The sequence below is a fragment of the Gavia stellata genome, chromosome 18 (genome assembly GCF_030936135.1).
Source record: "Gavia stellata isolate bGavSte3 chromosome 18, bGavSte3.hap2, whole genome shotgun sequence".
NCBI classification, from domain to species: Eukaryota; Metazoa; Chordata; class Aves; order Gaviiformes; family Gaviidae; genus Gavia; species Gavia stellata.
This window is the reverse complement of record NC_082611.1, coordinates 9,573,373-9,861,087: the sequence shown is the minus strand read 5'-3', so window position 1 is coordinate 9,861,087 and position 287,715 is coordinate 9,573,373. Positions and strand designations below refer to the sequence as shown.

Sequence of the window (287,715 nt, the reverse complement as noted above, 5' to 3'; positions counted from 1 at the left end):
ATTGCTTGGGCCAAGACACATTGACTTCTACTCCATCACAGCTTTTAACAAGAAAATAAGACACAACAAATTCTGCTCCCTGATCTGTCAAGCTGAGCTGTTCTCATTAAGAAAACAAACAAACCAAAAACCACAAACCTGTAGAAACTGGAAAACCCATAAAATTGGGAAACAAAAGTTAGCTTATGGCAGTTAAACAAGCTGCGTCTCCCCAAAGTTTTAGAAGCGTGGATATAAGGGGAAAAGCATGGATATGCGCTTTCTATGTGACCCGCAATTTTATTCACAGGGTTTCCCTGCCTTGCCACATACCATCAAAAGACCACGCTTCTCAGCTATAAAAATGGAAGCCTCTCGCAGGGACTTAAGATGTTTGTATCAAGATATCAGCATCTTCTATATAATCCATAAGCATTTGGAAAACTATCCTATTTCCATAAGATGCAATAGGAAAACAATGGAATAGTCAGGAAGTTAAGACATAAAAAGCAAAAGATGCAACCTTGCAAGAAGTCCCCTTCATCCCTACCAGTTTAAGACACACTAATTCCATTACTGTACTTTTTTTGTCTTTGCTTATTGTTTAACAGAACAGACATGCACAACTCTGTCTTTTTTACTTTCATTGCTCCATGCCAGGCTATCAACAGAAAGCATAGGGAAATTGCTGGAACATTGAGAAAGCAAGAGTGTCTCTATTCAAGAGCCACTGAAGACTAGAACCAAAGCAAGATAAACTTGAAAGCTCTAACAGAATATTAAGTGCAATTCCACAGGTGCTCCAAGTTGCTCTTTCCACCTGCTTTACACGAGGGATCCATTCCTTACACATACATTCAGACACAAAAAACCCCAAACCCCAGAACACCCCACCAACACCAAAAAAACCCAAAGGAAGAAAAATTTTCCTTAAATAAAGAATTCAGAATTAAGCCTGAAAAAAACCACAGAAAAAACACAAACACGTCTTCAAATGAAAGTCTTGTAATACCAATCTTTATTCAAGACAGACTGAAAAGAAATACTTGCTAGTACTTCATTTATTTACCCTGAAAATAGAACTCAAAAATATCTTACTTAGTCAGTTTTAACCATTTTAAAATGAGCTGATGAGCTCCAGCTTATTTCAAGTACATATAAGTTTGAAGGCAACATTTTTGTGTGTGTATACACACACGCACATATTATATATATAAATCATGTATATACATAAATATTTTGCTGCCACCTTGTGAACAGTCTCTGAATAAGGAGGTTTAGTTCATACGGACCCAATTCTGCCATCTTTGTTCACAGTTAGCTCAACTGACTTTAACAGAGATATTTTTTGAACGCGTACTCAATGTGACAAAGGATGGCTGAATCAGATGCTTAGTGAAGAAAATTTTAAAAGGCTGAATAAAATAACTATTAGTCTTCTGCAGTTTCCATACCCTTTTATGTCACAGTTTATTGCCACAAACATTATGGAAAATATCATTAAATTCTTTCTGATAAAAATATTGCAGCTTTGCATCCAAGTTGTATAGCTGTCTTCAAAACTGAGTAAGCTGGTGCCTTAAAACAAAGAATAAAAGATTAAATACCTCTAATGAAGTGTTTTGTTTGAACCAGATTGTGGTAAGGAATAGTAAGCATTATCTAAAAAAACAAAAACAAAACAAAGCAAAAACACAAACAAAAAAACCCCCACAAAAAACCACCTGTATTTGTAGTCTAATCTATCCTAGAGAAAACTGAATTAAAAGTTATCAACTTTGCAGAATGTCTCCATTTCTCCACAAATGTAAGTCAAGAGAAAAAAAGGAGATAAGTCACACATTCCTCATAGGGTATTCAAGAGAACATAGAATTTGTACTTCAAACTTCCTAACATGGTTGTGTTCATCTACCAAGATGATGCCTCAAGTGCCCAGCTGTATGGATAGCACTTATTAGCCTTATCTTCAAAAATATTTACTCTAAACTTAAAATAAAAACTGTGCCAAGGACACCTCTCAGGAAACACAATCACTTTAACACTTGACATGAGTTCCAAGAGATTCAATTCTGTTCTAGAAAAATGAAAGCTATAATATGCAAAGTTTTCTTGTATTTATCTTGGGAAAGAATATCAAGCGCCTTATTTTCTATCTCTCAAACAAAGAACTACACCACAGTCACTGGATAAGGAAGATAAGAATATCACATCTACACCCTCGCTAACAGTGCCCATTTGTTAACATTGTACTTACCGCTTCTGCATCATGCTCAAGCCCAATGTCATGGTGCTCCCGCTCATCATCCCGAAATTGCTTTATTATCTTTAAAAATAGCAGGTAATTAGTAAGTCTACCTTTCAGAGACCATATGCTGTTGACCACTGCATGCACCAGGACAGGCATTGAGAAGCTTTTCAGAGACCTGGGCCTCCAAAGACCCGAATCTCCAATTCAGCAAGAAGGGAATTATTTACAGCATTCCCCAAAACCTAAAGTTCTTTTAATATTCTCAAAAAAAGTCTTTAAAAACTAAACTGCTGTTTAATACATCATTCTTTTTCACTGTTTCAAGAAATCCTATAGTCATAGTAACTCATAACACTAATTAGTTTCACACATACAAATTATTCCGACAATTTAAGAAATGAAATTAAGGTCCCTGCCTTCCCAGACAATCAGTAAGGGTGTTTCCCTGTAAGCCAACAGGGGTTTTGTCCATTCTAGCATACTCTAAAGGTCACTATTTTTCTCTTCTAATTTTTCAGCTGGGACCAAAAGGTTTAAAAAATTTCATCTTGAGATACCTGCAGATAACTAGGATTGCTTAATAAAGTGTTCAGCATTTACAGACACCCAAGCACTGTCCCTACCCAACAGGTTCACATCACTTTTTGTTTCATTGCTAGTGCTCCTCATATCAACACTGTGAATAACCTTGCTGCTTAGCTTTTTCTCTTTATTTTGTGCCCTCTCAGTTTATAGTCTTTATTTTCAGGGGTAGTATTTCCCTTGTGCACATCAGCACAACCTGGCTAACTTCAGATACTATTTCTATAACAAGAAGATACGTTTAGAGTAACCAGATTTGGCTACATGTTAAACTGAGCACAACTGGAACATACTGATAGTCAGCAAAGTTGGAAATGAACATGCGGATGCTAAAGCAAGCTCCCACCAAACAGAGCACAAACGAGCTCGATGTGCTGCATATGGAGACAGGTCAGTCTCCCACAAACACCCTACAGGAATGTGTCCCAATTTGATGCCTAAAATACTTGGGAAATAGTTTTCTGGCAGAGCTAACAAACATTAGTACCTTACATCCTCTGAACGGTACTCAAGACTAGAAGGTGAATGGGGTGCTGGCTGACAGCAGGCTCAGGAGTCCACAGTGTGTCCTGGCAGCCCAGAGGGCAAACCCCATCCTGGGGTGCATCAAGCACAGCATAACCAGCCGGTCAAAAGAGGCGATTATCCCACTCTATTCAGCGTTGGTGCGGCCTCACCCTGAATACTGTGTGCAGTTCTGGGCCCCACAATTAAAGAAGTATGGGAAGGTCCTTGACTGCATGCAGAGGAGGGCAACAAAGCTGGTGACAGGGCTGGAAGGAATGTCCTACGAGGAGTGGCTAAGGACTTTGGGCTTGTCTAGTTTGGAGAAAAGGAGGCTGAGGGGCAACCTCATTGCTCTCTGCAGCTTCCTGAGGAGGGGAAGTGGAGGTGTGGAGCTCTTCTCCCTGGTATCCAGTGAAAGGATGCGTGGGAACGGTTCAAAGCTGCACCAGGGGAGGTTTAGACTGGACATTAGGAAACATTTCTTTACCAAGAGGGTGGTCAAACACTGGAACAGGCTTCCTAGAGAGGTGGTCAATGCCCCATGCCTGTCAGCTTTTAAGAGACGTTTGGACAATGCCCTTAATAACATACTTTAACTTTTGGTCAGCCCTGAATTGGTCAGGCAGTTGGACTAGATGATCGTTGTAGGTCCCTTCCAACTGAAATATTCTATTCTAACTATATAAACATATCCAGTATAAGCAAGATGTTACTACACAATCATATTTTCTCCTTTTGCCTCCCCTCTCAAGCCTTCCTTTCAATTAAATGTAATCAAAATTAAAGCACAGTTTTCCCAAGCAAAAGGGAAATGATGCATTACTAAAAGCATGTGGAAGTTAATCTAACATACATTTTAATTTTGGTGCTTGATCAATCCAGCGCTGCTAAAGGAACCTTTTACTTAAGAGAAACTGAAAAATTCTGTTGACTTCAGCATTCTAAGTGATAGAACAAAAAGATCTACTGTAAATTCTATGAGCGTGTTATTTTAAAAGACTAAAGTCACATTAGATAATTCAATTAATATGTTAAACTACTTTTTAAGTTATAGTTAAATACCTGCAATAGTTCTTTGTACTTTTCTGGATCTTCTTCCATAAGAGTTCTGATCTGGCTATTGTAGTGATCCGATATACTCTCTTCCACTGCCACTGTGCAAGCCATTGCACCTTTCTTTCCAAGTAAAGCACTGCCAGCCCCTGTGATTTTGATACCAAACATAGACAAACAATGAACTCTTAAGCAATACAACTAATTTACACATTTGAAGACGTCACAAAACAACAATAATAGCAATAACACAGACTCACCTAAAACAAAACCTGCCACATTCCAAAAAGGCAATAAAACAGTGGGTCGAACTCTGTATGCAACCATGAGTTCATTGAACTTTTTCAGGTGGTCTTTTTCTTGATTCCACATTTGCTGCAAAAGAACCAGATGACAGTAAAGTATAAAACCAGAAAAATTAAAAATTTCCAACAAAACTCATAAAGACAAAGAAAAACAAACCAGCTCTGGCCACTCACACTTTGACTGCAGAGGTAACAGTATTCACATCACAAAGAGGAAACGTCAGAGAAAGGCAGATGAGAATAGTTATAAACAGGCAACATAAAAATGTTTGCTAAATAACAGCAACTGTAGCGTTGGTAACTCCCTTACCACGTCACCCCACCACTCTTTATAAACCCGTATGTTTAAACATGCCGAGAAAAAGACGGGCAGCTGTCCGACCATGAAAACTATGACCTTACAACTTCGTTCGACCATTGTTAATCCAATGCAAATTAACCAGAAAGACAGCGATCGCTTGTAGGTCCACTAACCTGGATAATCGGTCCCACACTCGATCTACCCAAGACGGCCATTTGCCCCGCATAAATGCGATTCGCCCCGTACTCCCCCGCATGGTCCACCCGGATGATGCGGTCTATGACGGCCTTGTTGATGCCCTCCGGAGTCACCCGCGTGCTGCAGAGCCTGAGGGAAGCCCCTCCGGCGGGCACAGGCCACCTCCCCCGGAGACCTGCCGGAGAGACAAAGGTGACGCGAGCTCTGCCGCCGCCCAGCCCCCGTCCGAGGCGGGCGGGCGCAGCCACCCGCGGGGCCGGGCGGCCTGGGGCGGCCTGAGGCGGCCGCGGGCGGCGTGATGCGGGCCCGGGCGGCGGTGCGAGGCCCGCGGCCGTCGTTCAGGGCGGCGCCCCGGCAGGTTGAGGGGTGGGCAGGCGCGGGAGCCGACCCGAGGCCCTACCGGCCCCGCAGCGGAAGGGCCGGCACTGCCCCAGCGAGCGCCGCACAGCCGGAGCCGCGGCGGCGGCCACCTCCATCCCGCTGACCCCGACACCTCCTCCAGCGCGTCGCACCGCCGCAACGTCATCACCGCGGGCCGCCTCCGCGCCGGCCTCCCGCCACCGTCCCGCCCTATCGCTATTCCGATTGGCTCCCCAGCGCGGTCGCACTGGAGAGCGGAGCTGTCAGTCAGGGCCGGCGTCCCCTGGCTGCTATGGGAACAGGGGCGGGGCTGCCCCCTGAGGCGTGAGAGGGCGCTGCGGGGGCAGTCGCTGCGCCGAGCGGCAGCGCGAACCGCCGACAGCCGCCCCTGGCGGCGCGGAGGTGCCGGCGGAGGCGGTGATCGCGCCCGGCGGTGCCCCGAAAGGCGTTTGCACACCCGGCCGAGGCTGCGAACTCATTTTGAAAACATCAGACATTATATTTTAAAAAAATCATTTATTGAACGTTAATTTCTTTAAAATGAAGGCAGAAAACATTCCAAAACTTCATATAAAAAGAATAGTCTCTCACATATTAACTAACAGTGTGCTGCTGGCAAATTTCAAGTAATAAACACAATTCTGTACAGAAAACCCTTAAGCACAATCTTTAAATAAACCGTTAGTAGTCTGCTTCGAAATACTGCTCCCTCCGAGTCACACAGCTCCATCATTCCATTCAAGCGAGAAGAAACATGGATTTAAAGGGTACTAACACATAGGTTTCTGAATGCTGTACTTCCAAACTGTAACTTAACTCTCAAATATTCACATTTTAGAACAAAAGAACAATAGTCAAGATGTTTGTACAAGAATAAAACACAAGTAATAATGCCTTAATGTATTTTTTTTTTTAAAACAAAAAGGCTACTCCACAGCAGGGAGGCTGGTACTGGAGGGATGGCTTTCCCCGCGACAGACGTGCGCTGCTCAGTGACCTGACTGTCGGTCTTTTCCTACTCCCAGTGTTTATTCAGAGCTCTTTTATCAGCTTGTTTTCTCTGAACCATTTTGTGAAGTTATCCAGTGTTCAACTGCATTTGTTATTTCAGAGCAAAATACATATCAAAGTCTCTTTTCTAAAAATATTTAGAAAACTGACTTCAAACCCACTCCGTATTTTCTTCTCCTAGGCACTATTTCAAAATAGTGCCGTATGTCTCTCGTTTGCTTTGGTTTTAAAAGAAAAGTGAGTTGGAAACATGTAAAACCACCGCGTTCCCCTCCCTCCCAATTCTTAAAGCATAATTTGTAAAAACGGTACAAAGTTCTTAAACAGAGTTTCAGTTCTGATCCCATTTTACCCAAAACCCCTAAAAAATATGGGGACTTAAACCCCAACAACCCTGAAATTGTAGCAGCAATAAAGTGTCCTACCATACAATTTTTTGGACAGGTCTAACACAGTATAAATTAGCTTAAATTTCCAGTCTTGGAAACTTTAATGCCCACTAGCATAATTAAGACTAAGGCCATAAGTGTCCGTTACACAGACTGCAGCGCCAGGGTGCCAGTCAGCTGCTCAGTTTTTAGGTGCTGCAGATGTTTCTATTCTTACCTAGTGGTTCTGGGAGTTTCAGGAAGCCAAGTTCTTGTGGCTTTTTGTGGTTTTCAAGGATGCCTCTGAGCTTCTGTTATCTTTCTGATTAGGAACAGTTTGTCACGACTCTCCTGGAAAGACAGAACAAAAAGTACACACTAGATGAACAAAAGTAGTACCAGTTATGTATGAACAGCTCATTTCTTTATTAGAAATAAATAGGTGCACTCACCACGTTGTGCCCTAATTAGTGGCTCTCAGCACACTGTCAACTGCCTGAACAATTTTAAGTTTACAACAGTCTTGACTTCATTTATCTCATCTTAGGTCACATATTAACAGTTCTACGTTGAGCCTAGTAAAAACATCTCACGCACCTAAAAATTTAAAACCATACTTCCAAGAAACTTAACAACAGTGAACAAACAAAAATAAAAAGCATGCAAGGATTTTCAGAATTCCTAACTGATTGGGGAACCCTTGAAAAAGCAGTGAGGCTTTTGCTCCCAAATTCCTTACTCTTCAAAAATCTCTCCCCAGCACAGTTTTTTTCTAAGGACGGGTTGTTAAATGCCATATCTAAAAGAAGCACATACCAAGAAATGGGCTATTTCCTAAGAAAGTGAGAAGTGTTAGTAGTGAGGCTAGGTTCTGAGTAGAGCAGAGTTTGACAGACCACGGCATATGAATGCTGTCAAACATGGCAGCAGCTTTTGATAGCCACAAACAAGCATGTCTGCACTGGCACTGTTCTCCAAAGGACTAGTTCTTTGCTCCACTTTGAGTACCTGCTGCAAGCGGGGCTCGGACCTGCACTCAGGAATAAGACCAGACATGATGCAGTAGAAACATAGGCCTGGAGGGAAGGGTAGGGAGTTGGGTGCCTGTTTGTGAGAGCGGAGAAGGAAATAGAAGTGAGGGTTGCGTAAGATGGTGGAGGGGACAGCACAAGATTCAGGTTCTTGGTTGGCAGAAAAACACCATGCAAATGGGTGGATTCAAGCAAGACAACAGATTAAGAACAGGGACACCACTTCTCAGAGGAATATCTCATGCATATGTGTTGCCTGATATAACCGGACCTTGCTACAGTTGCAGCTGATACCCATACTATAGTGCTTCAGTTATTTTTCCTGTGTAATTTGTAAAACATTCTTCACTGCCTGTGCAAACACCAAGCATCCAGAAGACTATGAAAACTGTTGTTCCTCTGCATGCCTGATTACTGACACAACAAAGACGACTTTAGGGGTACAGAAAAGTGGGTCAAATCTTACCATAACCAGTTGTTCCCTCAGCTGCTCAACCACTCGTTTGTGTGCTCCAGCCAAGGCAATAAAATAGAACATAATGAGGCTGCAAACAACAAACCAACATTTTATGTTAGCATAATGCAAAACAGAATTAGTCAGAAAAAGGCTGTTATGAGTCAAAGGAATTGTTGGTTTGTGCATTTGCTTCAGATGAGAAGCTGCTGGGGGGAATAAAAAATTAAAATATCAATATACATCTGGAGTAGGTTGGGCATAGCTCTGCTCAAAAGCATCTACTGAGACATTTGTGCTGCCAGCAGGCAAGGACAGAGTGCTAGGGGACGTAGAGGCATGGCCACTTTCGGATGTTACAGGTTGTGTTCTGACAGCTCTCTCTTGAGACTGTCCGTTCCTGCCCTGCTCTAAGTGTATGTATGGGGAGGTTGCTCCTCAGAAATTAAGTTTAATGAGGTTTCACTGGATGAACCCTTTGCTCCCATTAGGATTTCTAACTATGGTACGCAGCCACAGACCAGTATTGCAGCCATTCCTTATACCACATATTCCAGATGTAATCTGTGACCCAGATTATCCACAGTGCATTAAATGTTGAAGAGCAGCAGCAAGAACTAGAATGGTACAAATGCCTATATAAATAATGTATTTTCTTTTCCAAATAATAATTAGTAGGGTAGCACTGCCAGTCATCCTCTACCTCTTACACAGTCTTTATGATAAAGTAAGAAAAGAAAAAAAAAACCAAACCAAAAAAGAGGACTTGATATTTCCTGTGTAGGCAGTAACAGGTTCAGCTCAGGAGAACACATAAACATGTGTTAGGGAAGAAAGGGGTGGGTGGAGTCTGAAATAAACTGCATTGTTTCTCAAGCGTAGAAGTTGTAGAAAGTATCAGGTAACAAGGCTCCAAGATCTGAAAAGTTGGGTTAAACTGAAATGCGAAAAGTTCCATTTGAATGTAAGAAAAAAAACCCTTTTTACTGCAAAAGTGACCAAACACTGGAACAGATTGCCCAGAGGGGTTGTGGAGTCTCCATCTTCAGAGGTATTCAAAACCTAACTGGACACAGTTCCTGAGCACCTGCTCTACTTGACCCTGTTTTGAATAGGAAGGTTGGATTAGATGATCTCTACAGGTGATCTCCAACCTTAAAAATTCTATGATTCTATATTGAATTTTCTCTTACAGAATGACTGTTCTGGGGGTTTTGTTTGTTGTTGGGTTTTTGTTTTTTAAACCAAGGTTTGTGGATAGGATTTGTGATCACAGGGCTTACAATACTAATTTGCAGAATGATTCACAATTAACACTTTGAAGACAGACAAGTGTGGGATATGGGACATGCAAGAGAAGATGGAATAAAGCTAATGGGTGTGAACACATGGGCAAAGACATAGGAGCCGAGTATTCATATGGGCTTCGATGCTTTTGACTGCAGATGGAAAATCTGGTCTAATAGTTGTTTGGTATCACTTCAGTAGGGAAGGAAATGAACCATGCAGCTGCGTGACTGAATCAGGTCTCCACAGTACTCACCAAATGACCATAAAAAAAGGCACTGCAAAGGCTTCTGATGCTATGCCATGAAGGACCTGCTGCAGACCTGTTGGAAGCCCAAGTATTTTATCTGGAACAACTGCCCATGAAGTGTTAAAACTCCTGAACGGCCCACATGCCTTGGAGGAGGGGATACTGTCAAAGAAGCAGAACAGAATGGAGATGCTACACCAAAATGTAAAGATAAAATAATCCAACACAAGCCCAGCATCATTTTGCGGATGGGGTAAAAGTGTCCTTTGTCTTTAAAACTGTAATTTTTGTTTATATGAACTAAGGTATAATGTGATTTATTATACACTATGTGTTTTATTCCAATTTATCATTCCGAAGTTGCATGTCTGTTTTTAGGGAACTGACAACCTTAGAACAAATGTCAACTTCATAGAAGTTAAATTGTCACTTACTGTGCTATGCTGATTCCCAAAGGAATAAAAGCCAAGATGAGCCCAATCAACAGCACCAGAAAGAAGAAAAAATTGGAACTTGATGCTCTGATAGGCCTAGCTGCAGGTTTACATGTGTGCATCAAACTGATCTGAAGAGCGAAAGTGAGCAAGGCTGTTAGCAGTACATCTATATACATACGTCCAAGTATACTTTCCCCATTAACTGAATTTTCCGTTCTCAAATATGCTACCAGCTACCACATAACCATCTTTCCTGTGACGTACATGGACTGAAAATGGCTAAGACAAGAACGCTTTACATTCTGGTATAAGTCAACATCTCCTGTTTTCAGTAAGAATTTGATCCAGAGGGCCTCATACACTTGCACAGAGTCAACCGACATTGTCATTTGGTGTATGAACCATGGCACAGCCTTTAGCTTTGTTCTGCCACATCTTCACTGGATACATCCACTCTTGTAAGAACTAAAATATCAATACGAATTTGATGCACAAAAGGAGCTGTGTGGTCATAGAGCAAAGCTTCTGATATGCCGAAATCACATCCTGAACATCCAACTCAGCTTGGATTTTGCATTTTGCTTCCAAATTTTCCGCAGCTTGGCAAAATTTTGTCCAAGTTCTAAGCTGTGTTGCTAGTAAATAGATTATTACAGAAAAATGTTATAAACTAGATTTATTACAGAAAAAATTTTATTTAAAAAAAAAACCAAATAGTTGAAGAGGTAGTTATTAAAATGTTGGTTTGCTTAATTTCAAAGCAAAATTCTACCTTCTCTTAAAAGCAAAAAACCTACAGAAAATGGAATACCATTACCTCATTTCCAGTACACCGCATCCTTAGGTGTTTTTAGGGTTTTTTGTTTGTTTTAAATCAACTGCATACCAATATTACAAAAACCACAGAGATGTGCTCAGTTTTGTTTGTTTACCACACATCTTCATTACCTTTTTAATGTAAAAGATGATGAAGTATTTTATAGTTGCTATTGCAGGGAGAAGTGGTGAAAAGAAGGTTCCAATCCAGCAGATAGTCTGCCCATAAATGATTTCCAGGACATTGTCAGAAATTCCAAATTCCTGCAATCCACACCACTGAACTGGCTTGCAAGAGCAATGAGTAACTAACAACCTAAACCCAAAGAATATCATTAGTTCTAAATTGAAGTTATAGAGCTTAGCTGAATTCTAACACATTTGGAATACACAGGTATTTAGCATTCAAGCATTAGATAACATAACAGAAAAATGTCTGGAGAAAAAAAAGACTCAAATATCAAAAACTACACAGCTATCTGAATGGCAAACAAGTGTTCAAACCACCAGAAATGTGTTTTTGTTTTATTTTAAAACTGATAATCTGCTTAGAAATATGGGGAATTAATAACAGAAAAAAGAAAATGTGTTTCATACGACATTTGCAAAAGTATGCTCAAAAGGCAGAGATACTTACTTTCTAGGGAAGTCCACGAACAGGGTCACAGCAAGAATTATAATGAAATCAAATATCATCAGTTTATACATTTCTTGCCCAACTTCAGATTCCCAGCACTATAAAAACAAGTCAGAAAAAGAAGATTAGGAGTCTAAATAACAAGTGAAAAATAAATCTGTCAGTCACCAAAGCAACAAACGTCTCAGTCAGTTAACACCATAAATTCAAATTGTATTAACTCCCATTTCTAAAATATTTAAGTGTTTCAGAGCTTCCATGCCAAGCTTTTTGTTTGTTTGTTTTGTTGGGTTTTGTTTGCAATGTTTGGTTTTTTGTCCCCCACCCCACCCGAGGAAACACCATTTGTCTTATTGGAGCAAAAGGCAGTAACGCAATTGTCTCCAAAACAGAGCTACCTCAGACAATCCTCATGGTAGTCAGAAAGTCTACGCTAAACGTTAATCAGCCACTGGACTAATTCTAATCAGAGTTTTAGGCAAAAAAAGAAAGATATACGTAAGAACTGTACTAGTTTGCACTGAGCAGTAAGAATCAGCACCAGATATAACATAAATGGCAAGCCCAGGTCTGATTCTGAATACCTCTAGACAAGCAAGTCTCATAGAAAACATATCTCTATTCACAAGTTCAGATGATTAAAGACTAAGATAAATCTGCTTACAGGATAGAGCTCGTAATTGTATCCACAGGCCTTACACTTGTCAGTGGCACAGTGAGAGATCTGACTCCACAGCGAGAACAAGAGAACACCGATATTGGCCAACCTCACGAAGACACACCTGGAAGAAAGGCAAAACCCAATTCCAAACCTGCCAAAAAAGAGCCATTCTAACACCTGGCTCAACTTGCACAGGAGTCCAAGGAAGGCTTGAAACATAAAAGGGTTGTACAGAGCTTTAATGGAATGGCCAGCTAGATAATGTATTTCTTTCCTTAGTAGTAAGTTGAACTGCTTTTCACCTTCCCTGCTTTAGGTTACAGGCCCTTGTTTCTTTTCTCAGTATTGTTCCTAGACCAGTCATTTCCATTGCAGATACTGACACCACAATGGGCTGCAATTCTCTCAAGTACTGTTTGAGAGGCCAAGTGACAACTCTGTGTGCAGTGTTTCCCTTTCAGATGGCTTCAGGCCTTCAGATGCACTTAGCCAAATCAGAAACACAAAGCACAAGGGCTTGACAGAGTTCAGATGCTTCAACCTAGATCTTACTGCCTCAAGCTGCCAAATGCTAGTTCTTCGTGCTCTCACATTGAAGTATCTTTTATCCCAAAACTTTTAACTTCTGCCTTGATCAAAACCGTGCTTCAGTCACTGCTGTACACACACATTTGCTCATTCAAGGAACTGCTGCATGCAAACCGGTGTGAATCCACAGCTCTGCAGCCACAACCTCTCTACTGACTATTTACTCAGGTTGTTGAAGATGTCCAGATCACACAGCTAAATGGGACTGTGAGAAAAACTTGAACTGAAATGACTGTACTGTCATTAAAACAGGAGATTGTTTCCAGATTTAAAATTCAAGTTTCCAACTAAACATAAGTCAAACAATGCCTGCTTGGCTTCTAGTGCCCAGGCCCAGCGGCGCAGAGAGTCCAAACTCTCTGCTTCTTGATATTTCAATGTTTACAGTACTTATAACCTACCAAGAACAAGCTGTTGAAACATCCAAGGCTACAATAAAAACGTCTTTACCTCATGAGTGTCAGCCTGATTTCAAAGGCTGGTGAATAATCTTCAAATCTGATCAGAAATGAGAAGATCTGAGGAGCAATGAAGTTGGCCAATGTGATCACCATGGAAGGCAAATACTGCACTAAGAGATTAGCCTGGAAGTTCGTATTGCTGACATCCTGTACAAGAAGAGATGAGAGAAAGGTTATACTCAGAAACACACCTTCCTGACACCGTGCTCTCTCCAGCTACCCACCAGCCTCTCTTGTCCAGGATTCAGATAGCATCTTTTACTCTGTCTTCATCCTCCACCTATACTTGGAACTACAAGCCTGACCACTGCTATCTATCTGTGCAGTGTGGGGCTACACACCCTTGCTTTCTCCTGCTCCCTTCACCAGTAACTCCCTCCACGTCCAGGCATGAGTATTTTTGCGCTTCCCCAAAGCTTCTGTTTGAAGAGGCTCATGTCACCAAGGCTTGTGTCTATGTTGTCTAACCCAGCACTAAGGCTACCAGCTTTTACAGGTATGTCAAAGTGCAGACACTTTTCAAGTTATTCTCACTGGTGCCAAGCAGCTCCCCTGACTTTCCTACCATCTTAACAAGCTCCTCTACCTACTCATTTAGGCAAGGTGAAGATATCAACCCTTATACATAAAGCCTACAGTAAGTGAAGCCATTTTTCAAGTTGTTCAGTGTTGTGCTATCCTATCCTCTTTCTCTGCCCTCAAACAATACCTCTGACACAAATACTTCTTTAGTCCCCGTTTCCTGCTTCTCTCTCTGCAATCCTGGCAGTTTACAGAAGTTAAGAGTTAGGTCCAGCATGAGCACAACTTTCCCAATACACAGCCAGTGCCCATGACATCACCAATGAACAGAGAGGAGAAAAAAAGTGCGGTCCCCATTCATATCAGGCTAATTCAACCCTGGGGTCATACAGAGAAGTCAATTACTGTTGCAAAAATGTTGAAACTGTTGTCTGGCTCTTGTTCTGCTTCTGAACCGCTCTTCCCATCTGCTCGTCCTGCCAGGGGTGAACAACCCCACCCAACCGGATTCTTTCTACTACTGATGTAAGAACCTTTTCTTATGCAAAGCACTCCCTGTTCAAAGTCTTCCTGTTTCCTCACACAGCTATAACTAAAGCCACAATACAGATCAAAATCTTTACTCTTCCCTTGCTGTTCATTTTTGCAGTTGAGCAGTAAACCAGATCAAGAAACTCATCACGATGAAGTTCATTTTAACCAGGTCAGTTCCCTGAGCCAGTTCACTGCCCAGACACACAAGCGCTTGTGCTAGCAGATCACAGCGAGGTGAGAACAGTTACATGGGAAGGGAGGCAAGGGCTGCTTTTCTTGTCAGCTGCATTAGCTCCAAGGCAGATGACACTGGAGCCTCTGTATCAAAGGGAGACATCACTGGGGGTTTTTTGCACACGTTCCTTGATCCTTCTCACTCTCCTCTACTAAAAAAATTCTAAGTCTGTAGAAAGCATTTTCAGATCCCTTGCATGAAAGGTGCTATATTAAGATACTTGACTCTTTCACAATAGTTCCTTTTGCTGTAATCACCAGCCCCCACTGAATCTGTCCTAATGTCACGTCTGATACTTACATTGGAGTTTTCTTGAGAGAAGACAGTTGCTCTATAAATAGAGTAGAAACATCCTGATAAAATTGCAATGACAATTATATTTATAAATATTCTCAGAGAGTAGATGCGAAGCTTTTCTTTCGTTGTCCTGTCAGCTATTTTTTGCTTCAGTCTTTCTTCCTCCAAGTCTGTCTACAAACAAAAGAAAAAGGATGTGTAGTTTTCTTGTGCAGCATACAACACCTCTGGGACACGCAAATCCATAGCCTGTTCCAGAAGAGTCACTCCAGAGCCTGCCCAAGCACACTGAACTGAGAGTGCCTTTTCATTGACACAAACAGGTCCATGCAGGAGTGGAAGGCCCTGTGTGCTCAGCCTCCTCAAGCTGAGGGCCCTATAGCCAAAGACAAGAGTCTTGTAATCCTCTTATCTCTACTGTGTCAGTAACATATCACCTTTAGGACAGAAAGGCAACTTGTCTGTTTATCCTGAGAGACTGATCTCAGATGGCTTGCTACTAAACTCTGAAACAGGTAAATCAGCCCACTCATCTCCTTACTTCTGCAGGTAAGTAACCAGTCCTCACCGCTATGGCTCAAACTTCCTTCTCCTACTCTTTGTGAAGGAAAATTCGGGGATAGCAGAGAGAAAGAAGTACAGTCTTGAGCAGTTAGTCACGTAAACTTGATATATTTCACCCTAGCTGATGTGAAAATACAGTATCGCCTGTGACAGCAATTTACCCTGGGCAAACCCACAAATTACCCAGGTATTTTCTGAGGACTTCCTTCCATCAAACAGTAATATTAAGGGGCAAATTTTTTCTAAGGTGTGAGTTCTAGAGGCAAAAGTGTGGTAAATGAAGGTGCCTCTGGTTATATGATGAAAAAAGATGACTGTGAACTTTACTAGAGCAGAAAGCACTCACTGTAATTTATGAAATCTGTAATTACTGCTTTGTGGTTTGAAGTGGAAGTATCTTTTCAAAGGTAATTCTTTCACTACACAAATCTCTGCTTCCAGTGTACAGAGAGCAAAAAGAAGGTACTGGTTTCACAAGAAAAGCCTTTCAGACTCTCTTTTCAGAGCGCTTTCTGATTTGGGAAATCTATTAGCTGCATTTTGTATGGGCATGTGTGTCAAAGACACCTAGTGAAAAACTTTCAGTACCTTCTTACTGCAACAATGCTCTCAAGTTGTATGAAGAGTACCATCTGAATTTTATTCCTCCCCTAACCACTGCCTACCACATTGCAGACTTATAACCCAGTATACTCAAACTGATTCTTGACAGGGGTTTGCCTGCAGCTAGGATAGCTTTTCCTGTTGGATTATGTAGAAAGTAACACAGGAAGCAGGACTGGAGTGTGAGGAAGAGGCAGATAAGACAAGCAGCGAACAGGTTTGCTTCAGTCCCCAGTGGATGGGGGAAGGGCTGCAACCTCAGAGCCAATCCTTCTCATGTTGCACCACAATTCTAGCTACCTAGAAAGCATGCAAGAGGATGTGGGTTGCCCTGCCCCCAATATAAGCTACTTCAATCCTTCTTATCCTTACTCCGTTATCTGCAAAATTATACAACTCTTTCTTAGGTATCTAAGCTATATGAAACCATAGAAAAACAAAAGTTACTCACTTGGAGCTCATATTGCAAGCTGCGATGTTTTAGCCGAGCTGCGTTTGGATCTGTAATGCAGAAGTCCCAGCCTGCAAAGACTTTGTTACAGTAACTCTGAAATTGATCTTCACCATGCACCAAGTTCTGCTTAAATCCTTCCACAGACCTACAGAGAAATGCAACTTCACTTCATTCATGAAAAGACATATTTTATCCACACAAAAAGAAAGAAGAAAAACAAACCGCAAGCAAGCAAGACACACACCCCCCATGCACACACACAGAGACACACAAACACAAAAAATCCAACAGTCACATTTGCTTTATATCAGCAAGTCTCTGGGAAGTTTTCAGCGTGAGGTTCTGCAGCAAAGTCAGCTGAAGCCATGACTGACACAGGTTACTTCCCTCTGCACTCAGCCACGGTCATACCTTCTCCCCTCATCCAGTGCTTCGCTGACACTGCGAAGAGCTGGCTCAGGAAGCTGAGATGGCCAAAAAAAACCCCAAAAAACCCAAAATAAAATCCTCCAACAACAACTACCGTATAGTTGAGGGTCTTTTATTTATATGTATGCGTACATATGAAAAACTAATACTTAAAAATTATTTATTTTTATTTCTTTTGCTGGCTCAGTTTCCCAAAGACGCACAAAGGCTACTGTGGCACTGCATCCTCAAGCAAAAGGTTCTCCATTCCCATATAAAACAGTTCTAGAATGCAGCATGTTCCCTACAAGCAAGAATGCAATATGAACTATGCAATAGGTAGCAGTAAATAAACTATATCAACACCTTTACCTTTTTATTATCCAGAAGAAACTTAATGCAAGGTAGGCAAATGTAGCCAGCAGATATGCTAGTGGCAAGTCGTACCTCAGGATACTGAGCCACGCAGCATCCACTGTGTAATAGCCATAAAACAAACTTGTCACTTCAAGGAACCCCTGTGAAAGCATGAAGTTTAAGTAGAATTTGTAACAGTAGCAGCAACTGCCCAGTTAAATCCAGCCTGGTATTAAGCAATCATTTTGTAAATTTAAAATTATTATTGGGGCCCTCAGCAAGCTACAACAGCCTGTAGCTTCTAAATTCTGCCATTGCCTCTACCAAACTGTAATGCAGACATTACGTGCTTAAAATCCTTCCCCTCTCCAATCAAAGAGCTCTATGGCAACGACACTGAGACCCTACACAGAGAGCACAATAGGCAGCGTGCTCCAGAATACGTAACGTTTAGCAGCTGGGGAGGAGAGGCACAGGCTGCAGCGCGTGGCCAACCAGGCCTTGTGGACACTCAGTAGAAGCCAGTTTGAAAACTCCCCTTCTCACAGATAAAGGCCAATTTTACCCCAGTGATGCATATGCTTTATTATCAAAGCTTCATTCCTCAAGTAAAATGTTTTCACAATTTACATGTTAGGCGAGACACAGAGACCTAATAAAAAAAAAATCTAATTACTTACAGTGCCACTGAGCAAATCTTTGAGGTAAGTATAGAAGTAAACAAGTCCCTTATTAGCACTAGGTTTATAAACTGTGCAGTGAGGCTCTGTCAAAAGAAAGGCAGGAAAAGTCACTCAAATGGTAATGCCCATTAAACTGCAAGATCGAGTTAATTCAAACATGGCAAGTTCTTATAAAAGAAAAAAGCATCTTTGTCCTGGGAGGTAGAGGAGAAGCTGATGGAAAGGGGGAATCTTACAAACAACAACACTACTTAGAGAAGATGTTTACCTACGTTCTTTGGAGGAATTTTAGCAAAGCTACTGTTGAATATTCCATATTCAGAAATAATGCTGGGAAGAGTAACAAAACTGAACATCAGGATAAAAATTATAAAATTCAGCAGAACCAGAAAACGCAGGAAGGAGAAGTAGGACTGGATGCCAGTACCAAATTTCCCTGGGAATAAAAGAAACATATGCCAATAATTAAGATGAGAAAATCATCAAAAATACAGAGTGAGCAGATTATAATTTCAGTTACATTGAGTTAACTGACAAAACATTACCAAAGCTACTTTTAACTACTGCAGGCTTTTAGCAGTATAACTGAAATGGAAATGTGACTTTTTAATAATTTTCTCCAATATATTTCCTTCTATCCTATTGTGAATTTTACATCAGCAATAGTAAAGGAAGCAGGTAACTTCTTAAACACATACAGTTATATCTGAAACTACGCTCACACACCTAAAACTACCAATAACAGAGGCAACTTGAAAGAGGAGAAATTGGCATAAGACAGTAAATACCTTCTATGCTGTGAATATCATTTCGCCAAAGCTCCAGGTAAGATGACAACTCCTTGACTTCATTGAGAACTTTTTTCAATGACTTACTGCTAGTTCTTTTCCACTGCTTCCATCCAGATAAGTATTTTATATCATCCTGCTGACAGTCCCTAAGAATCAAGAAATACTTTTTCACTACATGTAACAGGGGCTATCACAATGGAGCCTCCTTGCAGCCTTCAGAAGGATCGCACCGTGCTAAAAGTTGGAGTAACAACACGCTAGCTGTCCCCTTCTGTTCCTCCTGGTAACTGCGACAAGTTAATACAAATATAGCAAGTCCTCTCACAGAAAACACTTGCCTCTCTTGGAGAAAAAAGAAAATAATCCAATTGACAATAGCACAGCACAGAAAAAACTTGTAGCTGAACTTCCCGGTGGGATCTCAGGGAAGTTGGCATGATTTCATATTTACAAATGGCTGGAAAAGGAAGAGAAGATTCTTTCCTCAAAACTTCTGACCAGAGCATCTTCACCAAAAGGCTCTTATAAAATTTCTCGAAAATATTTAGCTTTCCTCTTCTAGAGTTATAAACGCAGCTGTTCTAAGTAGAAAATTATTCTTTTTTTGTAGAAAATTCACAGATCTCAAAATCAGAATGAAACATCAAAATATGTTGTGGGAAAAAAAGCAAAAAACTAGAGAGAGCTATAAAGAGGCTTAAATATTTCATTTGGATTCTATAATTTTAACTTTTATATCACATTCCAGTACATAATAGAAAGCAAATGTTATTAAAATTATTCATTTTTAATTATTCAGTTTTTATAGCGGTTTGAAAAATTCACTGGAAAGTGCCAATTCAATGAATTTGAGAAAGTATTACTTCGCCAACATGTGTGGGGGTGTACTGTTCTAATAATAAGCTTCAAACAAACACCAAGGATATGCCACAAACTGTCTGTAATTTTTAATAACTTCTCACTTACAGATTTTCATATTATATGCATACATTTGCATTTTAAAAATTGTTGCATGGTCAGCGACAGCATCAAGGAGAATTCTGGGCGGCTCAGAGTTTGCATTTTGTTTATTCTTTTAAGAAACCTTAAAAACAGACAAAACTTCCCAGAAACATAGCTTGAAGATTGACTTGTAAGCAGCAAATGCTGTTCCAGCCTCTGATGCCACTGAAGAAGCGCAGCAGTTAAGTACCCATGTGGATGCTGTGCTAGAGTAGAAGTCAAAGGTTTCAATTTTAAAAGACTTTTGTACACAACCCTACTAAAGTGCATAAGTGACTCACTGCTATGCCACACCACTGCCATGGGTGCAGTATGTTGACAAAGTTTCCATATCCTTCTCAGCTGAAAGTAAAATCAGTATTTTGGCAGGAAGCCAAATTAAATCCTATATGCAATAATCAAACAGGCAGCAGATGACCTCATCTTTAAGTGCAAATACAGCTACTCTCACAAGTCTCATTCTATGGAAACTACAGGCTGCAGCATGCAGTGTTTTAAACAGACACTGCGGAGAACTATCTGGCCTGTGTTTGGTCTGCATTTTAAATAGAGGCGTGGGCTGCATATTCATCTGTGTTACAGAAGTTGAGTGTTCAGCTTTCAGGACATTTATATCAAGCATTTTGTGTTGGCAGCTACTGCACAATACACACAGACTACTGATCCGTAGAAGTGCCAAGAAGCCCCACCAGAATCTCTCAGTGCTAAAACATGTAAACAAGCTTGGGACATCCCAACGCTGTTCCTAACACACACCACAACCACAGGACTGCAGTTCCTTTTCCTTGAAGGACTGAGCTTTAGACACCCAACTTAAAATAAAAATTCAATGTATTGAGCTCTCTCCTTTACCATGACCTAGATCTGCTGTTCCTTGCGCATAGGCTGTAGGGTTAAACCTAACTCCAGGGTCAGGCTGTAACCCACTTCCCACTGCTCTTCCAAGTGAGTAACTTTTGTTCTCTGTGGAGCACCAGACATTAATTGTACTTTCACCTCTCTCCTGGTTCGTAACCACAACTACAAAGTACTTCATTTAAAGGTGCAGCTGTTCCCTGACAATGTAAAAACACATATTGTATCCTCTCTCCTCAAAGGAGCTTTCAGCCTAGCAGTACATGAGACAACAAGCAGAAATACAAGCAGGGCAACGCATGCTCTTTGCAATCCCCTCCCTGCTGGGGGTTACCACCAGAGAGGCAGGAACTGGTTACACCTCACAGCAAAGAGCAATTCAAAAAGGGATATGGAAAAAATGGAAGAAATGGTCCTGGAATGCTTCTTTCCACCTGTATTGAGCCACACCAGAGAGACCGCAATGTATTTTGGAAGAACTGCTGAGAAGACTCAAGAACGGCAGCAGCCGAAAAGCAGAAGGGGGTTGCTGATGACAGGTAACGCACAAAGCATAAAGAAAGCCCTGAGGCAAAAAAAAAAAAAAAAAAAGGCAGCCAGTGAGAAACAGCATTTGGCTGCTGCAGGTAATTCCCAGTTTTGACTCATTTCTTCCCATTCAACCTACCCCCCCATCAGCCGCTCCCTCACGCCCGCCGAGAGCACCTGCCCGCGCTCGGGCAGCTGGAGGTGCCGCGGGGGGCCTGCCGCATTTTGGCAACTTCTTGTCAAAACCGCATCCCACAGGGTGAAACAGCTGGAGATGAACCCAATTCTGCTTCAGCCTTCCATCGCACCTGTGTTCTTTAGGAAAAGGTCATTTGGTTTTTTTAAAAAGAAAAAAGGGTGTAAAGATTCACCTTAATCTCCTCTTCTCCGCGATACTCAAGGGGTATTCTCTCGCAGGGCGAGCAGGCAGCTGGCCTCCCTCTTGCTCCAGCCCCCAGGCCTCTGCAGCGCGGAGCCCGGCGGAGCCCTGCGGGGCCGCCCGCCGCTGCTGGCTGCCCGCGGCGCGGCGCCTCAGCGCCGACTGGTAGCTGGGCAGCTCCTGCAGGAAAGCCACAGGTGCGGCGGCGCGCGTCTCCTCACGAAGAGAGACCTCTGTGAGAGGGAGGAAGCACAGGGGCTGCGGAGCGGGGCTCGCCACAACATGGCACCCGGCCGCAGCCCCGCGGGCGCCCCGCCACGGCCGCCCCCCGGGACCCCGCAGCGCTGAGGGAGGCGAGGCGGGGGCAGCGCCGCTCCCCCCCGTCGCTCCCTCCCCTCGCCACCTGCCGGAGCCGCAGGCGCCCGCCGGTGGGTGCTCCCTCCCCGTCTGCGCCCCGCGGCGCTCGCTATCTGCCTCCCCCGCGCCCTTACCGCTGCTGCCCCTGCCCAGCTGCCAGCCCGGCGGCTCCGCGGCGGACCCGAGCCCGCTCATGTCTGCGTGGAGGAAGCCCCAGCCCCGCGCCGCTGCTGCCGTTTCCGGGCGCTGCGGAGCCGGCGGAGTTGTGGGGCGGCGGCTGCCGCGGAGCCGGGGCCGCTGGCGGGGCGGGGGCGAGGCTCCCCGCTGGGGCCGCCTTCCCCGGGGCGCCTCGCCCGCAGGGGGCGCCCGCAGCCGCCCTCCCCGCGGGCGGCGCGGCGGCCGCGGCCGCGCTCGTGCTCGCCCCTCAGGGGGGTCCCGCGGGGCGGCGGAGCTGTGAGGGGGTCGGCCCCTTCCCCGGCTCAGCACGGGGAGGGCGCGGGGCTTCTCGGGGGCGCGGCCTGTGTCGCCCCGCTGAGAGGGCAGCGGCTGAGGCGCGCAGGGCCCGCTCCCTCCTGCACCAACGGCCCTTAGTCCTGGCCCCCTCCCTGCATGGTATGGCTTTGTATCTTTAAACTTCTGGGTTTAAAGTAAGGGTTTCAGATTTGGGGACGTCAGAGTCTTTTTATCCTTCTTGCCTAGGTTTTTCTCCAAAAATACCCTCTCCATTAGAAAGAGGCAAGGCCCAAGCACCCCGTGTGCAGGGCAGTGGGGTGTTCCGACTGCTGGGTGTCTCACAGGCTTTTGGCTTAGAAATAGGCCTGGTTTCAATGTCTTCTGTTACTATTAGATGTCCATGCTGGTGTTGGGTGCTGTAACAACTTCTTGCAAACTCTGTATTTGGTCAACTCCCATTAGGTCGCAGGCCCAAACTCTCTAGCTTGTTCCAAGTGATCGGATCCAGTGACACGGGCTGCAGTGGTAACAACACAACTTCAAGCCTGGATGTGAAAACTGAGTATGAACTGGAGCAAACAAATTCAGTAGATGCTTGTTCTCTTTTTCCATCTGACAGTGAGGGTGTTTTCTGTGTTAAGTTGTAGTGAACATCCCTGAGAGACTTATTTCTTGCAATAATTCTTGCCTTTAGTGTGAAAATAACAGCATGTGTGACAAAAAAGAAAATGAAACCTCCAGTAGTTTCAACAGTATTACATGTGGGGAAAAAAAAGTGCATTTCTAGTGTTTCTTACTGTATTCTACCGGTAGTTAAATTGATAACCAGATATATCTGAACATTCCTCATCCACTTTCTGCAGTACTTTTTAAAATAAGTCATCACGAGTTTTCAGGATGCTGAATCAGACATAAATGAGCACATTTCTTAACTTATCTCACCTGTGTGTCATCAGCTTAGGTATGTGGTTTTTGAATTGCTTTATTAGCAATAAGAATCTATGTGGATAATAAAATCGTAAAATGTTAGTTATAAAAAAGTAAGTTCTCAAAGTAATTTAGATGTACATGTTTATGATCAGTAAGTTGAGGTATTACTGGCAGAGGAGAAAGATACGTCTTAAGGGGAACTGTTGTGAAATACAGACATGGAATTAAAGCACAGGAACTACCTTATTGCATTGAACTACTTTAAAGAAAAAAAACCCAACAACCAAACCACATTGTAGGTGTTCTTGCCTTCATGCTGGTAGATTGGTCTAGAATATAACTAGTACGTTTTTAAGCTATCTTTCCATGAGAATAAGCTATAACTTGCCCTTATCCTTCAATAGGTCACTGTGGAGGCTAGTACAAGAGGGGAGGAATTCAAGCCTATTGCTTTTTCCCCTTTTCCTTTTCACAGATCTCCAGGATGATTTTTCCCAGGTGGGATTTTTTGTATAGCAAAGGCTGATGCTGTGTGACTGTCAGCTGCCCTCCCGAGAGGCTGGGCTGTGCTTCAGCTTGAGAGCATGCACGATCAGCTTCTTTGTGACAGAGCTGGATACCTCAGTGAAGACCCTTACACAGTGGTTTTGGTTCCTTGGTTGAGCGTCACATTTCATGGGCTTTATTTGAACAACTTGCAGTTGATCATTCCTGAAAATTCAGGAGATTGGTAGCATTCCTGAAAAATCATTTAGTATTGTTCAGCATTCATGATAAGTGTGCAATTCATATGCCAGATGCGAATGTGTATTGCACCACCAGAGCCTAAGTACCTGCTTTTATTGGTCCCTTGAAGCCAACCAAGCGTGGGCCGTCTTTGTGTTTGGCTGTGAACACAGAGCAGGGGCAGTTCTGCCTTAAATAGGAATACTTATGGTGTAAGACTTTCCTAGGGGTGTTATCTGGGGTGTCAGTTTTGCTTTTTATTTATGTTCCTTTTCTTACCACTAAGAATACAAAGAAGAACGGTGAGTAATACACTTGCTGATTAATTAGACTCTTTCCAAAACTCCGTGTGCTAGAAAAGTATTGGGTTAATGACCCTGTGAGAACAAATTTAAATAAAGATTGGAGGAATTGAAACAAGATTGACTTCCCCAGGAATTTTGTGAGAACATTCTCTATTCTCTCTCTTTTTCAGTTGAGAAAGCTTTTTAGACACTTCAAAATGCTTCAATGAATTTTACGAATCACAGCAATCCCAGGTGGGAGAACAGGAAGACAGGCATGCTGAGGAGGAGAGAACGGATGAACCTACCAGAGCCCGACAGTCATATGCAGGGAGTGTGGTAGGCTCCTCTCGTGCATTGTTTGTCCAATGTACCTTATTCACAAAAGCCGCCGTTTTCAGTCTGTGCTGAGCATGGAAGCCATTGCCAGATACTGTTTCCCATGATGCTGGAGATCCATCTGTCACATTTAGTAGTAACACCATGTGTTTCCAGAACGCTTTTTCTTTCATATGGTTCCTCTTCATAATGCCACAGCTCAAAAACTCTTCTAAGCATTCAGGGAAGTTCTGAGTGATTGTTTTAATTTTGGGGGGATCTTGTGTTTGACTACCCCCGTGCTTTGCCCTGTGGCCTGTGCAGCATGCAGGCAGTTCCTGGATCAGTACAAGAGATCTGCAGACAAGTCCTCTGCAGTCATGCCAGGAATGTTGCTTTGGGCAAAATGTAATCTTAAAGTAGCATTAGAAAACTTCACTTAAATCTGTGTTGAATGCGTCTGGTACAGGACACTGTTTTACCCAGTTTGGGAGCTGGAAAAGCACTAGCTATTTGGTAAAAGTGATCCTCAGCCATTACAACAGCTTCTGAACACGCAGCAAATTGGTTTTTTACCAATTCGCCACTGACTAGCGAGGGTACCTTTAATCCAAAGGTTGACAGGTATTTTTCATTTGTTTATCTGTTTGTTTTTTAATCTTGCTGACCAGAGAAGTTACTTAGGAATAGTTGCTGGAAGTTTTAAGATATGGGTTTTTTGGGAAATAAAATATGCCAAAATGGTGTAACAAGCTGTATTAACACAAAAGTGGCTGGGGTTCTATAATTCTGTACAGTATTAGCAAAAAGGAAAAAAGTAATGGGCGGAGCACAGGTCTGGGGCAGCAGAGCCAGTCTTGTCCTTACCCCATTTCCCTTTTCAGCTGTGTCTGTCCCGGTAGTGGCTGTTGGGCCCCACATTCAGTTTGAGGATGCTCCTCTGTTCAGAGGACAGCATTAGCCCTCGGGAAGGGCACTGGGCACCAGCCTGGCAGTGACTGATGTCTGGTGGGTGTGCTGGGGTACCCTGAGGCCAGCTGGAAGCATCCAGCTGCCACAGAATAGTTTAAAGTAATGGAGGCATCCCTGCTGAGCTGCTTTGGGACAGGAATTCTTGCAAGAGGCACTACCCCAGCACTTCATTGGCTTCTCTGTATTGTACCCTGCCTGGTGCTCAGCTGTAGCTTTGTTGAGTCCATAGTTTTGCCCATGTCTGCTTGAAAGGAAGACACATAGGAAGAGGAGGAAGACAAGAAAAATCAGTATTTCTGTATCACTCTAAAGGAGAAGTTCCTTTGGTCCCTACAGAGTAGAGGAAGGTGGGGCTGGTGTTAAATTTCCCCATCCAGGAGCTGCTAATTACTGCCTGTATTAGCGTGAACTATTTTTCTCACCCCTAGATGAGCCTTCCTGTAATACAAATAAAAATATGTGAGGTCAAGATTGTTCTTTATCTCTGCTCTACAAATGATTAATCCAGGGATAAAGGTAAACACATCGTGTGCCTGAAAACCATTTCTTCCTGTCCTTTTATTGTGGTGTTACTGTGATCCAGGCCAAAAGCAAAGCATGTTTTAATCCATGAAGGGAAGGGGACTGAATATCTTGGCGATCAAAGAGAAATAAAGCAGCGTGTTCTATAGCAGGTAACACGAAAATGATTTTTTTTGTTGTTCTCCTTTCTCTCTTTGACCTGTAAGAGCAGGACTTCAGCTCCCCCTTTCCGCGGGGGTGCAGTTCCGTGCATAGCCCGTTCGGGGGCAAGGGAAGCGAAGCGGGCGGCCACGGGGGCACCCCCCGACATCAGGGCCGGAGGCGGGACCGGGGCACCGGGAGGAGCCGCCACTGGGGCGGGGTGCCGGTTCCCGGGGCAGCCGGCGCGGGCGAGCCGGGGCGAGGCAGCCCTGTCCCGGCAGGCAGGTAAGGGGCCGGGGCCGGGCGTCTCCGGGGCTTGGGGCTGCGCCAGCGCCCCTCGCTGCTGCGGCTCTGCCATTTCAGCAGCCGTCGGTAGGGCCGGGGTCGCCGGCAGCGAGGAGCGGTGCAGTCGCCGGCGGCTGGAGCTTGCTGGGGTCCGAGCGCGGTCTGCACCAGCTCTCCGACGGCGGGGCTGGAAGGTGGTTTCTCTGTGCGCCTGGCCTGGAGCACTCACCCGGACTGCCTGATAGGCGACTGCAGTTTAATAGTGCTCGCTGCTAATTTAGAGTGATAGGACTGTTAGGGCTGGACTGCATGCGTGCTCAGGGATGTAGTAGGCTTCTGCTATCTGGGAGGTAAGTAGCCACACAGAGTGGTGCCTTGACCTTGGTGTCAGCCCTGCTGCATGGCACCTCACAGCTTTATCGCCCCGTTAGTCACATGCGTGCGTCCGCTGTCTTCAGCTGGAAGGGTTGGTCCCACGGGGGATTAACAGCCACATCCTTCCCCGATACATCTAACCAGTGTGCCACACTAAAGTCTGTGAGGTGTTGCACCAGCCTTGCTGGGATCACCGGTTTGCAGTGTGCTTTTGCTTTGGTGTAGGTTGCATGTTGGAGTCTGCTAGCTAGTGTATGAATGTGGCACTGCATTTTGCAAATGGCAGGTTGTGAGTGTTTTATGTTACGACAGGTAATGGGAAGCCAGAAGTACTTTTGTACTAAATAGGTGGGGAAAATCTCAGGTTGAAGTATTCATGTTCTTTGTGGTCCGTCATTTTGTCACTTCCTTAAAACACACAGGCATGCTATTCAAATACTACTCTCTTTTTTTTCTTCAGTCTCTTCCTTTATCCCCTAACCTACAAAGGTTGAAATGTTTCTATGCAGAAGATTAAATATACGCCTAAAAGCCAAATCTTTATATCCAAGATTTTTTTGCTAAGTCTCTGTTCCTTAGTAATGCTCTGTTAGTTAAGCAAACCTGCAAGCAGTCTGTGGTACTACATGGGAGCTGTGCTACTTCTGCTTCCACTGACCTAGTGTCACTATGGTCTCCTCTGCCGGTCCTGGGACCAACAGCAGCCTGATCCTGCTCCATGTAGCAGAAGCAGCTGGTCGGTAGCTCAAGAGCCATGTTCAAGGTGTGATAGTTCAAGTCTGGGTGCCGTGTCAGTCCCTGCATGAGCAACACAGCCCTGGCACGGGATAAGGAGAGCAGTGGGCTGCCTATGCTAAGCAATGTAGTTGAAATGGCACCTGTTCCAGGCTTCAATTTCTTTTTCTTTTATTTCTGTTTATTTTTTTCTTTTATTTCCATTTATTTTTATCCGCCCCCCCTGCCCCGAGTAAGCTTGTTGGGAGGACTTTTATTGTTGCCATAAAAGTGATAAAGTGGTGAGGTGGTGTGGTATGGCTGTATGGGCTGACGTACCAGGAACTAGCACTCTATGGTGATGTCCCATTTCACATTTTTGTGAAAAAGCCTCTAATTGTGACTTGTATAGTCCATAGCTTCTGTACGTTCATTGTAGAATAGAACCCTGACATGCTAACATGTTACACTGCATTTTATTGTAGCTGCGTTTTGTCAGAAGAAGTATTTAGTTCATGTGAAATTATTTGTCCAACAACTTGAAAACTGCATATAAGGATTTTGAAGAGTTAGGAGAAACCTGTGACAAAACTGGTTCTCTTTTCTTCTGACTGTTTCTCCCCAGCCGTTTTCTAGCTTCTTAGCTGATTTGCTAGAATATTGTGAATAGCTTTTGTTTTCCCTCGGGGTCATCTTAAATGGTGATTGTGCAAATAGTAATGAGATGACAATATCCTAACAGGAACTTAAGCTAGAAATTACAAACAGAACAATGCCCTTTTTTTAGTTCAACAACATCGTGTATCTTTAAAACCCTGTTTATTATCTAAAATGACCATATGTGTAGCTTTCATAAGCTTTTCCAGTTGAACTCGTGAATGAGACTCCTGTAACTGATACTGTTCATTAAAGTATGATTTGAAGGTTGCATTTAAACTGGATAGGTATCCATTGCAAGTACAGAATAAACAAAGCTTTCTTTTAAGGCAGAACATTAGAACTGTTCTAGTAAACAGTATCTCATGCCTCTAATAGACCTGGTGTGGTAGGCTGCCTTTCCACTGAAAGCAGAAAACTAATTCCAAACAGGTACTCAAAAACAGCTTCCTTTTTTTTGTAACCAGACATTTCCTTCAAAGGCAAGTAGCTGGTAACGTTGGTTAATAGACAGACTTAAAAAACTGGTTTTGCAAAGCAAGATGTAGTCCTGCTCTCTGCAAAGAACGTGGTAGTCTGCAGTTTGGAAATTTAGTCGCAAGACTGACTTGCACTGGTATGAAGTGATTCTTGCCTTAGCCTTCTTTTACCCATAATAGTCAGACTATGAGTTAGGTAATGTCTTTCAAGTGTTAAAGAAATAATGCAGAGTTTTGTTCACTGTTTCTTATTCTTGTTAATCTTTCCTCTCTCTGCCAGGTATACTGTTACTACTCTTCAGTTCCCTATTTCTCATTTTAGTGGTTATATATCCCTGATTGTTCCTCTTTACCTAGTGCTCGTAGTTTTCCCAATGCATTAAGTTTGCAACTTGTGGTCAGAGTTAAGAAAATGAAAGCAAAAAAGCAGCAAACGAAAAGAGACTTGTTCTCAAAGGGGTCTCTGGGGAAAGGATTAGATAATGCAAAATCACTGTAGTATGTACTTTGGTCCATAAGAATTGTGGGACTTTTTGGATGGAGAAGCAGGTATTTTTGTGATAGATTAGGGAGAGTACCATGAATTTCACAGAATTCATGAAGTATCTGAACTTTCACCCACTGCCATTAAGCAAAAACTCTGAAGTGTGTGCCACGTCTTTACAACACTTTAGTGGACACTCAAATATAACTATATGTTGTAACAATTTTTTTAATGTTTCAGGAGCATGGTTATGATAAAGGTGTCTAAACTCAGGTGAAGAAGTAGAATCCTGCTTGAGACACTGCGAACACAAAGTAGTCGGCAGTCCTCCAAAAGCCTTATCTAAGCAGCCACAGGTGATAGAAGGGATTTAACTTGCAAACAAAGAGAACAGGATCAAAATATTGTAGTTTTACTATATTTGGGGGGGGGGGGAGAAGTAATTACAAGAGGAATGTTAAATGGAAAGGACAACGCAAACAAGTGAGCAGGTGCAAAAAATGGATAAAGAGCAAACAAGGAGCAGAGCTCATGATGCTGAAGCAGTAGCTGGGGGCAATGGTAGCAGCCAGCTGAGGGCAGAAATAGTCTGACAGTAGGATCTTCTCCCCTGTCAGACAGACACTATTCTGCCTGCTTCTGCCAGCCTGCCTGGCTACTCTCTGAACCCCACTCTCACCAAGAAGGGCTGGGGGACAGGGAGAATGGGATCTGAATTCTGGCAGGTAGCATGCACTATAGGACTAGGAAATACCTTCCTTTGTGAGCTTGAGATCCAACAAGCTGTTAGGAGAGACAGCAGCATTGCGATCATAAAGGGGATGCTGTTGCTCTCTCCTTTCTCTTCCCAATTTGATTGTCTGTCCTTTGCCTATACAGTAGTAAGCAGATGAGTCTTTAGTGCTACCGCTTGTCATCTTTCACTGGGAAGATCTTCTGTAGCAGAGGCACAATTTACATTGCTGAAATTGATTGAAGGTTTAAAATAACAAAGTTGATGTTGGCTCCTGTAACTGACCCTGCTGACATCGATAAAAACACAATGGAAGGCTGGTAAGAGGTGGCGTTTGTTAGTGCAGACTGGGTACTTTGGCAATATGTGTAAAAGGTAAGTGACTTTCACTTCCGTGTATGATTCCGCTTGTTTCTTTGCTAATATGTCAATTAAAGATCAGGTTTTCTTGAGTGTAGTGTTTGATTAGCGTAAGTTCACAGGCTCTTTGGATTTTCTGAGAGTCTTTCCTGGTTTGGTGCACCAGTGTTGCAACTGTTGGGATTGAGATAGTGGAAGAGTAGTGGTCAGTACTGGAACCTAGTTGCTGATGTAGCATGTAATATAGTTTTAACTGTGGTCTGTCTCTCAAACTCACTTTTGTCTCCAGAAATCAATCTGATTTTTTCAGTATGAAGATGTGTGGAACATGTTATACAGAACAGGGATTCATGAATAAAAATAACTTGGGTAACAGTGAAGCCCTGTCCAGTTGTACCCTACAAAACTAACAGATCTTTATGGAAATAGAGCACATTCAACCTTCTGAATCAGTTCTTCCATGAGTTCTATTCCCTTCATTCAACACTGTTAAGTCAACTATGATGTAGTCCTGAAATTTACTGTTTCCATTCCTCTTCAAGATTTGTGTAGGTAGAATTTACTTTATGTAATCCTTTTTACTGAGGGATTACAGGTAAAGGACTTGAAGGTCTAAGTGGCTTTCCTGAAACTTGATACCAGGACAAAGTGCTGTTTTAGCAAGACGTTCATGTTTGTTTGATTTATATTCTAAATGAGGATTAGTGTCTATAGCAGGGAATTACCTGTACAGGAATCATTGAAACTAACCTGAAATATTTTGTCAAGGCTGTTGGTTTGTGACGAGAAGGCAGTTATTTTTCTGGGAAATGATCCAGAAGCATGAGTCTGCACTGTTTGGAGTTTCGTGTTCTATATCATTACTGTGTGTGTTGAATGACTTAAGCGGAAAGCACCCACTCTCCACCTATCTTGTAACTTGTTTACATATCGATGATTACTAAATCCACTGATCTTAAATCCTTCCGTTCTCCAGAGGAGATTTGTCTAGTTGCTTGCCGAAATCCAAAATGTAATCCAACAAATGGACACCACTCTGCAAGGGGACGATTTGTCAAGCTCCTGCTTTTTATCTTTCTTTCACAAATGACCTCTGTTCTCCAGCTATTTTATTTTATTTTTTTTTTTCCCTTCTGGAAAACAACTTTTTAAAGGGAAAGCTAAGTTTAAATGTCATAACTTTTCCTGGAGCTATGGTTTACTGCATCCCATCATAGGTCAAAAAGAAGAAAGACATGGTTTAGCTTGAGCATTACTTGCTTTGGGTTCTTTCCAAGGAACTGTGACTGGTCAGAAATTTATAAACTGCCAGTCCATCAAACCCCAGACCAAACCTGTAATGTAGGCATCTAACTTCGTAAGACGAGCTTCTCACAATCTTTGAGCTTGAGATGGAGGAAGCAGGTGTCTTGGCATGCTGCCTGCACACCCTGACCACGTATGCTCATACACACCTCCATCCCACCCTACAGCATTTATGTACCAGGTAGCATAATAATCTTTGAGTGACTACAGCCTCAGCCAAGAAACATATGGGTTATCCGTGTTCATGTTCTCGCTCACTCAGAATGCCTCAAGGTTTGAGATCTAATGCTCTCAGGTAGCAAGAGGAAAATCTCTAGTTCTTTCAGGAACGAAATGCAAAGATTCAAGTTTGCCTCAGTGTACATGGGGAATTTATTTAAAATCCTTAAAACTTTGGGGATGGAGAAAAAACAGAGTGGCTTCAGATGCTGGGTTCAGTGTTAGACTGTAAATGTCCCTGTGGATTTTCATAGAAATCCTGGCATAAAGGATATCTTAAGGCTCAAAGGAAATAAAGTGGATAACGATGGAACCAGTAGACAGTCTGTCTTGGGCTTATTTGAGTGTCTTAGCAAGCCTTTACGGATATGTCTAGAGGTCTTTAAAGTGAGTAAGAGAAAGAAGTGATGGGTGTATTTTTTTTTAGTCAGGCTGATCTGTTTCTTCTGGTTGGTTGCACTTCCAAGTTGGTTGATAGAACTGGTTGATGCTTCCTACCAGCATGCTTCTGGGTAATGTTGATTCTACATAACCCATACATTTCCATCAAAATATCCTTTCTCTCTACACTTTGAATGAAGACTAGGCAAGTTGACGAGCTGTTTAGATCAGTGGTTAGCTTTCTGGGTGCGTTGCTAGCAGGCTTCCCAGCTTTCCAGATAGCTGAGTCTGAGTGAGTTGGATTCCTGGGAAACCAGTTAAAAAAATAGAAGAATGTAATTTTGCACACTCTTCAAAGGGAATTGTCTGAGAATTTTCTTCCCCTGAGAAACAATCTTTTCCTCTTTAGTTTTTCATTACAGTTTGAAATGTAAACCACTTTTATAGGGGGCGTTTTAGGTTTCCAAGCACGTCTTTGCAGAAGACAATGATTATCTTTTTCAAGAATTGTTTCCATGCTTTTTAATGGAGTATAAGGACAGAATGTAGTAATTCCTGAAGAGTTTGTATAAAACTTCAGATATATTCTAAGCTAGGTCTCAAATGATCATCAGGAGCTAAGTGGTTCCTGTCAAAGAAAACCTGTCTCTCAGGAGATTTAAACTTCCCATGACTTTTATGTAAGAGCCTTCAATTCCTGGGGTGTTTATTGGTTTTCTTTGGAGATAAGGGAAGGAGGCTCTGCGAATTACTTTTCTGGATACATGAGAATCTCACTCTGTCTCTGTAGCTGTGAAATTGTTGCCTGAAAAAACACAAGTTTCACCTAGGGGAGACTATGTTTATAGTTTCTTGTTGGCAGTGATCACATTCCACTATTTATAGAAGGGATGAGTGGTGCATCGTATATTCAAATTGCCTGGTAAGCGTTTTTACTGTATGTTTGCTGAAGACATGAGCCTCATAGCATGCTTCCTCGTGCTATAATGGAAGTGTAGACAATGTTATTATTAAAATGTAGGACTTTGAATTCAATCAACCACCTGTGTTTATATGCAAATCTCTTTGCAAGTCAGTGTGCAAAACCTGGGCAGTGTTTTCCAACTGTATATTACACTGCAAGATTTTAGACTGTCTTGCAAGATCTTTAGGTGTGTAAATGACACAATAGTAATTTAAGAGTTTCTTCTGGCAAAACGAGAAGATTTTGACAAGCATTCAGAAACTAGACACAGTACAATTATCCATTTTGAAGATACTTTTCTTCGTCTGATACTTCCTTTACTGCAGTAGAAATCACAAATAAAAGCCACTGCAGACAGAAAAGTTGGTTGAGACTGTACTGTTAAATGAGATTCAGCTCTGCCTTTCTAGGAGTGGAGCTGAGATAAAAGCAGGGTCTGATGGGTTTTGCCAGATGTGTCCTTTATCGTTTATTTTTTCCTTCCCTGTTGTTGAATAGCTTGCCAGCTGATCAAACTTGGTGTGGTGCCTTTAAGAACAAATGCTAAAAGTTTCTTCCTTTTTAATTTTGAGTAGGACTTTTGACTAATTGCAAGAACTGCCTGTTTAATTTGGATTCCTCTTTTCTAATGTAAGGTTCCCTTTTCACCGACTTACCTGGACTTCTGTTCATTAAACTCTGACCCAGTCTGGTTTGCTTAAGACTAAAATGGAGCACTCTGTGAGGAAAAAAAGCTAAAACCAAACCTATTTACAGGTTTGAGACATTAAGTCATTATAAGAGCCCTCGTTAAGAATGGGTCTCTAAATAATGTCAGCGCTGTACATAGCAGTGGTCTAGTGAGTCCCTTGTTCACAACTAAAGCTTAGAGACGCCACTGCTAGTAAGGAAGTGGGCAGACTTCACCTCCTCTTTGGTTTTGGAAACGTAGTACTCAGAAAATTTGTGTATTTGGCTTTTCCTATATGAGGAAGAAAGAGGGAACTTATTTTCTTCTTAATGTTTCAACACGCTTCTAAAACCTGGTTTCATTGTCAGCGCTGGAGAAGACTTCATGTGGCACTCCAGTTTGTTAGTTTTGTAGAGAGCTTACTATAGAGAAATATTAGTTCCCATTTTACCTGCAACTTCTGGTGAAGCCTGATTTCCCAATGGTAAATAGCAGTAAGTTAGAACCATTTCCTATTTATATTGTTTCATGTTACTTGTTAGCAGGGTGGCAGAATCTTCTAAGATGCTAAAATGAATTTCCTTTCTTTATATTTTTTATGTACATGCATCTATTTTGTAATTAGGTCTGTAATCAGTCTTCCCATGAACATATTAATGAAGCATCAGAGACGAAAATAAGGAAGATTTCATACCTCAAACCAAGGACTTGTCATGTCTTGTCATTACAATGAAGCCTTTGAAAATCCAGGCTACTACTTCTCAGAGACACTGGAAATTGATAGAAGGTGAGGTATTAAATTTTGCTGTTGTGACTGTGCCATAAGAAATTAAATTCTCTATTTATATGCAGGAGAAACTTTATTTATCAGAATTTATTGGTTAAATGTATTTTAGTATTTATGGCATAATGTCATAGATATTTTTTTGTTCCAATAATTTTCACCTTGGATGTCGTAATTTTCCAAGCAGTTATTCCTATTTAGGTAGAGTCCAAGCTAACTTCAGGTGCAGAAAAGTTTTAGTCTTTTTAATTCAGTTGATGACCAAATCAGAATTATGATATTGGAGTTCTGAATACAAAATACTTCTCAGTATCAGAGTTTGTTTTATAATGTATTCAAATTTGATGATAATAGGTAACAATTTATTAAGGATATCTATTGAGAGTTTTTGTGGCACTCAAGGTTTTCTTCTTTGTTGCTCACACAGGAGGAATTCCCAAAAAAATTTGTTCTCTCACCAAAACCCTTATGATTCTTCACTGCATGGTTCCTATGGAGAACACAGTGGAAGAGGACAGAATTACCCTTTGGCCATACCAATGGCCTCCATGAGACAGAGCTCTGAATACTGTGAAGGTTTACAGAGAGTTAATGTCCTAAGCAGAAGTCCACGTGGAAACTCCATGGGTATGTAATTTCTCGTATGAACAGCTTACAGAAACACTGGAACAAGTAATGGCTTACTCTGTCCTCAGGGAGTCCTGCAGCTCTGGAAGACTGAACTCTGTATGTATTTGTACTTGGTGGCAGTGGGTTTTTTGGCTTTTTTCCTAGAAGTAGTTTGGATGTTACATTAACAGATCCATGGACTGTCTGTTATATTAACAGATCAGTAAATGCTGATTTGTATGGACTGCATAAGTCATTGAATAATAGGATGTACATTGGAGTGAGATATAGGAATTTTCTTAATAGGATATACTGCTGTGTTTGCAGTAGAGCTGTCTTTGGTCAATAGGGCTGATATTCTCTGTGTGTAAATAATCCATAGCAGTATACAACTTCCTGTATAATTCTGATTCCCTTCAATAGATAATATTTCCTTTGAGCCTGAGCTAGAGCTGGCATACAGCCCACCTTCTACCTTCCATCTGCTGGATCGCCCCTATACCCACCCAATTTCCAATGTATCAGAAGGTAAGACATAAGGATTGTGGTGCATCAGGATATTGAATGTCAGTCTCACCCCCCATAAAATAATATATATTTAAAAGCCTTCTGTTTCAGGTGTGAAAATCTTCACGTAATAAAAGAAATCATAAACCATAAATTCTCTTTTACTATCCTACGTTGTTGTAGCTGAATTTTTCAATATCTTTCTGAAGGTGATCTTTCTTGAGCAATGAAAGATATAATGCCTACCCATTTTAACCCAAACTCCCTAAAGTGGGTCAACATAAACCAAACTTACACAGTTATCTGAGGAGACTCATTGTAGGAGGAAATAAGGGGAGGATAGGATGTATCTTTGAGACTCTTCAGTGAATTTTTCACTGTGTTGTCTCCCTGTAAATTCTAGACTGTAATAGTAATTAGAGATTTATATTCATTAAAATACAGGGGGTCTGGAATAGTATAATCTGGGTTCTGTTTTAGGCTAGCATAGTAGTTTATTGTTCATGTTCTGGGTAGCAACTGTTCTTCCCATGTTGTGTAATTTTTCTGTTACAATCAGTTTGGTTCCTGTCTGCTGCTTCTGGAGTGTAATTAAGAGTTCTTTTCTGGAATTGCCACCTAGATGCATTGAAAGAACCATCTCTCTGTGCCCTAAAAGTGAGAGGTTCTTGGGGTTTTTTTTCCCCTTTTTCATCTTTAAGAACATGGTCTTTAAGTTAAGATCTGATGTGGCAAAATCCTGTATTCATATTAAAAAGCAACAATTTTATTGGTACCTGGAAATGTCTCACTCCATGAGTGACCATAGAAAGGGGACATTTCCAAACATTAGCTATCATGCATAGCTTTTAATACCTGATAGGAAGGAGAGAGTGCATTTCCAACACAATCAACTAGAAGATAAATGCCTGGGTGTGGAAAGCTCAAGGAGTACCTCCACAAGGAGGCACAGATGCTTTTCTTTTTCTGATTTTTTTTTTTTAATTACTACAAAGGAAGTTGGCTCAAAGTGGAAATGACACTAACATCAGGGGACCGTTAGGTCTAAATAGTAAATATGATGAAGGAGCTTGCAACATGTGTATTAACTAACAGGTGCATCAGTCAGTTGGGGCCTTCCACACTAGAGGGTCAAGCTCAAAAGGCGGATGTAACATTGCGCAGACTGGCCATTAGCTTACTGGGAAGGCGAGGCAAGGAAAGCTGTGGCTAATCTCATCTACTTCATAGCTGGAAGGCGGATGCATTTAAGGAATATAGTTGCTCGTGTTTGAATAATTGGATGAAAGAGGGTTGAGAGAAGAGCTGCATTTTGGCCCCAAGGAAATGGGAGTCTGATACATATAACTTATTCAGCATGATTGAGTGTGATTGTAAAACAATCCTTCTGCAGTCAGTGGAAGGATTTTTAAAGAAAGGACCTCTCTTCTAGGAAGAAAGTCTTGAATAATCAATGTGTGCATTTCTGAATGGGTTAGATGACAAAGTTTTCCATGACAGCTGAAGACTGGGCTCGGTACCTCTCTTCCAGCATGTATCTGAAAAATTGCATATGGTCGTCAAGAATGACCATGAAAGAAATGAGTGGGGGGATTGTATGTTTGCATGTAGGTATTGAGATTGAAGGGTGTACTTTGAAGTTGTTTCTGTGAAAGTGAAATTTGAATTTAAGTCGATTTGTCAGGAGTATCTGGGCTTACTAAACAGTGCATGTTGTTTAGATAGCTTTATTCAGAGATGCAACAGAAGACCACCTGAGGAGATCTTCATGACTTCTTCCAGCCTGTTTGAAACAGATCCAGTGTGCAAAGAAGGTAGGATTTTAGATAGTGGTTCAATATTAAATAGTATCTTGCACAAGGATGGTGTGGTTGATACTATTCTTGGTTTATCACCAGAATTGCATGTACAGTCTTTCTGTGGTTATGGGAGCAACTTGATTTTGTGTTAATGTTAGTGATTAATCTTTTATACTCTACTAGCACACTAAAATCCCATGATAAATGAAGCACAGTGCAGTGTGACAATGTGTTAAATTGTAGAAAGAAAATCTAAACTCTTTATTAGAATTTGTTTGGCCAAATGGATTGTTTTCAGCCACTGTGTCTGGAATAAGCATCAAATTCCAACTATGTGAAAACAGCCTGATTTTTCAAGTAATACAGTTCTGTCTATTTCATAGGTAGTGCCAAGTTTGGGCACTAACATAAAGTAAAGTTATAGAATAAATAAAACAAAAGTTTAGCTTTCAAGTCAATATGTAGCATCATAGAAATGTAACTATCAAACAGTGATCAAGCTATAGACGAGAATCTTGGAGTTTGTCAATATTTTGTTTTCCTTTATATTGCAGCTCTTTGTACTAACATTAAACAAGCATCAGACAAGTGATACTTGTTTTTTAACATTAAGTGTTGTACTGTTTACTTACATCTGTATTAGAGCACTGATGGAGCTGAGGATATTCTGGGGAGTATTATTAAGTCTCAGAATTGCCACATCTTGGTAGCAGTGAAAATGGGGAATGTTGTTATATCTGTTTTGGATTTTGTATAAGAACTACTGTATTATTATCCAAAAAATTGGATTTTTCATGGGTTTTATGCAGAGGAAAAGTTAGTTGGAAATCTTGCAAGTATGTCCACCAGTGAAAGGATTAAAGCAATCCAGAAGATGCCAGAGACCATGAAAAAAAAAAGAGAGATCAGGTAAAAATAAAAGTTTATCTGTTTAGTATTACAAACACTATACTTTCAACATCTAGCTATCAAGTATGAGTGTTTGCCATCTGCTCAGCTTTGGTTTATCACTTTGAAAGAACTGAAAGTACTTTTTAATGCACTTCTTAAAATTTAACATCTTCCAAGGGAAAATAGTTTAAGATGGTTCATTGTCCTTTCTCTGGGTGAGGAGAATCTCTCATGGTAATATAAAAAAGAATATCAAGGCCTTGAGGTTTGATTATGAATGATGACTTGCAGTTTCTTTTCAAAGGAAACTTGGATGTTGGCCATTGAAAATGGAGAAGAGACCACATGGTCTCAACCATCTTTTTGTCTCCTCACAGAATATATTTAAATTTTGTTCCCAGAGTGAGTCAGTGGAGGGGTTAGAACATGCTGTCATAGCATGGACAAGAGCCATGGTATCAGCTAATAGAAAAAGAACCAGAAGAACATCTCCATGTTTCATTAACTCTGTTCATGTGCACATGTGTGAAACTGTATTTGCAGCAGCTTCTTGTTTTAATTACAACCCATACTATAGCGCTTGTCACTCCCTGCCCTGCTCTTCCACAGGAATAAAGTTCTTAACGAAATAACAAAAAAATCAAGGCACCGCAGTGCTCAGCTTTCCTGCTGCACACAGTGTCTGCAGGGAACAGTAGTGGTAAGTGTCAGAAACTTCTGTCAGTCACAATAGAGTAAACAACTTCAGCTGCAATGTTATCACTGTCTCCAGCGGTATCTGGTATCTTGCTTTATGTTACTTAGCAAAGAACCAATTAATTGCTGCAGTGTTCATTAAAAATGACTTGCGTTATGGTAGCACTTAGGAACACCAGTTAAGCATCCCCCCATGTAGTGGGGGAAATCAGTTCTTATCATCAAAATGGAACTGTAAAAAAAGTGAGGCTTTATTATGTGAATTTGAGTCCTGTTTAAGACTGCTGCTGAGATTAATCTCTCTCTCCTCTTTTGCACTTCAGTCATTTCGGCGATTTGGAAATAGCCTGTCAGAATATTTTCACCTACTGCAGTTATGGCACAAGACTCTGAAGATCATTGGTGCTGAGTTTGGAACAAGTGTTCTTTCTTATTTTACTTTCTTGAAGTGGCTGCTAACTTTCAATATCTTCTCATTCCTCATAAACTTCAGTTTCATCACAATCCCTCAGTTTGTTGCAGCAGAACCAAATAACCTTTCATTCACGGGTCTGGAGCTGTTCACTGGAGCTGTAAGTATGTAACAACAGATTTGTATTAGTACTGCGTGCAGCAGATCTACTTTAAAAACTCACGTTAGAGTAAAAAAGTTAGTATTTCTTATTAAGAGATGGAGTTAGAATTTTACATGACTAGAAATAATATTTAGTGCATATTTGAAAAAGAAGCTGCAACATTGACTCAGACTGAGATGAATGGAATTCATTCTGATGCATTTGTCTCACTGCAGATGATTGCTGTGTTCAGCAATATTTCAAAACTTTCATCACTCTTTCAGAAAGAGACACAAAGGAAGCCAGGCCTTCCAGAGATAGCCACAATAGTCTTCAGCAAAACGTTTTTCCCATGCTAATTTTCCTCTGAAAATACAGTGCAGATTTCCATATATGATCCTGTGAATTTTCTTCTTTCCAAAGCTTTAGTCTTCCAAGGACCACACAGATCTTTCTGTGGCGACCCACTGAACTCAGTGGGGGCCTGGAAACAGGAGAATCTTTTCATTGTGTGGAGATGTTTACATTCGAGTTATAAAGTCCCAGGCTGTTTTTAAGGGAAGATTTTGCACTGCTTTAACTCCACTTAGTTGATGAATACTACTAATCTGAGAAGATGACTTACTCTTTTTTTTTTCTTTACTGTAAAAAATGTGTCAATTTTATTGCTGTTAAAGGATTTCTCTAGTAAATAAACAACACTGTTTACTAAAAAGCTGCTTTTACTAATGCTTAGTTGAGAAGAGATCTTCTTTAAAGAGGAAAGGTGTCAGCCTTTTCCTTCTAAAATAGCTTTTAAAGTGCTGTGTAAAGCTGTTTAACTTTGCACAGTACAGTCACCATTGCAGGAGTTCAGCTATGATGTAGTAACTCTGGTGTTGAATGCCACGTGCTTCCTTCCTGGTTCCTTCATAGCTGATACAATTTGTCGGTACAGAACCTTGCTCCTAAGAAAGAAGCAATTAAGCCTTTCCCTCTTCAGGAATTTTCAGAAAAGACTAAATCCTGCAAAGGTGTTGAATGCTCACGACCATCCCACATGAATCTTAAGGATACAAGTCATTTATATATCTCTAGAAACTCTCAAAACTATGGAAGGTTTTAGCTGATAGAAGGAAAACAAAGGGTCTGATATTTAGAAGTTTAATCACACCTGTGATTTCACAGTAGGGAATGAAACAGCTCCCACTTCGATTTATTAGGCTTCAGATGATGATACTTCCCACCATATGCAGGTGATATGGACATCATTCAGAATGTTTTCTATCTTTTCAGGGTTATTTTCAACAAACAGTACTCTACTATGGTTTTTACACCAACGCTACAATCAGTAAAATAGAGAATGGTCCATCTTACAACATGCAGCTGGCCTATATTTTCACCGTTGGAATATATTTTGTCATCTGTTTTCTTATCTTGTTGTTCAGGTAAACTATATATTCTTATTTCACTTCTATTAAGGGAAAAAACCTAACACCAAAACAACAACAACAAAAAACCCCACCCCGTCAATGGTTGGTATGTTTCTGTAAATCCTTATTTCCAAGTCTCAAGTTTAAGTAGAAGTTTCTGCTCAAAAGACAGTCTCCAGAAATCAAACCTTTATTAGACAAATGAAGAATAACTGCAAAATATTAAGGGACATGCAGAGAATCCCAGTTCAAACCAATGAATATCATGATCCCCCTTTTGCAAGCTGTTGCTCCTAATATCTTCTGGTATTGATGTGGCCTTCCAGAGGTAAAGATTGGCAGCAACAACTAGGAGAAGGAAATGTGAGAGTAGTTTCTTACATAAAACTTTTTATTTTCCATGTCATCTTATGTGACATGCTCTGACAGAGGTCCAGTAGCCTTGGGACCGGACAGGAAAACTGACAAATCTCCCTTCTTGCCCTGCTGTACAGACTTGATGTATTTCCCCATTACACATCTCACAAACTGAATTTTCATTGCAGCATGGCAAAATCCTTCTGCAGGAACTTCATTAACGCTCAGACATACTCTGGAAATGCTAGCAAACTTTTCTGCACTTGGGACTTCAATATAACTAAGGAAAAAGCCGTGAAGCTGAAACAAAAGAATCTCAGCACACAAATAAAGGTACAAAACACAGGAGGTACACAAAGGTAGAAAGGTACAAAACTAGCATGCATGAGTCACTGCTAGAGACTTATTTGTGCATACAAATTTGTGTATGCACATACAACTCTCTGGCAGAATGACTCAAGCGTGCTAGTCCTGTTCCTTATAGTCTTAAGTCTTCCTGACTGTTAAGTTTCATTTGATTTGAACTCCTGGAGTTGGCTTAGCTACTTGTTTTTCTTTTCTCTTTAAGCTACATATAAATATTTGTATGCTTCTGTTCTATTGCATGGATCTCTGTGACTATTAAATATTTGCCATACAGAATATTTCTTCTGTTTTTTTCCTTCCTGGTATTTAATCATATTGTAAACAAAAGGCCGGCTTATAATATTATCTGTGAAATACAATGTAACTGTCAAGAGATAAGACTTAGGATAGGAACACAGTGTTGTCCAGTAAATGTTCCCAGGATATTACTCTGCCCATCTTCTAGAGAAATAATCTTTCAGTCTTTCAAGTAACTACTTGAAACAAGTTTTGCTTTATGCTGTTGACTAAGGAATTCTTCATTAGTAATTGTTCCCTTGCAGGAAGACCTCACTGAAGTAAACAGAGAAGTTCTAAATTTTTCTGTAACAGAGAGAGCACTTCGTATTGTTATTCATCTTGCTTCTTGGGTTGCTTCCCTGGGAACAGCAATAGCTGCTTGTGCTGGTGTTTACTTCCTTTCCATTAATAACCTAAAGGTAAGGACAGATTTTGCAGTCTGTTTTTGGAGATGCGTTTTTCCTCATGGGTATCTTATACTGAGTGCAAGCAGGAGTCTGTTCACTACTAGGACCATAGGGAAGCATAGGTGTTGTTTCTGCCAATGCAAACACAAATTCTGCTGTACCTAAAAAGCTGGTTTGCAAAGGCTTGCACCAGTGGGCACTATGGCAAGAGCGCAGGACCTGAGGGGTCTGAGCAAATCTCCCCCCTCACCCCAGGAGCTGCTTGCCTGAGCTCATGGCTAGCTTAGGGATAGTGCAGCTGGTGACCTTGAAAGAAACAGCAAGAAGAAGCCTCAGCAAGGCCTGCCTCTCCTTTGCCTAGGAGCTGCTCTTAAGCTGAGCTCCTACCCTTGGTCCCATGTAATGTGGGGGAAGGGGAGAGGGTCGCTGTGCTGCTGGACATGGGTCCATAAAACATGATAGCCGGGCCCATAAAACATGATAGCCTCTAACCTGAAAACATACAGGACGGTGTGCCAAGTGTCTTCTCCGTGGACACAGCTTGAGGCAGCATTTTGGTTAAGGCTCTAAATTGGTTGGTTTTTTGTTTTTCCTCTCTAAGCTCTTTGTGAAAGGTCATAAAAATGACCTGGAGAGCCAAGCTGCCATGTTGGTGCTACCTATTGCTGCGTCTCTCCTCAATGCATTCATCCCGTTCTTCTACTCATGGCTTGGACACCTGGAGAGATTTCAGACTCCTGGACATCAGATATATGTCACTATTACAAGGTATTTGTTGCTACCATCTCTTAGTGCTTTTCGCCTGAAGTTGTCTGAATCTTCTTTTTGACAGCAAGCTGTGTCTAGGTGGTGTGGTGGGCAGTAGGGAGCTATGGAGAATTCATCTTCTCAAAAGGCTTCTGTACACTCTTCCCTCCATGTTTTATTTGTCTTCTGTGAGCCTTCTGGAGTGTTACATCTTTGCATGAGAGTGGGATATGGTTTCCCTCTCAATTAGGCACACTGTGACACTGGGCTTGGTTTTGTTTGCAGCTTCCCTAGATGGCCCTGGGCTGTTGGCCCTCCAGGGAAAGGAAGGGGAAAGAGGAGTGCAGAGGTCTTACTTCACTACAGATGCATGGAATTAACAGCACGTAACCCCTGCTGCCCCTCAGACTTCACTCCCCTGTGGAGCCCACACACCCAGCCATCAGCCTGTTTAGCAGAGGCTTGTGCCAAGGTTGTCATGCCCAGCTCCCCTTCTGCCAGGACAATAGAGTAATACTGCTCCCGAGCTCGAAAGAGAGCTCCTGTTAGTTCTGGCACTCTGCAGTGCTATTGTTGTTATAAAAGGAGGTAATGTTACACATTAACCAATGGTCATCCTGCCATCATTCCCTCCAGTGGGCTTATGGACCAGCTGTCAATGCAGTTACTGTTACTTTTTCTTTTTAGAAATATCATCCTGAAGATATCAATTGTTGGAATATTGTGCTACTACTGGCTTAACATTGTGGCTGCATCAGAGTCACAGGTAAAGCTTCAAAAATACAAATTTTTGACTTACAATGCCAGGTTAGGAACCACCTTGATCAGCAGCTTGCTCCAGCTAAGAGAAGTACATGTGGTGTCTTGGAAAGCTGAATTTGCCACCCCAGCATTTTTTTATTAGCATCTCTAGAGAAATGAACTGTAGGAAAAAGTTAATCGTGTTAGCAAAACTTTGATCTGTAGCCCGAGTTTCAGATGCCCAGGCATTTGGGAGCAGTGTTAGAATTGCATGACTTTTGACTTCTAGGTATGCTTTTTTTTTTTTTTTTCCTACTTCTTAAAGTGCTGGGAAACTCTGGTTGGCCAAGATATCTATCGTCTTGTTCTGGTTGACTTCATATTTTGTTCGCTTGGCTCTTTCTTCGGAGAGTTTTTACGAAGGTTAGTACTACTTTTCTAATCTTGTTTTTGTATTAACCAAAGACACGGTCTTTTTTCTAGTGTGAGAAAAGGAGAAGTCCAACAGAAGCATGGCTGTGGCACCACTGAAGCTTCCTTGGTTTTCTCTACCAGGCACGGTCTCTGGGTACATGCCTGGTGTATATTGCAGCTCCTTCTTAGGAGGAGGTCAGAGTGTGTACCATTCTACTCTCCCAATGTGTCCTTTGTTCCTTTGGAGATGGAAATACAGGCAGGGAGGAAGCCACATTGTACTCCCTTAGATGTCCTGAACGGGGTGACAAAGGACCAAGTGTTTCAAGCAGAAAACCTTGTTTTTCTGCATATGCACAGGCATACTGCTGGCTTTCCTTGGTATGTCCCCCTGTAATTGTTTTCCTCTTAGTTATGTCACTTTACAGAGTGCACACAAGTTTAAAGTCTTATTTTAATCAGTCATATTAAGGATGTAATATGACTCTCAAGTGTAGAGTTCTGTAGCATGGTAAGTGAGAAAGTATTTTTAACTGAATGTGGATACAGCTAAGCATGTAAGCAAAAAGTCATTTACTTCTGACATCTGCTGTGTCTACCTTCCTATTGCTAAACATTATTTATGACTTAAGGTAGTAGAGTATTTAAGTGCTTGCCAGCTCTACGGAGCGTTTAGGGTTCCTGGCCATACTTGGGTAGGAGATCCATTGTTTGCCCTTTTGTATATGATGTGAACAAGACTGGTTTACAAGGTAGAACTTTGTTAACTTTATGTTAAAGCAACACAAAACAACATTGAGAAGCCCTTGAAGACTTTCCCTCCACAGCTCTTGCCAGCGTACTTTAATCCTCCTTCTGTTCAGATAGGAAACCGCCTCCCAGCAAAAGGTCACAGTACCAAAACTGCAGTGTCAGCTGTGATGAATGTCTTCCAGTAAGCTGTGCAAAAGCACCAGGTTTACAGCTGTGAAAGATTAGAAGTACAATTACTCGTATTTATTTGCATGTATTCAGAGTAACCCCCTACAAGCCCAGCCCTGAAACATTATTGATGATGCAGCTGATCAGGTGGTACCAAGACCTGTATTCAAGGAGAGATGGGATAGTTACTAAACTAGTTACTGTTCTTGCTACAATAAGCAGAAACTGAATCTTCCCAGCTCAGGAAAAATGAGGTGATAAAAAGGGATTATTGGCCCTCAGTAGGAATCCTCTGGGTACTTGCTTACCTGTGTGTGTCTCAGGGACTTACAACCTCAGTTAGTTTAAAGTAGAATATACTTTAGGATATATTAAAAGTATCAGTCTACAAGATTCGTTTCTTTGATTGAGCCTGAAATTTTTCAAGACTCAGAAACTGAAAAGCTGTTACAGTTTTGTACTGAGGCCATTTCAACTGTTTAATCATAAGCATACTTTTCTGATATAGTTACAAAACATTTTTTTTCCCTCTCTTTTCTTTGAGTTGCGTGAAAAATATCCTAGGTCTTATTTTGCCCCTACTGTGTGTTATGGGAATTTGCTTTTGCCAACTTCTGTTTCATTTTGGATGTGCTGTCTAATCAATGAGCTGTGGCTGCTTTGCATGACATGTGGTTAATGCAGCCCCTGAGTAATTTGTCATTGCTTGTATTCAGGAGGTCATTTGTAGAGATTTCTACAAAGGGTTTTATCATTTGGCAAATGCTGTTGTGCTGTATTTGCTGTTTTCCCTCAGAATTATTGGAACTACCGTCTGTGTGAGCCTGGGGCTGCCAGAATTTGATATTGGACGAAATGTTTTAGATTTGATCTATGCACAGACTTTGACATGGTAAGTTGTGCATTTATGGCCAAAACTTCATCTGCACTTAGAAATACCATGGAACGTTCTTATTCAGACATTTCTGGGTGCTTCACATCATAGGGGAAAGAACAGGATAAATGCCTGAGAGATATGATATATTGAGTACCTTTGTAAGGATTGTGACTTGCCAGTTCTCTTTAACTGTGCAGGTAATAAAAATAATTTTAGTCAGTAGTTCACCCTTGGCCACCTGGTCTGGGAGAAACCCATAAAAGGAACATCCTAGAGTTTTGTTTTCTTCCCCACTGGAATGGTGTTCCTGTTGAAATAGTCTCAGTATTAAACCCTGGAAGAGATGCCTTATTTCTAAGAATGAGTACGCTACTCCAGTTACAGGAGAGTTTTGCAGATGTGTGCATGGATATGTATGTTTGAAGTTGCATATTTTTAAAGGTTGACTTGCTGTTACAGGATCAATGTTAATATAATTACATTTCCAAATAACCAAACACTGACTGTATATGAAGTTAGTGTGATTATTTTCTGCTTTCAGTGCACTGAGAGCTGTATAGTAAATAGTGAAGATTTAACTTTTCTCTTATAAATCCTTTCTTGTAGGATCGGTATCCTCTTCTCACCTCTGCTGCCTGGTATTCAGATGATATCATTGTCTATAGTATTTTATGTGAAAAAGGTAACAAGCTTTACATGTATTCATCATAAAATACACCGTTTGAAATCTGGGCAGGATTTATTGCATTGAAGTACTGGTTTTGTCTGGAGGCTGTGGGGTTTTGCATTTAGGGAAGCAGTTTGGTTGATTAGGTTTTGCAGGAGGAGGGGGGTGTGCTTTAAAGGAACATAATTTAGATGCACGCCCTTGAATTACAAACCTGTGAAACTTGAGAGAGCGGAAAAGTGTGAAAGGGTTATAGGAGGAGTAAAGAGCACAGTTAGAGAGGGGGGAGGATAAAGTAGTAAAATTAAAGGCTGGGGAATTAGCAGTGTACAAGTGCATGTGTCAATATAGACATTCAGCCTGTGGCTGTGACTTTGGCTTCCCGCTTACTCCACAGCAACGCGCCCCCCCCCACCCCTGCCCCAAGTTATCTAAGTGTAAGCAGGGTGATTCACTAAAGATCATGGTGGAAATTTCTTCTTTTCAAAATTCTTTGTCTCAGTAGTATGACTCAATGATAGATTGTTTGTTGGGTGATTGAACAGTTTGTAGTGTTGAATGTAGAAGAACAAAGCTATAGCTAGAAAGATTGATTCAAACTTCCCTGAATGGTGGATTTGCATATGCTACAAAAGCAAACTCTACCCAACAGAGTCCTGAGGAACCCATCAGAACCTTATTTTGCCTCTTAATATTTAAAGACTATATTCTTGAAGTTCTCTAAAACTACAGTATATCTATCAAATTCATACAAAAGAAGTTCTTGGAAACTTTTGATAGATGCTATTCCAGCAATTGCTGACAGCAATTTCAGTGGGATTGACTTAAACCAAGTTGAAGTGGCAGGTAACACCATACCAAGAGTCAGTGTACCTTCATCTCTTGAAAGGTCAGTCTGATGATGAATTGCCAACCCCCTCGCAAAGTCTGGAGAACTGCTCAGATGACAACATCCTTCATGTTCCTGCTGTTTTTCCCTTCCTTCCTTGGAGTCCTGTCTGTCATTGGAGTCACTGTCTGGAGGTATGGAAGATCACTGTCATTCAAGCCTACTAGGTTATGCTGTGTAACCTGATACCAGCCAGAGGAATCTTCATTTTTCTGTAGAAGAAGCTATATTAAGTGCTAATGGAAGGTTTCAGATGTTCATGAGATGTTCTGTATTCTGAAAACAAGACATGCTCAGTGAGTTTGCAAGCATGTGGTTAACGCAGTAATTTGTCCCTTAAGAAAGTGGGGGGAGAAACAAAGTTGCACTGAAGTTTTGGGTTCCAATTTAAATGCCACAGCAAATTTGGCTTTTCCACCTCCTTAAAAATTTCTGCAACCTACTCCTAGTTCCTAGACTTATTTATGTTATAGGCCATACTGGGTCTGCAGTGGAGAAACACCTGGAAAAACTCAGTTGAGGTCAACTTCTGGATTATTTACAAACTTCAAAGGCTTTTTTTGCAGGGAGTGCTGACCTGTGCAATAATGCATCTTGGTGTTGCCAATATTTTAAAGCTGCTTTGTTTATGTGCATGTTACTCTGGTCAGAGTAACGAGGGCAGCATGGATACCCCTTTTCTTTTTCTTGGCAATTCTCAGTCATGTGATTTCAATATTTTGTCAGACAGGTGGCTACACATGAAACTAGGTGGGATGAAATACCTCAGAGCAAACATTTCCAGATGGCAAGTGGGAATTTCAGACTGTCTGGAGTGGTTTAATTTCAAAGCAAGCAACATTTTCCTTTTTCAGTCTACCTGAAAATGTTAATTCTTGCTATGGGCTGCCTTAGTTCACCACATCCTGTTGTTACCAAAAACCTATAGTGACTCATGTTGTTGAAGGCAAGATGAAATGATGGTTCCCTTAAGCACCTGTGGTGAAACTTTGAAAATCCGTATTTTCAATTTGCTGTAGCTTGCGCTACAGTGTTTGACTTGTTCCATTTAGGTCAAGATTCTGTTTACAGGGCTTGGTACCAATCCATCGCAGTGAGGTCTCTTATCTCTCACTGCATAGTGAGAGAGAAAATGCCCACTGGGGTGGGCATTTTAATGGCTGGAGAGTGACCCAAGTTAAAAATCAAACATAGATGGTGGAAGTTCCCTGAGGGTCCAAAGAGAGCAGAGGGCTCTAGCAAACTAACGAGCATCTTGATGTACAAAATCACAATATTAACTAAATTACTGGTTAATATATGAAGCTTTAGGTAGCTGTTTTCTCACACTTTCAGGTTAAAACCTTCAGAAGAATGTGGTCCTTTCAGAGGTTTGTCTTCTATGTATGCTGCAGTCTCTGAGTGGATAAAAATACTGGAAGATTACACTGCCTCAAAATGGGTAGTGTGGATCTACCATAACTTAATTACAAGTGAACTTTTCTTCTTCGGCCTTTCCGTACTTGTCCTGTAAGTACCTGCTAATGAACAGCACTGGAAAAAGACTTGAAGTTTGGGAGGTGGTTGCTTTGCCTTTTCTGACCATTTCTCATCAGTGGAGTCGTTAGAGGAGATGACACCATGTAAAGAATAGCTGAACTACTACGGGGACACTGGTGGGAGGGCGTGGTAGTGCACAAACAGCGTGTTAAAGTCAGCACACCATATGGGGAGATACTAATAAGTAGGTTGCAGCCTGCTGCCAGCTAATCTCAGGTAAATTCCCATACTGTCCACTTGGCTGAAGTAAATAATTTTGGCAAGACCGGTATGTGCGCATTAAACTATGTGCCCACTGGTAGCATCTCATGTCATAGCTGTGCTGCTTGATGTTTCTAGCATGGGCCCTGCACACGTAAGAGCACAAACCTGTTCTCATGAAACAAAATCCCACTCATTCTAGTGGGATCAGGGTTGGCCTGGAAGCAATAAGTGTTCAGTGTTGTGATTTAAGGTCCAGGCACATGTCTAAGCAAATGACACAAGATTGGATAAGAGCATTAGGTTCCTATTTGTTATCTGAAATGCACCTTGTATTGTTGACTTACTTTAATTGTACCTCTCATCTTGAGTGCAAGTCCCTAAATCTTTGGGTCTTTTCCAAGAGAATGTCTTAAGCAATTTCATGCATTTGCCAGTCCTTGTGTAATTGTATATGTACATTTTTTGTGTGTGTATAGATGTGTATATATATGCGTGTATAGATATGTGTATATATGTCTTTTAATGGATAAAATAAGATAACTTTCTGTTTAGGCAATGACTAGGAGGAAATATTCATGGGTATGAATGCTCATATGCTGGACTTTTTGTTTGTTTGTTTAGAGTTATTACTTATCTCTACTGGAAAATAATAGAAGGAAGAAAGACCATGACCAAACTCTTACATAAGCAAATTATTAATGTAAGTTTTATTTTCAGCTTTATCTTTTTTATAGAAATTTGGCTTCCTTGTTGATTGTCTCACCCTGCTATTGTGGAGTGTAATCTGCTTTTCCTATGATAATGCAAGGGAGGGTGGGAGCCCTCCCCCATGGGAATTGCAGGGAAACCTAACTCACAAATAGAGTTGTTGCAAAATAATTTTATCTTAAAGCTGTGCTGCTGTAGCTCCCTCTGTAGAGAGATTATTTTAGAATAAAAGGAATTTTAATGATTATTGTGGTCAATGGTTACTCATAGGCCTTGAGCCTCTCAAGAATGATTAGTCCATTCCAGCTAATGATCAAATATGTCTTGACCATAGGAAGGAAAAGATAAAATGTTTTTACTTGAAAAACTGCGGGTACTGCAAAGGGCGAAACAAAACCCATCTGCGCCAAGAGGACAAGGCCAGCAGGTCAGTCTGATAGGTCAGATACTACTGTTTCAATTACGTGCTTGGTACGATTTCATGGGGTTCCTCTAGCCTTGCAAATAGGCTGCCATTTTGGGATATGTCTGTATTAAAACTTCGCCCAAGCTGATTGATTGCTAGTTACCTCCAGACAGCAAAAGGATACTGTGGAAGTTCCCTGACTGTTCCAGACTGGAATTTAAGCTGGGAAGGATATGGAAAAGTCCTTACTCTCACTAGGTGTTGTTTATGACTATGAAACTGAAAGAAAACATTCCTAATCTAGGTGTGCAGTGATGGTCACTAAAGGGTTTGGCTATGCTTGAACCTTGCCTAGACTAAGGAGGAGGCTGTCTTCCTTCCCTGACTCCAGATTTCCTTAGGGATTTATGGTTTGTGCCTCACTCCTGCCCAGTCTTTTCAGCTGAGGTAAAACTGAGTGCTTTGACCTAACCCCGTTTTAAATCCCATACAACATCAAGCTAGACATCTATCATCTTAAACTTGAATTCATTTTGCAAGTCAGTCCTGCCTGCTGAGCCATCGAATTAGTGTTAAAATTGCACATGTAGGTGCTGGGCAGTCTCTTTATTTGGGTTGAGTGAAAACTCTTTGACCTACACGCTTGTGAGGAAAAAGGGTTTGTTAGGTTCCTGTTACTCCCCCCCCCAAACCAAATCCCCCTTATGACTGGCCATTATTAATGTGATAATATAAATAAATATTTATAATAATTGATATATTGATAAATATAAATATCTATGTGGTAGTATATTGATTGTAAAGAGGGGAGCTTAAAGTGAATGCGCATTTTCTGTGCGCTGGGGATTTTAAAACACTAGACAACCCTGTGGCCCTGTCCAGGGTCACAAGTGGGACTCCTGAGGGAGGGTTTGATAGCATACAAAATGTGGATATTCTTGTAGTTGTTAAGGTCGAATTTCAAAAGGAGATGCCAGAATAATCTCATTGTGGACCTAGTAGAAGAGCCACCTCCCTAAAACAAGGGTAATATCCTTGAATGTGAGTAGTGCTGACCATAAAGTCAAGATTGGAATCCAGAATATAATACTGCTGATGCCAAATATTGTCTTTCAGAGAAGCTCTTCTTCATACCAGCCGTCCAGGCAACCTGCCCAGCAAGTGCCAGGCTATGCAGGAAGGGCATTTGACAGAAATAAAAATGCATCCTACAACGAGGTGAGATGGTCAAAAGAAGGAAGTCTCCACTAGATTTCCCTGTATAGAACGTGGGGCATGATACAGGCAATGGGTGTGTGTTGAACAAGAGGTCATCCTGTATGTATAGAAATAATTCTAAAGATTAATTTGAGCAGGTACAAAAATGTGATCAGACTAGATGTTAGAATACTCATACTCACAAACCTGCTTAAGATCTGGGGAGTATGGTTTTGTTACAGTAACTGGTATCTCTTTAAATACAAGGTAACAGGCTTGTGAGGGAAACATCAACCTAAATCTTCTTGTGAATTTTGTTTTCAGTATCCCTATTCTGGTGGGGTCTTGAGGGGGACCGGTTTCCCACTAGGTAAGCAACAAGTGCTAAACACAGAAAGCAGTTCTTAGAAGCTCAGCTCAGTAAAAATGTTTGATGTAGTACAGACACAGCATGTGACAGCTTGATGTAAGAGACACAGAATTTTAGTATCTTGTATAAAGAGAAAACAAAAAGACTGGCTTTTCTGTATGATGTGCTTATTGGTAGCTTGTTGTGACATTGGTGGTGACTTCTGAAGACTGATAACAAGCTTCTGTATACCAGAGAGTTAAATTTCTATGGGTAAATGAGCCATTTTGTCTTATGGGAGCAGCCACAGGCAAGAATATTACATCAGAGAATCACAGAATCACTAAGGTTGGAAAAGACCTGTAAGATTATCAAGTCCAACCATCAATCCAACACCACCATGCCCACTAAACCATGTCCCGCAACACCTCCAGGGATGGTGACTCCACCACTTCCCTGGGCAGCCTGTTCCAATGCTTCACCACTCTCTCAGTAAACAAACTTTTCCTGATATCCAGCCTAAACCTCCCCTGGTGCAACTTGAGGCCATTTCCTCTCGTCCTGTCACTTGTCACTTGGGAGAAGAGACCAACACCCACCTCACCACAACCCCCTTTCAGGTAGTTGTAGAGAACGATGAGGTCTCCCCTCAGCCTCCTCTTCTCCAGACTGAACAACCCCAGTTCCCTCAGCCGCTCCTCATCAGACTTGTGCTCCAGACCCCTCACCAGCTTCGTCGCCCTTCTCTGGACACGCTCCAGCACCTCAATGTCCTTCTTGTAGTGAGGGGTCCAAAACTGAACACAGCATTAGAGATATACTTCACATCTTGGTGTGAATCTCAGAAGAGGTTATTATTGTTGTAGAGTCCCTAGGACATCGTATGTTCAGAATAAAAAAAGTTATGGACACTTGCGTGGTAGCGTGAACTGTTCCTCGTTTACACGAACATCTAACTTCGTTCCAAATACTTGACAGATGAGATGCTTAAATAGCATGGGGCTTTTTAATGGGGGTGGTTATTATAATACCAGCACAGTCACCCTTACTTCCTTTGTGAAAAACAGGTTCAGAGACACCCCAGCCCAGCAGCAGGCCAGGCATGTCTGAGGCAGTGGCGCTCGCTCTGCGTGCTAGAGAAGCAGCTCAGTGGGAAGACTAAGATGATGATGAAGATTTTCAACTGTGAGCAGGCAGAATCAATAAATGTTAAGTCATTGACTGATGTTCTGCAGAAAGCAATACTCATTTGCACTAATGACTGGAAGAACCATTCAAACATTTTCTTTTACCCCTAAATGAAGAAAAAAATAGGAGATTGCAAAATGCATCCTGACCACAGTTTATTATTATGATAGGGAATATCCCGTGTGTTTGGTTCATTTTTGGTGGAGTGATATTCTGGTGCTCATCAGCCTTCCCCCAGGACTGGCCATTACATCAGTACTGCGGGTCCTTCCACAGCTGGTCACTTGCTGGTGACTAAATATAAGGAAACTTGTGCCTAATTGTAAACAAAAGCTTGGGTCAAAAGTATTTTTGTATCAGTTATATTGTTCAAACTGCTTTTATCTGATCTAAACCAAAAGTGAAGTATTGGTCAAATAAAAACAGAAGGAAATTGAAGTGCAGTTGTTTTTAATGACTGAGAAATTGTAATGGCTGCAGAGTAACTTGTGTGAACCAGGTTAAGCTTCTATTCCATTTTCACTTTCCTGAGCCATCTTCACAGTTTATTACAGTCACTCAAAAGCAGCTTTGTTAGTAGTTAGCAGAACTCTTTTTTAATAGTGACTACTTATCAACATTCTCTTCTGTGTAAAACCACTGCTTGTAAACAAGAAGTTTACACATACCTTTTCCAGTAAAGGATAGATTGGAAATAACACAGTTGAGATTTTTTTTATCATACGTGACTGTGAGACACTTGATGCAGCTTCTTTTTATTCAGAGCCACAACTTTGCCATGACAATACTTTTTTTTTTTCTTTAGCCCATTTTCTACCACTGCCTGGTTTATTCCTCCCGTGTTGCTTTCAACATAAAAATGCCTTAGGAAAAGAGGCACATCTTTTCCTTATGCTCATGATTTAGGTTAAAGACAACCCAAAAACAGCCACCAAAGGTACAGAAAAAAGGACAAAATTTACACACAATGTGAGACCAGAGATTCAATTTTATTACGTTTTCCTGCATGTACAGCTGTGGACTCTGGCTGTGAATATTAAATATGGGCCTAGTGTTTGCACTGAGGACAGTGACTTGGTGCCAGCAACACAAAATGGACCCTTGGAGGGTCATTTTACCTTCTGATGGCTGCTCGGGAAGCACCTGTAGAACACAGCAGTAGAGGTAGAGGCTACAGCACTAACAAAATGGCTGGACAGAAACTGGTTGAGGGTGTAACGTACATGTTATAAGATGTGCCCAGAAGACAGATTGTTGGTTCTGCAGAGCAGGGCGGATGAGTGACATGAACTGAAGAGGCTCTCTTCATCCTGACAGGAACAACTCCCTCCTTACTCCTATGTTTCATTATGCTTATATATAGCTCAAAATACAAGTGAAAAATCCATCAGCCCTTGCAGAAGGCAGCATTAATCTGCTGCTAATTCAGAAGTTTGGACTTAACCTTAAATAGGACAATGGTTTAGTTCTTTCCACTGCTGATGGTTTTTTTTATTTTTTATTACCTTTTGCCTCTTTTATAGAAGTTTTTTTAAAATCGCAGTTGGCTCTGTGAATGAGAACTAATTCTAACCATGAGGCATGCTCTCAAGAATGTTTATATCCAAAGTAGTGTACCAAACTGCACCACCAATCCACGCCATCTGCTGTTCCCTTTCTGGTAGGTGCAGCTTTCCCCTAGCACATCCTAAAGTGATCACCTGGTGTACAGTGCAGCACGTCAGCTGAAACAGCAGCGCCTGAACAAGGAAACAACGAATTCAAAAACACTGAAGTAGCACAAGGAACGACCTTACTAAAACAGGGTACACGTTCCAGTCAAGCATGCACATTGCTACACGTGCAGGCTAAGGTATCTTGTGAGATTACCTCTGAATAAGCTGCAATAGGTAACCAATCAGTTAAATGTTCAAATTCCTCATTTCTGTTGAAATTAGTATCACATTCTTCTGAAATGATATTAAACTTAATAATTCCATGCACTGGCCCTTAAGAAAAGGTGTTCTAATTTATGTTAGGGCTGGCTCCACAGGAGTTTTCTGCTCTTGCTCATCACTGACAGTCTTCTCTAACTACCAGCTCCTCCCAGAGCAGAGCCAAAATTGTTCACAACACATTGATGGCAGCTGTGATGAGAACACCTGGGGGTTTTACTTCTTAGTGCAGGTTGCTTGCTATTTTTTCTAATTTTGACATTTTACATCATTTTAGTGGTGCACAGCTGACAAAGAGTACTGTACCCATGAGCTATCAGATACTTGTTTATTGTAATGGCAGACTCTTTTGATTTCAAGTTAAGTCTGGATTACAATTTCCCACATACCCTTGTGAGTGCCCTTCAATCATGCAAACAACAAGCAAAGTAAAAAGACATTTCAGCTCTGTTTATTCTACCACTACCACCATTTGATATATAGCTTGCTTCTAAAAATAAATACATTCATGTGCTGTATCATTAGAAGACATAATCTTCTATCCTCCCTTGGTTCTTTTAAAAAGTCTGGAAGATAAGAAGATACTCAAGTTTTATTCATTAATTCTCATAGTCTTCACACTGAACATGGAAAGTCGGCTTTCTTTTCCTTGTCAAGATGCAGCACAGCCAGCTTTCCATGCAGTAGGAGAGAAATATACTCACCCTTTATTTTAGCACCATTATTTTCAGGTTCCATTTTGAGAACAATTATGTAGGTGTCTTTAAGATGCCATAAATCAACCTCAAATTATTATACAGTCATAGAACAGACTGTTTAAAGTACTAAAAATCAAAGTATGATTTTAAATTTTGCCACCAAAAATTTCTGCTATGACTTTATAACCAAGATTTAAACAAAGCAAAGGTATAGTCTGAGAAGTATAAAGCAACCTGCACATACACCGTATTGCCCAGTTAGCTTGTCAAATCTGATCCTTCTACATTACAGCGCGATCTCCTCAGACTGCGAACAGCTGTGCCTCAGCTCTGCCCAGTGTTGCGGCAGAGGGTTTTTCTGCATTAGAGATCTGACCATACAGCAGAAGTAAATTACTACTCTTCCTCTTTCCAGAACTATCATTAGTGGTCCTGTCTGCGCCAGTGGATAACCTCTCGATGGTGAACTCGGAGTTGCCCGAGTAAGACAGCTTATTTAGGTTGGTGAGTGTCTGCAAAGCACAGGTCTAGTAGTGAGGATCACAGTCTTCCACCAAGCTGTCGGTGATGTAGCTGGACTCAAGGACACTTTCGTAGTAGCTTTTTTCTGCAAATGTGTTCACTGTCCAGGCAACCACCTGAATTCCTCTTGAAGACCAGTGCCTCACATACTCTCTGCAAGGAGCAAAGACACCGTAAGAGGAAGGCTGATACTACCATATTTAAGGCAGACAGTACTGAGGCTATAACTGAGTTTTAGTCTTACATCAGTATCACATCAAGAACGATAGCGCGTCATCTTTTGCAACGGCACCTTTTTGTGTTTTATTACTCTAAACAGGCAAAAGCAACAGTTTTCTTCCCCTTTGAGATTAAACTTAGGATCTAACGTAAGATAAAAATACAGATTGAAAAGATAGAGGCTTAAAATAATAAAATAGCATGCAGTAAAGAAACTATCTAAACAACCTTACACAACACTAAATGGAACATATTGATTAACATATATTGTGTTAACTCCACCCTTATATACTAATAGAATAACCTTGCCTCCTGATATATTAGCAAGCTTTAACACTTACTGAGAAACAAAATTCTTCTGTATGAGGAAAGCTGAAACCCCACACAATCGCCACAAGAAGCTGTGTACGCTCCAATCTAGAATGACATCCATCATCATATAAAAATAATGTTTCCAGGAGGAATTGAAACGGGGTGTCCCATCTCCAAAATGGCTCAGATGCCAAGGCCTGTGTGTTAGTGCTGTTACAACATTTCTGTCAGCTTGTCTCATCTGGAAGATCAAGTACAAAAGACTGTAATTCAAAAGCAATATAAATTGGGCGAGGTTAGGTACAAAGTGCTAGCTTGCATTTGCAGCTTGACGAGAATCCTTCTCCCCCTCCCCCCAGATCCTCTGTAACTCTTTTAGAAAGCTGTTTAGGATATTTTACTGTTTTTTTCCTTAAAACATACTGAATAAGCAACTGCTCTTATGCTAAAAAAAAATTGCATAACAGTCAGGCAATAGAATAAAATACATAGTAAATGGACTTGGCAATGAGAATTAGGAAACAGTTTTAGGAATAGTCTACATTTACATCAAAATATGAGGTTTATTTAACAGGGACCTCGCACACGGATACCTGGCCATATGCCAACTGTATAAGCGACGCACTTTTTCTACGTAGCTTTCAGAATGGAGGGAATTGCTGGAGGTTCATATGTGCATCTAATGAGCATAGAGTGATCTAATAAGATTATGCAGGAGACTTATAATTTATGCTTTTTTTTTTAAAAAAGTCTTGGCAATTTTAGCAACCCAAAAGTAATCTAGAACTGGGAGTTGTATATCTTACTGAAGTTCCCAGACAGAACTGAAAAAAACAAAATAAACTTTTAGGAAACATCACCTTATAAACAACATCTGGCATGAAAGAACAGACTATGCTCTTGTTATACAAACGCGGAAATTCCAGGTAGAGTTGTTTTAGTGCGTCAACTGCCTGTCAATTAGAGATACACACAGATGTTATCTTTATACACATGTTCATCTTCACTTTACACTGCAAAATAATTTTAGAATAATCCCCTTTAAAAATACTTTCCTGTTTTGTGTAACAAGATTGAATAGAAAGGGGGGAGAAGAAAAACAGCATCTTGTTTATACCATCAAAACAGAAACGACATTTTGGTTTTTGCAACAGAAGTCCTTTTCATGATTCTGTTTACAGCAGTAAGTAGCATTCTCAGTGTCTGAAATATCCTTAAATATATTGTGGGTAACATTCTCAAGTACTACCTCAGGTTTAGTTCAAGGGGAAAAATTAATTTATTTCCACATTTTGCTATGCTAAAGAAAAAATTATTCTAATTTGCATAAAATGATTGATCACCTGTATCTCCCTTCAGTAATGCAAATTATAGACAAACAAGATCCCTAGTTGGAGGCTGAAGATGAGATACCGGCTGCCCTCAGCACAGGCAGGGAATTCGCTTTGCTTTGTTTCTTGGTGGTACGTGAGCTGAACTCAACAGTCACACAAGCCTTATGCTAATTTTAAGTTGCTGCTTCCCAGGACAATTAAATGGGACAAGGCGACACGTTGTCTTTGCTTTGACAGCCCAACTTCGGATGACACAAATAGCAGACCCAGTCTCACTCATATTAGAGAATGGACTGTACCACACATACCAGTTTGAGACCACAAAAAAGCAGGTTAGAAACCCAAAGAAAGGGTGAAGTAAGGTGTCTTAGTGCGGTAAGCGGTACCTGATTTGCATGGCCTTTGACATCGAAGTAGATTATAAGATCGTGATGCATAGACTCCACAACAGCTTCTCTCAGAGTTGGTACCTTTTCACCTTGGAATTTGCTCCTGGAGAAACAGAGAACTCCTCACTGGAATGCAGTCAAGATACACATGTGCACACATGTGGGCACACACACCCACAACTACACAGAGCTGTTTCCTAGGAATTCCTAAACATAGTTTGCTGATACAGTAGTATTAGAGGTGGGATCAAGCACCGCTAGCAATGGCAGCGGTGGCTCTCTCACCCAGTAAAAGGCTGCACATGCAGAGGGATATGGTGCACATCTCCTTTTCCCCCCAGAATCCTATTAGACAATTATATCCTTCCAAATTCAAGGTCTAATCCGATGCTCACTGACCCCATGTCCCACACGGAAACACGAACCTCAGTTCTCCACCTCCTTCCTCAGCTACCACAGATAAGCACGCAGTCCCAACTGCTGACCACCTACCCACCCGCTCCACCCCGCTCCGACTGCGCTCCCTTGCCCTGAGCCAGAAATGCAGATCCTGGCAGAAAAAGCAAGACAAGCTGAGGATGTAGGAGAAGCAGTTTCACACATCAATAAATTATTCCTGATAAGGTGACAGTGAACAACAGCTGATCAGCGGTAACTGCCTATGTGGAAGTTGTCGCTGCGTGGTTCAGGTGATGACCCTTTCAGTAACAGACAGGGAAGATGCCACAGAGTCACAGGTGGTAGGTACATTTACAAGAGTCTGGAAATCCCTAATGCAGTGCCTCAGGAGCACACACTAAAAGTTCTTCCTCTAAAATGGATTTACTTACGATACTGTAGAAGTTGCATTGTTATCAAAATTTTAGTAATGTATAAGAATATTTTCCCCTGCATACCACTGGTAAGGACCTAATCGACCACTGGGGTCAGAGCTCCTACCTGAGACTATTCAGGAAATCTGTCTAGCTCCTTTTCAACAGTAAAATCGTGATGTTTAGAATCCCCAAGAGACAATCAGTCAAGAAATATATGTGAATAAAATTAGCTTTAGAAGTAATTACTCAAGCCAATTTTGACATATAGTGAAACTCCCAGTATCAATTTAGGGGAAACTTATGTAGAGATTAACCTGTTTCACATCAGATGCCTGTGGATTTTGTCCTTGAAAGCCAATTATCTTGACTCTGCTTCACTGTTCCTATTGCAAGGATGGGTAAGCAGATACAGTCTCATATGCTTCTAAAATCAAAGGAGAAGTAACACATCGGACTAAGTTTTATATTTGCAAAAATTTTCATCAGTGATAGATCAAATCAATAATTCTGTTTATCATGAATTTTTTTTCACTGTTTCACAGTAGTTTCAGAATAGCAATAGTTCATTTACCATAGCCTATGTTTTGCAGATGGATTAAGCCTCCTAATTTCATCAAAAGTCAAGTCACACAATCTTCCAGACCCATCAGTTGTCCTTTCTACTGTTTCATCATGCATTAGAATGGGAACACCATCTGCAGTAAATTCAAGATCCAGCTCAACACCTGTTGCTCCATTCTCAGCTGCCTTAAAAAAAAAAAAAAAAAATCACATACACAACAGAAGAGACAGCTTTTAAGATTTAATATAGGTACAGCTATTAGTTTGCATTCTAGTAAAAAATCATAAACTATTAATGTTCTTTTCAGTAAGCTTGATCTGCAGAACAAAGTAGGTTTTATCCAAGTTATTGTGAGAAGCATTCGTAGATCAACTGAAAGCATATAATCTATTTTACAGATAAAACCATAGTGATAATGTCTCAGTCTTGGGATTGGGACTGTTTCAGGATAAAAATGCAGAATCGAATCCTGCTTTCTCCTTCTGGTCCAATAACTCCCGTGTCCTTAAGTTATATTACTTTCTAAAAGAGAAGGGAAGCAAATGCCCACAGTTTAGATAACTTCTAGATTATCACTTAGAAGCCAGAATCACAGCAGGCCATCAGAGCACAAGAAAAAGCTATCATCCCTTTTTTTTTAATGGAACACCGGTGCAATATTTCCTTTAAGAGTCAGAGTTGCCATTCATGCGCAGTATGGTTGATCCATTGTATGCAGTAGATACAAAACTTCACAGAAGCACCACTTCCCATGTTTGTACTAAATAGTAGATGTATGTAGGCAAATCCCTGTTCCTGTCTGAGGAATCCCCATATCAGAGCAATAAGCAGCTGGGCTGCCTTAGAACATGTCATACATCCTGTTCCTGCCCTGGCTCTTTCCCAGGAACTCCTCAGAAAAGCACCTGAGTGAACTACAAGCAAGATGAATTGTTCTGAAGGCCAAATGCCCTCCTGGGATAAGGGCCAATGCACCAGAAAGACAAATGCCAGGTATGCACTAGAGGTTACCCTAGAGGTACCTGCCAAGTACGGATCTCTATTGTGCAGCTTCAGAATTTATCAGAACAAAGAGCCCTACCTCACCCAAAGGTAAGAAACCAGCAGAGTGGCAACATCTCATCATCACAATACACCACACTTGAGAGACTGCTAATCACGATTTCAAACTATTCTCAGAAACGCGTTTTGAACCCTGGCTGCACCATGATGTCCTGCAGATGAGGCAACAGTAAGTTCCACGGCAGGGCTGTACACAGTGAAGTTCTCACAATATCCGATTTTCCCGTAACTGTGGATTCTCATTACAGATCTTCAAGGCTTAAAAAGCAAACAACCTGTTACTAAGTTGCTGTCTGCTCTCTCGATCCTGTTGCAACGTCAGCAAAATACAGTATTTCCTTATTGCTACACTTCTAAAATATCCATCAGCACCAAGGATATAACACAGTTCCCACAGAAAGACTCAGATCTGATCGAACTGTTCTGAATCTGCTTGGGGATGAAGGACTGACAAGCCATACTGCTTCCTGCGGCAAGCTGGAAGAATCTGGAGTTACTCGGGGTGACGAGGGCTTGGTGCCTGCTGACAAGGCAGATTATCAAACATAACCCACAGCCTTGCATCACTGCCCACCGACTTGTCTCTCACCCACCAGACCCATGGGGAGACAGCCTCCCCGGGGCTCGCTCTCTCTACAGAGCTTTGGGCAGCTTCGCCTCACGCTTCTAACCTCGTCCCAGGCCCCGCACGTCCCTTAGCGGCTGGGCGCGTTAACCACGCTTCCAGCGCGCCCCGGGGTACGGCCCGCTCTCCGAGCCGGGCCAGGCTGGGCCGGGCCGCAGGAGGAGGGGCTTGGGGAGGGACGGCGGGCACGGCCACGGTGAGGCCCTGCCGTGCTGACCTGTCGAATGGCCGCCAGCGTGTTCTCGGGCGCGTCGTGCGCGCCGCCGCGGTGGGCGATGCGGGCGGCGGCGCCGCGGGGCCGCAGGACGCGCTGGGCGCTCTGAGGCGCTGCGGGCTCCAGGCTGAAGAGGTGCAGCGCCAGGTAGAGGCCGGCCGTCAGCAGGCAGGCCAGCGCCGGGCTGCGGCTCAGCGCCAGCACTGCGCCCAGCAGCGCCGTGAGGAAGCTCAGCAGACCGTCCCCGTGGCACAACATGGCGGCAGCGGCGCCCGCCGGGCCGGGCCGGGCCGGGCCAGGCCAGACAGGACAGGACGGGACGGGACGGGACGGGACCGGACCCGCGGACACGGCCGCTGCCCCCGCCTCTCCTCAGGACAAGGGCGACGGCAACACCGCCACGCTCAGCGCCAGCCAACCAGCACTCAGCCACCGGCCGCCAGCAACCAATCGGCGCCTGCCGCTAGCCCGCCTTCGGCTAACCACCGCGTGGCAGCTGTCACCGCCAGCCAATCCCCGCTCGGCACCGCCCGCCGGCAGGCGCTGAGGGGCGGCCGGTCGGTGCCGCGGGGAGGGCGAGGCCGAGGCCGAGGCCGAGGCGGGCAGCTGCCAGGGCGGGGAAACGCCCTCAGGGAAAGGTCGGAGGAGCACCGCAGGACAATATGGATTATTCCAGATAAAAAATGGCGCACGTAAAAAATAAATGGTGGTAACTGAAGGAAAGGTACCGCTGCCCGGAGTCACTGAAGAGAGCGCGTCGGGGCATTTTCCCAGCTATGCCAGCTAGCTAATTCGAAATACAATATTAATATTAGTTATTGCCCAGTTAATTATTGTATTTGTGAATAGAATTTTCTATGTTGTGCATATTAAATAGCTGACTATCCATTCACGCCTGCTCACAGACTAAACCCGCGGCCTGGTGCTGAGGGGGACCGAGATCCCGGGGCCTCCCGAGGGAGAGCAGTGCCCGGCGCGGAGGGAGGCTCGGCCGGGGCGAGGTTCGCTCCTGTCAGCGCACCGGGCGGAGTGTCAACGGCGGGAAAGGATCCCGAGGAAGGAGCAGCAAGACAGGGGAGTCGGTGAAGGTTGAACAAACTGGGCTTGTTTAGCCTAGAAAAGGAGTAGCAAAGCAGAGGAAGTAGTTTGTCTTGACATAAAGGAGGATTTTGACTTTGTGTTCTCTGTGGGAAGGATGGGAAGAAACTGACTTTGCAGTGAGGAACTCTTGCCCACCAGAGGTGGAACAGGCACCAGGCAATCTTCTAAACTGGATTTAATTTAATTTTTCTTTAAGAGTTGAGGTAAATATTTGACACGTATTGTCCTAGCTGGTTCTGAGCATCTCGGACATTCTTTTCTGTATGGTTTTACGTTGCTGCCAGGTCTACCTGAAGAAAAATCAGATGTACGTATTTAGACACATAACAAATAATGGAATGTCTAATTAAATGTCTTATATATTTAAAAATCTTTTGGTAAACATTTGTTAAGATTAAAGATGATTTTAAAAAGCCCTCAATAATATTTAACATGTTGAAGAGGTAACAGGTGAAGGAGTTGTTTTTTTGAAACAAGAACGGCAGCTTTACCATCTCTGAATGCTCACTGGGAACTAGCAATTAATCTTCCCTGGGCCGAGTGCTGGCAAACAAGCGGGCATTTTCCGGCTGACCTGCCTCATGGGTGGGTATTACCTGCTGCTCCGGCTGGCTGGACCAGCAGCTGGCTGCCGTCCGGGCGGGAGGGATGGGATGTCTGCGGTGACACCGCAGTGGTGTCCTCAAAGAGCATTATTAACAAGTTCTCGTGTTTATCCTTCTCGTCACAGCGTGTTCAGTGAAACTGATACCTGCTGGCGGGGCGTTTGTGGTCCTGGCTGTACAAGGACTGCACAGCCGTACGATATTTAGTGTGAGAAAGCTGTGCTAATAGGGGAACTTGTCTTGGAGACCTATGGGTGGAAATCGCTGGAGGTCGGAGTACCAGGACAACCCTCAATCCCATCTCATACCTCCGAAAATTAGAGCTCCCTTTGCCTGGGAGCTCGCCCAAAAATGACAGATTTGTCCCGCGGGGCTCAGATACGTGAAGAGGTTTACCGATCGAGCTCACCTCCTTTCCTAGACCAAATCAAGAGGGTTTTTCCTAAATTTTCGGCCCCAGAGAAGGCAGCGCCGCGCCCCTGTCCCCCGCGGCGCGCCCCGAGGAGGGAGGAGCGGGAGCGCGGCCGCAGTGCGCGCCGGGGCTTGTAGTGCTGCGGCCCCCCCGGCGCGGAAGCGCGGCCGGGGCGGGGCCGTTGCCGGGAAGCGGCGGGGCGGTGCCGCGCAGAGCGCCCGGGGTGCGCGGCTGCGGGGAGCGGGCGGGCCGCGCCGCGCCGCGCCGGGGCCCGGAGCCCCGTGCAGGTACCGAGTGGTTCGCGGGGTGCGCGAGGGCCTCGGGGGGGCTGTGCGCCGGGCTGTGCCCCGCCCCGCGGGGGGACAGCGGCTGCGGTGGGCGCGCTGGCGCCGGGCGGGGAGGGCCGCGGGGCCCAGGCCCGGCCCCGCCGGTGCCACCTGCCTCCCGCAGGCCGAGGGGAGCGGCGAGGCGAGGCTGCCGCCCGGGCCCGAGAGCAGGGGGCCTACCCGGCGGCCTGGGCAGGGCTCGGTGCGCCCGGAGCGGGCGGGAGGAGGGCAGAAATCAGCCGGAGGGGTGTGCGAGGGGAACAAAAGCGTTGGCAGGCCTTGGCAGGTGGTGCTGGGCTCAATTTTTACGCCGGTAGGGATGGGCAGTGTTAGATATGTAGGCTCTTTTAAGGAAACAAGCCTGTAATTTATTTTTTTGGTGGCAGTATCGGTGTCTGTTCATACAGGGATGTATCGAGGAAGAGGCTTATGGGGATGAGACACAGGTTCCTCTCAGCCCCCTAAATATAAAGGCTGGTCTTGCTTTAATACCAGCTTATTTTTTTTATTATTTTTTGAAATTTGGCTGCAATTTTATTTATTGTCTTTTTACAGTTGATAGGATCTATCTGATAGTCGTGGGAGACCCTAAAGGTTTAGTCTCTGATGGAAATTGTTAACATTATCTGTAGCATGTGTAGTTTTGTAAATCTTGATTATCTCAATGCTTGCTTTCTTCTCAGTGTACCTGTGATCATCTTTTTTTGCTCATGTATGCAGATTTCATTTCTATAGAGGAAAAAAAGTAGCTCTGCAGCTTTTGTTAATGATAGGAAAAAGAGAAACTCAGTTGAGTTTTCTAATGTATAATTTGTTTCCCAGAATATAGTAACACAGAATTAGTTGTGGTGTTGTATTCCCTTCATGGTCTTGGAAGTACATGGAAGAGTAATGTTACTATTCTTTGCAGCTTAGTTAACATGAAGATGGAGGACTATGAAATATTCTGTAAGAAGCATCTTTCCAGAATCCAAGAAGAGGCAATAAAACCAGAAACTTCTTTCACTGTTCAGCACAAAAATATCTCCCTCATTCAATTCCATGGAGTTCCTGTGCTTTCCCCTCTGGTAAGGCTTCCCCCCCCTTTTTTCCCTGATGTGCTAACTGTGCTATTGGCACTAGCTTTTATGTCCACATGTAATGATTCTACTGAAGGTACAGCTCTGAGGTATCATCTGGCCTGCTGCTTAGCATATTCTAAGTATTTCTAGCCCTAATTTTACAACATAAAGGGGTAAAATGTACTTTTTTTCGCATTGACTACATATGCTTGCATTTCTTGAAATTTGTTATCTTCACAAGGGGAGTAAAAATGTTTGTGGTATTAAATATATGGATGTTACTGCTGGGCTTAACTTTATGTAAAATCATATTGACATTCCAAATATGGGACATGTGAGTTTGTTTAAAAGTGTCAAAAATAAAAAAGTGTGAATACGAAATACTGAGATAGTTAAAAAGCTTTTTAACTAATTTATTTTTCGCATGTGTTTGCAGCTTCCTCTAATGTATGTCACAGGCTCATCAATTATGTTAAGTCATTCTATGCTTAATGCAAACAGAGCAGAAGACTATTGGTAGTTTGTGCAATAATGCAGCTGACTTCCTTGTTTCAGTGATGGGAGGTGTGAATGGAGAGACTCTCTAACAAGGATCTCCAACAGTCGTGATGCAGATATACACTGGAGACTAAATGATATATTGACATATTTTTCATTTACAAATTGGTGGATATTTTAAGGTTTCATAGAAGAAATACATAATTTGATTTGAGACTACTTAATTTTGTAGAACTTCGTGAAACTGATTCTTGTAGATGCAGTTTTGCAGATCTAGTTTTGACTTTTATCCAAACTACATATTGTAAAGCAGTAACTGGGAAGATTTTCAAATTCTGATTGTTGAAAGGATCCAGAAGACTGCTTGCATGCATTTCTGTCTTCTTGTGAAATTCACCCCTGGTTCAAGAGGGCAAGTGCGAGCTAGTCCCTCTTAGAGCTTAATAGTTTGAGTACGGGTAGCAACACAGGTCACAGAGGGCTCTACAGCATGCCCAAACCTCCCGTCTCTGTAGAGGACTGGGGAAGACCTGTCCTGCAGTCTGAGTCCTGTGTCATTTGAAGTTGGTACTGTAGCATGTAATGTTCATGCAAATCTTTTATAAATGACCTTTTACATTCATGTTCATTTGCATGTGTGCCAAGAAGGCATTTTGTGTATCTTCCATTAAAAAAAAGTATAATGGTTTAAAAAGAAGCTGGCATTTAACATATGCGCAAAGTCTCAACTTAGGTGATTATTGTTCTATGTTTTGTTTTGTTGTTTTTCTTTCTAATTTATTTCTGTAATTCTGTATTGAAATTTGCATTTAGTGATACAAACAGTGCTTCTTACATCCTTTTTTTGCAGCTTAGCCTTGAAAAGAAAAAGGAAATACAGCAATATAAACAGAAAGCACTGGACCTAGAGACCTGGAGACAGAACTCCCGGAAAAGAGCTTTGTTGAATCGTGTTCAGGAGATTCTAGAAAATGTTCAGGTAGTGTTAGTCCAAAGCTTTCATACACCTTTACAGAAGAAAAACCCCTGTGCTTATAGACATTTTGAGAAAGTGCTGGGGGCTTAAGTACTCATCAATATAAACATTAAATTAATAGGAGTTAACTCTCCAGAACCAGCATTTTCTAGTGTTTCATGCTATGTGACCTGATACTTGATTATTTAGTCATAATATCTGTAGTCATCATAATGCATGGGACATGCTTTTCACTGCTTATTTTGATATGTGCAAAAGACAGATCACACCAGATGACTGACTGTTGCTTTTGTAACTGTGTTTGAAACAATTAGATTGTAAAAACAAATGAACAAAACCCCTGGTGTTAGAGCAATGGGCTTGCTTTATTTGCAAGCTTATAGTTTAATCAGAAAATAATCTATATTAAACCTTACGATTAAAGAATTAAAATTACCTTCGCAACAACTTGTAATTCTGTTGTGTGCTTTATAATTTTACTGCAACTATTTTGTTTTCTTTGCTGCTTCAATGCTGAGTTTAGTAGAGGTTTAATTTGAAAAGAATATTAACTACATCTAATCAAGCAGTATCATCAATATATATCAAGTGTCTTTGAAACAGTTGTAATACAGTCTTTAAATTAACCTGTTGCTTAAATAAGTACAGTTAACACTGAATTTGTTGAGTTACTAAGGTGGCAAACAAAACTTGTTAGGTTTCATTGTTTTCTGGAGTGTACATGGCAACAGTCATCTGGCTTGGGATTTGAAGAGCAGACTGGGAACGTATGTTCGATACAAAAATAAATTCACTTATTTTTTCAAAGGTGTCCCCTTGATAATTGAGTTGCAACACATAGAATAACCTATAGGATAGTTTTAGTGTGAAAATCCTTTTAAACAAATGTGACTAGAAGTAGCATGTAATTCTCACTTAAATAAAGTTGTCTTTCCAAGTACTTGACAAATGAAAACTCGTATTTAATTGTCTCTGGATTAGTAAAGAAATTAACAAATTATTTTATACTTCCACTATTTTTATTAGGAATTTTGTTGATTTGCTCTTAGTTGCCTATAGGTTAGTCTATATTTCATGCTGAAATTTTTCAATTGCGTTCCTTATTTAATAGAAACATGTTTTCATATTTTAAGAGGAATCTTGCAAGATGATTTGAAGCCATAAAGTTATTTGAATATATCCAAATTACCTTATGAAAAAAGAGCATCTTTGCATTCAGATACTTGGTATCAGTAAAAATGCTGAGGGGACCACTATTCAAATTTATATTTTAATTCCAGTAACCTCTTTCTCATTGCAAAGAGCTCTGTATTGTAAGTAATTTGTAGGAAAGCGGTAACAGTCAAACCGAAAATTTTTATTGGCTTTAAGGTGGTAGCATTCTTTTTTTAAATTCAGGTGAAGCTTGCAGGAATCTGGGGAGATTCCACTGAAAATACGTGATTTTTTTCGACTTTTATTTGCAGATCAGGAAGGGACCTAGCGGGAGTGACATGAACGCACAGAAGGCTGAGAATACTTGCCCTGATTCAGATTCAAAAGCTTCGACTGACTTCACAGTTCTACCAGATGTCAATTTGGCATGTTCTGAAAGGCACGGTCCCACGGAGCTTGAAAAGACACCAGAACTTATGCCATTAGATACTACTGGGCAGGTGTCATCAAATGTGACAGAAGTGGTTAACGCAGTAGAAGAAGATGTTTTTTCAAAGCAACGTGAGAGTCACTTCTCAAAAGACGTACCTTGTCCAAGGGCTGCGTCTCCTGACAACGTGCATAATAAGCTTGCGTCACATGCTTTGCAAAAGCAAGAGGGACTAGGAGTGCCACCAACGGATGAAGAAGTCCAAGATCCATACGTAATGAGTCTTCAGAACCTGATGAAGAAATCTAGGGAGTACATAGAGAAAGAGCAAGCCAAGCGTAGCTCAAAAAGTAATTCAAAGAGGAGTATGAGTGAAAGTCATTCAGATAAAGAAAATGATGGTGTTAAAACAACTGACTCTGTGAAAGAAAGAGTAAAGCTTACAGGCAGAAGCTGCACCACTTTGACACTTGATAAACCCAGTCTTAATAAATCAAATACCCTTCTCCAAGGTGCCTCTACTCATACAAATAACACAAGTATGTCAACTTTATCCAGTTTTTCTAAAGTGGACATACCTGTGAGAGTTGGAACACCCCCATTGGTGGATTCAGATTCGGATGAAGAATTTAAAAAGACTTCTATGTTTGATCGTGACAGTAGCGTTGTCAGGAGCCTCACGGGCTCTTACGCCAAATTGCCGAGCCCAGAGCCAAGCATGAGCCCTAAAATGCACCGAAGGCGCCCAAGACCTTTATCAATGGGACACATTGTTATAAATAACCCTGTGAATGCTTACGAGTTAAGTCCTAAAGGCAAGGGTAGAGCGATGGATTTAATCATGCAAGACATTGCTGATAAAAATAACGTGTCTGAATCAGTGCCAAAGTTCATGGTGGACTTCACTATGGTTTGCCCTAGCAGAGTTCCTGGTGTCAACAGGAATTCTTCAGGTCCTTGTGATGGGTTGGGGGTTGGCAAACAAAATCGCCATTCCTTTGGGCACTTGGAAGGCAAAGGAACATTGTCAGCTACGGTGGAAGGACAGGTAGTGATGGACAGCAGAGGGCCATGTAAAGTAGAGACTAGTACTAATATTGTAGCTCCAAAATTGAATGAGCCATTTGCCATCAGACAGTCTACAGTAACACAGAAGCTCCTAGCTGTGAGTGAAACCAAACCGTCTAGTTTGCTAGAAAATACTAAATGTAATTCTCAAGTAGAACTCAATAAATCATACGATGTAGAAAACCCATCCCCACTACTAATGCAGAGCAAGAATATGCGACAGGAGATGGACACTCCAAGTGTTTCCCTAGCAAACGAGCGGTTTCTAGAAAATAGTTTTGAAAAGGTAAAACGTAGACTTGATTTGGACACTGGCAACTGCCAAAAAGAAAACAATACCTGTGTTCTAACAGCTGGAATGGAAGAACAAGAGAAGCAGTGGTTGCAAGAACAGAAATATCCTGTGGGACCAGTTTACGTTACCAAGAATGCAGTCCCTGATAGTACGGCAAAAGGTAAAAGATTTCCTGTAGTTGAGGGTTTTTCTTAAGCTTACTTCTCGGTTTATAAATCTTTTAGAAAAAAAGCCCAATAATCATTAGTCATTGGTGGTTCTATGTCTGTATATGTATTAAAAGGCTAAAATTTTATTGAGTGTAAATGATATTTTTTTTTCCAGTAACCTTATTATTTCTCTAATTGTTAATTAATGACAAATTCTGAAATTCAACTTGCTACTTCAGCCATTTTTAACTGCTACAGAATGGAGTAATTGCTGTCTTAGGAGTCGCTTGGAGTCAAAAATCTTACAACAGTTATTTGTAACAAATACTTGATGAAACAATTTATGAGGAAACATCAGCTACAACATTATGTATCAGTTTTGTGAATTCTGTGTTTATTCTTAAGGGTATCATTTGACAGCACAAATATTAAGTTCCCATTTGAATGTAGAAATTGGAATTTAATTTTGCTAAGAAAATTATGTCTTATTCCATGAGGTCTGAATAAGACTACTAAAATAAAAGATAGCCTGTATAAATTAAAAGAAAATACCTTTTAATGGGCCGAAAATCACTATATAGGTATTTTCTTTGAATTCAAGACTGTTACATCTGTATGTGTCTCTACCAAATTAAGCTGAAGTGGCATAAATAATCTTAATTCTCTCAAGCAAGTGTAGGTATGCTATTCTTAGAGCTAGATTTTTTGTACCCTTATTTTAATATAGGCTGAGTTGGTGTTTTGCTGTTCCATTCACATGCTTATCCCACAAACATGAATACGCAAGTATTTTGAAGGACTGTAGTAACTGATGAGGTTCTTTGTAATACATTATGGAAACTTGATAGCAAGGTTCTTTGCAATACATAATTGAAACCTGATACCAAAGATATGTTGTACTTTTTTACTGATGATGCAAAGTACTCCTGTTAAAAGCACGTATGTCTGTGGCAAAGATCACATAGAAATTATTTAATGCTCAATTCCTTGTGATGTATCTTCTCAGAAGATATTTTAAAAACAAAAATGTTGGCCTTTGAAGAAATGAGGAAGAGACTTGAAGAACAGCATGCACAACAACTGTCGATTCTGATAGCTGAACAAGAGAGAGAACAGGAGAAATTGCAGAAGGTAAGGTAAAAAGAGGAAAAATTTTAAGCAAAGGGCATGTGTGTTGTATTGCAGTTTGTCAGGAACCAGTTGGGTTTAAAATGTATATTCTGTTGCTTTGCAGAGTTAGAAAAATAGTCTTACAGTTGATTCTTTCTTTTGTAGGAACTGGAAGAGCAGGAGAGAAGGTTGAAAGGAAAGAAGGTTGCTACAACGGAAATAGAAATTTCCAAAGTGAATATTAACAGTAGGATGGAGTTGGAGTGGAGGAAAAAAAGCGAGAGTGGCTTGCTGGGAAGCGTGCAGTCTCAGCTGGAGACAGTCCACAATGCAAACGCTGCCAGCATTGGTAAAACTGAAACGGTAGAATATAGATGAAATGTGATATATTTTGCTCTGCAGTGCTCAAGTGGACAGGCTGTCCCAGTGTATTGATAAAGGCAGTGTTCTGTCCTAGGGCACTTGTTGGTCAGGATATGTGGACAGCTGCTGCCTTCAGCTATTGACAGCATATGTAAAACAAATTCTGTGTTGCGTCTTTGTCTAGCTGGCATTTAGCATGATTTCAGCCATCCTTTTATTGTTTCATGTATTGCATTTGTATATAATTGGTTAAGGGCCTATTTGAGGAAAACAAGCTAAAAGTAAACTGATTTGATCAAGGATGAGGAGGTGGACTTGGCATAATGCCAGAGAATGTTCATCCTCATTCCATGTAGCTGCACAGCAGTGGGACAGGTGTCCTCGTTTGTGTAGGAGGATTAGAAGGGCTCTGCCAAGGGGTCTTCATTGCAAGGAAGTACAGCTGTAGCTGATGGAACACCTCTCACCTGTTCCAGAAGATTATGAAATGTTTTGTTTTGTCTTCTGTTTAGCCAATTCTGCTAGGAAATTAATGAGAAATACTCAGATTGCTTCTTGCCTGTAATTGACCTCGTAAACAAAGCTGCTAATTCTGAGCTGAGGTTTCTTGAATGTATTAACATGCCCTTCTTACCAAACACAGATGGAAATTGGGTATTCTAACAGGCAAACAGCAAAGGAACTTCCATTTGAAAGTAAAATTACTCAACTATATGTTTATTCCTTATTCATCTTTAGGATCCATGATAGCAACATTAAACACTTTAAAACCATTTTCTTTGAGCTGCTTTGTGAGTAAGATGTTCTGTAGCAAGTTTACCGTTAGGTGAATGATTTTTCATCCTGTAGCGTATGGACATTCTTCCTCCCAATATACAAGTATTATAATCCGCACTGTGAATAAGAATAGCTAACGGCGCTGGGAGCCTCTTTTTTTTTCAGCCCAAAAAGGTTTCTTGACTGCAACGAGAGCTAAAGTTTATGTATGTGCTTGACTTTTATCTGTGTTTGTTGTTTTTTATGGAGTGCTGCATTTGTGTATTTGTGTATATATCTATGTATATATGTGTATACATACACATAGTCATTACTTTTGTGGACAAAGTCTGTGTATTGAACTGTACATTCTGCTTTGCATGCAGGTTTTGCTCATACTACGACACCTAACACCTTTGCTTCAACAAGTGAAACTTCATTCTTTCTCTGGGGACCATCAGGTAGTGGAGTTATAAAAACCTCCGTATCTAGGCCAAGTAACAGGATCAAAACTAGGTGGACTCAGGTAAGGAAAAGAAAGGTTTATTTATAGCTTAAAAAGCCCTCTAGTTTTTTAAGACACTGGTAACTTTGTAGTAGCTGTGCAGTAATAAATCTCACAGGAAAGTTTAGTATCCCTTCCTATATCGACTTTGATTACACAAGAGAACTGTATAGGATATTTTTCTCGTTGTTCATATATGCAAAATAATCATATAACAATATATTGCTTCTGCTGAGTTAATATTATGGTGGGTACTTCTGGCCTAGCCAAAACTTTATCAACTGCTTACGTCACCTGATTGATATTATTTGAGAAATAATTCATAATTCTTGCATTTTCATTGCATGCTTAGACGATGCTTCTTTTCTTTTCAGGTTTTCAGTCCAGAGATACAAATGAAGTTCGATAAGATCACTGCTGTGGCAAAGGGGTTTCTCACTCGTAGACTCCTGCAGACAGAAAAACTGAAACATCTTAAGCAAACTGTAAAAGTAAGATCAGCATTTTTATTATGCAGCTTCTCCTCCTGTTTGTTTTTGCTCATATCTTCAATTGACAGGTGAAAGAATGCATTTTCTGCCTTCAGAAGAATTTGGGAATGTCTGTCACGTGAACATGTTTGAGTGTTGTCTTGCTTAGAGTCACAAGGTCCAAGTCAAACAAAGACTGTACGTCATATGTGTACAGTTTGTAGTGATTCCTTTGTTGTGAAGCCCGGTGCTTAATCTTATTTTCCCATCTTCCCCAGGATACTATGGACTTCATAAAAAATTTTCAGTCTGAAGCTCCATTAAAAAGAGGAAGTGTTTCAGCACAAGATGCATCCCTTCATGAAAGAGTAATGGCTCAGGTGACAGAATTTAAATCTTTTTTTTTTTTCTTCTTTCCTAGCTATTCTGTGCAATATAAATACCTAAAACCTTCACAGTGACTTTGTTTAAAGTGAAAGGCTTAAACTATGGCTGTGAAGAGAAGATTCCATTTTTGTGCTGACACATTAAGAGAGATTTCAAAATTAGCTTTTCAAGTGTTTTGTTTGGATTAAAAGCAAGAAGACCTTGATGATCAAAACCATAGGAATGTTAACTTGACTGAGTATTTATTAAAATTTTATTTATTCTTTCCAGCTGCGAGCTGCTCTGTATGACATCCATGACATCTTTTTTACGATGGAGGCATCAGAAAGAATGAATATTCTGCGTCATGATCGTGAAGTTCGTAAAGAGAAGATGCTCAGGCAAATGGTGTGTTATAGTTAAGCAAATGTAAACTGTTTTAAGGTGTTAAGTACTGAATCATTTTGCTTTTAAGATATTCTTCCTCACCCAGTAAAAAGTTTTTAAAATATGAATTGTTTTTTAATTATGCTTCTGTAGGTAACTTTAAAAAAAAAAAGAGGTCACTGCAGTAGGAGATTAATATGTTGAAACTTTTAGCGTGTAGATATATAAAAATAGAATGAAAACCATGGTGAAAATAATACCAAAAGTTCATACTTTAAATAAGAATTCATTATGGCACACAAATGTTTTTAATCTGATAATATACGGAAGATCCTTTAATTTTAAAAAAGAAAAAACCCCTTGAATTTAGCCTGAATGTGAACTTAGTACTGAAAACACTCTTGGTTTTGTTTTTGGTTTTTGGGGTTTTTTGTTTGTTTGGTTCTTGTGTTTTGGTTTTGTTTTTTCTTAATTAGGGGCAGGTCAGATGGGGTTAAGCTCTATAAGAGCAGTAACTAGTGTTATTGTCGGTTCTTTTGCTTTTTTAGGATAAAGTAAAGAGCCCAAGAGAGCGAGCGACACTTTCAACAGCTACACAGAAATCTCTGGACAGGAAAAAGTACATGAAGTATGTGCAGTTCTCCCTTTGTGGTGGGGGGGGCAGGGTGCAAGAGGATGGGTAGGAGGCATTGGAAATAGAAGTTTTTGGAGTAACAACTTCTTTGCAAACTAATATCTCCCCTAAGAACAATGAATAAAAAAAGTCTTCAGGTGTGTGGGGCTTTACTAATAGTACTTCACTCTTACTTTTAAGAGACTTATTGTTTGTATGGGAGAAAAATATTTGTTCTAAGTTGTGCATTTATGCTATATTTCTGTGGTAAGCAAAATGATCCTTGTGCACTTAGTTTATGGTTGATTTTTGTAAATTGTAAAAAGTGCCCCAAGTTATTTTATCAATCTTTCTAAAGTGGCTGGCAATAGAGATACTTGGTAGAGTATCTCTGGCAAAGTTTTTTTGGGGGATGGTAGCAGGCATTATCCTGCAACACAGTGGACTCAACAGTTGTGTTACAGTTGCTCATGAGTAAAAGATGATAATCTGTAGTACTGCTCTGGCAGTATTACGTGTAGATGTAGATCCTGTTGTAGGTTTTCTCTTACTGTTTCTGTTTAAGACCTAGATGATGATTTTATAATTTAAGTATGTTTCAATACTTTTGTTTCTCTAGGGCTTCAGAAATGGGAATGCCAAGTAAAAAAATAATCATAAAACAAAAAACTCCTGAAAGCCGGTGAGTGAAGATTACTTGTATTAGGATGCTTTTAAAGAACTGTCTTATAATGGTAGATTCTTTGATCTGCGTTGCTGGTTTGCCATCAATTGGTTCAATTCCTGCCACTATTATGACTGACAGTAATGAAGTCTGAGAAAAGGGTTTATTAGCTTATTAGAAGTTAGAAAAGATTTATTTTCTTCAGAGTCAGTTCTGAAATGTTATCTTCAGAAATTATTTATTTATGGCTTTAAATCTCTGCTCAAGTTCCAGGTTTTTCTTTGAGATACACTACTACTTTTCTTAATACCCTTTACTTTGCAATGTAATCATTGATATGCTTATCTTTCGAAAGCTGTCAGAAAAGATGTGGCTTTCTGTTGTGAGGAAAAGTTCTTGCTTCTAGCTTGTGCGATTGTTTCCTTAGATCACAGAAATCAGTGTGTTCAATACTTGTTGTTCAGGAAGACAGCAGCCCTCCTCATATGAGGCCTGTCTGCACCTTTTTCTAGTATAAAAAGTCAGATACCTGGCATCCCTTAAAAACAATTTTTATCCCATGCTTACCCAAAAGCTTTGAAGACGTACTGACTACTAATACAGTTCAATCTTCAATGACTAGTTTAAGCAATGCATTCCTTTTTTCCTGTATGTTCTTATCAATGCCTAGGAACCCAAGGCACTGTTGAGGGATTTTTCTATGTGTGCTTTTTTGTTTCTTTGTTTTAAATAGCAGACGTAGTAATCCTATTCTAGAATTTTAATTCCTGCCACTTTTGCCTACATGTCATCTGCATTACAGAACCTGTTAGCCTTTCTGAAATTTGTTATGTGAAACATGATGCATAATTCAGTATTCCTTATGAGATTTTTTTTTAAAGAAGGGAAAAAGCGCTAATAAAAGCTTGTGTTTTAACAGTGTACTTCAACCAAATCAAGGACAGAATGCCCCACTTCATAGACTGCTTTGCAGACAAGGGTAAGGGCACAGCACGTTTATAGCCTAAAGACGGAAGTAAATGCAAAGTGCAAGAGCACAGTGATTTCTGAATAATGTTTACACATACTGGTGCAACTCTTATTCAAAGTAAAAATAATTACTTCTCGCAGTATTTTGAGAGAGTGATGAAACTTTGTTTTACCTTGTACTGCAAGAAGATATTTAGTGTTCTCATCCTCTTGTGTATTGTCTCCATTTACACTGTGTTCCAACATTTCTATTTGTAACATTCATTCCATGAAGCTTTGCTTCCACTTAATGAAATCTGTGTGTTTTTAAATGTAGACTGTAATGGCACAGTATCTGAACTGAATCAGTTTCTTGAATAGAGTTTTAAAAAATTGTTCATGGGGAGATACTCTCCTATTTAATGTGTCTACTTAAGCCATAATAATGTCAATAGGAATTGTATGCATACTCAGGAGGAGGCTCTGTGGGACACTGTAAAAAATGTTTTCATGTCAAACACAGTTTGATAGTGTCTTTATATTTTTGGATACAGCCTTTCAACTTTGATGCAAGTGACTTATTAACTCTTTTATATTTAATTAGAACCCCTAAGACCTCAGTGAAGGGGGTTGAGCAAAATAGAAAGAAGGCCCCAGAGAGCCGAGTGTCTAACAAGGCTGTTTCAGGTGTGTAGAAAATTGGTGCTTGGATCTTATAGTAAATAAGTTACTAGTATCTAGAAAAAGTAAATGGGGGATATATTGTTTTCCTTTTCTTGTGCATCTGCTTTGCTATGTCATAAGTCTAACCTATCTCTTTAAACAAATGTGCTGGTAACTTAAGCATCCAGTTTCAAATTCTATAAACATAGTGTATAGAATGTACTGCACAGCTCATTTGCTTTCACTCACCAGATGCCCAGTCATAAAAAAGCTTGCCAGATATATTCACTGTAACTGTTTGAGAAGCTAATAGTAGTCAAACTAGGCTTGGATTAGACTCTTAATGTCATTTCATTCTTAGTTATTTACACATGTGTAACTCATCTTCAACACGAAGCCTATTGAAAGGACAGGAAGGAGAGTTTGAGACTTATTAGTCAGCATTCAGTCATCATACAGTCCTAAAATTACATATATTACTGTAGTATCCTACGGAATGTTTGGGTCTTAATGACCCAATTTTAAAAGTGGAGTATTCCTGTACTTGTATACAGAGATTACTAATTGGTTACCTTCTATTAAAAAGGTTTGGTAACAGTGCCAAACCTATGTTTTCAGCCCGTTCAGCCAGGAACGGGATAAACCACTATGAAACATCTTACACAATTTCAGTTTTTTAAAATCAGATTTTAAATTTATTAAGTGACAAACCTTAATTCATCAAAAGGTAAAGTGATTTATATGTTTTGGAACTGTTTAAGATTTTAATTATGCTTTGTTCTGAAAGGAGACTTCCACAATTCAAGTATACAAATTGGGAATTTTTGGGCTCAATAAGGCAAATTATAATGTAGTAGGATTTCAACTGTTTTCCGTATCTTTATGTATTAAGTGTCAAACCTTTCCTATAAGGGAAATTCTCCATTTATTACTGCCCTGGAGCAATGCTGGCAGGGAGTATCTGCGAGTTTCAGTGCAGTGAGTACACTGTTTAAATGTGATGTTTTCCCAGAGAGTTTTGTCTTTTCATAGTACTTTGTCCAGCTAAGAGAAGGGGCCATAGAAGGATGTATAGTAAGAAACTGTGCATACACATCTGTAGCATTTCAGTTTGATAAAGGAGGAAAAAAAAAATGAGGGCAAAATAAAAAAGTAGATTATGAGATTACAACCAAGGTTTGTTCATTTATTTTTCTGTTGCCAATTCTCCTGGCAGTGCTGTCACCACTAAAGTGGAGCAAGGCAGTTGTTCAGTTGCATTCAATGACACTACAGAAAAATTAGCAAAGGTAGGAAATAATCTCTCTGAAATATAAAGAAGAAAATTAAAAAAGCAATATAATTTTAGCAACCGGAGGTAGCCATTAAGGCAAGTTTTTATCTGCAAGTTTTCAAAAATGTGTGAGGTATTAACTAGTAAATGAGTGCTGAAGAACAGGGACAACAAGGCAATCAAGACCTCTACCGGTTACAGTATTACAGCGGTTGTAAAAGAGTAGTAGTGTAAGGGTGGTGTCAGTGTCAAGTTTAGTACTGATTTGAGATTTGGATGCCATCCCCAGTCTCATATAATTCATGCTCAGTTCATAATGACCTACAGTGTTTTTCACATTTGTGTCTGGCCTCAGACATCCAGTTAAAGTGTTCTTTCTCACTCTTCGGTGTTGGCAGTGTGTGCTGCTCTGCTAAGTAAGTCCCTGAGTTTATCTTAGTCTTAATTATCTAAGTCGTGACAGTTGATACTTGGCAATGAGAAGAATCCTTTGGGATATATCTCTGAATTCCTCTTTGATATCTCTAAATTTCTCTTTGCCTTATTGCTGTTTGTTGAATATCTGGAAAGCTATTTAATGCCTTCTATAGTGGCCTTCTTGGAACTTAAAGCAGATGTGTCTAACCAATTGTATGCTGCCTGGTTCTGGTTGCACAGCATAACCTCATTTAGTGTTTGGACATCATACGTGTTCCCATGGCGTAATACCAGTACTTCTGTATGCTCCTTTATAAATAGGTTAGACTACTTGTACTAAATTAATAGAAAGGCATTTTGAAATTATTAGATGGGGAACACTTGGCATGAAAGAAATAATCTGCATAATTTTGCTGTCTTCATTCATCCCTGACTGCCAACTAAATTGTGCTTTTTAGAGGGGCAAAAGGGAAAGGAGGGTTAGTAGAATACAACTATTATATATAAATGTCACTTATGCATTCAAATTAGACATGAGGCATACCCTTGGAAGAAAACAATAACATACTCATGCAACTACTTTCTTCTTTTTTTTTTTTCTCCCCATTCTTCTGATTGTTGTCTTAAATTCTGTCTGCAAAGTGCTTTGTAGCTTTAATACCACTCCGATTGACTGTTGTCTTTTTCTGGCAAGAAGGCATTTCTTTTAGGAATCAACTGGTGATCCTAAATTTAGTTTTTGTTGTTTTGTATTCCTTCAATCCAGAGTTCTATGCTAAAGAGAAAAGAACAAACTAATAAATCTGTGACGAGTCTTTATTTGTTGATTTTTTTTTTTAATTTTATTATTTTAAATAGTACAGAGATGCTCAGTCAGTAGCCTCCAAGCTGTGCCAGGCAGGGCATTTAATGTGATCTGATGGTGTTAGAAAGAAGGTGGTTGAGATCAGGCAGCTGCTGCAACTAGACCTATTAATCTCCTTTTGTTCCTGCCCAGTCTGAGTAAGTGTTGTGGAAAAGAAATATGGGACATGAGGCACACAGAGTATTTGGGTGGCAGCAGCATTTGGCCAAGCTGGTCTTTCCTGCATGCCTGTCCAGCCTGAGCAGGGAGCAGATTGGTTGTGCGAGGTGGTGTGTGCTGGAAGTGTGTTAGCATTCAGGCCAGCGCTTCAGGAAGGCATCAGACTTGCTGTGTGTGAGCCAGTCAATCATATGTCGTAGGAGAGAGGCCTCATGTAATTGCTCCCCTTGCCACTGGAAAAGGTTGGGTGATAATTGTATTCAGAAGGACTGTAACTCCTTTTAATAAAATTCGGCTTCTTCAATTCCTTAGACTAGATTGCTGGGGTTCTTAACACTTCCCTATACTGTCCTATTCTGTATGTGAGATTTTTATGTAACTTGGAGTGCACTTGAGGAGAGTTAAGAAGTAATGTTAAATCACTGATAAAGCGTCATGCCTGTCAGCCTGGTTGGTTGTTCTACGAGATCCCATGCGAGCTGAAGACTACAGCACTGCAGAGTGCTGGGCCAGCGAGAATGCCTTTTTTATAGTGGGAAACAATGCTCAGATGTGAGGGATCTGGCCCTGGTAAGGTCTCTGGGCATTTCCAAAATTGCTTTGCACTGTGCTGAATGTAGCCCTTGGACGCCTGTAAGTAACCACTGCAACTCTGACAAAAAGTAACTGAAGATCCTAAAAAGGACTGGCACTTACTTTGCCGCGTTCATTTAATTGCCTGGTAATTATTTCTCTTCCATGGCTGTCTTCCATTTCCACTGCTCTGCACCATGTGGTATGATTTTCACTGCTTTCTGTAAATGTTTGCTCACATTGCTGGACACTCTCGGTAACTGCCTGAACCTAATGAATGCTGAGTTGTGCTACTTTTTAGCAGCCTGCAGTGCTAAACCCTTATTACTGGAAGATACTTGTGCAATGCATAGTATAATACGGCTTTCTAAATATATGTATGTATATATTTGTTCCATGTGGAGAGATTTTTTTATTTATTATTATTTCTATACTTGAGCAGTTTTCCTTTCATGAGGGCTCTGCCTGATGACCTTATTCATACTCCACTTTTAATTCTGGTTGTGTATATCGACATGGAAATCTACAACTGTCTCTTGGTTTATTAATGTGGCAGCTGGGAAAAGGGAAGAGTTGTCTTAAATATTTGACTTGTGTAATATTTTTTTAATGGATAGTTTGTTTAAAAGTAGTACATGGCATAGTTAAACTTATCAGTCATTTTATCTCTGTCTTGGTGATGTGACAGACTTACCTTTTAAAAACTTGTGGATTGTAGTTGTGTATGTCTTTGAGTAGCAGAAAAGAAGATGGGATAGTTACTGAGGAAGGGAATACTATTAAATGTCATTACTTTCAAACGTATAAGTAGTTTTCATAAGGCATTTTGGGTGTAACATTATGAAAACTGTCATTTCAAAAGTAGCCACTGAATATATAATACTTCTTAAAATAAATTGTCCTAAACTTTTCAGCTATTTTTGTTGGCTAATACTGTTACAAAACCCAGTACTACTAATGGTGAAATGGTAATGTTTCTACTTCATTATTAGGAGCATATGCAGGAAGAACCCAAAGAAAGAAGCCAAATGTTGTGACAATTTAAGAAGACAGCACTCACTGGGATAAAATGGCTATTTTTTAATGATGTCATTCTCAACACGGATTCAAATGTTGCATCTTCCATACGTATATGTATATTTAGAAATTATAAACATACGATGACACATTAATACAAACATACTGAAGTAATAAAAGGCTGTGAAGCTCTAATACTTGTGGAAAAATTGCATGTTAAAACTTATTATATATTCATACTACTGTGTACACAAGATTCACAATCGTGTTTATTTAAGACCACCATAGGGCAACATTAAGCTAATTTGTGACTTTTTCCACACTCTCTATTTCTTGTGTCTGACATGCATTTTGCATTACTTAAAATTGCAATTTCTGTGTATGGTTGCCACCATAAATAAGTCCTGTGTACTTATTTTTCGTTTCATACCATGAAGTTAAAGCAGTTAAATAAGAAAAAAAATAACTTCATTCAAACAAAAATGAGCTCTTCCATCAGTGAATTTGTCAGCAACCTTTTTGAATGTACTTTATGTATGAATGCGATTACCTCAATTTAAATACTAACAGCCTAAATGTTTTGCATTTCTGCTGAGTTGGACAGACATGGATCCCAGATTAACTGCTGGGCAGACAGATGTACTTTCAATGACTGTACTAAAACTGCGCATTCATACACGTAGATCAAACCACTGTGCTGGAAGAGAATAGGATTTTTTTTCCTTGCTGTCTACTGCATTTTCTTATGGAAACAACTTTTGACCAAGATGAAGAGAAGCATATGTTGTACAAAAATTTCAGAAGGCAAGATTTTAAATGTTTTCCCATTTCAGACTTACAAATGATTGTCTGTAATAATAATTTGCATATCTTATGTTTCCTTAATGACAGTCGCTATTTTTTTGAGTAGTTTCTCTTCTGCCATGATCTAACAGGTCCTTGCACTGAAATTGTGATTTCAGGGGGGAAAATATCCCTACCTAAGCCCAGTAAGCATTCTCATATTTATGAAAATCTAACATTAAAAGATCATGCTCATATTTTGCCTTCGTCTTCCTACTGATGCATATTATCCTTCAACTTGAGGGCAGCAGAAGTCTGTAACTTCTGTCTTTTAACGAACTTGAGACACGATGTTAACATTCAAAGTCCAATAGAGAAAAGCTTGGCTGTGTAAGTCTTTGCAGTGCTTACTGCTTTGCTCTGTGACAATAGTTGTAGACAACTGACTACCTGAATATGAAATGGATAACGTTTTGTTGCTTTCCCAGTATCAATACAATGCAACACAATAACTTCAGAGGCTCTGTAACATGTTGACATGGATATAAGAGGAAAAAAACTTACTGAAAATTTCATTGCGTTAAATAGCATGAAAGAGGAACATTAACAGTCGGATGAGGTGAGTGTCTTCAGGAGCAGTGATGAGTGAATTGGCTTGCTTGTGACACTAGCTCTGGCTTTTGTCTGCCACCAAGTCTGTCCTCTGCAGCTAGTGACATTGTTCAAACAAAATGTTTTATACCATGCAGTTAGTTAGCCAAGTTGCATACTTAGAAAAAGGCAAAAATGCTGCCTAAACACTTTGAAGAATGACCCTGCTCAGTGGCTCTTTACAGTGGCATTTATTTGAAAGCTTGCGACGGGGCTGCCCTCATAGTGTAAATTTAAGAGTTTACACCAGTGGACGACCTGCCTCCTTCATACAAATGCTATGGATCTTTAAAATTTCAGATGTAATACAGAAAATGCCCAAGGCAAGCTTCTTCCTCACCCAGTAGGCATCAAAGCTGTTTTGGTTCCCAAATTGCCTTGGGAGTGAGTGGAAAACATCTCAAGAGGGGAAAAATTTAGTGACAAGAGTAACCTGTGTCACAGGGGACGAGATGTCCTGTTGATATATCAGTGCTGAAGACTGATGTTTTTAACGGATGTTTTGTGTGCTGTGTTTATTAGCATAGGCAATACGTTGATGTAAAAATAGGTTAAGTGTTAGTAGAAATGAGTGCTTACCTTCTGTTCAGGTTTCACATCTAAACCTCTTGTACTTTAAGCATGCTCCCAGTATGTGTAATAGAACATTGTGGCACCAAATTTTATTACCTTTCATGAGGCCTTTCTCTTGACAAGTGCCAGAATTTGGTTTTGTACTTGATATGTTTTGTATTTATACATATTTATGTTTTTATTTTGTGTGGAATTGTAATATCATTATAAAAGTGTATTTATTTTTGTACTTTCATTTTCATCAGTCTTGCTTTTTACTTAAAACATACTGCACAATAAACTTTGAATCTTTAAAAAAGAACTGCATTTCTTTTCTTTTTCTGGGTCGAAAAATCACTTGATGTAAAATTAGGAAGAGGCAAACTATGGTGCAAGGCCTTCCCCCTCACAACTCACTGCACTTCCTACTAGTCGACACGGGTCTTTTCACCCATCCACCAACAGTTCTGGCTGTGGCGCTACCCACAGCCGTCTGAAATACTACACGGGACTCCAAAAAAAGGCCTGCAGAGAAGCTTCCCCGGCCGCCGCCGGAGCGCGGCGCTAAGGCTGCCGCCGCGCCGCTCCACCGCCGCCGCCCGCTCTGAGGCGAGGCGCTCCGCGCCGCGGGGCGGGGCGGGAAATGGCGGTGGAAGGCACAGCCTGGCCACGGCGTCATGTGACGGGGCGGCAAGATGGCTGCCTTCCCCTGGTGAGGCTGTGGGGGGTGCGGGCGGGATCGCCGGGTGCTGCCTGCCCCGGTCCCGGGAGGGGGCTGCGCTCCTCCCGGCCCCCGAGGCGGCGCTGAGGGAGGGCAGGGCCGGGTAATGGGCTCTGCGGGGGCCGCGGGTTCCCGCGGCTGTGAGAGAGGAGCCGTCATCTTCGGCGGCGCCTCTCACAGGCGGGGGCTCAGGCGGGGGCGGCTCGGAGAACGCCCGAGCCTGCCAGCGGGGGAAGCTCCCCTGCCGAACGAGGGCTGCGGAGCTGGGGGAGCCTCGCCCTCAGGAAACGAAAGCGCTCGCCGCTCCCGGGGCTGCTCCCTGCGGGGCTCGGGGCTGCCCAGCCTGAGGGGCTGGAACCTCCGCGAGGGGCGGGAGGGAGCCGGGGCGATGGGTACCGCGGCTCTGCTGGCCAGGGAGCGCAGTCCGGCGGTTGTCTGGAGAAATGCGAAGAGACCGATCAGATTTATAACACGCTGGTGTTTTAGCTAGGTGGGATGTCGGGGCGGTGGCATAGCCACCCGACGTTACGTGGGGTTCCCACGCAGGAGCGGGCCCTGGCGGGAGCCCGCCCCGCCGCCGAGCCGGGCAGGAGGCGGCTGAGGGAGGGAGGCGCCGCTGTGAGGGCCCGGGCGGGAAGAAGACGGCCGCTGGTCTCTGCGCACTGCCGTGGGTTTATTTTCCCCGGACTGAGGAAGAAAGTCGCTCAAGGGCAGCTGGCGTTCGTTTTGATTTGATCCCGTTGTGTTTTTCCTGATGCGTGTCCTCTGTGCAGAGGCAGGAGCCGGTAAGGTGAAGGGGGGCTCCTCCCGCCGCTGTCACTGAGGGCTCGCAGCCTTCCCCGAAACCCGCCGGTGAAGACGAAGATTTTGCACAGTGAATTTAAGTTTACCAGCACAGTTTAGCTTCCGTTAGTTGACTTTCACGGGCTCTTTAAAAGTAGACACGGTGTTTGCGGGCTACAGACTGAAGAGGCGGAGTCAGCTTCTAGCGACATGCAATATTTCTACAGGAAATCTTGGTGTACAGCTGAGGAAGCTGCACTGCGTAGGATGTGGAATTTCTGGTGTTTGTTATGGAAAGGAAGGATAAAATAGGCTCTCTCTCTCTCACACAGAGTAGAGGAAACTATGGTCATAGTTCAGTTTTCTCCAAACTTGTCCTTGTTTGCAAATGAGCGGATTTTCTGTTTCTGGAAGGCTTGCTCTCCTGAAGCTAATGTTCTTTTAACACTGAATATATCTAACTTCCAGGTTTTGATGTGGCTGATGGATTATAGTCCTGAGCAAACCAGAAATCAAACCTAATGTGGAGTCAAGAAAAGTAATATGCAGCAACTAGAGCCAAGTAGAGCATTAGGTTGCCAAAAAGTTTTCCCTTTATGTACATGTCATACTGAAAATCATGTATCTCACTCTTTCACGTTATTAATGTGTGAGCAAACTTTTGTGTGTAATAAAAAGTGGAAATAATTCCTGGATTTAGAAGTTTCATTCTACTGAAATCAGTTGAGGTTTTATAAAAACATCAGAGCTATGTTTTTTTAAATAAATTCACTGGGGTATGAAATACTTCAAAACTTGAATTTATGTAGCTAAGGAAATTTGAGTGTGTAGAATGGCTCTAACATGTTAGTTGGCAGTTGGAACTGTTAATACTTTCAGTGCAGTAATTTTGGTGGAATCTCTCAGTGTGGTCAGTGACCTTGCAGAAACAGAAAGGAATAAATGGGGCTGCAACTTTTGAATTTCTAGCGGTAACAAAATGTGATGAAAAACTAAGGACTGCAGCCACAAAGCAGAGTGGTAGGGATGCTGGCAAACTGATTTTTTTGTAGTGCAGCAATGAGCAAGCTAATAAGTAGGTCTGGCACTACTGATGCAGAAGTGGCCACGGAGAAATAATGAACCAGAGTAGAATGTTTTAATGCGTGTTTTTCTGTAATACAGAAGGCTGGTTCTTCTGCTGTGCAGAGGCTTTTTCTGTGCTGAACCTGGAGCGTGAGGGAGGCACGTGGGTTCGTAGGGTGGGCTGGGCACTGGAGGAGTTCCAGTAACTTGGGGGTAAGGAGGACGTACAACAGTCCCAGGAAAAAAGATTGTTTACCAGGAGGAGAGAAAAAGCTTGGCAGTCTGGTAAGTGTCGAGGGCATAGAGTGGTGGCAATTGAAGTGATGCTCATGTGTGAAAAAAGGGTGAAACTCACTGTTAAAACAGGACCTACAAGCAGGGGCGTGTCTTGCAGTAAGCACTGGGGATGAAACCCCGGCTTTGCCTAAGTCTTATTTTTATTTACTCTCGGAAGCTTGCTGTGGCTGAGAAAGGAATGCTTAAGCTCCTTTCCCTGGAGAGTAAGTAGAACATAATGTCAGAGCAAGCCTGAACTTGTCTCCTGTATTAGCTATGTTACAAGCTGTCTTATCACTTGAATAGCCACTTTGTAAATGTACTTTTTAAAGACTTACTTGCAGGGTGAACAGCTCTTCTTCATTCCCATGTGTGTATTAGACATGTATATTTGCCCAGCGATGCCTTATGTTATAATTAGAGTACGATTGATTTTGGCCTGGGAGTGGTATGCCAAGTATTGAGCTGTCAGTGGCGTCTTTCTTTACTGCTGGTTTGGAAATATCTGTAAAGGAGAGGTATGGAAATACTGACAGAACTGTAACAGAGTAATAGAAACGTTATAATTAGGCAGCCAGAAAGAGTTTGAAAGATTTCCACCCAAATGCTAATTAACCCATGAAGCAAGTGAGCAAGGAGAATTATTGAATCATGGGACAATAATAAATTAAAGAGACTATTCATGTATAAAGAAAAGGAGCTGGAGATCAAGAAAACAAAAGGAATAAGCATGTGAATTTCACTGGGCTCTTGCTCTGCTGTATGTCATTAGATGTCAAAGCTTCTCCTTGCAGTAGCACAACCATAAGTTAAACTCATTCTTAATTTTTTTTTAAATGAATCTCTTTTTTTGGGGGGTATATAGTATCTACAGAAGAGCTGTCTGCTTGGCACTGCTGAAATTCTTCCTAATGAGTTAGGTCTCTGAGTAGGAATGGAATTGTTTGGATTCGTTTTTGTGGGAAAGATGTGCATTATATGGGGGAAATGCTGTTTATTTTCGTTAGGAGTCTGATTAAAGAAACCTTTGTGTATCCACTGGTTTTACTCATTCAGCTAAGGCCTTAGTGTGCGCTATAAACGTTCTCAGGATCTTGGATGAAACAGGAAAGAACAATTAGCTGCTCTGCATGTTTCAAAGACAAAAAAAGAAATCAAGAAGTTGTGGAGGGTAGAATGCAGAGAAAACATTTTCAAATATATTTTTCTAGATTTCACTTGGATCTCTTTCTGCCTTAGTACTTAACTATTGCTACTGCTAAAGGAAGGTACCATGTGGTAGCTATGATGGCACTTGTTTTAGGAAGCAGCTGTCCTCTGTGTTTTTATGAGTTCGTATTTTCATTTCCCTGTTTAACCATTACTACTACTCTGTACAATTAAAATGAATTATATTCATATATTGATGCGTTGTCACAGATATTAGCATTTGTAACTCTTAAGTCTCTTTTGAAATTGTCATCCGATGCTAGTCAGGGAAGTTTTAATCCCCCTTTTTTGCCTTCCTACATTGTCAAATGTGCTTTAAAAGCCTTTTTAAAAACAAAAAATTTAGATTTATATTTAAGCAATTTAAACCAGGATGACTGGTCTATTTTATGAAAGAGCAGTGTCCTTAGCTGTGATTGATAAATTAGTGTATGTTACTGTGAGTTCCTAGTGGCAACATTGTTTTACTCAAATACTTTTATTTATGTTCTTTTCTGGAATCAAGTATTTTTTTAATTAGACATGGAGGCCATAGTTCTCAAAGTTCTCTCTTAACATCAGATTGAAAATAAAACCTGAAATATGTATGTTTTTGCGATTAATTTCACTTAATGGCTTACTTAATTTTCATAGGAAAGGCAAGGCTTTTATATAAGGACTTATTCACAATGCAAACGTATGAGTACTGATAGGTTTTTTCCTTATAATTTGACTTTTGCAACTTTTGTTACAAGTACAGTGAACAGATAGAAATAGATTTCTCAGGGAAGAGCTTTGCAGCTGCACAAGTTAATCTGTGTAGTCCCTCATTTTATCTGTGCATGATCACTTTGATTTCTTCCCTTGTGTTTTCACACTTACCTTTTTCTTTCACTCTGACTAGTCAGTTTAAAAGATGTGTTTAATAATCTCCATCAGCCTGTCACACATACAAATGCTTGGTTAAATAGCCCTTTTGATGTTCATGGAATGGAAGAGAATCCAGCTGTAGAGGCAGAATACAGCTGAATGGCTGAAAGTAAAATTTCTTCAGTTTTAGCTTCTGTATCTCAATGGAGAAAGAAATTTTGGTCTTTACATTGACTTATTTTTCAACATGCATTTCTTTTTGTAAACATGCCTGCATCTATATAGATGTAGGATGTGTTTCTCTGTTTGTAGGTATGTGATTATTTATCTGCATGTATACTTTCCCATTACTCTTGCTTTTTAAGGCATGCGAGGTCAAGAAACTATGTTTCAGAATCTGAAGTGTGCAAACTGGAATCTGTACCCTTGGATTTTGGCGATTACCATCCACTAAAACCCATTACAGTGAGTTTCTTTCTGTGCTTTTGGAAAACGAATGTGAATGAAAACTAATTGTGTTCCTCTTCTTACTTCCACTCCTTTAAAATCAAAAAGCTTTGAAGTTGGTGGTGGTACTAGTGAAGTTCCTTTCTGTGTTAGTGGCCTGTTATTTTAGAGGCATCAAGGTTATTTCTGTAGTTTGTCCTTTACAGAAAATTGCTGGTGCTGTTATGTGTCAAAAACAGACTCCTTCTGACTAATAGAGCATTTCAACTTGCAGGTTTTCTTGGTTGGATTAAATGCTGAATAATGGATAAGTTTAAAATCAAATTGCTGCATTACAAATAACCTGCATAATTGCTTGATGTAAGATTTGGTTTTGGGTTAACTTCCAGTCAGCTGTATGCTTTAAAACATTTATTGTTTCTTTAATGTATGAGAGGCTTTTAAAAATGGGGATGTACAAAAAAATCCAGCTTCAAAGAGATGATAGTCATACACTAATGAATGATAAATGAACAGCAGCTTCTAATTAGGAAGGTCAGTAGGGGGATAAGACAGAGGTCTTAAGAATGGATTTGATGTTTCAGGCTTGAGTATTGCAGAAGAAAAGTAAAGATGAGACTGGTAGAGGAAATCAAATACCAAGAAAGAGGTTGGAGGAGAGGGAGAAAAACAATAAAATAGAGGAGGGGTACTAGAAAGAAATTTAGAATGGTTTTTCTTACAGTTCTGTAGACCCAGAATTGGAAGGAAAAATAAAAAACGAATGGAAATGCTAGTGCAGAGTGCCTCAAGGGAGTGCAGAGATTCAGGGGAAATAGAGGTGCTTCAATTTAAATGCTAACGCTGATTCTAAAGAGTTTCCTGTAGGTAGGTCCTTGCTTTCATTGCAACAGCACAACTTATGTAGTACGTATTTTGGTGATTTATTAAAGAAAATAGGGGAAAGAGAAAGTCTTTTATTTAATAGTTTTGAATTTTTCTTTCAGGTTACTGAATCCAAGACCAAGAAAATGAACCGGAAAGGAAGTACTTCTTCTACCTCCTCCTCTTCTTCTAGTTCTATGATGGATCCGTTGAGCAGTGTATTGGATGGTACCGATCCCTTGTCATTATTTGCAGCAGCCGCAGATCCTGTGATGACTACTGCTACCATGGTAACACTGGAGGGCAGTTATCTCAACTAAAAAAATAGAAAAAACCCCAAAACAAAACCACAAAGTCAACCCTGGATAAAATATTTGTCTCACCAATTTGGAGGTTAATGCAAATAGAAAATATACTGTACTAATAGAATAAAGTATTGTTTTTTATTTACCTGTTTTATGTTGACATTTATTTAAATATGGATTTTTTAAAATGTTGTAACTTTTTGGATCAGTAAGCACGTGAAACCTTAAGTTGACCTTTATCAGCCTTCTCTTTTTTTTCCAGATTTGTATTTAACATTTGCACTCGTACTTTCCTCATAGGATAGTACACGAAAGAAACGGGATAAAGATGACAGCTCAGCAGTAGGAAGTGACTTTGAACCATGGTCAAGCAAACGTGGTGAAATCCTTGCTAGATACACAACGACAGAGAAGCTCTCTATTGTAAGTGGCAGCTTCTCCAGTTTTATTTATTTGTACTAGGCCTTTAATGGATTTTGGACGTAGCTGTTTTGTAATTATTTCATGAGTAAATACTGGTCCTCTAAATTTCAGTTTTAATGTTGTAAAAAGCTGTACCACAAGCTCTCACTTAAAATGATTGTTTTAGAGCCAGTCTGTTGATACTTAGAAGTCATCAGTTTGTCATTTTGTAACAATACAAATAACTTCTGGTCTTCTGTCTACTTCAGAATGATTAGAGGCTTAATTAGCAGTGTAATTACCCTATGCATTCTTGGAATGCTAACAAGTACGTGTTTTCTGAAAGTGTGCTTTTTCTGTTTCTTCACAGAATCTGTACATCGGATCTGAAAAAGGTAAGCAGTTCCATTATATCTAACAGCAACAGATTTTGCTTGAGGTAGGTTGCAGTGACAGGTTTGTGGTCAAGAATAGTTGAAATGTGATTTCCTCTCCTCCCCCCATTCTGACATATGGTTGGATCTATGTTTTTTTTGTGAATAAGACTTCTGCTGGGTTTTTACTTAAAATAATTATCGAGAACAAACCACCCCAACCAGCTTGTCTTGTATGCCTTGTAGGCTAATGAATTTGTGATTATGTGTTGTGGAAGGAAATGGAATTCACTGCCTTCCACTGTAGCTTAAAACTTTCTTCCCTTTAAAGTGAGCAGTGATACTTTGAGGATCATGTTTATCAACTCTTCTGCTTGCTGGAAGGGAAAGCAAACAAGTCCCTTGGGAACTTTTTCAGTTATTCTCTTTACGTGAAAGTGAAATGATTTCAACTGTATGCTGAGTATTCAAAAAGAACCAAATGTTAAATATTTTATCATGTTTTCTAGCGAAGCAAATCTGGGCTAAGTAGTCATAGCTGGTTGCATAGTAAATCAGAATTTTTATATATGAGTAAACATGCAGCATTTCAGCTTCTGGAAAAAAAAAAAAGAAATACTTTTTTGGAATGAGAATGGTCAAACACTGGAACAGGTTGTCCAGAGAGGGTGTGAAATCTCTATCCTTAGATATCATTCAATTGACTGGATATAACACTGTGCAGCCTGTTAAAACTTCAAAATTGGCGCTGCTTTGAGGAGGGCAGTTGGACACAGTAGGGCTTTTCTAATCTAAATTATCCTATGGTTCTATCCAGTGGTTCTTTTCTTACCAGCAAAACTTGTCAGAAAATCTGTTTATATTCAGTTTTGCTTACTTGTCATTCCATGTTGAAAGTAAATGAACTGTAGGTATGTTTAAATGTGTGTCTTCAGGAATAGCCATCAAATGAATCAAACCACTTGTCTTCTGTCACGGAAGCTGACTAGATGTCTGAGTCTGTCAAGCTCCTTCAGGTTTGTTTCCTTTTAGAAGTCCAAGTGTTTAAATGTTACAGAAACTCAAACATATAATTCTTTACAGGAAAAACTACAACTACTGGCTCAGCAGTTTCTGAAAAAGTGAGGACAAGGTTAGAAGAACTGGATGATCTGGAAGAGGTGAGAAAGTTTTCTGATCCAATTACATTACCATTTTAAAAGTGAAATTAATTTGTGAAATAAAAATATTTTATGAAATCTTTTAAGAAGGTCCTGATTTTGTATGTGCTTATGCAGTATTTAGACAAATATGTACTTTCCATGGGACTTCTCTAGTAATTTCAATCCTTATTGGTACAGAATTCAGGCAGAATCATACTTTTTTATCACTAGAAATTGTTATTAAAAAATTTACCTGATCTTACTGATGTTGATTTACCTTGGTACTGTGTACAGGCTGCAGCTGCTATAAAACTTCATGGACCCTAATAGTCTAAACATCTGATAATTTTGTTTGCCCCTGTTGCAGGAGCTGTATACTGTCTACCTGAGCTTAATTAAAGTTACATTTATGTGCTTGATAGAAATACTGAGTACTCAAGTTATTTCTCAAACTGCAGTATTTTACTGTGCAATGATGAGGTGTTCCATAACTTACTTTCCTAAAACCTGAATCTGTGGGGTAATTCTAGAATTGTTTTGGGTGGTGATGTTGTTTTGAAATGTCTGCCTCTTAACTTAGATTGCCTGTTGCCTGAGCCAGAACAGTTCTAATAGTTGCATGTCACAAATAAAGGATTGGATTCTTCTAGTAGAAAAGTACCTTTTACCATAAGGAACTGTATAACCTTATGTGAAACTAATTACATTTCCATTTTATCTCTTCATCTGTGATTGTTTTTACTGATGGTTGTTTCTTAGACTCTCATATTATGAAATCTGTTCTGTAATGCAGCTTAATAAACTCATCAAAACTATTCCTCAAGGTAGTTTTTAATGTCGCTTGTACTTCTACTGAAGGCTGTTCCAGAACCACCTTCTGATTTTTCTAAATGCATTTATAATCACTTTGTTCCCCTGTCAGTTTGGTTCTAAAGCTTAAACAATTATTTCTGCTTCCAGTGTTTCACTAGTTTATTTTTGATATGTAATGTTTTTATAAGGTCAGTAAGATCTTCTGGAAAAAAGATCACAAGACTGCTCCAGTACTGAGTGTGAAATGAAGATAGTTTTATTTTCTTACTGAGGGTGAAGCATAGCCAGAGTTTTCTTGCTGTCAACAAATTTCTTAGGACCTTGCTGGCAAAACATTTCATTTCTCTCTGATAATGCTTCTACACAGGTGCTAGTATGCTTATGTATAGTGTTAGTGTCCTAATTAAACCACGAGTAGAATATCAGTGAAATAGTCCAGCATTTCTGATATCACAGACAACTTTGGGTACCAGCATGTATGTCTCTTGAAAACCAAAGCAGTTGTGATGCACTCCTGTGCCAAACACCTGCAATAGTGGTACTGCAAAGATAGGAAGGAAAAATGAAGTAATTCCAAAATAAGTTTTGTGGGTTCCCTCCCCTGGTGATTTGACCGTATAATAATGGCACTCTCCTTCCTTTCCTCCCTCTCTTATTAAGTAGACTTGTGTTTTCTTGCCAGGGGTCACAGAAAGAGCTGTTGAATTTGACTCAGCAGGATTACATGAACCGAATTGAAGAACTGAACCAGTCTTTGAAGGATGCTTGGTCCTCTGATCAGAAAGTAAAAGCTCTGAAAATAGTCATCCAGGTCAGTTTTACATTTTTGCTCTGTACAGAACTAGTGAGTTTGGTGGTGTGGCTTGTCTGATTTCTTTCTTGGGGAAAGAAGGGTTTTTATTATTTTTCTACTGTTTTCTTCTGTTCTTCATTGAAACCCACTTCTTTCAGAGTTTTATGACTTCTGACAACAGTTGGGTTTTCAACTTTGTTGTTATATATTGATTTTGACTAGGGTATGTGGGATGGAATTCTCATTAAAGAGATTGGCCAAATGACAAATGTGGAAATTTTCCCTGGTTAGGGATAATGAGGAAAAAAAAAACCATACAGTGATATCAGCTCTTTCTAGGACATGCAATTTCCTTTCCTCTTCTCTTCCCCCTCTACCCCCTTGTCCCCCACCCCAAATAATACCAGGATGGCTTTTTGAATGTCAGTGTTTTCCCCATCCAGACTTACTGAGGCAGCTGAATAATCTGATTTAGGGCCCTAGCAAAGTACAGAAAACAACTCCAGATTTTTTAAGCGTTTGGTTTTTTGTTGTTTTTTGGTTTTTTTTTTAAACTTCTCCACAGTCTTCCTCTGGCTCTTTTGGCGTGATGGGCTGTGAGGGGGGCAGGGGGGAATAGGACAATTAAATGTGCTTTTGTTTGGCTTGGCCTTTAAAAAAGCGCCAGAGACAGAGTGCATCAGAGGACAGAGGAGATAATGACATCCTTAAAAGCTGTAAAACTGATGTAATGCTAATAGTCATCAAGCAGGGTTATATAAAATCAGGATTTTTTTTTTTCTCATGCTGTATACTCTTGTGAAAACTGTTTGCATTGATTTCATCTTAAATTGTGCTAAAGACAGTAAAGGAAATAAAACATAAATGAAGGGAGATCAGAAAATTGTGTGTGACCTAGGGTGATTAATGTTCTATTGTAATACTATGAAATCAGCACTATTATTCATTAAAAAAAAATAATCCATATATTGCATTGTGAAGTGTGAATATCTTAGTGAAAGGGAATACAATATTAAAAGTTTGGAGGAGGAGAAAAGGGACATGAACGTACTGTATTTACAGTGCATTAATATGTATAGTGTCTGACATGCAGTGATAATCTATGCATTAATACTTTCATATATTCTTTTACAAATGGTTTCACAAACAATTTTGAAATAATATAGTTTCTAAGATGGTATTCAGTGCTTTCTTTTAGGAAAGTGGTATCAAAATTGTATATGTTTATCTTTCTTAGCGTTGTCTGTGTATTGTTCACTTTGCACTTTAAAGTCGTGCCGCAGATGCTCATCATTAGTTGAAAGACTGGGTAAGAATGAAATAGGTGTCTGGGTAATTAGCATGAATACAAAAATCTTTCATAAAGGAAATTATAAGTAACTAATAATAATTCTATACTTATAAAGCAAGATAGGGTAGAAACCTCACTGAACTTTCCTTGTTGTGGTTCTTCCTAGTAGATACCATAATTTTAAGAATCTTTTAAGTATCTTCTTGAAGAACTAAGCAGTTTTCTTGACATCAGGCTCTGGTTATATACATAGTCTATCATTATTAGTGTCACATACTGATTAGTGTGCAATAGGAGGAATAAGTTTGGCCTTTTTTTTTGGTTGTTTTTTTCAGAAGTGTATACTGGGCTGGAAAATGCAATTTTAATTTGAATGCCAGAATTTTCTTGATTTAAGAACTAATGAAGAAATTATACAAAATCTTTCATTTGGACATTGGGGATGGAGCCTTCATTCTCTGTGTGAGTTTTACAGAGCTTGAAGTGCAGGAAGAGTTCTGGTTATGAAGGCAGGGCCTGAATTTATAATGTGAATTCCTCAAGTGCCTTTTTACAAGATACTTTACTTGTCAAGATGGAATAAGCTAAGCTACTTAGAGTAAGCTGAAGTAAGTTGATTATGTATGTGAGCTCTAAGAAAACTGGTAAGTGTTCATGGTGTGTGTAGGTCCTAAACAGCTACTGAATTACCATTCTTTGAAGGTGACTGACTTACCACGCAGTAGGGAAGATTCTGCTTTGGTTGCAAGATGTGAATGCTCTCACCTCTCTTTCTGGTGCACTCTTCCTCCCTGATGAATAAAGCAAAAAGACTGAGTGTGCCCCTTGTTTAAGCATGTTCAAATGTTATGATTTTCTTGTTTAAACAAAGCAGTCTTGTTGGGGTATCATATTGCTTCTTGGATTTTTAGAATGTAATGAAAACTTGAACTTTATTTATTCCATTGAGATTGAAGAACTGTCTCCTGATGAAGGAGAGAGAAGGGACAGAGATCACAGAAAATACTGTACTTCTCAGTCTTAAATAGAGACCAGAGAAGACTCGTGGTCAAAGGCTGCATTTGGCTCAAGTAGGGAGGAGGAAGTGGATTTCTCTCCCCAGTCAGTCATTTGCCTGTTTTCTTCAGGGGGAAGTTGATTTTTTTGTGAATAAACTTCTGCCAAAGTTTTTGATTCCAGTTTAGCCTGCAGTTTTTGGAAAACAAAGTATAGCTTAATTAAATATCTTAAAAATATCTTCATTCCTCAGTGTATATTTTGAATTCATATCGTAAATGGACATGTTCCTACCTGGACTTAACATTCAATGATACTAGAACTAAGTTGGCTAATACGTTTTCAAATGTGACTTTGCACCAGCCATCATTATATAGTCTAACTGCTGCGATCATGTTGGGTGCCTGTGGGTAGTGATTGATTACAGATTCCTCCCTGGGGTTGACTATGGATCAGCTGGCCTGTTTCCAAAGTGTTTGAACTGGTTATGTGAGCCGCAAAGATGTGTTGAAAAGCTCATTACCTAAACTTTTAAAATTGTTTCTTAATGTAGTCTATATAAAATTTTGTGTTTGATATGGATGCTTAGAGAGATGGTGGGAAACTGAAAAATGCCCTTGAAAAAAGTTGATTGAGAAAGAAAGTGCCTTTTTATGCTTCTTCTGGGAGAGAATTTGTCTTGTCTGAACAAATGCACAGATCTGCACGGTCAGCTGAAATTCTGCATTGTAGATTACCTTGTATAAAGGAAAAACAGATCTATGACTAGTTCTGCTGGAAATGAAGAATAACCTGAAAAATACAGAGAGTACCATGATGTGTTATGTTAGACGTTCTTGTGCTTTTTGCTGGAAAGTTCATGTTGGCTCTTTCCATTTGTAGATATTAATCTGTTCCAGCCTGTCTGAAGTAAAAACACAAACTTGCATTGTCCTCTAAAAATGTTTCTTTGTTTTTTTTTCCTTCTAGTGTTCTAAGCTTCTTTCAGACACAACAGTAATCCAGTTTTATCCAAGTAAATTTGTTTTAATTACAGATATCCTTGATACTTTTGGTAAGTATCTAATGTGCCAGACTTACTACACAACTGTTACTAAGATGAAATTAATTTTTTGTAATGTTAGAAAACATCAAAGTTATCCGAAAAGTGCTGAAATGACTCTCAGTTGTAACATGGAATATTTCTAACATAAACATTTGGACACCAGTGCTACAAACATGGTATATAATTGTTCAAAAAAAATCTTACGAGTTGAAGTCTTTAAAATAAAAATATTTCATTTTGTAGGTTTATGCTTTATGTATTAGTGAATATCTAGAACAAAACCTTGGGAAAAATCATGATCTCTGCATTTTGAAATTTAAAACACACTGTTGTTGTTATGAAAATATTTTGGTTTTGGCTGCCACTTGACTCAGTATTTCATTCTATTTATATTTGAAGTATAGAAGTCAGAAAGCTTTCTTTGGCTGAGTAGGGACTATGAAGTGATCAAAGTGTAGTTACAGAATTTTTTTAATCTATTTTTATCATTTTTAAATGATCCTTTAAGTGAAATTGTGATCCACTTCATGTGGTTCTCTTGGTATTCTGCCATGTTATGGAAAAGATTTATGACGGCATTCAAAGTTGAAGGGTATTTTGATGTTTAGCAGGATATGCTATGACATAGATACAATTGTTTTTTCAGGTCTTGCTTCCTCTTTGTGCTCTTTCCTACTTACTGAAAGTTGCTGAAGACAACCTAATACCCAAACTCACCAAAGACAGGACACCAGCTGTACTTTCCTGGCCTGGGAGAAATCTGACCTGTGTGCTACCTCTGCACTGAAGGGAGCCAAATAAATTTTTTATAGTGTGCGAAGTGCTAAATTCAGAATTAACATTTCAGCCTCACTAGAGGGCAGCATGATGTTAGTGTTCTAGGAAGTTTTTTCCAGCTGATTTCAATGTATGTTAGAGAGGGAACCTTTCTATCAACATTATGTGTTTTACAGTTCGTTAGTTTGTTATGATTTTTTTTTTTTTTTTTTTTTTGAAACAGGGAAACTAGTGTATGAAAGAATTCTGTCAATGTGCGTGGACAGTCGTGTCTCTTTGCCAGGTAATTTTGTGTTTGTTTCTACTGTGCTCCTGGAAAAAGTCATGTCTGAACTAATTTGAGAAAGGTTAACTAGGACTTATGCTACTTTATTTCCTATGAAACAAGTTCTGATTTGAATCTAGTAATTTTTAGTTTTTAACAGAGTATAAAAGTCCATTGCTTATAGCTTTCACCATTCACAGTGTTTATGCAAGGTTACATTTTAACTGTGAAGAATATACAGACAAAGCTGAGTGTCTCAGTTTTTGGTAAATAGATGTTTTTGTTGCTACACTGGAAACTGTTGATAGTTTTTTTTAATTAGGGAAGAATTTTGGAAGGAACAAGCTGTCAGTATGATCTTTCTAAGTTGGGCCCTTTTCAGTTTTTCAGTTGAAGTTCTAACACAGTGTTAAGGTTTAATTTGATATATGTATATGGAAGTACTTCTTTAGGAAGGCACTGAAACATTCCATTGAACTGTGGGCTTTTCCTTGCAATTTGGAGTGTATTAAGTGCATGTCCTTGTAATATGAACATTCTTACTCTGTAGTTGGCAATGCAACAGTATCATTAGGCTGCAGTTAAATCCATGATTTGAGCCAGAAGCCTGAAACCAGCAAATATTTAAATTTGAAATAAATTTACAGAAAATACTTAGATTTGGTTGTTACAGCTCTGATAAACTGTTCTTATAAACATTAATGAAGGCAGACAGTTCCTGTAGCACATCACAGTTACTTCCGTTCTGGAGAGCTGAGTTACCTCCCTTCTGGAGAGCTGAGCTCATGCTGCAGCTATACAGCTGCCGGGGGCATTGCTGGTGGGAACTTCCCAAGCAGCTATAAAAGTGGGAGGGAGAAGGAAAATCTGTGCTGTGCTTGCTGTGCACGGCAGTGTGAACCCCCAGGGATTTCAGGCCCAACCTCCATGCTCATTCCGTGGGAACTAAACAAAACAAAGTTGGACAAGAATTCCTGTGGTCCTAGATGAGAAAGAGTATCTTCCTGTACTCAGTCGGCATCTAGTGTGTGCCTTCTGTAGTCTTGGAAGTGGGCAATTTTCTTGTGGAACAGGAGCTTCTGACCTTCTGGGGCAGGGTTGGGAGAGCACTGGTATTTTAAAACTGTTTCACAAGGAGTTTATAAGCAGACATTCAAAGCAGAAGCTGCTTGTGTAGCTTTATCACCGAGAGAAGAGGGACTCGTCCTTCTTAACCATCTCGCCTCAGATCTGTGTAGATCCCAAGAAGCCCATTTTTGCCTTCTGTTCCAGGCAATCTGGAGAAAGAGGAGGCAGTTAGCTGTGCAACTGCATGCCCGCCTGACCAGAGCACTGTCCCCATAACCCATCTGTTCCACCCCAGGGTGGCAGCTTTTTCCTCCTGGCAGCTGACACAAATAGTCCCAGAGCTCATGAGGAAAGAACTGCGCTGCAGTGTTAGATGTTTAGCATACCAAAAGAAGTGTTCTGTCAGTGTTTAATTTTTCCTACTTCTTGCAATATAGTTTTAAATAATATTCTTTAAAAATTATATTAGCCTTTTAAAGTAAAGAATTTGAGTGCTTAAATCTCTTTTATATATATGCATTTATTACAGATTTATATACATGTATTTGTTATAGATGCCCTATATTTTTTTACCATTTCTGCTTTTTTGGGGGAGGCAGAGGTTAGGTTTCTGAGTAGCAGATCTGAGATTAGCTTTGAGTGCTTGACTTCAGCTTCTGAAATGTTACTTAATGCAAGATGGAAGCTGTAGTTATCTCTTCTTGCTGTCTGTGTACTCAGCTGTTACTGCTGCAAGAGTGAGCTGAGAATCAAGCATATTGCCTAGTTTATTATAGGATGCCTAATTCCTTGTTGAAAGGAAAGAGCGTACAGTTTTAAACCTAGAATGAAAAGTAACTTGTTTCCAGAAAGAATGTAACTGTTTCTGGGTTGTTGGTTTTTTTCCTCAGATAATTTTTCTCCAGAGAGTGTTAATGATACGGCTAAAGAAACTTGCTTAAACTGGTTTTTCAAGATTGCTTCAATCAGAGAACTCATTCCCAGATTGTATCCTTGTCAAATGAGACTCTCGGAGTGTGTCTGCAGGTTTTTCATAGACTTTTCCAAAAATGAACATGTTTGTTTCAATAAACCCCACAGCAATCTGATGTTTATACTGACTTCGTTTTGTTTGTTTCAGGATGTATGGTTTGAATTTAATTTTGAGTCATGTTTCATAGTAAACTGAATGCTGAATTATTCGCTATGAGCAGTGTGGCAATGATAAAGTAGAGTTGATGTGTGAAAACTTGGGAAACAATAAAAATCTTGTAGATAAATTGTAAAAATCAACAAAGTGTAGTGAAATTAATTTAAGAAGGCCTTGAAATAGTTCATTCAATATGTATTTGGTATATAACTTCGTTTTTGTGTTTTTAAATGGCATGCATCTTAGTTTTGTTCCTTAACCGGGCTTTATTTCAGTTACGTGGAAGCAGCAATACTGAAGTGCAATAAGTTCCTATCCAAAACGTAAGAGTAAATGTTAGGGGTGGGAAGTGAATGGGCAGGCTTATAAACTAATTTAAGGAGTTAAGCATGGAAGTTCTGTGATTAATGGTGGATAGGGTCTCAACAGATCTGAGAAGAAGCAGTACTGAGAGGTTTTGGAGTTTTTAGTGAGAATGCCATGGAATAAATTCAAGGTGAACTGTGGTACAATTTGGAATGCAATAGTGCTTGCAGTTTTGGAATATGTGTATAATTGTGACATCAGGAGTTTGCAGGTTAAAAAACAGTGGCTGCACATGGTGGAGCGGGAATTAAGATTGTTGAGATGAGGAATGTGGCAAAAAGACGGGATAGAAGACTGAAAGGAAAATACTGATGTGTCATTGCTAGAGACAGAGTTGGAGAAACAATTTAGGAGCAATGAACCATTATCTATTGAAAATCTTGGTATAAGCTTCATATGTTGCCAAACAGTGTCAGTTGCTGAGCTGAAAATGTTCCTTCGCATGAAATCGTCCTTTTTCAGTTATATTTTGAAATTAGTATTGTAAGCCAAATTGCCACTATAGTGACAACTTCATTATCCCTAAAAAGCAGTTCTTTTACTGGAATTGATGGGCCTCATCCCCAGGCACTAGTGCAGCTCTGTGAAAAAGGACCTGTGGGAAAATGAGCCATACAAGGAGTTCTGCCAGTTCGGCTTTAAGCTGCTGCTTTCTTCACATTGAATTACAGCCCTTCTAGAGCTCTGCTGCTCCTCCAAACTAGAGGAAGAGTTTTTTAGTTGTGCTTGTCTTTTTACAAGCTAAGCATCCAACCTGGCTATCTGCGCTACCCCTAATGGCAAATATTGCAATTTGAATATAGGATATGTGTTACTATACACATAAAATTTTACTTCTGAAATAAAATTTTGTGCTAATACGCTTCTTCTTTGGTAGGTGTTTCTATAACTCGTGCTCAGTTGTCAATCTACAAGGCAGCTACTGAAGTTAATCTGTAGGTGATATAATTCTGTTATCGATTGTTAAATCTCATTTTCATTTCTGAAAAATCTTAACAGGGGCATTTCGGAATGTCTCCCACGGTTAACGTCTATGATTAGAGGAATTGGAGATCCACTGGTTGCAGTCTATGCAAGAGCGTACCTTTGCAGGGTAGGCTATCATTTAACACTTCAGATCTGTATCAAAGATTTGCTGCAGCTAGCTCTGCCACTAAAGGAAGATTTCTTTTAACTACTGTTTTTATCTGACGTAGTCAGCAGCCTGTCTTTTCCTTCCAACAAACAAAAAAATAAAATTTCTCTTTTGTTTTAATAATGGGGGATCTTTCTTTAAGTGTTTATAAGTAAAAATAATTTTATGTGCTGCTTATGCCAGTTTTTCATCTTCAGGTAGGGCAAAATGTTGGGGACCTAAGTGGAAGGAGAGTTTGGACCTTGAGACTACACGCTGTTGTCTGATTGCTAGGCGCTGCTTTCATATTTAATATATGCATTTTTCCTATGTTCATCTTCCTCCTTCTACTGCTAGAGTGTATGTGGCAGGCAGAGGGATGGCAAGCTCCTTGGCAGAGGAGCCACTTAGTAAAGTGTTCAGACAGTGGATTTTTGTCTGACTGCGCAGTGTAGCTGTGTTCTTATCCTCAACTATGCCTGCAATTCCTTAACAGCTCAGCTAAGATAAACTTACCCAAGAAGACCCTAAAATGATTCAAAAAGTCATCAATAGTGGAAAAATATATGTGAAATACATTTTTGAAGTAGTGGCAAAGATCTCAGCTATAATTGGAAAATGGTGGGGCTGCTAATTAGCAATACTGGCATCAAATCAGCTGCCATTATGAAATACAAGTTTGTTCAGTGTTGATAGATCTGTTATGTTTGAATAAACTGTCCAGTATGCTTTTGGTACACTGTTCAGGGATGTCCATATGAGTTCCTGCATCTGCAATGAATTGCTAACCTCTGGTTTACTCTGATAGATGAGCTGCTTTGTTTATTTGAATCTTAAAATACAATAATGCGTGCATTTTTGTCATAGCCTAATCATTCCTGCTATGTAGTGCAAGGTTTCTGAAGGTTTTTTAGGAAATAGTTTGTATGCACAGTCCACCTTTTACTGCTCCTGATAGAGCTAAGAGAGATGCATAGTGATAGAGCAGTTAGGACTAATAATCTAGCAATAATAATTGCAATTATGTAGTAAGGAAGAGCTTAGCATGTTCCTTGTTGTCCACAAAGATGATCACACAAAATAAATGGTGAAAATTTTCTTGGAATAAAATAATAGCTGTTAAAATACAGACTCTTGTTTAAAATAAGAAGACTTTTTAGAATGGAAGGCATTTAATCCTCTGTGTTCCAGCTACTGACACTATATTAATACTTTCACAATGAAGATAATGGAAATAGATTTTTAAAAAATACAAATTCTTGAATAGGAAACCTGTAGTACCGATATAAATGATGTCTAAAGCCACAGCGTAGTAAAATATGGGATTAAACACTTGCATGAAACCAAAGAACCAGATCTTTACACAGCAAGGTGATGCATTTCTCTTTAGCCCCATGGTTTGAAAGGAAATGATATATAAAGAAAAGTGATAGATGACTGGCTTGGGTCTGTGCAAGGTACCTCTGCTTTGTGATGAAGTCAGCTAGAATTGCATATGCTCAGGGATCCCAAAAACTCAGAACCCTGTGTTTGTTTGAAGAGGGGAACCTTAAGCTGTTGAGATGGATTTGTTTGTGTGTGTTTTTGAGCCTGATCTGTTCCTAACTTCTCATTCACTTATGCATCTTTCTCTTTTCTTTAGTAATGCCACATTTTTATTCTTTGATCTTTTTTTATCTGTGTTATTGAAAACAGTCCCGTATGGATTAGTTTCCTTTGCAGTTCCAGCTTTACTACACGGGCCTTGTGTTTGTGCACACCTTGTGTTATTTATCAATATTTTATCTATATCTATCTTCATATTTTCCTTTGGGGTCCTTGCCTCATTTTGTCCACGGAATAAATATACATGATTTTAAGCAATTTCTGAACTTTGGCGGACTTTTCAAATGTTCTTCACTGTAGGCTGTCTTCATACAATGAATATGGGCTGTTGCAGTGTAGGTGCTGGGGTGGACATCGATTTCCTCACTGCTTACAGATACTTAGAGCTGATGTTAGGAAAACCATGTTTAAACACAGCTGTAATTATCTCAGGGTAGTTGTTAGTGGACATGACTATAATAGTAAGCAAGGAAATAATCAGTCAAAAGCACATGATTCAATGCTGTTTGTTGATTTGATGTATGTGACTAGGTGTACTCCTCTGGAAAATGCGTTTTTGTCTTACAGTTGAAGAAGGATCGTAGGTGGTGGATGCAGGGAAAATCTTTCTCTTTCTTTTAATACAGGTTGGGATGGAAGTGGCACCACAACTCAAAGACAGCCTTAACAAGAATTTCTTTGACTTTCTTCTGACATTTAAACAAGTAAGCAAACAGGGTTTTTATTCGCAAAATCACATAAATACACTCCTTAACCAAACTACCACATCCTTTTAAAAAAATCTCTGAAGTTCTTAAATCTAGATTTAGGGATGTTACTGTTCCCAGATATAGCATGGGGAATTTTACATACATTCTGATAAGCTGAAACTGCTCTACTCAGCATGTTTCCATACTTCAATAATATATGCTGTGAGCTTGGTATTTTTTTCCCCAGCATGTAAAGAATGCTTCAGAATATCTGTGTATCTTTGTGAGCTTGTTGTTTCCATTCATATGCATTCATACTTTGTTTGGTTTATGATAGCTTCTATTAAATACCTTTTCACAGCAACATGTTTTTGTCTTTTATTTCAACAGATTCATGGGGATACAGTTCAGAATCAGCTGGTAATACAGTGTGTGGAGATTCCTTTGTATTTGACTCTATATTCTCCTGCTATAGACTGGATTTTACAGTGTATTGCATACCGCGCTCCTGAAGTAAGTAAGTGTGGTAATGCTTGGATACTAAAGGAAGTGTTGGGGTGAAGAGTTAATTTTGCCTATTAAAAAATCCCCTCGGTCAGTACTTACATGAGTGTGAAAGCGAGTATGAACATCCTAGATGCGACTGCCTGTTTCTCCCTTCTATACAGGAAGAATGTTCATTTCGACAAAGCTCAAGTTAGACCACTTTAAATTAATAGGCAGTATTTCTGTTTGTTTCTTGCTGTCCTTTAGCTAGTTTAATCTTTATTTCCTGAATTCATTAGTTTCTTCTGTCATACAGATATAAAAATGATTTGAGTAGACTGTAGCTTTGTAATTGCTTAACATAGTCAACAGGCTATTTTAATCTCGGTCAGTCTGTTTTGCATTCTGTGGCAGAGAGTTGGTAATCTTTACCTCTCCTGCCAGAGGTAATTGCCTGGCTGGCAAATAGTGATTATTTTGACAAATGGCATGGCTGAAGGATTGCAAATTTGACTTCCATAAAATGATGTTTTTGATTAAAATGCCACTGTACCTATTCCAGTAGGTGTGTTTTATGTTGTACTACACCATTGTTTTCTCGTGGTGTAAATACACGATAAGACAGGATTATTGGAATGTATTGGGTAGGTAATTAAAACAGCTTTTAGTAGACTTCACTATAGTAGTTGAAGCTGAATTTATTTGCAGAGTCTCTGCTCACTAATTTTAATAAGTAATTCTTCCAGGTTCTTCTTACTGAGATGATGGAGAGATGCAAAAAATTGGGGAACAAGTAAGTATTGCACAATGTAGAAGACGCAAGTCTGTAATGAGTACCCATGAGTGTCTGTAGTAAAATTCTTTCTCTCCCTTTTGAAAACACTTTTTGGATGCATAGTATAGCTTTTGTTCTCCCAGTAGCTTACTAAATCATGATTATGAACATCTATTTTCCAGAGATTAATTCTAAAATATGGTAGATTACTTGTAGAGCAAAAGTTAATTAATTTAACTTGGTTGCTGCGTTTTGGCTCCTAAGCCAAAGTTTAGGACACATAATGTGCTCTCCATCAGCCATGTCTCTGGTTCCTGGTTGTGCTTCATTTTTCTCTGTTTTCCTGCCCTTCCTTCCCCCTAGACTCCACTGGCCACAGTCAGCCCATACATGCATTTTGCAAGGGAAGTTGTAAAGCATCTGACACCGTTAGAAGATGCTAATATTTAGGTGACTGCTTTTTTCAGCATTAAAATTAGTATCCCAAATGTCTCCTAGAAGTCTTGTGTGCAGACTAATCACCTTCAGCGAGTAGTTCAGGAAGATGGTCTGAAAGTTTTGAATGTACTTTCTGAGCTGTGTGAATGCAGTTTGGCCTGCTGATGAGCTAATTTCAGTTCAGCTACCTATTTTTTTTCTGATGTGCTTTGCACAGTCCAATTCTGCAGTGGCTGAGGAACTAAAATATGTTAATCACTTAGATGAGGAATGCCAGCATTAGCATTCTGTGACTGAGCTAAGGAGCGCGGGGAAAGTCTGATTTTTAAAATGTGATTTGAAGATGCTATTGTGTCAGAGTGTATAATATGGATAAAAACAATCCACGTACTCTGATGTATTAATTATTTTGTATAGGTGTTGATTTGTTTTGTGGAACTTATTTTTAAATCACCTTTTAGCATTTCTTGTTGTAAAGATGGTCTAGGTGCCTCCTCTTTGTGCCTGTTTGCTCTTTGAAGGAAGGACAAAATGATGAATATAACGAGGAGTTCTTTTAAAGAAATGTTTTTGAATAATCCAGTTTAGATGATCTATAAAGCATGGTAGTTTTCTTTTAAAGTAGAGTTCTGTGTTTTTATGTCTTCTCATGACTGTCAAAATATTACAAAGCAAGAGGCATCAGTATATAAATCTTTAAATGATCTCAGTATGTTCCATGAACTACATTGCAACCATCTAAGTGAAAAGTGACAGCCTGCTTCTCTGTATTGCAAAGCATATACCTAGTGAACTGGAAGTACTTGTCTAATGATAAAATGCAAATTCCAGTCAAATTGCGATGGGACCACTAATGCTCAGTCAGAAACACAGAGGATGCTGGGCTATTTTAAGTGCTTCGTAGAATTTCCCTCAAGGTAAACTGCCCTGTATTCATACTGTCTGTTTCAGACTGATGAAGGACACAGTGGTTTATGAGGCAGCTTCTGTGCTAACTCGTGGCTGAGTTTGCCCAAAGGAATTGCCTTTTTGAATGATACTAGATTTTGTTTCTTATGTTTGCATAATAGCATCAGTAAACTGGGTTTTGCAGTAACACAATGAGTTCACTCTTCCATCGGTAACTTTGGCTTGATAGTAATACAAATATGGGTCTGAATGATTAATTATAAATGTCTAAATATGTCATTGCCAGTTATCGTATCATAAGGACTGTTTGGATTTATTTTAATCCTAACAATGCAGCTGCTAGAAATCTGACTTTTATAATGCATAAATACTTAAATTCAATGAGAAAAATTTCAATAGAGGTTTGTCCTGCCAAAGTATACTTCTGGACTGTAGTTAAAAAGTGAGAGTAAGTTTCTAAATGTGTCAGCTACTCCTGGTTTACTTGATCTTTCTAGTAAAGTTCTGGTAAAATGATGGCTTCAAAAAAACATGTGTGGAACCAGTATTCTACAGGCTGGGTTGCCTTTTCCTTATCTGATGACTTAATGTTTTCTTGTTTTGCTTATGCACTATTACTCCTCATCAATGCAAGCTTGATTTGTGGGGTTTTTTTCTTCCTTATCCCCGTTTTTAAAATTTAGAATAGATGCTGGACAGTTGTTAGTCTAAGAAGTTCAGATTAATGTAAATGAAACAACAACAAAATTTGAGTTGATGTTGAGCTGTGTTGATTTGTGTTATGTTAATTGTAGTGCTTTGCTGTTGAATTCCGTAATGTCAGCATTCAGAGCAGAGTTTATTGCTGCAAGATCTATGGACTTCATTGGCATGATTAAAGAGTGCGATGAATCTGGATTCCCAAAGGTAACTTTTTGTATGTAATTTGTCACAATTCCTGTTTGTGGTCGGACAGAGTTCTTTATACTCTTAGTTGCCTACGTAACTTGCACATCATTTAAATAAAAAGTGGTTTGATCCAAAAAATCTTTCTGCCCAGTGTACTTGCTAGAGTAGTGTTGGACGGACATGCCTCTTCTGCTTTTGATTTAAAATTTCTCATTAACTTTCAGCATCTCCTCTTTCGCTCCTTGGGATTAAACTTGGCATTGGCTGATCCTCCTGAAAATGATCGCCTTCAAATATTAAATGAAGCCTGGAAGGTTATAACAAAGCTGAAGAACCCACAGGTGAGTTATTGTCCGTTCTGTTTCACTCCCAATTCTGTGTTTAGGGAAAAAATTGTAGCCAGTTGTTCAGTAAGCATATGCTTAGCACCATATGGTTTACCTTTTCTAGATACACACAGTTGCCAAAAAATATGATACCTGTAATATCTTTATATGGTCCCTGCTTTTCTGAGCTCTACCTAAGCATAACTTAATTCTACATAACATAATTCTACATAAGCAACTTTTGAGGTTTGTCATTAATGCTAGATCTTTAGGTCTGCATGAATCATACCTCAGGAGTTAATTCTTTTAAGTGTAATTTTTGCAAGTGTATTTCTCATAATCTCTTGTAAATATTGGTAATCATAAGACACATGTATTTCTAGGATTATATCAACTGTGCTGAAGTGTGGGTGGAGTATACATGCAGACATTTTACGGTACGTGAAAATTACTTTGCTTCCTTTGAAGGTTTTCTGATACAAACTAAGTGGCTATATTAGCAGTTTGGTATTAAAAATGGAAAAGCTATGATGATTCAATATAAGTGCATAGGATTTCAGTAGTGAATGAAAAAATGTATTTCTTTTCATGAAAGATGAACAGGGACAAAAGATGAAGCTTTGAAGGAGTCTTCACTGCTCCCCAGCTCTTACCCTTTAATTTTAATGGCAGATGGACCAGTTTAAGTAAGGATTTACTGGAGCTATGGCTGAAGTTCCTGGCTTAACTAGAACTCTATAGAAAGCTGATGCTTTGGCAAATGGAAATAAATTATCCAAATGGTTTTCAGTGACTTGATTTATGTGCTGATTTCATTACTGTATTTTGTAACCTCATTTTTCTCTACACAGGAGCGAGAGGTCAATACAGTTTTGGCTGATGTTATCAAACACATGACTCCTGATCGAGCATTTGAAGATGCTTACCCACAGGTAAAGAATTTATTTTGCCAAATCTGTAAAAATCTGATGTGTATTTTCTTAGATTAAATTAATTCTTAAACATTACTGATGTCTCTTACCACAAAATAATTATTTTTAAACACTGTTTTTAATTTGGGAAGCCTTTTGGAACAGTCTAATGCTGTGATTTCTTTCTCCTTTTTTCCCTGCACGTCAATCTTTCAGTTCAGAGAAATACTAAACCAGAATGATTTATGTATTTAGAAGTAGCAATAGTTAACTCCTACATCAGCAGTGGTGTTCTGCTGAAGAAAATTAGCAATCACGGCAGGCTATTTAAACAGAAGTAAACCATAAAATAACCCATCTCTGCTTGACATTGTTAAGGCTTCAGTGAATTACCATGTCCAGTTCTTGAGACTGCATGCCAGGTGAGATATGGATTAGTTGAAGACGTTCTAGAAGTAGGGTTTTGTGGTTACTTGGAGGGTAGATAAAGTGCTTACAAAAGAAAATTTAACAAACTGGTTTGGTTTTTTTGTTTGTTTGTTTGGGGTTTTGTCAGTCTGGAGAGCTGGAGGACATGTGGACTATAAATTTGAAAAATCTGCCTAACTATAAAACGTAAAAAACAAATAAAGCCTGGGCAGGCTGGTCAGCCTCTGTTCATATAAGTTCTGAAGAGCATGTTGGAAAAACATGTTAGGAACGGCATAGCTATAGTTGATCCTGCTTTGGGGAAAGAAATTACATCGATGAATGCTTGAAGTGTCTTCCAACCCAGTTTTCTATTAATAACTAGAGAAGAATAATCTCTGGTGTGGATAGTCTTAATTTAACTTGTATTACAATAATTTTCCCCTTTTTTCTTTTTTTTTTTTCCCCCCCCTTCAGCTGCAGTCAATTATTCATAAAGTTATTACCTATATCTATGACTTCTCTCTGCTTTTTTCAGTGGTAAGTGATACTGTATTTAATAAATTTTTAGGAAGAACTACTTTGCACTGTTTCTGCAAGAGAATTTACCTGACTTGGATATTTACGTTGTTTGCAAGCTCACATAGCGAGAGAACTTTTAATTGAGTAGATAAGTACAGAAATGTTTTGGAAGCTCTCTGCTGCTTACTACTTAAATACTCATTCTAGTTCCAATTTTCTATAAGTGACAATCAATGGAAGATGAACCATTATTTGTGTCTGTGTGTGTTCATGTAATTGCTGATAGCTATTTCTGTGTTATGATACATGTTTAACATGCTCTGTCATAGGGCTTAAGTTTGGCATTGAAACAAAGTGAAACTTAGAGAGGTCAGAGACTGTACATGAGGTAGAGAAAGAGGAACAAAGACAGTGGGTGTCAAAGTACTGAAACCAGCTGAAGAATAAAATTCAAGACTGACCCTGTGGATTTGGAGTCAGGTCTTCACAAATTGCTCAGATAATTCTGAAAAACTTACCCTCGCTATATTCTTGAGATGATACAGAAGCTAAGTATTTCAGTGTCTTAACAACCTAAACCTTTATTTTTGAAGAAAATTTGAATGTCTTGGACCTTCATAAGTTGCCCTGGATACATGCAAAATGGTTGTTGGTGTGTGGCCTGTTTTCATTGTTTTTTATATCCTACCTTTTGTTCCCATAGATGTCTGAATTTGTTGTGATCTTAAGCTGTTTCAAGCATATGATCGCTTTTAAAAAAATTTATAACATTTGAGTCAAACAGTTTTTGTGGTTTGTATTTTATTCTGGATCTCTGCAATCAATAAATTGATACACCTTTCAGCCATCAGTGCTTTTCCATTTGTTCCACTCTTTCTTCCTTCAGTATGAATTACTGTCTTCAAAAAAGATTAAAATAATTTTAACTAAACCAGCTATGATTATAGAACTTCTCCAAAATATTTATTGTTTTAGTATGTTGTTTGTAAAATACCTAATTTTACTTGTTTATGTATTTGTACTTTCAGGAGAAATTCTTGCCATTTCTGGATATGTTCCAGAAGGAAAGTGTGAGAGTGGAGGTTTGCAAGTGCATTATGGAATCTTTTATTAAGTGAGTGGAGAATATTGAGATGAAATGCACTCTGGAGGGTCTGGGGAATGTACTGAAAGATTGCTAGGGAAGATGAGTCAGTATGTAGGCCACTTAGCTTGTGAAGGTGTTCCAGGCTATGGGAAAAAAGCCCAAAAATGTGTCAGTTTTGTTAATCTATTGATTGACTGTTTAACTGTTCACAAAGAAAGCTGAAACTGAAGTAATCATATTGATGCTGACTTACTGTGGATTAACAGAGTAGTTGTTTATGAAATTTATTTCCTATTCCAGCTGATGTGACAGCACAGAACTGTTACCTTGGTACAATGGAGGAAGAGAGACAGTCTCTTGTTACAAGCTCCATTATGTAGAAAAATGGGTATTTCCACAGTTGAGAATGAACTTAGAAGATGAGGCTTCATCTTCAAATATTGTAAAAGTCAAACAGTCCTTTTCTTTTCAAATAATTAACAGGTTTCTTGAAACATTTTTTTCTTTTTCACCTTCCCTTCAGGTATATATGTACACTGCTAAGCCCCGCCCCCCCCAGCCTTCTCTAGGCTAAACAGCCCCAGCTCTCTTGGCCTTTGCTCATGAGAGAGATGCTGTAGCTCCTTAATCATCTTAATGGTGCTCCATTGCACATGTGCCTCTGTACCTAAATGTGACATTTATCCTTCCTGTCTGTCCATCAGTAGCTGAAAAACTATATTACTTCTAGGTAGATCTAGGATTGCTTTGTTTTGATGTTTTTAGATTGTCTCAATGTATCATGTCTAGCTTGTTGTGTCCCTTAAGGAGTCAGATTCTGTGGCTTGGCAGTAAAGCTCTGTGTATTAAGATAGTATTTCTTGACTGGCATTTGTTGGAATTGTACATCTATTAACCATGTGACCTTTGGAGTTCTGTTGGTTAAGAAATGAATATAAAAGTTCTGTAGCATCACACAATGCTGATGTTTGGAATTATGCGTTGAATTGGTGTTACTCTATTCATTGTTTTTTGTTTTGACAGCAGGATTTTTCATCACTTTTTCTAAAACATTTATAGGCATCAGCAGGAATCGACAAAGGATCCTGTTATACTCAATGCTCTTCTGCATATCTGCAAGACGATGCATGATTCTGTGAAGTAAGATTAGCTTTACTCGTATTAATAACTATCATTTATGCAAAGTTTGGCTGGTTAGTGTACAGTTTCACATTTCTGAGGCTGTTTGTTTCATGGTGAATTAAGACATGAATCCAGTTAGTGGTGAGGGAAGAGCTGTGCAGTGAAGTGGCAGCACGTACCATTTACTCTTTAATTACTGCTTTATTTTGAATACTGAAGCAGAATTTTAAAAGAAAAGTAGCAATGGTTTTGTAGAGTTTTCTAGTGAAGCAGAGACACTAAACAATCTTTTAAAAAATATTTTTGAGAGTGAAACCAATGTAATCTTTGAGTTACAGTGAATAATAAACTATTTTTGAGATTTAAGTTAATATGTAGCTATTAAAGCACAGATTGCTATAATCAATTATACCTGTTTTTGGACCACTTTTTTCAGCCATTACAAAGGGGTGTGAAGTCTTTAAAAGGACACCCGGAAGATCTCTAGGAACTTCAGCTGGGGAACATAGAACAGAAGAGAAGCTCTTGAACTATCCTCCTCTTTTCCCCTTGATTTTGAGTGCTGAGGTTGTTGGGGATGCTGCGTGCCCTGTTGCAACCTCATTGTTTGAATAGCAGTTGTGCAATGTGGAAAACAGTTGTGGTTTGTAGGTAACTTGCAAAAATCACACAGAAATCTGTGTCTGATTGAAAATAGAGCCAGAATCACAATGCTGCAAATTTTAGACCTTAAGAGCAAAAATCTCCTTTTTTTCTTCTGGTTTGCGTCGAGTAGAACTGTAAGGGCATAGTTTCTTTTGGCACTCTGAGCCCAGAGCCTCTTAGTATGGCAGACGCTGTAAAGGAACTTGCAACTTTCGCAGCCTTGCTATGCCATGAATGCAAGATTTATTGCCAATAAAGAAGTCAGATTTGGCATGTAATTCCAATTTATACCAGCTAGAGAGCTTTATTTTGGGTTAGAGCACCTTATTTGGCTGTATGTTGCACTAAATGCCACTTCAGCCTTTAAATAGAACAATATATTGAAGCTAAAACAGCTTATTAAAAAAAATCAAGTAGTTTATGGTAATCCATATTTGGTGCTTCCTCCAACATTTTGCCAAAACAATTTGCTAGTTTACCGGGAACTTTAAAATCCCTTAAACCAGCAGTTCTTTTAGCTGAGATAAGGTGGTGTACATCGTTAGCTTGGTTCTGTTGTGTCATCTCTTATTGGCAAATCATCATAAATTCTAACTATTGTAAAGTAACTCCTGCATCTGTTTTTACATCCTGGTACAGGAAACTCCCAACCCATTGTAACACTGACCCCTGTAACAGCTGTTGGAGGATAACAGCCTTTAGACTGGTAGGGGTCTGATTCAGAATTGTACTGGAGACCTATAACTGACCCAGAGATCTCATTACAAGTCTTCTGAGCCTTTCAGAGCCCATCAGTTGACCCTTTTGATTGGCAATGCACTAATGAGCTTATCATGCTGAGATTTTCTTTCCTCTTTTACTGAATTTGTATAATAAAACTATTGTTCTCTTCCCATCTGGTGTCTCAGCTAGGAAATTGGTAACTGATATGCTAAAGGTCAAAGGTGGAGCCAAGTATATAATAGTAAAAGGATTAAATTGCATTAGTTAATTGTAATTTAACTTTTTGTTCATCCATTTTAGTGAAACAGGTTTGACTTATTGGATTTTCATGTGATGTAAATTTGCTTCAGATCAGAGTTGGACTCTTGCTATAGAATAGGTATCTGTGATAATCTTGAAAATAAACTCTTTTTATGTATCAGTTTAGTTCCGTTCTTAATTAAAACATCAAAAAGGCAGCACTGTAACAAGGTGATGTTAATTACTTTTAAAATTATGTGGCAGGGTTAGTAAAAAAACAAAAAAAACAACACCAGAAAACCAAACAAAACAATAAACTAATGTTGTTTCTAAAATAAATATATTAACTATTACATATACTATTAACGTGTATTTTAAAAGCTTTTCCCCTTAAATAGGATAACTTTCTTCTAAGAATAGATTTACTAATTTCTGTAGGTTTTTATAATTGGTTCCTGCTCAAGTTCTCATGCTGTAACACAAGACTGAAGCCATTTGCTTGCTACAGTAAGGAACATTAGCTTAGCTTCCTTCTCCGCATGCCAAAATCTGAGTTTCTGTAAAATCTAAACACACTCTTAGCAATTTTTAGGGTTTTTTAAATTTGGAATTTAGTTTGGTGCATGGTTGACTTGGTGTTATTCATATTAAAATTAGTTTTATTGCTTTATAACTAAAATTATGAGCTTAGTGGTGTTAGTGTGCAGTAAGTATTTTATATGGACATAATGTTATAGAAATTAGTATGTAACATTTGAACCTTTACAGATAAATAAGATAAGCAATATTCTAAAATTTACGATATAAATTTTCTCTTACAGTGCACTAACACTTGAGGATGAGAAAAGAATGTTAGCAGCTTTGATAAATGGATTCATAAAAATGGTGAGTGACAATTGTGTGCAACTGTTGGGGTGTACCTTAGCTCGGATTTTCATGAGATCCCCATGAGAAACAGGTGCCTACGTAGCTGAATCAGAGACTGTGTGTCTGACTTGCCTAAGACCATTGAAAACCCCACCCAGTGTGTTTTAGTGAAATAAGTATGCATGTGTTGAAAGAAATATCATACAGTGTTGAAGCTGACATGGTGCAATATGAGAGTTTAAAGTGCCCATGTTGTTTATTTAATCATATTTTCTGCTAGTTTTTTAAATCTCATGTAAAACATGGTAAGTATTTAAAAGTTAAACAGCAATTAAAGTCTTGCATATTATAGCATCAGACAGGTCACTGGTTTGTGTGAATGAAGTTCCACTACCCAGCTCTAAATGGAACGAATACCAGCTTTAAAAAACACAGAATAAATATAACTTGTATGTTATTCTTATCTCTGTTTATCTTAATTTACAAATAAGATAATTTGTATCATCAAATTAGTAGTTGCAGGAAAACTCCAGTTGTTTTGTCTTGAAGTTATTTTTTAACCCCTCCCTCCCTTGTATCCCCGTCAAATCTTTTGTTCTTTTCTGTTGTGTTTGAGATGTCAGGATGTTTTAGGGAGATGTTCTCAAGCTTTTCTTGTTCTCTAACCAGATGCTCTCCATGCTTGGCTTTTCTTTCACATAGTCAGAGTTGACAGGTTTTGTCTCTACTTGGGCTCTTTGTTCTTTGTTGCAATTATATGAATTTAGATGGTTGCTTTTTCTTCAGCTATAATAATTTGCTATTTAATATGGTTTTAATATAATTTTACTTTATTAAGCTTTATATGCAGTATAATAGCATATAATTTCCTTTAGGAGGATTTCCCACATTGTATAATATTTGTTGTGGCTTTATAGTCTTGGTTTAGGGGGAAAAAAGAATCCCATAGCAGCAAAATGACTAGGTATAAATTTTAAGCCAGCACATATTAAGACGTGGATGGAAAAGCAGTTGTAACCGTCATCCTTAAAGTTAGGATGGTTTATGGAAAATTTTATTTTTAGAGACGTTTTCTTGAGACTAGGACTCAAGAATCAGCAGTTGCACAAATAGAGGAAAGGCGAAGACAGTTGTCTGTAATGTAAAAAGTAATCCTTTGTTTTCTGGTGCAGTTCCTTTGATCTTTCACTGTATGGATTAAATGTAATTTTTATTTTAATTCAGTAAAAACTTCTTTTGCAGGTGGCTTGAGAAATAATAAATAATGCAACCTTTACTTCTATTAGAAAAAAATTCCGTTTGAATACATAAATGTAGACTGCCTGGAGACTGTTTCTCTTGCTAGGCTTTTAATTGACAGCTGAGACACTCCAGCTGACAGCATTTGGTTTTTTTGGGGTTTTTTTTTTAAACCTGGAGGGTTCGAAGTAGGATATTGTCACACAAGGGTCGTTTTTGACTTCTCTTCTTTCCTGCCAGTATGCAAGGTTGCAGGCTTTTGCCATACTATATCAGCATATATTTATTAACCAAATTGGAGGAAAACTTGCTTTTATTACTGGTATATCTAGTTAGGAAAATGCTCATTTCTCTTGGAGGCCCTTTAGCAACTAGAAATTACAGGAATCTGAATACAGATTCAGTGATCTGTTTCTATTTTTCTGGGGGTTTTTTGTTTTAAGTGTGAACTATACCAAGCCTTTGTCCCTGTTCCATAAAGAATAAAGAGTTCTGCTAGTTTTGAAAACACTTCACAAATCTAGGATTTAAGTTTTGTTTTCTTGATAAATACTTGATCTGTAAAGTAGAAGTAAAATCTAGGGTTTTTTTGTCCTTTTTAGGTTTCATTTGGCCGTGACTTTGAACAACAGCTGAGTTTCTATGTTGAAGCCAGGTCAATGTTTTGCAATTTGGAGCCTGTTCTAGTCCAGTTGATCCATGTAAGCTACAGTTTTTCTACATTATCTTAGTAAGTGGGGATATATTTGCAGTTCTCCATTCCCTGCCCAGATTATTGGTCTATGTTAAAATAAATCTGAAGTCTTTTTATCAGGTGTTTTTAAAGTAGGCTTTGATCTTGTCTCTCATTTTATCACCGTAAACTCTCTGAAGTTCTTGCTTGACAGGCATGCACGGTATCATTGCAACAAAGCAAGCTGGCTATCTTGCAAGAGATTTCATGTCTAATAAAATAAATGGCACTTTTGTGCATTCAGAATTTGGGTTCTCTCTTCTATAATCCTCCATCTAGGAGGGATTAGACCGTGTCTGGCTGCAGATACAGGCAGAGTCCTGCTGTGATTGGGAAGGTTAATCTCTTCTCTGTAATGAGTCACATGTCAGGTGAGCGTTAGCTGCATCTGATTCCTTTACAACATTGTATCTTCTCTTAAATCCTTTTATTATTTTGGTTTTGTTTTTTTAATGAGTGTGTTAGCTAGAAATCATGATTTTTACACCAGGAAGGAGGTGATGACAGCACTATAGCTGGGAAGCAAGGGATGATCTAAAGCCTTGAACAAACCTTCACAAACCTTCGGAATCATATTTGCTTTAAGGAACAGTCACAATTCTCCAAGTAAAAACTAAATAGTACAGTGAGGACACATCATATCGGGGTCCCTTTTGACAGTTTCTGTTCTGTAAATGCATGCAGTAAAACATGCAGTTTGTTATTTGCCACTGACCTAATAAATCTGTGCATTTTTCTTAATGATTTGCTTTTGGTTTGTATGTGTAGTCTGTGAACCAGCTAGCAATGGAAACAAGAAAGGTGATGAAAGGAAATCATTCCAGAAAGACTGCTGCATTTGTCAGGGTAAGTCTGACTCTAATAAACTTTGAGCAGGTAATACTACCTGCTGCAACCTAAGTTTATAATTTTTGCAAAAACAGTATGTTAGTATTTTTTGACACTGTCTGTAGTCTCATTTTCTCGTTACCATTGATCTTTACTCTCTACAGCCAAATGCTGCTGTTTAAGAAAAAAAAGACACAAAGCATCTAATGGCAGCTTTGCATTAAAAAAGAGCAACAAGATCGACTCCCTCTCCAAAGGCAGGTTCATTGGAGAGGCATTTGTGTGAATTCTAGAAAGCTCAGCTTTTCAAATTATATTTGAAATAAAATACTTAATTTCTGTGTAACTCAATCACAGAGAGAATGGGAGATAGAAGGCAAAGAATGTATTTGAACTTCTGTTTCATAATATCAGTGTTGATATGCTGAAATCAGTATTTGAATTTCATATAAAGTGCTCCTTTTGGCTTTGGTGCCTCTAAGTCTGTATAGATCTGGTCAGATGAGCTTTGAACTATGCAAGTTGCTTGTGTTCCCTTCTTCTCACCTGAAATGTAGCAACTAAGTTTTCTTCCTCTTCATGTGTTGTGAAGGTGTTTGCGTATGCTACCATTAATCAATGGATTTTTGTTCACGGCACCTGTGCATGATGTCCTGGACAAACGATAGCTAGGGTGACACTGGCCAACTTCTGTATACCGGGGAGCCACTTGCTCCATCCAGGTGTTTGGGCTGTTCCTGTAGGTCTAAGGCTGCAGCATGCTGCACTAGATCTGCTTCCTCCCAAATACACACAATGCACCTGCTTTGACCAGTTTGACAGGTGGATTCTCCCTGAGGACCAGTAGTCTGCTTTTCTAGTTAGATTTTGGTCTTGAGCTGCAAGCTGGTTACCTGAGGAGAGACAGACTTGTTGAGCTGGAGTCGTAGAGTAGGTTTGGAGCTAATCAACTCATAATAACAATAATTAATAATAACACATATTGTTATAATTACTGAAATAATAAGGAGAAATTTGAAGTTGCTGATTTTGGACTTCACATAATATTTGCTTTTTATTGAAAAGTCTTTCCCAAAACTGATTTACAGATTTTGATTGCTAACAGTGTATAAAATCAGTAATGATTGCTATAACTCTGAGTTAGGAAGTTTCTTCAGTTTCCTTTTTTTTAATTTGCTTTAGGCTTGTGTTGCCTTCTGCTTCATTACAATTCCATCTCTGAGCAGTATCTTCACATGTCTTAATCTGTATCTACACTCCGGACAGGTTGCTCTGGCAAATCAGTGCCTTTCACAAGGTAAGGCATGAATTTGTCTACTTAAAGGTTCTCTTATTTCAGAAATATTTCTAGCTGTGAATAATAACTTGGTTGAAATCATAAGTCATATAAGTATATTTATGATGTAATTAAAATACAGCCCTGTTTCAAGGACTGTTACAGTAAAAACTTGTCATATTAAAGCAACTCTTCAATTCTAACACTAACCCTGTCATCTAAATAACCAAGACAGCTGACTGTCGTTGACATAGTCGTGGCTATGAGGTAGGTTGTCCTAAATTACTTAGAAATTATAGAAAGCATGGAATGTTTTTCTCCTGCATAATTATGTAAGCACTCTGGTCACAACTTATGTGCGTTACTATAACTGTGGAAAAAGAAACTAGTTCATCTGTGCACAGGCTGACAAAATCCTGCAATGAGCTAGAAAAGAATTAAAACTTAAGTCAGTGAGACCAGAAAGTTGCTATCAAAGCACATGTGTGATAAATGCTTAGCTAAGAAAATAGGCCAGTGTATCAGAGTGAAAAAATGGAGTAATACCAGGTAATATGAAGAACAAAAAATATTTTTTCTTTTTTGATCTGAATTATTGATTGAATGAGGGCCTGAGTACAGTTTTTAGCCATCCTGTTAGCTCAGTCTTAAGTAATTGGAAATTTTGACAAAAAGTGATTTGAGGAAAAAAAACTGGAGCTACTCTGGGATCAGAATGAACATTAAATCTGTATCACCATTTAATATGACCTTGTTCCTGTTCGTATCACAAATGGAAGACAGCTATTCTGAAAGTCTTCTCATACTTTCAACTGTTTGCAGTATCTTTCTTTTCCTTTTTAAAGTGATGTCATTCTACTTTGTTTTGCAATTTTAATACTGACTTTAAATGTCTGCTTTCCAATGGCAAATGCTTTTCCTTTACTCTCACAGGTCCACTGAAAACATGTAATAAACTGGATTACTTTGCAACATCTTTTGTTGTGACTATTAATTCTTTGTTTTAGCTCTGTGCTTCTTCACGAGAGCTTGTTTTCCAAGCTCTGCATTTACCAGTAAGTTCCAGCTGCACAAACAAGCTGACTTAGGATGCTGATTAAGACTTTTTAGCACAGGGTGACTGTTGCATTTCTTTGTTTTGAATCTGATGCTGACCATATAGCAAAGCAGAGGGATTTAGCATAAAGCTGACTGTTGTGTCCAAGTATGTTGTGCAAATAAAAGATCTGCAAAGTCTGTTGTTGTGCATTTAGTATTGTGCAGTTTCTTTGTAGATAACAGTTTACCAAAAATGGACTTGCTTTTTCTTCTTATGGTGATTTATTTAATTGACCAGTTTACCTTATCTTTGTATCAATTTTTGTTGTTGTTGCTGTGTTGCAGTGCATCTCTTGTTGGAAGCAAATCCAAAGCAGTTTTTCTGTAATATTTGGTCTTTGAGGACTATACCCTGCCCATTTTGGGACCGGCTCTATGGTTTAATAATCTTTCAATTTATAAACTGCTTTTCCACTATTTTTGTGATGCAAGTCTTCTCTGAGTGAGACTCCTGGGCCCCAACAATTGTCCAGAGTTTTCTGTGGGAGAGTTTATAAATGTGCACAGTTGTCATTTGATATGTGAACACAGTGCACTTGCTAAACAATGAATAGGATCCTCATTCTGAAATCTTTTAAGGTAGCAGGTATATGCACAGTATTATGAACTCAATCTCTAAAATGCATATTTATTAACCACTCTGTCCTGAATTTCAGACCCACAGGCTATAGAGGAGCATTTGGTCCATCTCAGCTTTTGTTGAAATGAAGCATGTGCAAAACTCTGGTGTTCAGTAACTCGCTTCATTTACCAAGGTTTTATTGTAACTCACTTCATTTACCAAGGTTTTATTGTTATACACTTTTTTGCTTCCTTAGAAAAGCTATTTTGGGCATAATTTGTATTCAGAGACATGTCACTTGCATGAGTAATTTAGCATGTGTTAACCAGTTAGACAAAAGTGACACCAGTCTTGGGATATTTTTTGTGAACTGTCTTTGCATATTCTGATGTATTGTAGTCAGATAACGTGTTCTTGAAAGTTACGTTTAACGCAGTTTAATCTGTATCTCAACTGAATGCATTTCATGTGTGTAAGAACTACTGATTAATTCATAACAGCAAATCTAAATCCAGTCAGTTAACTGAGGTAACTGATGCCAATTAGACACTGATCTACTAAAACCAATGCAGCATGAAGTGAAGTTTTAAGAGTGTGCAATTAATGATAGCGTTAGGCTAGGAAGTGAAGTTGTGCCTTGTGTGTAACCTTTATTTCATGCTGATTTCAATTACCTTAATCAGTTTAAAATTGGGAAGAGAAATAAAACTGAAAGGTAATGTACCTGATCTGATAGCTCAGTCAGTAGTGGGGCATGTATGTGTACATGTACATGCAGTTTCTCTTTAAAGATTCCAGCTGTTGTTTTTAGAGAGTTAAATTCTTGGATTTTTTTAAATTTTAAGTTCCTACAGGGAATCTAGCTGTTTCAGTGAGTTCAGTTTTCACTTAAACATGTAAGAAAATTGAATTTCAGAGGATAGACTTCTGTTGGCGATAAGAAGATTTCTCTAAATTGCCAATGTATCTAACTTGAAAAAGGAGTAAAATTACCTGGGAAATTTAAGATTGCTTTTTTATAAAAAGGATATGCAGGTCATAACAGTAAATAAAGTTTGCTGATCTGAGGATTGCACTGATAAACTACCAACTGGAGAGCCACAGCTAATCTGCTTATAACTGGAGGAGTTTGGGTTTTGCCTCATTCCCAGTCTCACGGGGCAGCAGCAGTAACAGACCATCAGTTCTAGAGGGTCGCTGTTCCAATTTCCTATATCAAATCAGAGCCTTGCCGGCTGGGATTTGTTACACTGTTAATCAAAGCAACTGCGTCATGCTTGTTTGAACTCACCCAAATACTTCAGTATTAGAAAATTGTAATTGTAATTTTTCTCAGGATAGATTTTCTTTAATACAATGAAATTGGGTCAGAAACATGAATTTATAGGCTCATGAAAAGTCCAGTATTAATACACTGAGGGATGTCTGTCCAGGTATGCTGTTCAATGTGTATTAAACATGACTATTGTCTCTTTTTGTCTCCAGCTCCCAAGAGGTTCTTTAAATAAAATGAATCTGTAATTAAGTTCAGAACATTTTAGGTGATTTTGTCCTAGATGCATAGTTTGTACCTCTGAAGAGCTTATTAAGTGCCCACCTTATAAAGGAGGATGCTAGATTTTAGAGATGTGCTTTTCATTTTTTTAACTGAGCTACAGAACACTGCATGGTGCCAACATAGAATAATAAACTCTCTTTGGTCATGCTTTCTGTCATAGAGAGTGCTTGGACTAAATTGAGATTAAACGTATGCTCCATTGTGTCACTCTTCTGGATTTTTGAGATACAGGTATTATTTTAATTGCACATATTTCCTCCTTGCGGAAATGCTGCTTTTGCCTGTCAAGGAACAGACAACATGATTTTTTAATTGTTGGTCACAGCATTCAGCAGGTGGATAGAGATGACGTAACTTTCTGGTAATGCGTGTTGAGTGGTGTTTTTATTTTAAAGGCTGTGAAATCCTTGCCTCGCTTCAGAAGTAACATGCTGAGTGAATAAAGTAATTCAACTGATTTTCTGTGACTAATTTAGCTGGGATATTGTCAAACGCAAAACATCTTAAAAATGGAGAGTCTTTAAATCAAATGATGCAGATCTTTATTTTGTTTAGCAAATGCAGATTTTAATGGTGAAGCATACAGTGCTTAATGTACTTCTAAATATTTGTTCTGTTCTTCAAATGTAGCTGAAACACAGTTTCACTAGTAGATTTCAAAAGGAATTTCTTTTTCTACTTCAGAAAATGCTACTTTTCTGTTAATGTTTTCTAAATACAACAGGCTTCAGCCACACTTTGGAGAAATTATAGTATGGAATATCTAATAAGTAATTTTTAATCATAGTCTAATAATTTTCTTAGTAGCATTAGATAACAATTTTTAGTATTCCTTCCTAATCTCCTAAAATCTTTATAGATTTGAAGAATATAAATAGAAGATAAATAGAGAGCATTTGAGGTAAAGAATTTAGAGGAATAAGAACCTGAAGAGGTTTTCTCAATTACAGAATTTGGAGCTTCTTGGCTCACGCTTCTTGGGTGAGATCGGTATATGCCATCTCTGTTAACCTTTTTAAATACTGTTTTCCTCGAAGGCAGCAAAGTAGCTTTGGGAGAAACTGATGAGATATTGTTTTCCTTCCTAGTAATACTAAATGTTGCTTTATTTGAACAAAATTATGACTTCTACTGTTACCTAGAATTTCCACAGCTGGAAACTTAGCCTATTCGCTGAGTTTTTTCTTGTTCCTCTCTTTATCCCAGCCAATAGCTTTTCCATATGATTTGAAAGACATGACATCTCTGTCTCTGTAAGCTTTTCAGACTAGCATTTCATATCAGTTTGTCAGTTCTTCAAGTCTGTCTAGCCCATGACCTGCCTTTGAAAGTGTCTAGTAGCATCTGCTAAGGGAACATACAGGAAACAATAATGTAGAATGATCCTTCCTAGCTTTCAGCTGCAGGTGGTCTAAATACATCCTTCAACAGAGGTCGCATATTGGACCATGGTATTTAATAAAATAGATGGAACAATCCTTAGGAATTTAATTCCTTAACCAATTTTTACTTTTTGGCCTTTGTAACTTCATGTGACAGTGAGTTCCATAGTTATATGCTACTTGGAAATCTACTACTTAGACATTTATTTCTGTGTGGTTTTTAAATGTTAGCTGAGTGTTTCGGTGCATGCAACTGATATACTAGTGATAAATTCAGTCATTCTTGGTTCATTTTCTTCATGCTACCTCTGAGACGTTGGAGCCGATAACTTCCTGAAGAATTTGTGTCAGTATAGTCTTTTCTAATAGGAAACAGTTCTATGCCTTAGCACCTTTTTAATCTTCTTTTTACCCTTTTGGAAATGGGAAGATCATGACTGTATTCCAGGTATAAATGCACAACAGCTATATAAATGATACAATGGCACCTCAGTTTTCCTTTACTGTCCTAATGATTCTTATAATTGCCTTGCCTTTTTGACAGCTGTTTAGGATATAGGTTTCAGGAAACAATCTATAATGACTCCAAAATCTTTCAAGAGTGTAAATAGCCTATTTAGAGCTTATCTTTCCATAGTTACAGCAAGGGCTGTTTCTTTCCCCGCATGCCTTACTAATACTAGATTTCATCTGCTGCTTTATTGCTCAGAATCATGAGATGCATCTGCGATGCTTCGCAGTCGCGTTCCAGACTAGTCTGCAAATATTGTCACCTCCCGGCTTCTCGTAAGGACATAACTCTCTGCAAAACCTTAAGGAACACGGTAGTGGTTTCACTCCGCTGTGAAAACTTTTTATTCCTGCTCCTTTCCCCTTCTACCCCATCCTTTATTAATTTATGAATCCTCAGGAGGACTTTTCTCCTTATCTTTTGTCAGCTTAGTTGTTTTAAGAGCCTTTTGTATGAGGGACATTGTTAAATATTTTTTTAAAATCTAAGTATTTGCATTGGCTGGGTCACTTTTAAACACACACTTGCTGGTTCTTTGGAAAACTTGAGAGACTTCTGAGGAATGATTTCTCTCTGCAAAATCCATATTGACTCTTCAGTGTTGTATCATGTTTTTCCATGTGTCTGCTCATTTGATTTTTTTCACCTCATAATAACCAGGAGAAACTACGGTATTTAACTGTAGCATTTATTATGTCAAAGTTTATGTGCTCCATATTACTAATGGAGCTCTCTTTAAAGACTGCTGACAATACTTTACCTCACAGTCTTTAGGGATTACATGGAATTTAAAGAGGCAGGCTGAAATATGTGGTGGTTTGGGGTTTTTTTGGGGGGGTGGGGTGGGGGAGTTGTGTGGTGGTGTGTGGTGCATTTACTGATTACCGCTTAAGAATAAAATATCTTGTATACCATGTTCTTGCTCATACTGTATGAGCTCCCTGTACGAATCTTCCCTTCCACTTATGCCTCTGTATACCTTTGTCTGGAAGTACTAAGGCCTTGCTAACAATCTATAATCAAGCTATTCCTAAAACTAGCATTAGCAAGCTTCATCCACATAATTACCTTTTAATCTGCAGCTAACTCATAGTATGAATTAACATAGTACATTCTAGTTCACCAAGCAGCAGCACATTAATTTTCCTATTTCATCTTTGTTACTTCAAATATTTCTTTGTAGTTTCTGGATTGGAAGTGATGTGTAGAGAGTTTTAAGACAGGGAATGTTCAATAGCTCAAAGGGAAAACACATTTCAACAATCTGGCAAAGCTCTCACAGTGACCTCACCAATGTGAGGAGGAGGAGGAGTTCCAAATGTTTGAAATGCTTGGTTGTTAAAACAGTAATGCGCTAATTTATTTGACAAAAAAAAAAAAAAGGCAACAAAACCCCCCATGCTTGCTTCCCATTAATTTTTTGCATTGGAGTAGAAGGCTTCATTAAATTTCCAACTTCTGTCAGATGTGGAAGCAAAATCTTCGGAGTATTAAAATAGGCTTGACAGTGTTGTAGGACACGAAGGTGATGTGGAATGCAGAGGACTGCATATGGTCCCTGGTTTTGTCCTTTGGGTGGACTTAACCTTGTGTAACTGTATCTGTGACTAAAAATAATTTGTGTAGGTATGTCAAACTCACTCCCTTTTGCTCTTTGAAGGTGGACTTAAGGAGCTTAATTGTTTTCCCATCTCTAACGGCTTTGTTCCTCCTTGGTTTTTTGCCTGCCTGAAATCTTAAATTAGTACAGTTTAATTGACTATCATAGGTGCAGCAAATACAATGTAAGCTACATTTTTTATGTAGAGGGATTGAAATATAGAAATATATGGAGGTACATATATTTGTGTGCAAGTATAATTAAATATCTCTGTGTGTACGTACCATCATGAATATTGGTGTTGAATGTTTTGCTGTTGTTAATTTCACTTGCTTTTTCTGTAGGAGTGTATTACTGGAAGTGCTGACTTGGATAGACAAGACTGTTAGTTTTCATAGCCTGAAGGTCAGCATGTGTGCTTGGGGGAAAAATTTATAGGATTATGGTCAACCAAAATGAAGGAGCTGCTGTGAAAGGATAAATGTAGCGAAGCATGAAGTATGTCATGTTTGGAGCACTGCACAAGATATTAACAGCAGTCTGGGAAGACTTTATCATGATGATTTGTTGTAATGCACAGGCTGCTCTCTCCTTAGCCAACTTAAGAGTGGCTCACTTTAGAAGCAGTATCGTATTTTAGGCAGAAAAACAGCATCCTTCACTGGAAGAAGCCTGGGCGTTTTCTGTTGTTTTTGTTTTTGTTTTTTTTTTAATGAAGAACATAACATCGTTGTGGTTTTTGGTGCTTTTTAAGTCGCTCCTTGTACCTTTTGGAAGCCAGAAAAGTGGGTGTATGGTTTTCTCTTGAAGCACCTGTACAGTAATAGCTTTATAAATTGACTTATTTTAAAAGATATAGAGAAAGCACTGTTGCATAACCTCATAATTAGTGTAATTCAGAATTAAATACCGATGCTTATTTCATACTTAAGAAAATAGCATTTCTGTGACAACCTATTTAGTGAACTTTTCCTCTGAACTCAGAGCATGTGATGCATACTCTGACACCTCTCTACAAGTGAATAGGGGGGTAGTATTTGGAGGCCAGTTAGTTTTCTGCAAAGTCTCTAATAAAACCTTTGCATTAATGTGAGTTTACTTTATTTTCGCTTCTTACAAAGCACGTATACCTTGGATGAATGTGCTTTTAGTGTTCCAGGATAAGAACCATTTTGTGGTTAGCACAGATTGGCTGAACTTGTAGCAAAATGAACATATTCTCCTTTGGCAGTACTTCTGGATGTACCAAAGTAAAATACCCATCTCTTTAATAGAAAGTGCAACTAACTGCTTTTATGCTCTATTGCTTTTTTGGTTTGCCTTGCTGCATTGTGGGGGGCAGGGGAATGAGGCAAGGAAGAAGAATTAAAAGTGTGGGGCAAGAAACCTGCAGTCTTCCTGTTGTGCTGAGATAGCGACAGTATGTGGGGGGTTGCAGGGTGACCTGCAAACACAGCTGTGGGGCAGTGGCGAGAGGACAGCAGCCACATGGAGACGGCAGGGAGGCAGCAGCTGTGTGACTGCCGTTGTGAGGGAAGAAAAAGATGGAAGCACAGAGGAGCTTGTCACAGCAAGGGCAGGGCCTGTTGAGCCATCTGTGGTGTGGACGTGCCTCCGCATTCCCAGCAGCAGTCACCTGAAGAGGAGGTGGGCATGCTGCACTTACTGGCAGGTCTAATGAGGGAGCTCATGTCTCTGAAGGTGCTCAACCAGATGAGAAGGCAGCTCTCATTCACGGCAGTGGCGGGAGGTCAAGAAGAGTAAATCGAATCAAATTGCAGTTATTCATAACAAAGATAAGAGGTTTTGGTTTTGTGCTAAGGCAGAAGTTTAGAGGAGAATGTCTAGGACTGGGATTGCTGGGAGAGCAGGTAGTAAATGAAGGTGAGGTACTTCGCAGTTCTTCTCTTTTATTGCAGAGACTGATTGCTGAGCAGATCATTCCTGTCCCGTTATGAAATAACTTCAGAAGGCAGGAGTATTCTCTGCACAGATATGGGTACTTTAGTATGCAGACTATCTTCCAAGACACGTTTTTTTTTTTTTCATCTGTCTGGTCACATGTTTTGATTATGTGGTGATGTGGGGCATGCACTTTTTTTTCCTGCGGAGACAACTGTGGAAGTGACAGCGATTCATTTACTTGTGCTAGAATGAACATCTGCTGCTGCTTTCCTTCCTCTAATAAAGCTCAGAGAACAATTACTAACCTTCCTTTGGGTTGGCTGTGTAAACTTGTGTTGTTTGAAATAAATAAAAAAACATTATTTCACCTCAAAATAAATTGCAGAATAAAAGGCAGTATGATGTTTGACTGAAGGGATCTGCATTCTGAGCACTGAAAAGTTCAGAAGGGCTTGAGCACTCATGTGCTGAAAAGAAATAAGAGTCAGAAGAATTACAGTTTTTCCAAAGCACATGTTTCCCTGGTATTCCTCATAAGCTTAAATTAGATATCAGTTGGTACTATATTTAGCAAATTTTCTTGGAGTCTCATGTGCTCAAATGAATTTTTCCAGAGCAAGCTGCACTCCAGGAAATGCCCATGCGTGCTTGTCAGTGGTATCTCCATCCCAGCCATGTAACACCTCTTGGCTTTCACCAAGAATTCTCTTTTTCTCTTTGCTAAAATTTGATTTCACGGCCTCAGTCTCTGTTCCTGTAAAATAACAATATGGTATTAATTCTGAAGGATGCTTTGAAGTATATGGCTAAACAACTTGAATGGGATTTGGATACTTGGATATTTTGAAATGTAGCCAAGACAGTGCAAAAGAATGTTGCTGTCAGAAATTTTTTTGTGAACTCTTAGCATATATAAGAGGTCTTCTAGGGTAAGAGGGAAAATATTGTTCGTTTTAATTTGTGAATATTAACTTAATAAGCTGAGGAATAGATGTTCTAGTGTTTTTTGTGGTTTTTCCTAGGATTAGAGACATTATAGTAAAGAATTATGAAAAACCTCTTGATAGCTATTTTGCCAAGGCCAAAATGGTGGATGGTTTCTGTAATTCCTGTATTGTGATTCTTAGAAAGAATCATTTTATCTAGGTAACCAGCAATACCTCAGCTTCTGGTACTATATTGGTATTTTACTTTTAATGACTGTAAATACTTAGAGAAATGAAGTTGTCTGTACTTCCTTGTAACTTTAACAGCCTTTTGTGAATGAATTCGTGAACAAGTTAGCATAATCTGCCTTTTTACTCCCTTCGGATTCCCTGTTCTCCTGGAATAAGCATCTCTTTAGATAAGTCAATTTTTAATTGTGTGCTTTTTTTTTTATTATATATGCAATATATTTGAAATAATGGTGTCCTCTTGTTAAGCAAAGGAGAAGAATTATAATTTCAGAAGTCTTCAGTGATGTGGGAACTTCTTTTGAAAAAACAGCATCACTTGAATTACCACAGATTTTGACTGCTGAGTCTTGAGTTTCTTTGCAGTTAAGCATACGTTCATTTTCTGTAGTCTATTTGAAACAAACTTGAAGCAATCATTGGATCACAGGTATGACTGCCGTCGCAGTTGGAGTGATAATACAGCAACTATTTTTTTCTTTTGTAGCTGATGCTTTTTTCAAAGCTGCAGTGAGTCTTGTTCCTGAAGTGCCAAGAATGATCAGTGTAGATGGAAAGATGCGACCTTCTGATGCCTTCCTCCTGGAATTCCTTTGTAATTTTTTTTCCACATTATTAGTTGTTCCGGTAAGTTGTGTGTGTATGAATAGCACATACGCTAGTAGACTATTTTGACTTTCCTGTTTAAAAATTTAGAGTAGACTGGGCTTTTGGGAGTGGGAGATGCAGTGATTAGTTTTCCATGAGCAATCTGAACCAATTTGCTCACTGGCTGCAAAATCACTCACCCCAATGCAAAATGGGGAAGCCAAACAATTGTGGAGGTAGAGGTACAGCATTGCCTCTCTCAGTAGCACCTTGCACTTAACTGGATTTGGGGTAGAGTGAAATCTCACCATCATTTAATTGTGTAAATATAATTTACTGTTTTAATAGATCCTTGCAGAAAAGTGGTCTTTTAGCTGAGCGCTCATAAAATCTAATACCTGAGGAGGGGAAAAATATAGAGCTCTAGTTTCTATTAGTTTCAGTTACTTTGTCATAGGTTGCCTAATCTTTTGAGTGAAAACAATAATTAGAAGATGTGTTTTGACATAACCTTCCTCTTCTGATGAATATTTCACAAAATACTACCGTTCTACACCCTTCCAGTTTTTAACCAATTGTCAAGTTTAGAGGTACATATGTAATTTTCCTTCCTATATATTCAGCTATAGCTAAAAGAAGAGGAAAAATCGTAAATTAATCTGGAAGACCTGAGATAAAACTTACATAACCAAGGTATTTTGTTGATCTTAAAGAAGAAAGACAGGCCTCTGACTCTCAAGATTTCACTGCAGTGGAAACCTAACGCTTGAAGATTTTACCTCCCTCTGTTAACATGTTAACACCTCTGGCCCTCTCTGAGAAGATTCTTCTTTCCCAGCAAGTGTTGGCTTAGTATCATAGCATGTTTAAAAAAAAAAAAAGTTTGAGGTTTACTCATTTGTTCTTGGAGAAAGTAGGCCATTCCTCCTCACTGAAACAGTTCTTACGGTTTCCTCCTTCCTTTTTTCTTTGACTATGTGTTTGGTGAAGCAGCACACAGTATAGTGCTGTCCAAATCCTCATAATCAGAGCAGTGTATTCTCCTTTTTCCAGTGGAAAAGGCCTCCCAAGCCATGCATGTTCAGCAATGTGGAGGTGCTGTGTTGTTAGAAGGGAAAGGCTAGTTGCCACTGTGATGTGTCGTTGCTGTCCATTGACTGCAGAAGTAAGACTTTGAAGGAGGGCTATGTCAGAACTGGATGCTGCTCAGAGAAATTACTCAGATCATTAACACATGATTGAAGGAGGGAGATCAACCTCTCAGATTCAGTATTGAAGAAGAACTTGCAATGAGATACCAGGATTCAGAAATTAGCTTCCATAATTTTTTTCTCCTATTTACTTTACAGGATAGATGATCAGAAGGTAATGTCCCCAGTGGACTGTGATTTGTCCTACGTATGTTGGTATCATTGCACCAACTGCCGGCTTGAAATAAGCTGGGTGAAGTATTAAAACTGCTTGCAAAAACTCATAGCTTCTGTAAAGCAGATGTCTTTATAATTATATTCCTTTCATATTAAAAGATTGTTGATTGTCTGAACTTTTACTTCCCAGTGTAGGTGTTCTTCTGAAACTCATAATTATATGAGTAATATACTTGTTTCTATAGCTTACTGACATTATTTTAATTAAAAAATCTACCCAGTGTGTTTAATTTTAGAGGCTTAGCTGTTAAGAAGCTGACAATTTTGTACTACTCCCCTGTGACTAGAAAAAAAAGCATTTCAAAGTTTGTGGAGGCTGCCTAGATCAAGTTTATGATTATGGGTCAAATGGGCATTTTAGAAGGAAACTGGAACATTTTTAAAAGGGTTTGCAGGAAGCACACTTAAGAAACGTAGTTGTTAGCTTTAATTCTATTGTCGTGTTTGCTTTTATGGAGCTAATATTGTGACTCTAAACCCCTGAATGACTGCAAAAAATCCCGTTTTTGTTTTGCGGTTGTTGTGTTGTGGTTTTTGACTTACCTTTTTTCTTTTCTGTAGGACCATCCAGAACAAGGAGTGTTGTTTCTTGTGCGAGGATTACTAAATGTGATCCAGGATTATACTTGGGAGGATAACAGCGACAACAAAGTCAGGATTTATACTAATGTTTTGCATCTGCTGTCTGCAATGACTCAAGAAGCATATATCTACCATGTAGATAAAGGTAATACATAAGGGTGGCACTGGATCCTTGCGTTCCACCACGCAATTTGTAGTATTGTGTTATTACCTTATCTAGTTAATGAAGATGAATGATAGTCTTACAGAAAGGATTATTTTCCTATGCAGGTCCAGATACCGTAACTTAAAATAATCACAGGAGGTGGTTCCCGAACAGATGTACAGTCTGTTCTTTAAAGTGAATCTGTGCAGAGGGGTTTACTTAGTTTGTTCCTGGTGGTGTTGGTGCAAATACTTAGAACTGTGAACTTTTCAAGTAAATATTAGAACTTTATATGTATGGAGGGTTTTCTTTTAGCCTAAAGTATCAACTTGATTTATACTTACCGTTGGTGTTTCATTCACATTTACTAACAACTCCAGTTTTCACAATGTAATGCCTTGTCTTCATTATTTAAATGATGTATTTGCTGCTTTGAAGGCAGGCTTTCAATTTTGGAAATTGTGGTGGTAACTTACAAAATTCTTCAGAATAGCTAGAGAAAAAAATTCTAAAGATTTTGAATTTTATAAAATGGCTGTAATCTTTTTGTAATAATATTTTGATGTGCTCTAAAGTTTGAGTATTTGCCTTCTGATCATAGAGAGGTTACTAAATTAGAGTATTAATTGAGTCTTTTAAAGCATACTGGCAAGATTAGTTAGTCAGAGAGGCTAGGTTAGTTTGGCTTTTTCTTTTAGTTGCACAGGGCTTTCACAAAGAGGCAGGCTGAAATATATTCTGCAGTTCTTCTGGTGAATAGTCTGTCAGAGTAACCAACCATGACAAAATATCTCTTGCAGTTAGCAGCACAGAAAATAGTTCGCAGTTGAACAGCTTCTCTATAGTAAATCTGCTGTTCAAATTCTGTAAGGAAATGTGGTTTAGCTGCTTTTTCTTTCACTCCATTTTTTTATATGACCAAAATACCTGCATAATGCCAAGATGAGAAATTTAAATGAATTAGATTTCAATGGAGAGAAGCATGGAAACATAAATTAGTATTTTTTCCCTTGTAGTTGGTTGATGGTATTTTTTTTTTTTTTCTGGGTGGACTATGTACCTTAGCTTCTTAAAAGGACATTTACTTGGGAACAGGGGATCATTTACCTGGAATACGCTTAAACTTACAAATTTCTTGTGACTTACTTCATAGTAAAACATTATAAATAAATGAGGGCAAATCACATGTTTAAAACTGCAATTATATAAGCTCTGAAAACTTCAAGAGCTGTCTCCCTTCAAAAAATCCTTCAAGGTCTTTGAAATTGAAAATACACTTTCTGAATTTCTCTCCATGACTTTGAGGTAATCAAGGTTTTATTTTAGGAAAAAAAACCCCAAAACTTAAAATGCGGTTTCCTTTGAAAATCTTGTTGTTTTCGCTAAGTAAAACATAAACTGTTTGGCCCAGTCCTGCTGCCGTTGAAGATAATGGCCATACTCTTCTGAACTGATGGGAGCAGGGAGTCTGTCTCTCTAGAAAAAGTGAAAATTGACACTGTGTGTTGCTTTGCATTTAATTCTAGCAGATATTTTTGAACCTGGCTGCATCCAGGAATACAGGACTGGCTTTAAGCTGGAAGATTCTTTTCAGTGTTTTGTTCCTAAAATCAAGAGGACATAGTAGGCAACCAAGTGGTAGGCACTTAAGGTGGTTCTGTTTGTGTTTCATGGAGGAGGGTCATTTTATAACTTCCAAATCTGGTCTTCTATAAATAGCTGGTGTTTTCAGTAGCAAATGCATAGCTCTTTAGCCAGACCTAAGCTTGAATTCATCTCTGCAGTTGATTCCAATGATACCCTGTATGGTGGAGACTCCAAGTTCCTGGCTGAAATCAATAAACTGTGTGAAACAGTGATAGCACAGATCCTGGATCATCTGAAAAACCTTGGAAAAGAAGAGGTATGTTCTTACTCAGCTTGACTCAATATATGCCCAGAATTACTTTGGAGTTGAATAAATGGACTGCCTTCTTGACCAGGCATTGGTCTTTTAGAAAGCTCCAGGAACCTTACAACAAGAGGAAATTAGGTAATTTCACTTGTTTAAAAAGTGAGTCAATCACGTAGGCAGGCTTGATGTAAAAGAGATCATGTAGCAATTATAATACATTTTTAAGATGCAGGCTAAAGTTACCTGCTTAGCTGTATGCTGTACATGGATAGTCTGATAGAACCAACAAGCCGTAGAAGCTATGCTGGTATACTCTCTGGTATCGATTGTGGCATTGCACCAAAGGATGTGATTGTGCTGCAGTACAGAATGGTGATTGCAGAGCAGCATAGTGAGGTTAGAGTTAGCTTTAAATTAACCGGCTTGAATCCTGATGTAGTTTGGTTATGGAAATATGATGCTCAGTGTGGGATAAGTTTTTTTTTTTTTTTTCTTATGAGAGACTTTCTGACTATAATGAGCTCCATGGTGCTGGTATTGCAATTATTGGCCTAAGATAGAGAATTGGAGACGGTGCCACAGTCACTCCTTTGATTGCAGTATAGTTACGCCTAAAATCTGCTCCATGTCCATCCTTCCTGTTGTTTCCTTCTGGCTGTCAACTTTCTCTCTCTATTAAAAAAAACGTATTTTTTTGCCAGCTAAGTTAACAGTAGCCTGAAATGTTCAGTTCTGTAAGGGGCGAAGTGAGAATTCACAGTTAGTCTGTTACTGGGTAAAATGCAATGGAAACCACCTTTAATTGGTTAAAGTTTCAGATCCCAGACACTAGGATGAAGTCAGGAAAGAGGTGCAGAGGGAGGGAAAAGGTGTTTTGGCTGTACCCTGGTTTTCATACAGGGTTATATTTGTTCAATACAAAATAAAGAAAACTCTAGGCAGCTTATTGGATTTCTTGATTGGAGTTCAGAGGCTCTGAGGGGTCAAATATAGCTTAATGGATTGTATGTGAAAGGCAGGTGACTAATGTTTTCGGTATTATTGAAAAAATGAGAACTTACAGTTCTGCTAATGTGCCTGGTTTTTTTTGAGATTGCACCCCTCCACAACTTCCTAATAACCCCATACTAAACTGCTGTATATTGATAGAAAACTTGTAGCTTTTAGACTGAAATGGGAGGGCAGGGGATGATGAATTTGATGGAATTTTTTAGATAGCCTGTTTGTACAGTAGCCTGTAGTGCTTGCCAATACAGAATGTGTTAAGTGATACATACCCGGAGGACACTATACTAAGTTTAGCCTTTTCTCTGCTTTTGCTATCCTGTTTATTCTTCCTTGAGCAGTTGTAGAGATGTAAGATGAATAAATCCTTCGCTCAGATGCCTCTACATCATTGTACACATCACAACAGTGAATCACAGAGTCACTAAGGTTGGAAAAGACGTGTAAGATCATCAAGTCCAACCATCAACCCAACACTACCAAGAGCAGTTCTTTTTCAGAACAGTAACAGCAGAAGAGAATCATTCTTGCACAGCTAAGAATGTCCAAGTGGGTATTGGAAGGAGATTTTTAACAGAGTTTTCAGGACTGTGGGTTGTATATTAAGGATTTTTCACATCTGACTCCTATATGGAGTATGTGGGTGGGAATGTTTGTAGGGCTTGAAATCTGTGGTTTCTGAAAGGCTTTTTTTTTTTTTTTTCCTGCTTTCAAGCTTAATACTTAGAGTAATGAGATCCAGTGTTATTTCACTGAAGCAGTTGTTGCATGGAAAACTGGATTTAAAGATAAGCAGCATGGATATAGGTCCTTGCCCTGCCTTTGCCTCTGTGGCCTTGGATTTACTCCTCTGTCCATCCTTATTTACAAAGGGGGAGCATTTATTTTGCTTTGTTTAGTAAAAGTCCTTGAGAGATTTAGATAAAAATTGTTTTGTAAGAATGATTAGTTTTTTGAGGAAGCTGTTGTTGCTGAGGAAATAGAGGTGATGAGAATATTGTCAGACACCTCCATTTGTGCTAAAGTAGCATCGATCATAAAATCACTGTGGTATTTGGATTGCTCCAGTGCTGGTGACTTTTTATTATTCATCTACTTGGCTGCTCATTTAAATGAACAAGCCTCTGATGATTCTGCATTTTTATTGGTTCATTTCCTTTAAAAGCTATAAAGGAAAATAAATTTTTCTCACAATAAAATGCTTTCACCAAAATGGCAATTTGGATGAGAACAATGCATCTTACGTTAACACAGCGTGGTCTTTTTGCAGTATTAGAGAATGCTTCATTTATGTGACAGTGTTGGAACGGAAATTTTCAGTTCTGGACAGTTCGGTAAAGTTCAAGCTGTTTCTGGTCATGGGAGCATGTATCAGTGAATCCTCTCTGCCTCTGTGCGGGTGGAAGACTAATCTTATGCTCCAGGTTTCTTAGAAATGTAAATATCTTGCCTCTTGCCACTCAGTGATAAATGTCCAGATAGAGTATGTTTTCTTCAAACACAACTTCTGATCCAAAACGTTAGGAGCATGTTGTTGTGTCCTTGGCAGTGCCACATTAGGATGGCAGTCTTCCTGTGTACCATATGATAGATACTGGACTTTTTATAGTAAGTATCAAAAATGGAGTGGTAGAAAGCAATTCCTGGGTATGCTCTTGAGGCTTCTCCTTTCAACACATCTGATTTTTAGTTTTATATAAACTTGTAAAAACTTCGGTTGATTTCACCTGTGTTTGAATACTGAACTAGAAGCAGAGTTGGACATAGTTCTCTGTGTGTGGGTATATTTTAAATTGAGAAGAGGTTGGTGATCCTGAAGAATTTTGTGTCCTTGGCCAAGATTTTCTAAAGGTGGTTAAACATTATGTTCCTCTTTGGGAGGAGGGAGGCAAGAGAACTTACCTGCTGCAGTTTCCAGAAGACACTGCAGGTGGTGGAGCGTGCCTGTTTTGGCACGCTTGCAGCTTGCCTGCTGATGGCTCAGCAAGAGGAGGGGTGCAATAAGGAACTGTGGCTGGTGAGTGCATATCAACTCCACTTCTTTGTCTCAGAGTTGGAGAGTCCTAACTCCCAGATTAATCCTTGTATTACACCATTGTCTCTGGCATGCTGGTGGAGTTTAAAGCTAGAAATAGTTTGATTGGAAACATTGTTTCTGCATGTTTGTAAGATACTTGGTAAATGGTGGAAACCAAAATAAATACAGTAGGATTCTGCTAATGGCCTATGGCAGGATTGCTGAGTATGGCTTTGGAAAGTATGGTCTGGTCCTCCATGAACCACAAGTTCCACGTGGAGCACATCTTTGTTGGATTAATTTTAGAGGGAAATCAAACTGATGTGAGCAGCGCTATGAATATTGAAAGCTTTAAAAATAGATTGAGGACTTCGAAATAGAGATGAACTTACCATAGTGCCAGTGTAGACCTAGTAGTAAAATGTTTCAACCTGCCTTAACTAGGGGTGTGTTACTGCACCCTGAGCCAGCAGAAGCTGTCACTGAGACTCTGAGTACTCTGGAGGGAGGTTCTGGACTGTTCTTTCAAGGATTGAATCAAAAAGAAAGCACTTTCTCTTCTGACCATCTCAGTGTGCTAGAAGAGTGATGAAATAGGGGGTATGTGTCCTCTTGTGTGGTATATGAACTCCCAGCTGCAGCTTAGTTCTTGGTGTTTTCTTTTCTGAAATCATTATTTTCTTTTATTATAAATGAACTTGTATCAGCTGCCATTGGTGCTAGGTCCTTCATTTATCCCATGTTAGGACAGTTGTGTAATGAGAGAGTTGAGAACTTGGTCAGCTCCATGCAGCTTGTGATTTTTCCCAGGGAACTAACAGATGGTAAAAAGTTCCCAAAGGGCCTCACATGAGAGCTTTTAAGGAAAGGCAAGGTTGCCTGTCATGGCTTTCTTTAGGAATATCTAGATATGGGTCACAGGAACGTAACCACCAGCATCACAGTAGTACTGGAATTAATTTCGGGCTAGATATTTGAGGTAATACTAGCAAACAGATGCTATATCATCATGGAGACTCGACCTAGACTGATATATTTAGTACCTTGGAGGAGCCTCACAGCCCATGCTGAGCTCTGTGCTGCCACAGATGGACTGTTAACAAATATCAGAGCCAGTTATTTTAAAGCTGTACATGGGAGCAGCAGCAGGCTAGTTGCACCTTCAGAGGAGCAACGTTATCTAGATGCACAAATGCTTTTCTAACAGAAGTCTCAAGGTGTCCTTATCACATAGATGTCTGTCAAAAGTCACTGAAAGACAGGAATTAGTATTTGAATTGCTAGCCAGAATTTTGTGAAATACAAAGTTACATGGTCCATTGTATGAAAGATCCTGTTTTTTTCTGTTACACTATATGAAATTTGGATGTTGCTCTGCACTTTAGTGGAGGGGCTAGGACACAAGGGGGTCACATTCTGGGATGACGTAGTTTGTTCTTTGTTTCATTGTCATCAGCATTATTCCAAAGATTATGGAAAATGTGCTGCCTAAAAGGCTGGCAATTCTTTTTGGTGTGGGAATTGCTAGTCCCATGATGTATGTGGTTGCCAAATAGCTGAGCTGTTGCTTTCTCCTTGCTGCCTGTGAATACATCCTGTGAGTTGGAGTGCCACCCACAATTCAATCTCAGGTATGTCAGCAGGCTTGGCAGCATGCTGGCATAGATATCTCCCTTGGGTTGGAGGTTGGTGCCATGTTACACAAACATTCCTGTTCGTCATCATGTGAAGCCTTGTCTGACTCTTCTTGTTTGTTTTCAGACATGGTGGGATTTACTGCATATCTGAGCCTGTCTCTCTCTTCACTTTGCATTGTGTAACTGATGACTAGATGCCAAAATCCTGTCTGTTATACCTACCCCAATACAATGAGAGTTAGCGTGCATTTCATTCTTCCAGCTTTTTAATGTGTTTCTAGATCCTTTTTGAAGTACATGTGTTTCAAATTAGTCAAAATGTCATCCTTATTGTAAAGAATGGATTTTGTATTTGTGTTGATACTGCCTGGAAAACCTTGCTAGTTGATATTCAGACTGGAGTATTGCTGCTTTTGCATTCTGCCCAATAATTTAACTGTCACACTTCTTGTGAGGAAACCTCCTAGCAATTCCCAGGAACCTCTTTGAAGTTTGTATTCAGAAGAAGACACACAGGCATTAGATGGTCAATGGGAAGAAAAAAAAATTATAGGTAATATAGGTTATTTTGGTAATGCAGGATACATGGTGATGTGGCAGGATGCCTTGTGAATCATGTGGCCAAACATGGACTAGCTGGCTCCACCCTATATCTGGTTTTCCCTGAAGGATGTTAGTCCTACAAGAGAAATACTACGGCAATATTTAAGCATAACTATTTTCCCTTTTATTGTCTTTTTGAGTTGTATTTCTGCTCTTCATTTTACTACTACTGGACTAGACTGATCAGTTGTATTTCTCTATCTGGTAGGGAATACAGTTCAACACTCCCAAATGGTGGTTGTTGGTTTAGCCTATAAACAGGTTTTGGAGCTATTGGGATGGAAATTGCTAACATAAATAACTGTTACAGGAAGAGCTGTCATCTTGGTAGTTTCATGTAATTAATTTAGTGCTTAGGGAACTTCTCCTGGGGCCTTGAGCAGCTCTGGGCATTGCATATGTATGTGTAAGTGCATGCACACTGTTTCTGATCTGTCAGATTTGTTCTGCATGTACGATCTACTGTGTGGGTCACATACAGTAGCAGTCTGATGCTTCCAGTCTGGGGCATGCTGTGTCCTTTTTTCTAGTTAGCCAATTCTTTAATGGCATGGCTTTCTCCTTTTCCATATTTATCTGGAGGACTGGTAGCTCAGTGTGTGCCATTTCTTTGATTAATAGCATCTGACCTCTCTTCTGCTGGCAGTGAGAAGGGAAATTAATTTACTTTCAGTCCCTTAGGGAAAGGGAGGAGGCTGCATGGCTGCATTGGTATCATGTCAGGAGTGCACAAGTCACAGAGATCACTGCACTCCTCTTACCCCAATCTTTGCCTCATTCTTCCTGTAACTTCGTATCTGAACGCTGTATATTGGCTACCCTAACACGTATTGAGCTGAGAGGGCTGAAGCAAAGTATTAAGTTCATTAATTGAGGTGCTCAGCTGACAGTTTTAACTACTACTCTGCTGCTGTGGTTTCTGCATAAGATGGAGCTATGCTTTTATCAGTGGTCTTTCTTGAGCAAAAAACAAAGGACAGCTGCAGCAAAGCAGTATGAACAAATACTACGTCTCAGATGCATCCAATAATAATTCGTCCTTTTAGCCTTTTAAAACTTACTCTGTTGGAATAGGCAGGATCTGCAATAGCATTTTAATTCTGTTTTCCACTCACCCCAAGTCAGGGTGGTAGCACCCTGTAAGCTTAGTGCAGGATTGTCTGTGCCCCAGAACACCTCCATAGAGGCTGAAGGGCATGGTGCTCCTCCATAGTAGATTACCATGAAACAGGAGTCCTCTTCAGGGTGCCTCCCAGCAATTTTAGGGAAAGTAGCTGCAAATATGGTGCACATATAGTGGTATCACCAACATTTCAGTGAAAGAATAGCAGGGAAAAAACATCTTTGGTTAAATAAATAAAAGTATAATAGACTGCTGGAAAAAGCCTGAAGTTGCATTAATCTAGATTTATGATAGCGGTCTTTCTAAAAAATATATAGCCATGGTGATGTAAGTGCAAGGCTCCTTGGTGTGAGGGTGATTTCTATGCAATTGTAAGGAGTCTTGAGTTAAAAATGTCAGAGCTACATACTGTGCTGTGCCAAAGTGGTATGAAGGAGTCTTGTGTAATTATTTTATTTACAGCAACTTAGGTTGATCCGTGACTATCACTACTTGTTGCATTTTGAATGGAACTTGAGAACTATGCCCGTATTCTTGTGTCTGTAGTTATTGCTGTGTAGTACAGACCGAGTATCTGCTCCTTGCACTTTTCGCCGGGTTCTCTGAACTCTTAGGTTATGCTGGATATTTTGGGATGACTATACGGTAATACAGGAATTCCTTTTTTTTTCATTATAGACCCTAAAGCGACAGAGCCAGTTGGCACTCTCTTTCTTTAACACTATTCTAGCTCATGGGGATCTAAGAAACAACAAATTAAACCAGCTTTCAGTCAATCTTTGGAATCTTGCTCAGAAACATGGCTTTGCTGACACCAAGACTATGGTAAGGAAAACAGATAATGCAGAGAAATTTTAGTTCTTAAGATCTTTTTCAAGTCCTTATTTGGGAAAAGGTAACATTTTCTTGATCTGAATAAACTTAATCTCTTTACAAGTTGCTCTCTTAAAAAAAATAATTAAATAACCTTAAACCCCCCTTATTTTTAAATGCTTCTTAATCAATAAGGAGCTTCTCTTATTTCAAGTGGTCTATATCTTTCTAGCACTTTTAAATGTAATTCACACATTAAGGAAGCTGGAAATGTTGGGTGCTATAACTTTTTCTCAGTACAGAAAACTATCTTTAAGAGAAATACAGCATTTTTATTTAGTGGAGGAACTGCATGGTGGAAGCTTGGAAAGTGGGTATTCTGAGCCTTTAAGAAAGATATACATGATAACGAGCTCTGGAGTAAGAAATGCAAGTGCTCGTGTAGCCAGTGAAATTTAGGGAAAAATCATGAGAGTGTCTATTAAAACACCTTCACATAGATTAAATGTTGGCCTATGAAATGAGAAAAGACAAAGACACTAAAAATCTCAAAATATCTTTCTTTTCATACCCAGGTGAAAACACTAGAATACATCAAGAGGCAAAGCAAGCAACCTGAAATGAGTCACTTCACAGACTTGGCCCTTCGGCTTCCTCTGCAGTCCAGGACTTGATGAATGCGTCTTTTCCAAGGAGTCATCTGTACAGGAGAGCATGTAGCTGAGGCCAAAAATCACTGATCTAAATTTTTGACTGGAGAATTTCAGTGTATTTTTATTTTACTTAGTGTGACAGGTTTACTTGGACACAGGTAAAAAGTAAAACTGTTCTGAGTGCAATAATTTAACCTGAATTTCTGTTTCCAGTTTTACCACTATATTCTTATTTTAAATGCTGATTTAGATTCAGTAAAGGGTATTTTGAACTTCTATTGTTGCAAAAGCCTTTTGAAATCTAATCTGTTGTCATTTTAAGCAACAAAGGAAGAAGATAATCTGCACAGATCAATTCACAGCCTCCAAACTTCATCCCACTTGCAGAATAGTCTTTCTCCTGTGTAGAAAGCAGCATTTCAATATAATAATCCTACTAAGTCATCTTTCTGCTTTGGGATGCTGCCAACGTTTGTTTGGTCAGTTCCAGTAAAACAGAAAAATGGCCGAGGTGTTACTGTTCTAATTTTTACAATACATTTTCACAGACATGTTTATGCTTTCATTTTAGTTCAATGGTGTTTTGTAAAATGGAAGGAGTCTTTTTAAGTGCTGTCTGCAAAGGAAAATGGAAATGTATGCAAAGTACTCCATATTCGCAAAGTACACTGTATCACTGAATAAAACAATTTGCAGTTCATCTGTTTGTTCTGGGGGAGTTTCTTTGCGTATACAAATTTATCCCCTTACCCTTGTGGAATTTAGTTACATGTACTGCTGCTACTACACCTAATAAATTTCATTCTCAACACTTCTGTCCCACAGTAAGGAACCACGTTGAAACCTTGTATCTATTTCTGCTTTTGCTTAGTGGTAAGTATTTTAATGAGCTAAATCCTTATATGGCTATTAAGATATATTTTTGCATAAAAATGTTTTATTCTGTTAAGGCTAAACAAGTAATCAGTTTTGCTAGAACCATATATTTAAGGAGTTAGCAAGCTTATAATAAATACCACCCAAATTACTAAACCATTCTTGTTGCAGGTTTTTCATCTCCTCAGTGGTTATTGAAGCAGGGTACGTCTAAAATAGGTATTTTGTGTTAAGGTTGTAAAGAACTGAACTAGGACCCTTTGGTACAGACTATGTATGTAAGTTGAGCAAAACTGCAAGAATACAAGACAATTATGAAGTGGTATCAACTTGATACAGAACCTTTCCAACCTTCAGTACATAGCTATTTTAATTATACTGACTTTCCTTAAATAATTCTGTATAAAGCACACATAGATAATGAAATGATAGTACTGCGTATGTTATCATGTCCCACTTTAATTTAGCTTTCCTTTTTGCTGCAGCTGCATAAAACAACTCTCAACAGCAGGTAGATGATTCTTCCTGTTGGGCTTGGAAACATAAACCATGAACTGGGTAAGTGGGATTAAACTCTGAGCTCTCTAGACCCCCAAGTGGGTGACACTGAGCAGCTGTGGTATGGCAGAAATTGCCCTCCAGGGGCAAATGTACTGCTCTAAACCCAGTGTAGAGTTGTTCCAGATTCTGTAAAACGGAAACTATTACAGCAGGCTTACAAATGTCCCAACTGTTCCTCTTCCCCATACAGGCACCAATTTTTGTCTGTTGTCTTTTAAGCGTAGTATAACTTTGGTTTCTTTATTGATGCAAGACTGCCATGAGAAATGCTTTCAAATGTTTTACTACGGTTTTTATTAGTGCAAAAATAGCTTAACGACAGGCAGAAAGCTCTGGTTAGTTATCAGAAGCAAACTCTAAACATCTAGCTTAGAAGCTAACATAGCCACTCTAATAAACTGCTTTTGGCTTACTTCCATGTTAGAGCAAAATTAATTTTAGTTAAAGCACTCTACTAATTATAGACCTCCTCTTTCTTCGGTATATAGCAAATATACAGGCCAGACCAAGTTTGACTGCTTGAAAAAAGCTGAGTGTTTTCCCCAGGTATGTGTCTTGTTTTTCAAACTATGACATTTTCATGTGCACAGTATTATCGAGAGCAAGGTGCCAGGCCATCCACAAAGCTATAGTCAAGCAACACACTGGTATACATTATGCAATTCTAATTGGGAAAACAGTCCTTATCAAAAGGCAAGGCTAGGACTAGTATCACATTCAGCGTCTTTGTCAGTGGCAGTGCAAGACCAGTCACTACCCATCCAAGATTGGCTCTGCAGCAGAAAGCTGTACATGCTGTCCCTCTCCTCCTAAATGAAGTCACTGGTTGACATTTTCCTACTTCTTCATTTTAACTCATTCTTTTGCCTGGCAAGTAGCTGAGGGCCTGAATTCAGCACTTGTCTTAAATCAGAAGAGAAAACAGAACCTTTACTACCTGAATTTAAGTAAAGCAACAGCTGAAGCATAGAAGGGCTGCCTGAAGCCAGTCACTGAGCTTTGAGAGCACTGGTGCAAAACAGGCTCACCCTGAGGTAGCGGTGGTTTTAAAGGACACTTTAAAGGAGATGGTTTCCTCAAAGACAAGTTCAGACCCTGCAGGAAGTGGCTCAGCATCTCCCTCTTCCCAGGTATGGGAATGGATTCATGGCAACCCCTTAAGCTGAAGCTTCTGCATAATTTTCACTTCCCCTCAGGAGTTGCCCAAAATGCATTGGAACCAACTGCTGTTTTGTTAAGTGTGTTTTCTGCTGGAGGCAGCTGCTTTCAGGTACAGTTGTCCACTGGAAGACTATTGTGGAAAGTGAGGTTGCCTTAAAAGGGCAAGAAATGTAGTAGTTCCGTTGGCATGATCTTATCAAAAAGGATAGGTAATTCAGCAGAAAAAACAATGAGCTGGGTAAGTAGAAATAGTAACCTAATTTGGGGGGGCTGGGATTCCCCTGCAAGTTGGCCACTATCACACTAGAGCAGGCATGGACATAAGAGATGGTCCCCGCCTTCTGCTTAAGAATCAGAGCTACACTAAAACTTAACAATGCTGTCTCCTATAACAAATGGCACAGCCAGTAATAAAGTATGTGCCAGTGTTTCACTCTTTGTGTAACTTCAAGCAAGACACTGATAGACTGCTTTGGACCCTTGAATTCTGAACACAGCATACACAAATGCAGTCTCGTATTTTGTACTCTTATTAAAAAGCCAGTGAAAGCGCAAGCTGTCTGAAAATCCAAAGGTTAGAAATTTCATTCAGATTGACATATAATGAATCCAATAAGCACATTATGAAAATTACCTTGCTTTCTATAATTTAGGAAGTCTAGATCTGCCTATTTGGTAGTGCTATCCAGAAAGCGTTTACCTTTCAAGCTGCTGCTTGAAAATCCAACTACCAGAGCACAGTTAAAATATAGAGGATGTTCAACACTACTCATTATTATAATGAAGATTCATTATTATATTGAAGAAACTACTTTAAGTCTCCCCTCATCAAATTTGTAGGCATACCAGTAGTGTTTCTTCAAAGTAAAATGCCATCACTTTGTACCACTCACTGAGTGTAAAAATGTGAAGATTTCACAGAACACTAAAATCCTTTTGAATCTCTAAGATGTAGCTAAAAATAAGTTTATGAAATCAGCATTTAAAAAAAATTTACTAAGTTTCAACTTGTTGTAGGCATTGCCCACATATCTTCAATCTTTGAAGGAGGCTGTCTCTTGCCTTGTAGAAAACATTGTAAAGGTTTCAAAAAGCTACTGTTTAGCTGAAGTGAGGACCCAGCTCCACATAATCTAGTGTATGCAGTTGAAAACTTGTACTAAAAGCACCTCATAAATTTCTTAAACATTTTGTATTTTACTTCAAGTAAAAAGATGTGGAAAGTGAAAAGAAATTTGCCTGTTGAATTTTCATTCCTTTTATTACTTCAGAGTTTTAATCTTCAAATTTTATAGATCTAGATGTGTATTTGTCTATGTATACTTTTTTGTTGGCAGCAGGTTGAAATCCAAGACCAATTCCTCTGTGTTGCTTCAAGTCCATTGCTTTATCGAATTCCATCTTCAGAGCCTGCTGTAACTTCTCCTCCCCTTCCCTATTCAGAGCCATGTTCTGTTTGTTTGTAGTAGCTGAGAGATTTTGGATAGGCACAGAGCCCTTTTTAAAGCCACCCATGAGTCTAAAAAACTTCATTTCTTCTTCAGAACTTTGAAAAGTAGCTGTACTCCACTGGCCGAACTTTGTATCCTGTGAAGCAAAACAAGGTTAACACTAAAATTAAATAATACCAAGACCAAGGAAGACAATTTCTGGCTGTGTACCGTGAGAACAGAACCAGCAACAAAAACCTGACAGGCTTGACAAAGCTGGGAAGCAGTCGTTCCACGGGTAGTACCTCTCGAAGGACATGATAAAAGAATGACATAACCCTGCATGAGTGCACGTTCATTAGCATTTCAGTTCATTTAACATGGAGACAGGGTTTAATGCACTTTCAGAATCTCCTTTCTCTCTGTCTTTAGGAATCTTGACTTTTCTGCTCTCTGGATAATATTTACCTAGCTCAAAGAGCCAGACAGTGCCCAATCATTTCTCTTATTCTAAGAAAATTGTCAGACTTAATCCTCTTTCTCTTTCACTCTGTCACTTCATACAGTTATCTTCTCATTTTCCTACTGCCTAGTTAGGTAGCTGTTGTTTTCAGCAGTGTTTTGTTATGTTAGTTTTGGAGACAGTGTTCAGTCTAGCTCATATGCTTTATGCATTCTCATCCCACTAATTACCACTAATATTGCAAGGGTGTGAAAACTGAGGGCATACCCTTATCCAACAGGACTAAATATAGTACTCTTAAAGCCTGCCTTCCCTCGCAGTTTGCCATTCCTTAACTCTGCCTTTCACTGTATTCTTTGAACTAGGTCACTCCTTCAGGATTTTTTTGTCTGCAGATACTGACTCCTTTACTCCAAATAAAATCAGAATTCAACCATTTGCGGATAACCCAAAATACATCATATGATTTACAAAGTTTATGAACTTTTGGCTTACCTAAGAACAGGCTTCGTTATTGAAGGATCTTATTTGACTCCTGAGCTATAGTTAGGAGCTATGCAGTCATTTATAACTATTTTTGGCAGGACTGCTACTCCCAATTTTTTCTTTAAAATTGAGGGTGATATTAAATGGAAGGATGTTTGATCATTAATTAAACAGACTGAGCTGGCTACATCAAAGGAAAAAATGTAAATTTAGTAGTGTGTTTATGTAAGCCTGAAATCCTTCCAAATGAACAGTTGTAGCTTGCATGAAACAGTCATCCTCCACTAGACAGCCAACATGACACACAGCACACAAGACAATATTGCAGGCAAGCTGTAGCAGGTTTTTTAATTTAAAAAAAATGTAAGGCTGGAGTATCATTCACTATCACGGACCAGAATACCTGCTATTAAAAGAAAGCTATCCATAATACTTTAGTATTTTTACCATGCTCAAAGACAAGTTGCTGTATAAGCCCACGTCTGTGACACAGACGCATACACACATACACATACATGTATGTCCTCCCTTTGGAATGGGAGACATCTGCACAGATGCAAAAATAATTATGGCTTGTCAACCCCTGTAATTTTTTTAAGTGAATTGCTGGCAGGCACTACACACAGCTTTTGCTGCAGCATTTCCAGCTTACTCTTTGTGAAGCTGATGAATTAGTTTTCATATCTTCTATTCTTCTGCATACTACTAAACAGAAACAGATCAGCACCAAAGAACTGAGATCCCCTGCCAAGGATGTAATTTTTCTCAACGACTTCAGAGACTACTAAGGTCGTTGCAGTTCCAGAGCTATTGCAGTCTGTCTCCCACTATGTAAAAACCTACAGAAGTTGTTTCTGACATTTGTTTAAAGGTATATTCCAACTTTCTAGGCATACTGGCAGTCTTGCAAAACAACTAAGAATCCTGAATTACTAGTAAAGCTTTCTCACCTCCTGAATCTTGTTACCCCTGCTAAATGCTACTGCAACAGTTTCCACTACTGTACTGTAAACCTGTCAGGAGGCAGGCTGAGTAGGATGCAAAAGCAAAAAATAAAGAATCATCTTTCAGAGGGGTGGAGGAATGATGTAGGAGTTAGGAGAGGACTGACTGTAAATATCACACATATGCATTATCAGTTGTCATCCCTTTTACCTTTCCATGTGCACCTGTTTCTGAATGTCTGCAAAGTCTTCCAGATAACAATTCAAATACAATTTGCTGACTGCTATATCCACAGCCTAGAATTATTTATATTTCACAGTAAGCAGAAAATGCTTCTGTAGCAATTTGTTGTGGCTCATTCTCCAGAGGAACCAGAGAAAATGTTGCTTTTGAGGACTGATGATGGGAATTACAATGCCAACTGCTATTGGAGTTCACTGGTCAGCTCCCAGACTCTCTTGGGATTGTACTAATTTTTTCTGTAGCATGGCCTTAAATTTACAGTCAGAAGGAAGACTGTTGTGCCAAACCATGTACCTGAGCCACATACAAAAAAAGAGTGCAGTGCTTTTTTCAGGAACTTGCTCTGAGAACACAGTACTTCCATCAAATCAAGGTCTAAATTCATACATACCCATTCCACTTTGGGACTGAAAACCTTAGTTTTGCCAGATTCTCTATCAATTTCTTCTTGCAGAGCCTGCCGCCTCACCTAGCATGCAGAAAAAACAGAACAAAACACTATCTTCTGTGTTTTAAATGACAGTTAATTTAAGTCACAGTAAAAAGCTAAGGGAAGAATAAAATAATTAGTTATCTTCAGAATTTTGCAAGGATAATTAAAAAGTTGCATGTGATCGTTTTACACACTCAACTTGAGAACTATGATTTTTCCAGGAGTATTTTAAATGAACATTTTGCTGTATCAGATATGTTTAATCTTCTAACTGCAGGTAACAGCTACACTGAAACTGCCAACATTGAAGAGAAACAAAGAAACCTGTATTTAACCTAATAAGCTACTTAGAAGCTTCTGACGTTGACTGGAGCTGTACATTTTGGACTTAACTCATGGAAGGTAAAGCATATTTTAAGCAGAGCTCTATTTAGAGAAATCTTGGCATAGATGAGCAACAAAGCAGGTTTTTTTGTTACAAATTCTATGCATACCTTAAATGCTGACTTGCTTTAAGTCTTACACAGTTAAGACAAAGCATACCTTGTCTATGTTAACTTCATCACAGTTTCCTTTTTTTTCCTGCACAATAGTTACATCATCCACATGTTCCTGTAAAACAGGAGAAAGCTTGTACGAATATTTTTATCCATTCTGGTTAATTAGAATTTACACAGCTCTGACCACAAAAGTAGTAAAAACACTAACCAATTCAGCAGTACTATTTTGGGGCAAGAAGAAATAGTCGGATCTAAGCTGGAAGTGCCAATTAAACCTGTGCATTTCTTTGGAGACACTTTCTCCCCAAGGCTTGCACAACAGAAATTTGAAGAAATATTATGCTTTTTTAACAAAGAGAATAAGGGATTTTTTTTTTTTTTTTTTTTTTTAATTCACACATTAAAATGGACCTGCGAACATCATTGGCACATACAGTAACGTTTGCAGGCAGGGTCATTTCAAATTGAACAGTTTCATAAAAGTTTTAAATTTATACTTGAAATGAGGGACAGAAAGAGTGAAAGTAAAAAAAATAGAAATTTAAAAAATTGTAAGATAATGTCCCCTCTGAATGCACAGGACAAGCTTGAAGCATGTTGATCCCACTAGCCACTTAAAAAACCCAACCAAACAAAAAAAACCAATCAAGAAGCAGCTGCATTTTGCTCAGTCTTGTACAAATGCAGAGTAGATGATGGTCTCCAAGGAGCTTCCAGTCTGGAAAGAGCGTGACACGTACATAAAGTGTCTCCTATAATGGCAGCAAACAGCACATTAGTTCCACATTTCAGAGCAGGGAACAGGGAGCTGATGTGAAGAGACAGAGCAGCTATGGCAGGAATCGATGGGCAGGAGGTAAATCAGCAGTAGAGTCCACAAGCAGCCAGATACTGATAACTCTTCCACAAAGCACAGCCCTTCAGCAGCTTTTGCTCCCATTGACTGGCGTTTCTAGATCATTGCCTTCAGCCTTTCTTTTCCAAGTTTGTAATAAGGACAAGAGTTTTGGGTATCCAGTGAAACAGGGTAAGTAATAAGTCCAGGATAGTGGTAAATTAGAGCCATAAGCTTTAGACCAGCCTGGAAAAGGTGGCCAAAGGGAAGATCTATTAATACAGCTAACATAATAATCCAAGCATGAAATAGCCAGGGACCACTAAGACAAGGAAAAGATTTGTAACGTACTTCTGTCAGCAGAAGCTACTGTTACTTTTTTAAGGGTTTACAGTTTTATTTAAAGCCATGAATGATTTACCTCGTTTTCCAAAGCTACCTTTTATACATCGATTTCACACACACACAAGTACATGCACCTTTAAGAATACTGTCTGCAATAAGGAGAGCTCATTCTCTTGGATGAAAAGAAAAAAACAAAACAAAAAAAACCCACCCCCAATTTACTTCTAGATGGCCTGGTACTGTCTTTTCAGATCTATTAAAACAAGCAGGAAAACTGTTGTGACAGGATTCTGCAAACAGCTGCAACATTTTTTTTTTCAGCTGGAAGGTTAAGTGGCAGACAAGGAAAGAGGAAGGGTGCACCCCCATCCCTGCTAATTCACAGCATGTCGCTGACCTGCTGAAGGCTACTGCATGGCAAAAATTACCCACTCTGGAGGTGTGGCAATCTTCCCTCAAGTTCATGGAAGACGAGCCCATTCACACATGGTAGGATTATGCTATCTGTAGGCAAACAATTTCAAAGAAGTAAACTGAGCCCTCACTCTTCCTCACTCTGCCCAAGTTGACTGTAATGGCATCCAATAGGAAAAGTATCAGTCATCAATATCAAGTGGGTATCACTCCACATCATTGTCTTTGAAAACTTACTCTTTTACTTGCTGCACAAGCCCAACAGAGGATTTTTTCAAGGCATGCAGCAGTGTGCGTGACACACTGTAGGCCAGAAAATGGCTCAGACTATGGCACAGTAAATGCAAGACCGATGTTACCAGCCATTTATTACAGCAGTGTCTTTTGGTCTGGCAGGAGCTAGATTTCTCTAGAACAGGTTTACCCAGACTTCACAATCTTCAGAAGAATTTCTCTGAAGTACTTTTTATTATTAAAGGACAGAGCTGAATATAGGAAAGAGAAACAAAACATGCATCACCCTACACCCTTCTCCTCAATTGTTGGCAAGGTATTTGCTGTGTTTTCCATTGTAAATGGTCACACAAGTTTACTTGTCATTGTTAGGCTTATCTTGCCTCCACAGAATGTGAGCAGCTGCAAGAATCCAAATAATGTCTAACAGTCTCAAAAAGGCAATGTCAATTTAATTAGAAAATATATCCCAGCAATAAAACCACCTTGTCCTTTGAAAGGTCAGAAGGAGAAACCTAAGTAAAAAGCCCCAAACATCTGCTCCCCTAATGACTGATAAACATACACACTCCCAACACAAACCTTTGTGGAAAAAGCCTGTATCTAGGTCTCCATGAAGGACAAAGAACGTGCTTATATAAATCTGTATTTAATTACTAGCACTAGACCCCAGAAAGCTGCCAGGTTTCCACAGAACATGAAGAAGCTGCATATATGAGTGCATAATAAAGCAAAGCACACCATGAAGTGTACTTGAGAGGCAGCTAGCGCTATGGCCCACTCTATCCCTAGTTTACAAAAATCTTCAATGATGTTTTATTATCTAGTGCTTGACTTTTAAACAAGCCAAGCATTCAAAGTTCTTGATAAAAGCAACTGGAGTGCAGTTTCCCATTACCTATGAAAATAAAAACAAGCTCCTAATGACTTGCAATGAGCTGTTTTCAAAGTTGTTTAAGCAGCTAAAAATACAGATAGATATCTACTGAACTTCTGAGCATCTCACAGCTTAATTCCCAATGATGACAACAGAGGTTAAGCACGTAGGTACTAACTTTAAGCACTTAAATAGCTTTAAAATATGACCCTAATCAGATAAAAAAAGAAGAAAGTTAAAAGTTAAAGCAATAAAACCAGATCTTAATATTCTTAATTTTTGGAAAAAAAAAATAAAGAAGAAACCTCTCTATTTCAAATCTTTCATCAGTTCCTCTCCATGTTTGTTTCACCTCAGAAATGGCAGTACTGCAAGGCTCTGAGATGGGATTTCCTTTAACAGTCAGTCTGGATACAATTCCAGTTACCTTCAGTTATAATTTACGCAGCTCTTGTATCTATTTATTTTCTTGCATAGATTTATTTTTTTAATTAAGAATTTGTGTTTAGGTTATTCTCTAGTATTTTTCTATCAGAATTTATACATCAATGCTATAGGCCTAGTCTACACTTAGGATTCTTAGGATTTTCTCTGAAGTTTTTTCCAAGTTAGACAACAGGTTTTGGCTAAATTTCCCCCTTGTTGCCAATACTACACAATTCCAGCAGCAACAGCAGCAAAAGCTTAAGGAAAAGTCCAATGAACACAGTTAGAGGCACTCAAGTTACCAAAGTTACCAACCTGCTCAGGTTAAATGACATGGTATTAAAATCCTGCTTTATAGGAGTGTTGCCACTTTGCTAAGAGCAACTGCAAGAGGGATAGAACAACATTTATGACTGTACATACTAGTTTTCTTTTTGTGCCAATACTTGTCATATTTACATTTTCACAATTGAAATGCTACATGACTACAGCAGTAGGAATTAAAAAATACTTTCCCGTGTTTCACATCTATCACGTGCTGAAATCAATAGATCAGCTGATCCTGCTTCTCAAAAGCCAGAGGAGGCCCCTATTGACTTAAACGTAACCCAAGGGTCTGAACAGGCAGAACAGCCTGCAAAATAGGAAAATGTCTACCTAAAAAGCTTTCCATTACTTAGCAGGAGGGTGCTAAGAGACACCGTCTTCTTTACAACTTACCAGTGCTTCATTTCCCATGTCTTCTCTTTTGATCTTTTTCTTTTTTGTATTTGCTTTTGAACCTGGTTCTTCAGCGAAGTCCTGTGGTACTTCTTTTTTTCTTTTTTTCCTTTTTCTGTCACAGAGCATATGATTACTATTGCATAATACCCTATCTACAGTGTCCCCTGTGACACATTCAGCTCGCTGCATTTTGCTCACTTTGTTGTTTTTACTGCTTTCTAGTTGTGTTATTTTTTGGCCTTTAGATGCATTGCCATTGCTTAAAAAAACTTTTGAATATGTTGTTTCCTCCTCCTCCTCCTCTTTCTGAGTCTTCTTTTTCTTTTTCTTCTGGATTACTTCATTATTATACTTGATATTCTCCCTGCATGTTTTTCCAGGAAGCTCTTTTTCCTCAGACTCAACTTCTTGCTGTGCAGGGAGATGCTTATCAGGAACTCCATGACTGTGGTCTTGATCATCTTCACATATTAAGGAAGAAACATCTTTGCTTTTCTTCTTCTTCCTCTTGGTCTCCCTGATACTTCCAGAGTTAGTAGTGTCCTCTTCCTCTCTATTTGTGAATGTAATTTCCTGGAAGTTCTTTCTTTGCCTTTTTCTGAAGTCACTTAATGCAATGGGCCTGTCAGGAACTCCACAGATGTTGTCCTGATTATCTGTTAGGGATAAAAAGGAGTCAGACTTATCTTTCTTCTTCTTCCTCTTCTTTCTTCTCACATAACTCTCGCCATCATTCTGGATAATATCTGTTCCATGGTTTTCACCAGTAAAAGCTTTTTCTTGTGACATGTATTTGTGTGGTTTTTTACGAACTTTTTCAGACTGTTTACGTTCACCGTCTTGGATGTCCTCTAATGAAAAAGAAAAAAAGCCTTTCTTCTTTCTTTTCTTAGTTACTTCACCATCCAATTCCAAATTCAAAGCAGTATTCTTTCTGCTTTTTTTAAAAGCAAATTCATTTTCCTTAGTACCGTCTGTATGATGATTTGAAAGCTCCACATCACTACTCTGATTATTCTCCAATGATAAGGAGGAATGACATTGGACTTTTTTTTTCTTTTTGAGAATTTTAATTGTTTCTGATTCTTCTTGAGGTTCTGAATGCAGATGGCCTTCTACATTCACAAAACTTTCTGAATGTGCTTCTTTCAGTAATTCTGTGTCAGCTTTCTTTTTCTTGTTTTTCTTCTTTTTTTTCAGTTCTAATTGGTCTAAACATTCATCTTCTTTTAAATTTTCCTTTTTCCTTACCTTTGTTTTTGTCTCAAGCTGGTCATAATCCTCAATTTTAATGACAGTTTGAACATCTTTTTCAACTTTAATAATAGTCTGGCTCCTACTACTTTTCACCTTTTTCTTTTTCTGTATAGGTTCCTCATGAACTTCTTTTTTCTTCATTATCATTCTAAAAATGAAATGAAGGTGTTAGTGCATTGCTTCAACAAAATGACACAAGTCCTAGCCTATTTGGTCTTCCATTATTCTGAAACCATTCCGTATCTCTCATTGTCCCTGGCACTCTTTTTCCAATTTCACATGCTGCCTTCCATGACGGAGGGAAGCAGAACTGCATGCAGCACTGAAAATACAGTCTACTGGAGTGATCAAGGGGTGATTTTTTGTCTGGTTCTGTAGTGCTGTCCTAGTTAGTTTGTAACTTTCTATTTGTCTTTTTGACAACTGCCGAGCACGACATTTTCACAGAAATATCTACCCTCTAAAAATCCTGCCTAAATGACAAAACATATATGCATATATAAAATAGTAAGTACAGCTAAGGTGTTTTTTCACACATGTATGACTTTTCACTTATTTAACATTGAACTTCACTTTATTGCCCACTTGGCATTACAAGATCCTCTCAAGGCACCTTAGTCATTACCTTGATTTTGCTTCTGTTTTGTGATTTCTTCTCCTTGCTATCCCTGTCCTTTCTTGGGACATTTATGCCTCTGAGCAGGTTACAGCAGAGAAGCCATTGGTACCCACCTGGTGACACTCTCTGCCTTTGCTGAGAAACCTATTTATTCCTACTTGGTTTCCCGTCTTTTAATCACTAACGAATCCACAGGATTTCCTTACATGCCTCCCGTCAGGCACCCTGTCAAAATCCTTTAAAAAGAATCTAAGTATACCATAGTATACCCATACCTCTGACCCACACGCAGGTCAGGGCTTTCAAATAAAGCCAGCAGACGCCTGCGACTGCCGCTGTCGCTGCTGCTGCCAGCCTGTGCTCCCCGGGAGCAGGCCTGACAGGAGCAGGGCTGACAGGAGCAGGCCTGACAGGCCCGGGGCTGCCCAGCCCTCTCCACGGGCAACCCCTCCGCCCCGGGAAGGAGCCGGACCCGCCGAGGGATCCCGAATTCAGGGGACCCACCCAGCTCCACTCTGCGAGGCCAGGCAGAGTCACCCCACACCCCGCTCCGGTTCCTCCCCCGTTAGATGGAAGGAGCGGAACGCGGCGGCTGCGCCCCGTTACCGCCCCGCACGGACACCGCCCGGCTCGGCCCCAGCAGCCCCCCGCGAGCGGCGGCCGCCGGGGTGGGAGCTCCGGGAGCGCCTCCGCCGGGGAGGCCGCGGCCTGAGGCAGCCCGTCTCCTCAGGCCGCACCGCCGCCGCTTACCTGCCGCGGCCCACGTGCAGCGCCCGCCGACCCGGAAGGGGAACGCGGCCGCGCCCGCCCCGCGACGGGGACTGGCGGAACGGTTGCCGCGGCAACGCGGCGCGGCATGGCGGCGGGCGGGCGGCCGCCGGGCCTCTGGGAGCGGGTGTGCGCAGGTGGGAGCGCCGGCCCCGCCGCTGCCGGGGCTGCCGGCCTCCCGGCCGGCCTCGGCCCTAAGCGGGCTGCGGGCCCTGTGAGGGCGGCCACGGCTCTGCAGCCCCGCGGGGAGAGGCCCCTGGAAGGGCCGCTGGCGCCGTCCCTCGCCGCCTCGGTCAGGCGGGGCTCTTCAGCGCCGCTCCCCGCTGCTGCCCGGGCCGCGGCAGCTGGCGTTGGGGTGCTCCTTCCCATGCCAGCGCTGTGGAGCCGGGGAGCAAAGCCGGCCCTGCGGAGGCCTTGGCTGTACCTGCCTCGAGAAGGGTGCAAAAAAACCGCCCTGCTCACCACTGAGAGCAAGTCCAAAAGCGTTTCTGCTCCTGAGCATCACCTTACTTCTTCTTGTTGTTGTCTTCTGACAGAAACATACCTTTGTGTGTGTTTCTGTAACATGCTTACAGTAGGGCCAAAAGCATCCAGCTTATTGCAATAGTGTCATGGCTTCTGGTTTACCGTGCAGTAATCTGCGTGGATCCAGCTTTGGGGGTTATCCTGGTGATGGAGTTAGATTATTGCCTTGGGAAAGCAGAGAGGTGACAATGTTGTTGCTATTATGCAAGTTCAATGAATACAAAACTTCTGTTATCAAAGTTCAATTCTAATAGCAAAAGTCTTGGTCTTTTCCTAAAATCTGAGAGCACTGAGACTGGTCGGGAAGCTGAGAGACCAGCACCATAGTACTGTGGAGCCCAAATGGGGTTCTCCTCACTTAGTACTTTATAATGCCTTAAAGTAGGTATCTTGTGTTAAAACAGCCATTTTTAATGTAGGAATACAGTTGCTTATTCTAATGTGACTCAGCTGAAGCATCTGTAGTCTACATGGAAGTAGTGATGCCAGTAAATCTCCTAGTTACAATGGTAGAGTGGTAAGCCTGCTGGGTTTGGCTGTAAGAATTTTCTGTATTGTGTAATCTGTAAGGTTTTTTTCATATCAGGTCCATTGTCCTCCTCCTTTATTTTTCTTATCCTGATTCACTCAATAACCTATGTGGGTCACGTACTGCTTTTGCCTTTTTTTTTTTTTTTGAAAGTGGAGACAGTAATACTTAGCAGTGTCTTGGCGATTTAATTGCTTATAGGGAAATTGAGGTTGAAAAGCGCTGTTATATACAAGTAAAAACAATGGTTAATTCCATGCAAGCATCTGCTTTTTAATTACATTAAAGTATTTTAAATTATTATTTTGATTAAAAATCTTTCTCACAATAAAGTGTTCTTTTATCACTGAGAACCTTGAACTTGACTCAAAGCCAAGACAAGAGGCTCTAAAGTTCTCACTTGTTTTAAAACATTATGTTTCATGTTAAACAAATATTTGTTGTATGCTAATTTTTATTGTTTCAAACCAGAATAAGTACCTTTAGAAAGTAATGTTTGTTTAGGAGAAAAATAAATGTGTTTTTAAAGTCTTCTGGATAAATGTTGTACTACTTTTTACTTTTAGAGTATGGAGCAGAACAACCTCAAATTCCAGATGTTCCTGAATCAAAACATGGATCTGTGAGTATAATTCAAGTAAAAGATCTGCATAGGGCTGGTTTTAAAAGAATTTAAGTAACTAAATGGGAAAATTAGGTACCCACAGAGTAGACTCATTCATAAAATGAAAACAAAACTACATTTTGCAAACAACTTTTGTGCATCAACAAATGTAATATTCCAAATCATTGCTTTTATTTAAAGCAACTTGGGTAGTGCTATCCTAAAATTAGATTACCAGCTGTGTTTGGTTTGTACATCTTGCTGTCTTTTTGCTGCCACTGTCTGCTTCACAGGCAGGACTCTGAAGTGTTCAAGGATCTCCTTTGGGTGGTGTTGCAAGCAGATGGAGTACTGAAATATGCAGGAGAGGGGAGCAATCGCAGCGAAGGAGTTATGCCTCAATTTTACAAATGTGATAAGTCACTTAGATGTGGCCATTGAAATTGGTGGAATTAAACCTGATCAAAGTTGTTTGAAGTCTAATTTTGACCAAATAAATTCAGTCTAGGGAGATTTTTTTGGCAAACATAAAAAACTAAGAAGGACAAACCACTTTAAATCTTTGTCCTCAGAAGTTCTAGGAGCAGCAAAATTAATTATTTTGGGCATCACATACAGAGTTAACTTCCATTCAAATTAGGCATTTTGTAGACATTTTATTATTCTGTATTTAGGTCACTTTGTTATTTTTGAAACTATTTTAAGACGTTGTAGTTTAAATTGTCTGACAGTTGGTCTGTTTAGACCTATCCTCTTTTCCCAAATGAAACTGGCTTCATTACAGGCTGTTATTAAATTTGAGGGGCGAACTAATGCTTGGGGCATTAGTCTGGGCATAATATATTGATATATTTCAGCATCAAAATGAAATAATATACCTTTTATGTTGACGCACTTTAATTTCCAAAAGGATCTTTTTTGAATCTTGCATATATTAAAAAGGAGTCTATCTGCGGTCACTGACATGCAGTATATTCTAAGTGTAGTGGCCTGATCTTGCCACCTGCTTTTCAGTAGCTCATAAATCCAACTGAATTTTAAAGTGAAACTGTTCAGATGACATAGTTGTCATAACATGTTTTCATAGCAAACTGTAATGGTGGTGCATTCTTGGGGATAATAGGAGGTATCTGCCTTTCTATAACTGGTGTAGCTCAGTGTCTCTTAGGATTATTCTGCTGGCTCACTGTAACAGTTCCTGCACTCCTAAAAACCATATGTTAAATTGTGGACTGTCTTCTTTCCTGGTATCCATAATTGTTTCTATATGGGGAACCTTAAGACTTGGATTTGCATCTGCTCTGAATTTGTCTGTTTGTGCTTTGTTTAGGAGTTTATTTTCTTTAAGAGGTGAGTGTCAGGACTTCTGAACAATGCAGAAACAAATATATAAGCTTCTGAGTGGAAAAATACTTATTCAGAAGCTTCTGAGTGGAAAAATACTTATTCAGAAAATGTTGCCCATTTTAATTTTCAAAGAATTACTATTTCTTACAATGGCTAAAATGTTTTTAAAATTGTGATAACACACCATATTCTCTTAAAAGCAGTCATATACCTTCTGTTAGGTTTGAATGTTTTTATTGTGCTGGAAATTGCAGACTTTTTAAAAGTTTAATTCTTTCTTTTAAGGTACTCAGAAAATACTGAAATAGTTTAATATTTAAATTAGAAATTATAATTCCATATTTCTTAAACTGACCTTACAATTTTTCGTGTTGAATTGGCTTCTATATTTTTTTACAGTCTGACTGGGGTATTTATATAGGTTACATTTATCTTGAACAGGTGTGTTTGGAAGCAGGAATATTGCAGCCATTACGTATGGAACAATTTTATTCAGCCCCTCCAGCTGATACTGTTGTCCAACAGTTGCTTCCCATAGCCGAGGCAGGCCCCTTTCCAGAACCACCTGATCCAAAAACATGTAAGTAGGAGTATACTGTCTTGAACCCTGCTATGATTATTTTTCTTGCATTTGGCAAGGGTTTGTCATTTGTTGAATTTAAAGTGTTAACAGCTACAACACCTTTTCTTAAAAGGAATTTGCATGACCAGTCCCCTGGGCTGTAAGCAGGGAGCCAGCTTGGGCACTTGGTCAATGGAATAAAGCTCAAATGGTGCATTACAAATCAGTAGCATTGTCTAGCTGTTAAGGTAGTTCTGTTCTCTTCTGAATAAGTGACTTTTTATTTAGCCACTTAAGTCAGAGAAAGGCAAGCATTTCTTCCTCTAATTTAATAACGCAAAACAAGGACTGATAGACTAAATAGACAATTGAGTTTGAAAACTGCTTTCAAAATATTATCTTTGCCCGTCTGATTACAAATTAGAATGGAAACAGCTCTAAAGTTTTGTTCTTCCATTTTTATCAATTTCTATACTTTGTAAAATTTGCCAAGTAGCAATGTATTTTTATTATGCATTTTAGCCCTCCTTTTTATCTTTTCTTCTCTTCCATTCATTCTTGCTCATTAGGAATTCCTGTTGCTAGTCATAAGGAGTGTTACCCTTGGCTTTTATATATATAGTGCCCTTCCAATTATGACCATTTTCTGGCAGTATTTGAAACAGTTAAAGGTATAAAGCAGTGTTTCAGCTGTATTGCCAGAAGAGAACTGTTCTATGACTTAATCTTCACTGACCACACCAAAACCTGAATACTTACTGAATGACAGGCAGTCTGGCTTCAAATCAAGGACAGCACTTCAGCCAATAAGCAACCCCTACTTGTCTAGGATCCTATCAGGTTTCGTTTTGTTCACCTTTCTGAGGGAAGTGTTCTTACGGCTTCGTAAAGGGTCATGCTCCCTGTTCCTTCTGGCCCAGTGAACTTGGATTCCTCCATGTGCAGCGTCTTCGTCAGATGGGGTAGAAGGCTCCTCCATTTCACCCAGTTTATAAGCTGATGGTGAAAGGTCCCATTAGGGAAGATGGAGACGTGGGGGAAAGCTGAGAAGGAAACAGAGCTTGAGTCTCTCAGTTGAGCAAGCATGTAGCCATTAGACTATACCTAGAGCATGGGCAATAGCACTGCTGGGTTTTGGTGATGCTGACTGCAGCTGCTTGCTTCTCCATGGAACTCAGCGATGCCAATGTGTGTGAGCACATGGGAAGTATGGTAAGTAGACCTCATGTAAGGGCAGTGCAGTCAAGCATAAGAGAGAAATGCCAACCTAGACAGCACTCTCAAGGTGGAAAAATTTGGTATATGGAGTCATGTTCAAATTTCTGCAGGATCTGTCAAGTAGGAAGTAATTACGAGAAAGAAATCACAGCACCACTGAAATACAACCTTTGTTTTTTCCTCTGTCTAGAAATTCAGTTTTATGACCAACTCTGTTACTGCACATTGTAAAGGACATGATGATAGATACCAACAGTGGTCTAGATGTAACAGCACTGAGTTCAGCACAGGCTAATTTACTTTTCTTTCTGTCAGGGTAAGTTAGTCCACAATGCTTTTCATTTCCATGGCTAAACTGCTTCTGGTGTCTGAGTTTAGTCATTTAAAACTAAGTAAGTCTGACATCTCTGAGGCACACTGTAGTTTGCAGTGTTGATGCACCTTTAGTTTGAAATTTACTCAAGTTTGTGTTGTCTCAACTGCAGAGAAGTGAAGACAGATCCATGGCTGTAACTGAACTGAATGAATCTGTTTAGTTCAAGCTGTGATGGTATTGATAAAATTACTGATACTTATTTTATGATATCTAATGTTGGTCATTTTGTGAAATCTAAGTGCTTACCTCTAAGTGAAGGCTGTACTGTTTTGCTCAGGTTCTCCTCGAGAATACTTAGAGTATTACATATTTCCAGTACTCTTACCCGGAATGGCTGAACTTCTGCATCGAGCAAAGAAGGAAAAGTGTTTTGAGGTTAGTTTTTACATTTCAGTTCAAATCATTGGCAGGAAGTTACGGCTTTTTATTTCATGGACAGTATTTCTTTATTTGGTCTTTTGCAAGAAAACCAACCACAATAATATGAAATAACATATCATGAGTTGCTTTGGATCTGGTCTTGAATGTTGTTTTCTCCAGTAATTCAGAACAGACTGCATACTACACACGCTTGATCATTATGACAATCTCTAACTCACAACAAATCCTCCTTAAATACCCAGTTGTATCTAGCCTAAATAGTGTATTTTTGAGAAACAGGCTTCCTTTCAGATTAATATGCATCACTCATTTGAGGGTGATGTAAAGAATTTGAATTTTACTTCATTACTCAATTATTTTTGCTGGGCTGGCATGCTAATAGAGGTACATTTCGTATTTTAGCTTTTTAACATTCTGTGTAAATTCCATTTATTTGGAAAGCAGGGTATTCAGCATTAATGAGCTTACATTTTAAAAACAATTGTTTGCTACATATATTTTTATAAATTTGTTTTCAGTGTATATGTGTGTAAACATATCTAGAGAGACATTCCTCATTGTATATAAGGAATGCTTAAAAAAGCATTAGAACTGGTGCAAAATAAAGCTCATTGTATCACCATAGCCCAACTCACAGACCCCCAGCAATAGATTAGGTACTGGGAGTTGTGGGGTCTTCCATAATTTCTGCTATTTTTTCCAACCATGGAAGTAGGTTTTTTTCTATTTCTTTCCTACTTTCTGCCTGTCATCCACACTTTCCAATGTAAAACTTCTCTATATTTTTATGCCTGCAGCTAAGCCTCCTCTTACTTGCAGCTTCAAAATATAAAGAGCAATTAATATAAATGACAATGAAAATATCTCCCTTTTTCTTTTATACACATTTCAGGAATACAGTCTGTGCTCTTGGGGTTATAGATTAAAACGATAGCGAAGTGAGGAGGACTTTGTGTTACTAGTGGGTTATTAATCATCTTAGGTCTTGATCTACCTCCTCTCCAACTACTGACATTCACTTCCTGTTATAGGCATGTGTATATATGATAACAGGCATTGTGGAACAATTTGTAAAAATTACATGTGCGCTCTTTGCCACTGACCTATACGTGCCTGGCACAGCCAAAAATACACAAAGCTTACCATGCTTAATGGACACACCAAACGCATTTCAAATCCAAATCTGTACATTTAATAACAGTAAGTTATTTCAATTTTTTCTCAGTCTTTACAAGATTTGTGTGTGTCTATGAACGGATTGATTTATAGATGTGTGTATATGTATTTATAATCTGTGATTAATACAAGTGAAATAGGAAAATGATTCATTTACATGCCGTTATGGCATGACATCTCTGTACATCATTCCTGCCATCACATTTACATTACCTAGCCAAGAACAGATTCAACATATGTATTATTCATCACACTTGTAATGAAAACTATATTGATTTGGGTTTTTTTAAAGGAAGCACATATCCTTTAACAGGAAAAAGGCGTGTCTTACAGCTGGCTTGAAATACAGTCCTTGATAGATGTTATATATTTCTGAAGGCAATAAAACAGCACTCAATACAAAAATATGAGAATTCTTAGAAATATTTCAGTTTCAAGCTCAGGACAAATCTAAGGTTACTTTGCCTATTTTTAATCTGAGAGATTTTGCAGACCTTCAGTGGTATATAGACTAGAAAATACCTGTTCTGAAAATAGATTTTGTATGGGTCTGTGTGTTGCTTTATAGTAAAGTAATAAAAATAATTATTTTCTAATGTATAGAAGATTCATAAGAATGAGCACCTCTTATGAAAAAGACACTAAGTGATTTTTGTTATTATATGAAGAGATGTCCTGCTATGGGGGAACCAAGTTTAGGAAAGCAAGCTTATGTCAGATGATAATTTTCCACTGTGATGTAATTTCTTCCTCATTTTGAACAATAACTAGTAAAACAATAGCTCTTTATGCTTGCCATGTAATTGAATATTTGTGTTCTTTTCCATTACTATCCAGGTGCTTGTACTTGGACATGCTGTTTCCTTATCTGACTTAAATACCGAATTTCTAATTATACTTTTGTTTCATAAGAAGTGTGTTGTTTCTTGTGGATTTGGAGAAAAAAACATGCTATAATTTGTATTAAAATGGTTAGTGCAATAACTGGAACTGATTTTTAGGATCAAAGCCAGAGTCCTTAGAAACCCAAAGAAAGTTAGGGACAGGGAGAAAGGATCTTGTGATAAACACACCAGAAGATAGCTTCAAAAACAGGAGAACAAAGAATAGAAAGATTCATGGAATTAATGAGAAAACAGGAGAGGAACATGATTAATTGTGATTAAGCTAACTGAAATCATGAAGGATGAGAACAGAATATTGGGTTTGAATGTTGGCTAGACATGAGTCATTAAAGCCTGTAAAGGGCAGCTGTATATAATAAACCAGTGGAGGATAAATGGAAGAAACACTAGAAGAAAGGGAGGAATAATAGAACTGACTGCAGTCAACGTTGAATAAGCCTGGGAGAAGAGAGAGGGAATTGTGAGGGAAAATGAAGAGTGAGTTTTTGATGAGAGGGACTAAAGGTTTTCATATTTTGAAGGGGAATGAAGATGAATGAGAAGAGAATGAAAAATTAAGTAGGAGGGTTGTTTAGCAATTGAAATTGTGGCAAGGGAGAGCAGATGATAGGACCAACAGAGGAATTCAAGGAAGAGATCAGAAAAGACGTATCTGTGTCTGGAAAGGAAGAATTGTGGAATCAGATGGGAATGTCAGGAAAGGGAGACAGTTATGCTGAAAGTAATCATCTGTGGAGGAAGGAAATCCACAAGATCTTATTTGGAAGGTGATATAGAAACATAACAACTTAAACATTTCATTTAGAATAGGCTGTCTTGCATTATGTAGTGTGTATGAAAAATCTGAAAAGCAAAAACCTAGAAAAACCACCAGCTGCTAGATATATTTGCAGACTTCAAACTGACATAAATATGAGAACAGTCTGCAGAAGCTTCATTTTTAAATTAGAGATGAAAGAAACCTATTAGGTTGCCCAGTGTATTTCCCTTGCTGATTTTTTTTTCTCCTACCATAAGTTCTCCTGTGCTTTATCCTGTCTGCTGTCAAATGTCTCCAGGTGGAAGACTTTCTTAAATCTTTTCTCTCATGAGAACTGACTAATGCATTCATTTTTCAGCATTAAAACTGAACAATGTTTAAATGTTTTTATTAGCATAACTCTGATTTTTCTTTGTGGTTAGCAATCACAGAAAGAGGATGTTGTATCAGACTCTGTAATGGAATATATTATTTTTAAAAGTATAACAGATCAGGGAAAGTGAATGGAAGGTTTCCTAATGACTTTGCCATCTCCTGATCACCAGTATTTTTGCATGATTGTTACCAAGCATATCATGTTTAAACTGAAAAATGGAAAATTAATTCTGAGTATAAATAGTTTATAAACACATCTGCAAGTTAACAATGCACATTGTGCAGATACTTCCTGTGTTTATCCTGATTCATGTAGCATAGGAGGAATGTGTCAAAGACAGGTCAATATATGTAATTTTTGCCCTTCTATAAATGTTGACCATTGTGCAACTAATGATTTAATTCACTAGCAAAGTGAACTGTTCCCTGGCAAAAAAATAATAAAATAAAAAAATATTCAGCTTGACTGAATTCCTCCCTGATAAGTTCACTGGATCTAACAAGGATCAAGCAAGATGAATTTGATTCCTTTGGCGATGACTGTTTTGACAACCCTGTTCTGATTGTTTTTTCCCGTTGAAAGGAAAAGCAACTTACTTAAAACAGATTAAATTACAACTGCTAAGTTAAATTTAATTTTGTTGTCAAAGTATAGAATTTATTCTCTGAAGCAATTCACTAAGTTATGAGACCCAGTTTCATACTGTGCTTGAGAATAGATGTACAAAGACAATCAGACTCTGCTGTTTGTTTTCAGATTCTGTTCAAGTCAAAATTTGTCCACTTAACATCTAAAATGACCTGTAGAAAGCTCTCCAATGAAGGTGTTGGTCTCTTAAAGCTTAGATGTTTGGCTTCTCAGAACAGTATCTGGTAGTAGCATGACAAGTGTGAAAATGCTTTAAGGAGATGTGTTTCTTTGCAGCCAAGCACTCTAATGGAGTGCTACACTAACCCCAAAGCTTTTGTTGTCATGAAACAGATCATAAAGGCATATGCGGTTCAGGACTGATAATTGTTTTGCAATGTTCTGTTTTTCTGTTTTTCTGCTTTTTTTTTTTTTAAAGAAGTTCTCTTTCTTTTCTGTGGGAGTCAGACTGTATGTCTACCAGGGATAAGATTCACTTAGAAAAGTAAAAGCTTTCCTGGGTATCATCTGGGAATGCCATGCAGTCTAGCTCTAAACTTCACATTTGTCATCCCCTAGCTACCTGACTACTCTGTATTCTTCACTGTGCAGTCAGCACCTCACATAATTTTCCTCTTCCACTTCACCTGTAGCTGAAGTAATATACTGAACACCCAAATTATGCCACGTGCTAATACCCCAAACTGAAAGAATTATGCCACATAGAACACTTTTTTTCTGTCTCTCTGTTCACATCCCCCAGTCCTTTTTGCATCATATTCTTGTAGCACAGGGAGAAACACAAATGGTGAAGATAATGCATGGAATAAAGTCATTCATTATGCATTAAATTTCCAATTACACATTTATTGTATTTTTCTTAGCAAGTGGTAGTATTACCTTCATTTCTTATGTTTTAATCAAGACTCCAGCCTCTTTCGTGACATTTAGCAGTTTCACAAATGTATTTGACCAGTGCGAATTGTTTTCTGAAAAAGTAATAATTGCAGTTGAATCGCCCATTTGACAGGGTAAGTATTACCTTCTGGATGGGAGCTAGGCTTTCTCTTAGCCAAATGGCTGCTATTTTGATAAAGCACTCAGTGTCTCTCTTCTGCAGGTGCTTAATGTCTTTTAGCGTTCACTCTCTGGCTTGTGTACATCCATAACACATCTCATGTAAGAGGGGTTCAAAAGATACTAGTCAAGCTCTTCTGTTATTCCCACCAGAAGTCTATATTATATTCTCCACATCATGGTTACTCTGGTTTGTGATAAGCAGAGTAAGCACCTGTACTGATTTACACAGTCCATCTGTAAAGATGGAATGTGGCGAGGAAACCTCTAAGAAATGGAAGGCCCTAATCAATTCTGTATTGATCAAAACTCATGCTTTGAATTTTGAACTCAGAATGTATTTTACAGCATACAGTGCTGTCCAGCTAAAGAGGTGCTGGCTGCATGAGTCACTAAGGATAACTTGCTGCAAAGCATTTTGCAAAATTCTCTTTGGTGGGGAAAAAGTCTTAGAGCTGGGAGCAAAGGGCACAAACGTTTTGCTCTGAAGCTTCAGATTTTGAACTTTTTACGTGATTCTCTGTAATGTCCATGGTATCTGTGGTTGTGGATATACATATGCCTTGTTTCTGCCTTCCTTTCCGGACTACCCAACAGACGATTTTGTCTGAGCAGCCATACAATACTTTGCTCTGTGTGTGTCTTAAGCATTCACAATGCCTTCAAGCTGGTTCCATGCAGGACCACCAATGTTCCTTCTGTGCCTTGGAAGCAATGAAGTATTTTAAGTATGATAATAGAACTTTGAACAAAATGGCAAGTAATTTACAACATATTTTCATATATGAGTTCTGTTAATTTCTTTTCAACGAGATTGCCACTTAGAAAGAACACCATTCAGAGATATTTGTTATAGCTATACTGCAGCAAATACCAAGATAGTATATGTAGAATTTTCTCACTCATTTTTTGACTTGACTTGAAAGCATTCCACAAAATTTCTAAAATTTTGGCTGAGCCACTGACTGTTGGCAGTAGCAATATTAAAGTAGACAGAGTAATGTGCTGTGTATTTTATTTAATAAAAGCAGTCAATTTAGGTTCTGTTCCTCTCCAGTAGTAAAAACATGTGACCAATCCAAAGATAATAAATAATTTGAAACTATCTTCTATCTTTAGAGAAAACGGACCAAATTTATTGCCTGTGACTTCCTAACTGAGTGGTTATACAAGTAAGTTAATCGTGGCTTTTACTATTAATTATGGTCAATGATTCAAAGGCATTAATTTGCAAATAGAACAGCTGAAATTTAGATTAATATGACTTGTTTTCTTTTTTTTTTGTTATCAGCAAGAACCCAAAGAGGAAAGATGAGTCATTCACAGAATTCCTTTCCATTCCTTTTGTTAACAACTGGCTAAAGGACCAGTAAGTTATTGCAGTACTCAGAGTAACCTTTTCTCCTTTTATTCTTTTTCCCCTGCTATTCCAGAAAAGTAATAGAGCGTCAATGCATTACAATTGTGCCCTCTAAATGCCCTTTACTGAGTGCAACAAAGAACTATGTGATGCTTTCTAACTTGGTAGTGTATTAGTTACAAGGTATTTTGTACCAGAATTGTTCACAGATAAATTAGTTTAGAATTCCTAAACATTTTAATTGTAGAGTGCAGGGCATTCGAATAGTCTGGTAGTATTATGAATATCTTTGTACTAAGGAGCAAAGCAGTGTTTTCAATGCAGCTTCCTACTATGGAAATCTTTGAGGATATATAGTCTAGAAATTCTTCTTCTAGCTGTAAGCAGCTGTTTTAAAAATACCTGTAATAATCCTTAACATCAGGATGCATTTCTGCAGACATTTATGACTTTGCATCCGAGAAATGAACACTTGTTTTGGCAGCTTCAATCACGTATTCCTCATTATTCCTGTAGAACCAAACTACGCAGTGGTTTTGAACCTTGAGTCACTGATCCAGCAAGAGGAAGGCTCCTTGACGTTCATAGGTCTTTGGAGACAAGCTGGTGATTGTGGCATGAACAGTTAACTTTGTCTTAGAGGTAGTCACGTGGTCAAAGTTGTGTAGGAAGTCTCTACAGTAAGAGAGGGACATCTTTGGAGAGTGACCCATTTCATCTCAACTCTGATACCTTCAGGTACAGGCCACTGTATCATACTGTCCAGCCACTGTTGTTCAAACCTTCCACTGGTGCGACACTTCCAACACTGTAGATTGCAAGGTCTTGCCAACAAGATTCCTGTTTAAGGCAGTGAATTTTGTAGTTTGGAAACTGATTATGAGCTGCAGTGAGGTTGTCATAGTCATTTCTTAAGCATACTGAAGAGCCATCAGTTAATAAGGCAGTTCTAATACCACTGAATTGTGAGGGTGGATATTTGTACCTAAGAGAAAGTGTATCTAAGATCCCAGTTTTACAAATTTTTCCCTTGGAAGTAAAGCTGACCTAAATGGTTCCTTGCTCTCTCCTGTTCCTCACCCCAACCTGCTTGTAGGCAGCCCAATATCACCCTGCCTGTTTGGTAGGATGCTTGGTTATTCTGATCAGTTACCTACTCTGAGTTAGAAATCTCCCTGCCAAAATGTGTGAGGAGGGTTTGTATAGCTACTTAAAATACAGATAATTTCTCCAATCTGGTTCAGCTGGGAGCCTGACAAACCTTTGTATTGGAACAAATGAAGGATTAAAATGAAGGGCTCAGGGCAATGTGAAAGAACAAATGAGCTGCTAAGATATAGAGATGGTGGCAGGAACTGCTTAAGTCAGCTTTGCCAACAAGAGAAATACACTGTGGAATCACAGCCCGAATGACTCATAGCTTATGTTAGTACTTATGCTCCTAAATAACGTAGTGACAGCTCCACAGGATACTGAAGTGTCAAAGTCCTACTTAAATTGATAAACACTTGATCTTAAATCCTCTAAACAAGTAGGCCTTTAAAAAGTAACTATTATTAAAATTATTATTAAAAAACAACTTTTTGTGAACTTATCTTAAAATTACAGATTTCTTAACAGATATTGCTTATGAAGTAAACATTATTAGAGCAAAGTGAAAGATCGCAATATAAAATAAGAATAAAAATGAGAGAATTTATTATTATGTCCTTCTGGATATGTCATAAATAGTTTATTATTATATCCTTCCAAATATCACATTTAAAATGTAATTGATTCTATGCTTTTTATTGTCATTTCCATTTTTATTTGTAAAGGAGTTTTCATTTTTTAACAGGATTTATGAATACGTCAGAGACAATATGCTAAAATGTACTGGTCAAATTCTGATGGGAAACATCCTTATCCAAACTGTTTAGATGGTATAATAAAGAAAAAGAAGTAAAAAGTGTTGCTGCAGATTTAAGGGGTAAACCCTCGTGTTGCTTTTTCAGTTACTTGTCCAAATTTGGAAAGCATTCTGAAAAGTCTGTTGAATAGGAATACATTTCTATACTGTGTTAAAATAGGGTTTATCAGTGCAAAGCAGTCTTCATGCTTAAAAAACCAAACCAAAACAAAGAAAACCCAGAGGGATGAATTTTTATTCTATCAAAGATCCAGCTTTTTTTAATATATTCCATACCTCAGTACGACTTTTTTGGCTGTCCTCCAGTTTTTTCTTTGAAGCTCAATTTTTTTTAAGAATAGTCAAAGCCACAGTCTTATGAGCCTCGCTCTCTGTATGATGTGTTTCTAAATGAGATCTTGCAGCCTACTTTTCCTTTATAAGGAGTCCCAATTACTGCATCGGTTTCCAGAATTTTAAATGCAAACATTGTACCTTCAAAAGCTGTTACTGTAGGTGAAGGAGCTTGTAAAATTTGAATTTGTTTCCAGCTTTAATATATCTAGTAATTACTATGACATCAGTAAATAAAAGCCTCAGTATAGTTACCTTGTCTTCCACTGGGTTCTGTATATTTCCAGTAGCACTGGCAAAGTATTATATCCCTTGGGAAACCTTGATTCCTGAAGCAGATTTCAAAAGCAATAGAAGGAGCAGCCTCAAGACTGACTGGTAATCTACATTTCACATCCAGGAGAACACAACCTTTCAGAGGACAGGAAACTGGAGTTTTAACAAGAAACTAACAAAAGTTTTTGGAAACTTACTGAGATACTTACTGATGTTCCCATTCCTACATTCAAGACTGCTGATACAGTCAAGTAAAGTAAATAGAATTAGAGCCTTGAATGTTTTGTACTCCTATAAGTACACTAATGAGCAACACAGTTGCCTTTTGTCAGCATTTTCCAGTGGTGTTTCTGGTTGAACAGCAGTGAAGCTCAATCGCAAATAACCAAGCTCTATATACTGAATCAGGGACAGGGAAAGAGAGTGATCTGTGTTTATGTCCTGATCCCCCTTAAATTTTACTTTACTGGCACAGATAGGCTGAGTCTTTATTCTGAGTATCATGGGAGTATCATTACCCGACCTTCTTTAGCATATTAATGAAAGAAATATGAAGAAAACAATAAAAAATAGTTCCACTGCTCTGAAAAATACTGATATCATAAAAGTCTACTGTCACATGGATTTAATAATATGACAATATCGTTCAAATTCACCTTCAACCCTTAGATTCAATGAAGGCATCCAATGGTATATGGATCTAAGTTAAGAATAAGCATAAGTATTTTCCTGGCTGTTGAAGATCAGTCTTTGTATGCATATTTTACAGGGGTTACAGGAACTGAAGGTGTATTTCATAAATAAGCATTCATTCACAAGAATTTATTTATTTGCATTTTCTCATTTTCTATATAGAGGTATTTACTTGATACTCAGTCCAGAAGGACACATTTCCTGGTTTAATCTATCTGTGTGTACCAAAACAAATGTGCTGATACAGAGAAAATAAATTTATCATGGCTTTAATGAAGTGGACAGCTAAGATAAATATGTATATATGTCTATAAATGATTACTCAACCTGAAGTAGTGGCTTTTTGCCAAATATCTGTATATGCATATATACACATTGATTTTTTTTTTTCTCCCTCCCCCCCAATATTTTAACTAGGTGAAGTCTGCTGGTCTCAGCTGCCTTTACAGTTGACTTCATTGTCAGTTCTCAGATGGCCAATAGGGGTAATTTTGCACGGGTGACTGATTTCTTTCTTTCCATAATGTGCCCAGTTTCTACAGGCTTTGCTTTCTGCACACTGCTATATTTCACTGGTTTGTCTCTAAACCAGTCATGTTTAGAGTATATTTGATTTGCATTATGTTTTTTCTTTTATTTCCTTTAATAATTTGAGCTTTAATTTTTTTCTTTTTGGGGGGGCGGGTTATGATGAGCATCACGTTTAATTGTAATAACATAAAAGTCCAACAATTATGTCTGTATCAATATTATTCTGTGTGGATCCAAGTAAAGAATTGCCATTCCAATAATGTGGCAGAATTCCAGTTAACGAAGGAGAAATTTTTGACTTAAAAACCTACAACTGTGTGTTGGAAAATGGCACAAAGTTTCTGTATAAAATATTTATGTTATCTAATGGTGTCTTATGAGGTTGAGGTTTTATGGCTACAAATCCTGATGCAGTGCTGAAACTTGCCTTAATTTATGTAAAGATTGTCAAAATGGCAATGAGAAAATTGAAAATGTATTAGTGGTTTGTGACGTCTTCCTAATGTTGCTGTCGGAGCACTAAGTGGAGATTATTTTTGCTGCTGTCAGTTTTTCATGTTTACAGGATATGAGGTCTGATCTAAAGTACACAAACATAGATGGAAGTTTCCCTGTTGATATGAGTGGGCTTTGGAATAGGTCTGTGTTTGGTTTCCTTCAGTCCAGGTCCACAAACATTCTTACAGACTGCATAGATATAGCTCCTGCAAAAGAGAAAACTGAGGCAACACATTGTGACTTGCAAAATACGTAGCAAGTATGCAAGCACAGGAGGACTGAGTTTTGTCATTAAAATGGGTAAGTCCTCCCCAAGTAGAGAGCATATTAAGAGGCAAGAAAGCCGCTATAATTTTCAGACAGAACTTAAGACAAAAGATTCTTGCTCTGCTATTGTTTCGGCATGTTCTTGCTACTAAGGCTTCTTGCTGTGCCTTCTCTAATTCCTGTCACATTCTTGTTACCATTCACCTGTTCTGCCTCATTCTCCTGTCCGTTATATGACTCTGCCTTCCCACTTAACCAACTTTGTCATGTTAGTTCCATGCTCTTTTCTTTTTACCATGTCTTTTCTTCATTATAAATAGGTACATAAGTATATAAATAGCTTGTATGTGTTAACAGTTGTATGCATATAGTTTGATAGTTCCGAGTGTATTTTTATGGTTTTATTATACTGTAATACTTTTCATCCATTTTTGGTGTGTGGGTTGTTTGGTTTTTTTTTTTTAGAATTGTGGCTGAGACAGAAATGAAACAGGAAATTTGAAAGTGAAATGTTTTGGTTTTTTCCCAACCTATAGCCTTTATATTTGAGGATATTCAAAGTACAAAAGTGCATTCAAAAGACCAGCAAAGCAGTGGAAGATGCAGAGAATGGAGGGGGGCAAAAGGGGTCAAAATAAATTTTTTTTTTTTTATTTTTCATTTAGCTATTGAGAGTATCAAGGAGCTTTTCTTTGGAGAAGGTGGTAGAGAAGAAGAGTTCAGACAGTTAGCAGGAGTCACACTTCAAAATGTCTGCTCATTTGCACTTCCTTTCTTCAGAAGATTAAATCTGGTTATTCCCACATTCACAATCCTTCAAAAATGTACCCTCCACATAATGCAAAAAAAAGTTTTCTTATATATTGTAAGGATTTTTTTGTCCAAATACTTTTCTCTTATTCTAGTGCATTTAGGTTACTGCAAAAGAAAACCAGTAGTTAGTAATTTCTTTCTGACTGTTAAATAGTTGTGTTAATACTTATGATGTTACAAAGAGAGGTCTCAGTTCACACTCAGTTTGACCTGTGAAAATGTTCAAGGGTATTTTTGTCAAGTGTCTGTGGGAATATTTCTCTGTAAACCTGTGAGGCTCATACAGGGATAGTGTAATATGTGATTAATATATCTAATTGTTTTTAAATACCAGGTCAGATAAATCAGTACTTCAGTGTCTGATTGTTTATGAACAATCTTTTTCCTGCTTTTTGGGTAAATGATCTTAATAGTATCTATAAGCAGAGATATTTGGGACATTTATTTTGCATCAAAACAATACTTTTTCATTGTTGCACACTTTTGCAACTCTGGATAGGCATGTAAGAAGAAGGACTTAATGAAGGCAGGTGCTGCTGTAGTATTTCTAGATTCTCTGAGTAGGAATAAGAAATACTGAAAATATAAAAGAAAACTACTTTGAAAAATTTCCAGAACATTTTTTTTTTTATTGTTCAGACCAGCATCTGGATTTTTGGAGTACTTCCCAAAGCAAAGACTTTCTCAGAATCCTTTTTTTAAGAGTTACACAGATCACCATGGTCATTTACTTGCATGTCTTATATTTATCCCTATTCTTCGCTCTGTTCTTTTGTCTTTTAGATTATGAATTTTGCAGTGACTCTGTCATTGCCTGTGTTCATACATGATATAAATATTCAAGAACAATAACCATCACAGTCAAATTAAAGGTGAAGTGGTTGTAGCTGTTTAATATGGTAGTGGCTGTCATATTGAAACTTACAGGCCTCCAGAAGGCCTGATTCTTGTTATTAGGGTTGCTTCAATATTTCTAGAGATGAGCATTCTAAAACCAGAGAGAAACCCTGATCATTCATTGACCGCACCTGGGTATTCCACACCATCCGCCCCAGGCACTGATGCTCTCTGTAGCTAGCACAGTGGTCCTGCAGGTAGCTAGCTGTAAGGCTGGTGGTTAAATTTGGTTGTTGTCTGTTACTGTTAGGGAACAGATTTGAATAAAAAGAGCAATTACAAAATCCTGAATTAGACATAGTGAAAATTTTCCTTGCTTAATTTTTTTCTTTATTTCCTTTTCAAGGAAGGAATCAGACCTGTTTGTAGGATAGATTGGGAACTTAATGACAGCTGGGGTTTTTGGACATCATTGTGTAAAAATACTGACTGTATACAGTGTCCATCAGTGTGACTATGAACCCCCATAGGTTAGCTTGTCTGTTTTGGTGACAAGATAATGGAGGGCCTTTTTTTCCCCCCTTCTTGAGAGTTCATTGAGAAACTCAGCTTCTGTCCCTGAGGAAATGAGATACATGTCTTCAATAAGAACATTTTCAATACCTCATACATTTATTTAATGCAAGTCTGTTTTATATTTTCTGGGTGCCAAATTCCACCTGCATAATGTAATATAATTAGTAAGTATCTCACATAATTGGGATCTGTACAAATGTGCTCAGAAAGCAAGAAATGTTTCTGGAATTTAACTTTCCTCTGGTCAGTGTCTGCTTTATTCAGATTTGGTAAAATACAATACTTAAGAAAACCATTTTACTGATGCTGTTTTACAGGTGCATTTTATGTTAAATAATATATCTGATATATATATCAAAATAGATATCAATGTGTTTAATGTGTGGGCTTTTAAGACTGTGCATAATCAAAGACTAAATATGCAGGATATAGTTAGTGTACATTTTACTGTCAGTTTTAATCTTCTTGGATGTATACAGCTGTCTTCTGCCACAGATGACATATTCCCTCTTTTCCTAGTTCACTGCTGAGGGGTGATTGCCTCTGCTCAGATTCTATTTTTATTTGACCCGAAGCCAATTGCGTATGTTCTCTCAGACAAAACTAGACCTGGCATGACTTCTCTTCTTTAAAGCTGCCCTGTTGAAATGATTGATATTTGCCAGTGACTGTTGTACCAAAAATTAAGTCCTGTTCTTGCTTGATTTTTATATTGATTTCTCAAATTTAGCGGTGGATTATAAACTAGACATTTTTATAATTTGAAAATAAAAGCAAATGAATGCTAAAGTTGGCCTTGCAGGCTAGGAGAAATCTCAATTTATTCTTTGGAGATGTACTCATTCTTAGAGAAAGTTCAATGTCTTTGATAAAACTGCTGTAAAATATGTAGGTCTTTCTGTGATTTTCCCACTCTAAGTTTTGGTTTTCAAAAAGATCAAAAATAGAACAGAGGATGAAAGCCTATCAGCCAAACCAGTACAGTCCAACTTCATATTTTTAAGTCTGATTATAGAAAGCCGTTAGCTCAGGAAGCCTTGCTTGTCCAGCACTTAGGATTTCCCTTGAGCCGTAGAAATGCTAATTAATGTTCACAGAGCTAAAACTGTTTAGCTTAATGGAGAAACTTCTTTTGATTTTTGTCTTATTTCTACTCTTCCAAACAGACAAGGTTTTCTTTCACATTAAAATCAATGGAGGCCAAAACCCAGCTGACATGATGATGAGACCCATTTATCTGAGTACACAGACTAAAACGGTGTAGTCAGTGTAGCATTAGATAATAGTTAAGATTGTGCTCTAAGTTGAAATGCTCCTTCAGTGAAGACAAGCCCTAAGAGAAAGATATCAGAGAGCATAGGAAACTTACTAGGGCAGATTCTAATATGAATGAAATTAAGTGATGGGAAAATGTAAGCTGTCAAGACTCCTAGCTTGAGCTGTAATGTACTGTAAAATAAATTTCCAAAAGAAATGGCAAAAGTAATGTTTTAGCCAGAAAAAGTAAGACTGCAGAAATAGCTTGTTAATTGATGGTCTTTGCAGTATATGTGTCTTTATAGTACAAATACTATAAACAATGTTCCTGCATGTGTCTGTAGATGATTGCTGCATCCAAATACATAATGTTGTGGTCTTCCAAGTCAAAGCTGTGTTCAATCTGTTTCCCGTGCAGGGAGAGTGGCTCTTAGCAGCCATTCTAACACTGTGCCAAGTCTACTGTTTATAACAGGTATTTTCATGAGTTGCAACATTATTGCCCTATAGTTCATTAGCTTTAAATTACATTTATTGTAAAAGAAACTGTATAAAAGAATTTTGTCTTCTCCTTTCAAATGGATGCTTTCTGATCATTGTGTGTGAGCAATAAATCAACTTCCATGGAAAACAGCTTTTGGGAAGCAAGATTTGATACAGTGATTTGAGGTTTTGTTAGTGATGGCTGAATTGTAATTATAGTTTAGAGTGTTTCCCATTAAAATTGACAGCAACAGAATCGCCAAACATGCTTTCAAATTACTCTATGTTTTGGCTGAAAATTGTTGACTTCACATATGTATTACTTTCTTTTATCACTAAACAATGTGTATATGCTATCAGAAGTAAAATTTCAGCATTTTAAGAACTTTTTAGACATTTCTAAACATGGATCCATGCTTATGCAGATATGATAATCATTACTTTTTTCAGTACATTTTAATTTTAAGTGAAATTATAATGTAAATTAATGTGCTAAAATATATTTACATTCTGTGTATTTAATAATTGTTAGAAACATTTATGTCATAGGTCTGTTCATTGTTGCATGCACACTAAAACCTCCTCTGCTTTACAAATGACACGCCTACTTCTCTTGCTCCCCCTCCCACCGCCACCTCAAACACTACCATAATAGTAGGAATTTGAAATCCATGTAGAAGAATAAGAAACATTACTGTGCTTGATGTGCCATTTGTATATTATTGTTTTAAAGAAGAAATGACTGTAGCGTACATAACACAGAATATATTTTTAAAGGAGATATTCTTTGCACATTTTATCTTTGGAGCAATAAGAAGTTGTATCTTTCAAGCTCCTGAACACCTTCCTCATTTTTATAAAATATACTGCTAAGGAAGAAAGTATTTTACATTTACAGACAGCAACAGAATCGCCAAACATGCTTTCAAATTACTCTATGTTTTTTACATTTACAGACAGCTATCTGTTTACAAAAGATTTTTTTTTTTTTTAAGTCCTAGACCACCAATTCCTCTCTCTCTCCTTCTATCAGAAGAAGAAGCAAGCATAATAATTCAGTCCTTCTGGAGAGGTTATCGGGTAAGAGTAATCTATAATTATTTTGCTTGATGTTGAAAACCGTAGGACTGTGAAGGCCCCAGGGAAAATCCTTACATAAATTTTAAGTAGGGGATGCTATAAATAGCTGCTGAGACCCCCACGGTTCATTGGCTTTGGATGTTGCTCTGCCTTATGCCTAGTGACTACAGTTTTTTCACAGGCATTTACGCTGATGTAATCTCACTGTTTTCCTCAACAACAGAAAATCTGCAGAAATTAGATTTTCAAAAGTACAGTTAACACCGAACAATTTTCATATTTTTTCTTAGTTGATCTTTGGCTAGTTGCTAAAGGATGAAGTGTTATTTTGCTTCATGCAGGGATATGTGCATGAGTGTGGAGATGCACAAGGAGGATTGGTGAGGTCTGTTAAGAAATAAAAGCATACAGAAACAAAGGAGAAAATATTGAGACCGAGAATGAGACAGGAGATGTAGGAGAGGCATGAAGGCTGTTATTCAAGGAAAGCGAAAACAAAATGGCAAGCAGATGTTGCAAGCCGTACTAGTAATACAACACTAACGCAATCCCCAATTTAAGGGGTAAAAGCAAGGTACATAAAATAAATACAAAGAAAATTGGCTAATACTATTAATTTGGAGAGTAACAGCCATGCTAACCCTATGGTACAAAATAAATTATTTTGAAAATCCTGAACAGATTGTGTCAAATATTTATTTGAAAGGCTCTAACACCTTCACGCCTTGGAAAGAAATGGACTCGAAATTCAGGTAACTTTGGTGACAAAGAAAAGTCTTTGGCTGCCTTTATCAAAATTTAAGCTTCTAAATAGCCTCCAGCTATAGCAGTAATTTCGTTGTGATGGACAGTGAGACATCTCCGTGTGTACATCAGGTGTTCTTTAAATAACAATCCCGTTATTTAATAAATAAAACACTCCTGTTAAGTTCTTCTTTACTACTTCTAACAAGCAGGAATATATGAGTGGCTACTCTAATGTGCCGTGCAGCCAAAGATGATGAAATACCTTGAAATTATCTTCCTGACTGATAGATTTTTGTGATGCTTTCTGCTTGTTTTCCTTTATTTTTCTTTTTTTAAACAGAGATGGCATTGACACTAACATTAATTAGCACTGACAATATCACTGCAGGCATTCTTACAGTTGAGTATTGCAAAGGCAGCCATTATCCAATAACAGTTATGTTTGCTGAATAGTGCAAGGTTGTTCAGATACCTTGTGCTTCCAAAAGGCACTATCCTTCCTTGCTCTATGTATTAACTTCAACATTTTCACAGTAGTATTTATCATTCTAAACCAGTTCCCAGAAATGAGAGAAAAACTGTAGCTATAAGAAGTAGGAGACATCAAAAATAATTCAGACTATAAAATTAGCTTTTACGTGGCTTAGCTTATTAGAGCTGAAAGAACTTGGTTTTTTAAAAATTAAAATTTAAATTAAAATCAGAATATAAAATAAAAATCGTTGCTAACAAGTTACTACATAGGGAAATATGTTATCCTTGAGCTTGTAAATTAAGAGAACGCTAAGCTTAAATGGGATTTCATCACATTAATGATAAAGTATATTATGAAAATTTACCAAATAATTCAGATTATTTGCTTTTAAAATAAATAGGTCTGTCAGCTAACACTGATTTATTGTGGTAATAACTGAACACTTACAAATAATGCCCTTTTGCATTCTAAGGATATTCTTTTGTCAGTATTTTAAACTCTTTTCTGATGTTTTTCATTAAACCTTGTTTTATAATTCAGAGAATTTGGAACTTTTTTTAAACACTATTATTGAAATAAAAATTTACACATTGTGATAACATTGAATAATTAAACAGAAGTACACATATATATTTCATATGGCACCGTGATAAAGGAACAGTACACTTCATCATTGATCTTCTCAAGGTACACTTTAAAGGACATAAAATCACATGCCATGGGTACTTGTGAAAGATGGATGGAGAAGGATTCTGGACACACTGTTGGATTTCAGAAAAAGTAAAAGACTCAGAAATCTGAGCAGGATAGTTTTGTATTTAACAACACCATCCCAAATGTGAATCTTGTAAGTTTTTTATTCTTAAACAATGTCATATAAAGTGTGAGAAACCACAGCAAGTTATTTTTCTCAGACACATCTTCTATGGACTTAGACCATTTTTGAGATATTTCGTTAACCATATTGATCTAAGTAGAGTCTATCTAGTTATATAACTGACTGTGCGTTACGTCTTATCATGATACTTCACTTGTTTCTGCCACATCTAGCCATCTGAATGTGCCAGCATCAAAAACACATGGCGCTCAGCGAGAATGGATCAGGCTGTAAAGATTTTTCTATGTAAAGGGAAAAAAAAGCTATAGGTACAGAATATTGAGAACTTTTTGATAATAAAACATGATCTAAGCAGTACATTCATCCTTATCTGAAGCAAATTTCAGAAAAATACTTATTTTGGTAGTAATAATTAATGGCTGCCATCAACAAAAGTCCTTGCTACAATCTTTCATACAAAGACATGGATGAGTACTCTGAAAATTATTTCAAGTTTAATCAAGAATTACATTCCAGAGCAAACAGCAGTGGAAGCTACAACTGCTGAGTACTCTAAGGAGTCATCTTGAGGGGTCTCTTTGAAGGCAAGGAGGAACACCCAGATAAGGCTTGAGACAGCTCTGTCATCGGGATTCTTTCTCTTCGCTTCTCACTGTCCTCTTTTATGGAGGTTCCATTCATCTGCTGTGATCCAAGGCAGTACTCAGTATCTGATGAAAACCCTTGATTGGTAGATATCAATTTTCCAGGCATTTTTCCAATAAAAGAAGTTACATCTTCACCCCTCTACTGCAGAATCCATGGTTAGTGCCATTTGTTTTTGGGGTCTTTTTAATCTTTACAATTTGCATAACTATTCTAGACCAAAGGGATTTTTCATTAATACAATTTCCCCTAATGTCTCTGGTCAAAGCTTTAGTGTTATCCTTCCACTGTTGTGCAACATGTTCCTACTTAGCATTGAAAGCAGTTTATTTTGACTAAGTCTTGTAATATCGTGGAGTTTCAACTGGACAGCATTATGTAAATATTCAGTGCTCTTTTATACATAAATATTGCTTGAGCAAAAGTTAAATCATAATTGAAGCAGGTTTATCTTTATATCTTACAAAGTGGTGTTGTGCTTTTGCTATTACAATTTATATTCCTTTCCAGCAAGTTGTGGCTACTAGCAAAGGCTCAAACACAGAAGGTCACACAAACATTCACTGTTCCTTACAGCAAGTGTCGATTCAGCCAAGGGACTTGGGTAAGAGTGAACTCTCACTTCAGAGTTAGACTCCTTCAGTGCTTCATGCATTCCTGGTCTGCAGGAGATACACATCAGTTGTTTGGACAAGACTCTTGACCCTTTGATTATTTGCCTGGAGATTTTGCTGCTGAGTCGTGGCTTTTTAATCATGGTAGAATTGCACTCTGTTGAAAAAATACAGACTACTTTCTGAGAAATCATCACAACTATGCTAAATTATAATCTATTAAGCATATATGGAACATGTTGATAGTATTTTGTTAAGTTCCTGTTACCTCTTTTACTGCAGGTGAGGTATCTGTGTTTCTTTTTCTTTCCTTTCACTTTTCTAAAAAATCACTTTGTTCTGGGAGCTCATTCACTGCATGAATTTAATGTTGGACTTTGGAGTATTTGAGTCTATCTGACCATGCCTTTATCTCAGAGCCCCGTATTTTGCTATGTATTTCACTATACTTTCACTGTTTTATTTATCTAGGGAGAATCTACTATACTTGCCTTTATCTTTTAACTGTTAAGAGCTATTGTCTTTATTTTCAGTATACAGAGATCACTGTGGCCCTGTCATGGGCCAAAATACAGGTCTTACATAGCTGCAGTTATAAATGGACGCTTAATTTTTTTCAAAAATTTTATAGTTAGAAATAGAGGTAGTAATTTCTCTATCTTCCTACCTCTTTTCTGCTACTGTCATTTATATGTCCCATAAGCATTCCCTTAACCCTTTCCTGTGCAGATAAACTGACTCCATGTAATAGGGAATTATGGATTCTATAAAAGCATACATGACAGCGTAAAAGAAAAAAATGTCTCTTGCAAGCCTAAAGAAACTATCTTGTGTTTGGGATTATATCATATTTTTGGAAATAGTATTTGATGGATTTAACAGAAAATGGTTTTGATTTTTTTTTGTGTGTGTGTGTAGCTGAAAAGATGATCACTAGTAACAGTAACTTTTTTTTTTTTTAATTTTTAAAATGTCATATCAACCTGTAAGGACTTCATATAACTTTTATAGAAGGTAATACAGAACTATATTAGTATAATGGGACATTATTAGAGGCCTAAGAGGTATCTGATGTCAAGTCACTGAGTAAAAGTCTTGCCTGTCTTTATTGATCATGTAACCTTGTATTCGATTTCTGCTCTGCTAGTGCATTATCTGAAATATAGCAAGTTATCTTCTCCTAAGTGGGTTGAAAAGTGCTGTGGGACTTCAGCTACTGTCTATTGCATTCTTAGCTGCACCACAAAGGAGAAATTCTGCGTGGAAAGAATAGTTTTGATACATAATTTATATTGTTTTCTTTACGTTGGTTTTTGTTTGTTTGTTTGTTTGTTTTAACTAGTGGAAACTAAGTCCTGCTCTGTTGCTCTGTATGTGTCTCAGGGAAGTGGGAGAAAACCAGAGCGTAATGGAGTAGAGTAATAGCATTCAAATCACAGAGCAAACTCATTACCATATAATGTAAGAATAAAACAAATATAAGAAAATTTCTAGCAAACTAAGTAGTTAGCTTTCTGAAAGAAAAAAATGTGTCAGGAGAAACCAAGCTTATTGCTACGTGTTTCTACCACGTTATTCAACTTCAGCCTGAATTACAAGGACATTAAGTCCTAAAACATAATGGCATTTTATATACGTAACATTTAGAAAAAACAGAAACTGCATTTTTAATAATTCTATTATAATTTGTATATGACTCTAAGAGAATAATCACTTACCAATGTCTAAGCTAATACTAGCGTTTCCCCTTCCCACTATTGTCAGAAGGACGGTATCTAGTCTGGATTTTTGCTTTAGCACTGGAGGTAGTAATTGTGTGAATGCCAAAGTAGACAACTGGCAACATACTGCTAATTAATCAAATCCTGCTTAGAACAGGTTTAAGTAGCAGAATGGTAAAAGCTGTTGATGCAAAGCTAGCTCTTTCTTATATTAGTAGAGTCTACACCAGTACAAAAGCAATAACAGAAGAATTCAACTTAAATCTTGAATGGAGTCAAGGCCTGTGACTATTGTCATTTTATATGGAAGCAGAATTACGCTGTTCATAGGGGTGATTGACTGACAAAGAATAGATATCATGTAATGCATTCCAATTACTTTAAATAACAGATTAATGGCTCTCCTGTTCGTGAAAATTGTATGGCTGGGATTGTCAGTCAGCCTATTTGCAGCTGGTAGCAGGTGTGAATCAGTTTGCTGGAATAAATTTCCTGCTGTATGACCCTTCATGCTCCTCTTCTGCTCTATTATGTTGGTCAATGGGTTGGTTTTATAGTGTTATGGTTTTCTAAAGGCACTAATACCCTTCAGCATAATGCTTTAAATTTTAATTAACTCAAAGAATAGGCATCTCACTGCAATTACATTCTCAGGAGTCCTTGGTAATCAAAATGATCCCCTAATTGGCATATTTATGTTTTCGATGGGGTTTGTCAATTATGTGGGGTTTATTTCTGCATAAGTTGAAAACTGTAAACCTCTGGGATTGTGCTTTTATATCAGGCCTGGCAAAAAGGATGGATGTCATGTATTTGCCCAGTCACAGCCTGCGAAAAAAATTGTCTTATCGTCTTGGATAGCATGAACATATATAATTTTAGTTGCATTTTCTGTTTTCCCTTTCCCAGGTCCGCTGTGATAGTGAAATACAAGAGCTACGTCTGTGGCAAAAGCAGTTGAGAGAGGACAAAAACATTATTAAAAGAGTGAAAGAATTCTGGACTAAGCAGGAAGCCAAAGGTAGGTGAATTAAATTGTATATTTTAATGATTTTTCTTTTTACCTGAAGTGTTTAATTTTTATATTTCAAGTTGTATTAAGAAATAGGACACACAGTAAGACACAAATCACGAGTGATAAGAGAAGGCAATACCTATTGGAAATGCCTGGCTGTTTCTTTACAGTCCCTACTTACTCTAAGTTAGTTGCCTGTATAGTTGAAAGTAGCAATTAAAAATACAGTACAGAGCCAAAGCTCAGTAATTTCAGAGGACTATGATAATATGCTGGCACTGTATTTCCTGGGGTAGGAACAGACCGCTACCAGCTACACAACATGTAAATACTGATTTTTACCAGATGGGTGGTTGTACGGTTTTTCTGAACTAGGGGATTGCTATCTGGTAAATGTTCTACTGGCATTTTCCTGTAGTTTTGTAGCAGAAGTTGGCCTGTACAGTTCTAAAAAAAAGAAAACAAACCCAAACAGTCCAATATAATTGCCGAGGGAAATGAGGCCAGATTGCTTTTAGAACTGACACTGTAACATGTTTCCTTTTTGCCCTGATTGTGGACAAGGCTTTACTGACAGGGCTGAAGTTACCATTCACTTGCTCAGGCACAGTGGTGTAAATACGATTATTCACCCAGCCTCTCTGTCTGCTAATGCAGGAAGATTCACTAGCTCCTCAACCAGTCTACATTTTATCAGCCTCTGTGGTCTGGACCCAAACATGATACACATAGGGATGTGAACTACATACCAACAGATGGAGGTGAGAAGAGGTTATTCAGCTATGTTGTTCATGTGTTGAAAAGAGGGAAAATTATGTTGCACCAGTCACCATTGGGTGTTCCTTCAGGCTGATGGCACTGTCGCAGATGTCATCTCAGATGGCCAATCTTTGCCCTGAACTACATAGTTTCACACAGTCAGCTGGATCAAACTGGGAGCTGCCAAAATGGTTGATCCCACTCTGTAGCTCTTGCGTCAGTTTTAGTGATTGTGTAACTGCACCATGGGTTTGGATCAGTGAGGGGTTTTGGTGTGGGGCAGGTTAGTTTTCCACAACATTGTTGCCACATGATTGCCATGTCTAACACAAAGGAGAAAGAGATCTGGGGAGAGAGAGGGATAATGACTTTCAGCAGCCCGCAGCTTGGTTAAATTCAGCAGAATATGAGATGGTATTCTCATAGCTGGTTACTGTTCATGGCTGAGGAAGTGCCAATCTCCAGGTGATTGGCAGGAGTTAAAAGCCAGGCGCAAGTCATGGCTTAGACCTCTTCAGCTCAGTACACAAAAGCACATCTGTCAATGCCCTCATTCTGCGCCTGGTTTTTGTGACTTCACTGGGAAAGGAAAGACTTACATTTGAATCCCTGCAGGGCGAGAGAGTTTACAGGTTTCTGTAAAATGTTTTAAAATGCCAAGTCCTGCTCAGTTAGATACCTATTATCCAGAAAAATATACAACTCTGGATTTCAAGTGATGGAAAATTGCTGATGTGCAATCTGGAATTAGGCAGCTTAATGGGAGGCCTCTGTCCTCTGTGTTGCCTAATGACCTAGGCAGCTCTTCACTCAGCATTGAATATTTGCAGGTCACCATTTGGAGCTCTTTCTCTTTGCTGCCTCTATAGACCATGCCATTGTTTTTTTGGTTCACCTTCAGGTGCCCAATTTCTACACATTTAAAGTCTAAGCTGAGACATTTAATATGTCCTGTTGGGTCTTCACTCAAATGTTTTTTCTTTCCTTATTCTCTATGCAACTTAACTGTTCTTTTTAATTAAATGGCGTTATTGTACTCATGCACAGATATGAAATAGGGTGTTCTGGAATTAAGTGTCTGACATCCTCAAAGTATGCTTTATTTTAGAAACTACCGTAAGAATGTCCATACATAAAGAGTACTTATTAACATCACTGCTGTAGCAATCAGCGCTTGTTGTAAGTGACTAGAGCCTTGCAATTCTTCAATAACTCTAGTCATCAAATCTTTTGTGGCTATTGTTAACTTCAAAACTGTCTGGCTTTTTAATAGATGATAGAACTAAAACTTCCCTATGAAGCATTTTAATTATAAAATAGTCCATGCTCTGTAAATGTCAAAGGAATTAACAACAGTCAGGTCACTAACCTGATGCACTGCAATTACTCTTTCACTTTTTATTGTGCATCCATTCTATCTATCATTAGTTACAAGTAGATCAGGCTAAAAGGATGGCATGAAAGTATCATGCATTACCCTTTGTGCTTGCAATCTTCCTTTGAAATTTTTGCCTAAAAGTGGAAGGAGAAATCTGTTACTAGTAACGATCATTATAACAACTGGGATTACAAAATAGCCCCTTCTTTTCAGTTTTCCTTATTTTGATGTTTGTTCCTTCACACAAATAAATGTAATAGGCACTTGGGGCTAATAATAACATTTTAAACAAATGCTAGACTCTTTCTTCTGTGTAATCCCAGCACTTCTAGATGGGCTACTTTTTATAATACCAGCAAACACAAAGTTGTAAATTGATAAATTCTCCATGTTTTCAAGCTCCCCCACTGGCAAACTTTGATTCCCTAAACTTCTTTTCTATTATTTCCTATTTGTACTTGCATATCTGTTGGATAGCATTAGTTTTTAGGACATCTAGTCAGGGGGATGTTGCAGTTATACTGTGTTAAGTTTGCTGTCAAGCCTTCTGAAGTGTATGCAGAACACCAACTAATTCTGCAGTCAGAATTGGATAAGTAGGTATTTCCACTGGGTATTTTCTAACGAACACAGCGTTCAGTAGTTATAGTGTAAATCTTTCCAATAAGTATCTTAATACATGGTGCTATTGTAACACAATTTCTCCTCTATTATGTGACATGGAACAGTATTTAAACCCACTCTCACACAACAGCTGTGTAGCAAACTCCAGGCAGTACTGGGAGCACACATTTTAAATTGTTGCTCTGGATTTCTGAAGTAATCCATATTTTGTCACATAACATGAAGTGAATCAGTGGCAACTCTCATCCTCTAGGACAGTGTTCACTGTTAAAAAGCTGTCTCTACGTGCCTCCTCCTTTAATCCTCTGCAGTGCTCACCTGCCAGTTGCATGCACTAGCTGCTACCACAGGGTGATTTAATGTTTGCAGTTGAGAGAATCATGTTCAAGTACCGCATCCACCATGTTCCCCAGGGCCTGGACAACCTCAGCAACTCCTCCTGGTTTACCTATGCTAGACAAAGCTCTTGCACAGAGGGAGGTCTGTCTCCAGTTTTGCTGCTTTCCCTGTGATGAGAGATAGTGACTGCAGCAGAAGCTACTGGATAGTTTGCATGTTTGCAAGTGCAAGGAAAAGCACTTTCCTGTTGGAGGTACTTTTCCTGCCCAAACAGCCATTCTTCGTGATCTCCAGGGAAAACGTGTGAGCTGGATTGAAGCTTCTGCCGGCTAGCTTCAGCTGCATCGTGTTATTTAATAGAATATGTCCAGTAAAATCTGCTTCAATTGTAATATTGCAAGATTTATACTAGATGTATTACACCCCGAATTCATTACAAAATATCCAGTGGAGAAATCTCCTTTTCCAATTTCGATTGCAGAATTAGTTGGTGTTCTGTGTACACTTCAAAATGCTTGACATTCTTCCAATGTTCCTTCCCAGTGTTAGGAGTTCTTATCATAAGAAGGAGTCTGCATTGATACTGGTACTGACACCAATACAAATAGCAATAGATTTCTCTGAGTAGATATTTACATACATTGAGAGACAAGCTTGTAATTAAGAAAGACAGTAATGAATGACAACCTCAAATGCTGTTCTGCACATTTATACCAACAGCAGGACCACAATGAAAGCTGTTCCTGCAGGTTTTATTTTAGCTGCGAAGGGTTAAGTGTGAATTCAGTCTGCAGAATTCTCAGGGTAGAATTTTTTAAATCATAAAGACAGTAAGTATCAGCTGATATCAAAGCTGTCATAAAAGAGTAATTTTTCAAAAGACATTGTTTTCAAAACCTTCCTTTATGTATCATGGCCTCCTCAGTTGCCTTGCTATTACAGTATTATATATTGCAAGGTGTTATGAGCTGACATGCTTTTCTGTGTCTGCACTGTGCTATGTGCAGGACCTTTTGATCACTGCTTCACTAAATTATGAACTGTTCAGAACAAAAAGAATTTTCTTCAGGGCAGTATATATTATAGTACAAATACTGAAACTGGAAGACTGTAATGATATTTTTTTTCGTGATAGCAGTTTGTTACAAGGGCTGCACAGATTTTGCAAACATTTATTCATATTTATATTGCAGTTTTAATGCACAAAAGGTCAGGTTTTATTTACCAACCCATGCAATTGCCTAAGGGATATTTTGTAGCTGAAAAGAATTCATTCTGACGAGCAAAATCATACATCACAACAGGGGAAAAACTGCATTTATATGTGTGTATATATATGGTGGTGTTCATATGCAGTAAGTGAAGTAGAATTCTTGGCTTTAGTAGCTTAGAGCTAGAAGATAAAACAAAGTAGTAACTCATAACAGTGTACAAAAATGATGAAAAATAAAATCCATGAGACATAAGTTAACTTCCAGCAAACCTGACTGATATGTAAAGATAATTTTGGCAGAGCAACGAAGGTTTTCTTCAAGTCTTTGTGGGATTTCATAGCCTATTTACTATGGTTTATTAAGAGTTTACGTTGGAAAAAAATGTAGGCATCCTTTTTTTTAAAAGAAGACATAAATAGATCTGGTTTTGAAGATCTGAAAACACTGAATTCAAGTTTACTGTGATAAAGTTCATCTCATTATAAATTAAAAAAATAAAAGCCAAATTCTTCTCTTTGTAATACATGTTAAATTCTGTCAGTGTTAGTTGTTGAAAAATTGTATTCCTGAAGGTGATGATAGAAGTTAACCTAGCAGACTTGTTAATTAATTTTAAATGATTGCAGTTTAATGTTTGTGTTTTGCACTCTCTGTTTTCAATTTGTTAGCATTTACATCATCTCATCAAGGCATGTTTTTTCATGCGTTCCATTGTCCACGATACCAGTAAGAGTTACAAATGCATACATTTCCCCCTTATTTCTAAGAAATAAACCTATATATTTACAACATACCATTGTGAAAAAGGATGTATATGATATTAGATGATTACATGATCATAGTTTACAGTCTTCATGCATGTAAAATCTTAAAGGTGAAAATTACAAGAGCATTTTCAGAGGACAAGATGAAACCATTTTCGAAATGTTGCATCTAAGAAAAGTAGGGGCTAAGGGTGGAGTGGACTGTGTCATCTGGCAGTTGAATTGATTCAAAAAACTCCTGTCTCTGAAGAAATCTAATCTTTCCATAAACTATATTTATGTTGTTTTGGAGAGTAATGTAGTGATAAGATTTCCTTTGTCTTCTTTGCCAATTGTTTCAAAAGGAAAAACAAATTTCCTTTTAATCACTCTCATAGAGCTTTCCTGTCATCAAATCAATTATTTTAGAACTCTAGGACACACAGCTGTTTCACCACTTCAAAGAAAGTTGTAAAATTGCCCCTTTACAATTTTTTTCTTAAACCCGTGCAACTTCGTATTGCTTATATCACATTAGCTTTCAATATTATCACATTGTTTCTGTAATTCCTTAACTGAGCTCTGCTAAGTTAATTTAAGAGTATCCATACATAAAATAGCCTTGGGGCCCAGACAGATGGCTATTTGGAAACAGCTGTACCAGTTTGAGAAGTTACTGTCCAGGGGTTTCCATTATCGATCTCAGCTGTGATGCCATAATTAATTTTGTTAGTGCTCCAGCTGCCCTTATTTCTGCTATTATTATTCTGCTGTTTATTAATGTCGTTAAACCCTATTTCATTGTAAAGTCAGCAAGGTTAGTTTAAACTGCTTTTACCAATGATTCAATCTAACCCAGCTGACTTTGCGCTGAAGTGGATTGTGAGCACTCATACAATAATGAATAGCATAACACAACTACTTCTTAACATGTCTTTCTGTGCATTTGGTTTAACTGAATTAATTCAGTTAATTCAATTAATCCCCTTTAATTAAACCACTGAGCTCTTCACATCAAGCAGGACAAAGCATTTATTGTTACTAAAAACTCAGATGTCGCAAATAAAGCATTAAGATTCATGATCAAAAGAAAAGGAAGAAAAACATTTTTAAATAGATACAGCAATTTATTATAAAGTTAACTACATTAAGAATAACAATGAAGTATCTCTTAAATTTGTATACGACTCTAACCCTGTTTATTAGATGCTGTAAACAGTGTTGAATCTAACTGTAGGGGATGAATGGTGAGCTGCCAAATAGCTTTTAGAAAATGCTGACTCGAGCAGTAATGTGATTCTATTGACACTACTAGAAAGATCAGCATACCCTCCATGAAAATATCAGCCAAAGACTCAGTTAATGTGAGCTAACAGTCAGATTCTGCTTTGTTGTGGCTTTCAGCACAATGCTATGTATACCTTATTTCATGGGTATGTTTTAGGCAAATTTTATATACATATATATTATATTTTATATAATTTTATGAAAGTATGTCTGTATCATCTTGACCAGTCTGATACCTAAAAAGGATATTAAGAGGATGTTAGAAATGTAAACTGATTGTAATTAACAAATCCAAAGGCATTCTTAATTAATTTTTCTGATTTGAGAAAGTGTGTTAAAACATGTTCATTATTACTGAAACAAATAGTGAAGTTTTAGTATTCATTAGAACATAACCAGAACAAAACACTTTGGGGTTTTTTTTCAAGTAGGGACCAAAAGTATGATTTTTGTGGGGCAGCAAAGGTGATCCAGCAACTTCCCCATTAAAAAGGCAGTGCTGCCCTTCTTCGACCAAGGTTTCTGCCATCCTTTCCTCTTCTTGGCTCTAGCAATCACGGCTTCATGGTGAGTTGGTTCAGCTGGCAAATCTGACAAAGAACTGCTCTTCAGTTCTGCTCTGCTGCCTCTCAGGTTAGTTTTCTCCTGGGTCAGCCTGATAAACTGACTTGCCCGGTAATGACACAGTCCTTACATCCAATGTGAGGGAAATGGCGCAACAGTAATAGAGGGAAGGGAAATTGCCCATTTGTGATGGCCGCTCACTTTTAGACCAGCTGATCTGTCCTGTGCCTGCTGTGTCATGTGAAACCATACCCTCCCTGGTATGTCTGCTTGGTTTGGTAGGCCAGGGTATAATGAAGCCTCATATAAACCACTGATTCTCCCCCTGCTTCACAGCATGTTTAAAGCATCTCTTTTTTTTTTCCTTTGTTTGTAATTCCTTATTCTTCTTTCACTATGTTTTTTTATACTATTTATTTCTAGTTTTGAAAAGTGTTCTGGGGTAGAAAGTGTGAAAACTTTGCATGAAAATTACTTTATAAATTCATAGCATCTTGCAGGACTGTTGACCTCTTTAATGCATATGCCTGCTAAATTTCTTTTTGAGTGCAAAGGAAAAGGGGTGTTTCTTTCAGCCTTTACCTAAGATCATAAAGCTACAGCATTCGTAGCTAACATTTTGTTTGCTATACTGCTCCACTGCTGTAACATTACATTCCACAAAATAATCTATATTTAAGGTGTGATAGTCCTTACTCTTAGCAGTTTCTACTTTCAGACTGAAAATGTAGAGAGAAACATAGCACTCAAGACTCAAGTTTAGTGACTTACAGCTTTAGACTTGTAGGGAGAAAGAGAATTCTCACCAATACAGCACAGCTGATGGGATAAATTTGTTCCAGAATATTTTACAGAATTTTAAAAAAGTATTCCCTTCTACAGAAAATATGGCTAATAAAAAACCAACCTCCAGAGGATGTGAGATGTGAGTGAATAGCAGATGAGCTGGGGCTTTTCTATTTTTTTTTTTCTTTGAAGATGATGTCCTTTCTGATTTTATTATTCCAATTTGCTGAAATTACTTTAATGTAAATGTATTTAAATAGGTGATTTAATAACCTGCATGCTATTTGAGATCATGTTTGGCAGGATGTGATACAGTGGCACACACATAGCAAGACATGCGTTTGGTTTCTTGAGCCTGATGATCTACCATGAGATTGTCTGTTTCGGAGAACTTCTCTTCCCAGCATGCATTTATCTAGGGCTGTCCATATCAATTTTGTCAGTACCTGCAGCCTAAAATATCCATTTGAAATTGAATTTGCTGCATCTTCTTGTTTTCTAGCTGGTAGCCCACATAGATCCAGTCGTATTTTTGCTTTAATGTTTCCAAGAAGAAATAGGCCTTTGCTTTTTGGTTAATGACCTGGTGAATTTGATTTGTGCCTCCATGCAGTGGACGAAGCCCATCTAATTGTGATTCTGAGCGGTGCGTTATGCAGATGCAGTACTTGATGAGACATCACAGGAAATGAAAAAGTATCTGTCCTACAATGAAAGGAATTTGAAAATATTTGACCTTTTTTAGGAAAATACCTAAATCTTCATTCATCATTTATGTGAACAGAACACTCTACTGACACTGTCTGTTACAATGGTTATTTCTCTGCTGGTGTGCTGTTGGAAAGACAATTGGTTCTGTATACACTGTATAGTACGTTCAGCTATTTTATTTCCTAGGGGCTTTCTTCTTCTTACCTGTGTAAAATTTGTAAACTTCTATTTTTAAAAAGCATTGTTCTTAGGGAAAATAGTAAAAGAAATAAATATTCCTGGTTTTATGGCAAAAACAACTGGAGTTCTTACAGATCAACCATAGCCTTGGTTTTGGAAGGTACTTCTGTAACAGTGAATATACACAGTGTGTGGAAAATCTAATTAAACCAAACTGAGACAGAAAGTAATCTTCACAGTAGGTGGTGGTGGTGGTGGGGGGTGATTTCCAGATACAGGAGGGAATATTCCTTTACATTCCATTCAATTTTCAAGCTGTATTTCTCCTTTGGCAGTAGAAGTTACTACTCACCTATACTGAGAGATTTTTAAAGTACTTCTTTCATAGAAAGATTCTTTTCTGTTGGGAAGACGCAACCAGCAACATACTGAAGAACTCAAAATGTAGGTGTTCTGTCACTGGAAAATCCTTGAAAATATGAATGAGATTGCAGATAAAGGGGAGAACAGGCTGCATATTTTAGGAGCACTAGAACAGGAACAGATGCATACTGTCAAGAAGCAAGGAAATGCAGTCAGTCACTCCTTATACAGCTGCGGTATGTCTCCACCTGAATTATGAGGAAGGATTTGAAAGCTAAATATGCTTACCAAGTTAAGTTGAACAGGGGAAGTCTAGTCTGCATACGTTTGAAGAATGGTTGTATGTAATCATATCAAAGTAAATGATCATACCACATCAAAGCAGAATGAATTGAGGAAGGGAAACATGTTAAATTCAGTACCCAGAAAAAAACGGCTACACTGTGAAACTTCATGGAATTAAATTCCATAAACAAATAAACATATATGACTATAGTCATGTGCTCTAATGGATCCTTATTAATGGGGCCATAAATGAAGTTACAATCGCATGCATGTTTGCAGGACTGAGCAGTTTCCCAAGGAAAATACTGAAAATGGGATATATAAAAATGGGATGTCTTACACTAGGCTTAAAAAAATATTTAAGATGTACTGTACATAATAATGCTGGATTAGAAGAAGACATAGTCTGAATAGCTAATGGATTTCTTAAGACTGCACTTCTGTGGTTTATTTAGGAAAATTCAGCTCAGTAAACTGTAAGGAATTCATCAGTTGTATGTGAGAATGTCTTTCTCCCCCCCCCCCTTCACCAAAGGGGGTTGAAATGTAGTCATGTTTTAAGAAGATATTAAACAAAAGAATTAGTTTCTAATTTCATCTACCCTCCTTTTACTGTAGCTGTAATTCTTTAATTAATCTCATTATGGAGCTCTTGTAAGTGGTGACCTCCTCATATTCCATGGTTTTATACTTTTAATATATATGTTATATTACATAACACACATATGTACACACACATATATGTTAAGATCTGACATGTTGAAGGTATTTCCTCAAATTATTTTGTTTCGGACTGAGCCGTATAAACAGGCTTAAAGCGGAAGACTACTTGCTGTCAGTAGGACACTGCAATTAAAAGAATTTGACTCTGCTTTTTTTTTACAGGTAGTCAGTTGTTTCTTTCCCAAACCAAAAGTGCTGCAGTCAAAATGGTTTAAAATGGGTTCATATATGTGATTGCTTTTGATTTAAAAGCACATGTATAGGGTTTCAGTTACACAAAAGACCTTAGAATTTATTTTTTTAAAAAAAAAAGAAAATCCAAGAACAAAGCAGTGCCGATAGCTGTGTATGTGGTGGTTTTCATTAAGCCTAATTCAAGATGCTTGAGATGTTTTTGAAAGTTTAATCTTGGCACTAACAGCTGAGAATGTAGTGATAAAAGTCATAAGACTCATGATCCAGATTCCGCTTTATTGGTCCACACCCCGGACTCAGACGTCTTTGAAAAGTTACAAAGATTGTAGTAACATTTAATTTCTGAAACTACGTTGGGAATGTTTGGGGGCGGGGAAAAAGGAAAGATGATCATTTAGATAACCTACAAAATACGTGATCTTCTGAACTGTGCTTACACAGGCACAGCAGTGTATCTGCTAGCACAAGGCTGAACTAATCCTCCAGTACCAAAGCTGTATTTTTACCCATCACTCTGCAGTTGTTAATAATGATTTGTAATGGAAAAAAGACAATTGCAATTTGGTGATTTTTCTATGATTATATAAACATATTTTTTTTTAATTTGTTTTTCAAAGGAGAGGATAAATTCTTCATGGGTTTTGCAATCTTTTTTTTTTTCTTTTTCTACTTCTAACCTTTTTCAAGATACTAGTGAAAAAAATGAGAGCATTTTTATTGAAAATTCTGTTGGTGTTTTTTTGATAGTCATTTAGATATGCAAAACCAAAATTTCCATTTGTAACTATGAGATGCATTAAAAGCCTGGAGAAAAGGCTGTCACCAGTTAAAAAGTAAAACTTCCAAATAGTTCTGCAACAAATCTAGATTTGAGACTCTTTTGGTTAAAAAAAAAAAGGGGGGGGGGGAGGGAACACAGGGAAAGAAAGACCATGAACTGTTAGTGGAGTCTTAAAATACGATTCAGAGATTAGCAAAGAAGTGGGTGACAGATTGCAGAACATACAAGCTACTTGCCCCAGACTTCCCTTTAAACCGAGACTGCAGCATTAGTCACTTGGACGTCTTTTTCAATGTAACTGTCTTTTTTTTTTAACCTGATCATTTGTTTTAGTCTGTGTAAGAGTTTGAATTTGGTGATTTTACAGAACCTATCATATTTTGCAGGTAGGAAACATTTCAGAAATAAGAGGGCCTAATGGGTGTAAATGCAGTTTTCATGAAGCTGCCCAGCAAATCTGGCATTTCAGTTTTCTGGCCATGTTGGCTTCTGCCTTTAAATCCCCAAATGCTTTTTGCTGGGGACCTGCCACTCTGGAATGATTTCTCTTAATTTCTGGTCAGTTCTTTCTATTTTCACCCTTCTCTTTTTCTATCTATCTTAACTATTTACATGGAAAAAAACCTGCATTAATCAGAAGCACTGAAGATGCGCTGGTTGCCTTCATTCTGGATTTTTCTCTCAGTCCAGAGTCTTCTTCCCTGAACTGCTGTGTTTCTGTGGCTGTCTCTTCATGAATCTCAGGTCACTGAATGATTTGGAGGACACTTGGATAATCAGTAGCAATACAGTCTCCAGTGTATCTAATTCTGTGTAGTTTGTTCCCTCCTAAAGTCAGGTGTTCATGTCAGTTGTTCATCTAGTCTAATGCTTGTATCTTCCAATATTTTTTTCTCTTTGTACACCTTGAATTGTAACAATGCCATCCAGATATATCTAAATGAATTCTTAATCTTTCTGCCAAAATGTTAGGAAAGAATCGTGCATTGCACAAACAAATTCTGCTAGAGATCTTTCAGGCCTCTTTTCCCATCTCCATTACTGGATGTTGGTGTTTGGGAGTCTCCTGTATGTCAGCTCTTGCTTCCCTAATCTAATCCTAAATGAATTAAAAAATGCCCTGAAATTGTTTACTCTCTGAAGTCATGGAGGCAAGACTAAGCATTTTACAAACTCTGTTGCTGATTTGGAGTATTAAGTTTGTCCTGTCACTTGTATATATCCATTTTGCAGAAGCCTCTTCTGATGAGTGATCCTCTGACAGTTCCATTTGAGATTCATGAGTAACAGGCATGTCTATGGGAATAATTTCCAGTTTATTTTTTGTTTGTTTGTTTAATGTATCTGTTTTCAATACACCATTTTCCTATCACTAGTGACTGAAGATTTCCTGAAGTGAAAGGTTTCACTAATAATTGCCTACATGTTGACTTCCAGTAGTAAGAAGCTAAAATTATACACACTTTATAAAGAACTGTCTCTTTAAAAGTCAGGTCTTATTTCAGACAGATTGCTGGTGGCTCCAATTTCATGTTTAGGCTTCTTTGGCATTTCATTGGAAGGCTAGGGTGAAACTCCTTTCTATATATATATTATACTCTAAGCGCCTGCTAATAAGTTATTCCAATAGATTTTCTTTAATGGATTTTCATCTTCTTATAGTCTGAGTTGATGGTATTTTTCATTACTGTTTTCAACTGTTTAAATTACTAAATGTAATTCTCAGCATTCTTACGATTTAAACAAAATAGTGTGGGTGTATAAACCTTTCATAAGCTACTGTCACAAACCAGCTGTACTATACAGTAGTGTATAAAGTAGGTCATAGTTTGTTCGCTGTTGTGCTGAAACAACCAAGCCTCAAACCAGAACATCAGTCCTGATTCTGTATTAGTGCATTAAGATGAGGGAAAATTGTCTCTGTTATCCAAAATAGTTGGTAAAGATGTTTGAACTTAATGCATACATAAATAGGACAAAGGCCAGTCCTCAGATGGCTCATAGGAGTTTTGCAGATTTTTGCATACCCCACTCCCAGGAGCTGACCAAACAGTACATCCAAATACATTGGAAGCCAGTGCTTCCTTTAGCCATCATCTGTGCCTCAACATTGCAACGCATACATGATAAACTATGTCAAATGAGCTGCATTTCCAAGGAATGTGGCATACAAACTAATAGATAACTTTATTATAGTAGGAGTAGCAAGTCAAAAATAACAGTTAACAGTTGTGCTAAACTCTTCAGAGCAACCCCCACCTCACTTCCAAGGTAATTAATCACAGTCTCCACTAGTGCTTGTTAGTGTAGTGACGGTTATAGTGTCCTATGATTTAGGACATGCACGTGACTAAAGCATAGTTTAATCAGGTTCACTCTGTATTAAAAAATAAGAGTATGAAGACTGAAACATAGTGCTAACAATGACCTATATAGATAGAAACCATAATACTGGAAATAAGTGAGATGTGAGATTTTTTTTTTTTACTTAACACTGTCATAGCACTTAAGGGCCTCAGTTGCTCTATGTCTCAGGACTTAAAAGAGGAGCCGATGTTACGAAATACTGTGATCATGCTACCAATGATTATGATTGTGTTACTTCTATTTAAATCTTAATGTTGCACCTCCTTAAATTAGTGATTATGCATTCTCTGTACATAATTTTCACACATTCTGTTACACAAACATCTTGGGAGTTAAGGTGTTTGTAATTTTCATGGGAGCTGAATGCAGCCTCCTGTGAGAATGGTTTTCTTGGCATTGCTCTGTGACTGGCAGCAGTGCACAGTTGCAATCGCCACTGCATCACTGGCATCCTCAAGCAGTTTGTTCTGCCTGGTTATGTCCATACACCTTTCTCCAGCATGCAGGAAATGTCTGTAAAGAAAAAGAGATCGTCTCCATTGCAGTAGAATCACAGTTCTGCAATGGTAGGAATCTGCCAGCATAATTGCACACAGTGAGTAGGGACATAGAGAGATAAAATGGGAACTCTGCTGTTGAAGTTCAACTTTTATTATTTTTTTTTAAATGCAACTGAAAATAGAAATGGGTCTTTCTCTTGCTCTGTTGAACAAATGATAGGACTCCTAAGACTGAAGTGGTTCAAATTCAGCATATGAATGGCATGGTTGTAAGCTAGTTGTTCATATTGACATTTACACTATTCATTGCTTTTATACATGTGTTGACTGAAAGAAATGGGCTGGATTATCAGCTAGTATAAGTTGTTCTGAACTTCATGGGAGCTATGCTAATATACTAACTAAACATCTTCCTTAGGCATTTCAAAATTATTTTAAGCAAGTTAGTTCAGTTTGAGGTGTCACAGCCTGAAAAATACATTTTTCCAATGGAAATTTCTAGTGAAAAGACTTAGCCAGGCAACTTTCCCCAACTTCCCAGCTTATCTGAATCCTGAGGACATCTTACTTTTCTATCTGCATACGAAGCAAGTATATGTCAAAAACTGTTTAAGTAACTGCCTGAAATCCAGATTCATGCTGACAACCCGTGTTTCCTGGTTAGTGTGATGTGATTTGAAATTGTTATGCTTAAGTAACACAGGTTATGGTAAGACATGGATGCTGCTGACTAAAAGCACTGCCAGCAGCTACCTAAAACACCTACTCATTTTAATGTGAAACAGTGTGTGTGAGCCCTGGGGTTTTTGAACTTGTTGCAATTTTTATGAAATATTTGCAAAGGCCAGCCTCATCACATCAAGGAATATTAGATAAAATCCAACACAATAGTTAGTATTTTCTATGTGGGACATTCACAGTCACAGGGGATATTTAATCCACTCTGATTTTTCTCCTTACCAGCTGGACAAACAAAAGCCCTAAAATCCAGAAGGGTCGCGTGCCAGCAAGGCACTGGGCGTATTATTGCCTTGACCGTTGTAGAACATAGGGCGTATCCTGCCACTGCAGTCATATTTTGGGTTTCTGAGGTTCTGTGTTCCTCATCATCATACATCACTTTTCCTGTATGTTTTCTTGAGCTGAGATCTTCCAGGCTGGTAGCACACTGAGCACCTTAAATTAGCACATGGGCCTGTTGCAGTCCGGTATTCTGGGTACGTACCAAGAGGATTTTGTTTGCTGGTTTTCAGTTGCATGCCTTCGAAGGGTAACTAAGCTCTCCTGAAACTGTGTGTACAAAAGGGGATTTTTTGGGGCTTATTTGGCCTTCTTTGCCTCTAGCGTAACTTTTATATATAAATCTCCTAACAAACTTGCTTGATGTGAAAGGTGTATGGTACAGATGCATCTTCTGAAGCGTAGGGAGTAGGAAAACAGATTTTTATCTTGATAAGTTAAAAGGCAGTTTGTAAAATATTAAAATATTAAGAACAGAATGACAGCTGAAATCACAGAAGTAGACTGAGGAACCAGACTATTGTATCAGCAGAAGAAAAACATTAGGTTAATCTGTATTACAGCACTCTGAAAGAATACAGAGCTTTGAAAACAGCTTTCACTAGGGGGTGGGACATTTTACTTTTATGCAGAGCTTTTGTTCATTTAGAATTGTTTATTCCAGCAAGCAACCCTGTGCTCTTTGTTTGACTGATTTTTTCCCATTTGGCAGACCCTTTGCAATCACATGGATAACATTCTTCTTTCCACTGAGACATAGAAAAACTATTCTTTATTGACCTTGCTTGTTGTCCTAAATGACAAAAATATATTTATATACTAGGTGAACTGTATGACTTCATCACTGACTTTTAATTGAAAATTCTTCAAAGCAAAAACCTCAAAGAGCTGCTTTCATTTTTTTGAACAATCCAATAACTTCTTACTAGCAAACAACTCTGCCCTCAGCTACACATGCACAACTCCCACAGATGTCACTGAGAACTGTGTACAACTATCTGAGTGCTGAAGCTGTGTCAAAACAAAAAAATACCATGCATAGAAGAAATAGGTCTTTTGGGGTGGGTGGGTGATTTTTATTTATTTATTGAAAGAGTATTTATTTGCTGTGGAAGTATGGATGTTTACTTTTTTGTTTCTGTGGATGTTTTGGAACGTTAAGTATTTAATGTTTTATTTTGTATGGTTGCAGTGGGAAGCAAATCGGAAGACTCAGAAGAGCATGCACAAAATCATTCAACATCTCAATTTTAGTTTTCTCACCAATATCACAAAACACAGACCTCATGGACTAAACTTTGTGGCACTGATTTAGAAACACTCTTAGGATTACAGTTTCACTTTTACATGTGAGGTGTTGTAAATCAAAGGGAGATTATGTAAGGACCCTGCATGCCAAGACAAAATTCAATCGTAGTGTAAGTGAGCACAATTCTGTTAAAACAGATGGAATTGTGCACATTTAGCCAAAAATTTTAAGTCTGTGTTTATCTTGTGTTCTGACTGCTCACTTGCAAGCTTTTCTGACAAGGACAAAACTCTGGATGAATTAAATGGGGTTACATCCACATGTAGGCAAATGTTAAAACTATGGCAAAAATGTTCATTTAGTATAAACTGGAGTAGCTTTACTGATTTCTGCAGAGCTGTGAAAATTTACAAAAATCCAGGCTCTGTTCATAACGGTCTAATTTTCAGAAACACTGTGCCTCTGCAATTCCAACTGAAGGCAATGAGAGCTAGGACTGCTCTGCATTTCTGCAGGGCAAAAAAAGTCAAAGGCCCTTTTGTTATCACTTAGCACATGTGCTGGGAAAGTGTAAAGTAAGATCACAGTGATAGCATTTTCAGCGATCTTGTGTATGTGTACTTACTTACGTAAGGTGCAAGCAGAATAAGAATCAGATTGGGCCCCCTGCTAAGGAGCCCTCATTATTTTTTTAACTCAGTCTTGTCAAGCATAGTTCTATTTAGGCCTTTATAATTTCACAATTAGAGAAGATAGTTGCAGTTCTACTACTAATTCCATACAAGTCAAACAAAGGTCTAGTTGTTTTGAATGAAAGCATGATAAAACATGGATACCCTCTAGCTCTTGCTGTGGTTCAACATGGATTTCTTCCATCACTTACACGGACTTTGTCTTTGCTGTTATACCAGTACCCACCCCTCATTTTTTTCCTGGTTGGTGATGGTGGTTGTTGCACCAGATCAGGAAAATCAAACCATTTGAAGAAAAAAACTCTCACCCTGCATTCTTCAGCCACACGGTATGATCCTATCCCCTCCTTTTCACAAGCACTAGCAACTGAGCCAGTACAGGAAACTGCTGAGCCAACTGGAAAAAAAAAATTACTTGTACTGTTAAGAGTTTGGCTACTTAGCTCCATGACTGGCTCACCGTGGGTTTGATAGGTGCTAGAGCTAAAGGTAAATGTGGGAATGTGGCCCTAGCCTCTAGGAGCTGGTTTCCTTGAGCTTAACTTAGTTTATATTGCAGAATTGCACCCACAGTATCACCACAGGACGATGCTGTCTGTAGCACCATTAGTTTAGTGTAATGGAAAAACTGTAGGTGGATTTTAACACCAAGTTAACACAAACATTGTAAGTAAATAGTAAAGCCTTTATTCTCGTTAAGAACAGCATTTTGAAAATAAAACATTTGCCCATGCTTTACAACCTCTGTAATTTTGTATCCTTATGTACAGTCATCATGGTACACATTGATTGTCTTGAAAATCCTTTAAAGATGTACTTAATAAGATACCAGTATGCAACAATCAGCGGAAAAAAGGGTACGTTATAAAACACACATTAATACATTTAATAAATATATATTATCTATCAAAAATGAGCTTTAGCTCTCATCAATTAATAAAAAGCACCTGCTTTGTAATCCTGTAAGTTGGTAGAATAGTCCAATTGCTTTATTATAAAAGCTACAATGCTCCCTTTTGCATGGCCTTTGGTTAGACCCAAGGCATCAAGCTCAAACAAAGCCAACCAAGATGCCTGTGTTTACACTAAAAACAGAAACATCTAGTTCGATAGTATTTCAGGTACCTTGTTTACAGAAACAACTGTATGTATTGAGAGTGTTCTTCTGAAGACACTACATATTTTCTGACAAGTGTCAAACACCCTCAACTCATCTGAAAGCAGGACAGGATCTGTAAAGTATGGCTTTGAACTTTTTTCCAGCCATTGATCAAAAGCCAGTTATTATAAATCTTGTTTCGGTAATAGTTTTTTCAGATGCTTTACGATTTCATTTTTCTGCATGGAAACACCATGGGCACGTCACCATCAAGGGACAACATAGTAGCTTTTATAGTATAAAAGCTAATTATAATAATTAACTGAACTGCGAAAGGCTTGTGCTTACTTACTACTTATGTTGTTCACAGATGCTCTACATTCTAGATAACTTTCGTAAAAGGCAAAAGTAAACAATTTGTTTACTGTAACAAAAATATAAGTTAACATAAAGGTGCCTTTCTTCAATTACAGTTTTATTTGGGGCATTTTACATCACAGACTAGTGACTTCTTACAAAAAAAAAAGTTGCTCATTACTAATTGTATAAAGTTGGAAAATAAAGACCCTTCTAATCTATTGCCACACCTTCACCACCACAAATGAAACCCAATCCTGCTAATTTTTAATTTTGTGAATAGTCCACATGACTAACCCAATGAGACTAGTCACATGAGTAGCAGTTTGTAGGATCTGGCCATATCTTTGGATAAGGCCTCAAATTCCAAACAACTTCATCAGGAGCAGGATTGGGAACTCTATTTATCAATTCAGTCACATCTAGAAAAAGAAAAAAATGTTTCTTAAGATAACTATATCTTGTACAGATTTTGTCCAAGGTCTGTAAAATGTGTATTATAATTCATAAATCTTGGTTATAGCATGATAAACTTTTAAAAAGAAAGCTGTCCTACCATTTATGCCATGGTCATCTTACATGATGTTGCAATAGAGTTTTATGAGGGTTGTTTTGGTTTTTTTTTTTTAATTGGTTTTTCAAAGCAAAATTCTGCAGGCCAAGTGATGGTAATAGGTTTTTCATTGTTCCAAATTATGCATCTTCTGGGTAACTATCATTATCTTAAATACTATCATCTTATTTGATCAAAGCTTTGCTTAAAACAAGCAAAATGTATTTCTAAGTCGCTGGATAGCATGCAATATCCACCCCTACCCTACTTGGTTACTAAGGCCATCTAGTTACTTACAAAATAAAATAAGCAATCTCCAAAATAAGCACATGCTTCCTTTGCCTCAAGGAGGGATGGGCAGGGGTGAGCTAACATACTCCTTTACTCATGCATGACAGAAAAACATTGCTTCTGGAAGAGAAGGGCTTTGAAATAAAACCCCATAAGATGATCATGGCAAGAATGGCAATATATATTTTTTCCATATATATATATATATATACACATATCTGTGTGCAACACTTAGGGACTGGTCTTGCAGCCTCTGTACCTGTATGTAGACCTACTGGTGTCGACGGGACTACAAGTCTGCAGGACTAGGTTCCTAATTCAGTAGAAATGGAGGTACGTGAAGAATCAGGAAGACTTGAAAAATAAAAAGCTTGTCTTTCTCTTGCAGTATACAGCAAGTAACTTCTTTCTGTGAAGCTACTAAGCTATTCGGTTATTTGTAGATTATATTTTTTTAGTTTGAAAATATATATTTTTATTATAGCATATGCAAAGTTTAATTGTTATACATTTCCTATGCCCTCAAGTAAAAACAATTAGCTTTTAGTATCGAGGAAAGCTAAGATTAACATTGGCCAAACAGTGAGGATACAATGATGTTTTCAATGTCCGATATGTATTAAATGTTAAATAAAGGAATGATTGCTTAAACATAATGAAAAACCATGGCACAAACAATGGGCAATGGGAACCTTTTAAATAACCTGGAGAAAACAAAGATAAAAAGCTTTGAGAAAGTCTACCTTATATCAACTCAAAAAAGTGGAGGGGGGGGAGGAGTAGGGAAGAAACCACCTTAAAAAACCAAAAACAACAACAAACCACCTCCAGCACGGAGATTCTACTAGCTAGGCACTAAAATGCACAACCACATTTAAATGCACAAACAACTGCAGTCAAGAGGACTACTCATATGAACAGGGAGTAGAAAGGGAGGTCTTGACCCTATCTGCTGCTGAGTTTCTCCTGAAAGGTGGTCAGTACTGCCCAGCTGCCACCGCATTCCTGCTAGCCAAGATCAGCCCATTAGAACAGGCTGGCCAGGGCGGAACAGTGGGTTGCCTTTGATCCACCATCACAACGAACTCCTTCTGGCAACCTCGAGTCACGTTCTCTCCCCAGCTAAGTCTTTGCAAAAGTATATCCCTCCAAAGTTCCACTTAACGGCTTCCTCTGTAGGAGATGTGAGAGCGCGCAGCTCTTTGCTCGCACCCGGGGTTGAGGCTGGAATAACGGGGAATCGATCCCGCGCAGCCGAGGAGAGCTGCCTCTGTGCTGGACCTACGCTTTGTCTCTCTGTCTCAAGAAGCTCCATAACTCACATGAAACATGCATAGACCTTTCATCCCTCCAGAACTGTATTTCCTACACCAATTTTTTAAAGAGAAGAGTATCAGCCTACAGTGTAATGGTAATTTAGTTGCCACAGTGTGACAATGCTTGACTACACATGATGCTACGTGACTGTACAGTACAGTTAGATAATGAAGCAGACAAGGTGCTTTTCATGATGTTTGAAATGAAGGGAAAAGGAGCAAAATGGAAAGAAATCCTGCATGTTTTCACACTGTAGTGGCAATCTCTTGTGGCAACATGAATTAAGTTTAGGTGAGCGGGGGGTATTTTGCAAGCAACTGGCAACCAACAAAACCAGGCTTGCCTCGCACACTAGTTACAGACGAGAGAATATCTTACATTTCAGAATACAATATCCCCCTCTTCCAATTTAAGGTGTGCCTACTTCTGTTTTGTATTAGATTCAGCTTCAGTTTTACAATTTTGTTTTTGCAATTATCTTATCAGTTCAATGGTGTTCACATTTAGACAAAATCCTCTGTAGGATTTCGAAAGCTCTTGGATGTTTTGTTGCTTTGTTCTGGTACTGTTATGGATTCCTCCCTCAAAGACACACTGCCAGGGAACAACATCTGCAACAAGGATTCTTATTCTCTACAGCCTACAGCCTTTCACCAGAGGTGTCGTCCAGTGTAACTTGGCGGAGCAGTTGGTATCTGGAAATAAGGATAATAAACCCATAACTGAGAGATCTAGTCTGTTCAAAAATCAGTGTTATCATGCTGCATGTACATGACAGCTTTCCCGACAGTAGTTCCAGAGCAAGGTGATACAAAGAAACTCATCCTCCACCCATACAGTGCATTTACCTCTCTGTAAAAACCGTGACTATATATACACATTAAGCTCCCATTTTACTATCTGATGTTCTCCATTGAGCTTTGTATCCACCTCAAAACAAAGCAAAACAAACAAAAAACCAAATTGTCTAGCTTCTCATCCCTAAAGTGCCTTTTTCCTGAGCTGCATATTCTGGTATCAGAAAACATAGGCATAGATGAATTCAAGCATCAGGCATAGACGAATCCTAACGTCTGAAGGATGCTATTCATTACTGACAGCAAAGCACAAGACTTTTCGTTTTATTCAAGTTGATGTGTTTCCCACTGTCTTACCCACACAGGAGAATCCTTGTATCTAGTCCCTCTTGTTCACTAAAATCAACCAAAACTTTACTTAATTAAAAACAAAAAGAAACCTGCAATCAGTTCACGTTACTTGGTTTTAAATGTAGAGGTTGAGTTATGGAATCAGCTCATGATTCAAAATAAAGAAAACCCAACTCACATGAGTAGAAACTGGCTCATGGGTAGATTTTTAAGAAGCATGTAGGTATGCATGGAAAATATGGGGATGAAAAGTCTTCTTTTTCAACAGTATGCCTGCTATATGAAATGTCTTCAAGTGCAAATTACACATCATGTGAAAAACATTTAGAAAGTCTGTTTGGCATCAGATCACTAAGCCATTCTTACAACAACCAGGCTGCAGAAAAACAGGTCTATCAAAGAATGGCATGCCAAACTATTGTCTAAGAAAGAAAAAGCAATGCTATTAACATTAAAATAGTCTATATTCCTCTTTTATAAATCCATTTCCCAGAGGCACACACATCTGTAACTTACTTACAAAGAATTACATACATTTTACAAGAAAATGGAAGATACGCGAGAGACCACCACTATCTGCAACAGTGATTCTTATTTAAAGTAATGTACTGGCCTGTAGACATTTGTGTGACTCACATCATCTTGAAAAAAAAAAAAATCAAGTTGGAAACTGTGTCACTTAATAGTTATGTTAAATACCTTAACAAATGTAATTTGAAAGGCCACTGAATATGTAGTCTCACCAAAGAACTTGGTTCACTCAAACTACACTGCAAAATGTGAACGGCCAAGTAAAGAAATGCAAAATACTTTGTAATTACATCTTTTCTAGAGAGAAGGGAAGCATTACATGCATACTTGCTGCCCGAATTTTCACTTATAGCCTTCCCCCCTCCTGTGAATAAGCTAAAAGCAGGTTTTTCAATTAGTAGTGGTTGTATATATCAGTGCATATCAAAGATTTCTTAAATCATCACAATTTGATACTTACAGTCCCACCATTTAGCACAACTGCCATCTCAGTTGGCTGATAAACATTGCTTCTAAAAGGAGCACTAGGTCGGCTTCCCAAACTGCCATTTCGAAATCCTGCCGTTCTTAGCGCTGTGTTTAGAAAAGAAAGATTGTTCTTAGGAACACAATTAATGCTGTGCATCTCCTTTGAAATCATAAAAGTATCTTGCTTCCAGTTTAGCTATTGGGAACTTTGCCATTGATTTTAACTTTCACGCTGCCATACCAGTTTTCACATTGCTTTTGAACAGCAGTTTGTCTTACATCGTTGGGGATCAGTTGGAAGAATCAGTTTTATGTAAATTAACTGTTTGCTGTGGAATGGGAAAAAATTTACTGGAATCAAGTTTTTGAAGTTTGCTTAGTCTCGTCTCAATAGGAGCTAAATGTCTTCAATCACCAAACCTTTGACGTATCTTGCGCAACGTATTTTGCAAAGTGCTTGCTGTATTGGTCTGGATACTGTGGGGTTAAGTAAAATCATATTACATTTTGCTTTCTATCAAATTCAGAGGACAGGGATCCAAAACATTGCTCGAGCCAGTAAGCATGCTCACAACCCCCCTGAGCATTACTTCAGCATGACTAGCATATAAGGATTTTCCAGATGTTTCAGATTATATTTACTCTGAGAAACTAGAAATACGAATATTGCTTTCAAATAGCTTAAACATGGCAAATGACTGAAGCAAAAGAGAAGATGCTGGTTGTCCTTCTGAATGTCTATACCAGAAATACATCAGTCTCTCCATTAATTTTAGCACAAGTTTGGGTTCAAGATGTATATTCTGAATGAGAGATATGCACCATTAGGGATATGCTTCTTTCTCTCTAAACCAGTGGGGGGGATTGGCACATACAAACTCTCTTTTTACTTCGGGGGTAAATAAGGGCTTCACTGAATTCAGATGCGGCCAGGGCACAGAGCTCATTTATCCATGCGAGTTGCATGGTTACAATGGGCAATACGCATCTGTGAGCTGGTAAATAGGAACACGCCTGGTTCAGGCACCTGGGGCAAGAATTTCTCTTAGCTTTAATTCAAATTACAATTCTACACTCTCTGGCTGAAATTGTGAATAAGCTGAAGTTTACAAGAATTTCAGCATAGACTTCAATGTAGCCGGGATTTAATATAGTTACACTGTGTGACACAAGATTTAAATGGATCCTACTGCCTTATGCTGTCCTTTACCCACTGCCACTCCTCTCTTTGGGAGTTGTGCACAGGGATGAAGAACAGTATTGGTTTAGCACAGAAATTTAGAAATCCAGCCCTGCAAATGCTCAGTTGTTGACGTCAGATGCACACAGACCCTCACTTGCTCTGTATTTTAAAATTAGGTATTTTTGCAGAACACTGGGAGGACAAAAGATGAAAATGCCTGAAGTAGAATTATATATTTTGTATTTTATAGTTAACCATGTCAGGGTCAGTAGTATTCTTTCTTTGTAGTTTGGCTTCTTATTGTGTGTTAAGCACAAATGATTGCTCAGGTATTTGCTAGTACACATAAAGATAAAATACCTCATGCATTATATCATTAAAATATTTACACAAAACATTTACACAAAATTTCCATGGACATTTCAACATTATCTTAAAGAGCCAGTAAATTCAATTTCATATTGCTAAATTTTCCTTCCCTATTATTGCAGTAAGTCTAAAATTCTTTTAACATTCTTTTAACAATAGTAATTTTGGATTTTTTTTCTCATACCAGTTTTAGCATTTTTCCTTGTACTTTTTCCATCACTATTAAATACATCTACTTGCATAGAGTATGTATAGGTAAAAAAAAATTAGTGCCAAGAAGATTTGAGCAAATGTCGTGTCAAAGTCTCCTTTTAACAAGCATTTTAAATTTTGTTAACTTTGTTTTTAAGCATTGGCTCCGAGGGTGACTTTTAGTACTACAAGTTATTAAATGAAATTCAGTGAATACCAGAGCTGCTCAGGCTTGGGTTTCTTGACAGCTGTAGCATTCTACATTTCACACCCAGATTTTTCATGTATAAGGCAAATTCTCTTTGCCTTACAGAAGTTGCCCTGCTAGTGTGCACTGCACTTCCAGAGAGTGCTGAGAACTCATTCAAGTTGCCGTTTTCCAGGGTTTCTAAATACTTTATTAACATTTTTACAAGACATAGGTATGAAAATAACTCTAAGTAGGTATTTCAACTTACCTATCATATGCATATTAAAATCCCAGATTAGTATGTTGTTTAAACGATGTTTAAATAACTGACTTCTTTAAAATACTTTTGCTTTATTAATGCTTAATGATATTCCTGGAACAGAACAGCTCTTGTTGTTGTGTATAACTTGGAGCTACATTTTGCCAAGAAAGAGAGAAATTAGGAGAACATATGCTTGTTTGAACCTGTAATTTAAAGGTTGTTCAGATTCTTAAAATGATGCTTAAAATTTTTAACCTTAAAAAAAAAAAGAGCAAAGTTACTAAATTACTTTATAGAAGTATTAATGGAAATAACAACAATTAATGGAAAATATGCTTATCCAAGCATGTTTTCTATTTAAAGCTAACTACTTACTAAAATGAATATTACGGGCAGGGAACTAAGAGGTGTTTTCTGGTTATCATGTCTTCCAAAACTTTACAACTAGTAGATCTTATATTCTTAAACATCATTCTTAAGTATAATTGAAGAAAGTACCCTTCCTTTAATTTCTAAACTCTTAATGATGAATTCTTGAATTGAGGTTAATTAAGTGAATAAAAGAGAACATTCTCTATATACCTGCAGAGAGCCTATTGCTACTAGATTCCTGGTACTTAGCCACTGACAACCATCGGTACAGTGATCTGACTTAACACTTCAGCAGCCATAATATGTGACTTGAATATTATTACCTGTATTTACTTTAAGTCTCTACCATACTAGTAAGTTTTGCCTCCAAACCCTGTTGTCGTAAGTCTGTACTTAAAGAACTGCTGCAAAAGAATAATGAATCTATTTTGATTTATTAAAAATGTATGTATCTTTCTCCCACATGCCATAGGAATAGAAATGACATGCATTTATTATGATAAATATTAATAAGGGCATCAGATAAAGCAATCTATTTTGTATTATGCTGCATAAGATTCAGCTAGATTAAAACAGAACATAAACTGCACTATAATAGACACTATAATGATTTTATAGCTATCATCTATTTCACTAAAAAACTTAATCACTGAATGATTAGATCAAAAAGGAGCTTACAGTTCTTTTTAAAAATGTATGCATGAATGGGAATAATACAGAGTGAAAGATCCAATTTTGTTCTTAGATCTGCCTTAGTCAGAAATAGCTCCACTGAAGTCACTGCAGTTACCTTCCTATGAAATTAATTTAATGGGGGATGGAGGACAGTAAAAAAAAATATATATATATGAGTGGTTTTACAGTCCATCGTGAAGCTGCCTCTGCTGCTCTGGAACAGGAGTAATAAACAACCATTCTTTTATCCATGAGATTTTTTTGTTTGTTTTACCACTGCCCTTCGCGTATACTCACAGAACTTAACTCCTTTCTGTTCAAAGCTTCCATACTAGGAGGAGACCTTTAAAGTTCCTACTAAAACACTTAGAGGAAAAATGCCTTCCTGACCTGACATTGTGCCAAACGAGAGTGCTACTTTCCTCCATGTCTCGTCTATATCCAGAGGAAGCATCAAACCCAGAGGAAATCAAAGATATGTGAAGATGAATAGGAAGGTGAAGTGCCTGGACAACATGCCCCAAGCCTTCTTTTGGGGGCTGCCAAAGCAGTGTGGCAACTATCAGGTGCGATACCCAAGTCCAATTCTCAACTAAAGTGAATAAAAAGCAGTGTGACTAGTAACGAAATCCTTTCTCCAGCTGTGGGACGGCACCAGACTGCAACCTGCGCTACAGAACACCACCAGGCTGGTGCTTCCCGTCGCTGGTCACATAAGCATCCCTGTGTATTTTCTGATATGGGTGAGCAATGGTTTGGATGTCTTAAGCAACCAGTTGTTGGTGGCCCTTTCAGTAATCACTTAAAAACATTTTCATTGCAAATTTTAATGATGTGTCATCACACATTGTTCTATGTCACCAAACAGCTATGACAAGGAAAGCAACCATTACCTTGGAACTATCTATGTAGACTCTGTTCAGAGGTTAAAGCCTTCAGAACAAAGACTGTCTTTGAGCTTGACTATACATCACTTTGCATTTTTTCCCCCCACAGTGTCACAAAGTGGCACTAAATCCCATTTTAATGGGAATATAATGAATAATAATTATTTCGTTGCTCAAGAGGCTGAGCATTTTGTAACATAGAGCACTTACTTGATTTTTTTCTTGGGTTTTTGGAAAATGCTTCGTATTAAATGTTGTTAACTGATAATGACAAAAAATACCATTTAAACTATTTTAAGGTAGATGCTATTTTTTCCACAGTGAATTTTTTTGGCAGAAGAATCACTTTAACCAAACACATGTATTTTCTGTATTGCATTTTTTTCACTTCCCCCCCGCCCCAGGTTATACCTTAAAGAAAATTGTAAAAGGGACAATATGTAGTGTGCAAAATATGGCATTTATAATGACCCTTGTTTTGAACACCTGAAAAATGTCTCATACAGATGATTTTCTCGGCTACTACAGAAAAATATAAGAAGTCCTCTATAGTAAATTCTTACCTGCATTATGTTCATCCATTGAAAAGGCTTTATTTTCCATGTAGCTCCGAGGAAGCTGTATATCTTCCTCAAAAGCAGTTTCACGCATCCTTGGCTGTGAAGTATCAAAATAATTGGGAGTGTTTTCCTGCTGTGATGGAAGGATGGTACAGTGGACCTCTGGGATGGCATGAAAAATAACAAACACCCAACCACTGGACACCAGTGCAATAGCAAGAGTGGGATCACTCCATTTGTCTCTTCTCTTTAGCTCAGCATTACCAAAGAGGTACATAGTCATCCAGGCTACCCAAATCAGAATGGAAAAAAAAAGTGTTATAATGAGGCATACTCCGTTTTTCTTCCATTTCTTAAACTTTCCACAGAGAGTGAAAAGAGAAAATCCCATGGTAAATACCATCAGGAACATAACGTAAATCAAAGCCATGGCAAAATCCATTGGTTCGTAGCTGCAGGCCAACTTGTTATCTCTGACAATTGTCAGTATTAACCACTCGGTTGCAATAACGACCTGAACGAGCATCAGGCAGATTGCCACACCAGCTAGATGCCAGCCAGATGGACTCTTCCCATGTCGAACTAGTCTACGAAGTCTCCAGGCTTGAGCTAGCAAGCACGAGAAGCACAAAGCAAAGATAACTCCCCATAGAAATCTTCTGGTAGAGCACACCATTTCATCTTCCTGTATGATGAAAGCAAACGTCAGCCCAAACAGTCCGAGAGTCCCGAAAAGAAAGAGGAAGTGCATTCCCAGTGGGCTCTTCTTCTCTTTGTCCTTGATGAAGGGCAGCCTTACCAGCAAAATCAGCATCAGCAGCAATGTGGTCAGCACACCTGCCCCCGCAACTGCCTCCACGACTATTCCCCAGATGGCATCCAGGTCGCACAGGTAAACATACTGAGGGAGAAGATCCAGTCCACACCCTCTAGATGTACTTGAGTTTTCAGAAGAGCCATAGCTGATCACGAAGAGGAGGAAGAAACCAATGGCTGGGTGGGTTTTCATTTTTCTGTCTGAAACAACAAAGTATCTGTTTAGCTACAGTTCCCTTTGGAGGATTTCACAGCAATTGGAAGCACCGCTTGTGTCAATAGCCCATGTTTACTGGTTTTTTTGCACTGGATTTGCAGCTGGCATAGCCTACCCCAAGTCCCATTCGCTGCCCTCCCAGAAAGCTGCTTTTGCCTGTTGTACTCAGAATGCAAATGGACCAATTTCTGTGTTTGCACAGACTGAAAACAACATTTCCAAACACTGCCCCTGCAAATATCCTAAAACACAACCAGAAGAAATTATGTATCCTGTTGCAAAATCATACATTATCTACAGTACTTTATTGTTCAAATGCAAGTGCTTAAAGTATGTGTAAATTGCACTGGGCCTGAGGCAAGTATAAGTTGTATCAGATTAGACTGTTTCACAGCCTTGCTCCTTTTACTGGACTAAAGGCAGAGTAAAACCACCTTTTTTTTTTTTTTTTTTAAGGATAGAGCAGTCGTCCCAGGAAAATAAAAAATTGTGCTTTTTTGTAAAAGGAAAATCTTATTTTCATGCTTGGTCAATAGGCAGTTATAATATTCACTCCTTTCATCCTCTTCCAAAGCCTAGGTATTAGATTGCATTTGCAAATGGGAATGGTTGGCTAGAGAAATCCCATATTCTGTGACAGTGGTGCACACATGCTGTGTCATCAATCAACTGATCAAAAATGAATGACTCGTGCTTCTTAGCAAGTCTAAAGCCATTCAAAGGAAACAAACAACAAAAAACAGAGCATCACTTTCCCCAACCCAGAGAGTGAACAATAGTAAACTCTCTAGGAACACAACACATCCCACTCGACCATCAGAACCAAAAGCCTGGACGAATCCCAACTCAAGTTTTAGGAAGAACACAGGTTAGGTGCTTTAAAAAGATATATGTTATGGCATTGGCTTTTATTAAGCAAAGCAGGGTAAAGGAGATTCTTAAAAATGTAACCTTTAAATGAACAGTCTGCCCCACTGATAGCTGCCCTGTTAGGGCAGTCTGAAGTAAACACTACATGTACCAGATATGAAACCTGATGCTGTTAACCTTCACTTGCATGAAAATGTTCAGAGTAAGACTTCCATTTGTATGGTATGACCATATGGAAGAAAAGCACCATATAAACAGGCAATAACGTTAGTCATATAGCTCATGTGACACGTTTAAGATAGGAAGCGAGAAGCAGAGAAACTATCAGTAGCTCTTTTGTAAGTTAGACAAACAGCTTTAAATGATTACCCATCTAAAGATATTTCATAAATCAGAAATGCATTTAATGAAAACATTGAAAAGTGTAACAAGAGTTAAAAATGGTTTAAAGTAACAGTCAGTGTTGTTGTATTGAATATGATCAGTCATAACCAATACAAGGACTATTTACATAGACTGTCCAAAACAGTACAGAGTCTGTTAGAGCTGAGAACTATGGGGTTTCTTCCTGTGCATTATAGTCATGTAATGATCAAATTTAAATCTTGAGGATCTCAATCTTCAAACAAATATTCATTCCTCTTTCATTGAGTAATGACCAATGCTCATTTTCGGCCTCTGCCAGGAGACAGATGATGGAAATTACGCTGTTTCCTATTAGAGGCACCAAGACAGCAAATGTGCTAATATAAATGCATAATGACTTTATGGTCTTTATTCACACAACAGACAAAAAAGCTTATTACAAAACTTCATCTCAGAAGTGGAAGCTGTGATAAATAATGTGATCTGGGACTGGACAAACAGGAAAAGGGTAATCAATGATCTTTGCCTGCCCATAGAAATTACAGTATCCTTGCGCTGCTGAAAGGGCTACAATGTTCTAATGACACAATGACCTGCAGCTAATGAGCAATGATTTTTTGGTTTTCTACCCAGTTGTAAATTACTTTACGGTGAATTGGTAGAATATTTACTTGTTTATATCTGATTTGTGTAACAGGATTCTCAATGCCTCCGTCACAAAGGTCACGTTAAAAACACTGACTTTACAGGCAGAAAACTAATCATCAGTGAAATATATTCATTTTTCTTTTGAATATGGTTATGCTCAATAAATCTCTTTGCCCTACGAGTACATAATTAACTAGAAGGAAACGTTCTGAAGGTAGTTTTGCAATTCCTTCTGTGCACAGGCGGTTCCTACTTCAGCTAGTGCATTTACTCTTTAGAATATCCAAAATGTCCTAAAAAGTGTGAAATGGTCAGTGCCTGCTGATACAAAGGGAGGAAATCCACTACGCTCTACTAAGACCATACTGCAAACCACTGGTACCAATTTCAAGAAACAGGAGGTCATGTGGAAAATTATTCAAAATTCATTCTAAATGTCTCCCAAACTGGAAACAATAAACAGCCCTTAAATGAGGATCATGTTAATTTTCCACTATCCTATCCCTTACAAATTTTGATATGCGTGTACTAAATTGGTTTCAATACTAGCTTTGTTTATTAGCTACTCTCCAAAGACCTGGGGGGTAATGAATTAAGTGCAAGTATCTCCAGTTCTAAGATTTCTTCCAGTTTTCTGGTTACTTTATTCATGTCATGTAACCCTCATGTGATTGAGCTATTCTAGGACAGTCTGTTTCCATGGAGATTGTGCTGCATGGGTAAGCAGTCATATATTGTCAGCCCATCATTTGTTTCCTCTTCCTATTTGGAAGTGTTTGGGAGGGGGGAAGGGAGGGTTAATGAATTTTGAGTATTTCCCCCTCCACAAAGTAGTAGTTTCTTTTGACAGGGGAATTAAGCTGTGACAAAATATATTGAGAATTCAGACAAAATACATATTCAGAAATGCTGAGACGTTCAACTCAAGAGGAGTCTTCCCAAGTTATTTCTATTTGTGAAAGTAATTTTGAGTGAGCTGATGGAGATAAATGGTGGTTCTCTTAGCATGCTCCTAGACAGCTATAGTATTGACCAAGAAATCTCTAGGACTGCTGACAGGTATTCTTGGTGTGAAATCATATTCCTACCAAATGTCAGTAAGGCTCACTAAACAGTAGATCCTGTCCACACCAAAGCTTGCAAGCAGGGCTTGAAATCTGCAAACGAGGAATCTTTTCCTCACCACTGCTATCAATATAGCTACGTCTGCAACCTGTTTACTATGTATTTCTGCCTGATCTGGTAAAAACTGGCAATGTTAGTAATCAGCCCCCACGATGATACCAGCCAAAATCCTCTTTCTAGCACTGGTACTCAGCCCTGAACTCAGACAGCTGTACAGACAAGGGAAAACATTGCATTACAACATACAAGTTTGGCAAGGGAATACCACAGCTTTAGTTGAAACCATAGTTTCAATAAATTTAAGGGAAAACTAGAGAGTCTTTGTCAGAAAAGTTGTTTTGGAAAAGAGAAGTATATCAATATGGGGTTTTTATTAAAATAGTGTTTTCCTTAAACCTGTGCTGTGGGTAGAATGGCAGAGTCCTGTGCCTCTCGAGATTCTGTAGTAAAATCTTCTGCCTGCACATTATCCCCAGTAGTTACCTAAATCAGTAACTGTACAGGAATGGTATTTTTACCTCTTTATGTCTAGATTAGCTCTTAGCAAAGTTATGCAACCTCACGGTAGTAACAATAACACTCTATTTGACTGGCACTTCACTTCTGCTATTTCCAGAGAGCTACAGCAATAGTAATACAGAAATGTCACAGAAGCATTCCAGCACAGATATAGTAAGTGGCACTGATGTATCCCCCCCCGCATAGTTAAATGGAACTGTTCATACAGAAGGAAATCAACTTGAGATTTATTTTTCTGTTGTTCCCAGATCCTCCTCCACAATTATATTTCATTGCAAGTAGTTAAGCCAACATACCTGAACCCAGAGCAATCACAAGCACTTAAAATGAATCAATAAGCCTTAGACATTTCAGGCAAAAGCAGCAAACAATTAGCAGGCCAGCTTGCAAATCCAGTCCTCAATTTTTGGTCCAAAATCTGCTTTCAATCACAACAGTAATAACTCCACTGTTTTCAACAGAGTGAAGTCCCTACGTTACCTAGTATAGAATCACTACAGAAATGGCAGACACAAAGCTGCCCCAGCGGGTACGAAGTACAATTACAAGCAACTAATCAGAAACAGAAAATCTCCCAGTTGTCATCAAAAAGTTGTCACAGTTAAAAATCAATGAGGCTTTCAATAGCTAAAGTCTTCTGACCAAGACTCTCCATCTGGTCAAAAAGATACTGCTGCATACTGCTAGAGAATATATATAAAGAATAAACCTGTAACCATGCAAAGATTTAAGGTTAGGCTATTCGTGGTTAGATGTATTATCTGTTCCCCTTTTTAGAGTCCTAATGTTAATCAACTGATACAGGAAGATGCATCCAATCACAGAGAAGAAAAACAATCTAGTAAATAAAAGCAATAGTAGCACAAATAGTAACCTGCTCTGCCACACATAGGCAGAAGACTGGTTCACTGTACAATTTCTGAAAGAAAACCGCCCCCACTGCGAAATGTTGTGGAGAGATGCTAGTGAGTGAGGAATTAATCACAACACGGGATCTCTGCCAGCTCCTTTTGATCAGATCTGAAGAATGAGCTTCAGGACTGGTAAGAGAGCAGCAACAGACAAGCCGAGATCTGACTAGTCAAGAGATGTATTTCCAGAATAATAATTAATAGTGCAATTGTGCTTTGTATGCAAAAATACAGCGGTGCTTTAGACATCCCCTGCATTAGAATAATACACATCATGCTATCTACAGCCTCACAGTTACAGAAAGCAGGACCCACTCCGAAAAGGACAAGTAGAAAAAGTACTGTTTTCCTTTAGAAATACTTTGCAATGCTGAATGTAATATGAAATGATCTTTCTAATGTTCTAGGTGCTCACAATTCCCTTCAGTCAGATTCTCTCTATCGCCTGTGCCTAGATACCTCTAACTATAATGCCTGATGTTCGTTATACCACTGATAGCAGTCAGTGATAGCAATCAATGTTTTTCTTTTCTTTCCTGATTCTCAGACTGTTTCTATTCATGTCACAGCCTCATGACAGCTGGGTTTCCTTCACCTGATTTCTTCTGATGCAGCAAGAGAACACCTCAACACCGATATTCACTGCTGGTAAGTAGCAAGCATATCACCGACAAATAGTACTATAGCGGTGAGAACCAGCCAAGGTGTTTAGGTTCAGCACGCAGGAAATCCTGTTAGCCTTGGGATAAACATTCGGTCAGGTGTAAACAAAGGGTTCACGTAAGTGCTAAATCCTACCGCTGTTTGGCTTTGGGGAGAGGTAATACAGAGACAGGGCTTTTTATTAACGAGAAAGAAAGCTGCTAAGGCTGCGCAGCCCTTCTGCGGGGCTGCACCGCACCCACAACCCCGGCTGGGGCTCCCACCTCCCCCCGGCCCCAGGCAACAGCAGCGAGGGGCCAACCAAAGGCTCTTCCCCCTCCGCCCGGATCCCGGTACCGCTGCCCTTGAGCTCCCGCCGCGAAGCGAGCCGCAGAACCGCGCAAAGGTGCGGGGCTTTGCTGCAACTACCCCGTGTCCGCCTCCGAGCGCGGGTGCGAAGCCAAGCAGCCCCCTCCTTGCAGGCCGGTACGCCGCTGCCTCCTCTCCCCTCTCCCCTGGATCCGCCTGCAACCTCCTCCTCCTCCTCCTCCCGTACGGCGTCTGTCCCGCTCCAGCCTCCTCTCTTTTGTCCCTTCGCTCATTTCCCTCTTCGGTTTCTTTTTCCAGTCTCTCCTTCCCCATCCTCTCTCTGAACTCCTCTACCCCCTCGCCAGTCCTCTTCCCCGCTCCCCGCCGCGCTGCGCAGCCCCTGCTCCAGCCCCCCCGTCCTGCCCTATATCCCGCCTAATCCCCCTCCCGCACTCCCTTATCCAGTCCAGCCTGTTGTCTGCTCGCGGCCACCGGGCTAATTCTGCGGGCAGCGCACGGAGCAGGGCCGGGCGAGCGGCTCCATCGTGCCCCCCCGCCCGCACCGCTGCCCCGGCTGCGCCGCGGCTCCGGGGCCAGCCCCGCGGAGCCGGGACCGGGGGCCGGTCCCCTCCGCCCGCCCGCCCGCCCGCTCCCTCCCTCGCTCGCTCACCCGCTGGCTGCTGCGGCCGAGGGCGGCGGGGCAGCTCTGTCCGCCAGCCCGCCGCAAGTCACATCCCGGCACCGGCGGCGCGGCGGCTCCGCGGCGAGGAGCGAGCGCAGCGCCGAGCCCCCCCGCGGCGGCGACGGCTCATGGAGCGCCTGGCCCCGGTGCGCGGCGTGCGGTGCGGTACGGTGCGCTGTCCGCCGCGCTCTGCGCCCGCCGCCCCGCTGCGCTACGGCCCCGCGGCCAGCCCCCTCCCACCGCCCCGCCCCGGCACGGCACGGCACGGCACGGCTGGGCTCGGCCCGGCTGGGCACGGCGGCGTGCGGCCGGGCGTACCCCGGGGGCAGCGCCCCCCCTCCCCGGCAGTGGGGCGTCCTGGCAGCGCGGGGCTGCTCTGCACCCCGGGGGAAGGAGCAGCGGGCATCACACGGCAAGGGTGTGCGCACACAGACACACACGTACAGAGCTGCATGTGCAGCGGGGCACGTATACGCCTCTATAAGCGTAGACTCGCACAGTCGGACACACGTATGGTGGCAGCTCTGCGTGCTCTTACAAGGTGACATGATCGCAGGACAGGCAGAAAGACGTGAGCAGGCACACACGCATGCAGGCATTCCTGTGTGCTCCTGCGCTGCACAAGTGAGCGTGAGAGAAATGTGGGCAGCGTGGATTAGGAGAACACCTCCCAGGCACGTCAGCTGCGTACGCGCACCTATGGCCGATTTTGGGATTTCAGAGGTGGGAAGTTTTGCAGCCCTGTCACAGTGGGGATTTTGCAATGGGCTGGATACATTCGCCAAATCTGCACCAAACGTGTGTGTCCAACCTGCCGCTGCCTTAGACAGCAGCTAAACATCTGGAAGAGAAAAATGTTAAGTGCCTCTTTATTGTGCTAGTGACATTTTACAGTCTGCTTATGCAGCAAAATTCGGGAGCAGGCCCTGTGAGCGCATGAGGCCCTGCAAAGGCGACGCTGGGAACCGTTCGGTATCTGCCTCCCACCTCCCAACGTGCAGCTCATCTCCTGCTTTGCAGCTTCTCCACAGTTCAATTCTGAGGCAGTTGTAACCCTTATGCACAGGACAGGACTTCCTACAAACTTCAGGAGGAGTTATCTGTAGCAGGGAAAGACAGCCAGCTTCAGCCCGTATGTTCGTGAACAGCAGAAACTTGCTGCCCTTTCAGCTGGTCAGAGTGCGTTTGTCTGACGCCTCGGTGACTGGCAGCCACGCTGTATCGTGCATCCGTGGTTTTATGCTTCCACTTAAACCACTAATGAGAGACTGATCGGCTACAGTTGACATGGCCTTATTGGCGGGCAGTGACCGACGCCTGTCCTTCCTGAACACAGGCAGCACACCACCCTTCTTGCCAGGTTTCCGTATCCAGAGCCTTCCAAAGGGAAATGTCTGCTCTGAAACGCGCATTCCTCAGCACAGAAGAACTGTAACCTTTAAACAGGCGCATCCTAACCTGCGTGGGCTTATTTGGTTGTCACTTATTATGCCTTGGGGGGTTACCTGAACTTCTCAGCGTGGCTGACATGGAGTAAATCGGACGGTGCGGGTGGGCTGTAGTTGCCTGTGTTTAGGCAGGGCAGTGGGGGGAGAACAGCTGAAGCAGAGGAACAATTTCACATTTCTGCTCTTTTCCCTCTCAATTTCTCTGCCGTGCTGATTCTGGATTTTAGGCATTGGCTTTATTTGAGTCACACGTAAGCAATAATACCCTGCCCTTGCATCAGTCGATATCTATGTGCTATTCAAAGTAAACCAGGATAATTTTACGGAAACTGAGGTGGTGAGAGGTGAAGCAGCTGTAAACTGCCCAAGGTCACTCAGCAGTCTGGCAGGAGTGTAAAAAATACTGATTCACCAGATCAGTCTGTACCCCCCCTCTGGCTTGAGAGCCTGAGCCAAGCACGACAGTACCAAGCAAAGACCTTTTTGTGTATAAATAAACACACAGAGTTCTCTGTGCCATGCTGGATACAGAGAGGTAGACCAGAGGGAAGGATGAATCACAAGAATTCATGTGCTGAAGGTCTTGGCCCGCTCACAACGGAGCAATGTACTGAGCCCTTCAGCAAATGCAAATCTTGGTCATTGTTCTCTTCTTTCTGTGTGTCTCTAACACAACCCGTGGTACGAGTAAAGGAAATGGTCTCCCCCATTTGCCTTTTACTGATGGAACGGGGAAGATAATGCCCCTCTCAACCATTACTAATGGATCATTAGCGAATAGGGCTGATTTCTATCCTGCTGAAGCAGTTTTTAGTGTTAGCTACCATGAAAATGTGTAGGACAGAACACAGAATCATCAAGGAAATTATAGAAGGACTTCGCAGAGTAGCTGGACTAAATTACAGTCCTGTTGCATTACTTTTCCTAGTACTTAACTTTGAAAATATGCTCTGAAAATACACTTTTTTTAAAGGGAAAAGTATTTCCATCAGTCAGCCACTAACTCACCAGCAACTTCAGCATTTCCCCACCTCAAGAGAGCTGGAAGAAGGATGGAGTAGGTGCTGTCACCCAGGTGGATCATGAGAATTCCCTGATTTCACATGGTGCTCCCAGCTCCTACAACACTTCCTGGGACCCTGCAGCGGCTGCAGCCAGCGACTGCCTGCACGTGAGCACTGCTCGGAGGAGACTGGCAAAGGGGCGAGCTGTGCAAGGCCAAAGTAAAGGTGAAATTTAGAGAACTCCACTTATGCCATGCAATACTTCCCATAGCCAATGACTTAAAAAGATGTAACCACAATGCTTTTGTTCATCTCTGAAAGATCGAAAAATACATATATTATCAATTTGTCTTTATTTTACACTGGGCATAGAGTTAAAAAACCCACCACTTTTCCGTAATTTTACTCTATTTTCTACCACACATATTTGATCATTTAACTGATTTTTAGCTTTTTTCCCCTCAATATTTGGCTTCTTGCTTGTGCCAACAGGTAAACAGAGTCCCTGTGTGATGCTGCATGTCCATGGTTTATTCTCTTCTGCAGCAGCGCTCCTAGCAGGATTTGACAGCAGCGCGAGCATGTTACAGCAGCGCTGAGTGGATAGCACTCACCCACCAACGAATGCCAAATCCATATTGCCACAGACTGTCGTCCTCATTTCAGAATTTCTTCTGTGTCCCAACCCAAGGTAAAGGCAATTTCCATCCTCTATTCTCTTCTTTCCCTTCAGGACACCAGGAAGGTGTCACGCTTACTGCAGGAGCAGGCAGGAAAACTGTCAAACAGGATTTCACCAACAGCTTTCCTATTGTATGGCAGGTCCTGCAGAACCTTTTCACTTGGTAGACTGATTTTGCAGCTCCTGCCAGCACGGTACTGTGCTTGTGCCAGCGCAATTTGAATAGAGTATTTCATTAAGAGATCAGCGGTAGACACATGGAAATGACAGCGATCACAAAGTCTGCATTACTATTGTTTGCATTAGGGAGCACGTAGAGGCCCCGGCAGAGGCAGGGCTGCACGGTGCGAGATGAAGCCAGTCCTCCTGAGTACAGTGCAGTGTGTAAACCAGTTTGCCTTCCAGCGGTCCCTGAAAGAATATCCTGAGACAAACCATGCGCCTTAATCGTAGGGTGACCAGGCTGCGGTGTCTCTTCCTGGACGTTCAGACGCCCCGATAATGAACATGACAGAAGAGAATAAGGAGACACCGGATGAGTTTGCCCCAACCAATGGTGTGTGGTTGATTTACACCATTTCTGACCCACAAGCAGAGGTACTTTTCATTACGCAAATCCCTGCAGCGTGATTAGTTTGCCTAATACTTGCCCTGCTTTTTCTCAGGGCAGGATACAAATCCTGGTGCTCCCATTGGTTGGCAGTGTCAAGGAGACGGCGAGATTTGTGTGACCACTGCAAGATGATTTCTCTGTAACTGCAGAGGGTTTCACACGTTGCTCCTTGCACTGCCAAAGGCAGTCTGCTCTCCACAGTACTCTGTTAAAAGGGTCTGAGTGGCCAAATGTGGTTAGTGAGGAGAAGGGGAGAAGGGGAAATGAAAGAAGAAAAGAGTCTTGAAATTAATATGAAGCAAAAAATGGATGGCAGGAAGGAGATAGATACATGGAGGAGAGAGAAAGAAAGAATTATTGGAACATTAAGGAGAAATGTAATCCAGAAGAACTTAGATCCATGGCACAAAAGAAAGGTGCTCTCAGGATGGATAGTGCGGGTAAACAGCCATAGCGTTGGATGTCACATCCATGTTCAGATCCAAATTATATCTGTTTTTCAACTTGAGTTAGACAAATCAAGGTAAGAACACACCTTTTATAGCATTGCAACTACTAATAACTCTTTGAGTGGTACTAAGTACAACCTGTCCTGCGGTCACCCCATCACTTGTCTTGACATAGGCCGTAAGGCAAGGCAGTGAGTCTTCTCCACTTACCAGGCACAGCTCTCAACACCAGGACAAGAGAGTAGCAATGCAGGCAAGATTTACAATGCAGTCAATATGATATTCAGTTGTTTTCTCAACACATTTCTTTACCACACTAGTAATGCATAAACGCTTACTTTAACTGCAGAGAAACATGGACAAGTTTTAAGATCTAATGCAGCTGGTAGAATTAAATTAAAACACAATTTGGCTCAAGATGGTCTGTGACACCAGGCACGTGTGATTAAAATTCTTATGACTGGGAATTTGCACACTTTCAAATCCTCATTTCACAAGGAAAACCACCAGATATTTAAATCAGCATATCTCTGGTTTATTGAATTATTGTTATGCACTCTCTGAGGCTCTAGCTAGCTAGCTACCACTCAAACTGGCCCAACCATTTTGAATTAAGTAGTTTATACTTGACCTTTGCGCAGGCAAATTCCTAGTTGGGTTAAAATAAATTGGATCAGGCAAATGATTTGTGGCTTTCTGTTCCTGTCATGAGAACATTTCCTTAAAACAACATGTGTTGGGGGGCTAGTGAGCCTGGCCAAGACTGGCAACTTCTGCTTGAGAACCTAGAGCTTCTTTCTAGTGAGTAGCTGTGGAGGGTGGTGGGTGCAGTGAGGTTTCTTAGAGTGACAGCTCTACAGCAGGGAGTAACATGAAATGGTAGTGGAGTAGAAAACCTCTCTCTACCCACTATGGGTCCTCATTTTTCCCTTAAATCGCACATCCTGTTTCTGACTGATCCCCTCAAGCAGTTCTTGTATTCTTTTAGATTTTAAACAAGATGCAGCCATTCCAGTAAGTAACATGTGGGTGTCTCAATGAACAAAGGATATGTTTTCTTAGCTTTTGCTGCAAGGGTTGTCTTGGTCATCACAAGCAGTGGTGCTGTAAGGACATGCCTGTGTTCACCGGTGGTGATTGTGCTCCAAGCTGTGCACACAGCCCCATCCAGGGCTGCTGCAAGGAGAACGGTGCAATCACCTAAAACGCACGTAGAGGTTTTCTACATCCTGTTCCCTCCTCAAAATGTGAAAGGTATCGGCTGGTGTAACTGTGCCACGCTTGAACGTATTTATGTTTCAAATGGGCTTGATTTAGAAATGCTTTTATTTATATCTGCTAGTTCCACACGTACACTGAGATGGAAAGGTTTTTTCTGAATGCTGCTGAGAATTGTGCTGGTACCTCTCGCGCGCAGTATCGTTAATGCCCTCATCTGTAACATCTCCTTGGGGACGTGGAAAACCACACTCAGGGACTTTGCTGGCCTTTCTCTTTATTGGCATGTTTGGTGAAAAATATTGCCCCCTGTTGTGGACTGTCTATGTGTCTAAAAACAACTAAATAACATTTATATCCTGGCAGAATCTTGAACAAAGCCCCTCTTTGTGAGCTGCTGCGGTTTTTCTGTTGCTGAGACTGTCACCTGCTGGCCACGGAGCCGCTCCCCAGCATCTCTGAACGGTCAGTCTGATGAATTAAATATTCACCTTTGCCTTTAGAAATTACACCACTGAGATGTTCCTGTCTTACCTCACTGTAAACAGGGCGGTAATCCTGTAAAAGGAGGTAGGTTGGGAATCCAGAAAGCTTCCTCATTTATAGAATTTCCAGATTTCATGGAGTTTTAATGCAAAAGAAACCAGGATCTTATCACAGTAGAGATGTGGGGTAAAACGGTAGTTCCAGTAAACGTAATGGGAGCAAAATAAGCCATAACCAACACTCAAGGGAAAGGTAAAAAAAAAGAAAAAGGACCAGCTATTCTTTCTCTGGGGGATTTTTGTCGTGTTAGACCATGGATACAAGATGACCTTAAGAAAGGGCCATGTCTTAGTATTGACCAGCAGAGCTCAACAGGAATCAAAGGACCTTTACTGAAGATCTACGCTACAGCTTTTACAGGAAAAGAGAAGAATTGCTCTAAAAAGCTCTTTTAGCCCTGTCCTTGTCCTGCCCTCACATCTGTTGTCACTGCTAGCTCATTTTCTTCCAGTTTTTGGCCCAGAACCTCAATCGGTGTAAACAAGAGCGAGTCTGAATTCATAGCTAGAATATGGGACTGTGGGGTGGTTTACTCTCGCCGTTTCGAGGAGTGGCCCCCCTGTTCCTCCCCAGACCTGAAAGCAGGTTAATGTACTGCCTGAAATGCACTGTTCAGCTGGGATTTTTTCTGTTTGAGACACAGAAATGAGTTGCTGAGCTGGACAACGGGTGCCGAACTGCAAAACTGCATCTTTACTGGTTATTCCAATGGAGCATCACTCTCTATAGCTCTTCCTAAAATCTGTATTTTTTTTCTTGTATGTAATTGAGCTGTATTACTGGCAGTCTGCAGGACTGCTGGTAGGAAAGCAAAGCTAGCGCCATAGAGGCTGTTTCATGACAAGTATCCTCAGCTCACTTGGTGTTACACAAGGGTATTGCTGGCTGAAAGCACATCTAAAGTAGCCCTCAAGCTCACTGCTGTATGTTGTACTGAAACTTTAAAGAGGAGATTTTTTTATGGATGTTTTTCATATGTTTCGTAGTTCACATCTGTAAAAAATAGATTTCATGTACTTTAGAAATTCTTTTTGACCATGTCTGGAGTAAATCCCTAGCCCTGAGTATGTGCAAAGTGGCCATATTTTTATTTCTTACTAGATTGTTTTGTGAAATGGGTACATTATTTCTCTTTATTTCCCTCCACTTCATTCCTGTGCTTGGACACTTACAAGCTTTAATTGTTGTCAGAGAAGACTGGGTGCCTGGATGTCTCTCTTATGAAAGCCAAGTGGCAGGTTAAAAAAAAATCAGCAACATTAGAGTCTGTGTGAAATTCCACTAAATTCAGTGAAAAGGGTCGTTTCAAATACTTTAGGATCATATTTCAAATGCATCTCATGAGAGGCTTCGAACTGGTGGATTAATATAGGATGCTGAGTCTCAGTTCCCCCCACCGTACAGGAAGGATAATGCTATTTACCTCCCCTATAGGTTATCTCGCTACTCATTTCTTGTGCACTGTTGTAAAAGAGCAAAACACTTCAAGGCCATTCGGTGTCAAGAGGACTTGGAAACCTCTGGCTCACAGCCAGGTAGACCCTGGGGCCAGCTCTCACAAACATCAATGGGGAAAAACCACAGCCTTTCCAACTTCATTGGGAATACAAGTCTTTGCCTGAAATGCTCTCGTTTCAAATTTGTGAATGCAAAATTAGAAAAAATCCCCCTGGCTTCCTGCTCTGCTATCCACCCACACTTCTCAGTAAGTAATTTCCTTGGAGCTGGTGGATCTTTATTCAGGCAGAAGATGGTTGGGGAGTGTTGTCTCTGTAAGTACCGTGGAGGCTTGGGAGCGCGGGCTCTCCAGGGACATCATGCAGCCTCTTCAGTCCCGTCTATCACTTTATTTATCATGTGGAGATATTCTGTCACCACTGGAGAAAGATTTCCTTTAAAACTGCTCATCTGCTGGTAGATTTACTTTGCACCAAGACATAACATGGGTTAATACTGTTTTTGAGGGTAAATAAAGGGTGATGAAGATTCTAGCCTAAAAAATGTAGCCTGTGAATTTTATCCCTGCACTGCGCATTCATTTTAATGGTCCTTGCTGTGTGTTTTATTGAAGGCTGAGTCATAAGCAGATCTTACTGCTTTGGAAGGAAGGAAATGGAGTTTGGGCAAAAACATTACGTGCCTCAAATGGATCCAGCAGAGACTGCTCAAGCTGTGAAAATGCAATGATGTATCTCAGCAAAAGGGAGAACTGAAGGTCAAAAATAAATTCCTTGTGCTGCATTAGAGTTTTCATCACCTGAAGCTTGGCTGGACTTGTTGATATTTCTGGTGACAGGTCCATCGCAGTGAGAAAAGCAGATCCTGCTCTTGTCCCTCCCCTCAAAAAATAGTCCTGCAGTTAACAGGACTCCCTCCAGGGTCTCTAATTCAGTGTTATCATAGAATCATAGAATGGTTTGGGTTGGAAGGGACCTTAAAGGTCATCTAGTTCCAACCCCCCTGCCATGGGCAGGGACACCTTCCACTAGACCAGGTGGCTCAAAGCCCTGTCCCACCTGGCCTTGAACACTTCCAGGGTTGGGGCATCCACAACTTCTCTGGGAAACCTGTTCCAGTGCCTCACCACCCTCGTGGTGAAGAATTTCTTCCTAATATCTAACCTAAATCTACCCTCTTTCAGCTTAAAGCCATTACCCCTTGTCCTATCACTACAGGCCCTTGTAAAAAGTCCCTCTCCAGCTTCCTTGTAGGCCCCTTCAGGTACTGGAAGGCTGCTATAAGGTCTCCCCGGAGCCTTCTCTTCTCCAGACTGATCAACCCCAACTCTCTCTGCCTGTCTTCATAGGAGAGGTGCTCCAGCCCTCTGATCATCTTCGTGGCCCTCCTCTGGACTCGCTCCAAAGGGTCCATGTCCTTCTTATGCTGGGGGCCCCAGAGCTGAAGGCAGTACTCCAGGTGGGGTCTCACGAGAGCAGAGCAGAATAGAGCAGAGGGGGAGGATCACCTCCCTCGACCTGCTGGTCACACTTCTTTTGATGCAGCCCATTTGCTCACTGCCTGGGGCTGACACAGTTGTTGTTGGGACTTGGTCAAGGCAAAGCATTTTTGACTGAGAAAGGAGAGAGAGGCTCTTGTGTTATGGCAGCACCTCTGCAGGGTGCAGGCCGGTCCCTTCGCAGATGTCCTTACAAGTGTTGCCTTGGGCTGGGAAGGAGAGGGGGGAATCACGCAAGCAGAGCTATCCAGCTTGGAAGAAGGTGCTGTCTGCTGGGCGAGATCAGCCGTGCCTAGGAACGTGCAGCAAAGCATCCAGCCCATCGTTAGTAGTCACCTCCACCTCACGTCATCAGTGGGACTGGACTGCAGTTTAGTGCAGGAGAAGTCATGAGATTCAAAGGGGGATCTTTCATGCCCTTTATCACAAACAGTATCTTTTTTTCTGATTTTTCCTAAAGTTAGATTTGTGTTCCTTAAGGCAGGGACTGGGTCAGGTGTTACCTCTGGAAGCAGAGGTAGGCTGTCCTTTTTCTGGGTGCTACTGAGCACTTTCAGGGGGAAGATCTGAGACCTGGGCAGGGGACTGAAGACAGGGAACACAGCCCAGAAGCAGGAACAGCTTGGGCACAGAGATGAAGAAACTGCGGAGCAGTGGGCAGAAGGCAGCCGGGCTCAGGGCTCCCCAGGGATCCACTTGGACAGGCACAGCTGGCTGCAGCTCAAAAAGTCACTGTCTTGCAGCCAAGCCTTGAAACAGGGTCGGCAGAGAGCTGCATGTTCAGTCACTGATAGTTTGACTTTGAATTTGTTCAGGAAGTTAAGTTTCTTGATTTTTTTCAGGGAAAGCCTGGCTGTTCGAGGTCAGAAGCTTTTTGATCTTCTTCAGGGAGCACCCCATGAGGGAGAGGTTTAGGCGTACCTAATTCAAAGCGCTGGACCTTCCACCCCCTTGTTTTGGTGCAGGATGCCACTGCTGTCACACTCTCAGAGACAGTGAAAGGCCAGAGACATTCATCTGACGGGATGTCTTCACAGGAGCCGCAGCCCCGCTGAGAAGAGGCGGCCCAAGAGTGCTCCCTCCTGCCTCCTGGGCAGGACTTCGTGGTCCTTGCTCTGCCTCCCCTGGAGCTATGGTAGGACAGGTTGTCCTCTGCTGCAGCCACTCAGTAAAGTGAAGAGTCTGAAGCCTGCAAGGAGACAGCAGCTTCTGAAGGGTACTCGGTACCACCAGACATGGCCAGACTGGTGAGGCTATTTATTAAATTACTATTAGCAAAGCTACTTATCAAACAGAGCTGTGAAAATGTGCCTTTTTCTTTTCCTTCCCCTCCCTTTGGCCAGCTGGTGTTCTTCCTATGTGGTACGGAGGAATTTTATTTTGTTGAGGTTCAGGCTCAGGCTGCAAATCTGGCTAACACTCAAAGAGGCTTCGGAGGACATCTGATGTTTCTGGGAGTCCTGGCCATGGAAGGCCACATTCCTCCAGGTTCCTTCTGGTTTCTAGCCTCCTTTGGGTTTTATATTGCAGTAGGGAGGAATAAAAGGCCCTTTCCATCTTCAGTGTGAAAGATGAAGGAACTGAAGAGGAAGCAAATTATAAACTTAGTTTTAGAAATATTAGTGGTTGAGTTTCATGAACTTCTTGGCCTTAAAGAATGATACCCAAATAGGTGTTGCACATGCAGAAAGTCTCTGGTTTAAATCAGATGCGTGCACACAGACTGTCTCTGTAGTATCCCTGGAAGGGAGGCATTTCTTGGCCTGTGTACCCCAAACTCAGACTGCTTTCAGCTGGCCGGCAGGACCGGGAGCTCTGCAGCAGGGCAGGAGTTGGGCTGCCACAAAGCAGTAGATCAGAATCTTTAAGTGTGATTAAGATATCTTGATTTTGCAAATATTTATGCAAGTAGCATTGTGTTTAGTTAGCAAGCCCCTTAGGTGTCATGGCACTTCAAGTATTTTCAAACTCTGACTTCACATCCTGGTAAACTGAAGAGTCCCACTCCTGATTTTGAGCAAGGGGCCTCCAGCTGGACCTGTACTACAAATACAGCTCCGGGTGCTGCCTGCAGCTATGTACAGGCATAATATTTATGCTTTTCTAATCTGGCAGGTGGATTTGTATACCCATATAGAAAAAACAACATCTGGGTTTAGCCATTATTTTGTTTGGGTTTGGGAGGATATTTTCATTCGCCTGTTGTTTGTCATTGTAACCTCAGAAGAGAAAGGTCTTTAGCCAGCAGGATGAAGTGTTGCTTTGTTTTGCTATTTACAGTGTTACATTTGGCTGGAGAGCATGATGCTGTAAGGGTGAAAAAGCATGCAAATAACTTGTTTATCCTTGGAGATGGATGCTTTGTGCTGTAACAAGCTGTGCTGTTGGCTTGACCCAGCTTTACTTTCCCAGAACTGGGGAAGCTGACAAAGCTTGCTGAGGAAGACTTCAAACCAGCCGGCTTTTGATTTCATGAAAGTGCAGCTCCACAAAGCATCACAATGCTTTGATCTAATGGTATCGATTACACAAGAAAGGAAAGGAAGGTGAGAAATAAAGATATTAAAATAAAATGCCCAAGTGCAGACCTAAAGATCCCACAACAAGATTTAAGAGTAGGGTTGAGTAAGCAGATGGGGTTTGTAGGGTAAATGGGGAAGCTGGTGACTGACTACAAAAGATTGTTTGTTTGTTTGTTAAAATGTTTTTATTTTTGTTCAACTCAAAGAGACTTTTTCATACTGAAACAAACACAAGAATTTGATGTGAATTAAACATTTTAACCTAAACCAAAAGCTCAATACCTTTTTGCTTGCTGCTTGGCAAGCTCTGCACAAGGCACTTTGCACCTCTGCTCCTTGCCTGTCCTTTGTGAAGCACGAATAATGCTGCCCTGTGCCAGAGCTGTTTGTGAGCCTTAATCTAGTCTTTACAAACTTCAGTAGAGAAGGTCCCACAGGAGCAAGATTATGTTATAAGAATTATTCAGTTGGTTAGAAAGTCCTTCTGTGTTGGGGTCAGAGGTGAATAAATCTCCTAAATAGCATCCCTCTGCAAGGAGTCCCCTCTCTGCTAGGAAAAGAGCTTCCGTGCTTTACTGTGCTCATACGTCACCAGAAGTCCCTGGAGAGCCGGGTCTCTGCCTCCATGGACCCGTGCTGGTGGAGCTCCCCTGTGCAGGCAAGTCCTCTCTGAAGAGGGGCCCAGATTTGAGACCAGAGCTTGCAGCTCATGCTTGGTAGGCAAGGTCATTGTGCCTCAGGAGGAAGTGGGAGATCAACTCACTTATATGCTATTTGAAACTAAATGAGCCCTGCTTTCTCTCGTATGAGCAATTCTATGCATTTTTTTCTGTAAATATGGCAAGGCATTTGCTCTGCTTGTATGGTCCTACCTACCACCACATTTCAGCGCATGCAGCCTTCATGCATTTATTCCCATGGCAGTCCTGTGCATTTGGGAGCAGAGATGTGGAGGACCTGTGGGAAGTCAGGAGACTTTCTGAAAGAAGCGGGATTTAGTTTGTGTCGAGTTTTGCTGTGTGTGCACTGTGTTGCACTTCCCGAGCCCTGCCCAGTGTTTGCTTTGCTTTAACCGAGACCTAGTGTGAGCAAATTATGTCTTTGGAAAAATGTAAAAGAAAATTATGTGCAGTATCTTTTCTCAGTGTTAACAGTAGAAGAAAATGCTTAGATCAGTGCTTAGCCTGCCAGTCCTTCAGAATGAGGAACTCCCTGCAGAGAGTTTAACTTATCAAGCAAAATAGCTTTGTCAGAATTATACTATTAGACAAACTTGCTGCTGGGCCTGAGCAATGAGCTTCTAAAGCTTCCAGCAAATTTCTCATCTCAGACCACCAACATGCTGCAGAGATGTCCAGATGAAATACATGCTGGGAATCTCAGCTAGTTTAGAAAAAACCTGTCCTCTTTTCTCAACAGGAGGAAGGTACTGGACTGACGCAAACTCCGTGGCTGCATCACTTGTCTCCAAATTCCCCAGCATGTACAGTTGGGTGCAGACCCACATTTTCCCGTCATTCCTGCTGGTGTGACTGCCGTGGCTTCAGCGAGGTGTTTCAGGTTGCTGCAGCAGGAGCAGACGGTACCCGACGGCTGCCTTCTGCCCGGAGCAGTTCTGCAGCTGGTGTGCGGCCACCACGCTCCTCTCCGGACGGCTGACTGCACTTCAGCTGTGAGTGAAGTGATCCAGAAATCTCTTACTTACCTCACAGCAAGCATTTGAAGTGTGTGAGAAGCTTAATTAATTAATGCTTGTAAGACAGTAAGCTCTCCCGAGAAAATAAGCCGTGAGGGGGTGGGGAGCTGACAGCCAAGCGCGGCTCGTGGGGATTTCTGATTTTTCATTAGAGCTGGCTGAAAACTTTCTGTCAAAATACTGACTGGTGTGGTTTCTGTCAGAGCCAGGGCTAGGGTTAGGCATTCCTCCTCTCGGCCATTTATTACCCCAAAGAAGTGGATTATTGTCGTGTCCGCATGGCCAGGAGCCAGGGATCAGCCACAGGTGCCAAGCTGGATATGCATGTGTCTGAGGTGGGGTGTTGAACACATGGTTGGCTGAATTTTTCCACGAGGAACACAAGAGTGTTGCCCAAATGTGGTGACTTTTCTAGTGTGGACAATCTAAATTAAATATTTTGACTTAGTTCTACTCAAATCACAGCCATTTAATTTAAAAAGTAAAAACAGCAAAACAAACCATCTCTGCACAGAACAGTGCATCTCCTGTCTTCAAATTCCCAGCTCTCCTGGCATTTCTGCTGGTGTAAGTGCCAGGTAGTTCCACTGGCTGGGACTGTGTGACCTGCTGGGCACTGCAGCCTCACTGCTGGTCGAGCGGGAATCATGCCTCAGGGGCTGACACTGAGCTGATGCCCAGGCCTGGCCAAAGCCCAGCTCTACCCAGACCCAGGCAGGAGAAAGCCACTGTCATTTCTGTGCCAGCTGAGTTGCTGGGCTGGACAAGTCATTCATGTAAGTAAATGATTGGTAAATGATTGTCCTCTATCTGGTGACTCCATGGTCATCATCAATAACCCTAACACAATCTGTGGTCATAGCCCAAGAGAAAAGTAAAACAATTTCCTTCCAAAAAGACCATCATTAGCTGGACTGATGTCAGCACAGCCTCACAACTCCAAGGCTTTGACGTCATCTCATAAATTAGGAAGATTTTCAGGCCAGACAACACTTCAGCAGTCTACGTGGGCATTGAAGGGCTGTTGTAATGAGCCTTGTGAAAAAAAATGCTGACTATAAAAAGGAGGAAACAAGTGGTTGCCTTCAGCATTGAGGAACACGTATGAAGGCTCTTAGCCAAAATCAGCTTAACAGATGTGATCAGATCCCAACTCCTTTTAGCATGTACCTGGAGTTAGTACCTTTGCAGTTACCAATGGTAGGGGCAAGAAGAGACACCTGCCTAGGACGCATGGGAAGCAGTAGCAGAGTAAGGAGATGAAGAGAAAAAGGAACTACAAAGTATTGCTGTCAGACTGAAGTAAGGTTGCAATGACTAATCAGGTGGAATAAGTGTCTCTTCGCTTTGCAAACAAACCATGACCTTAGTTATCTATGCCCTGATCTTGCTTTCCCTGAAATCAGTGCTAAAGTGCTCCTTGACTTCACCGTCGCACAACAGGCTCCAGCTTGTTTTGCCCATGAGTGACACTCTGCCCCTTGAAAATTATCCGTGCGAGCAGAGTGGTGAGCAAATCAATATGGTTCCCTGTGCCAATGATAAAGCTGATTTCACGGGAGGTTATTGTGCCAATGCTTTTAGCCAGTAAACTTTTGGGCAGCAGTCATGCAAATGTTCAGATTCATTTAGATACACAAGTAGCCCAGGAAAATCAATGGAATCACTTAGATGATTAAAATCACTTTGTCCAAGAGTTTCTAGCCCCTGTACAGGTCTTTGGTCTGTATAGATGGCTTGTACTTGTGAAGTGCACTTGTGAAGATTAGAAAAATACTTTTTCACTAAGAGAACTTGCTCTGCTTGAGTGCAGAGAAGGTGACTATGAGAAAAGCAAGTTATTATTTTCCCACTGGCATGTGTTGTTTCCATGTCTCTTTGAGCTGTAATATACAGATACTGTCTGTGAGAGACATGAAAGACTGTTATGCCAAGCTCAGTGAGTCCCTGATGCTTGCAAGTGTGTTTTCTTTATTTTTAGTATTTCCTGGAGAAGGGTTGAATCCATCCATGTGCAAAATATTGCAATTGACAGAGAGGGGAGGCATGCATGTGTTTCAAGACATGTGCCTGGGGTGGCTGTGGTTATATAAGGGCTCTTTTGACATGGCCAATTACATAAAATGATAATACTGGAAAGGAAGGCATTAAATGAATGCAGAGGAGGAATCTGTTGGTAGCAATGGAGCCTGTGTCACTGCAGGTGTTGGGAATGAAGCGGAAGAAGGGTCACCGGGTTCATCGTAATTCTGCCTGTCCAGTAATCCCCAGGTGCTGTTGACTTTGAGCAAACGAAGCAGGAATTTTCCTGCTGCAGCCCCTGCGTTGAATGGCCATCGGCAACCATATGGTAATCCCTCTGCAAGCACTGGGGAGGGATGAGGCCATGAAGCATCCCAGTTAATAAGACGCAATATTTGGAAAGCTGTTACTTTCGTCATGTTTTTAACAGAAAGGTCGTCACTGAGCTGCAGGACACATGGCACGGCCAGTTCTGCCACTGCAGCGGTAGGAGGGGGAGAAGTACTAGTGCTTGTTTAATGATGCAGCACGTGCACCGCAGAGAGGACATAGGGAGGAATGCCCAGTGAAGCGTATGCTCTGGCTGCGGGAGCTCAGCCCCCAGGGTAGGAGCAACAGCTCCGAAATCCCAGAAGCTGGCACATGGGATTGAGAAAGGTTTTTCTCAGTGAAAATAAACTTCAGACTTGTCTGGGCAGGCAGCAGGCAATCAGAATCCAAACTCTTCTCAGCATGCAAGGAGGGCTTCACCTCTAGAGCATGCTCACTTTTCTCTATAGGTAACGCTCTTGCTCTGGCATCACTGCTGCCTCACTGGTGCATGGCACTGTGCTTGCTGGCGGGAATGGAGAGAGAATGGAGGTTTGTGCCACTTGGCCTGTCCTACTGAATTGCAGGCAAGAAATCAGAGATATCCCATGAGGAAGCCATAACGCATGTACACTTCATGTGTTTTAACCTATGTCAACCTTTGCAGGTGTAAAGTCCAGCACTGTGACCAACCAAAGGGTCACAAAGGGCTAAATTTTGTCTCTAGAGAAAATATATTGTTGTCTGCTACGCAGTTTCCAATGAGCCATGCTGTCTGTGCAGCTTGTAGCATGGGCTTGGGGCATAGTGACCTCTCTGTGACACAGCTCTTCTTCGTGAGACTCCTTAGTTTCACAGTTCACTGCTGAGGACCACATTTATGTCTTCATATTGATGCAGTCACCAGGTTCAGCAGCAGGAAGGAGCACCCATGTGTGGGGTGGACGTCAGATTTGGTGGGGCTTCAGGAGGTTGCCTTCCCCGGGGAAACACACGTTTACCAGCTTTTGGTTGGTAACCACCGGGGTGAACTGGGGCATCAGGGCTTCCATCCCCAAACTGCCTGCTCGTGCATGTAAGCATGACATGGTCTGTGTCTGTCTCAGCATTAGCTGAGAATGTGAAGTGCAGGCTGGCCAATTTTAATGCATTTCCAACAGATGGTGCTGCGATGCCACCAAAAGCTAAATGCATGCATGGAGGAGAGGTTTTAGAGAGGGTTCCCTACTCCCCATGCTTTTCCCCACAGTTTCCCAGTTGAATTGCAGTGTTTTTCGTTTTGCCCACAACAATCTGCACAGGCTTTTCCTGGCTTCAGTGTTTATCCCTAACAGCCCAACAGGACATTGCCTAGCAAGAACCAGCCTGCAGATCTTCCACCCTTCTGGTCACTCCATTTAATCCACCTGCTTTTGCAGACGAGCTGTGACCCCCCACAGATTTATGGAGACCTTGATGTGGACATCACTACTGCAGTCCGCATCCGGTGATGTGGGAGCAGCTATGCCGCATGCCATCAGCATGGGGGCTTCAGCTAGCCTCTTGCCACACCGCAGGGCTGTGTTTTGGCATTGCCACCCCTCCTTCTGTCTAAATGTTATTTATGTTGTTGAGTCCTTTTTTGAGAGAGTGGCAGGGCTTTTGACGTCCCAGGGCTTTGAAGACTCATGGCTTTTAGGGTTAGCAGCAGTGGGGTCTTCACATCAAGCTGTGATGAGCAGTTATGCTGCCAAGGGAGCCATCCTTGCCTGGATGGTTCAGCTCATGGAGGGATGTTCCTTGTGTCCTAGATTTCTTTCCTGACTCCTTTAAATCTTCTGTTCATACTCGAGGGGTGGTAAGATCCTGTTGCATGGACCTTCCCCAGGAGACATTTCTCTAGCTCTGCAGCCACTGGGGAACAATAAAGGTCATGTACCACCTGCAGCCTGAGGAAGGCTGCCTCTCCTGCCAGCTGCTTGTTAGGGCCTCAGCACACTAATAGGTCTTAATTGGCCCTGACCAGCCTCACCTGGGACCTCACCTTCCCCCAGCTGTGGGCTGAGAGCTCTATTTAAGCCCAGCCCAGGGGGTTTAGCATCTTCCTGAGCTGTGGTGTGAGAGTGGTAGTTTCTAGCTCAGCTACAGACATGCCCTGCCATGCCCTACCCTGCCTTGCCTGCCTGAGGAGCTGCTTCATCATTGTGAACTTGCCTGGTGACCTTGGCTCTTGCTGGAACCTGGCTGTGGTCTCTGTGACTGCCCTGCTCACCGTGCTCAGGTACTGCAGGGGGGTCCCCCCGCCCTGCCGGCTTTTATCGTGCTTGGTCCTGAGGGTGCAGCTGGTCATTGCTGTGCCCAGCCACTGCTTGTGCTCTATTTCTGAACCCAAGAGGTGCTGCAAATGCTTCAGGCAAGGGAAGAAGCTATTTACATGGGGAGGAGGTGGTTTGATTTCATCAGTGCTTGGGGAAGGGGAGAAAAGTACATCCATGTATATGCTGTTAGTATTTACCTGCCTGCTCCCTGCTGTTGTTACCTGTGGGAGCTGTGCTTGATCAGCTTAGTGTCTCCTTGCTGTTGGCCTCATTGGAGGTGTAGGGTGCCTGTCTGCTGCTCCTCTCTGAACCTGTTCCTGTGTGACTTCAGAAACTCTGTTTCCTTTTGATATGAGCTGACAAATTTGGGCCAGGGAGCAAAGCTCCCAAACAATTTGAGTGGTGGAGAGCTTCCCTCTTGACAGTGGGGGAATTGCTGCAGGGATGTGCTGTGGGCTGAGCACCCAGCAGTGCACCAGGCAGTTGCTGGGGCCCCCTATGAAAGCTTTGGTGCTACATCAGCTGTTCATGATTTCGAAAGACTGTTGGGTTCAACAGGTATAAGTTTGCTTCTTATCTTTTTCATTTAAAACTGATATCCTTCTATTCCCCTTTCTCTGAAAGATTTGATACTTTCAAAGCACTTCCCAAACAAATCAAATAATCTTTAGGGGCTGCCAAAGAATGATCCTGGGAAACTGAACTGAAACGGAACCTCTTTGATAAGGACTGGAGACTGCTTCTTGCCCTGTGTCAGCGAGTGCACAGGTAAAGCCAGCAGTGCTTTAGCATTGCGGCGTAACGCTTCTACAGCTTTGGCGAGCGGGAATTCTGTGGCTACGCTGAGAGTCACAGCTGGCTTTATCGTCAGCAAGTAGGTACCTGTTAATCCCCACAGTCTTGCACAGAGCCTGTGCTCTCATGCTTGAGCACAGGGACACGCAGCTGTGTGAAAGGCGGTAAATGCTCCGTACCTGGGCAGCCCCGTCCCCCCCGGCTTGGCTGCAGAGCGCTCTGGGCAACGCCGTCCTGGGTGGCTCTAGGCAGAGCGCTCAGCAGCCTGCGCTTCGCAGGACTTGTCCTCTACAGGGGAAGGGATATTTAAATAAGAACAGAAGTCGGTAAACTTTAAGCAACAAGGGTGGTTTTGCGGTGCGGTCCGGAGGACGGCGCGGCCGTGGGTGCGGGGACAGCCCGGCTGCCGGGGGACGGCACATGGCCCCGGTGCAGCGGGGACAACGTCTGTCTGCAGGAGTGTAGTTAAACTGCTGCGTCCCGGGGAAGAGACAGTCACGTCGTGTTTGATACCTCAAGTACCGAGGCTGCAGCACGGCCAGGTAAAGCTGGCTGGGGTCCAGGAAGGGGTGCACGGCCCTTCCCCTCCTTGCTCCCCTCAACATCCCTGGCAGCGAGGTGCTACCTTGCCTCGGCTTGGAGAGAAGGGGACACGTTTCTCCCTGCACACTGAAATCATGCCTGCTTTTGGGATGGCCTTGCTCAGGAGTATGCAGCCTGATGATGCCTCGGGGAGGAAGGTGTAGAGTAGGGAGGGGATCGTGCCCCTGTACTCGGCACTGGTGAGGCCGCACCTCAAATACTGTGTTCAGTTTTGGGCCCCTCACTACAAGAAGGACATTGAGGTGCTGGAGCGTGTCCAGAGAAGGGCGACGGAGCTGGTGAGGGGTCTGGAGCACAAGTCTGATGAGGAGTGGCTGAGGGAGCTGGGGTTGTTCAGTCTGGAGAAGAGGAGGCTGAGGGGAGACCTCATTGCTCTCTACAATTACCTGAAAGGGGGTTGTGGGGAGGTGGGTGTTGGTCTCTTCTCACAAGTGACAGGACGAGAGGAAATGGCCTCAAGTTGCGCCAGGGGAGGTTCAGGCTGGATATTAGGAAAAAATTCTTTACTGAGGGAGTGGTGAAGCATTGGACCAGGCTGCCCAGGGAGGTGGTGGAGTCACCATCCCTGGAGGTGTTCAAGGAACGTGTGGACGAGGCATTGTGGGACATGGTTTAGTGGGCATGGTGGTGTTGGGTTGATGGTTGGACTTGATGATCTTGCAGGTCTTTTCCAACCTTAGTGATTCTGTGTCTCCCCAGGGAGCATGCTGCAGACATTCTGTGCATGATTTGGGTGAAGCCTGTGTCTAAGCAGGGTCAGGAGCTGCTGGCCAGGGGTGTGCTGTGGCACATTATGCTGTGACATCCATTTGTCCCTAGAAGTACTCCTGGTCCTTCCATGGGTGGGACTGACAGGTCTGTTTCCCCCTCCTCTAGCCCCGAACATGTCAGGAGCATCCTGGTGTCTAGTCTCGCTGTGGTGTGATGCCGAGTTATGGTGACATTAATCCTGGAGAGGTGATAACACAGAGACAACAGATGTGGGAGGGCTGTTAAGGGGGTGATGCTGGGAGCAGCAGCAGAGGGATGTTTTCTGCCTTGCTCAGGTGGTTGTTTGCCTGAGTGCAGACTTGCACAAACACATCTAACCTGCTCACATGGCTTCCTCGTGCTCACTGCGTGCCAGTTATCTGGGTACTACGTCCTTGCAGTCTGCCTGCACTGCAAGATGAATTTGCTGTTGTTGAATAGTAATAGTGCTTAAGAAGACAATAGGAAAATTGTAAAAATACATCCAAATAAAGAATTGAACATTCAAATTCACTTTACAGTAGTTCATTGTGTTGCTATCCAGCCCCTTGCAATGCCTGTGTAGCTCCTGTCACCAGGAAATGTTGCTGAGATGAGGTGTGCTGGAGCCATGAACAGCCTCTCAAAACATTGATCAAATCCAATCATTAAGAAATCCAAAAAGCAGCTTGGGCATTGATCTGTGAGCTGACAACACTGTGCTGGTTGGCCAGGACTTTGATCTGAATGAGCACCCCATCTTTCAGATCCAGCTTCATTCTCTTGCCAAAAACATGAATTGCCCTTTTGTATCTCAAGGCTATGAAATTAAGTGAGTCCTTTTCAGGTCATGTGCACCCCTGAAAAACAGAGACTGGGTTGATTTCTCCAGAAACCCAGGGGAACCCTTGAATAAATGCACAATCAAGTGACCGGTTCTCCTAATTAATGCTGAGAGCATGATCCCACTTCCATGAAGAAAAAATGATGCTGAGATCAATTCACTCTAATTTAGTTGAAATTACCTGGATATATGCATGGTCACACTTTGGAATACTAAGAACATTTTGGCTGTATTCTCATATGACTATTTTCCCAGTGGACGCAGTCTCATTGCATTAAAAATTACTTTTGAATACTGTATCCCTTTTAAACAAATGTCTGTTAAAATTATCCTTAATTTCTTGGGCTGAAATACCATCCTGGAGGGAAAGCCTTGGTAGCAGTGATGGTTTTATTGTACTTTTGTGTGGCGAGTGAAAAGCTCAGCAAGGCAGCCAGTCTCCTTTCTTCTCTTCTGTGTTTGGCCTTTGAGCTCCAGCTTGTAGCACAATGAGACAGGAGGAAAATATCTGCTCAGCAGGGTATGGTATAGGGCAGTAACCTATACCTAAGACAGTCTTTGTCACATACCACAGCTTTCAGGAGAAACACGCTGCCTCATTTTAACTTGTTTCTTGCACCTTGCCCTTACAGCAGCATTGGTGGGCTGTGGCTCTGGTTTTGGTGGGGCTGAGGTTTCACTCCACCTCCTGGTTTTCAGCATTTGGCCCCTGCCTGCACCGGGAAATGCTGAAATCTGGTGGGTGTCTGCACAGGGTCTTGCTCACACAAAGCACCAAAGCTTTGGGGCTTGCTTGCACACCCGGTGCTCTGTGCAGACTTCAGTGGTTGGGATCTCGGCTAATGCATCCAGGGTTGATATTGTTTGCAATCCTGGAGCAACTGTGTCATTAGTTGTGTGGCTCTGCTGCTGCAGTCATCCGAGCGGATGGCTCTATTTGTCACACATGGACCTCCCATGGATGGGCCCCTCAGACATTCTGATCTCCGCTGCTGGTGTCACCATGAACTCAGTCCTTTTGGCCCAGCATGTCTGCACTGGCCCTGAAATTCCAGCCCTGCAGCCCCTGTTAGAGATGTTAAATCTCTGACTCAGGGAGGTCTGACAGCTAAATTGCATTCTACAGGTTTTCAGGCCTGCGAGGTAGGATTTTAGCCTGTTGCTTGTGTCTGATCTGATTTCTGGCCCCTCCTGACTTGCGATCTTCTTGGAGGGCTGTGCGTGATGGGCAGCCCTCCTAGGAGCGTGGGGGTCTGTGGGGAAGAAACTTGGCCGAGTTGTAGCGATGGGATGTGGGAAAAGCATGGTGAAGTCTGGCAACGGGAAGTCAGGTTGCAGTCAGCCCTCGCACCGAGCAGGAGCACCTCCACAGCTGCCTTCTGCATGTTCCTGAGATCCTGGACCCCAAAGCTTGGGAGGAGTTTGGCTCTGGATGGTTCCTTTGCTTTAGCACCACCTTCACCAGTGTGACAGTGGGTGATAAATCCCATCCCACTACGGGCTGTTTGCAGAAGAGCCAGGCTAACGGCTGGCCTGGGCTGGACCCCAGGGAGAAGCCGGTTTGCCGGAGAGGATGCCAGTGAAGTGTCCCTTTGCAGTGGGACCCGGGCTGTCCCATGCCAGGGCTGGTGGCACTAGGTGGCACCAGTGAATTAGGACCAAGGAGCCAAGAATTGCATCCCAAGGGACAGGGGAGAGCTGCTCAGGGGCATGGGCAGGGGGATCTTCTGCCACAGCTTTCGTCTGTGTGTCTTTTCCTGGCGCTGAGGGTATGTGCACCCCTCATGCTCGGAACAACTGAATGCCAGAGCTGCCTTCTGCCCTGGCCTCCCTGTGGTGTTGGCTCTTGGAGTTCTCCCCTCTTCCACAGCGAGCAGTGTGGGGACAGGTCCCAGTGCAGCTGGAGGAGCTGTGGGTTTGTCTGAGCAGGAGTAAAACACAACTGCTGAACATTGCTGCTGCCTCTTCATCCCTCACCAGCACCCCTGTGGGCTTGCTGGGTAATTAGCTCTTCTGTCAGCAGCTTGTGGCAGCGGGAAGGAGAGGTTTTGCCCTTTACCTGTTTTACTTTATCACCTTTCCATTTCTGGCCTTTTATCTTGTTCTTGCCCAGCATTACAGGGCCTTTGCTATAAACTAGTGCTTTGCTCAAAGCCACCCTGCACCCAGAAAACTTGCTGTGGGCACACTGAGTGATACAAGCACTAACTGCAGGAAGAGCTGGTTCAAAAAGATATTTTTCCAACCAAGATTTTTATTAAAATATAATTTTAATCAAAGCATTCACTGGAACATTTAGTTTTTGAAATTGGAAATCAATACTTTCTAGGGGTATTTTGGTTGTAAATATTTAACGTCACACTTATACTTGGGTTCTACAGCAAAAAGTAATGGAAAAATAGTGCTGGGAGTAGGAAAGGGTAATTATGTGCAGAAAATTTGAGACTAATTATTAAAACAAATTAAAACAAGAACTTGCTATAACTGAATAGTGATTGATTAAAATTTGGTATTATGTTATGAGAACAAACATATGTAAAACATTCTTTTGTAGGAGGAAAATGATTGTTGTCCACTTGTTCCGCCTTGCTGGCACTGATGAGGAGCAAACCCAGTGGAGCAGGGCTGTGCTAGCCTGCTGCTGGAGGGGAGTGGGGCTCCTGTTTCTGGAGGATGCTGGTGCAGGGGGTAGGATTACTTGCGGCTCCTTTGGGAAGTGCACACAGTCTGCAGTGAGTTCTGGGGTGGGTGGCAGCAGCAATGTGTGGGGCAGTGTGGCCTTGCAGCTCTGCACACTGAGCATTGTTATTTGGGAGTCAGCTGCAGCTTTTGCTGCTGTTTGTGTCTTAAAAATGCTGCTCTTCAGTGCTGGCTCATCAAAGATTGTGCTGATGAGGGTCCTGTCAGGTGGTGGGGCTCAATGTCCTCTGATTCATACTGGTGGAAACAACAAACAACCTTCTAGGCCTGGCTATAATCCCAGTCTGTCCTACTCTTGTGCTGTTTGCACTCAGGCTTGGGAGAGCTCATGGGCTGACTCAAAGGTAAGCAGTGGCCTCTGAGCTAGTGAGTACATGGGTGTCCCTGGAGTGCAGAGGAGCTCTATGATGACAACCAGGTGGAAACGAGCTGCTAAGTTCAGGGCAGAGCTTTTCCCAGTGTCTGGGAGATGTTCTGGTTTGGATGAGAATCAAATCTTAGCGAACGGCTGTACTTCAGCAAGTATTGCTGTAGATCTGTACGGTGTGCTCCACCTAGCAAAGCGTGGCATCTCATACGAAGTGCTGGTGTCCAGTGTCCCAGGACCTGCTAGACTGTCTCACCTGGGAATAGTTTCCTTACAGTGGATATTCAGGGGTTCTAAACCCTGGGGAGTCCGCCAGCTGCTCCCAGCTTCTTGGGGGCAAGGGGGGCTTCGGCAAAGGGCACCCACTGAGGCCCCATGGCAGACAGGAGTGTGGTGACGGCAGGATTAGGTATTTCCCTGATGGATTGAGAAATCTGTGTTTGTGCTTAGCTGCCCCATAGACACTCCATGCAGCAGTGCTGAGGGGTCATCAAGCTGGGAAAGCCGAGGTGACCTGAAGGGAGACTCTACACATCTTTCCCTGTGTGTAGGAGGACCCTGGGCTGACTCAGAATGCATTATGAAAAACCTATAGTTACTGGTCATGCATTACTCAAAGCTTAGGTGGTTATATTTATTATATAAATACATTACCCTATTACCCATTTTAATACTCTAAGTAGATACTAGTAATATGTCATTATATGCTTCGGCAAGTTTTTCTACCTCTGAATCAAGCTTGCCCCCCTATTGGAAATCACTCTGAGCTCTTCCCTCCTGGTCTGCCTGCCCGGCACTGACCCAGCCTTGCCTGACTCCTGTCCTGGTTCCTCTCCCTGGGAAGGGCACCAGCTGAAATACAGTGCAAAAAACCTCATTTGCCCCTAAAATATAAAACATGTCAGTAATTTAGAGCAGTTGCTGCTGTTAATGTCAGTGCATGACTATTTAGGTTAAAATGTGTTCAGCGTTTTGACTTCCCATTCAGAAAACATGTGACAGGGAATAACAATGGATGAGTAAGCACAAGTTTTTGGCAGTTGGAGTTAAAGATGTCAGCTGAGATTTGGCATCAGGAGCTTTTTTAAAAACTTACGTTATCTTTTTAATGCCATAAAGTATCAGCTAATGCATGGAATAGACTGTCATATAGGGTATCAGGACCATGATTAGGCAGTTTCTCAGACTTTGCCTGTCAGCAGGAAGATATGCTCTTGGCATCTTTTCCGAAATAGTTCACTGAGACTTCGTTCCAGGGAGAGACAGATAAAGTTTTCACTGATTAGACAGGGAGGACTTGAGAAACAAAATGGCAGGAGTGATAAAAAGTGATGTATGATGGTGCGGAAAAATGCTAGACGCTGCAAGGGATACAGCTAGAGACTCGGGTAGGGATGGAGAGAATGAAATGAGCTGAAAATAATTGGCACTGTTTGTTCATCCTTTCTTCCTATTTTGTTCTTTGCCTAACCCCTAATAGATTAGACTGACCCATCCTTGTAGCAAAAGGTTATTTAATCTAAAAAGCACAGAAGAGGCAGTCAGATCAGAACTCTGTTCCTCTGTGCGTGCTGGTGGCAGTATTTAGCACTGCCTGGTGTCAGTGACACTGGCTGGTGAGTCTGATCATAATGCTGCTTTCTGTAGCTGCTGCTTTCCAAGGGAATTTCGGCTTGCTGGGGGTTGCCTCCTCGTCTGAGCTCTCCTGTCTGCTGTGCAGTTCCTCTCTTTACAAATGCATCGCTGGGTATGAACCTTAGCTTTAGGGAAACTGCTGTTCAAATAAGACCCCAGGGGAAAAACTTGGGAATACTTCCTTGTTGCTGTGTTTTCTGAGAAGCAGGGTGAGCTTACCAGAGGATGGTCCTGTAACCTGTCCTCCTCCACGCAGGTAGCTGTGCTTGTGCATGCATAGCTTTAGTTTCTGAGCCTTCCAGGCATTAACATGGCTAACGTCAGTCATGGGCCAGTTTCCCTTTACCTGCTCCTCAAGAGAAGCATGGGCAGTGAGTGTCTTGCAATGGTAAATTGCTGTTGGTTTTTAATGTGTAATCCTTTATTAGCAGAGGCAAAGCCCTGACTCCTTGGATCCCCTTGAATTAAAAGCTTTCTGCCGGTTCTATAGACCAAGGAAGTGTATCTCCCCACTTCAGCCTTCATCAAGGAGTGGAAGGTGATCTTTTAGCATGATGAGGCATGGAGCATATATAAAGATACCGTTCTTGAGCACCACTCTTAAGAAGCTGGTGTATGGTAGTGGATGCTGTGGTTTGTGTTGCTGGAGAGGTGCACTGCAGTGGTCTGTACAAAAGAGGCTTGAGTTAAATGAGGTGATCCTGAGGTCCCTGGAGACTTCCTTGAGGGCGACAGGTTTGACAGGGTGTAGCACTTTACCAAAACCATGCAAAGCACCAGGTGTTTGTCCCAGTGTGGCAACGGAGGCTCCAAGGAGAGCCAGAATGGGTCAGCTTCCCCATGGAGTGCTGGTGTCTGGCAGCTGCATTAGCCTCAGCAGGATGTTGCACAGCACATATGTCCTGGTGTTTCAGGGTAAAGGAAAAAGAAATAATGGTCTTGTCAAGGCCACTGTCTCAAAAACATCCAGTCTTGCTCCATTTAGGCTCTGATGCACTGAAATCAAGCAGCCAACCTGATCTACCCAGAAACAGACTGTGTTGCTGAAAGCCTCTCCGATCTCATTTTATGCGAATGCTTCCCATTCTCTGCATTAAGATGCCGTCCCATTTTTACCTCCTTTCTTTTTGAATAGTGCCTGTTTTCAGATCAGAAAGATGGCAAATGAGTGAAAAGACCTTGAGAAGTGTAAATGCTGCACTAAGGACCCGTCAGCCTGGTCTGAACCAGGACGAATGCTCCCTGCTTGACATGTGAGATGGGCTGCCCTTTTTTGGGAGGATGGTGCTTCATTGAGAAGCTGCACCTAATTCAGATGTTGTCTTATGATTGGCAAACCCCCTTCTTTCTAATCTAACTTGGTTAGACTTTCCATTGCTACAGTGCGCACCAATTTGCTAAGTATTGTTCTGTGTTGTACAGTCCATCACTAGATTAGTATTAACTGCAGTATTGTCTTCTGATTTTTTTTATCTGCTGAGATAATCTTTATAGGATGCTACAGTGCAAGTGATTTGATTGTGCTTTTTAAAATTCAGCCCTGACCCTCTATTCAAAAGTCAGTGAAAGCTTTGTTGCCCCAAGCCAATGTATATATGCAAGAAATATTCTGAATGAGAGCAGTTTTTGATACTGCTGGTTTTGGTCCCAGTATGGAGAGTGCCAGCCTCAGGTGTCTGTACTCTCTGCTGTGATGCTGGGTCAATAATTAGCAAGTGCAAATGGTCTTCCTAGCTCAGCCTTCCCTGCAGCTGTGTTAACCTGCCCACTGGAAGGACTGGATGGCCTTAGGGTCTGGAGTGATAGAAGTGAAGTGAGACTTTACCAGTGCACCTTCTGCAAGGGGTTAAAATAACAAGCAGTTCTGCTGCCAGCTGGGAGGCAAAGGCTATGCTCTAGGAATGGAGTCCGAGTCCCTCACTCTGAGCTCTTAGGCCAGGTCTAGCATAGCTATGCAGCTGTGTAACTCTACTGATGTTTGCCTCTCTGCTTGGTCAAGAATGGAAGAGCCGATGAGGAGCTGGTCCTGAGTGGGTGGACAGACCTTTGGCAATGCAACTGCTGGCCCTGCTGCAAATCACTGTCCCCTGGTCTGTGGGTGTTGTACCACGGAGCTGGGGGACTGAGCGGGACCCGGGAGCTGGGGTTGGCCTGCCCGGGGGAAGGCGGAGGGAAGGTGGCCTGTACAGCTGTTCTCAGCTCTGCTGGAGGTGTGTGGAGGTGTTCAGCAGCTTTCACTATTGAGTCCAGGTCATCTCTCTCATGTCTCCGCTTCCCTCTGCAGCCTGTCAGCTGCCCTTTAGTGTGTTATCAATCTGCTCTCTGCATCCCGGATCAGAGCACTTACGCAGGCGTTCCCAGGCTGCTGGAGGGTTTTTTTGGTGGTGGTGCTCCTTCCTCTCCCCTGAGGGCTGTGGGACTGCCCCTGCCAGCTCTGCCTCTTTCTTGATTCACTTTGTGCAATCAAATCACAAAGGGATGAGGTAAGCAGAGTCCTTTGTGCGAGTGGCCCACAAAGCCAGGCCACCTGAAGTGTTTAAGTGTGGTTTAGAAGGGGACTAACCTTTAGACAGCAGGTTTGAGCTCTATTAAAACAGCTGGAGCTACTCTGACAGTCGGCTCCCTGGGCACTGGAGACAGACAAAACCGGTAGTGCTGCTAATTGCAGATGCTCATCTTGCACTGAGAGCCAGTATCTTTTAAGGCATCAAGCCACCCCACTGCCTTCAACATGGGCAAGGCATGGCAGGTCACTACGGCCTGGAGATGCAATTAAGCAGAAGATTTCTGTGCCCCTGTTCTTGCTTAGCAAAAAGTGCTGGAGGAGCTTTGGCTGTTGCTAGCTGTAATGTGGCTCACTTTATTTTTTTATTACAGGAAGAGTTCAGTGTGAATGTAGAGCGGGCTCAGATGCTTCTGGGGCTGCGATTGGGAAGTAGGCGACTCGCAGAGCCGCCAGGCAGAAGTTCAGCTCCCTGTCCTGACAGTCCTTCTGAAACCCCGGGGAAGTGCAGAGCTTGCAGCTGTAGTGCCACATCAGAGAGGTCTGGGTTACCTTGCAGAGGAATAGGAGAAAATGGGGAGTGCAAAAACTGCTGGAGCATGGATGAACTCCGATGTTTCCTTTGTATTTTCTGAGTGTGCTTTGCTATGCTGAGCCTAAGTGTAAACACAAAATATAAATACTTATTTACTACTAATATTGTGTTTTCCCCACCCCTTCCCAAAGTCACCCTGCTGTAGTGTGAACCCCATCGTGCTGTTAATTAGGAATAGACCAGTGTGCCTCTGTTAGTTAAAAGGCAAGAAGTAGGAAGAATTTTAATAATTAGTGTCTTTGGGCTTGTGCCAGCTTCAGTTTTAAACCTTTGAAAAAATCTCTAATCTCCACAGCGCAGACCAGCCAATTATTTTTTTTCTTTATAAATAGTAAATATCCATTGAACATAGATATTTTTGTTGCTGATGAGGATGCTTCCTAAAATGAAATCTATTTTCTCTTCCATATCTTGCTAGGGTGAAAAATAGGAGATGCACTTCTATTAGCCTTGCACTAAGTGGGTGGGAGAAAAGGGGGGTAGAAGAGCAGCTGTTTAAGACAGGCCTTTAGGCAGAAGGCATCCAGGCTGGAGATTTATAGTGCATTCAAATGAGAATAATTTATCTGGAGAGGTCAGATGCTGTGCATTGTTTTCCTGTCAATGCACACTGGAAATATAGAGCAGAGCAGTGTTGTGACTTTTTCAGGATGGTTGTCTTTGTCAGAGCCTGATCCTGGCCTCAGGGGTCAGATGTTGTGGGTCACGACATCCACAGAAAAACAGAACTCTACAGGGTTACCAAACACTTGCTGCTTTATTGGGTAGGGGTTTTGTTCATTGTCATTTTGTAAGAGGTGGGCCATTTCAGGTGAGGCTTTCCGTGTCACCTTTGCATTTTGGGAAAGGTATTTTCTGCATGGAGGAGAAAGTAATGATTTTACTTCAATCTCAGTTCTGCCCTGGATGAACACAACCACCTGATGGTATCTCACATTATCTTAAGCATTCTTTAAACTGTAGCAGGTACTGCAGCTTTGGTTCCAAACGTAGTCTTTCAGAACATTATTTCTTAGCTGAAAAGGCAAGTTTTGTTCTCTTCAATTTCTTATGTAAGCAGGTCTGTCCTCATTACTGCAGACTTGTTCTTATTTTATTCTTGGGGGTTTTGTGCCATAGCACAACATTAGCTAGGGAGTAGATTGTACAGATAAAGAACAGGAAAGCTCTGATATAACACGGAGGAAGGAGCAATGCTGACCTGTGGAAAGGTATTTTTGAGCCATTCATGTCTGTTCTTACTTTGTAATATGTATGACTGAGAAGCAATGACCTAGCAAAACTCTTGAGGCTAGAGCCAGAAAAGCTCTGGTGACACTTCCCAAAAATGGTGCCAGGGACCTTTGTAAAGATGTCCTAAATGCATCTTCCTACCAGGCTTTGACTGGCTTTGTTCTTCCCTCTCCGGGTGTAACATCGCATCAAGAACGAGCAGTCAGCGACTGTCTGACCCACTTGAAATAAAGCTAAACCCAAGAAAATGCATTGTCATCTGTTCAATAAAAACTGTAAAGGGGAAGCCAAAGGAGGAGTAACATCCCTGCTCTTCTCTACCTGCCTCAAAACTAATGGCACTAATATGCTTTTCTCCAGTTCTGCCACAGGACAGTAGCTCTGCACTCTTACAAGGATGTCAATCAAAGTGCTTTCCTGCAATAACCAATAATTCTAATTATCTTGACAGCTGATGGCAAGAGTTAGGAGGCTTGAAACTTTCCTAGAGGAGTAGGGTAAGATGAGTGTGCAAACAGAGCTAATAGTCTCCTGTCCTACTGCCATGATGAATGGAGAGCTGACATGATGAATCGGTATGGTGGGTCTGAGGGCAAATAAGAAACAGTGCCATCACAGGACCTGCTGAGGCTGTCAGAGGCGCAAGTGTGGCTTGTGCTGTCCTCCCCGAGTGGGCTCTGTCTGGGCCAACTAATTTACTGCAGCAGCAGAGACCAGCATAAGGTAATGTGTCAGGTACCTGCCCAGCTCCCTGGTGGGCTTTGCCAGCCAGGCTCCCTCCTGCTCTGGCTGGCTTGTATTAATTCCAGCTCAAGGTAGTTTAAAATTAGCTCAGGTGCAATGCTTGACTCTTACACCTGAGTCTTGCATAGCATTTCCCTGGCTGTTAGGGAAGATGGTAAGGAGGTTAAGATGCTGTGTTTGCAGTGTCACCGTGAGTGTGTGCTGTTTATTTAGTCTTCCTTATCAACACAGGTGCTCACTAATTCCTGAACCCCCAAATATATCCTTGCTGATGTTAACACCATGTGTAATAAACTGTTAGGACTCGGTTCTGAGATCTTTGTTCTGCTAATCTTTTCTGTGCTATCCACATAAACAGTCAAACTCCTCCCCGAAGTGAAGTCATCCTCGGCAGTGGTCATCTGAGGAAGCCAAGAAGACACAATTAACAAGGTGACTTCAGTAGACTTAAAAATAGGTCTGTGAAAATGCTTGTAAGGACCTGGAAAGACTTATGTCATCTTGCTGGGGCACTGGGGGCTGTGTAGGGGAGAAAGCTATATGGAAGGGTAAAACGGGAAAGTAAAATAGAGAACAGTTCTTATTTAGCTGTTACTGATTGTTTTAAGTGTTTTGGGGTCAGCAGAGATCCGGGCTTTTCATTTGATTATAGCACTGAGCGGGTAGTTAATCACACAAATGAGAACCTTGTGATGCTTTTAAATAAACAATACATACAATTTAATGTTTGTGGCTTGTAAGCAGTACAAGCTTTGTTACTGTCTTTAGAGCATGGATGTGTGGTTTATAGATCAGTGGTCAGTGGTGCTCTTCACAATGCCAGCACGAAAGGTGGAATTTGTGGAGCTGAAGATGGTGTCGCACAAAGATTGGGTCCCATTCTGTCTCTTGGTGGATCCTTGTTCTGCTGAGAACAGAAGGGGCACCTGGTCTGCCCTCCTGCCCCGTGCTGCTTGCGCCTAGCCTGTGCTGGAACTGCAGCATCTCCTTTAGGCTATTGTCACTGTCGAGCTGCTGGCTCTGGATGGTGAAGGATTTCTTCTTAAGCCAGTCACTTGTTAATTTTTCTTTGACAGTCAATGATACTCTGCTCTGCCTGTAGCTCGCTGAAGTAAGCAGTCTTTCTTGCAGGCCAGATGCTGGTGGTAGGTATGTGGCTCAGTGGTCTGAGCACAGACTTTCTTCCTGAGCTCTGTGAGAAGCACTGCGAGTAGGAGTAATGTCACCGAGTTGGCTGGAGAGCTGGGCACACTGACAGTAATTTCCCAAACCAGTAATAGTTAGGCAGCTGTGGCAGAGGTCTAACAGATTAGATGAGTCTCCTCCTCTTCCCTTCCCCCCTCAGGCCCTTTTACAGTAGTTTGCAATTTATAGCGAAGACCAGAGCCTTTCACCTTGTGCCTTATGAGGACGTCTTTGCCCAAGATGTATGGTACCCCATGCGCTTTGCTGTCTAGCTGGTTTTGTCGTTTGAAACAGACCATGAGAAGGGGGAGATATCAGCACAATGTTCAATTTTCCCAGAGAAATGGAAACTAGCAAATGAGATGATAAAACATGTTTCATACTGGTATAAAGAGAACAAAATGGATCAAAATAATAAAATGGGGTGGCAGGGACAACTGGGAAAGGAAATCAAAGAGCAATTGAAACCTAGCCTCTCTCTAATGATTTAAGCTAATGCAGTGTTTATTTAAAGCAGTTAATGGTCTGATGCCTGGGTTCTCATTCCCCCGGGGACAGGCAGTGGGTGGTGAGGGATGGCTGGGAAGGTACAGAGCTGGTCCCGTATCCCCTAACAGCAGTAGTGTTAGTGACGGGTGTGTAAGCAGGAAACTGAGCTGGGACCAGAAATGCCCCCTGACTTCGGCTCCCCCAGCACTGCATGGAGTAAAACCTGTGACTGCTGCCCTGGTGTTGCAGGGCAAGCCTTTATCTGGAGGCAACAGTTTGTGTCCTATTCCCAGTACCACGGAGTCACCCAAGTCCCAGTTCTTCACTTTAACCTTCCTCTTGGGGTTAAACACAGCAACAGGAAACAAATTTACAGCCCACAGTCCTAGTGCCAAATCCTTCTTCCACCTTTTGGGTTTTATCCTTTCCCATTTGTTATCATTGCTTTAGCAACTTGCTGCTGCCAGTGAGATGTGTGCTGTCAGTGCCTATCTGTGCCAGATGTAGCATTTTATTTCCAAAATTATCTTAAAACCTAGTTTGTTTTGTTCTCCATTAAAGAAAATTTTCCTCAGTAAGGAGGACACAATCTCAGGAAAAGGGGTCGTACAACAGAAGGCAGAAGCTTTGAGTTTCCTGGTGAGTAACATCAAACAGGAGCTAGCCCAGTGCTCTCTATACTCCTGCTGCGCCATGGCAGGACTAGCAGTCAGTCTCAGTAAGTCCCATGTTACCTTGTTCTCTTGCCTAGACATCAGATCATCATGTTTTCTCTTGAGCCTTTTTTGTTGAATTAGGGTATTTCCCCCATTCTAAACTTTGGGGTTAATGAGATTAGCCTGGAGGACTCCTAGTCTGCACTGTTTTAAGGAGAGCTGTATTCTCCCTGCTGTGCTGAGCTGTCTCTGCCAGGTCCTTTGAGTGGGATAACAGATGGGATGGACAATGTCACCCCGGACCTGCCATCCTGAAAGCTTCCCTGGGCTGTGAGATGGGCTCCAGAAGTCTAAATGTGTGAGTCACCCTGACAGATAGCTAAAGATCTAGTGCACTGTTGGGAAACATCACCATGAAGGTGGAAACCTGAGCACTTCACCCCAGGAACACCAGGACAAAAAACTTTCTGGATTTTTTCCAAGCAACCTGCAAGCACACAACTACTTTACATAGTTGAGAAACAGGCAGAACATGTGAGTAAATCTGAAGCAACCACTGCAGTGTTAAGCTATTTTTTAAAGGGTTTTTCCCCCTCTTTATCAGTCAAATCATAGAATGGTTTGGGTTGGAAGGGACCTTAAAGTTCCAACCCTCCTGCCATGGGCAGGGACACCTTCCACTAGACCAGGTTGCTCAAAGCCCTGTCCCTTCTGGCCTTGAACACTTCCAGGGCTGGGGCATCCACAACTTCTCTGGGAAACCTGTTCCAGTGCCTCACCACCCTCGTGGTGAAGAATTTCTTCCTACTATCTAATCTAAATCTACTCTCTTTCAGCTTAAAGCCATTACCCCTTGTCCTATCACTACATGCCCTTGTAAAAAGTCCCTCTCCAAGAAGTAGGTCCCTTCAGGTACTGGAAGGCTGCTATAAGGTCTCTTATCTTAATCTTCCATCAAAGTGGTCCTGTCTTATTCAATTAAACTTGTAAGAAACTTGACCATGCATTTCATCTCCCTAGGAGAGAACTGCAGATTGGGAGCATATGGCTGAATTAACCTCCTGAGTAGAATCACAGGATAACTTTTCATTGGAAAGGGTGGCTTTGGTTGCTCTTCTTTATTCATTTATTTTTACAAGGCAAGCTGACTTGCAGATGAAAACTAATGAGTGAAATTACTGCATTAATGAAGAAAATGCTACCAGCAAGTTGTGAAAAGTACTTTAATCATAATTAATAGGACAAAATTAAAACTTAACTTTAACTCTTGTCTGGTGTTTTAATTAATAATTAAGTTTTAATATTGGTTATGGCACATCTTTGCTCCGAAGTACCTGTGGTAGGGCAGTCAGGAGAACATAGCATTTCTAGAAACTTCTATGATGATACAATCATAAACTTCAGGCTGGAGGGACCTTTATGATCAGCTTTTGCCATCTTGTATAAAAACCCAGTCCTATAAGGTCAGTGGACTGAGATGGCACAGAGCATTCAGGGGCAGTGTGTTGTCACACAAGATGTAGTTACCAGTCTGATGGGGCAGCTGCTACAGCTGCTTCACAAGCTATTTCTTCTACTGTTCGGCCAATCCGTTTTGCATTGAAAGTGCAAGCTCTTTCTCATGTTTCATTTATCATCCCTTTAGAGTACTGCAGACCTCCTGCAAAATATAGGCCAGGGGATGTGCTCTGGTGATTTTTTTATCCACCTTGATCTACAGACTAGTTTCCAGAAATATTTGTGATTGCAAGATAGTGTCACTGCCTGTGGAGGCTGGGCGGCAGCAGGTGTGATTCCCCCATGGTTTGCAGTTGCTGTGCTTTTTGTCAATGCTCAGCTCCCCAATGCCAGGCAGAGCACTTATTTCTCCCAGCTTTCTGCTCCACGTAGATAGGTTGAAAGTACTTCTCCTAGGGGTGCCTGTCTTATGTTTAAGCTTCCTTCAAAATGTACCTGGGAAACAAGAGGAGTATGTGAAGATGTACCTAAAGTTGATGGGTGCCCAGAAGTTACAAGCAGGTCCGTAGCACTGGGTGTTGTAATGATCAAGTTCTACAATACAGCCTGAGGATGGTTGGGAAGCCCATGGGCAAAGCTGATGGCCTGGCAGGGAAAAGCACTTAGAAGATGGCAACTTTTATTTCTAAGACCTCTGCTCCAAAGGTCTGATGATGCATAGTTGTGCTGACTGATGTTAGTGATGGTGAAGTGTATTGATGGCTTCTATCTGTCTGGGACTGCTGATGGGTGCGGATACCAGCACCTGGTTCTGCTCACTGTTTGGAGCCTGTGGGACTGCATGATGGTGGGTGAGGACACTGCTGCCCTGGGGTCACCCTCAGCTCCCAGCTCATCCTTCCCTTAGGGATCAGCCTTGTGCTGACTGCTTCTTGGCACGGAGCATACTGTCCCAAAAACATGGGTTAAGGAGTTGCCCAGCTAGGAATGGGTGATTCTGAAATTGCAGAAGTTGTAGTGGTCTTTGTTCTCCTGGCCATGCTGACTTGAAACTCTTCTGTGGGAGCCTGACCGAGAGGAAGCAAGTGTCTTTAAAAAAGATAAACCAAGAGGAAAAAGATCAATCTTAGAATGTCTAGAAACCCAGGAGGTGAGGGCTGTAGTTCTGGTTTCACAGGGCTGGATGGAACTGAGGGGAATGGAAACCAGGAAGCTTCCTGTGCTGAACTGGAAAGGGCTTACAGAGGAAGGGGGATTGTTGTCTCCTTTGACCCACAGTATGATACCCCTTTCCCAAAATGTAGGCTTGGGTCTAAAGAGCTGGGGGGATTGGAGAAATACTCCTGCTTCACTTCAGCAGGCTGTCTCCCATGTGGAACATGCCTTGCTTGTATGTTGTGCTTTCAAATATGTCCACCTTCAAAATGAAACTGGCACATGTCATGGAGGTTAAGATGGGAGATGTGAGGAAGCTGAAGCCCTCATCTAGTGAACAGTGCACATGTGTGACTTCTTATGGGATTAGTGCTCTTTCTTAACCAGGCCATTCTTATCTATGCAGGAAGATGGCTGCGAGATGAACAGTGCTGAGAACAGTTGTTTTCAGAAGGTCTCTGCCTTTGTCTGCAGGTGCTTCTGAATCTCATATTATATTGATCCAATGGTGAACTTATTGTTTGGAAACATTGCTAGGAATAGCTGACTCTGTTTCTGCCTTTACAGGAGAATCTTCAAAAACAGCAGTAATCTCAGGCAATTCCTTACCTCTCCCACCTTTTCTTCCAACCTACAAGCTTGCTTAATGTTTGCACTATTTCTGCATTCTTTGAATGATCTATGAAGGTGCAGCAAACTGTAAGGAACCATTACAAGTTGGTAGAACGTGAGCTTTGAGTCTACAAATGCAAATAATCATCCTGGGATGGTGATTGTATTGTTATCTAGTCAGGGAGTAAACCACTATTGAGTTATGTGTCAAAACTAAACTGTGCACCAAAGATTTGAATTTCAAATCTCAAACACTTGCAACGCAGTGCTCGTAAACAAGTTACAGATCAGGAATTAGTCACCAAAACCATTGTGACTAATTTTAAATAACAAGTTAGATATGGGGGGGAGAAAAATCTGTTCAGAGATCATTTGCAAGCTGAAGAAAATAGTCTAAAAATTATTCATCAAGTTTTATTCTTGAGTAATGTTGTGTCATCACTAGCAGGTGGTGGGAGAAACAGCATAGCATACCATAATTAGTAATAGCCATGTATTTTTGATACCAGTTTGTGTGTGATTTATGTCCAGATGGTTTTGAAAATGGAATCAAGATAAAATACAGCTTCCTGGATCAGAATTTGCTTTCTAGTTAATGAGTTAATTCAAAGCTCATTATTGTTTCAAAAAATTATCCTAGATTACTAAGGAATAGTATTAAATGGTGGGATCATTCCAGCTTTTTCACTGGATTTCTTTTTAGATCAATATTACATGTGAGCATTGCCACAGGTATATGTTATAATGCCATCTTAGTATGTGTCTGCATGCAGAAATTTTTCTGCTTGGTGCAGATGCTAACCATGTAGCCTTGCCAGACTTTTACTGCTGACCCTCAAAAAGTTACCAACGACTTATAACAGAGAAGATGTTTGGTATGACCTGTGATAGGAAGGTGCTATCAGTCTTGGTTCAAAACATGCTTAAACAGCTGTTTTTCCATGAAGGATTGTTGGGTAGCACAGTGTTGAACTAGAAACAGCAGAAACTTCCTCACATGGGCCCAACCCTCACTTGAAGAAGTAATGCTTATTCATGAAGTATGCTTGCTGAGTCACAGTGTTCTCATTTACATGCCTGTAGCTTTTGCTAATACAATTTTGCTTTCAAGTAGCCTTCAGTCCCAGCAAACATCTCTTCAAGTTGTGTCTAAATGTCTTGACCTGGCATACTTGGATATCTTTTGCAGCAGAAGTGCTTTGTCTTCTAGGAAATCTCCAAGTAATTTCTTCTTTCACTTTTGGACCCCATGGGCAAGACCATAATCTTGCTTGCATAAATCATTAGTGCTATTTGTGGACAACTGCAGTTTTCCACGTGTGGAACTTGCAGAATTTAGTCACTGTTCTAGCTGAAGAACAGCGGGTTTCATATCACCCTAAGTTTAGACATCTGCTAAGTTTAAGGTAGTTGTCTCCATTCCTGTAGTCAGTACAGAGAAATAGCTTCAGATCCATGATATCCCAAGCGAAGTGTCTGAATTGCAGCTGCTTGCTTAGCCTGTGATAAGTATTTGCTGCTTAAAGTTAGGTGAGATGAACTTCACCCTAGATTTCCAGGTGACCACAGTTGGTGACTAGTTGATATCTAAATATAGATATTAAATAACCTGGCTCTGTTTTGGTTAATATACTACAGTGGTGAACTTTGAGTTTATATCAGAACCTAATGATGCTTTTCTTTGGGGTAAAGGGATGGAAACAGAAATCCTGTGGTACCTGTTTTCTGTTGCTCTGTGCCAGCCAATAAAGGTGAGGAAACCTGTTAGGAGCTCTGGGTGTTTGCCATGAAGTGCTTGTTACTGGGAGACAAATCCTCTCTCAGTGCAGCTGAAGAATATCATTTCTCTTCTAACACTGGCAGTAAGGAAACACCAAGAAGCACTCTAGATAGATAGGACTCTTCAGACATTGTCCTTGAAAGCAGACTGCTTGTTAGAGTCTGTCTTGACAATTGGAGCTCTGTATTTTCAAAGTGACTCCGCACGCTTATTTCGGTGATTGTCAGCTTAGCTCATCAGGAAATCCCTGAGATTGAAGTGGGCTTCTAGCATGAGAAATGTTTCTGAATTTGTTATTGGAAGCTTTTCTTCAGGTAGAACAGGTGTTTTAGAAGGATGCTCGTACCTATTTCCTGACAGGAGTATATTTGACTCTTAATCTTCCTTTCATGCACTGTGTAATTTCAATTGGCCCCATGAGGCACAGTGCCTCTCACCGAGGAGTGTGCTGTGGGTTGCATTGGGGTGGTTCCTGGTGCTGACCTCTTTCTGTGCCGAGACCTACTTTACGGTCAGTCTCAGTGTGTGCAGCACCCAGCTGTACTACCCAAGGTAGCTGGTTCTTTGGAGTGAAGTCAGAATAGCAGCATATATAAAAAATAATATATAGGGACTTGTAATGCAGATGTGTGTGGAGGTTGATACTACGGGCACATTGTCCCAGAGAAGGGTCATTACAAAGAGAAACAACCTATTACCAAAAATGCAGTTACATTTGGGGTGAGAGTGCTTAAAAACAGTTTAGTGAGGCAAAAATACCTTTTGTATCTGGCTTAAGCTGCAAAAGGAATGCAGGTAAAAATATTTTACAGTGAGTAGTCAGGTTTGTGTGGGTTGTGAAAGTTAGCATCCTTAGGGAAGGAAGAGAAGGCTAAGCTTCAATTTTGCATCCCTATAAGATGGTACCTTTGGGCACAGAGCCACTCTGGTGCCATCGCTCAGTTCAGAGTGGGAGAAGAGGGACCTGTGCTGAAAGACATGGTTTTGCAGCCCTTGGGCGTTATCCTTCTGCATTGAGCTCCCAGAAAAGAGGCCAAGTAATGAATGTGTGCCCTTTTCTAAATGAACTCAGTAAAGTTTGTTCACAGGAATTTAAACCTCTGGTCAATACCTCGTTCCTGGGCAGAACAAGAACAAAGCAAAAATAACCTGTGGAAGGTGTCCTCCTGGGACGCAGGGGAGGGGCAAGCCAGCTTGCTGGAAACAACTGCTGTTGGAGCAAAGGAGGTTGGACTGTCTGGTGTTTAACAGGGCGAGCAAATGCCAGCTCACAAATCATGTTAGTGGGCAGGGTGAAAAAGGCCTCTAACAGATTGAACTGTGGTTGTGTGGATTTAATTAATCTAGCTAATGTTTCTATTTCCGGAGACTTTGATGCAAGAAATGTTGTAGCTTCTAGTAGAAGCCTGAGTGGATGTGTTAAAACTAAACTTAAGCAAGATAGAGGCGAGACAGGAAACGACGGAGAAGTAAGTGACAAGAACTTCTTTCTCAGAAAGTGGAGGGTGAGGGAAATCCCAACATCTCTGGATCTGAATTTTGAAAGCCACAGCCTTCAGCTCTTTTTCAGTACCTGTTACTTACAGCTGAGCTGTCTGTCAGAGGTGGGTATTTGGAAACAGATTAATACAAGTTAAAATAGATAGGGCACAAGTCTCTAAAACATCTGCCTTATCTTTACATAATGAATTAACAAAGATGAGCTTGAAAGAAATGTAATAAATTATTCAAAAACCTCCTATGCTTTTGAAATGCTAACAAGTCAAATCCTTTGAGACTGCTTGATCAGATTATGGTGTATCATACAGTGAATCTCATTGGTTATATCCAGTCCTGAATTATCAGATTTACTAGTTTGGCCAAAATAATTTAAGCAGGGCATATAATGTGAATGCTGTGTATAGCTGAAATAATGCCAAATGATTTTAATCAAAATAAATTCACTTTTACAAAATAAGGAACTCTACCCAAATTCTCTACAGTTTGGGAGCATTTGTTCTTTTACCAGACCTCTGCTCAGCAGCAGTGCTCATGGCTTCCTTCTCACTTTTTTGGGTGCCCAGCTTGAGATTCTAAGAGCCCCAATTTATTGAGTAGGTGTGTGCGACTCTCTGAAAGCCAGACTTCTTGTAAGGCAAATATACAACCACAATAAAGACTAAAAATTCAAATGGAGTTTGACTTTAATTTGATTGCTTCTAACCTAAATTTTAGCATGATATATACACTGAGGTAGCTGGCTTCAGGACCAGACACATGGCGGGGTGGGGGGAAAGCTTGCTGTAGGACCCACACCTTAGCACCTCCTATATATATTGGTTAGGACAGATCCTTGAACATAATTTACTCACATTTAGGTCTGTGAATCACATTCTTCATAATGACCTAAATTGGAAAAGTATTTATGTGCATATCTATGTGCTCTACTGAATAGAGCTGACTTTACTGAATTAAAGCCAATAAAAGAAGAAGCAGAAGTCCTCTGCAATACATACGCTCTGTCCTCACTCTTTAGCAACAGTTTTAGGGTGCAGCTTCCAACCAAAGTCCATCACAAAGGAGAGGGCAGTGTCTCATGCTGACTGGGGAAACACACGTATCCCTTGAAAACCTGTGGTTGCTGTGGACGTTACACGGGTCTTACAACAATATTCATTTTCCCTAGAATATTTTCCTGGCTGAGAAGAATACGTAAAATGTGGTGATTGTTTCCAGAGCTGTTCAGTTGCCCAGCAGACTTCCTTCAAAGGCTTTAGCTCTGTGTATGGGCTTTAGCTAGCATAGCCTGGCAAAGGGAACCCTAGCACTGCTCAGCACTTGACTCTTTCTCTCTTAATGCTTTCTTGCTTCCCATCTCTTCCAAACCTTTGGGACAGGCTGGCACAGATGAGGGAGCACCCATAAATGGGACACAAACGTTGGCTGTGTGACCCTGCAGAGGTTCCCTGTCCCTGGTGTGAGTTGAGCGGTGGATGGGGAGGTGAGCACCTGCGGCACGGCCCTGCTCGGGGCTGCCAGCGAGGGGAATGGGGTGCTCTGACAGGATATTTATTACAGCTCACCTTCTGAGGCTCAGAGCAGTTCTGGAAGAAGCTTTAATTATTGCTTTCCTTTCTAAAGCAAATAGCAAAGAACACTGCTTAAGAGCTTCACCTATGCTTTTGAAGACTTTTGATGGGATCCTCTGGCTATCTCTGTGTGAAGAAATAATAAGGCTTGAACAGTAAAAGCATTCACCTTTAGAAATGTGTTTTCCAGTGCTTGACCTGTGCTGATTGATAATACATTTGCCGAGTGAAAAATTCTTCTTTACCAGCTGTAGCAATCCCGATGCTAACTGCATTTGTTATTCAGGAGTACTTGACACTGACCAGTGCTCTTATCTCATTGCTTGGTGAAGGGGAAGAACAAATGAATCAATCCCATCTATGGACAGTAAATGTTCAGGCTTGGAGCACAAAAACTAGGGAGAAGCTGCTGTCCTTTGCCCAGGCTGGCCACCCTGCAGGGAGACAGAAGTCAGGGTGTTTTTGTGTCTTGGGAGCAGAGGGAGGGGAAGATACTAACCACAGCTACACCCAGAAATGCTGCTTTCCTCCTTCGCCACCCTTCATTCAGACCCTTCGGGTAAGTGGTGATGTGTCAGTGTGCTTGGGCAGCAAATCACATAGCTTTTGTCAGCTGCAGAATGTGAGAAATAAGGATTAAAAACTCAAGTACAGCAGAGCCCTTGAATGTTCAAAAGGCTTTATGTTTAAATGAGTATTTGGTGCTAAATTCTCAACTCCTTGAAAAGTTCTAATAGGAGGAATATGGCATAGGGAGGAGACAGGGTTTCAGTGTAGAGCCAGGTCTCCATGGGCGATGCCCATTTCTGGGGGAGGTGTGGCAGTCACCTAAACAGCAAACTTATCTAGCTGTGAAGCTTGTGCCAGCCTTGACAAAGACGGGAGAGCCAGGCTGTGCCCCTACCTCCAGTGGTCAGCCCTCATCTGTTGATGCAGTAGGGTCACTCAGGATCATCCTTCTGCCCCTGTTTCTGAGCTCCTGCTGTGCTGCCTTTGCCTGAATTTAAAACCTTGGGTCTGGTGCAAACCAGGAGTGGTAAATGCTGCTGTGTTGGTGTGATAAAAGCCTCTTGGCTTGAATAAGTCCTTTCTTGGCAGATGATAGAGCAGTGCATGGTATTGAATGCAAAAGGGAGAGGTGATAGAAACCAAAAGCGGTTCGTATGGTACGCCTCAATCCCCAGGGAAGAGGCTTGGCAAAGACAGCACTGAGCAGCACGAAGAACTAACAGCTTGTGTGTAAACAGAATAATGTGTAACGAGACAGCTAGACAGACGGAGGCACAGTCAGTGTGGTTTAAGACAGGCTAGGGTGCTAAAGGCAAATATTGTGATGAGCACTAACGCAGTACAGGGAGTGCTCTGGTACAGTCTGTGCTTAGGAGCAAACACAGACCTGCAGAGGGGTCTGCGAGGCCTCCTGCTATTTTGGAGACAGGGCAGACAAGTGACCTGGACAAATAGATGAGAGCAAACCAATAGGTTTGCTGCCCTGAAGTGGGTATGTTCTGAATACTTATGTTCAAAAGCATGGCGTAGTCCTCAGAGGTCCCTGATGTAACTTGAATCCAGCTCTGCTGCCCAGTGCTGTGTGGATTTGGCTGGGACACTGGGTAAGTATGAAGGGGATGCAGCCTGAACCCTTAATTTGCCCTGCTGATGCCCATGTCAGGGTGAAAGTCTTGTCCTGGGTGCAGCAATGTGTTGTGTTTCTGGCTGCCCCTTGGGGACCTCCTGCTGCTTCCTCCGTGGCTGTGAACAAGCTAAGGTTGGGGCTCTGGCTCTGACCTGTAATACACTGGTCTTCAGCATGTGGACAGGTTTGTTGGCCTAAAATGATCTGGTTTTTTTAATGAGACTAGGGACAACTTTGGTATTTGGGCACAGCCAGATGACACCAGAGATCTGAGGGTATGAGCTGGGACCTGCACCCATGGGCATCCCCAGCAGAGCCAGGCAGGACTGGTGCTGCAGCTGGTTACTGCAGTCATCTTCCAGTGTATTTGTCCATTTTGCAATTAACTTTTTAAGAAGTATGAATGCTCATAAGGATGTCTAATGATGCGTAGTAGGAGAGAAAAGAAGCTCGTGCGTGTTTCAGTAATGTCTTTTAAGTGTCAGCTGAAGAGACAAAGCTTGTCCCCTGCCTTCGGAGCGAGTCATAGTTAAAAGCTGACCATCTGCAGGGAATCACAGGCAAGTGGGTGAGCACCTGGCAGATGTTTAATCATTTTGTGGATTCTGCCCTTTCCACTTAATTAAAAATCCGCCTGGTTGCAAACCTCCACTGGCGAATACAGCTTCTTCTGCACTTCTGTTGGGGAGAGGTTTGTTTTTTTGCCATGATGAATGCTCAGACTGTAGAATAATGCTTCAGCCAGCCAGGGATGCAATGGACTACAGAAGTTTTGACTTACAGTGACTGAATATTACTTCTATACATTAAAATGGCCTAGCAGGGCTGGCTGTCACCACTCCTTTGGGTGGAGATGTTGGCCAGGAGGGACTGCATGTAGATATGCTATTGCTTTGTCTATGAAAAAGTCTGTGAAATGTGTGTATCTTGGGGCAAGAGAGAGACCTTTTGCAGAGGGTTGGAGTGGCTGCAAAAAGCTTGAGGTGATGCAGAAGGGTGTAATGGCTGCTTAATGGTGGAAGGTCTCTGACTTTGATAGTTTTCGTCTTCTGTGGGGTGCCTTAGGCTGTCTTTAAACCCCTGTGTGTGTGCAATGGGGTGCTCTCCTTTGAAGGCAGACCTGGCAGAGCTGCTGGAGATCAGTAGTGAGGTGACACGGTGTGCAGGGAAGGTGTCCCATGGTCTGACAGCATGGTGTAGTTGCAGGTGGAAGTGGGTGGTGCACAGAGGAGGTGACACCAGTGACTGCAGCCTGGGACTTGTGCAGGCTGCCTCTCTTGGCCACCCGTTGCTAGCTCTGACAGGGGTGCTTGGCTTCCCCATAGCTGTTTCCTTTTGGATAGAAAGCGATAACTGTGCCCATTTCCCAAAATGCTCATTCAAGTCAGTTTGACAGCCTGAGAAAAGGAATTAAATGCATCAAAGCTGCTAGCAGAAGCTCACAAATCCGTAGGCTTTCTCAACCACAGAGCTGTAAAATCCATGGAGAACTGCGGTGGAGAAATGATATACGTATTCCCAGCTTAAAGCTCAAAGTGCCAAGGTCCAATTTGATGGAAATCATCTGGCCATGATAGAGGTCTTATGTGCTGTCTGTCAGGGTAACCACTGGAAGACAGGACTTGCCAGCGGAAAAGAAAAAGAATGTCCTTCTGCCTTCTCTATTTTTCTGCCAGAATTACCTTTAAATCCTTTACCTTTTCATTCAACCCCACAAATGTCTGTTTTGAATAGACAAGAGATTCTCTTCTACACATGTTTTTAAACAAGAGTGGTAAAGGCAGAATTATGTTCTGCTCCACGTGATGGCACGGGGATGCAGGAGGCTCGGAGCTGCTCGATACCTCCTGCCCATCCCAGGCACTGGTGTGAGTGGAAATACCTATAAAGCCACAGGCTTTCCACCCCACACACGGAGGTGGGAAATACTCTGCTGTCCTGCCTGCATGACTGCCACCACGGCGGGCCCCGTGCTAAGAACGGGCACCTACTTCTGCCCCAAAGGAGAACCTCGAAGGGGAGGCAAAGAAGGATTTGGAGGCAATATCAAGTTGACCTCTGTGGACATGGCTGAAGTGCCAGCTGCAGCATTTCTGAATGCATCTCTTAATCAAGAGGTGGTTTCATTTTACAGCCCTGTGTGGTGTGAGAACCAGACATTAGTGGTGATTTGCTGCTGTGTGGGCTGTTAACTACTCAAAATGAACCGCTGCAGATGTCACCAGATCTTGCTTTATAGCTGGCGTGAAAAAAAATAAAAGCTTCTTTAGGCTCCTACTGGGGAAAGATGCTGGTCCAAATCTTCAGCTGGCGCAAATCAGTGCAACTCCACTAAAATCCATAAACATTGATTGACTGCCCATGTTGGAGGATCTGCACTGCTGGCCTTTACTGAAATCCTGCTGAAGTTACTGGGTACTTCACGTGGGCTTTTGCTCTGGGGAAGGACAACTGAGTGGTTTGAAGGTAGTGAAATATTGATTTGGAGAGAACACCAATAAACAGTTTGTCCTAATAATCAATCCCAGAACAACATTAGCATAAGTCAGGGTTAGAGCAGGAGCATGGCATGGTAAAATGTGCTGCAGATGGTGCTGGTTGAGAGACTCCCAAGATGGGGTGTAGATCTGCAGGGTGATGAAGGAGCCCTGAGGGAGAGGGATTGAGGCTTTCAGATTCAGTATTTGGAGAGGGGGGGTTGAGATGCATAGGAAGGTTTTGTTTTAACTTAAATTCATGTCACCAAAGATGATGCAGTAAACTTGTGAGTTTGTCCCTGCATCTCTCTCCCCCCTTGATATGGGGTGGGTTGAAGGCAGAGATCCGATTCTGGCTCAGAAGTCTTGATTTGGGCACTGGCTTCCTACCTTCCCTAGCACTGCCCTGTTCCACCCCTCCCTCAACCAGCCAGGCTGTCTGGCTCCCTGTCTCCTTTCCGCGTTGTTTCTGAGACAGAACAGGGTGAATGCTGTAAACCCTTGGTGTGTCCCAGTGCTGCTCCTGCTGTCAGAGGAGCCCTGGGGCAGCACCTTGCCTGGCCGGCCGCACCGCACCTCTGGGGAGCACAAGGAGTAGCTGTAAAGCTGAGGGCATGTGGATGTGACCCCAGACTACACTGGGAAACAGTGGTGCATGTTAGAGGAAGTGTCGTCTTTATGTTTCCTTGCACTGTTGTGGCAGAGAAGTCCTCTCCCAGGACGGGAGAGGCTGATGCTGCTCTCCCTGGAAGGGCTCAGCTCAGGAGGCAGCTTGCTCACTCTGCTGAGATCACAGGAGATGGTTAGTGATGCTGCCTGAGAGCTACTAAACCATGTCTTGAGTGCACTGTACCTTCTCCAGGGCAGGGTCTCCATTGCAGGTAACTTGTACTAGTTTCATGTGTGTTATCTAAAGCTTCAGCCTTATTCCTTTCTGTTTTCAGGGACTTGAATTAGTCCTTTGTCCAAATAATTACTATACTAACATCACATCAGAACTAATACACACATAGAAATGCAATGTAGTACAACTTTTTGTGGGCCACTGCTCTAAAATAATTTTTCTTTTGTCATTCTAAAATAGCGTAAGGTCTTAATTCCACCAGGAGTCTCTCCAACTTTTTGCCCCTAGACACAAGTTTTGTTCAAATGCTCAACTGACTTTCATCATCTGCACTGAGCTTTGAAAGAGCTGCTGTGATTTGTGCCAGCAAATGATCCTCTGTCTCATGTCACAGACCCATCTTCGTTGCTAGTTGGTACTGGTATTTCAGAGGCACCTGTTAGTTCCAACTTTTACTGCATTGTTTTTATAGCTGCAACTTTATGCTACAATAAATCCTGTTATATTAAAATGTGCTGAAATTTTTGAACTTTATGTAAATGAAATTAGGAACTCGGCCAATGGCTATGGCCAAAACCACGTAGTCTTGCTGATGTCAGCATGGTTTCGGTAACTGTGTTTGAAGAAGACACTCTTCTCTGCACTGATGCTACCAAGGATGAATAGGCATTACCAGAATGCTTGCTAAACATGCGCCTTGTGCATGGAAATCATATTTTGGTGTGGGGAAAACATCCATTAATCCTGTTGCCTCAGTGAGCATGTACAAGGAAATACAAGGAGTGCACTCTGTGCAGTGGAGGCTGTGCTAGCCGATAGCTGTTGGCTTGTAATCTGTACTCTGATGTGAACAAGACTGCAAAGACTTGAATTTGGCACATGGGTGATCTGGGAATTGTCTGAATAGGAAGAAATTGTTCACAGAATTTCTTGAAGTTGCAATCATTAGAAATCTGGCTGTAGAAAGATAGCAAGGTTAGTCTGGTGACTTACAAATGATGTGGTCCTTGGCAATCTAAACTTTAATAGAGGAATTATCTTTAGCAGCTGGCTAATCCACAAACAGAAAGAAACTTTGGCTTTAGTCACTGGCAAAACATTTGTTTGCCAGGGTCCCTTCAAAACCGTATTGCAATCTTTAAGATACCACATTGCTTCAGTAAGTTTAACTCAAGCACATGGAGAGAGCGAATACGAAACCTTTTGCTTGTTGCTATGACTGGAAGGGCAGGTCTGTCTGAGATAATACCTATAGAAAAATTGCTGAACCCATTGTAATAAGCCATAAAATGCCTAATTCTTTGGTGTTCTAAACTGAACAGTGTTCAAAATGGAATTTCTCTCCCCTCTTCTCTGGCATCTGAGACGTGTCATCATTAGGTGATTTCAAAGGCAAACTATTGTAATTTGACCCTGTAGACTCAAATCCACAGCAGTAGACACCAGTAAACACCTTAAGTGTTATAAATCATAGCTGGCTAATTAAGAGGTTATCTTGAATGTGTGTGTATACCCCTGAAAATCTGTCTGGCCTCATCGTGGAGTTGCAATTTTTACTCGTATCCCATTTTTGTAAGGGTTACTGTACCGAACCCCATACCAAAAGTCCATGTGTTGGCAACCTGTTTCTGTCACTGGGTTAAGAGTCATTAGCTTTTGTTGCTTTTTTTCCCTGTTATCTGTATATTTTTACAAGGAATGGGTTATCAAAACCTGTATTTAGCATTTGAAGTAGATTCAGCAAATGGAGGTAGTGTTTCTCTTCAAAGCCCTGTGGTGACTGCTCAGGCATTACTCATTCTGTGCTCTTTGGAAAGGTGTATTTGCAGGAATGAACCTTCCCATCTTTTATCATGGTTTTACTGTTTTCTCTTTGAACCCAATGCATGTGTCTTCTCTACGCATACATACAGTCATGGAAGGAGCTGTGTGAATATGGAGTGGGAGTTAGTCTTCTGCATATAAGTAGTAAAAATTTTTTCCCCATGTCTATTCATTTCACACATAAACACACAACTACCATTTTGCTCTTCCATGTTCTATTTCATTTTTCCCCAGATCCTGGCAATAATTGATTCAGGACTTTTTTCTCATTTGTTTCCTCGTTCAGACACAGTAATCTTTCCCTTGTCCCAGGATCTATATTATTGATCTCACGTGGTCTGCTTCACTCCACAAATGTTTCTATTCCAATTCCAATTGGATTGACTTTGGTTTGCTGGCCAATTTGAGAGCTGGCAAGCTCCTAAGTGACTCCTGGTGTCTGTGTAATACAGTGAAAAGCAAGACTCAGCTGTAATGATTCTGAAGGGGGCTATTTATTAAGGCCACTTGGTGTTCGAAGGATCTTGTACTACTCTCTGACTTTCTAGCCCTCAGGCAAATTAAACTGTTGACTATTGTCAGTCTCCCATAGTTTCCTTTGGCTGGCCTTGGTCCTGGGGACTATTTAAGTTACACAACCTGCCTTGTGTCCTTAGAGCAAGAGCTTAGCCAGAAAATCAGGAAAAACTTCCTGATGGTAACTATATAAAACCATTACAAAATTCTTACATAAGGCCTGTTTGTGCCAATGAAAGATTTCCTACACAAAATACCTGCCTTTTTCTATTAAAAAAAGTGCTGCTGCACTTGTGGCAGTTGCAGTGATGACAGTGTGGTGATCCCTTCCCAGGTCAGCCAGCACTTCAGAGCAGGAACGGGACAAAGCAGTTCTTGGCACACCAGTGAGAACAGCCCTGAGGTTTGGATGAGATGCTGAACAGCTGTTGCTTTAACTTCTACTTCTAAGCTGCCTTTTTGGGGTTTGCACCCTGAACTTCCACTCCCTTTTAGTTTAACTGGTAGTATGTTCCCCTTACAGACTGGGAAAACTGACTTTGTTTCCCCATTCTGAAGATGTGCAGCTCTGTTATGGGGAACTGCATCCAGTCAACATCATCCCTAAGAAGTTGCAACTAGAGTCCATTGAACTTGTCTGTGTGTTTTTTCAAGAAGAAGCATCAAGATCAAAGTCTGAGAAAACCATTTGATCTTCCAGCTGTAAACAACTACTAAAAGAGAACATATGCTATATTTAATTACCCTCCAGTGAGGTGCTTGTATTCAAACAGACAAGCTGGTTGAGTTTCTTTTCCCCTTGTTTGAAGCAATGGGTAGTTAAAGGAGATGGGCGTTGTGAGAAAAGGTGAGTGACAAAGGTAGAAGAGTTGAGTAAGTTTCAGTCCTTTAGCCCTTTCTATTTCCTGCTGGAAGTACTAGAATGCAGCTGGGATGTTTTCCTTTGGGAGTGTACCCATGGGTGCTCACTCCCACTCTTGGACCCACTGGCTGTTCACAAAAACATTGCCTAGAAAGCTCTTGTCAATGAGCCCTTATTCTCAGAAGATTTCTTTTGTGTACCCTCCCAACAATAAAACTGACAGATGGTTAAATCTGAACAGTAGTTCCCAATTTTGTATTTACTTATCAAAAAGACCTTGCTTTGCTTCCCTCTCTCCCTTCCCCCCAGTCATCAAATACTTGAACTAGATGAAGTGGTGACTGATCACACAAAGCTGCAGGGTTTTTTAGTGAAGATGGAGTCAGGCTGGTCTAGTAGAGCATTTGTGTGATGAACTATCGGCGCATCAATCCCTGACCCTGATGGAATTGTCTGTATGCTGAAGTTCACATCTGCTTTTACATTTTAGAGCAGCACCCAGATGTCAAAATTCAGTGGAAAGCAGTATATTTCCTAGTCATTTGTGTGAATTATTGAGTCATTACTGCAATGAGGAGTAATTATCTACTTTGTCTTGGAAGGTTGATTCACTGGAGAACTGATCAATCTGGAATACTTCCAATAGCTAGGAGCATTAAAAAAAAAAATAGGTGAGCAGATAAAGATCCAACACAACAAATGTGCTTATCTTTCTCATGAGGAGACCTGCTGGATTATTCACTGTGTTTATATCAACCAAATTTGCAAGATTCAAGGTTTGACAAATTCTGCCTCGGTGTTTGATAATCTTGAAAAGTGATAGTAAGTAGTTGGGCTAAATTACATCCCTGGAAACCTATTTTTCTTCATTTCCCCCTCTCCCAAGCTTCTTAGGTATGGTTTTGTTCCAAAACAATGATGCATAGCCATGAAATGGCTTTGCCCTTTATCACTCCATCATAGGAGAAGATAAACTGAACAGACCTGTTTATTCATTTTGGAGGAAAAACAAAATTAAAAGGCTTCTGTGTGTTGTGGTAATGTAATTCCTAATCAATGACAGTGGGTTTAACAGAGATTTATGGGTTTTTAACTTGTAAGATTAATGGCTACATACATTGATGCTGTCAAAATGACAGTATCATGGTCACGTACTTCATGGAACAGATAGTGACCTCCTGCCAGGCACGTCCTTAAGGAAATGCAATTATTGCTGCCCATTTTACAGTGCTTAACTTTTTTCTCTCAGTAAGTGACAACAGAATGGGGTTTGAGCCTAAATTAATCTTTCTAGATGAACTGTTAACCCTTCATAGCGGGTAGCTTTATTAACTCAATGCCTGCATACTGTTTTCTGGGGTGGCCCTGGCAAATGAAATAAAGCAGTGCCAGAAGTACCATCTGGAGGCTCTCTGGAGCACTTGGCTCCAACAGCCGTGTGGAGGATCAGGTCTGCGATGTGGCTGTCTCATGTTGGACTTCATTACTGTAGCAGTCACTGACAGTGCACTTGGCAACACAACTTTTCCCAATGTACGTGTACACACACAAGCATACACATGTATATGCACACAGCATAGCGCTAAGCTTCTGCATGTGCAACATACTGCAGGCAGGTAGCTAGCAAATGCAGATGTGGGGGAATATCTGCTCTAGCTGTGGCTATTCCCAGGACAGCAGAGTTATTATAACTTCTGGTTATGTGTGATTACAGGATTATCTGACTGCCTGTGTCCCAAGAGCTGGGTGAGGTGCCAGGTCTGGGACGCAGTCCAGGCTGGGAGCTGCCATCGGTGTCACCACCCTGCTGCTGGGTGGCTGAGATGTCCCATGCTTGCTTGTGGATGTCCCACCTTGTGCTGGGCTGCAAGACATGCCAGCATAGCCTCTTCTTGGGACTGAAAATTGATTTTTGATAAAATGTATGTGAAATATGGTGAAGGGACATGCGGAGGTCTTGGTGGAGGCTTAGAAATCCTGACTGACACCTTAAAGGTCAGCAGGAGGACAAGAGGCATCCACTGCTGATCCCAGAGCGCTTGGTCCCAGATGCTGATGGGAACCACCATGCTGTCCTCTGTTTCTGAGCTGGTCTGACCTTCTCATGTTTCTGCTTCCCCTACCGCTATTAACTCCTGAGTACTTGAACTGCAAGTCCATCACTTTGTTTTTAGGCCGTTTATTTTTTGGGAATGATCAGGTTCATTTCAGCAGCTGCTAAAGTATTTCCAAATAATAGCCCGGTAGTGGTTTCAGGCAGGCAACAAAAAAATAATGAAAAATAAGAATGTGCTTGTCCAGAAGAATTGTCAGCATGTGTTTGAAACACCTATAGAAGCAATTTTTTAATCTGTATGTATCTCATCAGCAGTCTGTCAATGAGTTCCTATGTTGGGAAGCAGAATCTGCTCTGTAAGTCAGTCATCAAATATTATAACTTACGGGGAAATCTGCTGATAAAAGACAGCCAGGGATGTCAAGGATAAGTAACAACACTGGAGTGCCTTAAAGGTCCTGTGAAGCCAGGAAGCAAAGTCGCTGATGATAGAGAGACATAATTTGGCATAATTTCCTGCCTCTTTTTCATGTCTAGAGTACTTATCTCTCAGGAGTGAAACACTTAAGTGTGTGAAGAAAACTGTAGTGTCCTAAAAGGCTTCTGTGGAGGGAAAGAGTGCAAGGGACGTGTTCAAGGTTATCTGAGAAGTCAGCGGCAGAGCTGGGAACTGTGACTAGAGACTTAAATTGTCATTGGCACCTTTAAGTTGGTATTCATTCATCATTTTACATGTAGCAATGCTACAGGGAATTTGCTCCAGTTACTGACACCTGCCAAACTCGATGCAGAAAGCAGCTTTTCTCCATGTGAGTTATTCACATGGGGTAATTACACTAAGGTGAAGTACTGGTTCTTGGAATTGAACAAACTTGTGTTGTGCCCAGAAGCAGAGGGATTTTTTAAAAGTAAAAGTGGGAATTGAGTACTTGGTCACCTGTTTTTTGATGGTAGATGGTCCCCTAAGGGCAACTGGTCTTCCTAGATCACCTGCTGTTTTTACCAGATGCCTCTGGTGGGGTGCAGTAGCAGAGGGGGGCTACAGCTCTTACCTGATATGAAATGAAGCTCAAGCACTCCTTTTTAATGTGTAAGAATTTATAATTACCATATTAACGTTAAAACTGCGGTTGATTTCCTTGGCTTTGCTTATAAGCATAGTGATGCTTGAAGATGGCAAGCAATTGAAGACTTTATTTTTGTGCTCGAATGTTATGTTTGTCCAGGACTTGCAAGGTTGTTCTCCCCCACTGTCCCCCCAGGGATTTCAAGATGGTAAAACTGCTGAAATGCATTAACAGCCATCTTGGGAAAAGTACACCATGTCTTGGTCTCCTGGATTTTACAGCCCTGGCTCTGTTTTCACAGTTGGTAGCCTTCTGTCTATTTGTAACTTCTCTTAGTGTTTCACATTCATCTTTCACATGCATTCAGCACCAAAAAGTGTAGCATGAAGTTCTTGGCCTCTTCCTGTTAATGACCTGGTTTGATGCATAGTAAGGCCCTGTCCTCTGGAGCTGGCTGCTTGTTTCAGAGCAGGAGACGGCAACATAACAAGGCCAGCGTGACCTAAATTGTTGACCTGGATGTTGGTATGCGTTCCCTGGAAATATGATGTCTTGTTCCTGAATCTTTTAAACCATTGAAAAAAACCCAGCTTTTCCTCTACAGTTAAGCTATGAGTCAAGTGTGTTTGCCACAAACTTCTCATGTGACCAGACACAGTGCTAGCAGCATTTGATATTGATGGAGCCATGTTGAACTTGGTACAGTTTTGTCGGATAACACTGGCTTTGCACAGCTGTCCCTGCATCCAGGGCATACATCATGGTTTCCTGATGGAGGGCAGGGATCTTCAGGAAATCATGCATTGGCTTTAAAGTGGCTGTTTAATGTCAGATCATCTATTTGCAGTAATCCTTACAGCAGGTTTCTGCGTTGGTGCAGTTCTGAAAGCAAAGTATTTATAAAGGTGGTGTTCCTGGGGAGTATCCCCGCAGTCCTGGAAAGCAGCTGTCTATCCTAACCCCAGGTCTTGAAGCAAATCGCCATACCTGCTGAGAGGCTAGCCTGGCCAGGGAAACCTTAATAGTGTGCACAGTTCATTATAAACTGTATTCACAAAGCATTAGTGTGCCTGCAGATATCGGCGTGTCCTTTGTCTGACTCTGTACTAACTCAGCCTTCAGCTCCTGCTTGTTTGTTTATGTGAAGGAAAGGTTGGTTTTAAGGAATTGTAAAATTGAGACGTCTTGCCGGAGACAATGTGATTTAAAAGGCTTATCTGGATGAGCTGCTTCTGAAATATCATTTTGATGGATAGATATTCTGATCATCCATTGCTTAGCTGGGAGCTCACTGGACACTGGCAGCTCACGTTTCTGAGCCCCTGCATGTTTGAGCTGCGTCACAAACTTCAATGAGCATCGCATGGCTGGCAGGAACACGCTATTGCTGACTGCGGAGATGGGGCTTTGCAGGTGCAGGAAACAGCTTTGCAGGGAGGTGAGGTCAGGGTGGTGGCACTTACAACTGGCAAGAGGCTGGTACACTGGTTTGAACTCACGGCAACATTCATTTCTCCACCTGCTTTCCCCATAATGTGAGAGCTGTGTTTGAGACTGCCGAACTCTCACGGCCCACGCGATTCACATTGAGTCAGTTGAACCGTTTGCTACAAAAGGCTGGTGTGGCTCCAGCTAAGGGTGATGGTTGCTCATGGAAGTGCTGGGTGTACAAATCGGCTCTTAAGGACAAGGTCAGAATATCTTCTGTAAGGAAAATCCAGCTTTTGCATTCTTATCTAGTAACTAGTGCTGTAAGTGATTGATGAACAAGAAAGGGGTTTGTGTTCCTCTTTGTGAACCACTGATGCATTAGAGAAATGGATGTGGAAGGAACGTGCTGTTCTCCCAGTTTGACTGTGGGTAGGTGTGTGGCTCATGAATGGAGAAGGGTTTCCAGTGGCCTGGGGAGGAGGAACGATGGCTGCGGATGCAGGAGGAATATATGGTGGAAACTAGCCGCACGCTGAACTTCACCTGTTAAACAAAGGAAGGTATAGCAAAGCCTTTTAACTCAGAATTTATTAGTTTGTTTTCCAGAAAATTGCTAGAAAATATGTGCAATGTAAATTTTAAATGCTCAGTCTCTAGTGAGCATGTGAAGATGAGTTTTGTTGAATCCATTTAGTAGTTAATACTTTCATCTCCTGGAACATTTAAAGCTTTAAAACCTGGTATCATACATTGAAAATGCTGGGACAGAAGCAAGAAGACTGCTTTATTTTGAAGTCCAGCTTGCAGTTTCATCTTTGGAAAGGAGTTATTCACCTGAATGTATTCAACATAGAAAAGGAGAAAGATCTTTTCTTAGTGATGATTCAATACAGCTCTGGCTCCCTTGTAAGCATAGAAGCCCAGATGTTAGCAGACATTAAAATAATAATTGGTGTAAACACTGATCCCTTTTACAGGGAATGTGTACAGTAAAGGATGGTTTGTTGAATTTTTTCCTGTGAGGTCTTGTATTGTTGTCTGTTGTCAGTGGTAGCTACAAAATCAAGGCTGTGATCACCTCCTCACTCTGCTGATGCTCTGCAGCAGCACCTGGGTGGGCCCTGCGCCTTCATGCTTGAGGGTCCTGTCAAAGGAGCACCCAGAGACTCGAAGCCGGTCTGGACCCACAACAGTTTGTAGGTTATGTGGGTGCATGTGCTGATTCTGAAAAGAGGGGTTTTGGCAGTCTGCTGCACAAATAAAAAGTGCTGGTGTGTTAGGACAGGGGCATGGATTTCAGAAGCTTATAACCCTGAGGTGAACAACCTGTAAAGGGCAGATAGGGGAGACAATCCGTTATATGAAGTTTTTATATACTTTGTGGCATGAAAAAAGCATTAAAATTCCCCAGCTGCCCCTCAGTCTAGCCATTATATGTGACTGATTTCTTAGAGGCACCCAACCATGAGTGGGGCTGGAGAAGCCATTTCCCTTCGCAATTAGGTTTATGAATGTTTTCGATAGAATGTGGAGCACCATCACACCCAGACTCAGAGGCAGATCTTTGAGTCAGCAGCATTTTCACCTGGCCTGAACCTGGGAGGAGGTCATCTCACCCAGTTTGGGGGTATTTCTTGACAAGCCCTTGACACGCGGTGCAGATCAAACCTTCCACTGATGTTCCCGAGTCTGACTTGCTTGGGGGGAAAATGCCAAGAGTTTTCAGCTTGCAGCTGGATGGGAAAGCAAACCTGTCTTGTGCTGGGCTTGCCTTTGTGATGAGTGTTAAGTGCAGCACTTTGGTGCCCAGTGGTGCTCACCTGCACAGGGCAACGAACTGCTGCTACAACTATAGCCCCACTCAGCTCTGCTGGAGCCCACCCATGGGCTCTGATGGGAGCGGGGCCCGGCGATTTCTTGGTGTTCAGAAAGCTGATCCTGGGTCTCTGCAGGCAGGTCCTGTGTTGCTGAAGGGGGGCACAGTGGCGGTGTTGGTGGGCAGCATCTTCCACCATCTGGGGCTTTCTCTCCCTGATAGAAATCAAAGAACTCTCTAAGTGGACATGACTAGGGATGACTCACTACAGGGAGAAATAATGTGTCCTCATATATCGCCCCAAGACTTTAGCAGACAGGTAAAGCTGATGACAAACTTAGCTGGGAAAAAAACAAAAGGGGGTGGGGGGAGTCTATTGATATTTCTTCTTTGCTGCTTTATGGAGTTCAAGAGGATGAGTAGTGCAGAGAGACCTGTGTGGAGAATGGTTTGGTGTTTAATGTACAGTAGCAGCTCTGATTAGTTGTTATCTCTGCTATTGCCTTTACGTGCTAGATTGTGGCTGACCTGTGCTCAGGGGTACCTTGCATTGTGTCATCTTGGTGCAATGCAGTAATTCTACCATTTGGCAGACACGGGGTGGTTGCTGAACGAGCGCTAGTTTCTCTTTATTACATGATGCAGTTAATGTCTGTGATTATATACAGAGCCTTAACATTAAGGTGCTGGGGTGCTTTTCTCTCCGGAGGTGGTGTGCTGCACGGGCAGCTCCCTCTGTTTTGGGAGAGGAGCAGGGGAGGGCGGCCACGGCTGCAGGAGGCTGTGCTGCTGGGTGGCCGTGAGCCTCGGTGGGTGCGGAGGAAGGAGACGTGCTCGTACGTCCTCTCTCACTCCCCTGCAGACGTGGGTAGTGCTGCTGGTGTGCCGGCTTGGGCTGCCTTTGCTCGGGGCCGGTTTTGTGGGCATGGAGTCTGTTAGCAGCAATGTGCAGAGACAGGGGATCAAGGCATGATCATATGTGCCTTTTTGCTATGTTAGTCTCCAAAACTGCTGTCTCTTCCTGAGGTTTCTTCTGGCCTGGAGAAGAGCAAAGCCTCTTCTGGCACATCTGCTGGCTGTCACTTCAGGGAGACTTATGGGTGTTTGAGCCCCAACACTTTCCTTTTGGCACATGTTTCAGTTCAGATTATTTTTCCTTTTTATGGTTAATAAAACAGAATAGTGAAACACTGAAAATACTAGGGAAAAAGGGCTCCTTTGAGCTGTTGGCTGCAGGTGACTTCGCAATGGGGTAGGTTTTGCTGGACAGAAGTAGATATGCCTCTCAATGGCTTCCCTAAGCTCCTGCTGCCTGTGCTGGCTGAGTGGCTGTGGCACCATTGCCGTGGAGGTCCCAGGCCAGGACAACAGAGCTGAGGAGAGTTTTATGTTGATTTTCCCCCTCTTTGGCTGGGTGCTAGGGTTGCTTGCTCAGTGATTGTGCCAGCAGGGACTGGACCCAAATGCATGCCTGACTGGCCTTGTCTGATGCCTACTGAACAGCCTTTCCTGGACAGGACAGGTCGCATGGCAGTTGCCAGAAGCTGCCATACACTGTTGCTGGTTGTGAGGCTGTTCCCAAGAGAAAGCTGCTAACAACTCTCAGTCCAGAAAAGGTTCCTGCATAGAGGATGCTGAGAAGGGGTTGGTCAGGTACTGAAGGACCATGGCTGTGTGAGTTGAGTACAGACTGTATTGCTGACTTTCCAGAGCTCTAGGTGAGGTGTTTTAACATACCTGCTCTTCTCCGGGATGTCTGTTTGCTGACACGTTTCTGTTGGGCCTTTTGGTCTAGGGCATTTGATGGGCTGACCCCCTGCCAAGCCAGGATGGACCAGAGAACTTTGTCCCAGGTGGGATGCAGGGAGCTGAGCAAGCACTGGGGCCCCTTCACAGGGGCAGAGCTGGCAGATGTGAACTGGAAGAGTGGAAGGAGCATAGTGGTGAAGACGGAGCAGATATACCACAGTAGCCCTGGGATGCCCTGTAAAGCAAGAGCTTGAAATCTTGAGTTGTGCAAGGATATTTATTTGATAACTGGTGATGTGGCTACTTCCAGTGTTGTCCAAATCAGAGACTGCTTATGTATACCTAAAGTCTGGGGAGCATGGGCTGGTTCAGACAGAAGGGAAGTGAAGTGAATGATGCTAAAGTCAGAATAAAGATGAATAAATAAATAAACAGGACACCTGCTTTGCTAAGCAACAAAAGAAACAGCAGCAGCAAATACCAGACTCCAATCCTAGGACTGTCTGGTTAACTCCAGCAGTTTTATTCATTATAATTACACCTATTGATTCTTCAACTCATTCATTGCTATAGTTACCAGCCCGTGGTAGCGCAGGTATCTGCCTTGGTGCAGAGGCAGGGCCCTGCTGAGCACTGAAGCATCCCAGTGGCTTTCAGGGTGCAGGAAGGGAAGCTGCCGAGATGCCTCCAGGTGCTGTGTGGACACGTACGGAAGCAGCGCTTTCCTTCACGGTGCTTTTCTACCTGCTCTGGCCCTGGTTAAGGAAAGACTCTCCAAGCCCCTCTCTGGCTGAGGCAGGTGGAGACAGCCCCTTGGAGAGCTCTTTCTGGGTGGTCTGCATTGCCCTCAGTCTCTGTGGGGATCTGGTAGGACCCTCTGAGTTGGTGACCCAGAGGAACACTGGCCTTTCTGCTGCTCTAGACCATGGTGGTCTAATTCTTGCCTTTGTCTCCTGGATTCCTCTGATGCTTTTGAGATTTAGATTTCTTTTATACTAATGTACTCCTGTATTAGGTGACAGCTTAGCAAAATAGCCACTGCCTTCTGCCCATGGATTCCCCTGTGCTGTTTCTCAGTTTTCCCCACCTTGATAATTCCTAGTAGTTGAATTAAACTGCAAATTTCATCCCTTCCCTATTCATTCTCATCTTTGAATCACTGGTGCAGTTGCTCACACAGAGCGTGATGGGTTTGCATGTTAAGCAGGTCTCTTCAGCTAATCTGCAGATGTGTATCCTTATCTTCACCCCGTGAGTGCTGCTACTCTGTGTTCGCAGACGCAAATACAAAGCACTGTTCTCCTCTTTGGTGTACACCAGGTTCAGCTGTGAGTAGTGAATTGTCAGGCATGAGTCTTCCCACATGCAGCTGCTGAGCTTTAGGGCTGTTGATTGTTGGAGTTCACACATACGCACTTCTGGAAAAGGTCACACCAGTGCAATATTGGCTTAAATGAAAATTGGTTTATTATGCATGTGGCTTTTCCTGCAGGCAGCTGATTAAGCAGCCAGCTGTGGCCAGATGTCTGCTGGAGGTCCTCTGGGGTGCATGCAGCTTTAGAAGACTGCTTGGATGACTTGTAGTTGAGCTTATTTGTCAGCTCAGACCTGTGGTACTTTATCGCAGTCGGGCACAGTGCTTCCCGCCAGCGCGTGCGGGGCTGCTTGTCGCTCACACTGCCGGTGTGCGGGGCATCGGGAGGGGAGGAACCACTTCTGGCTCACTTGTCCGAGTGCCTGGGGTGCATGGGCTGTGCTGGGCACTGAAGCGGACTCCCATTGCAAAAAAGGAGCAAAAACCATGAGAAGTACCTTGGTTCTCTTTAGTCTGTACTTTTGTAACTTGAGTCACGTGCAATCTATAAAGCAGCTTTCAGCTAATTTTTCCCCACATAACCTCTATTATTGTGATAAATAGCAATAGATGCTATTTTAAAGAGACTATTTGATCAGAAAGATGTAGATGTGATTCATCTGACATCTACAATTTAAAATACAAATAGTAACATCTTCTGGTCTTGGTTTCTGCGCACCAGGGCTCTGCATAGTGCTCTGTGCTTTCCAGTTTAGACACTGGGGTTGCTGGTAGCAGCACCTCCCCAAACTTCCCCATCTCCCCCCGACGTGAAAACGTGCCAAGCAGCGGGCTCGTGCAGTGTCCCTGCCAGGCGGTGGCTGGACGGGGGACGTGGTGCACACAAGCCCAGCAGCTCTGCCCAGCTCTGAGCGGGGGGACAGGGTGAGAAGCGAAAGGGGGTGCGAGTGGGGGGTGCTGGGGCTGTGAAGGCGAGGGGAAGAGGAGGAGGACTGGGGAACAGATAGCCATGGATAAGCCCAAGGGCCAGCCCAGGGCTGGTAGCTCAGAAAGCAGGAGGTGCTGGGGGAGCTGGAGCATTTTGTACTTTATGGTTCAACATCACCAATGTGGACTTTTTGTCTTGAACACAAGCAAAGCATTTATCTAATGTAGGTCGACCCCTGTTCAGTAGGGTCTGTTTAGGATTCATAGCATGACATGGGGGGGTTGGGTTGTTTCTGTTTAAACTGAGCCCCCTCCAGTGATAGAGCTAAAAGATGAGGTAATTAAATGATCCCTCTGCTACTGCTCCTGTATTATTGGGCATAATTATGCCTTCCTTGAAACTGCCTGCAGTTCAGTTAGGTAGCTTTTTGTGGAACTCCTAAGTAGATAAAAGAAAGAAAAAAGAGGAAAAAATAGTGTGTGCTTCTTTTCTTCATTAAAGGATTTGGGGGAGGGGGGGTCCTTTAAAAATATATGGAAGAAAATCAAGGAAAGGGATCTCTGCTAAAAGCCATTTTAAGTTTGCTAAAATGCATTATTTGGTTTGGTTGCATCCCTGCGTGGTTTTAGTGTCATGTGTGGTCCCAAGTTACCCTAATACCTGAGATGCGTGGTAGTCAGCCAGAGGCTCTGATGAATTTTCTCATGAACACAGATTTGGACTTTTATTTTACTTTTCTATTCCAAAACATAGCAATGCTGAAGGTCTGTACCTGCAGGATAGAAACCTGTGAGAGCTCAGTCCAGCAGAATCTGTTACATTTACAAAGCTGACTGACAAATGAATAGAAGGTACCGCTGGAAACCACTGCCCATCACCAGGTTTATAGCAATGTTTAGTTCACAAGGTTGAATGTCTCTAATCCTGTTGCTGGAAAGCCTGGCTGTCCTGAAGCTGGGCTGCAAACTCTGTTATAAAATTCAGGAGGGAAAATTCTTGACTAATTTAAATTCTGTACCCTTTTTCTAAGCCCTTTTCCAAGTGTGCAGCATGGCTGCTGGAGGCAGGACTTGTTTGCCCTCACTTGTGCAACGAAGGCAGTGATGCGGGGCCACGGCATGTGGCACTCCTCTGCTGCACTTTGGGCACTTCCAGCTGCCGAGATGAATTTCTCTCTGCTGGTCGGGATGAGTGGCTGATGGGGAGCTGTCTACATGACAGGCATCTCCATCTCACAAGGTGGGAGGCAAATCTGCAGGGATGGCAAGGGGACTGGGCACTTGTCCCGTGGCTGGGCTACCTTGCTGTGCTGCAACACTGCCAGGATGGGAGCCACTGATGTTTTAAACCACCAGAAGCTGATCCATTCTGTCACACTAAGCCTTTGCTGCTTTTTGTCTGGCGATGTGAAGGCCATCGTTCATCTGCAGTGCTGTGCCCATACCTGGGGGTCACTGCCCTATTAGGAGTTGGGCTCTAAGTTGGACCTGTCCTGGGGTCTCCTTCCTTGTCACAACAGGACAGCATCATAGGGTGCCTCTGTCTGTTCTATGTTATTGTATTGCCTTTCCCATGACCTGTTTCCAAGGCTAACCTGCACCTGATGGACCTCCTGGAGCACTAGGCTCTCTGCCTGGATGCCATATGTCCCTGCAAAGCCCTCAGGCCAGGGGCTGTTCCGTTATGCTGCTGTACAGCACCAGCCAACATGAGGTGCCATGCTCAGCTGAAGGTCTTTGGTACTGCTCTGTTACAGCAAATTAATCTTCTGACTGTAATATGCAATATCATACCTTTGCCCACGGTTCAGCTTGTCCATTTAGTCTGCTAAAAGAAGGTACCAAGTCAGAAATAGGTGGAGCAGCGTTTCTAGCCTGTTGGTAAGGCAGGAAAACATGAGCCTTTAATTTTTTTTACAATTGTAATAAATATTTGTGTCTTTGGTCCACTGTAGCAAGCTAATAGTAAATTAATTTGTGATGCCTATTTATTACAAAAGGCTGGAGCCTTTCACCCCCTTGTGTCTGGCAGCTCCTGAGAATTAATTGCATGCTGTTAGAGAGGCAGATCTTGCAACTCCAGCCCCAGCCTGCTAATAGTGGGATTATTATTTAACAGTTTGAGCCTGTGTGAGGCTGCTTTTTATTCTACTCTGCTTGGTGGGTTTAAAGATGTTTTTAAAGAACTGAACAGCTGAGGCAGAAGTCCATGCGAGTTCAATGGGGAATGCAGTAGCAGTGGTCCCCTGTCTGTGTAGCATCCTCAGCAAGTGCTGCTGAGTTAATTGTGGCTACACAGGAATCGCTTTAACAGCTGGTGGCTGTCATGGCTCTTGTGCTGCCCATCTCCCTCAAAGCAGCCCCAGTGGGGTGGACGGACTCAGGGGCCACATCTGCTGTTCTTCAAGCTGAGTTAGGGACCTGCCGAGGTGCAGGTCAGGGTTGTGGAACTGCCACCTCTGAGGATGCACGGTCCCAGTCCATCCTGCTGCCTGCCTTGTCTCATAACCCTGTCCATGAATCCACCGAGCTCCATTAAAACCAGTGGGGAGATCTGGGCTGCTGGAAAGGCTTTTACAAACCTCCCTGCTTTGGTAGTTAAAGATTGTCTTCTAACTTCCAGGGTGAATTTACCCAAGGAAAGTTCATAACCACTTATTCTTGTTCCAGCTCTGTGTTTTTATCAAGTTCTTCTCTAACTACTCCTATTGATCTCTTGGGATATATATGCATATGGCACATGAAGTCTTCCAAAATGCAATTAATACTATGCTGTATCTTTAGAAATGTCTGTGATTGAATTCTGAGATTTTTTTCAGCTGCTTTCTGTTGGTGACTCATCATCATTCAAGCCCAGCTGGCACAACTGGGTTCTCAGTTGTTTCTGACTACTGAGGTTTTATAGCAGATGTATTGTTACAAGCAGACAAGTGGAAAGCCTTGTGTTTATTACTCGTGAATTCATCCCGGTTTTATCACTTGAATCTTCAAGGTCGTCTGGTTCTTACATGAAATACCTTTCCTTCAGTCCTCCGCCAGCGGTACAATGCCTTTTTAATAATTTGTACACTTCATCAGTACTTCTCATGCTACAGCTGTTAATGAAAGTACTGAGACAGGCAGATCCCAGGCTCCCTCCGTAAGGAACAACTCTAAGCTCCATCAAATCTGATACTGCCCCTTTCAGCAGTGTTCTTTTCCTCCGTGTTTGTCTCTGATGCTGTCCTTTAAAATTTGTTCCCAAGCCTTCCACACCAGGGAGATCTGAGGAGCAGGTCTGGCATTACTTGGGTTGCCCTCTCCTCTTGTGTGTTTAACCCTCCATTTCTTGATCTCTAAGACATGGGACTTCCTTGATCAGTTCCTTCTCTACTCTACACTCTGCTTCTAGTATTTTTTAAATATTCTTCTAATGTCCTGTTAGTTCTCCAAAGAAGCTAGGAGCTTGATTCCCACAAAGTTTTACACTTGACTGGGGTATGAATTCTGCATACATCAGTATTTTTCATTTGAAGAAACGTTGGGCTTCCACATGCAGTCCCCTGAGGTCCTAAATACACTTTCTATCTCTAGTATTTTGTATTTTCTCATCATAGTTATTTTTTTTACTTTCTATTTCTGGCAACAGGTATAATATATTTATCATGTTCAGATATTTAACAATACATAGATCTAAGTGTGGCGTTTCATGAGATCCTTATCTCTGCAACAGACTGAAATACCCTACAGGAATGTATGAAATCCAAAATGTTTGGGATCAGCTGATGGAGTACGGGCTCTGGATGCTCATCTCCAGATAAGCATTCTGTTGGAATTCTGGTCCCATTCTGTCTTTGCAAAATGAGAGGACTCGCAGAGACAAAGGGGACCAGCCTGTAAAATGTGTGGACCCTGTGCATCCACAGGGAGAGTGGACTGGGAGGATTTCCTTTTTAACGCCCCATTTTGTTCTCAAACTTGACTCAAACTGCCATTTGTTCCATTTGCCCCAGCTCCTGTGACTAAGAGCCTATTTGCAGGGAGGCTTATGCCACTAATTCTGTCATTGATTGATGGTGGAAATTAGGGTTGTGTGTTGCTCTCCGGGGCCTGCCTGGCCGGGTACCTCACCACTTGCAATGGCCGGGGGCAGCAGCCCGGTTTCCTGGCACCACACCGTCTTTGGACAGGTGTAAGTTGTCTCAGGTCCTACTTCCCACTGGTATTAGGGATAAGGATTCCTTGACTTTAACAGCTAAACTTACAACAGCTGGGGCTTTGGTTCAAAATGAAGAATTGGGCCAGTAATAATTTATTTCTTATATTTCAGGGTTTTTTAACATATGAATGATCACCCACAATCGAAGCCATGTTTTACTGAGTAATGATTGCCAAGGACTGGTCTTATTTGTAGTATATCATAAGTACCTATAAATCAAAAGTATATCGTAAGAATCTAAACTCCAACAATAGCTCCAAACACAGTAGTAACTTATGCACCATCTCATAATTTATTATAATACAAACAAGTTTGTCAAACACAATATATTGTCTACTTATGAAAATATCAATATTCACAATTTAAATGGGTGATAGGTCCCATAATTTTATATACCAGCAACTCATCTAAAAAGTATTTTGTTCCTAGCTGTGGTCTTCGAGGACATATACCTGTAAGTTCTTGTAAAACTGTCCATTCACAGCTTATTTTTTCTAATTGTAGATATTTGAAATATAAATTAGAGTACAAAAGGCCATCTCCACAACAAAGATGGTTTTGTCTCCCGGATACGTTTTCCCTAAATAATGACACTATATGTGCTTGGTTAAGTTTTTACTATTGGAAAATTAGGAGGTACGAATAATACAGCAAGACATTGGCTAGTTAGCAACAGTCATTGCAAGATGCTTCACACAACCGAAAATAAGGCAAGTATTATCAACAGCAGCTCCCATATGGCAGACTAAAAAGTCAAGGCTTTATCATCCAGACTGGACTCTAAGAAGGCTTTAAATGTCTGTTAACAAAATACAGCTTGATCCAAAGCCCTCCTAAATTGATGGGGATTGGAAAAACCAACCACAACCCACAAGCAACTTCCCCTTTGACTTCAAGGGGCTTTGGAAGGTAAGCTCTTAAAGCCCTAAATTATCAGAAAGGAAATGGCCCATTCACTGTACATGAAAATTGCACCTTGTAATTTCTAAAATGATATGGAAAAGGGTTGCAAGTTTTTTCAACTAAAGTTATAACAATTTAATGGTTATTTTTAGTGAGAGAGAAAATACTCATGCAGAATGTTTTTGTTTTTAAATATGGTAATTTACAAAAATACATCATCAGGACAGGAAAAGTCAGATGACACTGCTATTTTGCAGGATAAACATTGTTACAAAAACTAATAAATCACACCATGTGAATGGCAGCATCTGCCATGCACCTAATTGAAATTTTTTAATAAATAAAAGCCCTAAACATTCACTGTTTTCTGTAAGGTTGCTATTATATTAAGTAGAATAGTGAATTTCTTGTATAAATAACTTTTTCAATAGATACATTCTCAAAAATGAACCACTTATCTATACAGATATTGCACTTCAGACTCATTCACATGTAACTCAGACAAGCATTCCTCATAACAAATTTAGAATAAAAATAAGTTATAAATACAGTGTTTTCCCAAAATGAAACATACAGTACCTTTTCATAAGGTAACTTTGGTTACTATCAACTGACAAAGACCAGAGAGAGGTTTCTGAGAGGAGGGTAGAAGGCATGGCCACAAAACTTAATTTCTGTAAAACACTGGTAAAAGGACCAATAATTTTAACCTTGCTGTGACAAATACAGCAAGGCTGAGCATCCCTTTTATGCTTTATTATTGCAAGTAAGTGTGAAGTCTTGTTGAGATCAGAGGGACAAACAGCCTACAGGACGAGGGGGCTCCTCATCTCCCTTTGGACCTGGGAAGGTTTAGGTGGGTAGCATCCCCTCAGTGGGTGAGGGTGGGAAGGGTCAGCTTTCACTCTCAGCTCCCCCCTTCCCCAGACGTGCCCCTCTCCGCGCTCTAACCGGGGTGGTCCATGGGGTGCTCCAGCACCTCGCAGAGAAGTGCCCAGCAGCTCTTGCTGCTGGCTAGATCTTGCAGCCCAACGGCTCGGCCGGTGGGAGAGGACCAGGTGCTGCATGCTCACTGGGCATCCCGCCTCTGCCGCTCCTGACCGACCTGAGTAGCCTCAATCTCTCCTGAGAAAGCCCCTCCACGCAGGAGCCAACCTTTCCCTGGAGTCCTGGTCTTCATGGCTTGTGCCTTCTGCTGCTGTTCCCTCCTGGGAAGGCGTGCCCAGATTTGGCGAGGGTTTTGCTCTTGCAGGACACCAGTACGAGGCGGTGTGCAGATGCAGCCTTTGTGGCAGAAGGGAACCAGGCTGTAGTCCTCAGCAGGACTTGGCGTTTCTTAGGGGAAATGCACCAAAGCTGAGCCATCCGTGGGTTTGAGAGAGATGTTTTCAGCCCTCAGATCCCACCAAAGCGGGACTGACCGAGTCCCTTCTCAGGGGACCTTGCTGTGTTAGGTCACCATGAGCTCCCTCCCCCCGGCAATGGAGATGGGCACAGGCACAAATGCAGTGCTAGCACCAGGCTGCTTTTTATTTGCAGTTACTGAGAAGCTGCTGTGTCCACTGACCACACTGTGCTTGTCTTTGTGTTCACCATGCAGGGAAGTCTGCTCTCACCTTCAGTAAGGCTGCATTAAGTGCCCAATATAGAAGTAAAAAGATTGTGGTAGGTGGCTCAGAAACCACATGCCAAGATCTGAAAAGGAGAGAAATTAAAAGAAATGCATTTTCAGCCTTCCTGTACATCTTTCTCTCCTCATTTTCTACACTCAGCATGGCTGGGATGCTGGTTTTTGAGTGTGAAGGAAGAGGAATTAAGCTACTTTAAATAAGGTAAATATTTAAAAGCCTCAGTCCAAGCTGATCTATGTTTTTACTGCTCTTGGGTATTTAATGGGTTTAATGGATTTCGTTCACAAATAGTTTTTTAACAATTAAATGGCAAATCTGTGATAGGATGGTATAATCTGTCAGGAGAAAATCTTAGGTTGAGCTTTTTATGTTAATCTCTAAAGGCTTCAACACAGGGGATAACTGAGAATCTTTATCGATTAAGAAGGAATCTGAAGGCTGTAATCACTTCAAACCTCGCAGGAGCAGCTTTGGTGGGAGCTCTGCACCAGGCAGGACTTGGCCTCGCGCTTGAAAGTCTTTAGACGTCATAACTGAAATAGCTGGGGAAAGATGCTGCTTTTGTTCTCGGCTCTAGAAACCTCCCTCCTTCCCTCCAGCTCCCCTGTCTCAGTTGCATTCTTAAATAATAACTTTAAACACATGAATATTGGCAGCTTGCAGGATGGCTTTCCGTGCTGAGGCTGCAACAAGTACTATATCGGTCCTTGAGCCTTGTTCAAATGAGCCAAAAAGGGCTTCTCACAGGCTGCCTCCTGCAACAAGGTCTTGACAGCAAGACTGTGTGTGGTGGTATTTCATGTCAGAAACAATACATTATTTTTGGCAAGTGCACACACCAGAAATGGCACCTTCCACAGTATATAAAAGCATCCGTTTGCTTTGTTGATAGTGAACTGCATGGTCAAGTAAGGTTTTGTTGTGTTTTAAAAGGCTGTAATTAAACACTGTTGTGGCTTCCCCCTCCAATGACTTTGGACTGCACTGGTGCTGGGATGCAAAATGGTTGAGTGCAACTGAACACTAAGACTTGAATTCTGAAGCATATTCAAAATGCTGTGTAAGAGACGGAGGCATTTGCCTTCTCACTTTTGCTCCTAGAATCGAGTGCTCCTGTTCCCTCCTAGCAGTCTGATCTGCCCTCGGTCTCCCAGGGAAATGAAATCAGATGACCGCTCTTCAAAACAGCCATTTCGGCAAATTACATCCTGAAGATGTAACCACTTGAAAAGAACTTGCACCCAGAAACTCCAACTGTTGCCCTTTTCATGGTGATATTTTTATAGGCTTTCCGTTCTTATCATACTGGTAAACAAGCATTTTGATGCAGTGAGAGTTGGCTGGGGAAATCCAAGGGCTGCTTGTTATGGAAAAGTTATGGTTTGTATAGAATTGTACAGGTTGCTTCTGACACTTAAAGAAGGCTTTCAGCGTGGCAGCTGCCATTGTGCGAAATCTTTTGCTAATAAAACAGTAGAGGAAGAAATTAATTGCAGTGTTCAGCAGTGCTAGCATATTGGCAATGTCCGACACAATATGTACCACCCAGCTGTTGTTTATAGGCGATACGTAGAGGTGATACAATATCATGATTATTCTTGGTGCCCAAAGTATAGCAAAAATAGAAGTTATAGTAAACAAAATGGCTGTTGTTTTCCCTGTGGAGTACCCTCGCAGTCGGAAATTGCTCTTTCGGCGCAGCTTGTACACAATGATGGAATTCAGGATGAAGAAGATGGAGCAGGGCACTAAGTAAACGGTAAAGCAGTGGATCCAGATGAGGACGTGATGCATTGATGTGCTTATGTAGTCTTCAATCCAAATGTTGGGCCACCAGTAGTAGGGGATGCTGGTCAAAAAGCAGGTGATATAGACACTTACAATGACTTTTCGAGTACGAGCAGGGTAGGAGACTGTGTGATACTTCAGTGGATGGCACACAGCTATATACCTATCAATTGTTAGTGGAACCGTAATCCAAATGGAGGTGTGGATGGAAGAAAATTCCAAAACCTCAATTATTTTGTCCAGTACCTGAGGCATCTGTTTATTTAAGATGAAGTCTTCCATGAGGAAGTCAACAAAGACGATGAAGAAGAGAACCAGGATGTCAGCAGCGGCTAGAGCGAGAAGATAGTTATAGGACGACTTCTGTCTGCGAGCCACAAGCTGGGAAAGGATGATGACTGTCAAGATGTTTGCTGTGGAGACAGAAACACAGAGTTAGGCTATTAAGATGTAACACTAGCTTTTCTGAGCACCTCCTTGGAGCAGTAGCTCTGCTCAAGCACTTAGCAACTGCCTTTATCAAAGACCAGGAAACCAAAAGGAGAATGCTACAGTTGGATCCCTTAGAGAAGCTGTTGCAATGATAGGAGCATGTGCCAGTCCTCGCAGCTGTGGGATATGCTGTCACTCAGTGTCCTGGCACACCAGGATGAGGGACAAAAGCCCGGACCTCCACTCCAGACACAGGGTTAGGTGGTGTCCAGCAGCCCTTTGCTGTCTCCTCAGAGCAGGTGTAGAGGTAGAGTTATGGCCCTGGCTCTGTTGTTGCTGCTCTCTGGTCAGCCCCATGGCCACTGTGGGCACAGCAGGAGTATCGTGGCCAGGGAGTGTTGGGAGCCCTGCCCTTCTGCAGGGAGAGCAGGAGGGAGCAGCAGTAGAAAAAACTAGTATCCCACACATGCACTCTCATTCCCCCCTTGCTTTTTTCACATTTTTTTACAAGTGACAAATGAGAAGGGTGGGGTGGGCATTGGGAAGAGACATTTTCTTCTTTGTCCCAGCTCCTGGTGCCTGTCTGCTTTTAGCTTTGAACTCCAGCTAAAAAGTGCTGAAATCAAAGCTGAAATCACCTGGATTAGGTAATTTTCTCTTGCCTGAGTGAGATCCCAATCAAGAGAAGGACTTCCAGGGAAGCACATGTCCTCAGCTCTTTCTGAGAGCTGGAGGTGCTTCACAGCACTCTTGAAGTTTTCAGCTCTCATCAACTCGGGATGAGTCCCCTGTAATTCAGTCCTGCCTGTCTGACCTCATCTCCTTCAGATGGGCTCTGGGGAAGTGCCACCCTTTCCGCCACTGAAATGATTGGCTCCACAAAGACCTGCTTGCTTATCTAGAGCTGCTCTCAAGAAGTCCTTCTCCAACTACAAGGCATTTTTCCTCTGGAGTGATATGGTTGAGCCTTTAAGGAAACCCTCCTGGTCACATCAGATGTGACGGATGCTCTGATTCAGTCCAAGTGTAAACATCCCCAAGTTTCCTGAAAAGCAGCTGCTTGCAACTCTATTGCCACAACACAGACCCATCACCTAAACCATGCCAAGATGTATTGCATGACACTTAAATAATGCTGTGGTGAAGTGCTCAAGTGTCTTGTCTCTGCTGTTTTACTGTCTGGTTTGCTTCAGTCTTCTAAAGCTGTGATTCAACTTAAAGAATACACTTCAGTAGCTGCTTCAACCAGTGCTATACCAGTGTTATAGGAATGGCTCAGTCCTACAGCCCCTGGCCAGGCAGAGCCCCCCACCATGGACACAAACAGCCCTTGCAGTCCTCGAGAGCTTTCCTGGAGCACTAAGGTGTAGCCAAACTTTAACTACTTGCTTGTGTTTCCTAGACCTTACTGTGTACTCTTGAATTGGGGAAAAAAAATAATCCTATTCTTACTAGCAGTATGGCTGGAATGAGACAGGTGAGATTTTTTTTTTCCCCTCAGAAGTTTATATCACTTGGCTCAAATATCTAAAGTAGTATTTAAAAATCGGAGGTCTGCTTTACTGTATAAGAGACTGCCAAATGTTTGTATTTGACATTTTCATAACTGTTCTATAAATTACCTCTTCTGTGCGTTCAGTGCTTCAAACATTTCTGCCAGCTTTGGATTTCCCAAAACAAATCAACAATAATTGTAAGGATTCCTTTAAATCAGAGAGAAAGGAAGTTGCTGACATTAAGATAATGATGACCTAAGACATATGTCCTACAACTGAAAATGCTCGTATTTTTTTTAACTCTTTTACTTGGCACTGGAGAAAACTTCTTCCTTCATAAATGCCTTATAAGCCCTCTGTCTGGGAGCAGATTTCTGCCACCAGGGAAATGAGCTGCAGCAGAGTGAATGATCTTGAGTAATAGCCCTCCGTAAGTGTCACCTATTTTTGTATTAATATATTAATTTTGTATCTTGGAATGAAACTAAACCAAGCATGACAATCAACTGCCTCCTTCCCTAAATTAAACAAAAAAAGCATGATCTTTTCAACAGCGTTGTCTGAAATCACCTTTAGGGGAATTTTCCCAGTTCTGCCCTCTGTTAACATGGGTGGAATGGCACTGATTTCGGCTCAGAGCAGACGTAAGGGATGGGGGGGGGTGGTGTGTGTGTGATATAGTCAGAACTGCTGTGTCATTTCTCACTTACTTGCTTGCGAAATGCCTCTGTTGTGCTTGCTGACGAGCCCTACAGGTACAGTGAGTGATGTACTGTCAAGGAAATCCTCGAGCCGGAGTGTTTATCATGACTCTGCAGCCACTGCTGGCTTTGGCCAGCCAGGCTGCGTGCCTTGGCTTTGCAGATACTGGATGTGACCCATGGGGTTCATCTTCTCTTTAAATCCTCTGGATTTGACTCACTCCAGCAGCAGCAGCTGGAGCCAGCATGCAGCAAGGGGGATGCTTGAGGACATTGGTCCCTGCTGGTAACTCTGGCCTGACTGTCGGAGAAGCTCCTGCAGGGATGCTGAAGCCCATGCCATGTCCAGGCACAGCAGCCCTGCTCCCCACCCCATTCTGCCCATTGCAGGGGTCCTGCTGTTTGGGTCTAACCCCGCTCCCATTTTCCTACAGCAGCAGTCCTTTCCTCTCTACCCTCTCACCACCCCCCCGCCTTTCTCAGGGTTCCCAGCAACGGTAGTAACAGCATGTACTGAAATGCAAGTTATTTGTCTAATGCCAGTGAGCTTTGCTTGGTGAGCTGGATTAGAAAATTGATCTGACAAAGTACATGCAAGTTCTATCCAATTTTTCTGCAAGGGTTACGGTATCTTGTATTGGAAATACTTTCCCTGGGATCACATTAGGGCTTCTTCTGGCTGGATGATATGATATATAGTAATATCACTTACTTTGTGAAAACAAATATACTGGGGTGCAGCAGGAAGTTGCCAGTATGACAGTGTCTTAGCGCAGGGTTTGGGAGTATTTTTCCTGCTGTATAGGGAAAGCGAAGACAGGCTATGGATAAGTCTCAGTCTTCACCCATTTCCTAGCCAGTGTTAAGCTGGTCCTTGGTGTGTCCTCAAACACTATCTAAAGCTCAGTGAAATGGGAGGGAACACTGCTCTGTGTGAAAAACTGTGTCCTTGTGCTAGCACCTCAGTGACTTCTGGGTGCCTACTTAGTGCCCTGCAAGCTCTCCTGTGGGCAAAAATTACCTACTGCATGTGAAAGGTGATGGAAGAGCATTTGCGACCACATTCTAACCTTGTTTACCCTAATTCTTGCACTAAGATTGTAGTCAGTAATGAGGACTATAGCAGAGATGATGATGGAGATATAAAAACATCTAAGGTATATGGAGCTACAGCTGCTGGACGGGTCAGTGCCCCTAACTTGTCCTGGATGGTATAC

General features: G+C 40.8%; 10 protein-coding genes across 13 annotated transcripts in view; 4 read left to right on the top strand and 6 right to left on the bottom strand.

Moving 5' to 3' along the window:
• Nucleotides 1–976: 976 nt before the first annotated feature.
• On the bottom strand, nt 977–5,650 carry COQ7 (coenzyme Q7, hydroxylase). The gene is made up of 6 exons (XM_059826431.1): nt 5,575–5,650; nt 5,150–5,349; nt 4,631–4,745; nt 4,380–4,519; nt 2,235–2,303; nt 977–1,557 (listed from the first exon to the last, which is right to left on the bottom strand). The coding sequence occupies exons 1-6, from the start codon at nt 5,648–5,650 to the stop codon at nt 1,480–1,482; spliced, it is 678 nt and encodes a 225-aa protein (XP_059682414.1). The 3' UTR covers nt 977–1,479.
• Nucleotides 5,651–5,824: 174 nt separating this feature from the next.
• On the bottom strand, nt 5,825–22,299 carry TMC7 (transmembrane channel like 7). Its single transcript, XM_059826600.1, is given in 17 exon segments — nt 5,825–6,008; nt 7,152–7,264; nt 8,411–8,489; nt 9,942–10,097; nt 10,370–10,500; nt 11,321–11,504; nt 11,826–11,923; nt 12,490–12,607; nt 13,525–13,682; nt 15,127–15,297; nt 16,742–16,889; nt 17,525–17,670; nt 18,190–18,275; nt 18,461–18,628; nt 18,981–19,129; nt 21,740–21,980; nt 22,239–22,299. Coding segments are annotated over 17 exon segments (2,391 nt in total).
• Nucleotides 22,300–34,789: 12,490 nt separating this feature from the next.
• Nucleotides 34,790–53,558, top strand: TMC5 (transmembrane channel like 5). The gene is made up of 22 exons (XM_059826387.1): nt 34,790–34,863; nt 35,288–35,487; nt 35,893–35,997; nt 37,698–37,790; nt 38,585–38,684; nt 39,276–39,366; nt 39,686–39,934; nt 41,192–41,343; nt 41,874–42,018; nt 42,594–42,749; nt 43,339–43,505; nt 44,172–44,250; nt 44,551–44,648; nt 46,357–46,452; nt 47,044–47,119; nt 47,994–48,127; nt 49,329–49,502; nt 50,358–50,436; nt 50,779–50,871; nt 51,967–52,068; nt 52,372–52,417; nt 53,464–53,558. The coding sequence occupies exons 1-22, from the start codon at nt 34,790–34,792 to the stop codon at nt 53,556–53,558; spliced, it is 2,604 nt and encodes an 867-aa protein (XP_059682370.1).
• A 2,415-nt stretch (nt 53,559–55,973) lies between these two features.
• Nucleotides 55,974–62,528, bottom strand: GDE1 (glycerophosphodiester phosphodiesterase 1). Its single transcript, XM_059826446.1, has 6 exons — nt 62,274–62,528; nt 60,379–60,554; nt 58,990–59,095; nt 58,130–58,222; nt 57,299–57,510; nt 55,974–56,891 (listed from the first exon to the last, which is right to left on the bottom strand). The coding sequence occupies exons 1-6, from the start codon at nt 62,526–62,528 to the stop codon at nt 56,744–56,746; spliced, it is 990 nt and encodes a 329-aa protein (XP_059682429.1). The 3' UTR covers nt 55,974–56,743.
• Nucleotides 62,529–65,634: 3,106 nt separating this feature from the next.
• Nucleotides 65,635–83,761, top strand: CCP110 (centriolar coiled-coil protein 110). The gene is made up of 14 exons (XM_009810854.2): nt 65,635–65,781; nt 67,124–67,252; nt 68,716–70,357; nt 71,353–71,477; nt 71,622–71,805; nt 72,962–73,101; nt 73,455–73,571; nt 73,829–73,930; nt 74,208–74,324; nt 74,852–74,931; nt 75,536–75,598; nt 76,500–76,559; nt 77,133–77,215; nt 81,471–83,761. Exons 1-14 carry the CDS (start codon nt 65,635–65,637, stop codon nt 81,521–81,523), a joined length of 3,042 nt encoding a protein of 1,013 aa, XP_009809156.1. The 3' UTR covers nt 81,524–83,761.
• A 415-nt stretch (nt 83,762–84,176) lies between these two features.
• On the top strand, nt 84,177–141,271 carry VPS35L (VPS35 endosomal protein sorting factor like). 4 transcript variants are annotated; one of them, XM_059826195.1, is made up of 31 exons: nt 84,177–84,193; nt 88,750–88,849; nt 89,818–89,985; nt 90,301–90,423; nt 90,773–90,797; nt 91,860–91,936; nt 93,414–93,542; nt 96,781–96,865; nt 97,857–97,916; nt 99,857–99,953; nt 100,371–100,418; nt 101,461–101,554; nt 103,807–103,884; nt 104,260–104,382; nt 105,102–105,148; nt 107,272–107,383; nt 107,590–107,706; nt 108,075–108,128; nt 108,543–108,623; nt 109,488–109,550; nt 110,561–110,646; nt 111,679–111,759; nt 114,171–114,234; nt 116,058–116,156; nt 116,957–117,034; nt 118,199–118,313; nt 128,571–128,710; nt 130,660–130,825; nt 132,610–132,728; nt 139,783–139,929; nt 140,493–141,271. In XM_059826195.1, exons 1-31 carry the CDS (start codon nt 84,177–84,179, stop codon nt 140,589–140,591), a joined length of 2,892 nt encoding a protein of 963 aa, XP_059682178.1. In that variant the 3' UTR covers nt 140,592–141,271. The 4 variants fall into 4 exon arrangements, with proteins under 4 accessions (XP_059682178.1, XP_059682179.1, XP_059682180.1 ...); XM_059826196.1 differs by lacking the exon at nt 116,957–117,034; XM_059826197.1 differs by lacking the exons at nt 103,807–103,884; nt 104,260–104,382.
• Nucleotides 141,272–144,354: 3,083 nt separating this feature from the next.
• On the bottom strand, nt 144,355–153,925 carry KNOP1 (lysine rich nucleolar protein 1). Its single transcript, XM_059826466.1, has 5 exons — nt 153,903–153,925; nt 151,520–152,927; nt 147,712–147,780; nt 147,127–147,204; nt 144,355–144,755 (listed from the first exon to the last, which is right to left on the bottom strand). The coding sequence occupies exons 2-5, from the start codon at nt 152,924–152,926 to the stop codon at nt 144,444–144,446; spliced, it is 1,866 nt and encodes a 621-aa protein (XP_059682449.1). The 5' UTR covers nt 152,927; nt 153,903–153,925; the 3' UTR covers nt 144,355–144,443.
• Nucleotides 153,926–154,254: 329 nt separating this feature from the next.
• On the top strand, nt 154,255–193,266 carry IQCK (IQ motif containing K). The gene is made up of 10 exons (XM_059826599.1): nt 154,255–154,303; nt 155,787–155,842; nt 157,613–157,751; nt 159,605–159,702; nt 165,749–165,801; nt 165,921–165,998; nt 175,458–175,542; nt 181,492–181,603; nt 186,580–186,637; nt 193,167–193,266. Exons 1-10 carry the CDS (start codon nt 154,255–154,257, stop codon nt 193,264–193,266), a joined length of 828 nt encoding a protein of 275 aa, XP_059682582.1.
• An 8,335-nt stretch (nt 193,267–201,601) lies between these two features.
• GPRC5B (G protein-coupled receptor class C group 5 member B) lies at nt 201,602–209,835 on the bottom strand. Its single transcript, XM_009816750.2, has 3 exons — nt 208,815–209,835; nt 204,114–204,226; nt 201,602–202,669 (listed from the first exon to the last, which is right to left on the bottom strand). The coding sequence occupies exons 1-3, from the start codon at nt 209,818–209,820 to the stop codon at nt 202,625–202,627; spliced, it is 1,164 nt and encodes a 387-aa protein (XP_009815052.1). The 5' UTR covers nt 209,821–209,835; the 3' UTR covers nt 201,602–202,624.
• A 73,512-nt stretch (nt 209,836–283,347) lies between these two features.
• Nucleotides 283,348–287,715, bottom strand: part of GPR139 (G protein-coupled receptor 139) — a 14,902-nt gene continuing 10,534 nt past the window's right edge. The window contains exon 2 of the mRNA XM_059826557.1: nt 283,348–284,282. Coding sequence (XP_059682540.1) covers nt 283,348–284,282 — 935 coding nt within the window. The remainder of the gene's footprint in view (nt 284,283–287,715) is intronic.

Bases quoted from the DNA above. Each gene is read 5' to 3' on its own strand.
- CCP110 (XM_009810854.2), top strand. From the start codon at position 65,635: ATGAAGATGGAGGACTATGAAATATTCTGTAAGAAGCATCTTTCCAGA. The intron at 67,253-68,715 runs GTAGTGTTAGTC...TTTTATTTGCAG, and splicing joins AGATTCTAGAAAATGTTCAG to ATCAGGAAGGGACCTAGCGG. The intron at 73,102-73,454 runs GTAAGGAAAAGA...TTTTCTTTTCAG, and splicing joins TCAAAACTAGGTGGACTCAG to GTTTTCAGTCCAGAGATACA.
- GPRC5B (XM_009816750.2), bottom strand. From the start codon at position 209,820: ATGAAAACCCACCCAGCCATTGGTTTCTTCCTCCTCTTCGTGATCAGC. The intron at 204,227-208,814 runs GTAAGAATTTAC...TTCTAAACACAG, and splicing joins AATGGATGAACATAATGCAG to CGCTAAGAACGGCAGGATTT. The intron at 202,670-204,113 runs GTAAGTATCAAA...CCTTATTTCCAG, and splicing joins TTGTGCTAAATGGTGGGACT to ATACCAACTGCTCCGCCAAG.
- TMC5 (XM_059826387.1), top strand. From the start codon at position 34,790: ATGTCTTGTCATTACAATGAAGCCTTTGAAAATCCAGGCTACTACTTC. The intron at 35,998-37,697 runs GTAAGACATAAG...CATGTTGTTTAG, and splicing joins AATTTCCAATGTATCAGAAG to ATAGCTTTATTCAGAGATGC. The intron at 46,453-47,043 runs GTAAGTTGTGCA...CCTTTCTTGTAG, and splicing joins TATGCACAGACTTTGACATG to GATCGGTATCCTCTTCTCAC.
- COQ7 (XM_059826431.1), bottom strand. From the start codon at position 5,650: ATGGAGGTGGCCGCCGCCGCGGCTCCGGCTGTGCGGCGCTCGCTGGGG. The intron at 4,520-4,630 runs GTGAGTCTGTGT...TCAAAATCACAG, and splicing joins TGTGGCAGGTTTTGTTTTAG to GGGCTGGCAGTGCTTTACTT. The intron at 1,558-2,234 runs GTAAGTACAATG...CTTTGTTTTAAG, and splicing joins TTGAGCATGATGCAGAAGCG to GCACCAGCTTACTCAGTTTT.
- KNOP1 (XM_059826466.1), bottom strand. From the start codon at position 152,926: ATGATAATGAAGAAAAAAGAAGTTCATGAGGAACCTATACAGAAAAAG. The intron at 147,781-151,519 runs GTAAGTTGTAAA...CCTGTTTTACAG, and splicing joins ACATGGGAAATGAAGCACTG to GAACATGTGGATGATGTAAC. The intron at 147,205-147,711 runs GTATGCTTTGTC...TCTGCATGCTAG, and splicing joins ATGAAGTTAACATAGACAAG to GTGAGGCGGCAGGCTCTGCA.
- IQCK (XM_059826599.1), top strand. From the start codon at position 154,255: ATGGCGGCGGGCGGGCGGCCGCCGGGCCTCTGGGAGCGGGTGTGCGCA. The intron at 155,843-157,612 runs GTGAGTATAATT...TATCTTGAACAG, and splicing joins CTGAATCAAAACATGGATCT to GTGTGTTTGGAAGCAGGAAT. The intron at 175,543-181,491 runs GTAAGAGTAATC...TCCCTTTCCCAG, and splicing joins CCTTCTGGAGAGGTTATCGG to GTCCGCTGTGATAGTGAAAT.
- VPS35L (XM_059826195.1), top strand. The intron at 111,760-114,170 runs GTAAGATTAGCT...TTTCTCTTACAG, and splicing joins ACGATGCATGATTCTGTGAA to TGCACTAACACTTGAGGATG. The intron at 118,314-128,570 runs GTAAGGCATGAA...TTTCTTTTGTAG, and splicing joins AAATCAGTGCCTTTCACAAG to CTGATGCTTTTTTCAAAGCT.
- GDE1 (XM_059826446.1), bottom strand. From the start codon at position 62,528: ATGTTGTGCCACGGGGACGGTCTGCTGAGCTTCCTCACGGCGCTGCTG. The intron at 59,096-60,378 runs GTAAATGAACTA...CTGTTTCTCCAG, and splicing joins TCTGCAAAACATAGGCTATG to GAGCAAATTCCAAGGTGAAA. The intron at 56,892-57,298 runs GTAAGTGTTAAA...TGCTCCTTGCAG, and splicing joins CAGAAGAATTTTGTTTCTCA to AGAGTATGTGAGGCACTGGT.